The following is a 288358-nucleotide window of genomic DNA, read 5'->3' as shown; positions in this document are numbered from 1 at the left end:
CCATTATAAAATTTGTACTGTGGGTCAATTGATGCCACTTTTCCTGGTGTCTGCCCCTAATTTGAGCTGTTTTGGCAGCTTTTGGGATCCTTTGAAGGCATTGTGTATGCATTTGTTTTGCCTCCCATTGATTGCAATGGGATTCGGATATGTTCGTTGAATTGTTCGGCGAATTATTAGGATGACATCAGGAAGTTTGCCGATCTGAAACGAATCGAACCTTGAGAGGTTCGCTCATCTCTACTCCCAACGGCTCCCCAACAGATCAAGCATTTCCGACTTTGGGCTGATGATCCATTTGTTCTCTGGGAGATAAGCAGCCACCAGATAAGTAACATATGGCAGCGGCGCTCTCACAGAGAACACAGGAGCACTCAGCTGAGCAATCTTGTGTATGGGAAAGTTTGGAAAGATAGCTGTCACAGAAGTGATCAGTCAACTTTTGTATATGGGGAGGTTGCTAGTTTCTGATTTGTTCTGACAGACTCTTGTCTTTGCTATTGTGAACTAGTAACAAGGAATAAACCTGACATCTTTAAGTATCAAAGCAAACACTTACAGGTGAGTCTATTTTCTAATTAATCACTGTTTAGTCTGATTTTATCCTCTGTTTCAAACTGGACAAAGGGGGTCATTAATCCATTAAATGTGTCCACTTATTTACAATTTTGGATACTTGCTTTCTGCCAAGTTTTATATTGTTATTTTTGTGTCCTGTACTTTTCTGTATCAAATGTGGGTTTATCTTTATCCAGTTTCACTAAACACTTTACTTTAGGGGATAATTTACATGGTGTTCTTAATATTTAGAGGTTCCAATAACGTGACCACAATTTATTAATGTGAATGAAATCTATGAGCTTATTGCCAAGACAAGGCCATTTTAGCAATAAATGATTTTAGCAACAAATTTATTAAGTGTCAATATACTATTTGGCCATTTTCATATAGGAAACTTTTGGTAAATATTTTGCAATATATGTAATCAAAAAAAGGTATTTACTCTTGGCACTGTATAAAAAAATTTAATCAACAATTACACCAAAAATGTTATAATAAACTGAAAGCCGACACTTTCTATATAGATCACCTTTCCACAACTATATCTGGTCATCAGCAAAGGCAGCAGTAGAGATTACACCTCTATTATAAAGAATGTGAATCAGATAACACAGGATTACTAAATTATATGGAACAAAGACTTTTCTTCCTGCATATTGACATCTGCAAGTGACAAAGCATGCCATTTCCATAGAATTGACAGAAGGAAAATTTATCAAGACTGTTGATTTGTACACCAGCCTGCTGGGATAAGGTGTGCTAAATTTATAAATTTGGTGCATCTTTGGGCAATCTGTGCACCCGAAATTGAAATCTACATCAGCCATATGCTGGCGTAAATTTCAGCTAAAATGTTTTCTGGTGTACATCATAAGAAATTTGTCACACTGTTGCAGACCTTGCCACATTTTGACAAGCCCAGCCACTTTTTGAAAGTGAATGGTCAGTACAAAACTGCAAAGATTGCACTTGTGACCCATTTTGCAATTTTAATTTAATTTTTTTTTCTCCAGTTTTCTAATATATAGGGACTGATAATTTCCCCTCCCCTCTTTTCCAAATGTCCTTGATTAAAGAATTGCTACTGAAATCTGAAAACATTACTGACAAGTTGGCTACCCTTCTAAGGCTGCATTCACACATTGTAGTTGTGTTTATTTGTTTTTTGTCACCAGAATCGCAGTAGAAACTCATAGTCTTGCAAGAGTTTTCAAAAATTGGAGCAAAGCTATACATTTTCTGCTATTCTTACAACAGCAAAAAAACACAATGTAACCTAATTATGTTAAGGAAATATAATAAGTAAGCACACATGTTTAGAAGCTGCACAAGTATTTTTGTCTGACTTCTGGTTTCCCTTTACCTTCTATCATGCATTATATCTTGACAATTACTAACAAGACTTATAGGATAGACAGTGCTCAGCATATGAGTACACCTCATTTTAAGAAGTGAGTAGAATTTTCTCTTTTATGTGTAAATTCCTGATGCAATCACGGAAATATAGATCCTTAACGACAACACTCATGCGGCCTCACATAAGGACGCTGCCACCACCATGATTCACTGTAGGAACCATGTATTTTTAATCCATTTTTCTAGAAGACTTGGCATTGTCCTTAAAAATCATGAAAGTCACACAAAATACTACTGTATACAGTAGTTTTTATGTGGGTTGTATTTGCTTTTGCATCAACTAATTTGAGTAAAACTGAAGATTTTGTAATGAAAGTTATATCATTAACCTTTCTTTCATGCTATGAGTTAAAAAAATGTTCAATGAAATTCAGTCTTGTCAACATTTTGGAAATTGTCCTTGTAATTAGTGAGATTTTAATTAAAATCTTACTTTTCAAAGGGGGTGTACTCATTTATGCTGAACACTGTAGATGTATTTCTGATGTCTGTAAATTAGAAAAAAGGAAGCCTTTCTATGCCTCATATTCTTAGCAACATTACAACCAGCTTAATGTTTTACGTCAAAAGAACAGCATTAGTCTTGCATTCTTCTGATTTATGTTTGTCTGATATAATTGTTTGAAAAATACACATCTACTGTCTCAATTATAGTGTAGATTATTACTTTTCTGAATACGAAAAGCAGCAAGAGATGGACGCAATCTCTATTATACCTATTAATTGCAGCTTGTACAAATAGGTTACTTTTTTGCATGCAATATGATCTTGTTTTATGTTTTTCTTATTCCTTCATTTTAAATTATACTTTACGTCATAAAAAAACAAACATATTTAAAATTTTGATTTTGTAGTAAAAAGGAATTTTATTATAATGGTTTTTTTTGTGCCCTAAAATAAAATTTGACCTATAAGGATTTACTTGTTTACAGTGGGGGAAATAAGTATTTGATCCCTTACTGTTTTTATAAATTTGCCCACTAACAAAGACATGAACAGTCTATAATTTTAGGGTAGGTTAATTTTAACATTGAGAGATAGAATATCCCAAAAAAATTAAGAAAATTACATTGTATAAATTAGATAATTTTTTTTGCATTTTGCAGTGAGAAATAAGTATTTGATCCCTCTGGCAAACAACACTTAATACTTGGTGGCAAGCACAGTAGCCAGACGTTTTTTGTAGTTAATGATGAGGTTTGTGCACATGTCAGGAGGAATTTTGGTCCACTCCTCTTTGCAGATCATCTTTAAATCATTAAGATTTTGAGGCTGTCGCTTGGCAACTCGGAGCTTCAACTCCCTCCATAAGTTTTCTATGGGATTAAGGTCTGGAGACTGGCTAGGCCACTCCATGACCTTAATGTTCTTCTTTTTGAGCCACTCCTTTGTTACCTTGGCTGTATGTTTTGGTTCATTGTCTTGTTAGAAGACCCAGCCACGACCCATCTTCAATGCTCTTACTGAGGGAAGGAGGTTGTTGGCTAAAATCTTGCGATACATGACCCCAATCATCTTACCTTCAGAAATGGTGCAGTCGTCATGTCCCCTTTGAAGAAAAGCACCCCCAAAGTATAATGTTTCCTCCACCATGCTTCACAGTTGGGACGATGTTCTTAGGGTTGTACTCATCCTTCTTCTTCCTCCAAACACGGCGAGTTGAGTTAATGCCAAAGAGCTCAATTTTTGTCTCATCTGACCACAGTACCTTCTCCCAATAACTCACAGAATCATCCAGGTGTTCATTGGCAAACTTCAGATGGGCCTGCACATGTGCCTTCTTGAGCAGGGGGACCTTGCGGGCACTGCAGGATTTTAAACCTTTAAGGCGCAATGTGCTACCAATGGTTTTCTTGGTGACTGTGAGCCCAGCTGCTTCGAGATCATTAACAAGTCCCCCCTGTGTAGTTTTAGGCTGATCTCTCACCTTCCTCATGATCAAGGATACCCCACGAGGTGAGATTTTGAATGTTGACCCAGATCGATATCAATTGACAGTTATTTTGTATTTCTTCCATTTTCTTACTATTGCACCAACAGTTGTCTCCTTCTCACCCATCGTCTTACTTATGGTTTTGTAGCCCATTCCAGCTATGTGCAGGTCTATGATCTTGTCCCTGACATCCTTAGAAAGCACTTTGGTCTTGCCCATGTTGTAGAGTTTGGAGTCTGACTGATTAATTGAGTCGGTGGACAGGAGTTTTTATACAAGTGACTATGTAAGACATCTGTCTTTAATGCAGGTAACTGGTCTGTAGGAGCCACAACTCATAATGGTTTGTAGGGGATCAAATACTTATTTCTCACTGCAAAATGCAAAAAAAATTATCTAATTTATGCAATGTAATTTTCTTGATTTTTTTTTTGGATATTCCATCTCTCAATGTTAAAACTAACCTACCCTTAAAATTATAGACTGTTCATGTCTTTGTCAGTGGGCAAACTTACAAAAACAGTAAGGGATCAAATACTTATTTCCCCCACTGTATGTGTATCTCATTGTGAAAACTAAGGTTAGAATTTTAACCCCTTAGTGAATGAGCTAATTTTCACCTTAAAGACCAGGCAAATTTTTTTAAATCTGACCAGTGTAACTTTATATGGTAATAACTCTGGAACGCTTCAATAAATCCCACTGGTTCTAAGACTATTTTTTCGTGACGTATTGTACTTCATGATAGTAGTAAAATTTGCTTGATATGACTTGTGTTTATTTGTGAATATATCACAATTTTGGTGAAAATTTATAGAAAAAAAAATCACCATTTTCAAACTTTCAATCTTTATTTCTTTAATCCAGTTAGTCATGCTTTACAAAATAATTAATTAATATTTCCCATAGGTCTACTTTACATCTGCAGCATTTTTCAAATGTCATTTTATTTTGTTATGATGTTAAAGGGGTTAAAATTTAGCAGCAATTTCTCATTTTTTCAACAAGTTTACAAAACCTGTTTCTTTAAGGACCTAATCAGATTTCAATGGACATTGAGGGGCCTATATATTGGAAACTCTCCAAAAGAGATACCATTTTAAATTCTCCTCTGTCAGGGACGACAGCGAGGCACCAGGGAGATCACACAATATCTCACAGCTTCCGCCACTCTGTCATGATTTCATCAGGGATCCGTGCGCACACGATCCCTACTACTCACTACGTAGCTAAAGGCAAGCGAACAGAAAGCGTATGGCATCACACCTCTGGATTCCAATGCATGGAATACGTGTCTACGCACAGTACGGTTACTGCCAGCTTCACGATAGCCCAATTATTATTATTTGCTGCCACCACTGGCCAGTTTGAAATATAATACAGGCCTGGTCGGATGCCTGATTTCTGGTAGCGTATATGGCTGCGGGGGAGGGAACGATTACAGAGCAAAAGAAACAGGACTATCAAATATTATATTTAATCCGAAAGGGAGGCAGTGTTTAGGAAAAGTATATAAAGATTTTACAAAAAGGGACAATACAATACATATGCAGTTACACAAAATAATAAGGATTAAAGAAGACTTACTATAAGATCGCAGAGACTATTCAATATATCTGAAGACTATTCAATATATCCCACTTTGATTTGAATGGCAATGAATACTACTCCCCCTTCGGCTGTGTCCTTAATGCCTAACGGGAGACATACCCACACACCCCTTGGGATGACATCATGTGGGCTGGGCTCTAGCCTTCATAATTTTATTAGACTATGTGGCTTTTGCAATAACTTATCGCCAGTTGGTCGCAGAAGTCTGAAAGTGGTACCATATTTTCTATTATGATTTTACCTTTCTCCAGAGACCACACATGATATAGCTACAGCCAGTTATTCTGATACTTTTGCACTACAGCTCCCCGGAGGGGCTCACAGCTATGGGAAAATAAGCTTTTTGTTCCTTAGCTGACCCCGCTAAGTATGGGTCCCAGATTATCAGAAGAATAGAACTTCAGATATTCCATATTTCATATTGGTGCCGGCCCGTCTGTAGATTTCAGCTGGGAATTGTTCTGGATATTTGTGAGTAAGTTTGGAGCTTAAACGAGCCTTCCTCCTCACCCAGGTGTAAATTATCGCAAGCCTTCATCAGTGGAAATTACCCTCGCATTTTAATTTGGTTGGCAGCACCCCTTGTGCTAGCATTTGCTTACAAGGCACTTCTCATTTGCATAGACTCCACTGGCCAAGGTGTCAGCTCTTCTCTTTTGACAATTACTATAGGGGAGGGGGGATGAAGAGGGGTCAGGGAGAGAGACTTTTTAATATCTTCTAAATATCTATGATAGGGAAGACGAGAGAGTTTCTATAGTTCTATGACATCTCAAATACTTCAAAACTTTTGTCAGGATTTTTTTTTTACCATTCATGTGCTACACAGGAATTAATTCGTGATGAGCGAGCACTAAAATGCTCGGGTGCTCGTTGCTGGGGTCGAGCAAATTGCAATGCTCAGATGCTCGACCCGAGTTACGAACCCAATGTAAGTCAATGGGAAACTTGAGCTTTTTTGGGGCCCTCCCCTCCTCCGGAGGTCTGGAGGGGGCCTAAAAATTGGTCAAATCAATAGAAAAAGTGCCCAAATGACATGGCAACAGCATGGGGATGACCCCTGGAAGCATCTGACTCCCAGGTCACTGCTGTGAACAATGTTGTCAGAGTATTATGCCACTTTTACGGACTGACAATAGAGCATACAAAAATGAAGCAAAAATGGATTTTCCTGGAAAAATTTTTAAGAAACATTCTTTTCAGGGTAATGACTTATCTATAAGGTAAAATAAATAACCAAAAACAAAAATGTTCCTCCACACCTTGGGCTATGTTCACATGTAGAGTTTTTGATGCGTTTTTTGCACTTTTGCATTTCTTTCAACTATGAAAAATACATTTACCAGTAAATGTAATTTTAACATTTTACTACCTTATCTGGCCATGTTGTGTGTGAGACATGATCAGACAGATCCAAAATGAACTCTCATTTCCAGCTGATAATACAATCTAGCACCTGTCCCTATTTTAAAAGCAGCTAACTGTGTTATCAATAGGGAATATAATTTTTTTTTCGGCACGGACTATAATATAATAATTCCTGACTAGATGCCCGTAAGATGCTATCCCAACTGCTATAGGTCATCTGTACATGAATCTCAGATAAGAAAGGTAATCTAGTACAATAGAAAATAGAATTTAACCGACTCTGAAGAGTCTTTTTGGTACGTTGCACCACCAAACTATGAAGGAAGGCAAGCAACCCTGTCTGCTTTCATCAATTTGTAACTACAAACCACTGTTAAAAATTATGAATCGGTCAATGAATGCATGGAAAGGAATCTATCAAGTTATGGATTGTTGCAGGGATGTATGCGACCAGAACACTCATTACCAGCTGATAATACCATCAATCCAGCGTTAGCAATAGGGAATAGAATTTTTTTTTCAGCACGGAGTATAATACAATAATCACTGACTAGATGCCTGTAAGACGCTATTCCAACTGCTATAGGTCAACCATACACAAATCTCAGATAAGAGAGATAATATAGTACAATAAAAAATAGAATTTAACCGGCTCCAAAGAGGTTTTTTTGGTACGTTGCACCACCAAAATGTGAAGGAATGCAAGCAACATCAATTTCTGATTTCATCAATTTCTAATTAAAGATCATCGTTAAAAATTATGAATCGGTCAACGAATGCATGGAAAGTATCAAGTAATGCACTGTGGAAAATAGATATATTCGACGACAATGAACAACACTCATCTCCAGCTGATGATACCTTGCACCTGTCCCTATTGTAAATGCAGCTAAAAGCAGTATCAATAGGGAATAGAATAGATTTTTTTTTTCCAAATCAGCAGCAGTACGCAGTATAAGGCAATAATACCTGGCTGGATTGGTGTAATACGCTATCCATGCTGCGATAACTCACTCGTAAACAAATTTCAGATAAGAAAGGTAATATTGTAGAATATTGAATCAATTTTAAATTGGCTTTCCCATGATAAAGGAGTGGGTCTCCTATACTGTTATTGCATATATGTTATTATATATATGTTAATACCCCTGGTGGCACTAAAAACCATCTCTTACAAAACGCTTGCGGCCAGGATCTCCAAGGCGTAGAGAGACAGTTCATGCCACGTGTCCAGCTTGAATACCCAATAGTTGTAAGGCACAGAGGAATCACAGGGGGTGCTCGTACGGTTGGCAAGGTGCTCCTTCAGCTTCTTCCAAAACTTTTCCCTCTTTGTCACAGTAGCCCGTGCATCAGGGCCTGGACACTGGGAGGGTTTGAGAAAACTGTCCCGGACCTTTGACAGCATTCCCCTGCCTCTGCTGCATCTGCTTTGTTTCTCCCTTGGTTATCCAAGAAACTGTAACCTCTATCGCTAGCTTAGTCAGATGGGATTTTTTTTAATAATTCTTCAAAAAAGGCCATCTGGTACTGCAATATACAACATAGGAGTGGGTCTCCTATACTGTTATTGCGTATGCAGTGACTGCAAGGGCTGCCAAAAATTAAGATTCACTCCATTACTCCTTTGAAGAGATGTAGAGGAGGGCCTCATTAAAAAAAAAGTTCCCATTAAGGAGTGGGTCTCCTATACTGGTAATGCCCCGGGGGGTATACATGAACATACTATACAACATACTGAATTTTAGAGGTAGGCCTCTAAAAATAGTTCATACGGGCATCATAAACACATAAATTATGTGTGGGTGTTGCATGATGGTCACCCTGTTGATATGGTGGTGGAGGATGAGGAGAAGGAGGAGAGTAACATAAAATAGACAAAACCATGAAGCATATACCCATGTCTGGGTGTTAAGATGTGCAAGGGAATAGACCCCTCAAAGATAACCACTGTATTTGACTTTATGTACCGCTGCTATCATCCGGTGGTGTTGAGAAGTCTGGCCCAATCCAGTCCTTGTTCATTTTGATAAGAGTCAGCCTGTCAGCATTTTCAGTTGACAGGAGGATGCGTCTATCAGTTATAATACCCCTGGAGGCACTAAAATCCCACTCTGGCAAAATGCTAGTGGCAGGCAGGGCAGGCTGGGACCTCCAAGGCATACAGAGACAGTTCATGCCACGTGCCTAGCTTGGATACTCAATACTTATAAGGCACAGAGGAATCATGGAGGATGCTGGTATGGTCATCAAGGTACTCCTTCAGCATCTTCCAAAACGTTTCCCTCCTTGTCAGAGTAACCCGCGCATCATGGCCTGGATGCTGGGAGGGTCAGAGAAACTGTCCCAGACCTTTGACAGTGTTCCCCTGCCTATACTGCATCTGTTTGGTGTCTCTTGCGCTTGTACTCCTTGGTTGTACAAGGAACTGTGATCTCTGCCGCTAGTGTTATCAGCTGCAAATTTTTTTGATAATTCTTCAACAAGGGCTTTCTGGTACTGCACCATTTTATTATACCTCTCCGCCACAGGAAGGAGAGATAGAAAGTTCTCCTTGTAGTGTGGGTCTAGAAGTGTGACCAACCAGTAATTACGGTCGCCTAAAATGCGTACAACGCGAGGGTCACGGGAAAGGCAGCAGAACATAAAGTCAGCCATGTGTGCCAGACTGCCAACAGCCAAGACTTCCCTGCCCCACCAAGAGGACAACTGTCCATGTTCCCCTCCTAATCCTCCTCCTGGTCCTACTCTTCATTCTCCCTCTCCTCAGGCCATCCATGCTGAACAGACTGTATGAATGTTGTGTGGGTAGTACCGTCTGTAGCAGACTTTAAATGGAGTATAATATTTTGCAGCTTGCAAAAAAAATCAGGAATAATACTGCAATATTTGATCACGTCTGATGACTAATTCTTTTGCCCAGTGAGGGTATACCAATGCCATTAGTCAGTGACCAAGTGTGAATATATTTTGGACACACAAGTAGCAGACTTTAAATGGAGTATAATCTACTGCAGTAATATTTGACCACCTGAGATGATGGACAAGTTTCTCTGCTTCCACAATACAGCAATGCTATTCAAATCAACCAAATCTGGCAGTATGCTGCTAACAAGCAAATGGAGTATTAAAAATGGTGTGTTATATTGCTTTTTACCAAAATGAGCAGGATTAAGAGCGAAAAGAATATCAGCCCTGATATCTAGGGCTATTGATAGGAGTTCTAGCAGCAGAAAGAACATACAATGTACTCTATTCTGTACAATACTAGCTCTCCACAAACTCGGCCTAACTAGTGCTATCAGCAGGATTAATATTTTCTTCAGGATGAGTCCTTACAAGGACTGTTAGAGTAGATTAATAATAGTGGTATGGAATCTCTGAGAAAAAAACAACACGATGACGCTATGCGGCAAGCCAATCACTGTAATGCCACAACCAACATGGCTATGACATTACAGTGACTGTCAGACAATACCTGCATGTTAATTGGCTGCCGCAAATGCACCCAACATGCGAGACGGGGACTCGAGCTCCCGCCCGAACATTAAAAAACTCGCCGAGTAACGAGCTTCTCGAGCACTGTGATGATTGGGCAAGTAAAGAATAGTGGCGAGCATACTCACTCATCACTAGAATTAATGTAAAGTGGAATGAAAAAAAATACATTTAAATTTTACCTCTAAAATGTTGCTTTAGGCTGTGTGCCCATGATGCGTTTTTCAAGCGTTTATGCTGCAGAATTTCCGCAGCGTAAACGCTTCAAAAACGCATGGTAATCCGCCCCCCATGGTCCCCAATGACAAGAAGAACTGTCAATGCCCATGCTGCGGATTTTTCCGCAGCGTTTATGCTGCTCTCAAAAATCCGCAGCATGTTCATTAATTTTGCGGAAGCGCGGCGTAATCGCCGCCATTGACTTGCATTGAGACGCACATAATCCGTGTCAGTACATTTGTACTCACGGATTATATGCGTTTCAATGTGCGGATGGTACCCAAGTCTGGAGGAGAGGAGACTCTCATCCAGACCTGGGTACCATTGTACCTGTAAAAAAAAGAATAAAATAAAAAATAAAGATTATAATCACCTTCCGACGGCCCCCGGTCTCCTTCCCTGTGCTTGCGGGCAGGACTAAAGGACCTGCGGTGATGTCACAGTCATGTGACCGCAGGCCCTTCAGTGCAGTGTCCCGCGATCAGCTGGCAGCCAGGAATGACACGCCGGGCCATTGGAAGGTAAGTATAGGTTTATTTTTTTATTTTTAAACATTCTTTTACGGTCACACTATATAAATCCATGCTGTTTGCATGGATTTATATAGTGTGACCTAGTTGTCAAGCACTTTGCAAGTGATGCTAAAATCGCCTGGAAAGCGCTTGTCAATCCGAATAACGCTTCAAATCCGCATATATTTGGCAGGAAAAACGCATGCACAATCTGCATGCGTTTTTTCTGCCAGGGAGATGCAGAAATGCTGCAGAAATTTTCTGCTTCATTTCTGCATCATGGGCACGTTAGCCTTAGCCACAATTTTTGCACTTTTGCAAGAGGTAACACCAAAAAGTAGACCCCACAGTGTGTTACCCACTTTCTTTCGAGAGTAGCGATACCTCTGTCATGTAGTCAAAAAGTTTTGTTTGGACAAATGGCAGGGCTGGGAACAGAAGAAGCACCATTTTAATTTTGGAACACAAATTGTCTGAAATAGATTGCGGGCGACATGTCACATTTGCAGGGCCCCTAAGGTGCCTAAACAGCAGAAACCCCCACAAATGAACCCATTTTGAAAACTACGCTCCTCAAGAATTTATCCAGGGGTATAGTGAGAATTTTGAATCAAAAGGTACTTCACAGAATTTGATAACATTAGGTCATCATATTGAATATGTTGTCATTAGTGTTGAGCGCAAGTGATTACTACTCGAGTTTGCATTAGGTGCTCCGGTATGCACAGAGTATCATGGGTGCTCAGGTGACATGCTCGAGTCCCCTCCCCGCATGTTTTGCGGCTGTTAGACACCTCAAAAAAAACATGCAGGAATTGCCTGTGTGTGGCAGGCAATCCCCACATGTTTTTTGAGTGTCTAATAGTCACGAAACATGGATACTCGAGCATGTCACTCAAGCACCCGCAATACTTGAAGCATGCCCAAGCACCCGATGCAAAATGGCAGGCACTTGCGCTCAACACTAGTCCTCATATCCTCATTTTTTTTTTTAACTGTTAAAAAAAACCTTACCAGAACCCTAAATCCAACCCTAACCCTAGGCCATACCCTAACATTAATAGCAAAGAATGAAAGAAATAAAAATTATAAAACAAAAAAAAATTAATCTGACTAAGGGGATAACACAGAGATGATTTACTAATTATTGGGCTTTTGATCACTGTGATAGAGTCTATCACAGTGAACAAAAGTCAGGAACCAATAGGAAAATTCTCTGCTGTTGCAAGGTGCCGGCCATCAGATTTCGGCGGGCGCACGATGCATGTGCCTGCTATATTTTTCATGAAGAGGATGCAGAAGGCCAGTGGACGGAGCAGGAGGGCCATGGGGATGGCGGAGGTACTAAGGGGGGCTTGGGGACATTATTTCTCTCTCTTTTGACATTTATATCATGTCAGAAGAGAGAGAAAGGATTCTAATAGTGCGCACACTTTTTTTTGCATGATCGCCGTTATTCTATGAATATCTGCGATCACGTGATCGGGGACCAGAAAAACCGTCCCTGATCATGTTCTCCAGGGTCTGAGCTACCCCTGGAAGCTGAGCCTCCAGAGATTTTTGGATTCTGGGGGGTGCTATAGGCTTATTTCTGATCCCCAATTTAAAAAGGTGATGAGGGAACAAGGACCCTTAGTGGACACTGTTTTAATGTGCATCGGCGGTCCTTAAGGGGTTAAGTTTAATGTACATTAAAATTGCATTTGAAGCACTTTTCACAATCTACAGTGCTTACATTTAGAAATTAGAATGTTATGGAATTCATTTACATTTATTATTAGCCTGTTTAGATTCTGCTGTAAATCTATAAATACTTTATTACACCATTTAAGTTTTTAGAATAAATACTATTAAAAGGTATTGAATTTGCATGTCGCAAGCAAAACAGATATTAAATGCTCAATGGCAGCATACCAGCTAAGTGGTTAGCCTTGACGTCCTGGATTTGAATGTAACAAAAGTACAGTATCTACATACACTGTGTGTATTATTGAGCAACTACAGTAATGTCGGTCAATCCAAAATGTTAGTAATCCTGAATTTAAAAAAAAGTAAAAGTGAGGTTTTGACTTTCTATGGATAATATCATGTGTATAATTTTTTAGAAAGAATTGTTATGAAACTAAATGAAAAATGTAATTTTTTCCATATCAATTGTTTATTTTCATCTGTTACAGTGAAAATAATAACCAAACATCCAAAAAAGTACAAAAATATATTTCTGACATTTCAAAAAATATATCACTGACCAATATAGCCCTCCCTTCTTTTCAATAACAGTCATGAACCTTCCATCCATGGAGTCTGTCAGTTTCTTAATCTGTTGATGAGCAACTTTTTGAGCAACACCAGCCACAGCCTTCAAGATGCGTTTCAGGAGGTGTACTGTTTTCCTTCATCGTAAATTTCCCCTTTTTAGAAAAGTCCACAAATTCTCAAAAGGGTTTAGGTAAAGTGAGGAAGGAGGACCTGTCATTATTCTTTCATTCTTGTGGCTTTTACTGACAGCCAATCAATGAAGACTTTGATGCATGCGATAGGGCACAGCCCTGCATAAAATTCATGGTTTTCTTGAAAGATGCCGACTTTTTCCTGTACCACTGCTTGAAGAAAGTGTCTTCTAAAAATTGGCTGTAGTTTTGAGAGTTGATTTTGAGTCCATCTTCAACCCAAAAAGACCCAACTTGCTCATCTTTAGTAATACCAGCCCATAGCAGTGCAGTTCTCCACCTCCACTTTGCTGGTATTTAAGTCAAAGTGGAAGTCTGTGCCTGTTACTGATCCAGCCATGTGCCCATCTTCAACCCAAAAAAGATCCAACTAGCTCATCTTTAATAATACCAGCACATAGCAGTGCAGTTCTCCCTCTCCACTTGGCTGGCATTTAAGTTGAAGTGGAAGTCTGTGCCTGTTACTGATCCAGACATGTGCCCATCCACGTGGTCTGTCAAGAGTCCCCCTCATCTCACCACTCCATAAAACCTTTGAAAAATCTGTCTTCATATACAGTACAGACCAAGAGAATGCCAAGAGTGTGCAAAGCAGTCATCAAAGCGAAAGGTGGCTACTTTGAAGAACCAAGAATATAAGACATATTTTCAGTTGTTTCACACTTTTTTGTTAAGTATATAATTCCACATGTGTTAATTCATAGTTTTGATGCCTTCAGTGTGAATGCACAATTTTCAAAGTCATGAAAATACAGAAAAATCTTTAAATGAGAAGATGTGTCCAAACTTTTGGTCTGTACTGTATTTCTTGGCAAAGTCTTGACGTTTAAACGTCTGTGTCTTGTTCAGCGGTGGTCGGATTTCAGCCCTCCTTACCTCGGCCATGGCTCTGAGCACTGAACATCTTGTACAGTCATGGCCAAAAGTATTGAGAATGAGACAAATAGTAATTTTTCCAAAGTTTACTGCTTCATTTTTTGTAATGGCAATTTGCATATACTCCTGAATGTCAAAGCGTGATTAGCTTAACAGCAATTACTGTACTTGCAAAGTCAATATTTGCCCAGAAAATGAACTTTAACCCCCAAAACACATTTCAACATCATTGCAGTCCTGCCTTAAAAGGAGCAGCTAACATCGTTTTAGTGATTGATCCATTAACACAGGTGTGGGTGTTGATGAGGACAGGGCTGGAGATCAATCAGTCATGATTAAGTAAGAATGACATCACTGGACACTTTAAAAGGAGGCTGGTTCTGGGTATCATTGTTTCTCTTCAGCTAACCATGGTTATCTCTAAAGAAACACGTGCAGCCATCATTGCACTGCACAAAAATGGCCTAACAGGGAAGAGTATCGCAGCTACAAAGATTGCACCTCAGTCAACAATCTATCGCATCATCAAGAACTTCAAGGAGAGAGCTTCCATTGCTGTCAAAAAGGCTCCAGGGCGCCCAAGAAAGGCCAGCAAGCGCCAGGACCATATCTTAAAACTGTTTCAGCTGCGGGATCGGACTACCAGCAGTGCCGAGCTTGCTCAGGAATGGCAGCAGACTGGTGAGAGTTCTTCTGCACGCACTGTGAGGCGAAGACTCTTTGAGCAAGGGCTGGTTTCAAGGAGGGCAGCAAAGAAGCCACTTCTCTCCAGAAAAAACATCAGGGACCGACTGATATTCTGCAAAAGGTACAGGGAGTGGACTGCTGAGGACTGGGGCAAAGTCATTTTCTCTGATGAATCCCCTTTTCGATTGTTTGGGACATCTGGAAAAGAGCTTATTCGGAGAAGAAGAGGTGAGCGCTACCACCAGTCTTGTCTCATGCCAACTGTAAAGCATCCTGAAACCATTCATGTGTGGGGTTGCTTCTCAGCCAAGGGAATCGGCTCACTCACAGTCTTGCCTAAAAACACAGCCATGAATAAAGAATGGTACCAGAATGTCCTCCAAGAGCAACTTCTCCCAACCGTCCAAGAGCAGTTTGGCGCCCAACAATGCCTTTTCCAGCATGATGGAGCACCTTGCCATAAAGCAAAGGTGATAACTAAATGGCTCATGGAACAAAACATAGAGATTTTGGGTCCATGGCCTGGAAACTCCCCAGATCTTAATCCCATTGAGAACTTGTGGTCAATCATCAAGAGACGGGTGGACAAACAAAAACCAACAAATTCTGGCAAAATGCAAGCATTGATTATGCAAGAATGGACTGCTATCAGTCAGGATTTGGTCCAAAAGTTGATTGAGAGCATGCCAGGGAGAATTACAGAGGTCTTGAAGAAGAAGGGGCAACACTGCAAATATTGACTTGCTGCATTAACTCATTCTAACTGTCAATATAACCTATTGGTACTCATAATATGATTGCAATTATATTTTTGTATGTGATATAAACATCAGACAAACACTAATAAAAACCAGAGGCCAGCAGATCATGTGAAAATATAATTTTGGTGTCATTCTCAAAACTTTTGGCCATGACTGTACTTCTCAGCACGCCAGGGGGGTTGCAGTTCTGGAGTACGACAGCACTGGAGAATAATGGATTTTTGGATGCTTCACGTCTGATTCTTCTCAAATCTTAGGCAGTTAATGAGTATCTTTTTTTCCCAACACATTCTTTGTGACCCTATGGGCTATTTGCAACATATCTTTGAATGGCTCTGTGATCGCGCCTCAATGTCTTACCAATTTCAAAAATGCTGCATCCCTCTTTAAGGTTACGTTCCCACGATGAGATTTTGGTGAGTTTTTTACGTTGCGTATTTTTGAAAAAATGTAAGTAACCTTTTGTACTTAATGAGTGCAGAAATAATGCAAGGAAATCTGAAACATCAAAAACTCACCAAAAGCTCATCAAGGGAGCGTAGCCTTAGGCTATGTTGACACTTTGCGTTTTTGCTGCGTTTTTTCTACAAGAAAAACTTGCTCTCTTGGCAGTAAAGAAGATGCTTACAAAAAGCAGGTTTTGCTGCAATTTTTGGCTGCATTTTTCAGGATCCCAAAGTTTATCTTTGCTTCCACCACAGAAGCATGAATAATGCAAGGTATTAGGTCACCAATGCAAAACATATGTGAAACCATAAAATCATTTTTGGAAAAAAGGGAAATTTGATAAAATTATTTAGTGGAAAAAGATTTTCATATCTGAAAAAATAGTGACAGCGGGGGGAGTTGAATTGGTCAGGCATAGTTTACCTAAGACTGAGCATTGAGTGTGTAGGACACCCTTTACTTTCACAGTTTGAACAATACCTGACCAACTCAAGGGCTGTGCAATTTCACACCTTGTTCAGCCAATGTTTACTTTACACATATCACTAATTTAATTAAACTGTACTAATCCTAACTGACATTCTCAGGTGAGGAGACCAAGACATTACGGCTTGTGAAACTTGGGAAACTCCCTAAAATAAATATGTTTCACATACTGCTGTACCTGCTTTTTTTACTAAAAATGCAGCAAAACCTGATAGCAATGTTTTTTGCTGTGTTTTTTCTTTTTTTGCACTTACTCATTGCTTGCTATGAGTGAAAAAACTCTGCAAAAACGCTGAAAGAAGTGACATGCTGCAGTTTTCATAAAAGCAGCAGTTTTCCAATTCAGTCAGGAAAAAAAAACAGTATGTGTGCATGAGATTTCTGAAATCTTATAGCTTTTGCTGGTACTGTAAAACACAGCTTTAATTTGCATTAAAAAAAAGCAGTAAAAAAACGCAGCAAAAACGCAACGTGTGAACATAGCCTAAGACTTAACAATTTTTGACTTTTCAGATTTAGTGAAATCTCTATTTTGTACCGTTTAGCCTGAGGAAAATAAGCTGCTTAATAATTATACAAGCCTAGATAAGTGATGTGTGACATCTTTATCAGTGCCTGCTTTTGCTACCAGGTGGAGGGTGGCGCTTTACGCTAGATCTGTTTCCTCTGGGACTTGTAGTTCAATGCAGGCTGGGAGATTGAGAGGTAACTTCTGACAGTGTTTACTCCCTGCTGCATGGCCTAGATGGGGCTGCAAGCTATTTAGGCTGCTGAGATCCTGCTGTCCACTGTCAATTATAAATTAACTAGCTTCAGTGAACTTCTGATTATCCTGCTTGTATTCCCTGTAGACAGTCCTGATTTGAACTTCAGTTTGAGAAAGGAAGAAAATGGTTAATTAGTACACTCTAGGTTTAAGTTTGTTTTTTTCATATAGCCAACAGGGGTACTCTATAACCTTTTGATAAATCGTCCCCTTAGCTATCATTAACATGCAGGGTTGCTCTAAAAATGGATACACACTTCAACATAAAAATATCTGCATAAAAGTTTTTACTAGATTTACATAGACAACAGGTAGATGTACGTCATATTTTACTTCTGCAGTCACATCATGTGTTCAAAGTGGTCACCGTTAGCATCCAGACACTTCTGATTTGGGCAAACATCTGCACAAACAATTTTAGTTACAATGTCCACCGGGATTGCTCTGCATGACATTTTTTTTTACTTTCTTGACAGCCACATGGAGAAACTAGAAATCATGAAACTACATACATCCTTCAAGACAACATAATGCTACATATTGCTGCCTTAATTCAACTTGGATTTTTAAAAGGGTATAAATAACCACTATTGTAGTGTGCATACATTTTTGGCCACACTATATTTAGCAAACAGTTTTTCCTAAATTTCGACGTATAACTGTTTGAAATATTGCAAACTTTTTTTTTTTATGACTTTTGTCCTTTAACACCAGTCCAAGTCAGCTGTGCCAGCTTTTAGAAAAGTGTGTGAGGCTTAGTTGGATGGGTCATAGTCTAGCATTAAATTTTTACAAAAATGTACGCCAGTCTGTGACACCACAGCACCTGAAAGATGCACCAAATTTATTAACAGGCACATGCCTCTTGATGAACAGTGCGCTGAAGTAAGATACGCCAGATTCATTAAAACTGGCATGCAAAATGCCGTCTTGAAGAATCATGATCTAAGTGTACTTAGGTTTCCTCTACTCGCATTACATTAGATAATTACGTAGAAAAATGTAGTAACAATAATGGACATCTGGGAGAAATTTAAGATTACAGCTCATTATTTTAATATGTGGCGCCCACTTGAAGATAGTAGAGGTCTCAGGTGGCCTACACTAATATTGAATTATACAGTCGAGCGTCCCTAAGAATACACCCCTCATTATTATCCCTCCTTTCCTTTCATACAGATGTGCTCTCTTTACCAAGAACATTATTATTATTCTGCATGTTTTTATAGAACATAGCTTCTCGTTCATGTATCATTATAGACTGCAGTGATTATCTCTATAGGGTTCTAATATACTTGTAATCAGTTATTACTTGATATAAGTTTTGTACTATTAATACCTGAAGTTATAAACAATAAGATTACAATATTATTGATTTTTACATAGCAAATCTGACATTGCATTAATCCTTGGAGTGCTGCTCTACGTACTAGCCTAGGATATATATGACACTAGAGAAACACATAAATCACTGGCAAACCACATGTAAAGCTGTGTGGACTTGTCTTTAGTAAAGCTCTTCTAGTAAATGTAAAATAACAGAATCAGATGCAGAAATAATGTACTGTAAAAATGTAGACATATAATATAGAAATCATGTAAAAGTACTTCCCATTACCACTGTGTGGATATACCCAAAGTTTACATGAATCGTAATAGAATTCATTATGGCACTGGCATTTGGTAAAAAAAAATACCATAAATAGGCTTAAGTTTGACCTTCAGACCAATAAATGTGTTAAAACTCCATCAGCTTCCCCAGCATGAACGATTCTTATTGCAGCAGTCCTAAAAATGCAAAACTTCATATAAAAAAACTCAGTTCTTTGTAGATTTTAATAATAATAATAGTAAAGTATAACTATGCTTTACAAATTAAAGATTGGATACTTCAAAGCTCTTAATTGAAACTACTGTCAACCTTTTTAACTTTTCTTAAAATTTGAGGATTTAAAGGGAATCTGTCACTAGGTTTTCGCTATGTAATCTGAAAGCTCCATAATTATGGAAGAGAGCCTGATTACAGCAATGTATTAATTACTTGGCTGTATTTTGCTGTTTCAATACAATCAGTGGTTTGTCAGCACTCAGCAGGAAATTATCAATACATGCCAAGCTGCCCTCGTGCCTCCTAGTCCAACCCCATCACTGATTAGCAACTTTTGCCAATATACACTGTACACAGAAAGCTGCCAGTCAGTCATGTGTGCGGTATTATACAGGGCTCAACATTTCAAGCTCTGCTAGATTTGCAACAGAGAAAACTGTGATTTTCTCACAGCTGCTGCACCCAGTAAACTAAGTGATACATCGCTGGAGTTAGGGTCTCTGTCCTTACCTCATGCTGATGTCATATTACATAGAAAAACCTGCTGATAGATTCTGTTTAATAAACAATTGAAGAGAATGGGTTTGCTTAGGGTGATTGAATTGGATTTACCAGCAATAACAACTTTCCTCAACAGGCAGTGGGTTGGATCAACTTGGCATTCCACAATTTCTAATTGAGCAGAGTCTCATGGACAGGACTATTTACTTGATTAAAGTTTAAATTGACAAATTTATGATTTATTGATTAAATTATTAAAAATGACATATTGAGGCCAATGGATCAAGATTGGCGTAGTGCAGAGTAGAAGGTTCTGAATTCATAAAATGGAGTTTAGCTTCGTGCACCGTTCCAGAAATGCTACTTCAGCCCAGCTCCTCCCCTGCGGCTCCCGTTTTGGCAGAGCTGATTCAAACTGGTGTAAAAACACCAAAAATCACAATTTTTTTTTGTGTAACGAGCTGCGCAAAAATTAAACAACCTTTCAAAGCATTTCAGCCAGTTTTCTGGCTAAAGAGCTTTGTTAAATTTGCACTATTGATTTTTATTATGTATTGGAAGGTATATGTGTATTGTCTTCAGTTTACCTGGCTCTATGCCAAGACATGAAACTGGTAAATAAACCGGTTTGTGAAATTTATATTTTTGAAAATTTTAACAGTCATAAACGGAACATTTCATCAGTGGATATTTTCTGATACTGTGTCTCAGTCTTCTTTCATCAACTTAATAAAATGTATTTGTGAAATAGGATATTAGATGTATGGCAACAGCTAAACATGAATACGGAACAATGGCTAGCATTGATTTTGTTCTTAAAAATATATATATATACAGTCGTATATTCCAAAAATTACATACAATACTAGGAACTTTTCAGACCTATAGCCTTTATTGTGAACTTTGCAATTCTACTGTAACTTATAAAAATCAGTTAAAAAATGTATCAGACTGGATAGTAAAGTACAGAAAAATAAATCACACAACCAGGGCCAGACTAGGATTGAAATTCAATGTGAAATCACACTAGCCCGTGTTCTTCCCATCCTACACCCACCTCCATAAACTGGGGTCTCTATCACAAATATGACCCCATCTGATTTTGGAGGAAATCAAGATATACTGCAAAACCAATATTATCAATAATACCACTATATAAGGTAAAATAATAATACAACATAGTGATGGAATAATGCATAGTGTTGAGCCACCCCCGTTGTGTTCGAGTTCGGTTCGGTTCGTCGAACACCCGTGTGTTCGCCGAACTGTTCGTCGAACTGTTCGTCGAACACCTTCGAACACCGTTAAAACCAATGGCAGGCAAACAAAAACACATAGAAACACATAGAAAACACTTTCAAAGGTGTCCAAAAGCTGACAAACTGCTCAGAAGACACAACTAACACATGGAAAAGTGACAAGTACATATAGTCATGCGAAAAGAAAAGAGGTGGAGGAGTAAAAGAAGGGGGAGACACAGATATAGGCATGTCATGCCCTTCTAAAATCCAAAAAGTGAGAAGCCGACACGGCCAGTCCGCTCCTGCCCGTGCCACCTCCGTGTCGCCAGGTTTGTGCCAAAGCCGCGGTGAACCCTGATGGCCAGCCCCCCTCTCCCAATACTGGTGCCTGTCCGCTGGTGGGTCGAGCGAGCCCCCCTGTGGTGGAGGCAGCTCTAAGCTTTTTAATTTAAATTGTCTCTCTAATTTGAATGAATACACTTTAAATCCATTTACAAGGATCTATTGGAGGGCAAGTCTCATGCCAGCAGCCGCGTAATTCCAGCTCCAGTAGCGTCCACTAAAGCTGCTGCAGTTAAAAAGCTTTTATAAGGATCGAGCTCGGCTGTCCACCGCAAGGCATCCTACTGCCAGTCCCAGCCCCTATGCCTTGGGGTGCCTCCTGATGCTCTTCACTGAGTATCCCGTGGTCCCGAAGCATTTCCTTTGAAAAAATTAAGTGTCCAAACTACAGGTGGTGTAGCTTGCTTAACAGCCGGGATAATCCGCTGACTAGCAGACCCTGCTACTAGGCACAAAGTATTTCCTGGGCTAGATGCAGTTAAAAATTTGTAATTAGATACTCTCGTTGGATGCTGAGAAAGCATTCCATAGAGTCTCCTGGCACGCCATATATGATTCTCTTAAAAAGCTTGGGGTAGGGGTCTAGGGGACCCTTTTATAGCCAAAATCACGGCCGTGTATCGCAATACGTCACCTAGGCTGAAGATAAATGGAACTGTAGCACCCTGAGGGCTCGGTTGCTACAGAGGTATTGCACCTCACCCAGAGGTGTGATATCTCACTCTCAGGTAAGGATGTAGTGTGGATCAGGACCCGACACCTGCATGCATTACACCACATTACCGTGGGGCAGGGCGACCAATATGCCCCTGAGATGGGCACGACAGTCCCTGTCCCTGGCTGGAGTGGGGGGAGGGAACACTGAGGAAGGGGAACCCTGTAGTGCAGGAGCAGGGAGGAAGCAGTTCCTGGGTGCATTGAGAAGGGAGTATAAAAGGTGGGCACCATCTTAGTTCAGTGCAGAGAAGTCTGAGCAGAAGTGGCAGGGAGCAGGGGCTCTGCATGAGCTCTGCTCCGGAGGCGGGCCTAGTAACAGAGGCCCAGGCCTGGAAGATGGAGAAGGAAGGAAGAGGAGCGGAGAAGGCTCCAGGAACGAGGAACGAAGGGATCTCAGGGGTGCGGATGGGCGAGTTGCCACCGCACGCCAGAATCCACCTGCATGGAGGGGTCAGGCCAAAGGGGGAGACCAGTCCCCGAAACTAGTGGAGGCAGGAAACGACCCTCAGCTAGAAACAGGAGGCTGTGACATTTTATGTGGCGCAGCCCCTCGCTACACCCGCTAGGAAGGCACCACATAGGGTCAGGGAAACTGGCGCCAAGTTTACCAAGAGGAGGCCCGAGGCAGCCGGACAGAAGGGTTGGTAAGAAAGGCCAGACAAAGGACACACAAAGGGGGTCCTGTGAAGCGCTCCAAAGTTATCTGGGAGTTGTCTGAGCCCCTCACCTGGTGAGCACAGTACGACGTGGGCAGCCGTTACCTGCAGACGTGGTCTGGATAATAAGAACTGTGAGTAAAGGCCTTGGACTGCATCACTGACTCCGTGTCATTACTGCTGCTGCCCTGCACCATCACCCCCATCCTCCGCATACACTGCCCTGAGGCTATACTCCTCCCGTGGGGAGTTATGCTACGCTCTGCTGCACCCACAACACCAGCCTCAGCGGTCTGCCCTGGAGCGGCGGTTCACTCTGACCGCAATCCACGGGTGGCGTAGTCGGACATTTAAACATCAAAACCACATAAATAGTTCCGCCACTGGTTTGACCGCCCTGAGCCACGGAACCGGGTTGCCGCCACGGAGACTACAACCACCAGCATCCACCAAAAAGGGTCCGGCTCCGGGTGTCCCAAGGCCCAGGGGGCGCGTCAGAACATTTTCATCACCTTTCACAATCACCAATGGGACAAGGCAGGGATGTTCTCTGTCCCCTCTCTTATACATCCTAGTGACAGAGCACCTGCTCTCATCAATTCGCCATAACCCCAATATTAGGTGGATTGAGGTGGGAGGCACCGAGTACAAGTGCTCTCTATTTGCTGATGATGTCCTAGTATATATCACTCAATCACATATATCCATCCATGCTGTTATGGCTGAAATAGATCACTTTGTTACATGGTCAAATTTTAAAATCAATGCAGCGAAGTCTGAGGCCCTCGATGTCTCCCTCCCCAAATCCATATAGGATTCCATCCAGTCCAACTTTCCCTTTGCCTGGCCCTCACAGGGTATCAAATACTTAGGAATTCCTATTCATAGAGACCTCTCCCATCTATGTTATCTTAATTTTGGGCCCTTTATTGAACAACTCCATACAGACCACGGTTGGCAAGTTAGAACTGTAAGATTCACTACGTGAACCACTGGTGTTTTGTGGAAAAGCACATGTACACGGTGTTCCAAATTATATGCAAAAAGTGTTTAGGAGTGATAAGGGAAGAATTTGTTTGTTTGTCAGTTAAACTCATTGATGGTGATGTGTGTCAGGGCTCTTTATATCACTGTAAGCAATTGCAGACACCTGTGCTAATTAGTTTGGCAGGTGTGTCCAATGAAAGGCAAGACTACTTAAGAAGGCTGTCTCACATTATTAAGCAGCCTACATTTTCTGCCAAAATGGGAAAGAAAAAGGATGTGTCGGCTGCTGACAAGCAACAAATTGTGGAGTGTTTAGGTCAAGGCATGACTACAATCAACATTGTGCGATGATCAGGATGAAGTGTCTTGGCAATCAAGAAGTATGTAGCTGATTCACAGTACACACGTGTGCGTGCTGATAAGGGCAAATTGAGGACTCTTTCCTACAAGCAATTACGTCAGGTTGAAAGAGCAGCGGCAAAAAAGCCTTGTCATAGCAGCAGACAAGTTTTTGAAGCTGCTTGTGCCTCCAACGTCCCCCGAACAACAAGATGCAGGGTCCTTCAGAGGTTTGCAGCTGTGCATACGCCATCCTGTCGACCTCCTCTATCCACTTCACACAAGCAGAAACGGCTCCAGTGGGCCAAACATTACATGAAGACTGATTTCAAAACTGTTTTGTTCACGGATGAGTGCCGTGCAGCGCTTGATGGTCCAGATGGATGGAGTGGAGGATGGCTGGTTGATGGACACCCCACGCAAACACGGCTACAGCGCCAACAAGGAGGAGGTGGAGTAATGTTTTGGGCTGGAATCATGGGGAGAGAGATTGTCGGCCCCTTTAGGATCCCTGAAGGCGCTAAAGATGAACTCCATAATGTATGTGGATTTTCTCAAACAGCACTTCCTGCCATGGTTCAAGAAGAAGAACCGTGTATTTCACAGCAAGATCATTTTTCTGCATGATAATGCACCATCTCATGCTGCACATAAAACATCTGCATCTCTGGCTGATATGGGCATAAAAGGGGACAAACTTATGGTGTGACCCCCATGCTCCCCTGACCTCTACCCCATTCAGAACCTTTGGAGCATCATTAAAAGGAGTGTCTATGATGGCGGGAGGCAGTTCACATCTAAGCAACAGCTCTGGGAGGGTATTCTGTCCTCATGCAAAACAATTGAAGCAGAAACCATCCAAAACCTGACAAATTCAATGGACGAGAGAGTTCAGAAGCTCCTTTCGAACAAGGGGTCCTATGTGAAAATGTAACATCACCTAGAATAAAGTTTTGAGTTGAAAACTGTTTGATTTCAGTTTCTAACAACCTGCTAATGCTTATAATTTCAAAAATGACCATTTTTTTGGTCTTTATTAAAATGAAAAGGTTGATCGAAAAGTTTGGGGGATCTAAGAGTGTGGCAACCCAGTAGTCATGATTACTTCGAATTCTGACAATATGAGGGTCATGCTGCAGGTAGTGCAGCAAGAAGGCACTTATGTGTCTTGCGCATCTCGGAGCCCCAAAATTATTTTCCGGGCTAGATGCAGCTAAAAATTATTATTAATTTTAAATCTGGTGAAGCTTTAGTATAGATGGCCTAATAGGATCAGTGCTGCACACTGCTACAAAGCCCAAATTATTTTCCAGTCAAGATACAGATAAACATGATTAGTAATTTTAAATCTGGTGGAGCTTATTATAGATGGCCTAATAGAATCAGTGCTGCACACTGCTACAAAGCCCAAATTATTTTCCAGCCAAGATACAGATAAACATGATTAGTAATTTGAAAGCTTAAAACGGTTGGTAGGGTGATTTTAACCAATCATCAAGCTTTTACTCTCCCCAGGATGACACAGGCGTAGAAAAGTCGTTTCGGATCCATGATTTGTTCATCTTTATGAACGTGAGTCTGTCTACATTATCAGTGGAGAGCCGCGTGCGCTTATCTGTCAGCACACCACCAGCAGCGCTGAACACACGTTCAGACAGAACGCTGGCTGCGGGGCATGACAAGATCTCCAAGGCGTAAGTGGCTAGCTCCGGCCATTTATCCAGATTGGAAGCCCAAAAAGAGCAAGGGTCCAGAGACACAGTCGTGGCTTCAATGTTTACTTGGAGATACTCCTGTACCATCGTCTCTAGGCGTTGACTATGTGTCAGACTTCTTGTCTCCTGTGGCCTTGCAAAGGATGGGCTAAAAAAGTGGTGAAATGTTTCCGCAAAATTGATGTTACCAGCAGATACTGTGGTTCTGTTACGGTTTGAGTGCTGAACACTTGACGGTCCCACGGTTGGCAAGTTGGAACTGTGAGATTCACTACGTGCAGCACTGGTATTTTGTGGAAAAGCACATGTAAGATTCTGCAACAGTCTCTGCTGATACTCCTGCATGCGTGCATCCCTTTCTATGGCAGGAATAATTTCTGCAAATTTACTTTTGTACCGGGGATCTAACAGTGTGGCAACCCAGTAGTCAGGATTATTTCTAATTCTCACAATTCGAGGGTCATGTTGCAGGTAGTGCAGCAAGAAGGCACTCATGTGTGTTGCGCATCCAGGAGCACCAAGTCCCTGTTGTGTTGGTGGCGAGGTAACAATCATGCTTCCTTCCTCTGTCCTCTCCCCCCAACCTCGCACAACAGAAATGTGATCAAGGTCTCCCTCATCTGATGAGTCTTCCATCAGTTCGTCCTCCACTTCTTCCTGGGCTCCTGCACCTTCCTCACTAGTTTGGCTGCTACCATGCGCCCTGGTAAAACCATCTCCCCCACCCTCACATGCCTGCCGCCTTGGTGCTGCCGACCGTCTGGACCTTGCAGATGTTAGCCCTTCCGCATACAACTCCTCCTCCTCTACTTCCTCCACCTCCTCTTGTGCCACCACCTGACTCCGAATTCTGTTTAACATGTGCTCCAGCATGTAAATCACCGGAATAGTCATGCTGAAATGGCATCGTCAGCACTAAACATCTTCGTCGCCATTTCAAAACTGTGCAGAAGGGTGCATAGGTCCCTGATCTGAGACCACTCCTCCAGCGTGATTTGCCCCACCTCTGAATCTCGTTGGCCCAGGCTATACGTCAGAACGTATTGCACCAGGGCTTGTCGGTGCTGCCACAGTCGCTGCAACATGTGCAGAGTTGAATTCCACCGGGTAGGCACATCGCATTTTAGCCGGTGAAGTGGCAGGCCCAACGACTTCTGTAGAGATGTAAGTCGCTGAGCTGCGGGATGCGAACGGCGGAAGTGAGCACACAGCGACCGTGCCCTCTGCAGAAGGCCATCTAGTCTGGGATAGTGGGCTAAAAATTGCTGGACAACCAGGTTCAACACGTGAGCCATACAAGGCACGTGTGTGACATTGCCCCGGCGAAGGGCCGCACCCAGGTTTGCAGCATTGTCGCACACGGCCTTCCCTGGTTTCAGGTCCAGTGGAGACAACCATTCATGAAATTGGTTCTCCAGAGCTGACCACAACTCCTCAGCTGTGTGACTCACATTTCCCAGACATTTCAATGTAAAAACCGCCTGATGATGTTGAGCCCTACTGCCAGCATAGTAAGGAGGTGTGCAGGATCCCTTCTGCGCAGTTAGAAAGCTTGTGGCATGACCAGACAGGCTTTGGGTGCAGGTGGAAGACCGAGAGGAGGTTGAGGAGGCAGAAGCAGTGGAGGAACTTTGACATAAAGAGGATTGACGCACAACTCGTGGGGACGGCAAGACTTGGACAGCAGCCCCTTGTCCTGCTGTCACCATAGTTACCCAGTGCCCAGTCAGCGACATGTAACGCCCCTGTCCATGCCTACTCGTCCAAGTGTCTGTGGTGAAATGCACCCTGTCACACACAGTTTCTCAAAGAAGCGGTGATGTTGTGTGCGACATGCTGGTGGAGCGCAGGCACACCTTTCTTTGAGAAGTAGTGCCGACTGGGCATCTGGTACTGGGGCACTGCGACGGACATAAGGTCTCGAAAATCCTCTGTGTCCACCAGGCGGAAAGGCAGCATTTCTGTAGCCAAGAGCTTGCAGATGGTGAAATTCAACCTCTTAGCTTTCTCATGGCTAGGAGGAAATGGTCTTTTACTTGTCCACATCTGAGGGACCGAGGGCTGGCTATTGTGCTTAGACGGGGTTGATAAGGGTGTCCCCGGCAAACTGCCGGTCTGTGAGGAAGATGCAGGCGGACATGTTAGGTTGCCTTGATCCAAAGGTGGTGCTATCGATGTCGGACAGCGCTCAACACCAGCTGGTGTTACCACCTCCAAAGAAAATGATGACCTGCCAATCACGCTGGCTGTTGCGGGTAAAGAGGTGGCAGGTCTGCGCCCCAAAACAGGTGTGACTGCTGTCCCCCCAGTCACAGAGGATGAAGAGGCCGCGGATGCACAAGATATGGCAGACGGTGGTTGGCCCGGCCGGCTAGGCCGCATTGTAGCACACTGAGCTTCCCACTGCAACTTATGCTTCATGTCCATGTGCCGGTTCATGCATGAAGTACTCAAACTATGTATTTTTTGGCCTCTACTTAGCTTTTGCTGACAAATGTTACAGATAACACGAGTTGGGTCATCTTTATCGATCTGAAAAAATGCTCAGGCTATGCAAGGCTTAGCACCCATGCGACCTGAAGAGCCACCACGACTTGTGGTGAGAGGCAGAGTTGTGTTTGAGGATGCAGTTGTTGACGTGCTTCCAGTACTACGTCTCTGTCCAGGAAGGCGCAACCTGACCTCGTCGTCACTAGCATCTTCCTCCACCTCCTCTGCTGACCTCATCTCTTGGCTGACTGTGGGTTGACAGTAAGTGGGATCTCCAACCTCATCATCATCACCCTGTGCGTTATCACACCCGTCGTCCTCAGAGCCAACCTGTTCCTTCCCTGACAAAAAACTAAAGTTGTCGCTCCAATCAGGTATTTGAGTCTTATCATCGTCTTCCTCATTGTCTCCACCAACAGGAGTTACAGTTTGGGAATGAGGGTCTACATTATGGTCAGAACCTTCTGCGTCTGGTCCTGGATCTGACTCATAAAGATTCTGGGCATCAGTGCAGATCATTTCCTCGTCTGGATTCACAGAAGCGCTGGAGTCGACCTCTGATTCCCAGGCTATAGTATGAGTAAACAGCTCTGCAGACTCAACCATCTGTTCTACCTCATACTCAGACGGGCAGCTGGAGATTTGGGAGCTGTGAGGAAGCAAGTGCGATTGGGGTGACACCTTTGAGGACTGGAGTATTTGTGATGTTGAAGTTGATGTGGAGGAGAGCCCACTTAAAGGAGCACTTGATATCCATTGAAGCACCTGCTGTTTTTGTGCCTCATCTGGAATTTGTAGCGATTGGCGTGGCCGTAAGAAAGGGATCTTATCACATTGTCCGCTAAAAGAAGTAGACATTTTAGTTTGGCTGGAAGATGGTCTTTCTTCTGCAGATGTTACTGTTGCTTTAACACCTACCCCATGGACACAACCTTTTTTCCCCTTCCCAACACGCCTATTCCCCTTTCCACCAGCAGCAGGCCTTTTTCCACTCATTTTGGTGGTTAACTAATTCACAACTCTGGAGTTGTTTGCACAAAAAAACAATGGATGGGAACCGAGCAGAGCTGAGTGGCCAAACTGTGGTATTAGGCCAAAACTATTGGCTGGGTTAGATGCAGAAAAAAATTGTATTCAATTTGCAACCTGATGGAGGTCTGTATAGATGGATTAATAGAACAAGTCCCACACACAGCTAGAAGCCCAATATTTTTTCAGAGGTAGATGCAGAAAAAAATATATTCAGTTTGCAACCTGATGGAGGTCTGTATAGATGGATTAATAGAACAAGTCCCACACACAGCTAGAAGCCCAATATTTTTTCAGAGGTAGATGCAGAAAAAAATATATTCAGTTTGCAACCTGATGGAGGTCTGTATAGATGGATTAATAGAACAAGTCCCACACACAGCTAGAAGCCCAATATTTATTCAGAGGTAGATGCAGAATAAAATATATTCAGTTTGCAACCTGATGGAGGTCAGTATAGATGGACTAATACAACAAGTCCCACACACAGCTAGAAGCCCAATATTTTTTCAGAGGTAGATGCAGAAAAAAATATATTCAGTTTGCAACCTGATGGAGGTCTGTATAGATGGATTAATAGAACAAGTCCCACACACAGCTAGAAGCCCAATATTTTTTCAGAGCTAGATGCAGAAAAAAATATATTCAGTTTGCAACCTGATGGTGGTCTGTATAGATGGATTAATAGAACAAGTCCCACACACAGCTAGAAGCCCAATATTTTTTCAGAGGTAGATGCAGAAAAAAATATATTCAGTTTGCAACCTGATGGAGGTCAGTATAGATGGACTAATACAACAAGTCCCACACACAGCTAGAAGCCCAATATTTTTTCAGAGGTAGATGCAGAAAAAAATATATTCAGTTTGCAACCTGATGGAGGTCAGTATAGATGGACTAATACAACAAGTCCCACACACAGCTAGAAGCCCAATATTTTTTCAGAGGTAGATGCAGAAAAAAATATATTCAGTTTGCAACCTGATGGAGGTCTGTATAGATGGATTAATAGAACAAATCCCACACACAGCTAGAAGCCCAATATTTTTTCAGAGGTAGATGCAGAAAAAAATATATTCAGTTTGCAACCTGATGGAGGTCTGTATAGATGGATTAATAGAACAAGTCCCACACACAGCTAGAAGCCCAATATTTTTTCAGAGGTAGATGCAGAAAAAAATTATATTCAATTTGCAACCTTATGTAGGTCAGTATAGATGGACTAATAGAATGATGCTATGCCCAAAAGATTTTACTTCACTAGGTGCAGTAAAAAAATTGGTATTCTATACACAGGTGGTATATCTTGCAACACAGATAGGCTACTCCACTGACTAACACACTCTGCAATAGGCCAAAAAGGATTAGCTTTGCTAGATTCAGCCAAATGCTGTGAAAAAAACTTGCACAGCACTGGCACAGACCTGCCTGGCAAAAACTGATAGGAACTGATGTAACCTAGTCCTGAAAAGGACTCCAATTACAATTAGTCTTTACTCCCACAATCTATCTATTTAAGAGCACAGACCTGCCTGATAAAAGTCGTAGGAAATGCTGTAACCTAGTCCTTAAAAGGACTGCAATCACAACTATTCCCTACTCCCAAGCTATATGTAGATTTGTGCGAAAATTGGCTTGAAATTAACAAGGTATAGCGCACACAGCAACAGCGGTGCCGTCTAACACGCAGCTGCAGCAGTGAGAAAATGGTGGCGATGGGGAAAATGGCTTGGTCTTATAGGGCAAGGACATGTGACATACACTGCCAATGACACATGCCCTTGCTTGTGTGAATAAAAGCACTTCGCTCTGTGTGTGCGCTGCTGATAGGCTGACAGATTGCACCTCCCCACTGTAAATGCGGGAAAGAGAAAAAAAAAATGGAGATCTTCATTGTTCCTGCAGAGATCCATCCCCTGCCCCTCCCCCCACCCCGCTGTACACTCAAACTGCGTATTAACATTAATTTTCATCATTACTGAGAAAAAATCCAGTTATGATTTTGGTGCACGAACAGTTATCGAACATAACCTCGAACAGCCGAATTTTTCTCAAATTGTTCGTGTTCGCCGAACGGCTCAAACACCGGCCAAAACAGCTCGAATTTGAGATTGGCGAACAGTTCGAGTAGAACAACGCTCATCTCTAATAATGCACCATGCTGGTTATTCCCCACACGACTCTACCAAGACCAATATTGCCATAAATACTACAATCTAAGAGATTAAAAATAGTTCCAGACCATAACCGCATTTTACCAGCATATAGTAGGGATAATACCATCATATTGATCATTAACAAAAACTACTGTACTAAGACTGATATCGCTACCTGTTACACACCTATCTTGGCTTTTGAGTTGGGCTCTGTTCCCTTCCCCTATGGCTTCTTGTCCAATAAACATAAAACAACATGGAGCACAGTGTTGATTGATTCCAGTACTGCAGAGATTTATATGGACTTCTTTCTGGCCATTAGTTTTTTTGATGTAAATACTTTTATGCCCAAAAATGACAAAAGTATTCTCGGAGTGATACCTTTATTGGCTAACCAGAAAAAATATATATATATTCAAGCTTTCACAATACAATTTTGTTTTTTTTTGCAAATGCCTCAATTTCTGCAAATGCTTCTTGGTCACACCCAATTCTGGATGAAGAAGGTGACTCTACAGATTGGACCACTACACATTGAGGACATTTCTTTTTTAATTTGGCCACCTTCTGATACACTGGTCATTTTTTTTTTTTACTTTCTTTGCTATGGCTACAGGCCCAGTAAGTAATCCTGGAGTGGGTGACTCATTTTTGGGTGTAGGATATGGTTATTACCACCTTCTTCCCTTTCTTTCAGGGGGACAAGGATCCTACACCAAAAATGAGAGCTAAATCTATTGGCCATAGTTTTAAAATATATATTTTTATATTTGTAAAATACAAAGGAAATATGTCATCTTTAACTTTAGGCCTTTTAGAGATCATTTCATCTTCAACTTACATAGTAACATAGTTTGTAAAGCCGAATAAAGACTTGCGTCCATCAAGTTTGACCTGTTAGTTCTGTAATTGCTAAAGTTGATCCAGAGGAGGGCAAAAACCCCAAATGATTTAGCCAATCTTCACCTGAGGAAAAATTCCCTCCCGACTCTGAAACCAGCAGTCAGAATAAATCCCTGTATCAACCTACTATTTTATTTTATTTTTAAGTATACGCTGAAATCTGCCTGGTATCTAGAAATGCATCCAGTCCCCGCTTGAACTGGTGTAGTGAATCCGACATTACCGTCTCCTCACTCAGTGAATTCCATATTCTCACTGCTCTTACCGTAAAGAACCCCTTCCTATGCTGGTGCTGAAACCTTTTCTCTTCCAGTCTTAGTGAATGCCCTCTTGTTACCGTAATATCCCTCCTTTTGAACAAACCCCGGGCAAGATCTTTATACTGTCCCCTAACATATTTGTACACATTTATTATGTCCCCCCTCAGCCTTCTCTTTTCCAGGCTGAATAGTCCTAGTTTTGCCAACCTCTCTGGGTATTGCAGTCCCTCCATTCCCTTTATTAATTTTGTTGCCCTCCTTTGTACCTTTTCAAGCTCATTTATATCCTTTCTATATATTGGGGCCCATAACTGAGCACAGTATTCCAAGTGTGGTCTGACCAGTGCTTTGTACAGTGGAAGAACAATGTTCTCATCCTTTGCAGCTATACCTCTTCTGATACATGCCATTACCCTGTTTGCCCTTACAGCAGCGGCCTGACTTTGGGCACTCCAATTTAGTTTGCTATCAATCAAGATGCCCAAGTCCTTCTCCATCTCTGAATTCCCCAATGATTTCCCATTCAGTGAGTACTGGTGAATTCCATTTTTCCTTCCCATATGTATGACCTTACATTTCTCCTCGTTAAACCTCATTTGCCATTTAATGCTCCACCTACCCAGCTTATCCAAATCCCTCTGTAGGTCTGCACTGTCCTCTTTTGTATTAATTGTTTTACATAACTTTGTGTCATCTGCAAATATTGATATTTTACTATTTATCCCGTTGACTGTCGTTAATAAAGATATTAAATAACATTGGGCCTAGTACAGACCCCTGTGGTACCCCACTAGTGACGCTTACCCAATCTGAGTATATTCCATTTATAACCACCCTCTGCCTTCTATCCTTTAGCCAGTTAGCTACCCACTTGCAGACATTTTCCCCCAGCCCCATCATTCTCATTTTGTATACCAACCTATTATGTGGCACGCTATCGAACGCTTTTGATAAGTCGAGATACACGACATCCACTGGTTCCCCCTGATCTACTCGAGAGCTAACCTCCTCGTAGAAGTCAATCAGGTTTGTTTGGCAGGAGCGATTCCTCATGAATCCATGTTGGTTCGGGATTAAAAGATTATTAGCATCAAGATGCTCCGTAATTGCCTCTTTAATGAAGCTTTCAAAAATTTTGCCCACAACGGACGTCAGACTCACCGGCTGATAGTTTCCGGCGTCACTTTTCGCTCCCTTTTTGAATATTGGCACTACATTCGCCTGTCGCCAATCAAGTGGTACAGACCCAGTCTCAACAGAGTCCTTAAACTTGCTTAACTGTTCACAATAACAGTAATTTTGACCAGGGGTAACCAAACTTTTACATGCCACTGTATACACACATATATACAGAGAAAGAGAGAGAATTTATATTTATACAATTGAACAAATAATACCTTGTTTCCACCAACTGATGAATAACTTTTATTATATAAATTAAAACACTATTGTGGCTCAGTGGTTAGCACTGTATTCTTGCAGTGTTGGGGTCGCAGGTTCAAATCCCACCAAGGACAACATCTGCAAGGAGTTTGCATGTCGTCCCCATGTTTGTGTGGATTTCCTCCCACAGTCCAAAGACATACTGATATGGAATTCAGATTTTGAGCCACAATGGGGACAGTGATGATAATGTTGGTACAGCGCTGTAGAATTAATGGCGCTATACAAGCATAATAAATAAATACTCACTATGCAGTTTAAATTATCAGTCAAAATAATAGAAGGCATATTGCTAAAGAAAGTCAGTACATGGAAAATGCTGCTCCATTAAAGTGGTTATAATCTATTGCCCTATAGCCCATTGATAATGCAGCTGGTGCGGTGAAACATGTCATGGGGGACTGTGATCTTTTGATTTATTTGCAGGCACGCTGACTGTCTAGCAGTCACTAATATTGATTGCTTTAGAGACATCTAACATCTACAGACATTATATATATACATCAGCCGGCAGGTTAATAAAAGTAGATTATAACCACTTTAGTGAGGCAGAATTTTCTATGTACTGGTTTCTTTAGCAAATATATCTTCTAATCACTTTGACTACTAATTTTTAATAGCATAGAAAGAAATAGATGCTTTAATCAATATAATAAAAATTACATTCTATATATTCATCGGTTGGTGGTATAAAGGTATTATTCGTCCTTGAAAATTTGTAAATAGTGTGTTTTATATACCAAAGCACCTACTGAAGGTCCAAAATATTTTCCTGTATATAATTTATATTTATTGCACAAAGATTGTCACCATTACCGTCGTCTCTGTCTCCAGTGGAGCCAACAGTCTCAATTCTCTATCCTCAATTTCAGACGTAGCCTGTTATTCAATCATTAAGAACACAGGGAGAACAAACAAACTCCATGGTCGAATTCAAGTCTAGTATATATGGTATACTAGCCATTGAACCCGTTCTACGCCCGAGTGGCAAGCATTTTTATTGGTATATGGTCTCCCATGCTGGTATGTGCTGCCCCCATCCTGGTATTTGTGCTGCCCCCACCATCCTATCCTGGTATGCATGGCACCCCTCACCCCCAATCCTAGCATGCATGCCACCCCTCACCCCCAATCCTGGTATGCTTGGCAACCCTCACCCCCAATCCTAGTATGCATGGCACCCCTGATCCCTATCCTGGTATGCATGGCCCCTCATCCAAATCCTGGTATGCATGGCACCCCTCATCCCCAATCCCGGTATGCATGGCACCCCTCACCCCCAATCCCGATATGCGTGGCACCCCTCACCCCCAATCATGGTATGCGTGGCACCCCTCACCCCCAATCCTGGTATGCGTGGCACCCCTCACCCCCAATCCTGGTATGCGTGGCACCCCTCACCCCCAATCCTGGTATGCGTGGCACCCCTCACCCCCAATCCTGGTATGCGTGGCACCCCTCACCCTCAATCCTGGTATGCGTGGCACCCCTCATCCCCAATCCTGGTATGCATGGTATCCCTTATCCTGGTATGCATGGGCCCCACACCCACATCCTGGTTTGTATGGCCCCCACACCCACATCCTGGTATGTATGGTACCCCTCACCCCCATCCTGGTATGTATGGCACCCCTCACCCCCATCCTGGTATGCATGGCACCCCTCATCCCCAATCCAGGTATGCATGGCACCCCTCATCCCCAATCCAGGTATGCATGGCACCCCACATCCCCAATCCTGGTATGCATGGCACCCTTCATCCCCAATCCCGGTATGCATGGTACCCCTCATCCCCAATCCCGGTATGCATGGTACCCCTCATCCCCAATCCCGGTATGCATGGCACCCCTCATCCCCAATCCCGGTATGCATGGCACCCCTCATCCTCTATCCCGGTATGCATGGCACCCCTCATCCCCAATCCAGGTATGCATGGCACCCCTCATCCCCAATCCTGGTATGCATGGCTCCCCTCATCCCCAATCCTGGTATGCATGGCTCCCTCATCCCCAATCCTGGTATGCATGGTACCCCTCATCCCCAATCCTGGTATGCATTGCTCCCTCACCCCCATCCTGGTATGCATGGCACTCTTCATCCTCAATCCCGGTATACATGGTACCCCTTCATCCCTATCCTGGCATGTATGGTACCCCTCATCCCTATCCTGGCATGTATGGTACCCCTCACCCCCATCCTGGTATGTATGGCACCCCTCACCCCCATCCTGGTATCCATGGTACCCCTCATCCCCAATCCAGGTATGCATGGCACCCCTCATCCCCAATCCAGGTATGCATGGCACCCCTCATCCCCAATCCAGGTATGCATGGCACCCCTCATCCCCAATCCTGGTATGCATGGCACCCCTCATCCCCAATCCTGGTATGCATGGCACCCCTCATCCCCAATCCTGGTATGCATGGCACCCCTCATCCCCAATCCCGATATGCATGGCACCCCTCATCCTCTATCCCGGTATGCATGGCACCCCTCATCCCCAATCCAGGTATGCATGGCACCTCTCATCCCCAATCCTGGTATGCATGGCTCCCCTCATCCCCAATCCTGGTATGCATGGCTCCCTCATCCCCAATCCTGGTATGCATGGTACCCCTCATCCCCAATCCTGGTATGCATGGCTCCCTCACCCCCATCCTGGTATGCATGGCACTCTTCATCCTCAATCCCGGTATACATGGTACCCCTTCATCCCTATCCTGGTATGTATGGTACCCCTCATCCCTATTCTAGTTTGGTACCCCTCATCCTGGAATGTATGGCACCCAATCCCTCATCCTGGAATGTATGGCACCCAATCCCTCATCCTGGAATGTATGGTACCCCTCACCCCTATTCTGGTATGCATGGCACTCCTCATCCCTATCCTTGTATGCATGGGCCCCTCATCCCCAATCCTGGTATACATGGTACCCCTCATCCCTATCCTGGTATGTATGGTACCCCTCATCCCTATTCTAGTATGCATGGTACCTCTCATCCTGGAATGCATGGCACCAATCCCTCATCCTGGTATGCATGGTATACCGCATTCCTATCCTGGTATGTATGGTACCCCTCATCCCTATTCTGGTATGCATGGCACCCCTCATCCCTATTCTGGTATGCATGGCACCCCTCACCCCCCAATCCTGGTATGCATGGTCCCCTTATCCCCCAATAATGGTATGTGTGGCACCCCTCATCCCCCAATCCTGGTATGCATAATCCCCTCACCCCACAATCCTGGTATGCATGGTTCCCTCACCCCCCAATCCTGGTATGCATGGTCACCTCACCCCCCAATCCTGGTACGCATGGTCCCCCCTCACCCCACAATCCTGGTATGTGTGGCCCCCTCACCCCCCAATCCTGGTATACATGGTCCCCTCACCCCACAATCCTGGTATGTGGGGCCCCCTCATCCCTTTCACGCTGTACATACATACAAAAAAATAAACAGTTAAACTCACCTTTCTTCTCTGTGCTCCAGCGCTGCTGAGACCTGTTCTACCGGAGGCTGGGGGAGGAGTGTGGCGCCGGAGCACCGCGCTGTCCGGCGCCATTTTGCTGAAGACACACAACAAAAGTGTCTTCAGTAAAATGGCGCCGGATAGTGCTATGCGCATGCTCCGATCCGACACCTCACTCCTGCCCCGGTCTCCGGTGAAGAGAGAGGCGCCGCGGAAACGCTCCTCCCAGTCAGGTAAGTATGGCGTCGGAGATTGCGGTATGTGTTCATTGTCTACACATACCGCGATCTCCGGCGCCATACACTCCTCTTACCTGTAACGGCTCCAAGCGTTCTTCTGTCTGGAGCCAGACTACGCGTCGCCCATGCGCAGTCTATAGAGGCTTCAGACAGAGGGACCATCCTTATTGAAAAAATGACCAAGTATGCAATGGACCAGGCAACTGTTAGGTGGATTCATAACTGGCTTAGTGATCGGACTCAAAGGGTGGTTGTAAATGGCTTCACATCCAGCTGGATGAATGTCTCAAGTGGGGTACCACAGGGCTCCGTCCTGGGACCTGTATTGTTCAACATCTTTATCAATGATTTAGATGAAGGAATTGAGGGTAAACTGATTAAATTTGCTGATGACACAAAGCTAGGAGGGATAGCTAATACTAGAGAAGAGAGAGAGGATTCAAAAAGACTTAAATAAACTGGAGCAGTGGGCAGCAACCAACAGAATGGTTTTTAACAGGGAAAAATGCAAAGTACTACATCTGGGCAATAAAAATGAAAAAAGCATATACAGAATGGGAGGAATAGAGCTAAGCAACAGTACATGTGAAAAAGACTTAGGTATACTAATAGATCATAGACTGAACATGAGTCAACAGTGTGATGCAGCAGCAAAAAAGGCAAATACAATTCTGGGATGTATTAACAGAAGCATACAGTCTAGATCACGTGAAGTCATTATCGGTCTTTACTCCTCTTTGGTCAGACCTCATCTGGAATACTGTGTACAGTTTTGGGCACCACATTTTAAAAAAGACATAGACAAACTGGAGCAAGTTCAGAGAAGAGCGACCAAAATGGTGACTGGTCTGCAAACTATGTCCTATGAGGAACGGTTGCAGGATTTGGGAATGTTTAGCTTGCAAAAAAGAAGACTGAGCGGAGACTTAATAGCTGTCTACAAATATGTCAAGGGCTGTCACACTGTAGAAGGATCATCTTTATTCTCATTTGCACAAGGAAAGACTAGAAGCAATGGGATGAAACTAAATGGGAGGAGACACAGATTAGATATTAGAAAAAACTTTTTGACAGTTAGGGTGATCAATGAGTGGAACAGGCTGCCACGAGAGGTGGTGAGTTCCCCTTCAATGGACGTCTTCAAACAGAGGCTGGACAGACATCTGTCTGAGATGATTTAGTGAATCCTGCTTTGAGCAGGGGGTTGGACCAGATGACCCAGGAGGTCCCTTCCAACTCTACCATTCTATGATTCTATGACGCTTAGCCGCTTATATTATAGATGGTGCCAGACAACACTGCACCATTGTGATGAGCCATGCTAGAGTCAGGTGCTCCTGATTCATGAAGAGGCATAAGACGGTTCATGAATGGAGAAGGTTGGAGGAGTGGTCTACACTTCTGTGTGGGCCTCGCCACAAATCCTACTCCAGCCCCTGATGGAGTAAGATTTATGGCATAGCAAACACTGTCCCGCCCCAGCTCCACCCATCTTGTCAAAGCAGGTAGAAACTGGACGAGAATGCCAAAAGTCATATCATTTTGACGCAACTCTGAGTTGCGCTTACATTTTGTGACTTTTCAAAGTTTTTATGCCAGAATTCAGACTCAATCGGCCACACTATGCATATTTATCAGAGAAAACTATAGATTATATAAAACAACAATAGGTTATCATGGAGAAATACAAATTGTATTTTATTCTTCAGTACAGATATGTAAACCATTACAAAGTTCATAAAAATACTCTTTTCTGCTACAGTAGTAAAACATGTTCATTTCTAAATGCTTTATAATGAATAGGACATTATCACTTTGAAGTTTTAATGGCACTGTATTGGCTGTCTAGATTTTTTTTTTAAAGAATGAGGCAATATCTACGATGAAAAATAAGCATTTAAGAGATAATTACTTTACAAAATGTGAAAGTCTTTACAGGTTCTATAAAAACACATTGTACAGACATTAGCTAGGCTTAGAAATTCTGTTCTTAAAACAAGTTAATGTTAAAGGAGTATGCGCTCATCTCATTGCACAGCTTTATATTAACATTTGTATGAATCATGCAAACATGATTAATATGTTATAAAATAATCTAATAAAACATAGCACATGCATTAAAGCAAGTGAAATAACATTATTCAATAGGAAATTATATAAAAGCACCCTTGGTAGTTAGATCCAATATAATAAGCTGTAAATTAAACAGTGTGTGCAGATATATTATTATTTCTTATTCCTAAATAAGCTTAATTACACAGTTTCCGAATGCTAAAACTAAATATAAACTATAAAAAGGTGGCAATTGTAATCATTTATATTAGTCATACTCAAAATACTCATTCTTTAAAATTGAAATTTGTAACATACTGCATAAGACAAATCCCTGCTGCCTGATCTGTACAGAGCTCAATATGGAGGGTGCGTACCAAAAATGATTTGCTCCAGGCAAGCCAGCGCTGCCAATCACCAGTTGAGGGAGGCGGGTGTATGCAAAACTATTGGACAGAACTGTGTATTGATCCTCTTGGACAAGGACACACTAAGGGTGCACCGAGCATCCTAATTACCATATCTGACTACATTTCAGTTTTTGCAGAAATGAGGCAGTGATTAGACCATTAAAAATGTGATTTCCATGATGGTTGTATCCCCTACAAGACTACGTGCTTAATTTGCACTAAATTTCATTTTGGGTTGACAGACTCTCTGTAGTCAGGGACTAGTATATTGATGACCTATCCATAAGAAAGACCACCAGTATGAAAACACAATCACAACCACTTATCAGCTGATATCTGCTTCCATTCACTTCAATTGGAGATACTCAGCAATGGACACTAAACAATGTACAGAGCTGCAGTATTCAGCTGATCGGTGGGGGTGGCAAGTATCAGAACACCACCAAATTCATATTGATATTACCCTTCGAACGTGCTTGGATAACGTGCTATCCGAGCATGCTCGGGTGTTATCAGAGTATCTCGGGCATGCTCGGATAATATGTTTGAGTACCTGCAGCTGCATGTTTTGTGCGCCTGTTAAACAGCCACAACACATACACATGCCGGGATTGCCTAACAAACAAGCAATTCCTGCTTGTGTTGCGGCTGTCTAACAGCTGCAAAACATGCAGCCACAGGGACTCTAATAACACCAGGGACTCTGATAACACCAGAGCATGCTCGGAAAACACATTATCGCTCATCACTACTAATAGGTCATCAATGTTAGTCCTGGACAACTGCTTTCATGTAAAGTATATTCAAAGGGGTCTGTCTAATGCTTTCTGCCCATTAATCTAGTAATACAGCTAGGTAAATGTTATGCGCAATTGCAGAGAGACCCAGCAAGACTGGCACCAAACCAGCAAAGGTGCAGCCACAGATGCACTTGGCGCAAGCTGCCCCCGCTAGGCGAGCCTTACAGGGCTGGGATACTCTTCATCCAGCTCTCAATAAATGGGAGGGGGACTTTGGCAGAGCCCTTCCCAGGCCCAATGTCGCCGGGCAGCTCGCATTTGGTGATGCGGCCGGAGCCTAGTCGAGAACAGGTAGATCCCTCTGCGAGAAACCCTGGAAGTGTAGCATGAAGAGAAAAGGAATTGAACCCTAAGACCAACCAATATTGAAAGCACCACTCACCATCACAACATATCTGAACTGCAATAAGCAGCAAAGATCTGGGCTGGGAACAGGGTTAAATAGCCCTTCTGAAGCTGAAGGAAATGATCAGGTGTTGAATGCCTCCCACTCACCCCAGACAACAACTCCCTGCTAACTTGCACAGCAGAATGAACATAATCCAACCACTGCCTAGTGCCACACACAGTAGCGTCATGAATTGCCTTGCAATCGTGGAACACAGCGTCCCATGTTCCCCTGACAGTGAAATTAGTGGGAGATCTGGCGTTCAGTGTCACCACACATCCTACTACTCCAGAACGCAATGCTCCATAAGTTTGGGACAGTTTCCCTGCGCGTGTGGTAGCTCCGCCTGCAAGGTGAACAGATCCCTTCCTCATAACCAGGGAAGGCCAACAGTGTACCCTCTCGAGGCCAGCAGGGCAATGTTGGCTTTTGCAACCGGAGTAGTGTAGCACCGGACGCAATCCATTCCCAGGTGGGAGCACAGAACCACAACTCCTAATGTTAGGACTGAAACATGTAGAAATATAACTTTCAGCACACACAAATAAAATCTTAAGTGATCAGCAGGAGATTCTAAACCTGGCAAGTAGTCATGCTCTCCTCAGTTAATCTTGCCCATGCTAACCCCTCCCCTTGTCTTATTTGATGTCTTAAGAAAGCACCCCCCCCATCAAAGTTGTTATCCTCTTAATATATTGTAGTCATATTATACAGCACTATGTACTTATAATTGCTCATTTTGCCCTTCTACCCAGTAAATTATTCTCTTTTCCATTAGGTCTATGACATCATGTGATTAAAAACTTTCTAGCTGAATCCTTCTAAGCTCTATGTACAAACAGGAAGTCAATTTTCCCTGCATGACTCATGAGTTACTGCAAAAGTCTGGCGGTGGGGGGGGGGGGGGGGGAGAGGTATAGCTGGGTCAAGAGTTGAAGAGGGGAATGATTTTTGCAAGGAAAGGAGACTTCCTGTTTCTGTATAGAGCAGAGAAAAGAAAAAAATTCAACTGGGAAGAAAAACAAAATAAGCAACTGTAAGTACACAGTGCTATATAATATGATGACTGCAGTATATTAAGAGGATAACAACTTTGATGAGTGTGCTTCTTCAAGCAGTGTTAACACACCACTCCTGCAGTGAAAGGGCTAAGGGGAAGCATAGGATTTACTAAAGAAAACCTGAGCACTGGGCCAAGACTGCAAACTGAATACTTGTGATTCCATTTTCATATGTGATAAACGTGCATTTACTCTACAATATCACTTCTCTTAAAGACCACAAATGTGTTTTAACCTTTTTTAGTTTACTAACCAGCGCTATCATTTATTGGGCAGAAAGGATCTGACATGTCCCTTTTACATAACTTCATAATGTATACAGAAATATTAGGTGAATCACTAAATAAAGACGTGAATTATACAGCTGGTTAACAAAAAATATAAATTTTTAAAGTTACAGAAGTTTTTTGAGTAAATAAGCACAGAGAAAAAAATTACTGGCTACATTAAAAGCTACATTAGTTAACACTTTGTTATCTACTAATCATTATAAAGATGCAGCTACAATGTACCGTAATTGTATGTATGAAATGATGCAGTTTTTAATGAGACAGGGATTTTGAATGTTCCTGACAGTGCATCTTTGTAATAAAACGAGATGGTCAAGGTGGTTTTTTTTTTCTTTGAAGAATTAATGGAGAGAAGAATTTTAAAAATTATTTTATAAGTGATAAAATAAAAATAAATCAAAAACTAGGCTACCATGTAAGAATAACATGGCCTATGTTCACAACGATTGCAGCTCTCTCTACATTCAGTGTATACAATTGGAACTGGATTGTGCAAGATAGACTTCTATTAACCAGAAAAACACCAAGAGTGTCTCTTTCAGCTTATATTAGAAAGAAACATACTGGGATCTCATAGCCTTAATCACAATAAATATATTGTCCAATATGCTTTTATAAACAACGGTATGCAATAAAATTGTAGTATTGATATCAGATGTATGAAACATATGTATGTATATATATATATATATATATATATATATATATATATATATATATATATATACGCAGTGTGAGCTTATCCCAAGTATTAGCATGTACATATCAGACACTGATATTGATGCACTAGATTATAAAATCTAATCTGTAATATATTATAGAAATCTAATAGGTACATCTGTAATAGGTACAGATATAACGGACACTAACTATACCATGCTTTCTGTGTTGGAAGACAATATTGTCACAGATGATGTTTTTCTAGGTTCTGGATATAATAAAAGTAAAAGCTAATCATTTTGCATGGTTCAATCAAAAACTTAAGCTTAAGAGACCCCTCACCCTGGCACTGTATAGTGATGATATATTTGTCATGTAACTTACCTTGTGCCTTCTGTTTGCCTCCACTGCCACCTCCGTGGAGACCAGTGCTCCAGGCCTCCAGCATCCAAGATGACTACCACAGTGGCATAAGAAGCACTGATCAGTCTGGACTATGCCATAACAGCTCATTAAAGGCAAGTGAAGCATGACTATACTTATTACTATAGTTCCTATGCCACTGTGGAGGTCATCTTAGATGCAGAAGGACAAAGGTTTTGGCAAAGAAGGTAGCAAAGAGCAAACGGAGGACACCAAGTAGGGTGACAATACAAGACAAATGTGTAATCACTTTTCAGTGCCAGGTAGGTCACTTTTGAAAAATTGTTCGGGGTTAGAAAAAAAATTTACTTTTGCCTTCTTCCAGAAACAGCTCTTCATGGCTATTGGTTTGTTATTGCAGCTGAGCTCTGCTTAAGTGAGTGAGGTTGAGCTTCAATGCCCACATAACCTGTGTAAAAGTGAGGCATTGTCAATGGAGGAAAGCAGTATACACTTCTAACAATAGATAACCGCAGTAAAATGTAACCGTCAGGAGACCTTGCAGCCGAATGTCTGCCTGCCTCTAGCACCTCCCGCCTCCTCCTCCTTCCCTCTCCATAGATATTTATGAACAGTAGCTGTCACCTTTCTTCACTGAAGGCAAATTTTACCAGTGAACTGAGTGTGAATGATCAGTCCAGGAGAAAGAGGCAGATTTCTCTGATAAGATAATTTACAAAGTTTTGCCCACCTATGAACACAGTTTTACAGTTTATACATAGAATTAATCCACATAAAATATTGAGTATCATTGTAAATACATTGCATTATTTTACCTTGAATGACCAGTTTGTACTTTAACCCTGAGCTGCATTCCCAACCATTTTATAGTTAACTGCTTCCATCAAGCAGCAGAATTGTGAAGGCAGCTCTGGATACTATGGACACAGGATGAACATTGCAATGTATTTACAAAAGTTATAGAAGAGTAAATGGAAACTGTTTTTATAAAGGAAACGATGAGACAATGTATACATCAGCCTTTTGTAGAATGACACTGTATCTTTTGTCTTCAGTACATTGTGTTTGTTTTTTTTTAATTAAAAACACTCCTGACAAAACTTATACATCGTGCAATGCTGTTTTTTTTAGGCTAAATACACACACATTGCTTTGTGGCATTTTCAACAGATCCTTTTTTACTGTGAACAAATGGTAAAGTCTATTATGAAACGTAGAAAGGCCCCGATCCATCAAGACTATTGTGTTGCATGCCAGTCTTGATGGAGGGTGTGATAGAGTAAGATGTCCCATATTAATTTCTAGGCTTGTGCCACATAATATACTTGGCTCATCTTTCAGCTGCCATATGTCACGAAAACAAATGTACTCAAGAACATTTCTGACGCAAGTTGGCAGAGATGGCCAGAGGTAGCGAAAAACACCAAAAAAAACCAACAACATTTTTGCAGAACTGACATTTACGCAGTCTTTCACCAGAATTCTGATGAAAACGGTTTGATGATTAGGGGCCAAAGTGTTTTGGTGTTTCTTTTTTTCCCAAACTGCAGCATGTGCTATCTACTTATCTAAATGAACTGAAGTGCATCAGAAAGAAAAAAACATTTTAAAATGATAATATGTCACCAAAATGCTATGAAAATAATCAAAATCAAAGGGTTAAAAATTCAGAAAAAAAAATGTGATTAGGATATAAGAATATAAAAACTTGAAAAGTATATAAGAAACCACTTCCGAGATGGAAGACCTATAGAAAAGTGACTATGGGTTTTGTTCTCTAATGTAGTCATAGCATTTCATTATATCCAGTTTATTATATTTTTTATATATATATTTTTATCCTTTATTATGTTATTTAATAGTGTTGAAATTATATTTTTTTAAAAATATAACTTATTTACTTTGCACTAAAATTACAATACTTGATCTATTTATATATTAATACACTTGTAATGTAATTGTCCCCTCCCTCCAAATGAGTATACAATAATAGACAAACTTAAAGGGGTTGTCGACTACTTTAAAAGATAACCTTAATTGGCCCAGAGGGTGTTAAACCAGCTGTATACATGGTTTGGCAGACAGCTATTTCTCAGTAACCCCCCTTCCCAATACACATGGGCTCTTGGGCATCTGAGAGCAAAAAGCTGCAGCCAGACACCTGTGACAGTGGCTTATTTCCCCCGAAAACAAAAGATTCAGACTTTGAAATTCTAACTGTCTGTTCTTTCTGTCCCTCAATATCATTTAACGGGAGGGAATCAGGAGGCATCTGAAGGTTGGCTGGCCAACTTTCATCTAAAGAATATAGTGCTCTTAAAGGGATTGGACACTTGGGCATGATTCATCATTTGCGCTTTTTAAGTCACTTTTCTTTCATGTCCTATGCAATTTCTTGCCTTTTTTCTGCTAAATATTTCAAAATGGCGCACACATGAATTTTGTGCAAAGTAAAGAATAGTCTTTATTGATCTCTCTAACCTTTTTCGAACTAATAGCTAAAAAAAAGTTGCACGTTTTGCAAAATGGCACAAAGATTGCATCTAAACGTGTGGCACACTTAAAATCACTCCTAGGCGAGACTGGTGTGTACATTTGCAATATTGAAATATATTTTGCAACTTTTCAAAAAGTCGCAAATGATGAATCAGGCGAAAACATCTGGAAACCCTAAACCGTGCCCACAATGGCAAACTTTATAAAAGAAAACCACACAAAATAGATAAAAAAGGAGCAAATAGATGAATATGGCGTAAATAAAAAAGGCACAAAACACTAAGAACGCGGCAAAAAACAGGAGCATATGCAATAATGAATTGGGCCCAGTATCTTAATTTTGAAAGATGTGTTAATGGCCTAATTGTGTGGCACTTACCATAGGTTTTCATCCTTAATACTTGTATGTTAGTAAGTGCCACAAAATCACATCTCCAAAACATTTGCTAAGAAGAGCCCTTTAGAGCAAAGATACAATTATAAAATTTGGAAAATCAGATGCTACATTCAAAACATACAAGATGTACAATCTGTATTAGCTGAATTCTCCTAAATGGAAAATACAAAAACTTGCTGCCATTTTGTTACTTATCATTTGAACCATTATTCCATATGGATCTCCTCTTCAACCTTCCAGATCATTGCACACCCAGGAGAATGTTCCTTTGTACAGTAGCAGGAAACGTATAATTTAATACAAAGGAAAATAAAAAATAGATTCTGTTTTGATCTTAAAAACAAAGAATAGTAGAAGGAAAGTTATAATTTATGTATGAACATAACCTGAAGGATATTCTAGTTTAAAGTGGCGATGGCATTGATGTTGATTTTCTGTTATCACATAACACAAAATATTAAGATATTCAACTGAGATATGAAATCGTTAAAAATACTTTACACTGTTGATCGTTTGTTTGCGAGACCTACATTGAACATACACAGACAAATACTGAGGCAGTCAGTTTACTGAAGCTGTCTATTGCCAGTATTAATAGCTAGAAATCTTACTGTAAGAAGAACTTGTCACTAGGATTTCGGTACCTAAACCAGGGGCATGCTTCTATACTGTACGCTAATGAACATTCCCTTGTGTAAGCTATCAGTCTTCATACGAGTGGAAAAAAATTATAAACCAGAAGCGTGCTACTCATTTCAGTTTGTTACAGTGGGGCCTATTCCCAGTGTCCTTGCTGCTAGCATGCTCACTCAGCATTGATTGACATTCTGCCTGGTAATGATGTCCCAAGCAGAACATCGACAGTAATACCAGGTATGGAGGTACCCACCCTAGCCTTACCTAGCCCCAACTATTTGGAGATTTGACAGAGTCTTTCTCCTGGCCACCCCTGTAGTTTGTTAATTTGCTAATGTTATGGGCAACGTCCATGACCTGCTTGGGAAGCTGTAGAGGAAACAACTCTCCTGTAGGCTTACACAGGGCTATATTTCGTGATGAAGTTCTGAGATGGTTCATGACAACCACAGCTTGGGATTAAAATGCCAAGATGCAAGAGGAAACTGGTAGACTTCCAGATTTAAAGGGTAAATATAACCTCTAGTTTGGGGGAAAATATGCATTTCCAGCTGTTTATTAAGGACTGCTGTAAGCAAAATTTTAACCTTACAGGGGTTCTACAAGAATGTAATAAAATGACCCCATCACATAATTTAAATGGCAGCCCATCCTAATCAAGTGTCACAACAGGATGCAGACTGAAGACGCATAGTTCCCAACACCTATGACTCAACTGATAGAGAAGCTGTATACTAAGCACACATATTGAAGCTGCTGTAGAAGGGCTATGACATTGGAATAAATAAATCTCTTCAACTTACTGCGAACTAGGGCCTGAGGCTGAAAAAAAAATCCTTTGTACTAATTCAGCGGACAAGATTTATTTCTTTTGATGTCAAAGCCTTTCTTCTCAGCTCATGAAAGTATATGAGCTTACAATACAGCTAACAATTGAAGCACAGGTCTTGGGAGCGGAGTTTCTTCAGCCTGCAGCCCACCCTGACATGAAACCTGGCCGTTTGCATCTCATCTAGCCTACAAGAACCCTATTCGTTATTGGTGAGAGACAAAAACTCAGCTGTCTACATGTGGATGTCTCTTTTTGGGCTAATGTCCCAAATATTCTGTCTCAAGGCTCTAGTATGGGTTGGATATTAGCCTACAGGGTAGATACCAATAAGTAGGCAGTTTTCTTCCTTGTGTAAATGTGCTAGATTTAAATTTTTGCCCAACAGCAAAGAGCCTGATTCAAAAAGACAGGTGTTCATACCGGTCTTGATAAGGGGGCATGCTAGAATCAGAAGCTCTTGATTCAGGAGGAGACTCTTCATGAATCTGGATCATCTGATGAGTGGTGTGCACCTTCATGCGCTACATCGCTGGAATAAGGGCCTCTGCCTCTACGTCATGCAGGTCTTATATGGGTTAGCAAAAAGCTGGTGACATATTCCGCTAAAACCTCCAGTTTGTACATATTACAATAAATATTTGAACTTTGCCTTTACTTCAAAATTAACATATCATTAAACTATAATAGTATCTAATTAATAATAACTAGAATAGTATATAGTAATACAATTTGTATGAAACTCAAATGCATATATCAGCATATAGTCTGTAAAATATGTCCAAACATTGACTTCAAACATCAGCATACAGGTATAGGGGCAGATTAATGAAGACTGGCAAGTAGTGATGAGCAGCGCTCCGTGAACATTATTTGCAACTGTCTGACAGATTTAATACATGTGAGGAATGCTGGAAAAACAGGCATTCCTCACATCTATTAAATCTGTCAAACAGTCGCAAATCATGTAAACGGGGAAACGGAGCAACGAAAACTTAAAGCCCGAGCATGCAATAAATGCTCGGTGCTCGCCCGAGTATACTCGGCGAAAGGGTTAACAAAACATACTCGCTCATCACTACTGGCAAGTCATAAACTGATCTTTCAAAAAAAAACAAAAAAAAAAAAAAAAAAAAGATTGTTGGAGTAAATTGTGACAGTTTGAACTTTTTTAAGACCTTTTTAAAAAGTTGTCAGTCAAGCCTTCGCTTACCATGTCTACTTTTTCAACTTTTGGTGAACGATGCACAGAATGGTCAAATTTTACTGGCTGCTGCGGTACATGCCATTAGCAGATATGCCCAGTTGTTAAGATGCCCTTCTCAAGTTACAGATATGCAGTCACCTGAAACATTCTATCCATTGCACAGTCATTTGCTTCATCACAATTGCGTTAATACATTATAAACTCTTTCATAATGGGCACATATACTGTATAATATGATCCCAGTCTGTTGCTTGGAAAGAGCGTGCTTTCTTTTGGAAATCCAAAGTCAGTCTCCCCTGTGTGAAGGACTTTTTGTGAAATGACTAAGCTTACATCATTGATTAAATTCCTCAGAGACACCTCCCACCACGCTCTGGTCCTTTGTTCTTATATATGCGCTCCCAGCACTTGAAGATTTATTTACTGTCATCATGGAGACCTCATGCACAGTACAGACCAAAAGTTTGGGCACACATCATTTAAAGATTTTTCTGTATTTTCATTACTATGAAAATTGTACATTCACACTGAAGGCATCAAAACTATGAATTAACACATGTGGAATTATATACTTAACAAAAAAGTGTGAAACAACTGAAAATATGTCTTACATTCTAGGTTCTTCAAAGTAGCCACCTTTTGCTTTGATGACTGCTTTGCACACTCTTGACATTCTCTTGATTAGCTTTAAGAGGTAGTCACCAGAAATGGTCTTCCAACAATCTTGAAGGAGTTCCCAGAGATGCTTAGCACTTGTTGGCCCTTTTGCCTTCACTCTGCGGTCCAGTTCACCCCAAACCATCTCGATTGGGTTCAGGTCTGGTGACTGTGGAGGCCAGGTCATTTGGCGTAGCAACCCATCACTCTCCTTCTTGGTCAAATAGCCCTTACACAGCCTGGAGGTGTGTTTGGGGTCATTGTCCTGTTGAAAAATAAATGATGGTCCAACTAAACGCAAACCGGACGGAATAGCATGCCGCTGCAAGATGCTGTGGTAGCCATGCTGGTTCAGTATGCCTTCAATTTTGAATAAATCCCCAACACGGTCACCAGCAAAGCACCCCCACACCTCGTCCATGCTTCACGGTGGGAACCAGGCATGTAGAGTCCATCCGTTCACCTTTTCTGCGTCGCACAAAGACACGTTGGTTGGAACCAAAGATCTCAAATTTGGACTCATCAGACCAAAGCACAGATTTCCACTGGTCTAATGTCCATTCCTTGTGTTCTTTAGCCCAAAGAAGTCTCTTCTGCTTGTTGCCTGTCCTTAGCAGTGGTTTCCTAGCAGCTATTTTACCATGAAGGCCTGCTGCACAAAGTCTCCTCTTAACAGTTGTTGTAGAGATGTGTCTGCTGCTAGAACTCTGTGTGGCATTGATCTGGTCTCTAATCTGAGCTGCTGTTAACCTGCGATTTCTGAGGCTGGTGACTCGGATAAACTTGTCCTCAGAAGCAAAGGTGACTCTTGGTCTTCCTTTCCTGGGGCAGTCCTCATGTGAGCCAGTTTCTTTGTAGCGCTTGATGGTTTTTGCAGCTGCACATGGGGACACTTTCAAAGTTTGCCCAATTTTTCAGACTGACTGACCTTCATTTCTTAAAAGTAATGATGGCCACTCGTTTTTCTTTACTTAGCTGCTTTTTTCTTGCTATAATACAAATTCTAACAGTCTATTCAGTAGGACTATCAGCTGTGCATCCCCCTGACTTCTGCACAACACACCTGATGGTCCCAACCCCATTTATAAGGCAAGAAATCCCACTTATTAAACCTGACAGGGCACACCTGTGAAGTGAAAACCATTTCCGGTAACTACCTCTTGAAGCTCATCAAGAGAATGCCAAGAGTGTGCAAAGCAGTCATCAAAGCAAAAGGTGGCTACTTTGAAGAACATAGAATATAAGACATATTTTCAGTTGTTTCACACTTTTTTGTTAAGTATATAATTCCACATGTGTTAATTCATAGTTTTGATGCCTTCAGTGTGAATGTACAATTTTCAAAGTCATGAAAATACAGAAAAATCTTTAAATGAGGTGTGTCCAAACTTTTGGTCTGTACTGTACATGAGGTCTCCATGATGACAGTAAATAAATCTTCAAGTGCTGGGAGCGCATACATAAGAACAAAGGACCAGAGCGTGGTGGGAGGTGTCTCTGAGGAATTTAATCAATGATGTACTGTATATCCTAATCACCAAATACACAGCTCTTCCTACATAACTGCCAATATTAGGTTGGGTCTCAGATATCGTTCATTTTGGTGATCTGAATCCAAACAAGATCTCCAGGATCAGCACTGGGCCCATAAGTAGGAATCTAGGCTAATCATACAATATAAGAATATGATAATAAAATGTCACATTAATAATGTACAGTAATAGTACCCTTTTAATTTTTTTTATAGTAGGTTTACCATCAGATAAAATATATTTCTATAATGGTTGATCGAATTCACACGAACTTCATTCAAAGCACCAATGAGGCTCTCAGACTTGCATTGAGAGCTTGTTACTGTAAGCTCTGACTTCCAGTAAGTCAGAAGCTGCAGTCTCAAAATGGCAGAAAGGGGTCAGAGCGGCACCAGGAACGGCAGAAGACAGCAGCTGGTATATATTTTACTAGGGGCAGGAAACATGCATAAGCGATACCATTCTGGCGATGACATAAAAAACCCCTCCAGAGTGGTGCTTTAATAACAATTGACTATTCTGTATAGTTTGGATATGTTACTGGAATATGCTGATTTTAGTTTATTTAGTATCATATATACACACACACACACACACACACACACACAGCTCTGGCAAAAATTAAGAGAACACTGCACAGTTTTCTAAAAATCACCATCTCTACAAGTCTGACAGCCATTCCATTCCAGTGTCAGTTGAATTCCAACCAAAGTCCACCTCATTCTACTTAATGTGCTTCTGATTAGGTGATCACCTGAACCAAATCTTATATAACGAGGGACAGTATAAAAAACACTGCTGTGGTCTTCACAATCCTCTTGCAATAGGATAAGCTGGATGGCAAAACAAATGCTAGGAATAGCCCAAAAGTAATTTGAATGAAAAAATAACTTTTAACCATGCCAAAGGAGTTGAAAAGAAAAGTCTTGAGTGAGGAAAAGAAGGGCTCAATTCTGGCTTTAGTAGCAGAGGGATACAGTGAGCGTCATGTTGCCTCCATCCTTAAAATTTTGAAGACGACAGTCCACTACAACAAGGTCAAGCAGCAGACATTGGGGATAACAAAGCTACAGACCGGCAAAGGGCGAAAGCGACTCTCCACTGACTGGGATGACCGTCATCTTATTCGAATGTCGCTCAGCAACCGCAGGATGACATCAAGTGACCTACAAAAGGAATGGCAAATGGCAGCTGGGGTGAAGTGCACGGCAAGAACAGTTCGTAACAGGCTCCTAGAGGCAGGCCTCAAGTCATGTAAAGCTAGAAAAAGGCATTTCATCAATGAGAAGCAAAGGAAAGCCAGGCTGAAGTTTGCCAAAGACCATAAGGATTGGACCATAGAGGACTGGAGTAAGGTAATATTCTCTGATTAGTCTAATTTTCAGCTTTGCCCAACTCCTGGTCTTCTAATAGTTAGACAGAGACCTGGAGAGGCATACAAGCCACAGTGTCTTGCACCCACTGTGAAATTTGGTGGAGTATCGGTGATGATCTGGGATTGCTTCAGCAAGGCTGGAATTGGGCAGGTTAATCTTTGCGAAGGACGTATGAATCAAGCTGCATACAAGGTTATCCTTGAAAAACACTTGCTTCCTTCTGCTCAGGCAATGTTCCCCAACTCTGAGGACTGGTTTTTCCAGCAGGGCAATGCCCCATGCCACACAGCTAGGTCAATCAATGTGTGGATGAAGGAGCACCACATCACGACCCTGTCATGGCCAGCCCAATCTCCAGACCTGAACCCCATTGAAAACCTCTGGAATGTAATCAAGAGGAAGATGGATAGTCACAAGCCATCAAACAAAGAAGAACTGCTTACATTTTTGTGCCAGGAGTGGCATAAGGTCACCCAAAAGCAGTGTGAAAGACTGGTGGAAAGCATGCCAAGACGCATGAAAGCTGTGATTAAAAATCATGGTTATTCCACCAAATATTGATTTCTGAACTCTTCCTGAGTTAAAACATGAGTTTTGTTGTTTCTAAATGAATAAGAACTTGTTTTCTTTGCATTATTTGAGGTCTGAAAGCACTGTTTATTTTTTACTATTTTGACGATTTCTCATTTGCTGCAAATACAAAATTTTTAGCTTTGAATTTCGGAGACATGTTGTCAGTAGTTTATAGAATAAAACAACAATGTACATTTTACTCAAAAATATACCTATAAAGAGAAAAATTAGAGAAAATGAAAATTTTGCAGTGGTCTCTTAATTATTCTGCCAGAGCTGTATATATATATTCACATTCATTTAGCAGAATGGCGCACTTAAAGAGTGCAGGACATTTATAAAATTAATTTCCAAAGAGCAGTTTGAAGACACACATATGTAAATAATTAGTAAAGAATCACTAGTCAAACAAACCAGGTAGTCACCTTGAATGGCTATCTTACAGCTTTGAAAGAGTTCCTAAAGGTGCTGGGCACTTGTTGGCTGCTCTGCCTTCACACTGTAGTCAAACTGATCACAAACCATCTCAATTGGGTGAGATTGGATGATTGTGGAGGCCAAGTCATCTGAAGCAGCACTCTACCCTTCTCCACTTTTGGTTACATAACCTGGGTGCATGTTTTGGGTCAATGTCCTGTGCAACACAAATGATAGTTCCACTAAGTGCAAAACAGATAAGAAAAAAATGTTTTTGCAGGATGTGGTGGTACCTATACTGGTTAAGCGTGCCTTGAGTTTGGAATAAATCTACAGAGTCTATAGCAAAGCACCTTTACACAATCACACCTCCTCCCTCCATGCTTCATGTTGGGAATCATTCATGGTGGTTGGTACTAAATAGCTAAAATTTTGACTCATCAGGCTGCAGTATAGATTTACTGTAATCAAATGTCTAGTCCTTGTGCTGCTTAGCCCAAACAAGTTCCCTCTTCTTGTTTGTGGTCCTCAGTACTGGCTCCTTTGCAGCAATTCAACCATAAAGGCTTGCTTCTCGTAGTCTCCTCTGGACAACTGATGTTGAGATGGGTCTGTTTCTTGATGTCTGGGCATCATTTATGAGGGCTGTTTTCTGAGGTGCTTTTCAATATGGAGGTTTTTGAGGCGGATAACTCTGATGAACTTATCCGCTACAGCGGCCCTCATTAAAGCCAGTTTTATCATAGCGATGGATGTTTTTTAGGACTACGCTTGAGGATACCTTTAGGGTTCTAGTAATTTCCCAGATTGACTGACCTTCATGTCTTAAAGCAATAATAGACTGAGAATGCCATTTCTCTTTAATTATTTGAGTGCTCCTTACCATATTCTGGCTTAGAACAGTTGCAGAACAGCGCTCAGCACTGTGAGGAACTGTGTAACAATGTTGTCTGGAAAAAAAAAATGCCTGATAGTCATCAACACATTTTGAAGGACGGTGTTTTCACAAATTAACTTTGACAAAGTATACTTGGTTATTGGAAGCCATACCAGATGACTGCCTGATGAAGATGCTTGAGAGCAGCTGCTTGAGAGAAGTGGGTGTAAAACGGTCATCAGAGTAACTTTGATAAATAAAAGGTTTAATATATTTCTGGTTTGTTTCACACGTGTTTTATTTACTCCGTTTCCATATGTGTTCGGTCTTGGTTTTGCTGCCTACAATCTGAATCTACAATGTTCACATACCAATAAAAACAAGCTTTGCATTTACTGGTGGGTCCAAACTTTTGACAAGTACTGTATCTTTCATATAATGGACAACTTGCTACCTATAAGGTTATGTGCAAACGACAGCTTTTTCATGTGGATTCTGCATGAAATTCACCTAAAAAAGCGTTGCAAAAAATTAACAATGCACAGAAATGTCAAAACGATATTGCTGTGCAGAAGTTCCATCTTTTGTCACTTCTTTTAACTGCTTCAAGGTTCATTCTTCAATTTGTGAGCCGTCGATTCCATACTGTATACTTGAAAACATGGAAAAAAAAGCCACAAAAGCAGCTAAAAAGACACTAGCAAAGACGCTTCAGTTATTAACGTTATTTTTCTGAAATGTTTTCACCTGGAAAAACTTGAAGATTCCGCCGGCGTCTTAACCCCTTCAGGACCCAGCCTATTTTGACCCTAAAGACCTTGGCATTTTTGTCAATTCTGACCAGTGTCCCTTTACGAAGTAAAAACTCTGGAACACTTCAACGGATCCTAGTGATTCTGAGATTGTTTTTTCGTGACATATTGGGCTTCATGTTAGTATTAAATTTAGGTCGATAATATTTGCGTTTATTTGTGAAAAAATCAAAAATATGGGAAAAATTTTGAAAATTTTGCAATTTTCAAATTTTGAATTTTTATTCTGCTAAACTAGAGAGTGATGTGACACAAAATAGTTAATAAATAACATTTCCCACATGTCTACTTTACATCAGCACAATTTTTGAAAAAAAAAAAATTTTTGGTAGGAAGTTAGAAGGGTTCAAAGTTCATCAGCAAATTTTCTTTTTTCCAGCAAAATTTGCAAAGCCATTTTTTTTAGTGACCACATCACATTTGAAGCCCCTTTGAGGGGTGTACATGACAGAAAACACCCAAAAGTGACACCATTCCAAAAACTGCACCCCTCAAGCTACTCAAAACTACATTCAAGAAGATTATTAACCCTTCAGGTGCATCACAGGAACTAAAGCCACATGGAAGAAAAAAATGAACATTTTTATTTTTCTAACAAAAATTTTCTTTTAGCCTAAATTTTTTAATTTTCACATGGGTAACAGGATAAAATGCATCCTAAAATTTGTTGGTCAATTTCTCCTTAGTACACTGATACCTCATATGTGGTCATAAACCACTGTTTGGGCACACGGCAGGGCTCAGAAGGGAAGGAGCGCCATTTTACTTTTTGAATGGAAAATTAGCTCCAAAAGTCAAATTGCGCTCCTTCTCTTCTGAGCCCTGTCATGTGCCCAAACAGTGGTTTACGACCACATATGAGGTATCAGTGTACTCAGGAGAAATTGACCAATACATTTTAGGATGCATTTTATCCTGTTACCCATGTGAAAATTAAAAAATTTAGGCTAAAAGAAAATTTTTGTGAAAAAAAAAGTACTTTTTTGTTTTCACAGATCATTTTGTGAAGCACCTGGGGGTTCCAAGTGCTCACTATGCATCTAGATAGGTGCCTTGGGGGGTCTAGTTTCCAAAGTGGGGTCACTTGTGGGGGAGCTCCACTGTTTAGGCACATTAGCGGCTCTCCAAACGCAACATGGTGTCCGCTAACAATTTGAGCCGATTTTCCATTCAATTTGTTAGCGGACACCATGTCGCGTTTGGAAAGCCGCTGTGTGGCCAAACATTGGAGCTCCCCCACAAGTGACCCCATTTTGGAAACTAGACCCCCCAAGGCACCTATCTAGATGCACAGTGAGCACTTGGAACCCCCAGGTCATTCACAAATTAATCCGTAAAAATAAAAAAGTGTTTTTTTTTCCACTTTTTCATTTTTATGAATCAATTTGTGAAGCACCTGGGGGTTCCAAGTGCTCACTATGCATCTAGATAGGTGCCTTGGGGGGTCTAGTTTCCAAAATGGGGTCACTTGTGGGGGAGCTCCAATGTTTGGGCACACAGCGGCTCTCCAAAAGCAACATGGTGTCCGCTAACAAATTGTCGGCTCAAATTGTTAGAAGACACCATGTTGCGTTTGGAGAGCCGCTGTGTGGCCAAACATTGGAGCTCCCCCACAAGTGACCCCATTTTGGAAACTAGACCCCCCAAGGCACCTATCTAGATGCATAGTGAGCACTTGGAACCCCCAGGTCCTTCACAAATTAATCCGTAAAAATAAAAAAGTGTTTTTTTTTCCACTTTTTCATTTTTATGAATCAATTTGTGAAGCACCTGGGGGTTCCAAGTGCTCACTATGCATCTAGATAGGTGCCTTGGGGGGTCTAGTTTCCAAAATGGGGTCACTTGTTGGGGAGCTCCAATGTTTGGGCACACAGCGGCTCTCCAAAAGCAACATGGTGTCCGCTAACAAATTGTCGGCTCAAATTGTTAGAAGACACCATGTTGCGTTTGGAGAGCCGCTGTGTGGCCAAACATTGGAGCTCCCCCACAAGTGACCCCATTTTGGAAACTAGACCCCCCAAGGCACCTATCTAGATGCATAGTGAGCACTTGGAACCCCCAGGTCCTTCACAAATTAATCCGTAAAAATAAAAAAGTGTTTTTTTTTCCACTTTTTCATTTTTATGAATCAATTTGTGAAGCACCTGGGGGTTTCAAGTGCTCACTATGCATCTAGATAGGTGCCTTGGGGGGTCTAGTTTCCAAAATGGGGTCACTTGTTGGGGAGCTCCAATGTTTGGGCACACAGGGACTCTCCAAACGCAACATGGTTCCAATTTGTTAGTGGACACCATTGTGTAGTGTATGTCAGGTTGGTGTGCGGTGTGGTATATTGTAGTGTATACACCACACACACACACACACACTACAACACACACACCAACCTGACATAGCCTACTAAGCTGAGTACGCCCTAGACTGGGATGAGTGGGACGGGCGGGACATTTTGTGTGCTGTGTGCGTGTGTAAAAAAAAAAAAAAAAAAAAAAAAAAAATCGAAACTTTATTATAGTGTGAGTGTACGTGTGTGTGTGTGTGTGCTTGGTGTAACCTTCTGCAGTCACGTGTGGGGGCTGTCAGGCGTAGGGGGCTGTCAGGCGTAGGGGGCTGTCAGGCGTAGGGGGGCTGTCAGGCGTAGGGGGGCTGTCAGGCGTAGGGGGGCTGTCAGGTGTACGGGGGCTGTCAGGTGTACGGGGGGGGGCTGAAGAGATGGAGGAGCCAGCAGCTGCAGCAAGGGGGGTGATCACTGGGGCAGGAGCCGGCAGTAGCAAGGGGGGTGATCACTGGGGCAGGAGCCGGCAGCAGCAAGGGGGGTGATCACTGGGGCAGGAGCCGGCAGCAGCAAGGGGGGTGATCACTGGGGCAGGAGCCGGCAGCAGCAAGGGGGGTGATCACTGGGTTTGCGGGGGGGGGGGATGATCACTGGGATGGGGGGGTGCACACTGGGGATGGGGAGTGAACACTGGAGACAGGGGGGGTGAACACTGGGGACAGGGGGGGTGAACACTGGGGGGGTGAACACTGGGGTCAGGGGGGGTGAACACTGGGGACAGGGGGGTGAACACTGGGGACAGGGGGGGTGAACACTGGGGACAGGGGGGGTGAACACTGGGGACAGGGGGGGTGAACACTGGGGGAGGGGTGATTATTGGGAGGTGGGGGGTGATATCACTGGGACTGGGGGATGGTGGGTTTGATCACAGGAGCAGGGCATTTACACTGAGCCTGCTGCTGCTGTGATCACAGTCCACCGGCTGTCAGAAGGAGAGCAGCAGCCGGTGGATGAAGACGTGGGAGAGGGAGCAGAGGGAGCGGAGGTCGGGGTGCAGGTATGAAAGTGGAGGGGGGGTCGGGGGTGGAGGGGGGGGCAGGGTGGAGTGGAGGGGGGGTCGGGGGGGAGCGGGGGCAATACTACCTGATGCAGATCAGCGGCGGCAGCAGGCGATCAGCGGCGGCAGCAGGCGATCCACGGGGGGGCAGCTGCAGAGGGTCCACGGGGGGGCAGCAGCAGAGGGTCCACAGGAGGCAGCAGCAGAGGGTCCACAACGGCCGGCACCCGATCCATGGACGGGCAGTTGCGGCCATCATTAAAAACTCCCTCCACATCTGATTGGGGCTAGTATCCATGTGACGCTAGCCCCCCAATCAGATCTGGGGGGAGGGGGGGACAGAGGTGACACTCCCCCCAGCCAATGGCTGATGCTGTAAGCATCAGGCCATGCCCAGATTTAAATATTACACCAATTTTCATTGGTGAAATATTTAATTCATACCGATTGGCAGTTTCATTAAAAGTGAAAATGAAACAGCCAATCGGAGGGGTCCCAGGCACGGGGGGGTTAATCCACCCCCCGGGGGGTCGACTTCAGGATGTCCAGTTGCAGTAGCAACTGTGACACCTGAGCGACCCCGCTCGCAGGCGCTGCAGGGGGTCTTTCCCTCCATGTCACAGACGCTGTGACATGGGTCGGGAACGAACTGTTTTCCATGTCACAAACGGTGTGACACGGGTCGGGAAGGGGTTAAAGTTGCTGAGTGCCCATAGCCCAACTACGTAGGAAAAACCTACTATATGTAGTGTCCTTCAATTACAGGACAAATGTGTTGTTAAAAGGGCACCAGGATACTGTGCAGTGCAGCTGCTTTTGATTTAAAATTTTCACATAAACACAAAGGGATCTTATATTTGGTAATTACTAATTAAGGAACTACATTAGGATATTTTAGTCAGCAAGATATCCTAGAAAAACCTGACCAACACTGAAAGTTAAATCTCGATTTATTAATTAAAAAAAAAAAGAGAAAAAGTTATTACTGTAATACAATTTAGCCTGCAGATGAAGAAAATACAGTAACGACATCTAACAAATAAACACACTGAAAAAGGAAATGTTCAGAAATGGCTGTTATCTCTTTCAGATATGTAATTTGGAATTTGATTGCTTGCAAACTACTGGTTTTCTTTGTATTAGTCTACGGAAATGTACTGAGCCAGTGGAAATGTCAAAGGAAATGCATAACAAAATGTACTAAATAAAATACTGTATATAACAAGTTTACAAAACAATATCAAAACCAAGAAGAAAATAAAAAGTACCATTCCTCATAACATAGAAATAGCAATTTCCCCACAAAGTCCCAGTTTACAGTGGTTATAGTGGACGGCCTTTGAGGAAAATTGGTATGTGCCGATAAGTGTGGTTCGAACATGACATAAGCTTGCGTGGCGTGGCCCTATGTATGAATTATTCATACTCAAATCGGCCCTGAAGGTTGCACTTCTTATGGATCTTCCATTTTGGCACTATAGCAGACACCACCTTCCCACAGCACCGGTCATGAAACCGAATCCGCACCGATCAATAAAAAGTGTAGTATAATAAAATACACCTACATAAAACACTGCTAGAACAGAACACCAATTACTAATACATAAATATACATATTTCATATTCTCTTTGGTGCTTTGACTGAAAAATTGTTTAGTAACAGAAACTTCTGCCAAATGAAAAGCATTTTAAGGCAGTTTTTGTAGGTCTTTTGTTCTCTTCATTCACTCGCAGCTTTAGCAATACTGAACAAAAAGATTGCAGCTCTCCATAGAAGAATGTAATGTGTTTTTCAATTTTCTTAGCAATAAAGATTTGCATAGCATTGTGTATGTTACAAAATCTCAGACTGCAAACATCTGGTTTATATCAGAATTAAAAACATATTTATCTGATATGAAATGGAATTTTTTTTTTTGTAACCTAAATGGAAACTTTTAAAACTTTGTAAACGTTGTTTTCAAATAAAGTGACAAAGTGAGGCAATGATTCCTTGGCCAAAATAGAACATAAGGGGCTCTTCCCAACATTAGAAGGATCCTCTATATCCCAGATCTCTGACATGGTGCAACCAGTTCTGAAAAATACAAAAAAAAATAATAATCAATTGAGGATAAATTGTCAGGAAATCTTAAACTTCTCCCTTCTCCACCAACAAATATACCAGAAGGTGTTAGCATTTTTTGAAACCATATGCTTTGGCTTTGAACGCAATTTACAGCTTATTTATATTATAAAGTTTTTATATAAAGTATTTTACTTAAAGGGAATCGGTCAGTAACTTTTTCCTATGTACTCTGACAGCACATTGAGGTAGGGACAGAGATCCTGATTCCAGTGATGTATCACTTCGTATACTTAGTGCAGCAGTTATGATAGAGTTGCAGTTTTCTCTCCTGCAGATCTAGAAGAACTCAGTTATAGATTTGTGTATAATCCTGCCCACATCACAGCTTTCTGTGAGAATTGTACAGTGACAGAGAGCTGCTAATCCGTGCCGGGGGCGTGGCTGGACTATTCTGCACGTGCAACGTGGTGCTGTAATGAAAATCTCCTGCTAATAAAACACTGATTGCATTGAGACAGCCAAACACAGCTCAGTAAGTGACACATCGCTGTAATCAGGGACTCCCATATTATGTGCTCTCAGGTTATAAAGCAAAAACCTGCTGACAGATTCCCTTCAACTATGACTGACGGTGATTTTTAGCCAAAAGACATCAATAGGGTTTTCCCATTAATGTTAGAAAGGCTAAATTAATCCAAGAATTGGAACATATTTTGGTTGTGTTTCAAAGTTATATTCTTTCAGGTTCTCCATGTGTTTTCTTTGTCTATTTGGTTGTGTGGATAATGTCCACCTGTGGCAATAATTTTTCGAGGTCACCCGTGTACAGTTCTCTTTCTTAGGCCATTACAGATGACACTTACTGTCTGAACTGTGCATGACTATACACTAGTATATGTCATTGCATCCACTATACCATTGCAAAACGGAGCAGGGGAACTGTGGGTGGGTTACATTACTTACAATGTTGTGTCATGTGGCTGAATGTTTGGCAGAGCACAGTGTGGGAGAGCAGGAAAAACAAATTATAATGGGGAAGTCAGGTCAACCCAAGGAAGAAAAATGCAAAAATGTAAGTTTACTGCCTAAAAATGGCCCCATTTTTAATAATTTCAGGGACACCTTATGGAAAATGGCAAAAACTTTATAGGGAAAATAGAAACATGTAGCAAAATTACTTCCCAAGGAATGTAATGAAATACACATGCGGGAAAACATTACAATAAATATAACCAACTGCAGGAAAATAATACTGGCTCTGCATTCTGTGCCTTCTCCTATGGATATAATATAGGGTTAACTCCAAGGTGAATCAAGCCTCAAAGGGGACCTGTCACCACTTCAAAATTGACCACTTTTTGCTTACTTTATTCTCACTGCTCCCCTGAGTATTCTGTTTTTGTTTGTTTTTTTAAACCTGGTAAATATGGTTCCAGAGTTATGGGCCATTTAATTTAACACCAATTTCTGTGGTCTTTACAAATGGGAGTTGCTTGTAGGGTAATAATTAGTGTTGAGCGATACCTTCCGATATCAGGAAATATCGGATCGGATTGGATCAGGCCGATACCCAAAAAGTATCGGATATCGCCGATTCCGATACCGGAAACCAATGCAAGTCAATGGGACACAAATATTGGACTGAAAATAAACCCTTTCTTTCCTTGTAGGTTAGTTCTACATGAAGGAAAACAACTAACAATAATGTAGAATGTATTGGGGGAGGTGGTTGCCCAAATCGATGGGAACAGTGCTCACAGTGAAACATGAAAAGCCGGCAATTCAGCAGCGGCATACACCGGTACCCGACAATTTAGAACAGACAGAATAGAGCTTCACACATAGATTAGATAGATAGAAACATGTCAGTCACACATATAAGAAGCACAGTGACAGTGTTGCTTACTGTACTTGTCATTTAGTGTAAAGGATTTATTTAAAAAAATATTAGTGTTTTCATGCACCGTCTCTTTAAAAAAGCCGGCCGGCAATTCAGCAGCGGTACTTGACAATTTGTAACAGGAAGAATAGAGCATCACACATAGATTAGATAGATAGAAACATGTCAGTCACATATATATGAAGTACAGTGACAGTGTTGGTTACTGTACTTGTCATTTAGTGTTAAAATAAAGGATTTATTAAAAAAAAAAATTGGCGTGGGGTTCCCCGTAATTTTAGTCTCTAGCTGAGGTTAAGCAGACAGCTGGGGCAGATGTTTGAAGCCTGGGAAGAGGGTAATACCCACGGAGCTTCCCAGGCTACTAATATCAGCCCCCAGCTGAATACCTAGCCTTTACTAGCTATTAAAATGGGGGACCCCCCCCAAAAAAATGACGTGGGGTCCCCCTATTTTAATAGCTAGCAAAGGCTAGGCAGACAGCTGGGGGCTGATATTAATAGCCCAGGAAGTGTGATATGAATATTGGCCCCCTCCCAGGCTAGAAACACCAGCCGTCAGCCGCCCCAGAAATGGGGCATCCATAGGATGCGCCAATTCTGGCACTTAGCCTCGCTCTTCCCACTGCCCTGTAGCGGCGGCAGTGGGGTAATAGGGTTGGGGTTGATGTCAGCTTATAATGCCAGCTGACATCAAGCCCAGGTTAGTAATGGAGAGGCGTCTATAAGACACCCCCATTACTAACCCCATAGTCAAAGTTTAAAAAAAACATAAACACCCAGAATAAAATCCTTTAATTGAAATAAAGACACAATTCTTTATTGTTCTAAATTAAACCATACTTACCATCACGCCCATTCCAGCTGAAGCCAACGATCTCCTGCAGTAAAAGAAAAATAATAAAGCAACATCATCCTTACCTTTCCATGGTTCCCAGGACAGCTCCAGCTCTGCTACATCAAGATGACAGGCTAAATCGCAGCCGAAAGCTGCCATCCAGCCTGTCATCCCGCGGACACTGAGAAGCGCAGGCATGCTTGCGCTCCTCAGTGTCTGGCTGTGACGGCATCCAGATGAGCCGACAATGAACTCAGCTCACCTCATGCACGTCACTGACAGCGTGGGAGAATTCTCCTGCGCATGCGGTGAGCGTGAGAGACTCGGCTCATGGGGATGCCGTCACAGCCTGACACTGAGGAGCGCAAGCATGCCTGCGCTTCTCAGTGTCTGTGCGATGACAGGCTGGATGGCAGCTTTCTGCTGCGTTCCAGGCTGTCATCTCGATGTAGCAGAGCTGGAGCTGTCCTGGGAACCATCGAAAGGTAAGGATGATGTTGCTTTATTATTTTTCTTTTATCGCAGGAGATCGTTGGCTTCAGCTGGAATGGGCGTGATGGTAAGTATGGTTTAATTTAGAACAATAAAGAATTGTGTCTTTATTTCAATTAAAGGACTTTATTCTGGGTGTTGTGTTTTTTTCTTTTAAATACTTTACTAGAAATTCACGGCGGTCATGTATAATATTGGCGTGACCCCATGAATTTCGGGCTTAGGGCCAGCTGATAATGCCAAGCTGACCCTAACTCCTTTATTACCCAGTGAGCCAATGCACCAGGGCCCTGGATGAGTTGGGTACAGCGCCAGAAGATGGCGCTTCTATGAAAGCGCCATTTTCCGGGGTGGCTGCGGACTGCAATTTGCAGCGGGTGGGGTCCCAGAAAGCTTGGGCCTCCCTGCGCTGCAGATTCCAGCCCCCAGCTGCCTAGTTGTACCTGGCTGGACACAAAAATAGGGCGAAGCCCCACGTATTTTTTTTTAAAAATTATTTCATGAAATAATTAAGAAAAAAAGGGCTACCCTATATTGTTGTGTCCGGCCAGGTACAAATAGGCAGCTGGTGGTTGGGGGCAGCCCGTTCCTGCCTGCTGTACCTGGCTGGACACAAATATAGTGCGAAGCCCCATGTCAATTTTTTTTTTTTAATTATTTCATGAATTTCCTGAAATAATTTAAAAAAAATTGACGTGGGGCTTTGCCCTATTTTTGTGTCCAGCCAGGTACAACTAGGCAGCTGGGGGCTGGAATCTGCAGCGCAGGGAGGCCCAAGCTTTCTGGGGCCCCCCCCCCTGCAAATTGCAGTCCGCAGCCACCCCGTAAAATGGAGCGTTCATAGAAGTGCCATCTTCTGGCGCTGTACCCAACTCATCCAGGGCCCTGGTGCGGTGGCTCACTGGGTAATAAAAGGGTTAGGGCCAGCTTGGTATTATCAGCTGGCCCTAAGCCCGAAATTCATGGGGTCACGCCAATATTAGACAAGACCGCCATGAATTTCTAGTAAAGTATTTAAAAAAAACACAACACCCAGAATAAAGTCTTTTAATTGAAATAAACACACAATTCTTTATTGTTCTAAATTAAACTCTACTTACCGTCACGCCCATTCCAGCTGATGCCAACGGTCTCCTGCAATAAAAGTAAAATAATAAAGCAACCTCATCCTTACCTTTCCATGGTTCCCAGGACAGCTTCAGCTCTGCTACATTCACATGACAGGCTGGATCGCAGCAGAAAGCTGCCATCCAGCCTGTCATCCCGCAGACACTGAGAAGCGCAGGCATGCTTGCGCTCCTCAGTGTCAGGCTGAGACGGCATCCAGATGAGCCGAGTCTCTCACACTCACCGCATGCGCAGGAGAATTCTCCCACGCTGTCAGTGATGTGCATGAGGTGAGCTGAGTTCATTGTCTGCTCATCGGGATGCCGTCACAGCCAGACACTGAGGAGCGCAAGCATGCCTGCGCTTCTCAGTGTCTGCGGGATGACAGGCTGGATGGCAGCTTTCTGCTGCGATCCAGCCTGTCATGTGAATGTAGCAGAGCTGAAGCTGTCCTGGGAACCATGGAAAGGTAAGGATGATGTTGCTTTATTATTTTACTTTTATTGCAGGAGATCGTTGGCTTCAGCTGGAATGGGCGTGACGGTAAGTAGAGTTTAATTTAGAACAATAAAGAATTGTGTGTTTATTTCAATTAAAAGACTTTATTCTGGGTGTTGTGTTTTTTTTAAATACTTTACTAGAAATTCATGGCGGTCATGTCTAATATTGGCGTGACCCCATGAATTTCGGGCTTAGGGCCAGCGGATAATACAAAGTTGGCCCTAACCCCTTTATTACCCAGTGAGCCACCGCACCAGGGCCCTGGATGAGCTGGATATAGCACCAGAAGATGGCGATTCTATGAACGCAACATTTTCTGGGGTGGCTGCGGACTGCAGTTCGCAGCAGGGGGGCCCACAAAGCTTGGGCCACCCTTCGCTGTGGATTCCAGCCCCCAGCTGCTTAGTTGTACCTGGCTGGACACAAAAATAGGGTGAAGCCCCACGTATTTTTTTTTTTTTTAAACTTATTTCATGAAATTCATGAAATAATAAAAAAAAAGGGCTTCCCTATATTGTTGTGTCCGGCCAGGTACAAATAGGCAGCTGGGAGTTGGGGGCAGCCCGTTCCTGGATGCTGTACCTGGCTGGCATAAAAAAATATGGCAAAGCCCACGTCAAAATTTTTGGGAAAAATTAATTAAAAAATAAATAATAATTTAGGGACTGCATCTTTATTAACCCCTCAAGTGTCATTTAGTGTTAAAATAAAGGATTTATTAAAAAAAAAATTGGCGTGGGATCCCCCATAATTTTAGTCTCTAGCAGAGGTTAAGCAGAAGGCTGGGGAAGATGTTTGAAGCCTTGGAAGGGGGTAATACCCACGGAGCTTCCCAGGCTACTAATATCAGCCCCCCGCTGAATACCTAGCCTTTACTAGCTATTAAAATGGGAGACCCCCCAAAAAAATGATGTGGGGTCCCCCCTATTTTAATAGCTAGCAAAGGCTAGGCAGACAGCTGGGGGCTGATATTAATAGCCCAGGAAGGGTGCCATGAATATTGGCCCCCTCCCAGGCTAGAAACACCAGCCGTCAGCCGCCCCAGAAATGGCGCATCCATAGGATGCGGCAATTCTGGCATTAGCCTCGCTCTTCCACGCTGCCCTGGTGCGGTGGCAGGGGGAAATAGGGTTGGGGTTCATGTCAGCGCCAGCTGCCATGAAGCCCAGGTTAGTAACGATGGGCGTCTATAAGACACCCCCATTACTAACCTACAAAGTGTTAAAAAGAAAAAACACACGCTACACCCAGAAAAAAATAATTTATTTGAAATAAAACACACCATTTTATTTAATTCTTAGTTTACCAAAAAATAATAGTTACCTGTCCACGTTCCTGCGCTGATCTCCCATGCACAGCTGTCACATCTGGAGATGGTGACAGCTGTGCATGGCTGCTGTAAGCTCACGCTGCCGGGAACATGTCCGCTCCCGGCAGCGTGAGCCCTGACTGAGGTCACCGGAGTGCATTCAGTCAGTGCAGCTCCGGAGACCTCCTTTACGGCCCTGCTGTACCGTGGGAATTTCTCACGGTACAGCAGGGCCGTAAAGGAGCTGACCGGAGCAGCGCTGCCTGAACTCCGGCGAACCCGCTTATGCAATGACGGGGCTGCTTTACGGCCCCGTCATTATAGCGGCGGCAGCGGTTCAGAGAAGTCACATTCTATGTGGCTGCTCTAAACTGGAGATCTTCGTGGGACACTCGTGGACTACTACAGAGGGGTAAGGATAAGGTTGTGGTTTATTATTTTATATTTTATTACAGGAGATCGATGGCTTCGGGGAATTAGGTGTCTAGGTGAGTATAGGTGTAGTTTTTTATTTTTTACTTTATTTTAGGTGGCGATCGGCAGGGACAGGTAATGTATAAACTAATTTATTTTAGGTAACCACTGGCCACCAATGAAATGTATTTAAAATTTATTGGGGACCAAAAACAAAAACAAAAATATGGGGGCCTAAAAAACACGCATAGGGGCAAAAATAACACATGGGGCAGTTTAAATAGCAGGATCAGGCTGATGGGAACTACTGCTCCCATCGAGCTGATCCTGCTGGCACGAGTGGACGGGGGGACAGACATAGGCCGATGGGAGTAGTAGTGTCACATCGGCCTATGTCTGCCTGCACGCACACACCCGCAGACATCGCACAGACACCCGCGTACACCAATCATGACGGGTCTGATGGTCTGCGAGCTGTGGCTGACCTGTGCGGCTGTGGGAAAGTTCATGTGAGTTCATGCAATGCAGTCAAGCATGAACTCACATGAACCCTCTGAGGGCACCGCGGCGACTTCAAATGAACAGCTGATCAGCATCACTTGATACCTCAGCTGTTCATTTGAAATAACCGGCGGGAAAGCGCAGCACAGAACGGGAAAGCCCGCGGTGAAGTCTTTTCACTGCTGGCTTCCCCGCCCAGGTCCTTCGCTCCCCGCTCCTTGGTGCTGTGCTCCCCGCCCGGTCCTAACTTACGATCGGGATGGGAGGTGGCGAGGGGAGCGGAGGATCGGGCTGGGAGGCTGCGGGGAATCAGTATGGGGCTGTGTGATTGTTTAAAAGCCGGCAACTTTTTACCGCCCGCGGCTTTTAAACAATCAGGAGAATTCTCTCACTCTGGGATGGCATTCTGATGACCGGCTGGATCGCAGCTGAGCGCTGCCATCCAGCTTGTCATCCTTCAGAGACACTGCAGAGCGCAGGCATTATAGGAACTTCCGATTCCGGTATTCGATATTGTAAAAATATCGTAACTCCGATACCCGATATTGCAGTATCGGAATGCTCAACACTAGTAATAATGCAAAGCAACCTAAAGACATTCCCCCAAAGAATCCTACGAGCTACGCCCCCTTGGTAAACGCCATAAAATTGCCACAAAATAAAAATGCCTATATCTATAGAACCATATAGTGGATTTTAAAAACATGAAGCAACAGCAACAAAAACAGACTCAACGCAGCAGAGGGAATAAAATAATAGCAAAAAGGGGGCATATTTTAAGCCGGTTACAGGTCCCCTTTAAAGTGCATTCTTTATTGAAAATATGCATGCTTCAGAGCTTAAAGCGTGTGATAAAGATGGCGCCTGTGATATCATTCAAACTGAGCTAAAGACTATCTAAACTGTCAAGAAGAGCGGCCTTTGTAAGAGCACATACCCCTCTCCGCTGAGTAGCAGCGTTGACATGAAACGGATTAATTTTTCACTGACCAAGCACAAGGGGGAGGGTTTCTCAAACTTCTGTGCTCAAGAAAAGGGGTATACGTGCACAATCATTGAAAAGATTTATTCCGTCTCCGTATCTCAGCTGTCAAAGGAGTTGCTGTCATAAGCCTGTATACATCTCTCAGCCGAGGATCAGCACTGACATGAGACGGAATAAATCTTTTCACCGACAGAGCATGTATATCCCTTTTGCTAAGCAGTGAAGCTGGAGAAACCATTCCCTTCCCCTTGTGCTCAGTCAGTGAAAAAATGTAATCCATCTCACTTCAGCGCTGCTCCACGGCTGAGAGGGGTATGTGTGCTTAGGACAGTTGTATCTCCTGCTCTGCTTCTTCAGTGTGCAGCTGTCCTTACACATGACTAGGATGGTTGCACTTTTAATATCACAGGTACCATGTTTATAACATTCTCTGAAACCCCCTTGAAATCTCCTTGTGTTAACCGCTTCTCCACTATCTGTACAAATATTGTGACTTGCATTTTATAAAGTGTAATCTTTACACGAACTCTAAAATCACTTAAAGGAAACCTGTCATCAGTATTTAGCCCTATCAACTAAAGGCATGACTATAATGGCGCTGTGATAGTGATTAATCTGATACCTGAAGTAAAGGGATCCGCTCAGTGGCTGTTGAATACTCACCTTATGAAGTTTTCAGAAAATGACGTCTTATGTGCTCCAGTATGCTTCGCGGTGGGACGTGTGGGCAGGGTCTTGTCCACCCAACACCAGCCACCTCTATTTCTTGTGCAAGTCACTGATTATTCACTGACTTGCCTCATCTTTAAAATTCAATGCCGCCATCACTGTGCGGGAGGTGCCGTGCAGGACTTCAATACAATGGCACTGGAGGCAGCGCATGCGCAGATTGAGTTCTCAGCTCAGTTCAGAGCCGGAATCTCGATCTGCGCATGTGCCGCCTCCAGCGCCATTGTATTGAAGTCCTGACCGCAGGACGCTGGCTCTTACTGTGCAAGAGCCTCCCACACAATGATGGCGGTGGTGCCGAATTTTAAAAAGGAGGTCGGTCACTGAATAATTAGTGATCTGCACAAGAAACAGAAGAAGCTGGTGGGGGTGCGGCGAACGAGAAGAAGACCCTGCCCCCAGCGGATCCCTTCATATCAGTTATCATATTAAGCACCATCACAGCGCAATTATAGCCATGCCTTTAGTTTAAAGGGCTAAATCCTGCTGACCGGTTTCCTTTAAATCATCCAACTTAAATAGGGTAAGTAACTGTGAACAAGTGAAAAATCCTGAATACAATCTATGAATTTCAATTATAAAAATTACTGAAATTTTAAAGATTAAAAAAAATGTAATTATTGTCACAAGCCAAACCTTTAATGTAGTTTACATATTTAAATACATTACAGCACAGTACAACTTGTTCCTTCAATGATCCTAAAAAATACTCTACATATTTTCCAGCTAAATGTATTTGGGTCTGATTTCACACTAGATGCAGTGTTGAACATGGCCCTCGCATCCTATACACGAAGACATTTTACAAGCAGAGTGTTCATAATGTAAACCTGTTAGCTAATTCATGCTGCCAAAACCTTGGCTCCTGCATTATAAGCATTCATGATGTACTCTGAAAAGTGGTGATCTTTTATAGAAAAAACAGTTGAAAGAGCAGTCATGGTCAAGATAAGGTGATTAATGCAAGATATGTCCCTGCACTCTTCTCCCTACACGCTCAACAAGGCTAATAGATCTCTCTCTGTGTGAACATGTGTGAAAATTGTCTCTTCGGAGAGGAAGAGGACTATAACTCTAGTGCCACCTATAGAAAGTAACAATCCTAAAAGTCAATATAGACTGTCTAAAAATCTCAAATTTGCGGACCCTGTGTTTTGGGGTACTGCCCCTCGTCAGTGCAAAGTGTGAGATCTGGTTTGGCTGGAGGAGAGGCGTCTGACCGGGATCCAAAGGGTAACGTTTCTCCTTGCGGAGAGTAACATGTCAAGCCAGAAATGCCGAGGTGAGGAGACTTTTAAGCCACAATGCTCTTCTGGGAAATACGCAAATTATCTCTTCAGAGCAGAAGAGGCCTAGAACTCTATTGCCACCTATGGGAAGTAGCAATCCTAAAAGTCAGTATCAACTCTCTAACGAGCCTTGTTACTTGACTTAGGATTAAAGCCGAAACCAAAATCTCAATTTGCAGACACTGTTTTGGGGTACTGCCAACTGTAAGTGCAAAGTGTGAGATCTGGTTTGGTTGGGTGAAAGGTGTCTGACCGGAATCCAAGGGGTAACGTTTCTAGAGTTCTGGTCCTCTTCCTCTCTAAAGAGACAATTTGCATATTTCCCAGAGGAGCATTGCGGCTTTAAAAGTCTCTTCCCCGTGACATGCTTAACATGTCGCGCTCTGCAAGGAGAAATGTTACCCCTTAGATACCGTCTGATGCCTCTCACCCAGCCAAACCAGAACTCACACTTTGCACTGACGAGGGGCAAACATATACACTACAAAAATATTACATTATTATCGTACAAGGTGAACAATGTAAAAAAAAAAAAAAAATACAAATGCCAGAATTGCTGTTTTTGCCCCATAACTCACCCCACACGCAGCCTTATCAGTAAAAATTAACCTAAATTATGGGTCTCAGAACGAAACATTTCTCAAAAGTAGTAAAACATAATAAACCTTATATAAATTTGGAATCTTCGTAATCATACTGACACACAACTAAGGTAACATTACTTGTATTGTACAGTGACCACCCCAAAAAAAAATCTAAGCAACAATGCCAAAAAGTGGAAAATGAAAAATGGCTGCTGCAGGATTGAGTTAGGCTATGTGCCCACGATGCAGAGATGCTGCATATTTTTTACGCTTCTCCCTGGCAGGAAAAACGCATGCGTTTTTTTACATGCGTTTTTCCTGCCAGGTAGAAGCGTTTGTCAAGCGTCTTTGCATGCATTTCTGCATGCGGGTTATCAAGCGCTATTCCAGGCGATTTTAGCATCACTTGGAAAAGTGCTTGACAACTTGTTCACACTATATAAATCCGTGCAACCGGCATGGATTTATAGTAGTGTGACCAAGTTAGTTAAAAAAAAAAGAATACGAATGGCTCAATGACGTCACCGCAGGTCCTTCACAACAGCGCGAGCAATGAAAGACACCGGAGGGAGCAGACAAAACACGGGGAGGACAATGGAAGGTGAGTATAAACTTTATTTTTTATTTTAAATTCTTTTTTTTACAGTTTCTATGGTACCCGGGTCTGGATGAGAGTCTCCTCTCCTCCAGACTTGGGTACCATCCGCACATAGAAATGCATAATATCCGTGTGTACAAATGTACTGACACGGATATTATGCGTTTCAATACAAGTCAATACGCTGCGTGTCCGCAAAATTAATGGACATGCTGCGGATTTTTGAGCGCAGCATAAATGCTGCAGAAAAATCCGCAGAATTGGCATTGACATTGCGGCTTGTCATTGGGGACCATGGGGGGCGGATTACCAAGCGTTTCCCAAGCGTTTATGCTGCGGAAATTCCGCAGCATAAACGCTTGGAAAACGCATAGTGGGCACACAGCCTAAAAGGTAACATGTCACCATAAAAATGAAGTCCTATCAGCAGGCACTATGCTACAGAGCAGGGGGGATCGAGTAGATTGATATACAGTTTAGTGAGAAAAGATTCAGTATAACCTGTGTTTTCATAATTTAAACCTCGGCTCTTTCTGGGATTTTCAGCCAAGTGGGCGGTCCTCTCAGTGACTGACAGCTATCTCTGTATGAACACTTTCACAAAGAAAACGGTCATTTAATGATAGGACCGACCAGTGGACCGAAAATCCCAGAAAGCACAGATTTAAATGGTGAAAACACGGGTTATACTGAATCTTTTCTTATAAAACTATATATCAATACACTCAGCTCCCCCTGCTCTATAGCATGGTTCCTGCAGATTGGGCTGTATTTCCATTATGACAGGTTCCGTTTAATTAAGTACTTTGTGCACCGCTGAATGGGAAATCCTATTCAAATTAAAAAAGCACATGGGCACACATTCATCAGTGCCTTTCTGTCTGTTTTTTTGTGTAGTTTTGTGTGTTTTACGCCTTTTTTTTGTTCGCACATAATTCAATATTCTATTTGTGTCTCTTTTGAAGTCTATTCTATATGTGCTCACCAGTTGTTTTTTTTTTTTTTTTTTTTTTTTTTTTTTTTTTTTTACACTTTGTAGGTGTAGTTTAGCAATTCCAGATGTTTTCACCGGATTCATCAGTTGCGCAAAATTCGGCACAACTTCACTCCAGTCCCTTTATGATATATTTTTTGGGTATGCCAGTATTTTGGTACAATTTTTGTGAAATGTCCAACTTTTGTCCCAAAACAGTTGAACGCAGAAAAGACTTTTTGACTTTGTGCCAAATTCATGAATCGCGTGTGCATTTTTGAAGATTTTGGCACACGTAATTTATGAATTTGGTCACTAAAAAAAAAACTTGCAAATTATGAATCGAGGCCATACATCCTAATTCTACCATGACATTTAAAAATACTCACTTTGTCCTTCTTGTGCACCATGCATCTTCCAATATAAAATACTGTACACCCATGCCAATCAGGCGCTTTTTTACCTCTTTAGCTGGTTTACGACTGTACATTGAGTAAACCATTTTTGTCCGTGCTCTGAAAACAAAAAGGGGCACAGAGTAAGTGACACTGAGGTATACCATTTAGTGTATTTAGCTTTGTGAGCTGTAAATGCCTGATATCCAGAAATGTATGCTTAACCAGTCATATCAGGAAGCGTTTCTTTATTTTAGCCTTTATTGTGTACAACAGAAGAACATTACAAGGCCTTGAACTTGCATATATGCTAGCACATACCAATCGGATATTGATCTACTATAGGTACAAAACACAAAAGCACACAACTAATAACTAATAGCCTCCAAAACACACTGAGCTTCCTACACAAAAGACGGAAAAAGAAAAAAAAGAATATTTCCGATACTACAGAAAACAACACTCTTGACATATAATGACTCTTAACAATAGTGCAATGTGTCAAAGCACAATCACAATAGATACGAAAATGTGCCCATGACAAAACAAGGTCCCAAGAAAGCAGTATGAATACGCTGATGCCAGTGACAAGAGCCTCTGTCACATAAAATCCTGTTTTTCTTTGACTTTGGAGCAATGGTATAACTATAATATGGACTATGTGACTGTGATTTTCTTTTATAGCAGCTGTACTAAGTTTTATCTCTGCAACTTCAATGAGTAATTGCCATCTTATAAAGTGAGGACACATTACTAGGATAGACCACCACTAAAATGGTTTTAAGTAACTCGGGATATTCGAAAACAGTATCTCACTATGCTACATTGTTTCTGTAACTCCCATTCACTGGTCGGCACTCACTGACAGATATTCCCATCCCAACCATGAATGGGTTTATCTTATAGTACGACACTACTTGTTGCCTATTAATTATCTCAGGACAGGACTGAAAAAATAAATGCTGAAATCTGATTGGTATTATAAGTGACAAAACGCAATTTTAACTCCTACAGTTTTGACAAATGAAGATTTTCAGAACTTTGTGGCAAGTACAGTATAATGACTGTGGATAGAAAATAATTTACTAAGAATCTTCTGTAAAATTAGCAGGATTTCAACAGCAATTCGACGTGACCAATGGACATTTTCTGAAAATTTTAAGAGAAAACGGGAATTCATCTCACGCAGCTGACTAAGCTAAATGTCAAAAGCAAAGACAGTGACCTATTGGAAAACAGTGATACAATACAAAAAGGAAAGTCTTTCAGACTAAGTAACATGCCAGGCAAACCACAGTTTGTTTGTTGTTTATAGTGATGCATATTTAAAATGTAATATTTGTTCCAAATTAATATTTATTGGCCCCGTAAGGAAAATTCATTACTGAAGAAAAAAAAAAAAAAGAAAAAGAAAATACAAATGAACAAATGTAATTTTAATCCATATATTATTCAACAATAAATCTCACCGTAAACCAGCATCTTCATAGTGAGGGTGATTGACAATGGGGCGTCCAGTTGACAGTTTAACACTTGCCATTGTAGGCATTGCTCCAGCAAATACTGCGTCTGGGCAAAAGTAAGTAAATCGTACAAATAAATGATTCAGAAAGTATTACATTTTTTTGTTGCTACAGTTCCACATTAATAAAAATGAGCAATACTGTGTACTTACGTAAACTTAAGCCATTATTATAAATTATTCATTAGCGCTAATTTTCTGGATTTGCATAGACTAGATTAACTTCAGCAAAATAAGATTCACCATTCAATTCTTTATTATTACCACCTGCTAATGTACAACTGGTGCAATGCATTTTTGGTGTAATCATTTTAATGAACTAAAGCAGTCTGCACCATGAATGCAGTGGGGCCAAACTGTAGTCGCTTTATTGTTAAAGAGGGTCTTCAAGAATGTAATAAAATGTCCCCAATCATGTAGTCATGTGTCAGAACGGGCTGCAGTCTGAAGAAACACAGCTCCCGAAACATGCGTCTCAACTAACAGGAGGTAATAAGCACATATACCAGTGAGCTGCCGGAGAAGGGCTGTGACAGAAGAAATAAGGCCACGTGCACATGTTCAGTATTTCGTCAGTGTTTTACATCACTAAGGATTTTATCCTCTTGCCTAACTCCTCTGTGCTTAGTCAGCTGAGGAGCACATTTATTACTTCTCATTTCATAGCTCCTTTCCAGCAGCTATGGCTCATGATACAGCTCCTTTGTCAGTTGAGACACAAGTCTAAGATGTTGTGTTTCTTCAGACTGCAACCTGACCTGACACATGACTAAGACGGGCTGCCAATTAATTTACATGATGGAGGCTATTTTATTACATTTTTGGAGGATATATATCTATATGAATGATTTTTCTCTGGTGTATAAAGCGGATTTGAGAATAGACACTGGTATATAAAGGGATGAACTGCCACTAAATAGCATGAAAAATGCTTAAGACAATTTATTATTAATTTGTAATGTCCAATATTCACAGAGCAATAGGTACGGGAGAAGATAGCAATGTTTCAGGTATAACACTCACCATCAGGCATATACAGTGGGTATGGAAAGTATTCAAACCCCTTTAAATTTTTCACTCTGTTTCATTGCAGCCATTTGCTAAATTCTAAAAAGTTAATTTTTTTCTCATTAAAGTACACTCTGCACCCCATCGCGAATGAAAAAAAAACAGAAATGTAGAAATTTTTGCAAATTTATTAAAAAAGAAAAACTGAAATATCACATGGTCATAAGTATTCAGACCCTTTGCTCAGACACTCATATTTAAGTCACATGCTGTCCATTTCCTTGCGATCCTCCTTGAGATGGTTCTACTTCTTCATTGGAGTCCAGCTGTGATTAATTAAACTGATAAGACTTGATTTGGAAACGCACACACATGTCTATATAGGACCTCACAGCTCACAGTGCATGTCAGACCAAATGAGAATCATGAGCTCAAAGGAACTGCCCAAGGAGCTCAGAGACAGAATTGTGGCAAGGAACAGATCTGGCCAAGGTTATAAAAGAATTTCTGCATTACTCAAGGTTCCTAAGAGCAAATTGGCCTCCATAATCCTTAAATGGAAGAAGTTTGGGACCACCAGAAGTCTTCCAAACCTGGCAGTCCAGCCAAACTGAGCAATCGTGGGAGAAGAGCCTTGGTGAGAGAGGTAAAAAAGAACCCCAAAATCACTGTGGCTGAGATCCAGAGATGCAGTAGGGAGATGGGAGAAAGTTCCACAAAGTCAACTATCACTTGAAGGCCTCCACCAGTCGGGCTTTTATGGCAGAGTGGTCCGACGGAAGCCTCTCCTCAGAGCAAGACATATGAAAGCCCGCATACAGTTTGTTCAAAAACACATGAATGACTCCCAGACTATGAGAAATAAGATTCTCTGGTCTGATAAGACAAAGATAGAACTTTTTGGTGATAACTCTAAGAGGTATGTGTGGAGAACACAAGGCACTGCTCATCACCTGCCCAATACAACCCAAACAGTGAAACATGGTGGTGGCAGCATCATGCTATGGGGGTGTCTTTCAGCTGCAGGGACATGATGACTGGTTGCAATTGAAGGAAACATGAATGCAGCCAAGTACAGAAATATCCTGGATGAAAACCTCTTCCAGAGTGCTCTGGACCTCAGACTTGGCCGAAGGTTCACCTTCCAACAAGACAATGACCCTAAGCACACAGCTAAAATAACAAAGGAGTGGCTTCAGAACAAATCTGTGACCATTCTTAACTGGCCCAGCCAGAGCCCTGACCTAAACCCAATTGAACATCTCTGTTGAGACCTGAAAATGGCGGTCCACCAACGTTCACCATCCAACCTGACGGAACTGGAGAGGATCTGCAAGGAAGAATGGCAGAGGATCCCCAAATCCAGGTGTGAAAAACTTGATGCATCATTCCCAAGAAGACTCATGGCTGTACTAGCTCAAAAGGGTGCTTCTACTCAATACTGAGCAAAGGGTCTGTATACTTATGAACATGTGACATTTCAGTTTTTCTTTTTAATAAATTTACAAAAGTTTCTACATTTCTGTTTTTTTTCAGTCAAGATGGGGTGCAGAGTGTACATTAATGAGAAAAAAAATGAACTTTTTAGAATTTACAAAATGGATGCAATAAAAGAAAGAGTGAAAAATTTAAAGGGGTCTGAATACTTTCTGTACCCACTGAAGCAATGAGTCAGTGGACATGTGCTATAGTGGTTCCTGGGTTTGGGTGGGCTTTCCCATGAGGCAAACTAATAAACAATCACGTGTATCTCACATGTGCTGCTGCGTCCACTGGTCTCTTGTTATATGCCTGCAGAAAAACATTATACTTGAAACATCTAACACATCACAATGTGAATAATGGACATAAGAAATTAATGATAGTTTTTTTTAGTATTTTGTCCATGCCATTTGTTGTGCAGTATCTCCCTTTATCTGCTGTATTCTGATGGGAGCGAACTGCTCGGCTCCACAGGAACTAGAACCCACTGCAACCTACACAATAATCTATAGCAGAAATCCCCAACTTCGGTCCTCAAGAGCCACCAACAGGTCATGTTTTCAGGATTTCCTTAGTATGGCACAGGCGGTAATTGCAGCACCTGGATAGGAAAAAATTCCATCACCTGTGCCATACTAAGGAAATCCTGAAAACATGATCTGTTAGTGGCTCTTGAGGAACAGAGTTGGGGAACACTGATCTATGGGATTGTTGCCTACCCTTTTCTTGATTTGCTGCTGAGCAGCAGGTGCAATGACTATGACTATTGCTAGCACCAAAGAACTGCAACACTAGGAAACTTTCTCTCTTCACTTTCTTTGAAAGCAGCATTTTTGATCCATTAAAGTGAATGATTTCACAAAGTAGTCCTCAAAAAAAAGGTGACAGCTGCCTAGGAACGCTTGTTCTCTATAATCATGTAGCCTCAAGAGGCTGACGGTCAACAGATACATGGGAAAACCATTCATTAAATTTATCTTTTGTGCTGCACAGTTCTCAGCAGCCATTATTCTGTGTAAACAGGAGTCGCACTGCTGAGAACAATTTCAGCTAATGCACACTGAATGAAATATAATTCATCATTATAGACTAAGCTTGTGAACAGGGCCCTCCCTCCTCCTGTAACTGGTCAACTATGTGTTACTTTGTATTCTCTTTATTATCTGTACATGTCTAAGCTTAATTGTAAAATGCTGTGGAATATGTTGGCGCTAGTTAAATAAAATTATTATTATTAAGTGTGCATTGTTAAATGCAGTTTGACAGAATTCAATTTAGGGAGAAAAAAAAAAAAAAACTTACTTGGCTTTGTACTGAATTTTATCCACTCCAATAGTTCTTCCTGAGCTATATTGCTGAACTCCCCTTTTATATTCAACTGAGCTTGAATGTTGCTAATACCTTGTATAGACATCAATATTACTACGAAAAGTATAAACAGACGGCGACTTATCCGGCTGAAGATCCACCCAAAAAGCTGCAAAGTTAAAATATGAATCATTGCATGATGTAATATGTAGGTTAGCCAGACACAAAGATAACTGCAGAATCATACTACATAGTGTTTGCCAGTGGTCTTTATCCACGTTACCACATAGGCATGCATGAAGGTAATCATTTTAAAAAAGTGCCAGTTACTTTCCAGCATTATGCAATCACTTTATAAGATGTGAATACCATCTTGATTTTGGAAGTATAACATAATGTATGAAAAAAAAAAAAAAAAAGAAATTTCATCCTGGTCTGTTCATCAGTTACCCAAATGGGCCCGGTGACGTGCAGGGGATGGGGGGGAATATGATAATTAAGCATACAGGCGAGGATTTGGGGGAATAATAAGCACATAGGCCTGTACAAAACAGAATTCATTAAAGCGCTTTTCTCTGCAATCAGACCTCTACTATGGGCCATACAGGTAAGTATAGATTTACTTTTCTATAACCTCTATGCCCATAGTAGAGGTCTGATATCTCCCAGGGGGATGACAGATTCCCTTTAAGTATAGGTTGTTATGCATATGGGGATACCAAATAAATGAGAGTTAAAGCGGTGATTGTCTACTTTCAGAAAAGTTTTTCCTATAAGCTCCGTTAGTAAAAAAACAAACAAAAAAAACCTGTGCTTTACTTACTCTCCTTATGTCCAGTGCTAAGTCTCCACTGGTGCTTCTGGTGTCTGCTGTCTGAAGTGCTACAGGAAATCAATCAGTTCAGTGGCATGTGCCATCTATGTAGGAAGAGCCGCTGTGCTAAATTATTGTCTGCAGCGCTGTTGATGTGACATCAGTGGTGCAGTCAACAGACATGAGCAGCATCGGTGGAGACTCAGTGCTGGATCTGGAGAGGATGAGTGAAGAACAGGTTTTTTTTTTTTTTACTACTAACGGACTTTATAGGAAAAACTTTTCTGAAATGGGAACCCATTTGATGTCCATTAAAATGTTTATATATTTTTTCTGTGTATTTTCTATTTGTATAAAAGTTTTTACATTTTTGTTTTCTTCTTTAACAATTCTATATTGTATATTTAATCAATAATATGCTGGAATATTGAGCAAGTGTGGAAAGAAATATGTACAGTTGTCTAGTATAGCATACCGCAAATACACCTTAATAAGCATACACATGATCTCTGGGACCTTTTGTAGGTCCAGTTCTGACTCCGTGGCCATTATGCAGCCAGGACTTGCCTGTCTCTACAGCTATGGTGTACAGGACTTGGGATTACTTTTACAGTAGGGCTCCCTGCTCTGTCCAGTGCTGGGAATGTTTGTTTGGAGCATAAGAGTGGTTAGCTCCTGATTTCTTCTCTAATCCTGGAAGCTATGGCAGAAGGCTATTAAAGCCCTACTTTTACTTTTTCACTTAGTGGGTGCACTTTCTTTCGCTAAGTAAATATAGCAAATTTCTAAAAAAAAAAAAAAAAACAACACTTGATAAAATTTATGTACAGAACACCATATGTAAGCTTTTTTTCTTGCATAGAAAAGTGTTCCTATTATTGGAGGCAATTTGTGGTAAATAACCAGCATTCAGACAGAATTTAAACAAAAAAAATCTGAATTCTGGAAGACCAAATGGACCAAAATTGTGCAGCTTTATACAAATCAAAGAGGCTTAGTGAAATGTCAGTGGCTCAATTTCCATTTAACGTGCTTTAGGAAGATCAAGTGCATTTAATTGAGATTATTTTGGGGTTCCTATCTTTTCTCAATTAGATTTTATCAGTTTCTCTACTGGCAGAGTTTGTCATCCGAAAATTGATTTTCAACAGCGCAAGAATTTTTCAGTCTTTTAAACCAAACATCTGCTGTACAAGCTGCCTTTCTAAGCCAGGAAAGTTAATACACCTGCTGAAGTGTGAAAATAACTATTTCATTATACAACATTATATAAAGAATATGCTGCTTTTAGGAGTTCTGAGCTTAATTGGGTTTATACGTCTTATACTGTAGAAAATATATTTATCCACCAACAGAAACCACACACACTGCTCACTTAAATTAGACACATCAATTCAGTAGAGCATTGGAAATCCTTTGGCCTTCATAATTGCAACAATTAACATGGCATTGATTCCAATAGGTGAAGAAATTGTCCTGAAGGAATATTGGCCAATGCAGACAGGATGTGGCCACGGGCACACATTGAGTATTTGGTCAGTTTTTTACATCAGTATTTGTAAACCAGGAGTGGGTGATAAATACAGAAGTGGTGACGTGTTTCTATTATACTTTTCCTCTGATTGTTCCACTCCTGGTTTTGGCTTACACATACTGAGGTACAAAACTCACGAAATACTCAACGTGTGAATGTGGCCTTAGATGGAGGCACTGACCTCCTCTGCAGAGAACATTCTACCTCTTCACAGAAATGCTCTATAGCAGTCTTTCCCAAACTCCAGTCCTCTTGGCCTTCAACGCAGCATTTTCTCAGGATCTTAGTATTGCAAAGGTGTTGGAATTATTATCAAGACATCAGGAATTGCCATAGTTTCATGATGTGTTGTGGGACATGAGGATTGGAGTTTGGAAAGCAAAGCTTTATAGGATTATGAGGCCAGGAAAGCAAGGAAAACTCATTGTTATGTTCCTAAAACCAATGCCTGTCAACAAAGACTAGGCGCAGCTGGACCAGTGTTTGGTGAGCAAACCTTATTTTATTAGTTTTACAGTACGCAAGCTGATGAAAAAAAAAATAAAGAGCTTGGAAAACCAATTGAGGAACTGACAAAAAGGGGCTAACAAGACAGCAAAACATGCTAGAGATGCTAATGAAAAAGATGATATATTCAATAGCTATGTATTCACTTCCCTAATCTATAAGGACAAGCTTTTGCCCAAGAATACACATCAGAACCTTCCTAATGCATTTTTATGCTAGGCATGGATAGTAGCTGTTTTGAGTTTCTAGTCTACTAAGCAGTATAAAATAGTAAAAAAGCAGAGGAAAAGAAAAGTAATAATTAAGAGCGGATTCACACATCCATGTGTCTTGGGTCCAGACTGCTCACGGGTCTCCTCGCTCGAATTCAGCATTCTTGTAAGCATATATGAGGCTGATGAGCTCTGATCAGGAGACTCACAGCTAGATGGTACATCATGGCCAAAGCTCAGACCGTAATACACAGATGTATAAAACTGGCCATAGTGTGGAAGATCATGTGCAAATCAGAAAAATGTCAAATTGATCATACTCAGTCTGTGATAATACAGAGGTGCCAATATCAATAAATTCATGTCAAAGAATGAATTCATAAATCAATTATTAACACGTCATCAGATACAGTCTTACCGGTCTGGAGCACAGCAGGGAGGCCATAACACACATGTGGGGTGTTAAAAATAACTTCAGTCTCATAATTAAAATTGCAAGGACTGCAAATGCCCCTAGCTGCAATACATGGTACACTAACTGTAGGTGAAAAAGACAAAAGAAGATTGATTTAAAATATGGTGTTTCTCTTTATCTAGACTTTACAAATGCAAAAATGTAGAAATTTACTTGGATGTCATTTATCCGTACAATAACACAGTATTACTCATCCATACAAATCTATGATCAGGTAAAGGAAAGAATCATTTACATGATTAGGACATACAAACGTCATGCAAATTGGTCATTGTGAACCCTAGACAACAATGCTGCAAAATAAAAGGCCTAAACGCTGGGTCACAATGTTGCCCTTGTACTCTTGCTCACTTAACTAGGTTGTACTAAATTTGGGTAATTATCTTCCATCTGTAGGATAGTGGATAACTTCTCAATCTCTAGGGGTTTGATTGCTGGGACCCTCATTAATCCTGAAAACAGGGCTCTGAGGAGACTCAACTGAACGTCTTGCGTGCACACCTCTGGTCCATTCATTCTTAATGAGAGAGCCTAATACCAGTCCAATGCCATCTCCGATAGTCCTATTAAGAATGAATGGAGCTGAGGTGCGCATGCTCCACTTTTGCTACAATTCTTAATGCAGAATTTTATGAATGCCTTTTTATGAGGTGATTATCAATCTATTTGATTAAAGCATTGCATATCATTTGCAAGGCAAAATCTGGTAGTAAATATTTAGGTTTAGGTCTCTAGAGTAGGGTAGGGTCAAACAATAGCATACAGATTCAAAAATAAAAATTAAAAAGTACAGAACAAGTACAGCATCTACATTTAAGTGGTTGTCTTGGGAAAAAAAAATAAATGTGTTTTATCATCAAAGCTGACCCGATCTTCAGATATCATGCAACGCAACTTTACATTTCCCCTGCAACAATCATCGCCGAGGGTTAGAGTTGCTTGTTCAGACAATACCTTTAATGCGGATTTCTGATTATGTTTTTTCTGCACACTTGCAAATACCCAGATAACCTAGGTAAATATATCAGGTAAAGAAAGAAAGAAACAAGTTTCTTCAAGCAATTTACTGGAAAAAGTCTTGCAAGTATGAAACAAGCCTGTGCATCTATGTAACTGCTGTGTAGCGAAGTACAATTACACAATAAATGCAATTGTTGTCTGTGGTTACGTAAATCCACGTGGATCCTTTGGTAATGCATTCCCTTGTTTTCTCTAGTGGGTTAAGCCCCCATCTCACAAAGCGAGATCGCAAGCGAGAGTCACGGTTTTGGTGACGCAACAGCGACCTCACCAGGGATGTCGCTATGTGTGACACTTTGCAGCGATCAGGCCCCTACTGTGAGGTCGCTGATCGCTGCAAAGTGTCCTGGACCATTTTTTGGTTCTTGCCCTCCCGCTGGTCAGCACACATCGCTGTGTGTGACCAGCGATCAGGCTGGTAACCATGATAAACAGCGAGTTACTAGGGGCACACGCGCACTTTGTAACCCGCTGTTTATCATGGTCACCACTCTGCTAAGGTGAGCGGTAACCTCCCACGCTGGTGCGTCGTTATGTGAGACAGTACCCTTAGAATTTGGTAATTTGATTAACTCTTATACATGGATTACTGTCAAAAGCCACATAAATGCAATCTTTGCAATTCTATTAACCACTAAGCTATTTTAGGAATTATTCAAATCAGGTCTTTTGCTACAATAAACTGTGTTTTAGGAGTATTAATAGTAATAATATTTTTTTCTACACGCTGGTTATTAAGTAAACTGGCAACATTACAGCCTATTCCCTAATCACCTTTTAAGAGATTAGGGGAGGTCTCAGCACCCAGACACCCATTGATCAAGTGTTTTCTAAATGTGCACCTATGACTTAACACTGTAAAAAAAATACACATATTTGGCATCACCGTATCCGGAACAACCCAACCTATAAAACTGTCCCACTAGTTAACCCCTTCAGTGAACAGTTTAAAAAAAAAAAAGAAAACGAGGCAAAAAACTATGCTTTATCATCATACCGCAGAACAAAAAGTGGAATAAAACGCGATCAAAAAGACAAATATAAATAAAAATGGTACCGCTGAAAATGTCATCTTGTCCCGCAAACAAGCAGTTGCGATACAGCTGCCTTAACAATTTTACCACACGTGGAAAGGCAGAAATTTTTTTTTAAAATTACTGGTTCTAGTTCATTCTACCTCCCAAAAATTGGAACAGAAAGCGATCAAAAAAATGTCATATGCCAGAAAATGATACCAACAAAAACGTCAACTCGTCCCGCAAAAAACAAGCCCTCAAATGACTGTAGACAGAAATCTAGAAAAATTATAGCTATCTAAATATGCAGATGCAAAAAAGTGTTTTTTGCAATAAAAAGCGTCTTTTAGCATGTGACAGCTGCCAAACATAAAAACCCGATATCAATATAGTATTGCTGTAATCTCACCAACCTGAAGAAAAGTCGTCTTATCACTTATAATGCATGAGGAAAGACGTAAAAAATAAATAAAACCAATTCTTCACCTGCTGTTGATTTGTTCATTCTGCCGCCCAAAGATCGCAGTAATGATCGGCTCACATCTATCCTGCGCTCTCCGCTGAGCCTTTACATCAGTGTTTTCGTGCAAATCTCTGAAATACATGATTTAGTTGGAACCCCCAGTGGAAGATTCAATATAATGAGGCAGATGGAGGCACTATGGATGCAGTCTGGCCTGTGATCCGGTGGTGTCTGTCTTCTTAGGCATGCATATAAGTGCCATCGGCCACAGTTTTGTGCACTTCTGAAAAGGACAACGCTGAACAGAGGCCAGATGGAGTCCAGAGAACTCTATTGCCTCATGATAGTTAATGGTTCTGTTAGGAGTTTTATCTGTTGCAGATTTAGATGGAAACCACAAAGTAAGTGCTCAGCGTAAGAGCGCCGGATAAATGTGATCCAAAATGTTATGTAAAATGTTCCCAATAAAAGATTAAACTGAATCCAAAAAAAAGCCCCCACTCCTGTCCGTCATCTGTCAATGGAAATATAGGGGGATTCCACGTTACTGGTACTACAAAGGCTCTAGAAAAGCGCTATGGATCCTCACCCCCCAAAAGAAATTCAGCAAATTCTGCGCTCCCAAATCCAAATGACTCTTCCCTTCTGAGCCCCAGTGGGTCTAAACCACATTTAGCATCCACGTTTAGCATTTCTGTAGCAATGAAAGCCCACCTAATTTAAGGGTGCATGTCTCCAGAAGCACGAGCTAGGCATAACGTACTGGTCACTACAAAGTACTGGTCACTAAAACGGCAGTTTGCGATTTTCACTCAGCAACATCCACTACTGCTTGTTTCTGGAAAACACCCATGGAGTCAAAATCGTCATTACACCTGTAGATAAGCTCAAAAAGTGGTATAATTTCCAAAATGGGGTCACTTGAGGGCGATTCTGCTATTCTAGCACTTAGGGGCTCTGCATATGGAGTCAGCACACTATACTAAGAAAATCTGTGCTTCAGGAGGCAAAGAGCGCTCATTCCTTCCCGAGTCTCATCGTGTGGCTAAACAGCACTCTACAACAACATAAGGGGTATGTCTACATTCAGCAGAAATTGTGGGACAAATTTTGGTGTCATTTTTACCCATTTCCCAGTATAAAAATGTAAAATATGGGGCTAAAACAAAATTTTGGTGGTAAAAATGTTATTATTTTTTCACTGCCTAATGGTATAAAATGCGACACATGTGACACACCTGTGGTGTCAATATGATCACTGCACCCCTATATGATTTAATTGAGAGGTGTAGTTTCTAAAATGGGGACACTTATGGAGGGGGTTTGACTGTTCTGGCACCTGAGGGGCTCTACCAATGTTACATGGCACCCTCAAACCAGTCCAGCAGTATCTGAACTCCAATATGGCGCTTCTGAGTTTTGTGCTGTGCCTCAAAAGTAGTTTTCGACCACATATGGGGTATCGGTGTACTCAGGAGTAGTGTTGAGCAAATTTGTTCGGCATTTCAAATTCAGGTTTGGGCTCGTGGTTCCGGCTTGTTTGCGCCAAAAAATTGGCTCCGCCCATGAACATCCCTGATTTGCCATGCTGTCATGCAGATAACATCAAAAAAATTTGGGGTACATTTTCTCCTGCTATCCTTGTAAAAATTAAAAGATTTGGCGCTAACACAACATTTTTGTGGAAACATTTTTTTTATTTAATTTTCACAGATCAATGTTGTAAAACTCTGTGAAGCACCTGTGGGTTCAAGGTGTTCACCACACATTTAGATAAGTTCCTTGAGGAGTCTACTTTCAAAAATGGGGTCACTTGTGAGGGGATTCCACTATTTAGACACATCAGAGGCTCTCCAAACGGGACATGACACCCACAGACCATTCCATCAAAATTTGCATTCCAAAATGTCACTCCTTCCTTTCTGAACCGTGCCGTGCGCCCAAACAGTAGTTTTCCTCCACATATGGGGTGTCTGTGTACTCAGGAGAAATTGCACAACAAATTGTATGGATGCAAATTCTCCTATTATCCTTGTGAAAATAAAAAAATTGGAGCTTAAAGAATACTGTCAATGAAAAATGTGATTTTTTATTTTCACGGCTCAACGTTATAAACTTCTATGAAGCACCCGGGGGTTCAAGGTGCTCACCATACATCTAGATAAGTTCCTTGAGAGGTCTAGTTTCCAAAATGGGGTCACTTGTGGGGGCATTCCCCTGCTTAGGCACATCAGGGGCTCGCCAAATGTGACATGGCATCAGATAATTATGTCAGCAAATTTTACATTCAAAAAGTTAAATGGCGCTAATTCCCTTCCAAGCTCGGCCATGCTCCCAAACAGTGGTTTTCCCCCACATATGGGATATCAGCGTGCTCAGGAGAAATTGCACAACAAATTTTGGGGTCCATTTTCTCCTGTTAACCTTGCGAAAGTAGAAAAATTGTGTGTAACTTAAAATTTTTGTGAAAAAAAGTTAAATGTTTATTTTTTCCCTCCACATTCCATTAATTCCTGTGAAGCACCTGTTATATATATATATATTAACTATTTTGCGTGACATCACTCTCTGATTTAAGGGCATATAAATTAAAAGTTTGAAAAATTGCTACATTTTCACCAAATTTCCAATTTTTTCACAAATAAAAGCAAGTCATATTGAACATAAGAAATGTTACCACTATCATGATGTACAATATGTCACGAAAAAACAGTCTCAGAATCACTGTGATCCATTGAAGCGTTCCAGAGTTAGTACCTCATAAAGTGACACTGGTCAGAATTGAAAAAATGGCCTGGTCATTAAGGTGAAAACAGGCTTCAGGGTGAAGAGGTTAAACCGCATATATGAAAAAAACAAAACAAAACAAAACATGAAAATATGCCTGGTCATGAATGGGGAAAAAATTATAGTGTCTTTAACGTGTTAAAGGGAATCTTAGAAAAAAAATTAATTCAACTAGTATTAAAAAATACTAAATACATTTATTCTTCAAAAACTAATGATTAATTAGGGAATACTAATTGAGGATTTTCAAAATAGCAGCCATCACCTATTTTAGGCTGCAACTAGTTTAGGGTTACACACATTACAATGGGTTGCCAGAAGAAAAGCTGCTAAACGTCTGAGCTACAATTGGGCAAGTTTATATTTAGGCTCAGAGGCAGTCTCGCCATCGCATATAACTGATCTGCTCACCTAACCTAACAGGTTTACAAATGGGCACAACGCAAAACAAAAAACCTCTCTGCTGACTAAGGAAGACAATTCTGTTGAGTCAGTCACTGTGCCTAGCAGTAAACCTGAGGATGAGCTTGCTCAGTCAGCAGAGGAAATTTTTTTCCCCTCCAGCTTCAGACTCGATGCATATACCAGGCTGGGGGAGCATATACCAGGCTGGGGGAGCATATAATAGGATGGGGGAGCATATAATAGGATGGGGGAGCATATAGCAGGATGTGGGAGCATATACAAAGATGGGGGAGCATATACAAGGATGGGGAAGCATATATAAGGATGGAGTATTATATACCGGGATGGAGGAGCATATAATAGGGTGGGGAAGCATATAATAGGATGGGGGATCATATAATAGGATGGGGGAGCATATAATAGGATGGGGGAGCATATAATAGGATGGGGGAGCATGTAACAGGATGGGGAGCATGTAACAGGCTGGGGGAGCATATAATAGGATGGGGGAGCATATCCCAGGATGGGGTGAGCATATAATACGATTATGGAGCATATAGCAGGATGGGGGAGCATATACAAAGATGGGGAAGCATATGATAGGATGGGGCATTATATACCAGGATGGGGGAGCAAATAATAGGATGGGGGAGTATATAATAGGATGGAGAAGCATATAATAGGATGGGGGAGCATATAATAGGATGGGGGAGCATATAATAGGATGGGGGAGCATGTAACAGGATGGGGAGCATGTAACAGGCTGGGGGAGCATATAATAGGATGGGGGAGCATATCCCAGGATGGGGTGAGCATATAATACGATTATGGAGCATATAGCAGGATGGGGGAGCATATACAAAGATGGGGAAGCATATGATAGGATGGGGCATTATATACCAGGATGGGGGAGCAAATAATAGGATGGGGGAGTATATAATAGGATGGAGAAGCATATAATAGGATGGGGGAGCATATAATAGGATGGGGGAGCATATAATGGGATGGGGGAGCATATAATGGGATGGGGGAGCATATAATGGGATGGGGGAGCATATAATGGGATGGGGGAGCATATACCAGACTGGGGGAGCAAATACCAGGATGTGGGAGCATATAATAGGAAGGGGGAGCATATACAAGGATGGGGGAGCATATGATAGGATGGGGAAGCATATAATAGGATGGGAAAGCATATAATAGGATGAGGGAGCATATACCAGGCTGAGGGAGCATATACCAGGCTGGGGATCTTATACTAAGATGAGGGAGCATATACAAGGATGGGGGGGACATATACAAGGATGGGGGGAGCAAATACAAGGATGGGGGAGCATATACAAGAATGGGGGAGCATATACAAGAATGGGGGAGCATATACCAGGATGGGGGAGCATATACCAGGATGGGGGAGCATATACCAGGATGGGGAAGCATATACAAGGACGTGGGAGCATATACAAGGATGGGGGAGCATATACAAGGATGGGGTAGCATATACCAAGATGGGGGGAGCATATACCAGGGTGGGGGAGCATATACCAGGGTGGGAGAGCATATACAAGGATGGGGGAGCATATAGAAGGATGCGTTATTGCATATAATAGGATGAGGGAGCATATACCAGGATGCGGAAGCATATAATAGGATGGGGGAGCATATAATAGGATGGGGGAGCATATATAAGGATGTGGGAGCATATGATAGGATGGGGTATTATATACCAAGATGGGGAAGCATATAATAGGATGAGGGCGCATATACAAGGCTGGAGGAGCATATACCAGGGTGGGGGAGAATATACTAGGATGGGAGTAGCATATACCAGGTTGGGGGAGAATATACCAGGATGGGAGGAGCATATACCAGGATGGGAGGAGCATATACCAGGATGGGAGGAGCATATGATAGGTAGGGTATTATATACCAGGATGGGGGGAGCATATACCAGGATGATGGATCATATATCTTAATATCTACAGTCAGGTACCCCTGCTGCTGTCTGTGGCTGCACTTTGTTGACCCTGCCTGCTCGGATACCCCCTCCCTGCCTGCTATCAGCTGCCCCCGTCTGTTCTCTGTAGGAGTTTTTTTTCTAAACTACAACCTCAGTATTCAGGTTAAATAAGTGGGTTTTGGGTTGCAGTTTGGGCCCTTGGTCTCTAAAAGGTTCACCATAATTGTTGCAGTACATTACTTCAATAAAATGGTGCCGGAGTCAGTGCGAGCGCATACCGCGATTTCCGGCGCCATTTTTTTGAAGACACAGGGTCTTAACAAAAATGGCGTAAAATTAAAAATGTATCAATAAAAATGCTTGCCACCCGGGCGTAGAACGGATTCAATAGCTAGTAAAATATACATACAAAGGAAAATAATGCAAAAAATAACCTGAATGTAATGTTTATTTAAAGCTATTTTGTTCATAGAAAGGATATCTTGTTACTGTAAGTCAGGGGTCTCAAACACGCGGCCCGCGGGCCGCATGCGGCCCCTGAGGCTGCTTTATGCGGCCCGCAGGCACAGACCCCTTGACGATCCCGACCTGGTCCAGGAGGAGCCGCCGACAGCAGCGCTGAATTGCCACACAGAGACTGTTTCCCATCACTGCATTTCCAATGCCAGCCGTTGGCCAATCAGAGGCCAGCAGCTGATATCTGCGTGTCGGCGCAGCGAGTATGACGTCATTGCCATATGCAGATGTCAGCTGCTGGCCTCTGATTGGCCGGCGGCTGACATTGAAAATGCTGTGCTGGGAGACAGTCTCTGTGCGGCAATGCAGCGCTGCTGTCGGCGGCTCCTCCTGGACCAGGTCGGGATCGTCAAGGGGTCGGACTCTGTGGTGCCTGCGGGCCACATCTGCAGGAAGGCCGCCGAGGGAACGGAGGACAGGTGAGAATCATCTTTTTTTTTTTCTATTTTATGTGTGTGAAGAACAGCACAGGGGGCACAGAGCCACAACATGGGGACCGGGATGGTGCACAGAGCCACAAGAGGGGACCTGGATGGGGCACATAGCCACAGGATGGGGACCTGGATGGGGCACATAGCCACAGGATGGGGACCTGGATGGGGCACATAGCCACAAGAGGGGACCTGGATGGGGCACATAGCCACAAGATGTGGACCTGGATGGGGCACATAGCCTCAAGATGTGGACCTGGATGGGGCACATAGCCACAAGATGGGGACCTGGATGGAGCACAGAGCCACAAGATGGGGCACATAGCCACAAGATGGGGACCTGGATGGGGCACATAGCCACAAGATGGGGACCTGGATGGGGCACATAGCCACAAGATGGGGACCTGGATGGGGCACATAGCCACAAGATGGGGACCTGGATGGGGAACATTGCCACAGGATGGGGACCTGGATGGGGCACATAGTCCCAAGATGGGGACCTGGATGAGGCACATTAGTACAAGATGGGCGCCAGGATGGGGAACGTTGCCACAGGATGGGGACCTGGATGGGGCACATAGCCACAGGATGGGGACCTGGATGGGGCACATTAGTACAAGATGGGGACTTGGATGGGGAACATTACTACAAGATGTTTTCCATTATTACTATATGATGCTAATTGTAAGACAATATTACTGTATGTGGCCAATTGGGGGAAATAAAATTGTAAAAAAAATAAAAAATAAAATAAAGCATGAAAAAATATTGGGCACTAAAAATGCTGTTTTATATGTAAACTAAAGTAAACACAAAAAAGTGCACGTTTATTATCGCCACATCCATAACGACCCAAGCCATAAAAAAATAAACACGGCAAAAATGTTCAAAAGGTGTATACAAAAAAAATGGTATCACTAAAAATGTCACATTGAACAAAGAATGCGGCCCCCCAAATTCAAATTTTTTCCATGTGCGGCCCATATACCCAGCCGAGTTTGAGACCCCTGCTGTAAGTCAAATTGTGTTCAAGTAGGAAAATTAGGTAGCAGTTGAGGTAAAAATTTACGATTATAGCTTTTCCTGGAGTGTTCAATGTCTGGAAATCTCACCTAACAATAGATCATATGTACATCCCAACTACCCGGATACCGTTCCTCCATGACCTTCAAATCTTGGTGGAATCATGCACTTTGCTCATCACTGACTGTACCAAGGTTTTCAGGGAGGTTAGCATGATGGCTATGCAGAAAATGCACCTTGCCGCTCATGTTGCAACCAAGCATTTTGTAACTGTCCAAGAGTTTTTGGACAATTTTGGTGTTATTGTTTTCTAGTGTAATTCCAAGAATGTCATTGACAAGGTCTTTGAATGATAACCAAGCATTCTTTTGGCGTTCTGACATTTTTCAGATGAAAAGAATCATCTTTGATGATCTGCCGAATCTGTGGACCATCAAACACACCGGCCTTTATTTTTTTAAATGTCAGGCTAGGAAATGCCAAAATGAGGTAATTGAAACAAACGGTCACCTTCAGTTCGCAAAGCTTTAACAAATTGCTTTATGAAACCCAGTTTCATGTGCAGAGGTGGGAATATAACGTTCTGTCAACAAGTGGCTTGTGTAGAATGTTTGGATCACCAGGTTTGAGGTCAGATCCTGGAGGCCAATTCCTCTCCACTAGTGTTGAGCATTCCGATACTGAAATATCGGGTATCGACCGATATTCGAGGTATCGGAGTTCCGATACTGAGTTCCGATACTTTTAGAATATCGAATACCGGAATCGGAAGTTCCCATAATGCCTGCGCTATGCAGTGTCTCTGAAGGATGACAAGTTGGATGGCAGCGCTTAGCTTACTGTACTTGTCATTTAGTGTTAAAGAATTTCTTAAAAAAAATAATAGTGTTTTCATGCACCGTCTCTTTAAAAAAGCCGGCCGGCAATTCAGCATCGGTACCCGACAATTTAGAATAGAAAGAATAGAGCATCACACATAGATTAGATACATAGAAACATGTCAGTCACATATATAAGAAGTACAGTGATAGTGTTGATAACTGTACTTGTCATTTAGTGTTAAAATAAAGGATTTATTAAAAAAAAAATATGGCGTGGGGTTGCCCGTAATTTTAGTCTCTAGCGGAGGTTAAGCAGACGGCGGGGGCAGATGTTTGAAGCCTGGGAAGGTAGTAATACCCACAGAGCTTCCCAGGCTACTAATATCAGCCCCCAGCTGAATACCTAGCCTTTACTAGCTATTAAAACGGGGGACCCCCAAAAAAAATGACGTCGGGTCCCCCCTATTTTAATAGCTGGCAAAGGCTAGGCAGACAGCTGGGAGCTGATATTAATAGCCCAGGAAGGGTGCCATGAATATTGGCCCCCTCCCAGGCTAGAAACACCAGCCGTCAGCTGCCCCAGAAATGGGGCATCCATAGGATGCGCCAATTCTGGCACTTAGCCTCGCTCTTCCCACTGCCCTGTAGTGGTGGCAGTGGGGTAATATGGCTGGGGTTGATGTCAGCTTATAATGCCAGCTGACATCAAGCCCAGGTTAGTAATGGAGAGGCGTCTATAAGACACCCCCATTACTAACCCCATAGTCAAAGTTAAAAAAAAACCACAAACACCCAGAATAAAGTCCTTTAATTGAAATAAACACGCAATTCTTTAATGTTCTAAATTAAACCATACTTACAGTCACGCCCATTCCAGCTGAAGCCAACGATCTCATGCAATAAAAGTAAAATAATAAAGCAACCTCATCCTTACCTTTCCATGGTTCCCACGACAGCTCCAGCTCTGCTACATTCACATGACAGGCTGGATCGCAGCCGAAAGCTGCCATCCAGCTTGCCATGCCGCAGACACTGAGAAGCACAGGCATGCTTGCGCTCCTCAGTGTCTCGCTGTGACGGCATAAAGATGAGCCGAGGTCATGTCCAATGAACTCGGCTCACCTCATGCACGTCACTGACAGCGTGGGAAAATTCTCCTGCGCCAGCAGTGAGCGTGAGAGAATTCTCCTGCTGAAGCGCTGAGCGCAGGAGAATTTTCCCACGCTGTCAGTGACATGCATTAGGTGAGCTCATGTCCAATGAACTCAGCTCACCTCATGCACGTCACTGACAGCATGGGAGAATTCTCCTGCGCTCAGCGCTTGAGCAGGAGAATTCTCCCACGCTGGGATGGCATTGAGATGACAGGCTGGATCACCTGCGCTCTGCAGTGTCTATGAAGGATGAGCTACTCCTGCTGAAGAGCTGAGCGCAGGAGAATTTTCCCACGCTGTCAGTGACGTGCATGAGGTGAGCAGAGTTCATTGGACAGGACCTCGGCTCATCTGGATGCCGTCACAGCCCGACACTGAGGAGCGCAAGCATGCCTGCGCTTCTCAGTGTCTGCGGCATGGCAAGCTGGATGGCAGCTTTCGGCTGCGATCCAGCCTGTCATGTTAATGTAGCAGAGCTGAAGCTGTCGTGGAAACCATGGAAAGGTAAGGATGATGTTGCTTTATTATTTTACTTTTATTGCAGAAGACATTGGCTTCAGCTGGAATGGGCGTGATGGTAAGTATGGTTTAATTTAGAACAATAAAGAATTGTGTGTTTATTTCAATTAAAGGACTTTATTCTGGGTGTTTGTGTTTTTTTTTTAACTTTGACTATGGGGTTAGTAATGGGGGTGTCTTATAGACGCCTCTCCATTACTAACCTGGGCTTGATGTCAGCTGGCATTATAAGCCGACATCAACCCCAGCCCTATTACCCCACTGCCACCGCTACAGGCCAGTGGGAAGAGTGAGGCTAAGTGCCAGAATTGGCGCATCCTATGGATGCGCCATTTCTGGGGCGGGTGACGGCTGGTGTTTCTAGCCTGGGAGGGGGCCAATATTCATGGCACCCTTCCTGGGCTATTAATATCAGCCCCCAGCTGTCTGCCTAGCCTTTGCTAGCTATTAAAATAGGGGGTACCCCACGTCATTTTTTTGGGGGTCCCCCATTTTAATAGCTAGTAAAGGCTAGGTATTCAGCTGGGGGCTGATAATAGTAGCCTGGGAAGCTCCGTGGGTATTACCCCCTTCCCAGGCTTCAAACATCTGCCCCAGCCGTCTGCTTAACCTTCGCTAGAGACTAAAATTACGGGGAGCCCCACGCCAATTTTTTTTTAATAAATCCTTTATTTTAACACTAAATGACAAGTACAGTAATCAACACTATCACTGTACTTATTATATATGTGACTGACATGTTTCTATGTATCTAATCTATGTGTGATGCTTTATTCTTTCTGTTCTAAATTGTCGGGTACCGGTGTATGCCGCTGCTGAATTGCCGGCTTTTCATGTAATACATTCTACATTATTCTTAGTTGTTTTCCTTCATGTAGAATTAACCTACAAGGAAAGAAAGGGTTTATTTTCATTCCGGTATTTGTGTCCCATTGACTTGCATTGGTTTCCGGTATCGGAATCAGCGATATCCGATATTTTTTGGGTATCGGTCCGATCCAATCTGATCCGATATTTCCCGATATCGGAAGGTATCGCTCAACACTACTCTCCACCCAATGCTTCTCACGAGCTCTGCAGTTGCACAAGCACAGAAAACAAGGATATTTGGTGTATCTGCATTCCTGACCAAGAACTAAACATACCATTTTAAGGTCAACACAGATGACTCTCTTCTCCGTATTCTTCATAAAGAGAAACTGAATAGAAAATTGGGACTGCACCAAATAAATTGCCATTGTGGAGGAAGACATACTTTAACCCCTTAATAACATCTGACGTACTAATACGCGTCTGTGCCCTGGGACTTAAGAGCCAGACCCGTATTAGTACGTCATGGCGATCGCGCGCGCACACAGGCTGTGCGGGCGCGATCGCCGCCGGGTGTCAGCTGATTGTCACAGCTGACACCCGGTACTATGTGCAGGGAGCGGTCACGCACCGCTCCCAGCACATTAACCCCCGCGATGCTGCGATCGAAGTCGATCGAAGTCGATCGCGGCATTGCGGGGGCAAGGGGAGGTGATCGCCGATACTCACCTCCTCTTCCGGCTTCCAGCGCAGTCTGCAAAGGCTTCCCGGGTGTTGCCATGACGACCCGATGTCGTCATGACAACATCCGGGTCACCAGAGAGCAGGAAGATTGCTTGGACATGCGCAGTGCATCTCCAAGCAATCTTCACACTGTGCACTTCTGACAGCCTTCATGGCATAGGGATGGTGCTCCATTCCTGTGCCATGCAGGCGATCAGAAAAAAAAAAGTGAAAGTCCCAGAGTGGGACAAAGTAATAAAGTGTATAAACTGTGTGAAAGTGGAAAAAAAAAAAAAAAAAAATGTGCAAAAATATTATAAAAAAATAAAAAAAATAATACACCAAAAATAAAAATATAATGTACCCATCAATAAATATTATTATAAAAAAAATAAAAAAAAAACAATAAAAGTACACATATTTGGTATCGCCGCGTCCGGAACAACCTGACCTATAAAACTGTCCCACTAGTTAACCCCTTCAGTGAACACGGTAAAAAAAAAAAAAAAAAAACCAAGCACAAAACAATGCTTTATCACCATACCGCCAAACAAAAAGTGGAATAACACGCGATCAAAAAGACGCATATAAATAAAAATGATACCGCTGAAAACGTCATCTCGTCCCGCAAAAAACAAGCCGCCATATAGCTCCATCAGCCGAAAAATAAAAAAGTTATAGCTCTCAGAATAAAGCGATACTAAAAAATATTTTTTTCTATAAAATAGCTTTTATTGTGTATAAGCGCCAAAACATAGAAAAATTATACAAATGTGGTACCGCTGTAAACGTACTGACCCGAAGAGTAAAGCTGCCTCATCAATTTTACCACACGCGGAACAGAATAAAAAAAAAAAAAAAAAACAATTCCTGAATTGTTGGTTTTTGTTTATTCTGCCTCCCAAAAATCGGAATAGAAAGCGATCAAAAAATGTCACGTGCCTGAAAATGGCACCAATAACAACGTCAAGTCATCCCGCAAAAAACGAGCCGTCACATGACTGTCTGCCAAAATTTGGAAAAATTATAGCTCTCAAAATATGGCGATGCAAAAACTAGATTTTACAAAAAATGCTTCTTTTAGTGTGTGACAGCTGTCAGTCATAAAAACCCCATATGATTCTGGCATTGCTGTAATCACACCGACCCGAAGAATAAAGTCGTCTAATCACTTATACCGCACAAGGAACGGCGTCAAAAATAAACTCTTGAGTTAGGATTGGGCTAGGGTTAGGGCTGGGTTTGGGGCTAGGGTTGTGCTGGGGCTAGGGTTGTGCTGGGGCTAGGGTTGTGCTGGGGCTAGGGTTGTGCTGGGGCTAGGGTTGTGCTAGGGTTAGGGCTGGGGTTGGGATTTTTTTCAAAAGTAAGAAAAAAAGATGACGATATGGCGACTAGTGTTGAGAGCAAGTGCTCGCTACTTGAGTTTGCATCGGGTGCTCTGGTATGCATTTAGTATCGTGGGTATTTGAGTGACATGCTCGAGTCTCTGCCCCATATGCTTCGCGGCCAAAAAACTTTACGGGGATTGCCTGCCATGCACGAGCGATCCCCGCATGTTTTTTTTTGGGTGTCTAATAACCGTGAAACATGCGGAGCAGGGACTCGAGCATGTCACTCGAGCACACGCTGTACATGGTGCATACCTGAGTACCCGATGCAAACTCAAGTAGCGAGCACTTGCGCTCAAGAATAATGAAAACTTATTCAATATGATGACCTAATGTAAACAAATAATGTGCCGTACCTCTGGGTTCAAAATGTTCACTATACACCTTAATAAAATCTTTGAGGGGTATAGTTTCCAAAATGGGGACACTTGTGGGGGAGCTCCACTGTTTAGGCACATCACGGGCTCTCCAAACGCGACATGGTGTCCGCTAACAAATTGAATGGAAAATCGGCTCAAATTGTTAGCGGACACCACATTGCGTTTGGAGAGCCCCTCTGTGCCCAAACTTTGGAGCTCCCCCACAAGTGACCCCATTTTGGAAACTAGACCCCCCAAGGCACCTTTCTAGATGCATTGTGAGCACTTGGAACCCCCAGGTGCTTCACAAATTGATTCGTAAAAATGAAAAAGTGAAAAAAAAAACACTTTTTCATTTTTATGAATCAATTTGTGAAGCACCTGGGGTTCCAAGTGCTCACTATGAATCTAGATAGGTGCCTTGGGGGGTCTAGTTTCCAAAATGGGGTCACTTGTGGGGGAGCTCCAATGTTTGGGCACACAGGGACTCTCTAAATGCAACATGGTATCCGCTAACAAATTAAATGGAAAATCGGCTCAAATTGTTAGCGGACACCACATTGCGTTTGGAGAGCCCCTCTGTGCCCAAACTTTGGAGCTCCCCCACAAGTGACCCCATTTTGGAAACTAGACCCCCCAAGGCACCTTTCTAGATGCATAGTGAGCACTTGGAACCCCCAGGTGCTTCACAAATTGATTCGTAAAAATGAAAAAGTGAAAAAAAAAACACTTTTTCATTTTTATGAATCAATTTGTGAAGCACCTGGGGTTCCAAGTGCTCACTATGAATCTAGATAGGTGCCTTGGGGGGTCTAGTTTCCAAAATGGGGTCACTTGTGGGGGAGCTCCAATGTTTGGGCACACAGGGACTCTCCAAATGCAACATGATATCCGCTAACAAATTGTCGGCTCAAATTGTTAGCGGATATCATGTTGCATTTGGAGAGTCCCTGTGTGCCCAAACATTGGAGCTCCTCCACAAGTGACCCCATTTTGGAAACTAGACCCCCCAAGGCACCTATCTAGATGCATAGTGAGCACTTGGAACCCCTAGGTGCTTCACAAATTAATTCGTAAAAATGAAAAAGTGTTTTTTTTTTCACTTTTTCATTATTACGAATCAATTTGTGAAGCACCTGGGGGTTCCAAGTGCTCACTATGCATCTAGAAAGGTGCCTTGGGGGGTCTAGTTTCCAAAATGGGGTCACTTGTGGGGGAGCTCCAAAGTTTGGGCACAGAGGGGCTCTCCAAACGCAATGTGGCGTCCGCTAACAATTTGAGCCGATTTTCCATTCAATTTGTTAGCGGATACCATGTTGCATTTAGAGAGTCCCTGTGTGCCCAAACATTGGAGCTCCCCCACAAGTGACCCCATTTTGGAAACTAGACCCCCCAAGGCACCTATCTAGATGCATAGTGAGCACTTGGAACCCCTAGGTGCTTCACAAATTAATTCGTAAAAATGAAAAAGTGTTTTTTTTTTCACTTTTTCATTATTACGAATCAATTTGTGAAGCACCTGGGGGTTCCAAGTGCTCACTATGCATCTAGAAAGGTGCCTTGGGGGGTCTAGTTTCCAAAATGGGGTCACTTGTGGGGGAGCTCCAAAGTTTGGGCACAGAGGGGCTCTCCAAACGCAATGTGGCGTCCGCTAACAATTTGAGCCGATTTTCCATTCAATTTGTTAGCGGATACCATGTTGCATTTAGAGAGTCCCTGTGTGCCCAAACATTGGAGCTCCCCCACAAGTGACCCCATTTTGGAAACTAGACCCCCCAAGGCACCTATCTAGATGCATAGTGAGCACTTGGAACCCCTAGGTGCTTTACAAATTGATTCGTAAAAATGAAAAAGTGTTTTTTTTTTCACTTTTTCATTATTACGAATCAATTTGTGAAGCACCTGGGGGTTCCAAGTGCTCACTATGCATCTAGAAAGGTGCCTTGGGGGGTCTAGTTTCCAAAATGGGGTCACTTGTGGGGGAGCTCCAAAGTTTGGGCACAGAGAAGCTCTCGAAACGCAATGTGGTGTCCGCTAACAATTTGAGCCGATTTTCCATTCAATTTGTTAGCGGATACCATGTTGCATTTAGAGAGTCCCTGTGTGCCCAAACATTGGAGCTCTCCCACAAGTGACCCCATTTTGGAAACTAGACCCCCCAAGGCACCTATCTAGATGCATAGTGAGCAGTTGGAACCCCCAGGTGCTTCACAAATTGATTCATAAAAATGAAAAAGTGTTTTTTTTTTCACTTTTTCATTGTTACGAATCAATTTGTGAAGCACCTGGGGGTTCCAAGTGCTCACTATGCATCTAGATAGGTGCCTTGGGGGGTCTAGTTTCCAAAATGGGGTCACTTGTGGGGGAGCTCCAATGTTTGGGCACACAGCAGCTCTCCAAACGCAACATGGTGTCGCTAACAATTTGAGCCAATTTTGCGTTAAATTTGTTAGCGGACACCATGTTGCATTTAGAGAGCCGCTGTGTGCCCAAATATTGGAGCTCCCCCACAAGTGACCCCATTTTGGAAACTAGACCACCCAAGGCACCTATCTAGATGCATAGTGAGCACTTGGAACCCTCAGGTGCTTCACAAATTGATTCATACAAATGAAAAAGTGTTTTTTTTTTCACTTTTTCATTGTTACGAATCAATTTGTGAAGCACCTGGGGGTTCCAAGTGCTCACTATGCATCTAGAAAGGTGCCTTGGGGGGTCTAGTTTCCAAAATGGGGTCACTTGTGGGGGAGCTCCAAAGTTTGGGCACAGAGGGGCTCTCCAAACGCAATGTGGCGTCCGCTAACAATTTGAGCCGATTTTCCATTCAATTTGTTAGCGGATACCATGTTGCATTTAGAGAGTCCCTGTGTGCCCAAACATTGGAGCTCCCCCACAAGTGACCCCATTTTGGAAACTAGACCCCCCAAGGCACCTATCTAGATGCATAGTGAGCACTTGGAACCCCTAGGTGCTTTACAAATTGATTCGTAAAAATGAAAAAGTGTTTTTTTTTTCACTTTTTCATTATTACGAATCAATTTGTGAAGCACCTGGGGGTTCCAAGTGCTCACTATGCATCTAGAAAGGTGCCTTGGGGGGTCTAGTTTCCAAAATGGGGTCACTTGTGGGGGAGCTCCAAAGTTTGGGCACAGAGAAGCTCTCGAAACGCAATGTGGTGTCCGCTAACAATTTGAGCCGATTTTCCATTCAATTTGTTAGCGGATACCATGTTGCATTTAGAGAGTCCCTGTGTGCCCAAACATTGGAGCTCTCCCACAAGTGACCCCATTTTGGAAACTAGACCCCCCAAGGCACCTATCTAGATGCATAGTGAGCAGTTGGAACCCCCAGGTGCTTCACAAATTGATTCATAAAAATGAAAAAGTGTTTTTTTTTTCACTTTTTCATTGTTACGAATCAATTTGTGAAGCACCTGGGGGTTCCAAGTGCTCACTATGCATCTAGATAGGTGCCTTGGGGGGTCTAGTTTCCAAAATGGGGTCACTTGTGGGGGAGCTCCAATGTTTGGGCACACAGCAGCTCTCCAAACGCAACATGGTGTCGCTAACAATTTGAGCCAATTTTGCGTTAAATTTGTTAGCGGACACCATGTTGCATTTAGAGAGCCGCTGTGTGCCCAAATATTGGAGCTCCCCCACAAGTGACCCCATTTTGGAAACTAGACCACCCAAGGCACCTATCTAGATGCATAGTGAGCACTTGGAACCCTCAGGTGCTTCACAAATTGATTCATACAAATGAAAAAGTGTTTTTTTTTTCACTTTTTCATTGTTACGAATCAATTTGTGAAGCACCTGGGGGTTCCAAGTGCTCACTATGCATCTAGAAAGGTGCCTTGGGGGGTCTAGTTTCCAAAATGGGGTCACTTGTGGGGGAGCTCCAATGTTTGGGCACACAGGGACTCTCTAAATGCAACATGGTGTCCTCTAACAAATTTAACGGAAAATCGGCTCAAATTGTTAGCGACACCATGTTGCGTTTGGAGAGCCGCTGTGTGCCCAAACATTGGAGCTCCCCCACAAGTGACCCCATTTTGGAAACTAGACCCCCCAAGGCACCTATCTAGATGCATTGTGAGCACTTGGAACACTCAGGTGCTTCACAAATTGATTCATAAAAATGAAAAAGTGTTTTTTTTTTCACTTTTTCATTGTTACGAATCAATTTGTGAAGCACCTGGGGGTTCCAAGTGCTCACTATGCATCTAGAAAGGTGCCTTGGGGGGTCTAGTTTCCAAAATGGGGTCACTTGTGGGGGAGCTCCAAAGTTTGGGCACACATGGGCTCTCCAAACACAACATGGCGTCCGCTAATTATTCAAGCAAATTTTACAATCAAAAAGTCAAATAGCGCTCCTTCCCTTCCGAGCCCTGCCGTGCACCCAAACAGTATTTTTTCCCCAAATATTGGGTATCTGCGTGCCCAGGGGAAATTGCACAACAAATTTTGGGGTCCATTTTTTCTTGTTACCCCTGTGAAAATAAAAAAAATTGGGTCTAAATTAACATTTTTGTGAAAAAAGTTAAATGTTCATTTTTTTCTTCCACATTCAAAAAATTCCTGTGAAGCACCTGAAGGGTTAATAAAGTTCTTGAATGTGGTTTTGAGCACCTTGAGGGGTGCAGTTTTTAGAATGGTGTCACTTTTGGGTATTTTCTGTCATAAAGACCTCTCAAAGTGACTTCAAATGTGATGTGGTCCCTAAAAAAATGGTTTTGTAAATTTTGTTGGAAAAATGAGAAATCGCTGGTCAACTTTTAACCCTTATAGCTCCCTAACAAAAAAAAATTTTGGTTCCAAAATTGTGCTGATGTAAAGTAGACATGTGGGAAATGTTATTTATTAACTCTTTTGTGTGACATATCGCTCTGATTTCAGGGCTTAAAAATTCAAATTTTGAAAATTGCAAAATTTTCAAAATTTTCGCCAAATTTCCGTTTTTTTCACAAATAAACGCAAGTGATATCGAAGAAATTTTTCCACAATCATGAAGTACAATATGTCACGAAAAAACAATCTCAGAATCAGGGGGATCCGTTGAAGCGTTCGAGAGTAATTACCTCATAAAGTGACAGTGGTCAGAATTGTAAAAATTGGCCCGGTCATTAACGTGCAAACCACCCGCGGGGCTTAAGGGGTTAAGCTCCGCTTTGAGCTATAGATGAACAGTCTCCATTCATTTGAGTTATAAATTGGAGTTCTCAATTTCTCAATTAAATCATTAACAGTTAGGTCCAAAAATATTTGGGCTGTGACACAAGTTTCGTCATTTTAGCCGTTTACCAAAACATATATTGAACAGGTTTTTTCCTAGATTACTTTCTGTCACGTACATAGATAAATACATTTAAAGGGATTGTCTCATCAAAATGCAACGGCTCCTGACAGATGATTTTTACAGGAGAAAGGTACAGCCATGGATGAATTGTATCATTATGTAGAGAAACAGGGAGACATTAATGCAGGTGGACTCAAAGTTCAGGTTCATAGAATGTGGCTTCAAAGCAGCGGTCCATAAGTCATTTGAAAACTATGAAAATAAAGAAAATGAGATTTCATAAACATAAAAGACATGCAAAGTAATTGCATTTACCTCTCCACTAGTGGAATGTTCCCATCTAAAAAGGAAAGAAAGACCATTAGAAAACAGAATGAAATCAAAACTATTTGAAGTTCTAAAGCCGAATACCATTGAATAAGTCAGACAACACTAAAATTATCCAAAGCTAATGAATAAAAACATTATTGATTCATCTTAGGACGAGTTTCCCTAAGGTATCGTATTATTTTACCATACTCTACTCAAATAAGTACTGTAGCTATACAGATTTCATATCAGGGTACTATCATTTTATTAAAAAACAAACAAAAGAAAACTGAAAATAGAATTGAAAATTGTCAATACAACATTAACTCAATTGGTACTGCTTATATAGATGTAGTCTTGGCAATTATTTGAAGGTTATCTATGGGCATGTGACATGCAGCTAAAGTTTATCAGTCATTCCAGGTGACCTTTCTGAGCAAGTGTAATGTGTACACGAGGAATAATGCTATATTTGGGCATTCAATGACTTGTATATCACACGTCCCTTGAGAAAGCCTCCTACAGACCACGCGAAACGCGCATTGGGAAGTAAGGTACTCCTGTGCCACCCTCTCTGATTGGAGTCTGTCTCCAGCCGGGTAAGTACTACACTATTTTGATTAGATATGGCCTTTATATCACTGAGTCCTGTTCTTTAAGGCTATGTGCCCACGATGCAGAAATGCTCTGGATTTGTTCCTGAGCGTTTCCGCATCTCTCTGGCAGAAAAAACGCATGCGGATTGTATATGCGGATTGTACATGTGTTTTTCCTGCCAGGGACATGCGGATGTTAAGCGTTCTTCACTTGCAATTCCGTATGTGGGTTGACAAGCGATTTTAGCATGACTTGGAAAGTGCTTGACAACTTGGTCACACTATATAAATCCATGCAAACGGCATGGATTTATATAGTGTGACCCTAAAGAATGTTAAAAAAAATAAATCTATACTTACCTTCCGATGGCCCCCGCAGTCTTGATTCCATGCGTCTCGGTTTGCCGGCAGCTCGTGGTACACTGCATTGAAGGACCTGCCGTCACATGACTAAATGACGTCAGCGCAGGTCCTTCAGTCCACCGCGAGCTGCCGGCAAGCGAAGACAAGCACACCGGGGGCCATTAGAAGGTAAATATCATATTTATTTTTTATTTTATTCTTTTTTTTTTTTTTTTTTTTTTTACAGGTACTATGGTACCCGGGTCCGGAGGAGAGTCTCCTGTCCTCCAGACCCGGGTACCATCCGCACATTGAAAAGCTTGGATTCCGCACAGATGCAGTGATGCGGTATCCAAGCGTTCCAATGCAAGTCAATGGCGGCAAAAATGCAGCACTTCCGCAAAATAATTGGTAGTGCTGCGGTTTTTTCCACAATGATAACCCGCAGCGGAAATTTCCGCAGCATGTGCACAGCACATGTGGATTATCATTGGGGAACAAGGCAGGCCTTCTACCATGCGTTTTTTAAGCGTTTCTGCAGCGGAATTGCCGCTGCGAAAACGCTTAAAAAACGCACAGTGGGCACACAGCCTAAGCTCAATGTTACTTATTGTGACACTGTGTTACCAATTAAGAAATCTTTGGAGCTAGTCAATGAACAGTGTCTCTTATATTTAGTCCTTTTTATCCAATCATCAATTGGCTTCCCCGGCTTCATGACAATATATCCACTTTCGTACCCTCACATTGCAACATATGTCTATTTATTCTTATGTACCAATTTTAATCTTATGAATTCAATAGATTTATATTTTTTACTATAACCCTAAAACTCCTTCTCTCTTGTCTATGTTACAAGGAGAACAATATGCAGCAGTAATGTGCAGTGTAGCAGTGAATCCAGCACTGCCGTAAGATAAATCCCTCCTAGAATGCAGAGTCTGTACATCTGAACCTCGCCCCTCCGCTCTCCATACACTTCAAGAGTTGCAAATTGACACCATTGGGAGCTTGTAGTCCATCTTGCTTTGACCAAGTCAGATTTTAGCTGCTGCTTTTTTTTCAGAATTGATGGAGAGTTCAGGAGGCGAAGGAAAGGAAGAAGTGGCTCATAAGTAGAGAAAGAAGCATATTTCTTTAATAAGAAATAACAACATTTCCTGTATTTGCTTTTACTACTGAATTATGCAAAGTTTATTTAAAAGACTGTAAACATAATACTTTTTACACTTTTGCTTTGCTGTATCTTTTTCTTTTGCTCTTGCAGATAATAATACATTTTACTCCTATAGCGCCAACATATTCCGCAGCACTTTACACTTTGCAGATGAAACTTATGCAGGTCAAAACATTATTGCATGCATGTTTTGGTAGGCTTCTGTAAGAGCACCAAAAAGAATGGAGAAGCGTCAACTAAACATATGACAAGAGCTCCACCGGTATGTGCGGAGACAAAAAGGTGGAAGCAGCAAAATACAGGAAGGGGGCTGACCACAAACTGAAAACATGCAGCTTCCCCACCGTAAGTGCCACAGGAGGCGATGACTTCTAGATAAACTAAGTCCAAACATAGTTATAATTAGTAGCAGGGTTTATCTGAGGCATTATTGGAAAATAAAGCCACTTGTCTTTAAGCATGCTCTGATTAAATGAGCTGCGCACTTCATAAAACTAGTGTGAGTGTGTCGAGACAAGAAAGACATCCTAATGTGTGAGGGCTGTGGGCCCATCATAATAAGTGTGAAGGACTTTGGAAACCATGTGTGTCAAGGGTTGTAAGACCATCATACTGTTGGGGGGGGCTGTGGGGACATCATGCTATGTGTGGGGAGCAATCAAACTAACGGGGATTATGGGGGCCTTACTGTAATGAGTATATAATCTCGTGTGTCCTCCCCTGGCCAGGAGCTGTGTTATGATCAGGCCATGTTCCTGTACGGTCAGACACAGCCATTACACAGTACACAGCAAGGGCACATTTATGAGACTATCTCAGCACAGGAATATTTTATATAAACACATTCAATTGTGGAAATTATTATTCCAAGATCTGTTGATTAAAATATACTTTTGTCCATGGCACAACCACTTTAAAGCCCCCGTCTCACATAGCGAGATCGCTAGCGAGATCGCTGCTGTGTCACGGTTTTGGTGACGCAACAGCGACCTCACCAGCGATGTCGCTATGTGTGACACTTTGCAGCGATCAGGCCCCTGCTGTGAGGTCGCTGATCGCTGCAGAATATCCTGGACCTTTTTTTGGTCGTTGCCCTCCCGCTGGTCAGCACACACCGCTGTGTGTGACCAGCGGGAGCAGCGATCAGGCAGGTAACCATGATAAACATCGGGTTACTAGGGGCACACGTGCACCTAGTAACCCGTTGTTTATCATGGTTATGAGCCTGCTAAATGAGCGGTAACCTCCCGCTCACTGTAGCAGAGTGGTAACCATGATAAACAACGGCTTACTAGGTGCGCGTGTGCCCCTAGTAACCCGATGTTTACCATGGTTACCAGCCTGGTCCTGCTTCAGCAGGCTGGCAACTAGGAGCAGGACTTCGTGGAAAGATTCTTTCCATGATGTCGCTGCTCCCCTGATCGTTGGTGAGCCTGCCTGTTTGATAGCTCACCAGCGACCACAAAGTGACGCAGCAACGATCCCTGACAGGTCGTATTGTTGTCGGGATCGCTGCAGCGTCGCTAAGTGTGACGGGGCCTTAAGTGTTTCCACACTCTTGTTAGTCCAGTAAATAATATGTCTGGGAGTTCTCTCTGTTTTTTTTAAGTTCAAATCAACTGCAATGGTTGAGGTGGAAAAGGAATTCATGAAACCGTACAGCTAAGAAAAATAACAAATTTCCACATGGCATATGAACTCATTGTCTCACAGAAGTAGAAGACAACACTGGTCAAAGGAAGAACTGAAGCTGGTGAATAAAAAAAAAATGCAACTGTCACAGTAAACTGACTCACCCCACGTTTGAAGTGTCCTTTTAACAACAAAAAGGGCACATCCCGCTGGTTTGCTATATTTGATGCTGTGTTAAATGACTAAGTCCTCAAGGAAAAGTGGTCATGTAGCAGCAGTAGGGCTTCAAGCTCTTGGAGATGAATCTGTTCAACGTTATTATACTTGTGTCATCTGCTATTGGCATGCAGCAATTAAAGCTCCACTGTTCACAGGACATCAGATTGAAAAGGCAGAATAAGTTCAAGTCAGTCAGTAAGCTTAGAAATAGAGTTCGGTTGTGAGGAAAGTACTACAGCCACACAAAAGGATCACAACTGTATATAGGACCACCTGCTATATCTTGGAAAAAGCAGGTGGTGATAGACAAACATAATGAAGACGAAAAAAAGCCAATATTTCTAAACAGAAGAGGCACTCTCAATGTCTAGCAGTAGAGGTACAAGTTCTCCATAATCAACAGCATTTGGTTCTCATTTATGTATTCTTTTTTTACGAAAATCCCCCCAAAAATCGAGGGAAACAATTACTTTAGTCCCTTCATTTTTTAAGTCTAATGTTTTTAACCTAAACACCAAACTTGCAATAATATACTTATTATTTACTTATAATACTTATGCTTTTTAGGAGTTTATATTTCACTAGACAAAACACTTTATAATACACACATCTATCAGAACTATTTGGGTGTAGCGGTCAAAGTTTTAATGTCAAACCAGAATTATGATTTGCAACTTTACGGTGACGCTGAGTCACTTTTCACGGCCAGGCCGTGAGACAGGATAGTCAAGGAGTCCGAAGTCAAAGCCAGGAGGGTACGACATTGTGGCACCCCAGGGGTCTGGTTTCCACAGTAATAGCAGTATTACGTCTGTGAGCAGGTGGGAGGTCTCCTGGGCAGGAATCCTAAGCATGCCACACCTCCTGCCCAGTCCTGGGAGGGGAAGAACTTCCCCTATATAAACTGGGGCTGAGGCAGGGTTAGAGAGAGGAGATCCAGACAGAGACGGAGTCTGGTCTGGACACGCAGAAACAGGGACAGATAGACATCAGGAGCTCTGTAGGAGCCAAGGAGAAGCGCCAGGGGCTGGAGCTGTGCAGAGCTCGCCCTGGGAGAAGGTACAAAAACCGGACACAGGAGTCCGAGGCTGTGGGGACTAAGATATACCCAGCAGCAGAATCCATCCGGCAGGGGATTCCAGGTCCTCTGGCCATAAAAGCCCGGAGGCTCAGTCACAACGAAGGGACCAGCACCGCCATCCCGGAGCGGAGGCTAACAGGAGGCCCCAGGTCACCAGCCATACGGGTGAGCACCACACAGTATACCCAGGGACGTGGGCTACTTGTAACCGCCGAAAGCAGGATAGCCAGGAAGGGTACAGACTAACGGGAAGGCCTACAACTCCACCTGGCCAGGGGAACTCCGGCTTACTCGCAGACTAACCAGGCCCCAACTACTAGCCAGTACTCCCGGGGGAATTTGCCTTGTACCATCAGTAAAGACCCTGAACTGTACCCTCGCGTTTCCGTGCTTCCTTGTCGCACCGTTAGTGCTGGGACATCCACACCATCACTCCCAACATCATCCACATCCGCTGCCCTGAGGCCATACCTCTCCCGTTGGGGGTTATATCAACATTGCTGCACACCTATACCACCGGCCTCAGCGGTCTGCCCTGCAGCGGCGGTTTCATAACCGCATTCAACGGGTGGCGTAGTCGGACACTAATACCATCATACCAATAACCGCCACTTAGTTTGACCACCCTGGGAGCGGACCGGGTCACCGCCACACGAAGACTACTACCCCATCGGATCCGGCTCCGGGTATCCCCCGCGCGCACGCTCGCCGCACTACAGCACTGGCCCAGGGGGTGAGTCAATTTTGGCGTAGTCGGCAGGATTACGTGCCCGCAAACACCGGGTACTGCGTGCCTGAAAAAAGAGACTTTTATACTTACCTGTGGTGAAGTTTCCCGCCGTCCGGAGTCGTTTCCCGCCATCTGAAGCCGATTCCCGCCATCCGACGCCATCTTCTGCCTTCTTCCCGCCATCCGTGGAGTTTTCCCGCCATTGGACGCCATCTTGAGGGCGCCGCGCGGGAAGAAGAGGGGCGTGGACTCCGAAAGCCCGCGAGAACTGAAGCCCCGCCTCACGTCCGGACGTTGCGTAAGGTCCTGGAAGGAGCCCAGCAGACGCCGACGTCACAGGAGCGCGACGGAAGGTCCTCAACCCTGACGATCCACTGCGGAGCCGCGGCCTACGGAAGAGGATCATCGCAAGGTAGGCCACGGTCCACTAGGGGGGAGGAGAATGTCGGATACGGAGGAGAGCTTCACCGCCACAGCCGCCGCCAGCGCCACCGCTGCTGCGGTCATGCCTTTCACCATGCCCTATATCCCGGGGGCAGCCTGGCTACCCCAGTACTCAGGGGAGTCACATACCCTAAATGACTTCAGAGAAAGGCTGGATAGCCTCTTCCAGGTGTATCCCCTCACGGAGGCGCAAAAAGTGAGCATCCTGGTGGCCCAATTAATCGGGGCAGCCCAAAGGGAGGTAAAGTCCTGGCCACCTGGGAGGAAGAGGACTGTCAGAGACATACTAACCCGGCTGAAAGACACATTTGACACCCGCACCTCAGCCGAAATAAAACTAAGATTTTATGGGTGCAAACAACGGGCACATGAGAGTATAAGAGACTATGCTCTAAACCTACAAGAGGCCCTGAGAGCCATTAAGCAGGCAGACCCTGACAGCGTGGGAAATGAAGATAAGCTGTTGACTGAACAATTCATTGAGGGTCTACTGTGCAATGCCCACCGAACCCAGTTGCGGGCAATGGCCTTACAGGACCCTGACCTGGACTTTGCACAGTTCAAGGACAGAGCCATCCGGGTGCTCCGAGAACCGGCACCAGGTGGCGCTGTGACCCACAGGCGCCCTGCTATCACTTATCACCAGGAGACGGCGCCCATGTCTGCAGGGCCTGTGGGAGCTGATGCGCAGGCTTTAAACAATGACCCAGCTACAGACCTGCACCATCAGGTCCAAGAGCTAACTAAAAGCGTTGCCGCGCTAACCCGAACTGTGCAGTCTTTACAGGTTTCTACTGCAGGGAAGATCGAGCTGGCATCCGGACCGGAGGACATCCCATGGCGCCGACCAAGGAGGACCCCACCGGCCAGAGGAAGACCCAGCGATCGATACGAGGACGGACGACCTATTTGCCGCCGCTGCAATCAACCCGGACATGTGGCAAGGTACTGTCATTTAAACGGACACAACCTGGGGTAGAGGGCCAACCCCCAGGCATAAGACCATCAGGCCCATCAAACTGGCGTGATAAATACGTAGGGGGACGTCCAATCTTGCCTGTGGTACTGGATGGCATTCCTATGAGTGCCCTACTAGACACTGGGTCACAGGTCACCACCATCCCGTACGTGCTCTTCAAGCAGTACTGGAATGATTCGGACATAACCCGCTACCCAGACGACGACCTGAGTATCATCGCCAGCAATGGTCAGCCCGTGCCGCAGGTGGGATTCAAAAAGGTGACCAATAAGATCGGTAAAGTCGAACTGGCGGCACAAGGACTGATTATAGTGGACATAGACCGTCATGAGAGTCGCCCTAGAATCACCCTGGGAACCAATGTAATTGAAAATTGTCTTGCAGAGGTGATTCTCATTTTGCAGCAGGTGGCCAAGAACGCCAGTTCCGGCCAGCAGCGTGTGCTCCAAAAAGAGATCCGGGCACTGATGAAGCGGCAACAGATGGAACTATCTGGTGGTGAGATAGGTAGCGTGAGAATGTGTGACCCGTTCCCTATTGCCATGCCCCCAAAAAGTGAGATGATGATTTGGTGCCGGGCAGCTATTGGTCTAAGAGGTAGAGACTACCAAGCAATGGTAGAACCCGTCTACTCAGACAGTAGGCCCACCATTTTGACAGCACGGGGGGTGGTCGATGTACGCCATGGGAGGGTGCCCGTTCGCATCATAAATATCGGGGAGAGAGAAGTATACCTGCCCCGGTATGCCACGCTAGCCAAATTGTTCACCATAAACCAGAATTCTGTACAGGCCGTGGAACCCTTGCCTCCATCTCAACCAGAGGAAGGTAACGGCTCTAAGAAACCAATGGAGGACTGGTGTCAGCAACTGCATCTGGGTACCGACTCCACTCCCTCACACCAGAAACAAGGAGTCTATCGGGTGGTTCAAGAGTACGAGAGAGTGTTTAGTAAACACCCGTTAGACTTCGGGCGAGTAAAGGGGGTAGAACACCACATCCCCACGGGAGACCATCCTCCCATAAAGGAGAGATACCGACCCGTACCCCCTGCACACTACCAACACGCCAAGGGGATGCTTAGAGACATGAAGGAGGCTGGGGTAATCAGGGACAGCTGTAGCCCCTGGGCAGCTCCACTAGTCTTAGTGAAAAAGAAGGACAACACTATGAGAATGTGTGTAGACTACAGGAAGGTCAACCGTATCACACACAAAGATGCGTACCCGTTACCAAGGATAGAAGAGTCCTTAGCTGCATTAAAATCTGCTAACTTCTTCTCTACTTTGGATCTCACTAGCGGGTACTGGCAGGTTCCTGTAGCAGAGGCAGACCGGGAGAAGACTGCATTCACCACCCCGATGGGTCTCAGCGAATTTAACTGTATGCCGTTCGGGCTCTGCAACGCACCAGGAACCTTCCAACGGTTGATGGAATGCTGTCTGGGACACCGGAACTTCGAGACGATCCTGTTATACCTGGACGATGTCATCGTCTATTCCAAGACCTACGAGGACCACCTGAAACACCTGGCAGAAGTGTTCGAAGCTCTGGCAAACTACGGCCTAAAGGTGAAACCCTCCAAGTGTCACCTCCTGAAACCAAAGGTGCAATACCTGGGACACGTGGTGAGTGCTGACGGAGTGGCCCCTGACCCTGATAAGATCACTGTGATTAAGGACTGGCCAAGACCCTCCAGCATAAAGGAAGTGCGGCAGTTCCTCGGGTTGGTAGGCTACTACCGAAGATTCATTCCCGGTTTCACCAAAATGGCAGCCCCTATGCAGGACCTCCTGATAGGTCAATCTCGAAAAGCCAAAAACCAGAAGCCGCCCTTCAGGTGGGAAAAGCTGGAAGAGGAGTCCTTTTGCCAGCTGAAGATGGCCCTCACGGGGGATGAAATCCTGGCATATCCAGACTACAGCCAGCCCTTCATCCTCCACACGGACGCAAGCAACATCGGGCTAGGAGCCGTGCTGTCCCAGATCCAGCAAGGAAAAGAACGGGTAATCGCTTACGCTAGCCGAAAGCTACGACCCACCGAGAGGAACCCTGAGAATTATAGCTCATTTAAGCTGGAGTTCCTGGCAGTAGTGTGGGCAGTGACCGAACATTTCAAGCATTACCTTGCCTCCTCCAAATTCACTGTGTACACGGATAACAACCCGTTGACACACCTGGACACTGCAAGGCTCGGTGCCCTGGAACAGAGATGGATGGCCCGCCTGTCCAACTTTGAATTCACCATCAAATACCGGGCAGGACGCTCAAATGCCAACGCGGATGCCCTGTCTAGAATGCCGAACTTACCGGATGTAGGGGAAGATCCAGAAGATCTGGAAGAAGTTGAGCTCCCTGCGTTCCACCGTCATGGGATTACCCTGTATTCCAACCGTGTGAAGGACAGGCGCTCCGCGACGTTCAATCCCTTGCCCCACTACAACTGGGCGGAGACGCAAGACAGTGATCCTGCAGTCCGCCTGGTGAAGGAAATGCTGACCCAAGCCGATGCCAGTCTGGACCCAGACGCCCCAGAGGAGACTAAGCAACTGTGGAAGGAGAAAAGTAGGCTGTTCCTCTACAGGGAGAAGTTGTGCCGGAGAATGGTTAACTCTCGAACACATGAGTTGACCTGGCAGGTAGTGGTCCCAAGACGAGACGCGGCTATGATTCTGGAGGCATACCACAACGGAGCAGGACATTTCGGGTGGAAGAAGCTGGAGTTCTTATTGTGTGAACGGTTCTACTGGGTAGGCATGAGAGGAGCCATCGAGAGGTGGTGCAGAGACTGTGGACCGTGCCACCTAAGAAGGAAGGACCGTGCCAGCCAGAAGACTCCCTTGCAGCCCATCATCACCCGACAGCCACTGGAACTGGTAGCCCTGGACCATGTGAAACTGGCTCCAAGCAGATCTGGGTATGTCTACGCCCTCACAATCGTAGATCATTACTCCCGGTTCCTGGTGGTGGTCCCGGTCAAGGACTTAACGGCTCAAACAGCAGCTAGAGCCTTCCAGCAGCACTTCTGCCGTCCACACGGGTACCCGGACCAAGTGCTGACAGACCAAGGGCCAGCCTTCGAAGCGGAAGTCTTCCAGGAGTTCTGCAACCTGTATGGCTGCACGAAGATAAGAACAACGCACTATCACCCACAAACTAATGGACTCTGCGAGAAGATGAACCAGGTGGTGATAGACCTCCTGAAAACATTGCCCCTGGAAGAACGCAGTATGTGGCCTGAGAAGCTGCCTGATCTGGTGGACCTATACAACCACATCCCTGTAGGTTCTACCAACTGTACCCCGGCTTACCTAATGAGAGCGAGGCCTGGTAAGCTGCCTATCGACCTGGATATGGGAGTCCTGACGCCCGAGGACACCTCGCCAGAGGCAGACTGGGATACAGGGCGGCAGCAGCAGTATCGGAAAGTGCAGGAGAGCGTGGAGCGAAGTCTGTCTCAAGCTAGAGAAAGGCAAGAGAGGGCTTATAATCAGTATGCTCCCGCTGTTCCCCTGGTACCTGGAGAGCAGGTCTTGAAGAGGAAAAGACGGCTCCACAAGTTGGACGACCAGTGGGAGAAGGACCCGTACACCGTACTGCCATCAAGCCATGAGAACCCAAAGATTTGCGTGATCAGTAAGGATGGAGGAGAAACCACAGCCGTTGTCTCCAGAGACCACCTGAAGAAGTGTCCCGAGCAGCTGCAAAACCCTGAAGAAGAAGATCAAGAAAACCCTCGACCCGCAGAGGAAAGGGAAGAAATGATCAGGACTGTACTCGGAGACTTCCCCCGGTCTTGGACACAAGTAAACGGTGCTGTCGTGGTACCCGTCCTCACCTTTCTCCAGCCAGCCCCGCAAGTGCCTACAGAGGAACCAGTAGAGCTGGAAGAGCAGCCGGCCCAAGAGGCAGAAGAGTCCACACCAGCAGTACAGGAGGATCAACCCTCTGCTAGTAGTGAGCCTGCCGTGCCCCTAGTGAGCCAAAGAGTGCGCAGAAAGCTGCCCAGCCTGCCCATAACACCTCCTACACCCTGTAGTGCAGGACCAGTTAGTGAGCTCCGTAGGTCCACTAGGGTTACCAGAGGCCAGATGCCCGTACGTTGGAGAATCTAAGTTGGCTAGTTGCTTTAACTATTTTATGTTTACCTGTTTTGTTGTAGCCGTTGCTAATTATGTTTTTCAGTTACAGGTTTCTTTATATGGACTGACAGGTTGTAAATATGTTTGGAGCGTAACCCAGGAATGGACTACAGACTGTTAAAGACTCGGGGCAGGACAGACCCCTACCTGGTTACGGTTCCCTGTTCTTTGGTGAAATGGACACCCTTATTGCTTCCCGGTTACGGACACGCCGTGACCATCTCATGTATTTAATTGTTATTGTTTATACCCTGTTATGTTTAGTCCGGGAGTACTAAATTTCACTAGGGGGGAATGTGGCACCCCAGGGGTCTGGTTTCCACAGTAATAGCAGTATTACGTCTGTGAGCAGGTGGGAGGTCTCCTGGGCAGGAATCCTAAGCATGCCACACCTCCTGCCCAGTCCTGGGAGGGGAAGAACTTCCCCTATATAAACTGGGGCTGAGGCAGGGTTAGAGAGAGGAGTTCCAGACAGAGACAGAGTCTGGTCTGGACACGCAGAAACAGGGACAGATAGACATCAGGAGCTCTGTAGGAGCCAAGGAGAAGCGCCAGGGGCTGGAGCTGTGCAGAGCTCGCCCTGGGAGAAGGTACAAAAACCGGACACAGGAGTCCGAGGCTGTGGGGACTAAGATATACCCAGCAGCAGAATCCATCCGGCAGGGGATTCCAGGTCCTCTGGCCATAAAAGCCCGGAGGCTCAGTCACAACGAAGGGACCAGCACCGCCATCCCGGAGCGGAGGCTAACAGGAGGCCCCAGGTCACCAGCCATACGGGTGAGCACCACACGGTATACCCAGGGACGTGGGCTACTTGTAACCGCCGAAAGCAGGGTAGCCAGGAAGGGTACAGACTAACGGGAAGGCCTACAACTCCACCTGGCCAGGGGAACTCCGGCTTACTCGCAGACTAACCAGGTCCCAACTACTAGCCAGTACTCCCAGGGGAATTTGCCTTGTACCATCAGTAAAGACCCTGAACTGTACCCTCGCGTTTCCGTGCTTCCTTGTCGCACCGTTAGTGCTGGGACATCCACACCATCACTCCCAACATCATCCACATCCGCTGCCCTGAGGCCATACCTCTCCCGTTGGGGGTTATATCAACATTGCTGCACACCTATACCACCGGCCTCAGCGGTCTGCCCTGCAGCGGCGGTTTCATAACTGCATTCAACGGGTGGCGTAGTCGGACACTAATACCATCATACCAATAACCACCACTTAGTTTGACCACCCTGGGCGCGGACCGGGTCACCGCCACACGAAGACTACTACCCCATCGGATCCGGCTCCGGGTATCCCCCGCGCGCACGCGCGCCGCACTACAGCACTGGCCCAGGGGGTGAGTCAACATAAACAGAGGGAAGAGGCAAAAGCGTAGTCAGGTAATGTTCCATAGATCAGAATACCAAGAGGAAAGCAGAAGGGGTTAAACAGACGGATGGTCAGAACAAGGTCCAAGGTCAGGCAATAGAAGATCAATAAACAGAACTCAAGGCACAGAGAACAAACCACACAGGAGCTGAATATACGTCTGGCAGAGATCTGGGGAAACAGGTCAGTCAAGTAGCCAGGCATTCAACTGGAATAATGAACACCTGAAGATAGCCAGTGTCTCCCAGTCTCAGGTTGGACAGCCAAGCTGTCAATCACCATACTGACAGCTATTGCACGCCCCTGTACCAGACTGGATGGTCGAACTGTCAATCACAGTACTGACAGCTCCAGCATGCCCCTGTACAAGGGTGGACGCCTGAGCTGTCAGTAACTGCATCCCAGACACATTGAGGGGTGTAACCGTGACATTTACTTAAAATAATTTTTCTGTGCAAAGATCCTTTAAGATGGCTGCGAGTGTAAAGTAACAAGGCTTATTGGCATGATGTGTGCTTTCTAAAAGAAAAAAAGATGTAGATGCTAGTAGCAGTATTTGGACCGGGGAATTTAATTTTTATTAAATTTACAAGTGGAAACAAATATTACAATCCCAAAAAGTTTCACTACTAGCTCATTTGGTATTGGTGATATGTATAAACATTTTTCCTACATCTGAAATGTTGAAAAAAAACACTGTGGCTCACATTCGTCATTGCTGTGGATGCAGTTTTCTTTTCTGCTCCACCCTAACTTTTATATGTTATGCATCACTTTTTAAGTTGTCTTTCTTTTTTAAAGTGAACCTGTCAACATGACAAAGCAGTCCAATCTGCAGGCACCATGTTAAAGAATGGGAAGGTAAGGAGATTGATATATAGTTTTGTGAGATAAGATGCAGTATAACCCGTGTCTTCAGTTAAACCTCTGCTCTTTCTCGGATTTTTGGTCCAGTGGGTGGTCCCTAACCAGTCAAGGTAAAGCAGACCACTTATACCATCAGGCTGGCAAGGTCCATCATTATTGGGGCCTTTCCACCTGGCTCCCTCTGCGCTCAGCTAGACATGGTCACGCTGATGAGCATTATCACTACCTATTTACAGTCACCGGAGACATCGGGGAACGTGGACTACATCAGAGCTTCGTGGGGAACATTTTGGGTAATAAATTGGTGAATGAGGGACAGGCTCTTGTTTTTATTTCTGTCTTTTCCTGTTTTTCAAGTATCCTTTTCTGGACTACTTCGTATTTGTTGGATTATGGCGGACCTGCAAGGGATTTGCTTTTCTTTCAATAAATTGGTGAACAAGGAATAGTGTGGGGAAGTCTTAATTTAAAGAAAGTATTTTTTTCTGTGTGTTTTTATTTTTTTTTTAGCACCGGGTTAATAATGGGGGTGTCTGATAGACACCTTCCCATTAATAATCCCATGGGTTGATGGCAGCTGTGATTTTTGACAAATCACAGCCGTCATCTATCCCAACTACCATTACCCTGATTGCCACCGCACCAGGGCAATCGGGAAGAGCCAGGCAAAGCGCCTGAATTGGCACATCTAATGTGATGTGCCAATTCTGGGGTGGCTGTAGGCTTGTATTTTTAGGCTGGGAAGGGCCCAATATCCATGGACTTTCCCAGCCTGATAATATAAGCCCACAGCTGTCTGCTTTACCTTGGCTGGTTATCAAAAATATGGGAGACCCCACTTCACTTTTTTCATTTAGTTATTTATTTGCTAAATACATGTACAGTAAACTATACATACATGACACTAATTATATATCTCACAGATATCTATCTACCCCATATCTTTGCACATCTAATCTAACATCTACTTTACATCAGCATAATTTTTTTGTTAGAAGGGTTAAAAGTTAATCAGCGATTTCTCATTTTTCTAACAAAATTTACAAACCATTTTTTAGGGACATCACATCACATTTGAAGTGACTTTGGGAGGTCTATATGACCGAAAATACCCAAAAGTGACAATTCTAAAAACTGCACCCCTCAAAACCACAATCAAGAAGTTTATTAATCCTTCAAGTGCTTCACAGGAACTATAGCAAAGTGTAAGGAAAAAATGAATGTTTTACTTTTTTCACAAAATTTTTTCTTTAGCCCCAATTTTTTTTTATTTTCACAAGGGTAATGATAAAATGGACCACAAAATTTGTTGTGCACTTTCTCCTAAGCATGCAGATACCCCATATGTAGAGGAAAACTATTATTTGGGCACACGGCAGGGCTTGGAAGGGAAGGAGCACCGTTTGAATTTTTGAACGCAAAAATGGCTGGAATCGAGAGGGGACTCCATTTTGGAAATTAGACCCCTCAAGGATTTGATCCAGGGGTATAGTGAGCATTTTGAACTCACATGTGCTACACAGAATTTGATAACATTAGGATGTCATATGGAAAAATTTTAATTTTTTTCACAAAAATGTTGTTTTAGCCCCAAATTTGTAATTTTCACAATGGACAATAGAAGAAAACGGACCCCATAATTTGATACGCAATTTCTTCCGAAAGTGACGATATCCCATATGTGGTCAAAAACTTCTGTTTGGGCACATGGCATGGCTAGGAAAGGAAAGAGCGCTATTTGTCTGGAATAAATTGTGAATGCCATGTCGCATATGTAGAGCCCTGTCATCCGAAAACAGCAGAAACCCCCTACAAGTGACCCCACTTTGGAAACTAGACCCCACAAGGAATTCATCTAGGGATGTACTGAGCATTTTTAACCTACAGGTGATTCACAAAACTTTATAACTTTTAGATGTGAGAACAAAAAAGTATATATTTTTTCCACTAAAATACTGTTTTAGCACCAAATTTATAATTTACATGAGGAGTAATGGGAGTAATTGGACCCCACAATTTGTTATACAATTTCTCCAGAATATGGTAGTACCCAATATGTGGTTGCACTCTACTGTTTGTGCACATGGCGGGGATCGGATGGGAAGGAGTGCTACTTGGCTTTTAGAACACAGATTCCGTTTGAATAGATTGTGGGCTCCATTAGCCGAGCCCCTGAGGTGCCAGAACAGCAGAAACCCCCACACGCGAATCCATATTGGAAACTTCATTGCCTAAGGATTTTATCCGGGGCTATAGTGAGCATTTTAAACCCACAGGTACTACACAGAATTTTATAACATTGAGACAATGGAAATATTAACCACAAAGGTGTCAGAAATAGTGTTGAGCCACCCCCGTAGTGTTCGAGTTCGGTTTGGTTCGTCGAACACCTTCGAACACCGTTAAAACCAATGGCAGGCAAACAAAAACACATAGAAACACATAGAAAACACCTTCAAAGGTGTCCAAAAGCTGACAAACTGCTCAGAAGACACAACTAACACATGGAAAAGTGACAAGTACATATAGTCATGCGAAAAGAAAAGAGGTGGAGGAGTAAAAGGAGGGGGAGACACAGATATAGGCATGTCATGCCCTTCTAAAATCCAAAAAGTGAGAAGCCGACATGGCCAGTCCGCTCCTGCCCGTGCCACCTCCGTGTCGCCGGGTTTGTGCCAGAGCCGCGGTGAACCCTGACGGCCAGCCCCCCTCTCCCAATACTGGTGCCTGTCCGCTGGTGGGTCGAGCGAGCCCCCCTGTGGTGGAGGCAGCTCTAAGCTTTTTAATTTAAATTGTCTCTCTAATTTGAATGAATACACTTTAAATCCATTTACAAGGATCTATTGGAGGGCAAGTCTCGTGCCAGCAGCCGCGTAATTCCAGCTCCAGTAGCGTCCACTAAAGCTGCTGCAGTTAAAAAGCTTTTATAAGGATCGAGCTCGGCTGTCCACCGCAAGGCATCCTACTGCCAGTCCCAGCCCCTATGCCTTGGGGTGCCTCCTGATGCTCTTCACTGAGTATCCCGTGGTCCCGAAGCATTTCCTTTGAAAAAATTAAGTGTCCAAACTACAGGTGGTGTAGCTTGCTTAACAGCCGGGATAATCCGCTGACTAGCAGACACTGCTACTAGGCACAAAGTATTTCCTGGGCTAGATGCAGTTAAAAATTTGTAATTAGATACTCTCGTTGGATGCTGAGAAAGCATTCCATAGAGTCTCCTGGCACGCCATATATGATTCTCTTAAAAAGCTTGGGGTAGGGGTCTAGGGGACCCTTTTATAGCCAAAATCACGGCCCTGTATCGCAATACGTCACCTAGGCTGAAGATAAATGGAACTGTAGCACCCTGAGGGCTCGGTTGCTACAGAGGTATTGCACCTCACCCAGAGGTGTGATATCTCACTCTCAGGTAAGGATGGAGTGTGGATCAGGACCCGACACCTGCATGCATTACACCACATTGCCGTGGGGCAGGGCGACCAATATGCCCCTGAGATGGGCAAGACAGTCCCTGTCCCTGGCTGGAGTGGGGGGAGGGAACACTGAGGAAGGGGAACACTGTAGTGCAGGAGCAGGGAGGAAGCAGTTCCTGGGTGCATTGAGAAGGGAGTATAAAAGGTGGGCACCATCTTAGTTCAGTGCAGAGAAGTCTGAGCAGAAGTGACAGGGAGCAGGGGCTCTGCATGAGCTCTGCTCTGGAGGCGGGCCTAGTAACAGAGGCCCAGGCCTGGAAGAGGGAGAAGGAAGCAAGAGGAGCGGAGAAGGCTCCAGGAACGAGGAACGAAAGGATCCCAGGGGTGCGCATGGGTGAGTCGCCACCGCACGCCCGAATCCACCTGCGTGGAGGGGTCAGGCCAAAGGGGGAGACCGGTCCCCGAAACTAGTGGAGGCAGGAAACGACCCTCAGCTAGAAACCGAAGGCTGTGCCATTTTATGTGGCGCAGCCCCTCGCTACACCCGCTAGGAAGGCACCACATAGGGTCAGGGAAACTGGCGCCAAGTTTACCAAGAGGAGGCCCGAGGCAGTCGGACAGAAGGGTTGGTAAGAAAGGCCAGACAAAGGACACACAAAGGGGGTCCTGTGAAGCGCTCCAAAGTTATCTGGGAGTTGTCTGAGCCCCTCACCTGGTGAGCACAGTACGACGTGGGCAGCCATTACCTGCAGACGTGGTCTGGATAATAAGAACTGTGAGTAAAGGCCCTGGACTGCATCACTGACTCCGTGTCGTTACTGCTGCTGCCCTGCACCATCACCCCCATCCTCCGCATACACTGCCCTGAGGCTGTACTCCTCCCGTGGGGAGTTATGCTACGCTCTGCTGCACCCACAACACCAGCCTCAGCGGTCTGCCCTGCAGCGGCGGTTCACTCTGACCGCAATCCACGGGTGGCGTAGTCAGACATTTAAACATCAAAACCACATAAATAGTTCCGCCACTGGTTTGACCACCCTGAGCCACAGAACCGGGTCGCCGCCACGGAGACTACAACCACCAGCATCCACCAAAAAGGGTCCGGCTCCGGGTGTCCCAAGGCCCAGGGGGTGCATCAGAACATTTTCATCACCTTTCACAATCACCAATGGGACAAGGCAGGGATGTCCTCTGTCCCCTCTCTTATACATCCTAGTGACGGAGCACCTGCTCTCATCAATTCGCCATAACCCCAATATTAGGTGGATTGAGGTGGGAGGCACCGAGTACAAGTGCTCTCTATTTGCTGATGATGTCCTAGTATATATCACTCAATCACATACATCCATCCATGCTGTTATGGCTGAAATAGATCACTTTGTTACATGGTCAAATTTTAAAATCAATGCAGCGAAGTCTGAGGCCCTCGATGTCTCCCTCCCCAAATCCATATAGGATTCCATCCAGTCCAACTTTCCCTTTGCCTGGCCCTCACAGGGTATCAAATACTTAGGAATTCCTATTCATAGAGACCTCTCCCATCTATGTTATCTTAATTTTGGGCCCTTTATTGAACAACTCCATACACACCACGGTTGGCAAGTTAGAACTGTAAGATTCACTACGTGAACCACTGGTGTTTTGTGGAAAAGCACATGTACACTGCGTTCCAAATTATTATGCAAAAAGTGTTTAGGAGTGATAAGGGAAGAATTTGTTTGTTTGTCAGTTAAACTCATTGATGGTGATGTGTGTCAGGGCTCTTTATATCACTGTAAGCAATTGCAGACACCTGTGCTAATTAGTTTGGCAGGTATGTCCAATGAAAGGCAAGACTACTTAAGAAGGCTGTCCCATATTATTAAGCAGCCTACAATTTCTGCCAAAATGGGAAAGAAAAAGGATGTGTCGGCTGCTGAGAAGCAACAAATTGTGGAGTGTTTAGGTCAAGGCATGACTACAATCAACATTGTGCGATGATCAGGATGAAGTGTCTTGGCAATCAAGAAGTATGTAGCTGATTCACAGTACACACGTGTGCGTGCTAATAAGGGCAAATTGAGTACTCTTTCCTACAGGCAATTACGTCAGGTTAAAAGAACAGCGGCAAAAACGCCTTGTCATAGCAGCAGACAAGTTTTTGAAGCTGCTGGTGCCTCCAACGTCCCCCGAACAACAAGATGCAGGGTCCTTCAGAGGTTTGCAGCTGTGCATACGCCATCCTGTCGACCTCCTCTATCCACTTCACACAAGCAGAAACGGCTCCAGTGGGCCAAACATTACATGAAGACTGATTTCCAAATTGTTTTGTTCACGGATGAGTGCCGTGCAACGCTCGATGGTCCAGATGGATGGAGTGGAGGATGGCTGGTTGATGGACACCCCACACAAACATGGCTACAGCGCCAACAAGGAGGAGGTGGAGTAATGTTTTGGGCTGGAATCATGGGGAGAGAGATTGTCGGCCCCTTTAGGATCCCTGAAGGGGTAAAGATGAACTCCATAATGTATGTGGAGTTTCTCAAACAGCACTTCCTGCCATGGTTCAAGAAGAAGAACCGTGTATCCACAGCAAGATCATTTTTATGCATGATAATGCACCATCTCATGCTGCACATAAAACATCTGCATCTCTGGCTGATATGGGCATAAAAGGGGACAAACTTATGGTGTGACCCCCATGCTCCCCTGACCTCTACCCCATTCAGAACCTCTGGAGCATCATCAAAAGGAGTGTCTATGATGGCGGGAGGCAGTTCACATCTAAGCAACAGCTCTGGGAGGGTATTCTGTCCTCATGCAAAACAATTGAAGCAGAAACCATCCAAAACCTGACAAATTCAATGGACGAGAGAGTTCAGAAGCTCCTTTCGAACAAGGGGTCCTATGTGAAAATATAACATCACCGAGAATAAAGTTTTGAGTTGAAAACTGTTTGATTTCAGTTTCTAATAACCTGCTAATGCTTATCATTTCAAAAATGACCATTTTTTTGGTCTTTATTAAAATGAAAAGGTTGATCGAAAAGTTTGGGGGATCTAAGAGTGTGGCAACCCAGTAGTCAGGATTACTTCGAATTCTGACAATATGAGGGTCATGTTGCAGGTAGTGCAGCAAGAAGGCACTTATGTGTCTTGCGCATCTCGGAGCCCCAAAATTATTTTCCGGGCTAGATGCAGCTAAAAATTATTATTAATTTTAAATCTGATGGAGCTTAGTATAGATGGCCTAATAGAATCAGTGCTGCACACTGCTACAAAGCCCAAATTATTTTCCAGCCAAGGTACAGATAAACATGATTAGTAATTTTAAATCTGGTGGAGCTTAGTATAGATGGCCTAATCGAATCAGTACTGCACACTGCTACAAAGCCCAAATTATTTTCCAGCCAAGATACAGATAAACATGATTAGTCATTTTAAATCTGGTGGAGCTTATTATAGATGGCCTAATAGAATCAGTGCTGCACACTGCTACAAAGCCCAAATTATTTTCCAGCCAAGATACAGATAAACATGATTAGTAATTTGAAAGCTTAAAACGGTTGGTGAGGTGATTTTAACCAATCATCAAGCTTTTACTCTCCCCAGGATGACACAGGGGTAGAAAAGTCGTTTCGGATCCATGATTTGTTCATCTTTATGAACGGGAGTCTGTCTACATTATCAGTGGAGAGCCGCGTGCGCTTATCTGTCAGCACACCACCAGCAGCGCTGAACACACGTTCAGACAGAACGCTGGCTGCGGGGCATGACAAGATCTCCAAGGCGTAAGTGGCTAGCTCCGGCCATTTATCCAGATTGAAAGCCCAAAAAGAGCAAGGGTCCAGTGACACAGTCATGGCTTCAATGTTTACTTGGAGATACTCCTGTACCATCATCTCTAGGCGTTGACTATGTGTCAGACTTCTTGTCTCCTGTGGCCTTGCAAAGGATGGGCTAAAAAAGTGGTGAAATGATTCCGCAAAATTGATGTTACCAGCAGACACTGTGGTTCTGTTACGGTTTGAGCGCTGAACAGTCGACGGTCCCACGGTTGGCAAGTTGGAACTGTGAGATTCACTACGTGCACCACTGGTATTTTGTGGAAAAGCACATGTAAGATTCTGCAACAGTCTCTGCTGATACTCCTGCATGCGTGTATCCCTTTCTATGGCAGGAATAATTTCTGCAAATTTACTTTTGTACCGGGGATCTAACAGTGTGGCAACCCAGTAGTCAGGATTATTTCTAATTCTCACAATTCGAGGGTCATGTTGCAGGTAGTGCAGCAAGAAGGCACTCATGTGTGTTGCGCATCCAGGAGCACCAAGTCCCTGTTGTGTTGGTGGCGAGGTAACAATCATGCTTCCTTCCTCTGTCCTCTCCCCCCAACCTCGCACAACAGAAATGTGATCAAGGTCTCCCTCATCTGATGAGTCTTCCATCAGTTCGTCCTCCACTTCTTCCTGGGCTCCTGCACCTTCCTCGCTAGTTTGGCTGCTACCATGCGCCCTGGTAAAACCATCTCCCCCACCCTCACATGACTGTCGCCTTGGTGCTGCCGACCGTCTGGACCTTGCAGATGTTAGCCCTTCCGCATACAACTCCTCCTTCTCTACTTCCTCCACCTCCTCTTGTGCCACCACCTGACTCCGAATTCTGTTTAACATGTGCTCCAGCATGTAAATCACCGGAATAGTCATGCTGATAATGGCATCGTCAGCACTAAACATCTTCGTCGCCATTTCAAAACTGTGCAGAACGGTGCATAGGTCCCTGATCTGAGACCACTCCTCCAGCGTGATTTGCCCCACATCTGGATCTCGTTGGCCCAGGCTATACGTCAGAACGTATTGCACCAGGGCTTGTCGGTGCTGCCACAGTCGCTGCAACATGTGCAGAGTTGAATTCCACCGGGTAGGCACATCGCATTTTAGCCGGTGAAGTGGCAGGCCCAACAACTTCTGTAGAGATGTAAGTCGCTGAGCTGCGGGATGCGAACGGCGGAAGTGAGCACACAGCGACCGTGCCCTCTGCAGAAGGCCATCTAGTCTGGGATAGTGGGCTAAAAATTGCTGGACAAGCAGGTTCAACACGTGAGCCATACAAGGCACGTGTGTGACATTGCCCGGGCGAAGGGCCGCACCCAGGTTTGCAGCATTGTCGCACACGGCCTGCCCTGGTTTCAGGTCCAGTGGAGACAACCATTCATGAAATTGGTTCTGACCACAACTCCTCAGCTGTGTGACTCACATTTCCCAGACATTTCAAAGTAAAAACCGCCTGATGACGTTGAGCCCTACTGCCAGCATAGTAAGGAGGTGTGCAGGATCCCTTCTGTGCAGTTAGAAAGCTTGTGGCATGACCAGACAGGCTTTGGGTGCAGGTGGAGGACCGAGAGGAGGTTGAGGAGGCAGAAGCAGTGGAGGAACTTCGAGAAAAAGAGGATTGACGCACAACTCGTGGGGACGGCAAGACTTGGACAGCAGCCCCTTGTCCTGCTGTCACCATAGTTACCCAGTGCCCAGTCAGCGACATGTAACGCCCCTGTCCATGCCCACTCGTCCAAGTGTCTGTGGTGAAATGCACCCTGTCACACACAGAGTTTCTCAAAGAAGCGGTGATGTTGTGTGCGACATGCTGGTGGAGCGCAGGCACACCTTTCTTTGAGAAGTAGTGCCGACTGGGCATCTGGTACTGGGGCACTGCGACAGACATAAGGTCTCGAAAATCCTCTGTGTCCACCAGGCGGAAAGGCAGCATTTCTGTAGCCAAGAGCTTGCAGATGGTGAAATTCAACCTCTTAGCTTTCTCATGGCTAGGAGGAAATGGTCTTTTACTTGTCCACATCTGAGGGACCGAGGGCTGGCTATTGTTCTTAGACAGGGTTGATAATGGTGTCCACGGCAAACTGCCGGTCTGTGAGGAAGATGCAGGCGGACATGTTAGGTTGCCTTGATCCAAAGGTGGTGCTATCGATGTCGGACAGCGCTCAACACCAGCTGGTGTTACCACCTCCAAAGAAAATGATGACCTGCCAATCACGCTGGCTGTTGCGGGTAAAGAGGTGGCAGGTCTGTGCCCCAAAACAGGTGTGACTGCTGTCCCCCCAGTCACAGAGGATGAAGAGGCCGTGGATGCACAAGATATGGCAGACGGTGGTTGGCCCGGCCGGCTAGGCCGCATTGTAGCACAGTGAGCTTCCCACTGCAACTTATGCTTCATGTCCATGTGCCGGTTCATGCATGAAGTACTCAAACTATGTATTTTTTGGCCTCTACTTAGCTTTTGCTGACAAATGTTACAGATAACACGAGTTGGGTCATCCTTATCGATCTGAAAAAATGCCCAGGCTATGCAAGGCTTAGCACCCATGCGACCTGAAGAGCCACCACGACTTGTGGTGAGAGGCAGAGTTGTGTTTGAGGATGCAGTTGTTGACGTGCTTCCAGTACTACGTCTCTGTCCAGGAAGGCGCAACCTGACCTGGTCGTCACTAGCATCCTCCTCCACCTCCTCTGCTGACCTCATCTCTTGACTGACTGTGGGTTGACAGTAAGTGGGATCTCCAACCTCATCATCATCACCCTGTGCGTTATCACACCCGTCGTCCTCAGAGCCAACCTGTTCCTGCCCTGACAAAAAACTAAAGTTGTCGCTCCAATCAGGTATTTGAGTCTCATCATCGTCTTCCTCATTGTCTCCACCAACAGGAGTTACAGTTTGGGAATGAGGGTCTACATTATGGTCAGAACCTTCTGCGTCTGGTCCTGGATCCGACTCATAAAGATTCTGGGCATCAGTGCAGATCATTTCCTCGTCTGGATTCACAGAAGCGCTGGAGTCGACCTCTGATTCCCAGGCTATAGAATGAGTAAACAGCTCTGCAGACTCAACCATTTGTTCTACCTCATACTCAGACGGGCAGCTGGAGATTTGGGAGCTGTGAGGAAGCAAGTGCGATTGGGGTGACACCTTTGAGGACTGGAGTATTTGTGATGTTGAAGTTGATTTGGAGGAGAGCCCACTTAAAGGAGCACTTGATATCCGTTGAAGCACCTGCTGTTTTTGTGCCTCATCTGGAATTTGTAGCGATTGGCGTGGCCGTAAGAAAAGGATCTTATCACATTGTCCGCTAAAAGAAGTAGACATTTTAGTTTGGCTGGAAGATGGTCTTTCTTCTGCAGATGTTACTGTTGCTTTAACACCTACCCCACGGACACAACCTTTTTTCCCCTTTCCAACACGCCTATTCCCCTTTCCACCAGCAGCAGGCCTTTTTCCACTCATTTTGGTGGTTAACTAATTCACAACTCTGGAGTTGTTTGCACGAAAAAACAATGGATGGGAACCGAGCAGAGCTGAGTGGCCAAACTGTGGTATTAGGCCAAAACTATTGGCTGGGTTAGATGCATAAAAAATTATATTCAATTTGCAACCTGATGGAGGTCAGTATAGATGGACTAAAAGAACAAGTCCCACACACAGCTAGAAGCCTAAATATTTTTTCAGAGCTAGATGCAGATAAAAATTATTTTTAATTTGCAACCTGATGGAGGTCAGTATAGCTGGACTAATAGAGAAAGTCCCACACACTGCTAGAAGGCCAAATATTTTTTCAGAGCTAGATGCAGATAAAAATTATTTTTAATTTGAAACTTGATGGAGGTCAGTATAGATGGACTAATAGAGAAAGTCCCACACACTGCTAGAAGGCCAAATATTTTTTCAGAGCTAGATGCAGAAAAAAATTATATTCAGTTTGCAACCTGATGGAGGTCAGTATAGATGGACTAATAGAACAAGTCCCACACACAGCTAGAAGCCCAAATATTTTTTCAGAGGTAGATGCAGATAAAAATTATTTTTAATTTGAAACCTGATGGAGGTCAGTATAGATGGACTAATAGAGAAAGTCCCACACACTGCTAGAAGGCCAAATATTTTTTCAGAGCTAGATGCAGACAAAAAATTACTTTGAATTTGCAACGTGATGGAGGTCAGTATAGATGGACTAATAGAACAAGTCCCACACACTGCTAGAAGGCCAAATATTTTTTCAGAGCTAGATGCAGAAAAAAATTATATTCAGTTTGCAACCTGATGGAGATCAGTATGGATGGACTAATAGAACAAGTCCCACACACTGCTAGAAGCCCAAATATTTTTTCAGAGCTAGATGTAGAAAAAAATTATATTCAATTTGCAACCTGATGGAGGTCAGTATAGATGGACTAATAGAGAAAGTCCCACACACTGCTAGAAGGCCAAATATTTTTTCAGAGCTAGATGCAGACAAAAAATTATATTCAGTTTGCAACCTGATGGAGGTCAGTATAGATGGACTAATAGAACAAGTCCCACACACAGCTAGAAGCCCAAATATTTTTTCAGAGGTAGATGCAGAAAAAAAATATATTCAGTTTGCAACCTGATGGAGGTCAGTATAGATTGACTAATAGATAAAGTCCCACACACTGCTAGAAGGCCAAATATTTTTTCAGAGCTAGATGCAGACAAAAAATTATTTTTAATTTGCAACCTGATGGAGGTCAGTATAGATGGACTAATAGAACAAGTCCCACACACTGCTAGAAGCCCAAATATTTTTTCAGAGCTAGATGCAGAAAAAAATTATATTCAATTTGCAACCTGATGGAGGTCAGTATAGATGGACTAATAGAGAAAGTCCCACACACTGCTAGAAGGCCAAATATTTTTTCAGAGCTAGATGCAGACAAAAAATTATTTTGAATTTGCAACCTGATGGAGGTCAGTATAGGTGGACTAATAGAACAAGTCCCACACACTGCTAGAAGGCCAAATATTTTTTCAGAGCTAGATGCAGAAAAAAATTATATTCAGTTTGCAACCTGATGGAGGTCAGTATAGATCGACTAATAGAACAAGTCCCACACACAGCTAGAAGCCCAAATATTTTTTCAGAGGTAGATGCAGAAAAAAATTATATTCAGTTTGCAACCTGATGGAGGTCAGTATAGATGGACTAATAGAACAAGTCCCACACACTGCTAGAAGGCTAAATATTTTTTCAGAGCTAGATGCAGACAAAAAATTATTTTTAATTTGCAACCTGATGGAGGTCAGTATAGATGGACTAATAGAACAAGTCCCACACACTGCTAGAAGGCCAAATATTTTTTCTGAGCTAGATGCAGATAAAAATTATTTTTAATTTGCAACCTGATGGAGGTCAGTATAGATGGACTAATAAAGAAAGTCCCACACACTGCTAGAAGGCCAAATATTTTTTCAGAGCCAGATGCAGACAAAAAAATATTTTGAATTTGCAACCTGATGGAGGTCAGTATAGATGGACTAATAGAACAAGTCCCACACACTGCTAGAAGGCCAAATATTTTTTCAGAGCTAGATGCAGAAAAAAATTATATTCAGTTTGCAACCTGATGGAGGTCAGTATAGATGGACTAATAGAACAAGTCCCACACACTGCTAGAAGCCCAAATATTTTTTCAGAGCTAGATGCAGAAAAAAATTATATTCAATTTGCAACCTGATGGAGGTCAGTATAGATGGACTAATAGAGAAAGTCCCACACACTGCTAGAAGGCCAAATATTTTTTCAGAGCTAGATGCAGACAAAAAATTATTTTGAATTTGCAACCTGATGGAGGTCAGTATAGATGGACTAATATAGAAAGTCCCACACACTGCTAGAAGGCCAAATATTTTTGCAGAGCTAGATGCAGACAAAAAATTATTTTTAATTTGCAACCTGATGGAGGTCAGTATAGATGGACTAATAGAGAAAGTCCCACACACTGCTAGAAGGCCAAATATTTTTTCAGAGCTAGATGCAGACAAAAAATTATTTTGAATTTGCAACGCGATGGAGGTCAGTATAGATGGACTAATAGAGAAAGTCCCACACACTGCTAAAAGGCCAAATATTTTTACAGAGCTAGATGCAGAAAAAAATTATATTCAGTTTGCAACCTGATGGAGGTCAGTATAGATGGACTAATAGAACAAGTCCCACACACTGCTAGAAGGCCAAATATTTTTTCAGAGCTAGATGCAGAAAAAAATTATATTCAATTTGCAACCTGATGGAGGTCAGTATAGATGGACTAATAGAATGATGCTATGCCCAAAAGATTTTACTTCACTAGGTGCAGTAAAAAAATTGGCATTCTATACACAGGTGGTATATCTTGCAACACAGATAGGCTACTCCACTGACTAACACACTCTGCAATAGGCCAAAAAGGATTAGCTTTGCTAGATTCAGCCAAATGCTGTGAAAAAAACTTGCACAGCACTGGCACAGACCTGCCTGGCAAAAACTGATAGGAACTGATGTAACCTAGTCCTGAAAAGGACTGCAATTACAATTAGTCTTTACTCCCACAACCTATCTATTTAAGAGCACAGACCTGCCTGATAAAAGTCGTAGGAAATGCTGTAACCTAGTCCTTAACCCCTTACTTACCGGGGACGTATTAGTACGCATATTTGCGTACTGCCCGTTCAGTGAGGGCTGCTGCGCTGAGCCCTCACTGAACGGAGCACATGTCAGCTGATTATTACAGCTGACATGTGCCCGCAACAGCCGCGGGTGGAATCGCGATCCACCCGCGGCTGTTAACATGTTAAATGCCGCTGTCAATCTCCGACAGCAGCATTTAACGCGCGCTTCCGGGCAGCGCGTCATAAGCCCCGCCCACCGGCGACCCCATCACGTGATCGCGGGTCGCCGATGGGCGTGCATAACAACCCAGGGTCTGCAGTGGACGCCTGTGGTTGTCATGATCTTGTCGCTATGAGCGCCACCTAGTGGTCGGCGCTCATAGCACAGGACCATTTCTGCTGCATGCAGGGGACCTGCTCGTCCCCTGTATGTAGCAGAGGCGATCGGACAGTTGCTGCTTCTAGTCTCCTATGGAGACTATAGAAGCATGCAAAAAGTAAAAAAAAAAGTTTTTAAAAATATAAAAAAAAAATAAAAAAATATAAAAGTTTAAATCAACCCTCTTTCGCCCCATTCAAAATAAAATATATATATAAAAAAAAAACCCACATACGCATATTTGGTATCGCCGCATTCAGAATCGCCCGATCTATCAATATAAAAAAAGAATTAATCCGATCGGTAAACGGCGTAACGAGAAAAAAATTCTAAACGCCAGAATTACGTTTTTTGGTCGCCGCAAAATTGCAATAAAATGCAATAACGGGCGATCAAAACATCGGATCTACCCCAAATGTTATCAATAAAAACGTCAGCCTGGCATGCAAAAAATAAGCAATCAACCAGCCCCAGATCACGAAAAATGGAGACGCTACGGGGCTTAGAAAATGGCGCTATTTTTTTTTTTTTTTTCTTAACCAAATTTTGGAATTTTTTTTCACCACTTAAATATAAAAGAACCTATACATGTTTGGTGTCTATGAACTCGTAATGACCTGTAGAATAAGAAGGGCAGGTCAGTTTTAGCATTCAGTGAACGTGGTAAAAAAAATAAATAAAAAAACAACTGTGGTATTGCACTTTTTTTGCAATTTTACTGCACTTGGAAATTTTTTCCCGTTTTCCCGTATAGGATATGGTAAAACTAGTAATGGCGTTGAAAAGTACAACTCGTCCCGCAAAAAATAAGCCCTCACATGGCCATATTGACCAAAAAATAAAAATGCTATGGCTCTGGGAACAAGGGGAGCAAAAACGAAAATGCAAAAACGGAAAATGCTCCGGGGCTTAAGGGGTTAAAAGGACTGCAATCACAACTATTCCCTACTCCCAAGCTATCTGTAGATTTGTGCGAAAATTGGCTTGAAATTAACAAGGTATAGCGCACACAGCAACAGCGGTGCCGTCTAACACGCAGCTGCAGCAGTGAGAAAATGGTGGCGACGGGGAAAATGGCTTGGTCTTATAGGGCAAGGACATGTGACATACACTGCCAATGACACATGCCCTTGCTTGTGTGAAAAAAAGCACTTCGCTCCGTGTGTGCGCTGCTGATAGGCTGACAGATTGCACCTCCCCACTGCAAATGCGGGAAAGAGAAAAAAAAATGGAGATCTTCATTATTCCTGCAGAGATCCATCCCCTGCCCCTCCCCCCGCCCCGCTGTACACTCAAACTGCGTATTAACATTAATTTTCATCATTACTGAGAAAAAATCCAGTTATGATTTTGGTGCACGAACAGTTATCGAACATAACCTCGAACAGCCGAATTTTTCTCAAATCGTTCGTGTTCGCCGAATGGCTCGAACACCGCCCAAAACAGCTCGAATTTGAGATTGACGAACAGTTCGAGTCGAACAACGCTCATCTCTAGTCAGAACAGCAGAAAACCCCGAAAAGTGACCACATTGTAGAAATTGCACCTCTTAATAAATTCATCTATGGATGTAGTGACTATTTTGTAACATCCACGCCAGGCTTTTATTTCTGGAGAATTGCAAATATGCCAGTTTAGTACCCATACTTTGTGCCCCAACACAGTGTAGAGCTCCAATATTTTGTAGGGCCCCCATACATTGTACCCTGCTTGTGCTTCTGGGGATACGCAACCTGTAAATTGCTCTCTTGCACTACAATAATGGCAAACATGTGGCCCCTTACTGCGGTTTAGGCACAGTGGGGCTCACAAGGAGGGGGCATTTGGATTTAGTAGCGCAGAATTCACTGGATTTTATTTAAGGGGGCGATGTCACTTTTCCAGAGTTTGTTCTAGCAGTAACATGGGAACTCCCTATAGTTCCAGTGACAGATGACTGTCCCGAGTGGGGGTTGCTTTTGTGCGGAATAAACTAAGGTTTTATTTATAATATTTTTTGATTGCTTCCAGAATAAGGCTGGGATCACAATCTTGTGTTCTACGCTGAGCACTTACGTCGGGTTTCCGTGTAAATTACACAAAAATGCGATTCAGACGAAACCCCCAATGGAACCACCCACCATAATGAGGCATATAGAGACAATTTGGAGTCCGTCTGGTGTCTGCTCCGATGTTGTCCATCTTTGGTCAGATCTGTGTGCACTGAAAAGACACCTAAAATGATGGGCACCGCCAGAACACGGACCAGTCCAAAGTGACTCCATCTACCTCATAAATGAGTGGTTCCGTCTGGGGTTTTGTCTGAATCGCGATTTTAGAGAATTTACATGGAAACCCGGATGTAAGCGCTCAGCAGAGGATAAATGTGAGCCGAACCTTATTCCAATTTTTGGGAAGGTAGAATGAACAAATAGACAGCAGTACCATAATAGTTCTTAGTTTTATTTTTGCATGGTTCAGCGTATAAGTGATAAGGCGGATTTATTCTTCGGGTCGGTGCGATTACAGCGATACCAGATTAATATGGTTTTTTTTTTAGGTTTTGCTGCTATCACATAGTAAAAATCCTTTTTTATAAGAAGTAGTTTTTATGTCGCCATATTCTGAGAGCTGTAACTTTTTTATTTTTTGGTGAAAAGAGCTGTATGAGTGCTTATTTTTGCAGGACGAGTTGCAGATTTTTTGGCACCATTTTGGGATACATAATATTTTTTGATCACTTTTTATTTACTCTTTTTGTGAGTCAATATGATGAAAAAGCGACATTTTTGGTGTGCTTTTTATTAATTTTTCTTTTTTAAGGCGTTCGCCAAACGGAATAAATAACGTGCCAAATCTATAGAGCGGGTCGTTCAGGACGCGGCAATACTAATTATGTATATGTTTTTTGTTTATTTTTGTTTTATCACAAACGCTGCGTGGCGAAACGGCTTTTTGTGATTTGTGTGCTTCTGTTTTGTTTTTGTTTTTTAACTTTTTTACATATTTTATTCTACTTATAGCTGGATCTCACAGGCCACCTTACCCTGAGGTCATCACATGATCTCAGGGTACCATGGTAGCCATCGGGACCCGCGATTTTGTCTTTGCAACAACTTAAATACTGCTGTCGCGATTGGCAGCAGTATTTAAGGAGTTAATTGGCCCCGATCGGTGACAAAACCGGCCAGGGCCGATACAGCTGACACCCGAGGGAATTGCCGCTGCTGGGTGGCGCTATTCCCTTATTCCAGATCGCCATTTTAAAACAGGGATCTGGAATAAGGCCCCTTAACAACTGAGGTTTTAATGCGTATCGGTCCCATAGGTCTATGGGAAAGAGCTTGCAAGCACTGTGTTCCTTGCCTAGTGAACTGTCCATCTCTGATAAGACTGCAGAGGTGACTGGTAGCCTAAGCAATAAGTTGTACACAATAACATTAAAAATTCCTCTGTTCTTGGGAATGGATTTGTAATAAAAAATAAATGACAAAGTCGCTTATTTTTACGAGGACTTTATCATTTTAACCATTTATGATGATGGGAAAACCCCTTAAAGGCTCTGTTTGACTCATAGCTGAGTCATGAACAGGAAATTGGATATGTTAAAAGATTTTTTGTTCCCGACATATGATGTCCTACATTGGGTTCCCAAGTAAAGAATATGCTCCAGAGTTAAACCCACACCATACCCAGTAGATGTAGGCATTGTTACACAGCCGGCATCTGGCTGTACCCACAATCTGGCTGTACCCACAGGAACTAGAGAATGCCAAGATAGGTGTTTAACTATTTAAATGCCTGTCAGTCAATCACTCATAGCGGCATATAAAAGGCAAGATTACAGGGCTGCCAAAGAATTGTCATGATAGCCGATAACTGCTGAAGGTCTTCTGGCAGCCATCATAGCCTCTCTGTGAAGCTCAGCCAATGGGAAAACAATGCTGAAGTATTGCAGTATACAGAAGAAGCTATCAAACGATTGCAGGTTCAAGCCTCCTAAGGGTACTAAAAATCGAAACTAAAACCTAAACCACTCTTCTTTTCACAGTTTAAGAAATAAAGAAATGAGAATATTACGTATTGCCGTATTAGGTCGATCTATCAAAATATAAAATTAACCCCTACGGAAAATGCTGTGACAAAAAAAATAAATTGAAATCCAAAATTGTGATTTTTTTCAGCTGCCATTTCATCCTGAAAAAAAAATGCAATAAAAAGTGACCAAGATGTATGTACCTAAAAATGGCATCAATAAGCCTTTCATCAATGGAAAAAAAAAAGTAATTTTTTTTCATCATTTAAATATAAAAAAAAATTCTATTCAAGTTTGCTATTGCCCTAACCAAGTTACTGCACAATGAGCACTTGTTTCCATTTTTAAGTATACTGGATTGTAAAATGACTGGTGTTATTCAAAAGCACTACCCGTTCCATAAAACCAAACCCTCATGCGGCTATATTGAAGGGAAAAAAAAAATCATGGCTCTTAAAAGAAGGGGAGGGAAAAAGGAATTTGTAAAAACAAAACGTGGTTGGAAGAAGTTAAAAAAAAAATTACATAAAAGGGGCTGTTCGTGTAAAATGCTAAATGACTTTTTTATGTATTGTTGAGTGTCTACTTTCAGAAAGTTTTATTTGTATGTCATAGGTGGGAAAACTCAGAAACCCATCAGCAAAAAGGAAAATTGACACCATAAAACAGGTATCCTGTTGTTTATAATCATGTTGGATTCTCGGTGATTGCAGCTCGTATTGTGTTGTTTAAATAAATGATAACACTAGGATCAAGCTTTCAAGTACACATACAGATGGAACAGATGGTTTTTTTTCATATATTGTTTATTAGCGTGTTTGAAGAGGAAAAAAAGGAAAAAATACCTTTCATTAGCTTGTTCCTTGCTGGTTTTCAGTCTACTTGATATAATAATATCTTTAAGTGTCTGGGAAAGAAAGAAATAACATCGGACCATATTAAAACAAGTAACATTTCAGTCTTGCAAAGCTGACAATTTTCTCTGCTATCAAAAGAAAAGAAAAGATTTTAATACAGTTAAAGTCTCAATTGAAATATACAGTGCTGGCCAAAAGTATTGGCACCCCTGCAATTCTGTCAGATAATACTCAGTTTCTTCCTGAAATCATTGCAATCACAAATTCTTTGGGATTATTCTCTTCATTTAATTTGTCTTCAATAAAAAAAACACAAAAAGAATTGTCCTAAAGCCAAATTGGATATAATTCCACACCAAACCTAAAAAAGGGGGTGGACAAAAGTATTGGCACTGTTTGAAAAATCACGTGATGCTTCTCTAATTCGTGTAATTAACAGCACCTGTAACTTACCTGTGGCACCTAACAGGTGTTGGCAATAACTAAATCACACTTGCAGCCAGTTAACATGGATTAAAGTTGACTCAACCTCTGTCCTGTGTCCTTGTGTGTACCACATTGAGCATGGAGAAAAGAAAGAAGACCAAAGAACTGTCTGAGGACTTGAGAAACCAAATTGTGAGGAAGCATGAGCAATCTCAAGGCTACAAGTCCATCTCCAAAGACCTGAATGTTCCTGTGTCTTCCGTGCGCAGTGTCATCAAGAAGTTTAAAGCCCATGGCACTGTGGCTAACCTCCCTAGATGTGGACGGAAAAGAAAAATTGACGAGAGATTTCAAAGCAAGATTGTGCGGATGGTGGCTAAAGAACCTCGACTAACATCCAAACAAGTTCAAGCTGCCCTGCAGTCCGAGGGTACAACAGTGTCAACCCGTACTATCCGTCGGCGTCTGAATGAAAAGGGACTGTATGGTAGGATACCCAGGAAGACCCCACTTCTTACCCCGAGACATAAAAAAGCCAGGCTGGAGTTTGCCAAAACTTACCAGAAAAAGCATAAAACGTTTTGGAAGAATGTTCTCTGGTCAGATGAGACAAAAGTAGAGCTTTTTGGGAAAAAGCATCAACATAGAGTGTACAGAGAAAAAAAAGAGGCATTCAAAGAAAAGAACACGGTCCCTACAGTCAAACATGGCGGAGGTTCCCTGATGTTTTGGGGTTGCTTTGCTGCCTCTGGCACTGGACTGCTTGACCGTGTGCATGGCATTATGAAGTATGAAGACTACCAACAAATTTTGCAGCATAATGTAGGGCCCAGTGTGAGAAAGCTGGGTCTCCCTCAGAGGTCATGGGTCTTCCAGCAGGACAATGACCCAAAACACACTTCCAAAAGCACTATAAAATGGTTTGAGAGAAAGCACTGGAGACTTCTAAGGTGGCCAGCAATGAGTCCAGACCTGAATCCCATAGAACACCTGTGGAGAGATCTCAAAATGGCAGTTTGGAGAAGGCACCCTTCAAATATCAGGGACCTGGAGCAGTTTGCCAAAGAAGAATGGTCTAAAATTCCAGCAGAGCATTGTAAGAAACTCATTGATGGTTACCCTGTTCGCAGTTATTTTGGCTAAAGGTTGTGCAACCAAGTATTAGGCTGAGGGTGCCAATACTTTTTTCTGGCCCATTTTTGGAGTTTTGTGTGAAATGATCAATGATTTGATTTTTGCTTCATTCTCTTTTGTGTTTTTTCCTTGCAAGCAAATTAAATGAAGAGAATAATACCAAAGAATTCGTGATTGCAATCATTTTCAGGAAGAAACTGAGTATTATCTGACAGAATTGCAGGGGTGCCAATACTTTTGGCCAGCACTGTATATATGATCATTTCAAGTCTAGTATTACGTGCTATTCCTTTATAACCAATTTATTTCTGGTACCACAGTATGGTGGCCAATGAGCACTCATGTCACCCTATTTAAATCCCCAGTCTCCTTTCACCATTGCTGGCATTGTATTCTAGTAATACTACCCTGGCAAACTTATTGTGGATTCCCATACTTTGACCAGGCTATGTTTGTGACAATTCCTCTGATTAACTCTGACTGCCTGTCACCAATCGACTTATTATCCATCCATGATCACCCACACTCTGACTCGGTGTCCCCTGATCTGTCCTGGACCCGTTCATCTGGAATCTGTGTCCAGGTTTTTGTTACCCATCTGAGAGCAGCATAATGTAGGGAAAGTGACCCTGATTCCAGTGATGTATCACTTACCTTACTGTTTGCTGCAGTTTTGATAAGATCACTGTTTTACCTTCTGCAAAATCTACCAGTTTTGTGAATGTTGATCTCTGCATAACCTCAACCAAACCACTGATTGGCAGCTTTCTATGTACGCTGTGCATAGGCAGAAAGCTGCAAATCAATGGTGGGGTTAAACAGAGCTCATTAATATGGAGGATTATCTGACAGCAGGTTAACTATTCCACTAGTTATAATCTCCATCTGATAAAACAGTGATTTTATGAAAACTGCATTAAGCACCCCAGTAAGTGACATTGTTGGAATCGGGGTCTCTGCCCTTACACTGTGTTGCTCTCAGAGATTAGGTGGCTAAAAAACCTGGTGACAGATTCCCTTTAAATGCCACTGTAAATTAGAACAGCGGTATTTAAAGGGCTAAAGCACCCTCTCCCACCAAAACCCTTACCCCCATTATCCCTTACTAACAGAGCAACAAATAACTTGAAGATCCATTCATCCACTTTTGTACAAACGTAAATAGCGAAATATATAAAATAAAAAACAAACATTTGGTATTGGCACATGTTTAATTGCCTGAAATAAACTATCTATCCCATAAAGTTACCACCGAAATTGGGGAAAAAATGCTGTAATTTTCGTATTTTTGGTCATTGCAATATCCAGCACAATGGTATCCATAAAATGCACTTGCATAGTCTATTGTAGTAAAAATAAGAATGTTACGGGTCTCAGAAAATTGTGACAACCCTTTTCATTTTCTTAAGTTTTTAAATTTTGTGACCCACTAAACTATTTGAAATAAAATAAAAAATAAACCTTACAAATTTAGCATCACCGTAATCATACTGATCTAGAGAATCATATTGCCAGGTCATTTTAACCAAACAATAAAAGGTGTAAAAACAAGATCCAAAAAACAATGAGTCTCGTATTCTCCAAAGAGAAGTGGAAAGTTTGTCCCAGCAAACCCATTGTTGAGTTGAATAATGTTTAGTTACACATTATTTGGTAGCCATCTGTTTAAGTCCAGTAAGTTATATGTATATCTATGATATTAGATAGTCCTATTGCCCAGAATATTTAAAGGGATTTTCATTTTACGAACAATCCGTTTCATGGCTGCAGTTTATTTAAAAACAACAACAAACAGTCCTTTACTCACCAACTTCTAATCCAGCGCTGAGTCTCTGCAGCTGATCCTTGTGACTGTTCTTGTCTACTGTGCAGACGTCACATCAACAGCAATGCTGCCAATCAGTGCATTCAGCGGTTTGGGATGTCAAGTTGGGCAGGGCTGCTGAGCTCATTTATCGACTGCTGTGCAGTCGATGTGACGTCAGTGCTACACATAACAGACACCGGGAACAGCAGCAGTGACTCAGCGCTGCAGATAATAACAGACACCAGGAACAGCAGCAGTGACTCAGCGCTGCAGATAATAACAGACACCAGGAACAGCCGCAGTGACTCAGTGCTGCAGATAATAACAGAGTGCTGGAAATGGAGATAATGAGTAAATCAGAGTATTTTTTTTTTAAAACAAACAGCAGTTGTAGGATAGGAAAATCCAACAAAAGCAAGTCTAATTTAAGTAGACTTCAAAGAATTTTACTGTATACCAAAATTATCTAACAGATGTCATATTAGATGGAATCGGATTGTCGCATTCCAGTTAACTGTTTTGCTGCTACTAATGGTACTTACCAGCACAAATATGACTGCAAATACAAGGATGACTACTGGAAGTAACAGTGTCTTTGAGTATCTCCATGGCGTCTAGAATAGAAACAGATTCAGCTTGAGATAAACCCATTTGCTAAAGTGAGTAAAACATACGGTACATGTGACGCGCCCCCTGGGCCATATTCTTTAGGGGGAATATCCGGAGCCGGATCAGATGGGGGTTGTAGTCTTCCGAGTGGCTGTGACCCGGTCCGTGCCCAGGGTGTCAAACTCAGTTGTATGTGGCAGTCCTACAGATGTTACTAAGTTCTTAATGTCGACTACGCCACCCGTTGTGTTGCGGTCACTGTGGCCGCCGCTGCAGCAGGGTCCGCTGAGGCTGGTGGTGTTGGTGCAGCTTGATAGGATAACCCCCAACGGGAGGGGTATAGCCTCAGGGGGATCAGGTGCAGAGGATGGGGGTTGTGGTGATGCAGTGTAGACGGCAATCAGAGACAGAGTCGGGTTATGCAGTTTAGGATGTTTACTCACTGCTGATGTTCCGGTCACTCCAGCTTCGAGTGACCTCCCGAGCCGTGCTGCGTCCACCAGGTTCTGGATCCAGCCAACCCCCAAGCGAGTCCGGAGCGTGACCCTGAGCTCTCCTTCTGTCCTTTCTCTGGCCGTCCCCACTAGTGATCCACCCAGGTCCAGCTCCCTCGGGCCTTCTGTTGGGAGACCCTTGGCCTTGGGTTCCCTGACCCTCCACGTGGTATGCCTTCGGGGTGGATGTGGTGGGTGGCCGTGGCAGACGCTGCCCACGGCCTCCGGTCTCTGGCTGGGGTGTGTTTTTGCCCCCACCAGCTTGGGTTCCGGTACCCTGATGCCGACTCTTCACCCGTGGATTGGATTTGGGGTCTCAGAGTCCTCTCTTCTGTTTCCCCCTCTGGGTCTCTCTTGCTTTCTCCTCTCTCTCTCTGGGGCTGCTCTGCTCCTCTTCTGCAAAGACTGACTGACTGACCCTGTTCTTAGTTGGTGCCCACCTTATATACACCCTCTATGTGTGAGCTCAGGTGACCAGCACCCAATGAGCTCCTATCTTTACCCAGGCTGCTCCCCCTATCTGCCCCTACACTACTTGGGATGTACCACCCCCCTCCCACTCCAGCCAGGAACAGACTCGGTCGTACCTGCACATTTCTAAGTGGGAGTACCGTCGGTCTGCTCCTCGGAAATGGGATGTGTGTAGTGCATGCAGCCTACCGAGCTCAGTTCCACACTCCTTCCTTACCCGGGAGTGGAATATCACACCTCTGGGTTGAGGTGCAATACCCCTGTAGCAGCCGAATCCTCAGGGTGCTACATTCCCCCCTGGTAAATCACAGCACGTCCTCGGGCTGTAAGACAAAAACATCACAAAACATACAAAAATTTTCATATAAACATAAACATATAAAACTTTATATATATATAAAACATTCTCGTCGTCTCTTGTTCCTCCTCCGGTCACTGGGCAACTGTTGACCGGGCAAAGTGCGACAGTTCCTTTTCCTTAAGGTGGTTTTACAGTAAAACCAGTAGGGGGCTCTTTAAGACGCGCAACTATATACAAGGGTATGGCCGCTCTCAGTCCTCGGCCAGTTAAGGAGGGAAAGGGAATGGCTGCTCACAGTCCTCAGCCTGTGGGATTAAGGGTAAACGGGTGAACAGTTCACTCAGCTGGTCCCAACGGGGACTATATTTGCAGTAACAGTTTCTTTATACCCCGGTCGGGTAACTATTTACAGCACCTGCTCCGCTGCAACAACGTCTTCCTCCTGCTCCTTCTTTGGGGATCTCAGCTTCAGACCCGTCCGGATCCTCTTGCTCTTCCTCCTCACATCGCAGCTCCTCCTCTGTCAGGCGATGCACATGGAGGGCGTAAGGTCCTTTGGCACACTTGTGCCGGGTAAAGGTGACCTCGTCCCCGATATAAAGGTCACGACCTCTGTGCCCCTCCGGCAGATGGGACTCCACATCTCTGCGCGTGACAAAGACGTCGCCGGGGGTGTTGTGGTCTCTGATGAAGCCCCACCCATGCTGCATGTTGAACTTAATTACAGTCCCAGTGGTGCGGGGACTGTGCGCTGCACGGGGGTCCCTCCTGGTTCGGCTCTTCTGCTCGGCGCTCCTTATTTGGGCCTGTTGTTCCCGGACCCGCCTCTCTCTCCGCTCCCTCGCAAACTCCTCGAGCTGCTGTCGGCAGCACTCAGCACGCTCCGCTGCAGCTGCCCTGGTTTCTTGAGTGAACCCCATTAGGTCTTCTCCGGTGGGGTCCCACTCAAATTGGGTCTCTTCAAGCGGGGGCGAGATCCTTATAACGGGCTTCGGAGCCGGAATCAGGGGTGCACACATGGCCCCAACTCTCCTCTGGTGCTCCAGTTCATAATATTTCTGGGGCCAGATGAAAGGCTGCCCATCCGGCCACGTGTGCTGGGCAAACAAGTCCTCTCCCAGACGCGGCACCCTTGGTTTTACGGGTGCGGGCGCGGTGGTGGTGGCGCCCGGGTTGCCCAGGCCTTGCGGCCAGGCCTGGGGCACCTGGAAGGTGAAGGGCACCGTTAGGACGGCGGCGCCCTGGGCTACCTGGCCTTGCGGCCAGGCCGGAGGCTCCGCGGAGGTAGGGGGCGCTGTTGGTGATGCGACGCCCGGGAATTCTAGGCCCTGCGACCAGGCTGGTGTTACTTCCTGTTTTGCCACGCTCGGGGTCGGTGCGCATGGCGTCACAGGGGTCGCGGCGGCGGCTTCCGGTTGGGGCCTAGTCTGCGTCGGTGACATGGCGTTTTCGGGCACAGCAGGGGGACTTTCGGACTCTGCGACGGGGAGCTGGGGCAGGTAAGCGGTGTCCCGGTTTGGGGTATAGACGTCCCCTTTACCTGCCTCCATGCGTTCGGCTCCCTTCTCGGCGCCGTCTCCGGCCTTGGGTCCTCCCGCGCCATCCTCAGAGGCGGTCTGTCTCCTCATCTTGGCTGGCGTGCTCCGGGTCTTGGTTTGCTGGGCCATCTCTCGGCTCCACTCCGCCAATGTCTCTCGCTGTACCCGGGCCATCCTCCGTGCGAGGCCCTCCAGGGCAGTCTGTGCACACTCCCGGTCTCGGGGGAGCTGTGCAAGGACCTCCACTAGGCCTAGTGGGGTCGTGGTTTCCAGCAGGCTCCTGACCAACGGGTCGGTGCTGCTCTGCTCTCTCGCCATCTCCGGGTGAGCTCCTCCGCTACTCTTCTCCAGGCTTCTTGCCTCCGGGTGCGCTCGCTCCAGACTGCTCCAGGCGGCACCCATCTTCGTTCTTTTCTTCAGGCACGCAGTACCCGGTTGTTGCGGGCACGTAATCCTGCCGACTACGCCAAAGTTGACGCGCCCCCTGGGCCATATTCTTTAGGGGGAATATCCGGAGCCGGATCAGATGGGGGTTGTAGTCTTCCGAGTGGCTGTGACCCGGTCCGTGCCCAGGGTGTCAAACTCAGTTGTATGTGGCAGTCCTACAGATGTTACTAAGTTCTTAATGTCGACTACGCCACCCGTTGTGTTGCGGTCACTGTGGCCGCCGCTGCAGCAGGGTCCGCTGAGGCTGGTGGTGTTGGTGCAGCTTGATAGGATAACCCCCAACGGGAGGGGTATAGCCTCAGGGGGATCAGGTGCAGAGGATGGGGGTTGTGGTGATGCAGTGTAGACGGCAATCAGAGACAGAGTCGGGTTATGCAGTTTAGGATGTTTACTCACTGCTGATGTTCCGGTCACTCCAGCTTCGAGTGACCTCCCGAGCCGTGCTGCGTCCACCAGGTTCTGGATCCAGCCAACCCCCAAGCGAGTCCGGAGCGTGACCCTGAGCTCTCCTTCTGTCCTTTCTCTGGCCGTCCCCACTAGTGATCCACCCAGGTCCAGCTCCCTCGGGCCTTCTGTTGGGAGACCCTTGGCCTTGGGTTCCCTGACCCTCCACGTGGTATGCCTTCGGGGTGGATGTGGTGGGTGGCCGTGGCAGACGCTGCCCACGGCCTCCGGTCTCTGGCTGGGGTGTGTTTTTGCCCCCACCAGCTTGGGTTCCGGTACCCTGATGCCGACTCTTCACCCGTGGATTGGATTTGGGGTCTCAGAGTCCTCTCTTCTGTTTCCCCCTCTGGGTCTCTCTTGCTTTCTCCTCTCTCTCTCTGGGCTGCTCTGCTCCTCTTCTGCTCTCTTCCTCTCCTCTGCAAAGACTGACTGACTGACCCTGTTCTTAGTTGGTGCCCACCTTATATACACCCTCTATGTGTGAGCTCAGGTGACCAGCACCCAATGAGCTCCTATCTTTACCCAGGCTGCTCCCCCTATCTGCCCCTACACTACTTGGGATGTACCACCCCCCTCCCACTCCAGCCAGGAACAGACTCGGTCGTACCTGCACATTTCTAAGTGGGAGTACCGTCGGTCTGCTCCTCGGAAATGGGATGTGTGTAGTGCATGCAGCCTACCGAGCTCAGTTCCACACTCCTTCCTTACCCGGGAGTGGAATATCACACCTCTGGGTTGAGGTGCAATACCCCTGTAGCAGCCGAATCCTCAGGGTGCTACACATGTATCGCCTAAATTGAAGAGAATGTGGAACTAGTAGCTTATCGCTATTAGTTATGTCAATGATCACTACATAATAATGGCTTTTACAGGAATGAGAACAACACTGTCTACCTTGTTCTATGCTCTCTAGTGTGGGCTTGCAATAGAAAATCTGAACCTTAAAATGTGGGGAAAAAAAAACCCAAATGTTTACAATGACTACTATATAAACCTATCTGAATGCTGAAACCATTAGTATGGCCAGGGCAATGTTCATACACCACCTTCATAGCTTACCACTTATTCAATATGAACAAGAATGGCTGCACTATCTTAACATACAACAAAAATATAGCAGGAAAGGCACCTCCAGATAAAATCTTAAAACTTTATTTCATTATCAAAAAGTTAAAAATTCCATGTGCTGATGGTGAAACACACACTAGTCTAGAGTGTATTTCACCATCTGGGCGATCCTGTGTATTGGAAGCATCGCTCAGCCGACTGCCATCTAAAGTGAATAGACAGTTTTTGGCTTGATATGTCTAATTTCACTTGCAGTATAGAAAAATAATCAATCCTGGAAGCCTCAATATGGCCATTTCTCCTGTGTCCCAGAAGCTATTTTTTAATATGACAATACCAGGCCACATGTTGCCTGAGCTACTGTGAACAGCCGGCGTGGCCTAAATCTAAGACCATGTCCTGTAGCATTTCTGGACTTATCTAACATTAAGCCCATTTTTGCGTGTCCAAATGCATTCAGCGTGGCAGAACATTTGTCAGACAAGCATTAATAACCTCCATGAGAACATGCTAGGGTGTGTATGTGCGTGTATTTCTGCATACACATTGTAAAATCAATAGTTCCATATATCTCTGGGGAACTTATTTTTTTATCACCAAGTATACATATCTGTAAATTATAAGTTAAAAAAAAAGTCCTCTAAACAAGAAAAACACATTTTTGATTTTTTTTCTTATATAATAAATTTTATTGCATGCATATGTATAAGCATAGTAAAAAAAGCAGGTCCTACATACATTTAACAGAATATTTGCTGTTAAACATCAACCGTAAAAAAGAAAGTGAACTAAACTAATAATTGCATTTTTCTGTAAATTATATTGCAAAAAAATTATATAAATGCCACACTAATTTGTATGTATCCCAAAATAGTGCTAAAAATATAATACAATGTATCCTGCATAAAACAAAGCCTTATATAATCACTTCAGTAAGTTTTGGCTGCTAAAATGTGGAGAGGCAAAAATTGTAAAAATCTGGTTGTCGTTAAAAGGCATTGTTCTTTTTCAGAAAACTGTGTGTTACAAGCTGCAATAGTTATAAAACCATAAAAACAAAAAAACTGAGCATTATATACCCATTTAGGGTCCAGCGCGGGCTCTCCGCCGCTGCCCTAGTTTCTGATTAGCATAAGTGCCGCAAACAAACGACAGAAACCAGAGGAGTGGCGAGAAGACGCTGGACCTGAGGAGAGCAAGCAAAAGTTCAAAAGAAAAAAATACAAAAAACCCACTATCACAGACATTTGACAAGTTTTCAGAAAGCAGACAACCCCTCTAAGGCCTGATCATTAAAGTGTATAAGATTACAACATCTTGTATATATTTGACAGATGCGGCTCAGACTAAATTAGTCATCAGTCATACACATATACACTTGCCAATTGGTTCTCCCAGCAGGTTACTCTGATTGCTGGCTTACACAATGTCCTACAACAGTGCTCGTCTACTCGTCTAGGGCTCAGGGTACGTGCAATGACTTCTCACAAGGCACCTATAAAACCATACCTCATTTTCCATAAAGTCAAATTCAGGGGCGCAGGTATACATCAATGTGTCAAAATCCTTATAACTTGTAAACTTTGACTTGAGAATATTAAAGATATGCGCCTGGAAGAAAAAAAAAGTGATCAAATGCATTTATGCCGTAAGCAGATTCCAGATTTACAGAGTAAAATGACTAAAATTCCATTCACATTAGTGTTTCTCTAGAAATGTCACTGTTGATGTGGCAGCTGCAGATACACGGGAAGAACAGCCTCATGTGTCTCTCCACTTTAAGTTCATGTCATTTTACCGTAGTTGATATTTGGTGCCCTTACTTTGACGTATGTTAAAAGAAAAAAGCTTAATAATGTATGGCTATTATTGTTTGACCTCTGCGTTAAAGGGGCTGTTTCCTTAAGCCCATTCTTTCCTTATGTCCTTTTTGGTTTTAGGAATGTCACAAAGCGATGTGCCCGGCCTGAGATCCCCTCTATTAAATAAAAGAATGGATTTTGCTAGGGCTGATTTGGCCCCGTTCATGAATAAGATGATTGTTCTAGAGAGAATGTACAAATTACTTCAGTTTCCAGTGATCACCAATGGATTCCCAAGGGTTTATTTTAGAAGACGACTTTAACCCTTTTTTTGATTTTGCGCTTTAGTGTCTTCCTCCCTGTGTTCCAAGCACAATAACTTTTTTTTCTTTTTCCCTCAACATAGTCATATGAGGACGAGTTTACCGTATAATGTACTGAAAATGGGAAAAATTCCAAAAGGGGTCAAAAAGTGTTAAAAAAGGATAATTTTACTTCATAGGAGAACTAAAATTACAGATACGGGGGCTTTGAGCCAATCATTGGCTGCCATAGCAATCTTTTGGCTCCCTGAGCTACAATAGCTACAATTACTGAAATTGAGATACTCTGCTCCTGAGCCAGCATTATACAGACCTTGGTGACCTGTGATGAAAATGTATGTCATCCTGTAGACAGTTAATGTTATTGAAGAACAAACACGAATGTGGGTCTAATAACTTTAAAAATGGTCTGTCATCTATATCAGTTTTAAAAAGAGAACCTGTGTGTCCACAAACACTATCAACCTGCAGATATGGGGTTAATCTGCATGTTAATAATGTATTAAAGCTGTGCGGCCGCAGCACTGAAAGCATGGCTACCAGGAGGAAATTAACTTTATTCCTCATGGTAGCCTCCGGCTCTCAGTCACAGAGGCATGGCTTCAGTCACTGCGCATAGTGAGTGGTGGCTGAAAGCATGCACTAGGAAAAATTGACTGACAGCTGTTGTAGCATGGATACACTGCAGACAGAGCTGTCAGTCAATCAATGTGCCGGGGTGTGCTTACAGCCGCCGCTCACTGTGTACTGAGCGGTGACTGAAGCCGGTAACTGCTTGAAAATATAAAATGAATTTCCTCCTGGTAGCTGGGCCTTCATTGTGGCGGCCGCACAGCTTTAGAACAAGGACTTTAATAAAGGTAATAATTGCTGAATTTTATATGCCTTAGCGCTTTTTATCACCAGCTTTTACCTTTTGCATTTTTCAAAAAGTTTTTATATCACACACGGAACAGTGTTTATGTCCACTGGTTGCACAGTACCAAAGACAAAACCATAAATATAAAATCCCTAGCCTTGTCCAGGCACTAACTAAACAATGTGGTCCACGGCTACTCAGACATGGATCAGCCAGTCTCAATTCAGACACACAAAACAGCTATCATCCATAGTAAGTAGGGATACTTGCAATTTGGTGCACACGGCCTGTGCAGTCTCTTCTCAGAAAGATTCTGGCTTGTCTCCAGCTCCAACACAACCCACTGTGCTCAGCTTCATAGCTGACTGACCAGTGAACATAAGGCCTGGTTCTAGTCATAGCTATACAGGAGCTCTTAATCAGGACCTTTAGTGCTAGGATTTAACCCTTGCCTTCCTGGCTTTTCTACATAACCCCCCCCCCCACCCCCCTTCATCCAACCGACTGCTAACCCACGGAGTCTACAGTAATGACACGAGGGTAACTCCAAGAACCTACCCCTATTTTTGGTCCCCATTTTCTGGCCGTGCTCTTTTTGGGAACGTCAAAGTTTCTGCCACTGAGACACTTGCAATGTTGGTTTCTGACTGGGCCAACAAGCAAGGGGTTTCGAGCAAGTTCTGATCTTTCCATGGTTTTAGTAGATTGCCAAAAAATATATGGGAAAGGGATTTTTTTTTTCCTGGTTGGTGTACTTTGTAGGTGGTGACCTGTTCGACCTTTTCCACCACCTCGTAGGGTCCCTGTCATTTGGTAAGGAAAGAGCTCTCCACTGTGGGCACTAACAAGTACACAGATCTAAATTGGCTCACTCAAGAAGACCAATTATATCCCCTGGATTTTGCCTCTTGGGCCTTGAGGAAGTGATCTTTTACCGGGTTTCTTGACACAACAGGTCATTATGCTTGGCCAATCGTGGAAAACGATTATTGGATGCCAGCTCTTGAGGAACAACATTTAACACACTTACTGTACATTTTTCAGAGTATCTTTTACCACTAAGGCCCAGAGCTGGGCAGTCCAAAAATTGTCCCGGGACTCCTCCAATATTGGCTTCAAGGGATGCTGCCTCGTCCTCTTTTCTAACCAGTACAGTGAAAGGAAATTCACCGTTTACATCATGTGACCTTGTTACCATTGCCGACTTCTGGCGGCATACTAGACTACTAGGTGCTACAGCTTTAGCCCACAAGTCCCAGAACCACAAAAAGTCATGCCCGACAATTATATCTTTCAATACGTCTTTGACCACTCCTACTTCATGGGACACGGAACCACAGTCTTTGTGTAGGTCAACTCGGGCCATGGGATAGTTCTTGGAATCTCCATGGATACACCTTACCTCTCACCACCTCCCCAGGGACTAGTACATGCGGAAGTGAGGCCCCTATCTGGGGCACCAAACTTGAGTCCAGACTCCCCGGGGTCTCGACCCGTTCTAGCACCCCGGGGTGGGGAGATATACCAGAACGACTAGCCAAAGCCAGGTAACGAAGCCGGGTTTGGTCTGCAGGTATAACGAGGGCCCGTCCGGATCCAATGGCGCCAAAACTGTCTCCCTATGATCTTCCATTGAGAAGTTATGATATATCATAGGTTTTGGAGTTCAGCTACCAGACAAGGGGAGCAAAACTAGGACCATCCTGGGGGCGGCAAAGGAAGTGACCGACCAAGGGGATAACTGCTCGTGCAAGGCTGTGGTCAGTGTTTTCGTCTAAGTGAGGTCACACCGTGTATAGTATTGGATTCTGGCCCTATATAATGACGTTAACAGACTGGGCTTATATCTAACGAGGAACTGATGGCAGTCCTACTGGGTTGGCAAGGCTGTTTCACAGGTCTTCGTGAAATGGGTCTCTCAGCGTGTCGAGTGTTGTGCCACACTGGCAATCGTGTGGGCCACCCTCTCACACTCCCCGTGCCTCCCTGTGCTGTGTGGACAGAGGGTTTCTGTGTACAACTGTGCCAAGCTGACATTACATATCCTCAGGGGGTGCGGAACGTCACATTGGTTAAAAGTGGGGAGACCGTACTGCGTGACGTCATGTCGGGCTGTCAGGAGCGGTTCTTCACAGCTAATATAGGCAAAGGGGCATGACACCTCTAACAGACAAGAGTATGAGAAGTTGCCCCCTTGAACCTGGCTCTGATCCCTTTTTGGTGCCCCTTGGACGTGGTCTTAGGCGTTCTCTTTTTGGTATCTCAGAAAGGTGACCTCAGGCTTCCTTGATTGGTCAGTGATTTCTCCACAGCCAAGTATCTTTCCACGAGGCTCACAAGGTCATCTGCATTCTGGGGATTCAATTGGGAAACCCAGGTTTGTACTGATTTCGGTAGTGAGTGGATAAATCGGTCCACTACCACTCTTTCCGCCATGTGCCAAAGAGCAGATCTCAGGCTGCAGTCGTTTTTGAACCAGGTGTAACAGGTCAAACATCTGGGATAGGAGAGGCTTGTTCCTTTGGTAGTGCCAGAGGTGCACCTGTTGCACAATGACTGCCATGGTTATGCCCAATCGTGCCACAATCGCCGTCTTCAGCTTGCTGTACTCTTTGGCATTGTGCAAAACAAGTGTCTTACGGTCTGTCACCCTCTCAAAGACAGTCAGGAAATCCTCAACGTTATCCTCCAGAGTCACTTTCGGCAAGGTACTATTCTCCTCACAAGGCTACCTTCACTTTGGCTGATGGAAGGTGCAATCTCTCTGGCCCAAACAGTTTCTCTCAAGAGAACCATCTGTTGCTACACATTGACCTGGACCAATTGCTTAAAGGTATTGCCTGGTCTAACATGAAAAGTCTGCAGTCACTCTGCACTTGTGAATCTTCCCAGTGCACGCACTGTGTGCTACGAGGATTTACCATTGTTTGCTCAGAGAACGGAGGTTAGTGCATATTCCCGGCAAAAACCGTCTAGTAGGCGTTGCCTACTCAATATTGAGCAAGGCCACGCCCACTAGACGAGTTGTGCTTATTGCTTTCTTGACAATAGTTCCAGGGCAGACTACGAATACTCGAAGTGAGCAGTGCATGCGCTGGGAGGATTCACAAGTCTGCATTCACACAGAGTGACTACTGCAGACTTTTCATTTTAGACTGGACAAGCCCTTTAATAAGCTCCTCCATGCTTTCAGGCTGTGTTTGCTATGCTGTAGCTGTCCTAACCCAGGACATTCAGTCTTTAAACTTTAATCACCAGGAACCTGACTGATTTGTGAGAAACACAAGCTAACTTACAGAAACACACAAAAGATGGCTCCTTGTGCGTGTGTAACATACTTCTTTCTCTCTATATATACACTGCTCAAAAGAATAAAGAGAACACTTAAACAACAGAATATAACTCCAAGTGGATCAAACTTCTGTGAAATCAAACTGTCCACTTAGGAAGCAACACTGATTGACAATCAATTTCACATGCTGTTGTGCAAATGGAATAGACAATAGATGGAAATTATTGGCAATTTTCAAGACACCTTCAATAAAGGAGTGGTTCTGCAGGTGGGGACCACAGACCACCTCTCAGTACCAATGCTTTCTGGCTCATGTTTTGGTCACTTTTGAATGTTGGTTGTGCTTTCACACTCGTGGTAGCATGAGATGGACTCTACAACCTACAGAAGTTGCTCAGGTAGTGCAGCTCATCCAGAATGGCACATCGATGCGAGCTGTGGCAAGAAGGTTTGCTGTGTCCGTCAGCGTAGTGTCCAAATGCTGGAGGCGCTACCAGGAGACAGCACAGTACACCAGAAGACGTGGAGGGGGCCGTAGGAGGTCAACATCTCAGCAGCAGGATCGCTACCTCCACCTTTGTGCAAGTAGGAACAGGAGGAGCACTGCCAGAGCCCTGCAAAATGACCTCCAGCAGGCCACAAATGTGCATGTGTCTGCACAAACGGTTCGAAACCGACTCCATGAGGGTGGTATGAGGGCCCGACGTCCACAGATGGGGATTGTGCTCGCAGCCCAACACCGTGCAGGATGCTTGGCAGTTGCCACAGAACACCAGGATTGGCAAAGTCGCCACTGGCGCCGTGTGCTCTTCACAGATGAAAGCAGGTTCACACTGAGCACATGTGACAGACGTGACAGAGTCTGGAGATGCCGTGGAGCGCGATCTGCTGCCTGCAACATCCTTCAGCATGACCAGTTTGGCAGTGGGTCAGTAATGGTGTAGGGTGGCATTTCTTTGGAGGGCCGCACAGCCCTCCATGTGCTCGCCAGAGGTAGCCTGACTGCCATTAGGTACCGAGAAGAGATCCTCAGACCCCTTGTGAGACCATATGCTGGTGCGGTTGGCCCTGGGTTCCTCCTAATGCAGGACAATGGCAGACCTCATGTGGCTGGAGTGTGTCAGCTGTTCCTGCAAGATGAAGGCATTGAAGCTATGGACTGGCCCGCCCCTTCCCCAGACCTGAATCCGATTGAGCACATCTGGGACATCATGTCTCGCTCCATCCACCAACGTCACGTTGCACCACAGACTGTCCAGGTGCTTTAGTCCAGGTCTGGGAGGAGATCCCACAGGAGACCATCCACAACCTAATCAGGAGCATGCCCAGGCGTTGTAGGGAGGTCATACAGGCACGTGGAGGCCACACACAATACTGAGCCTCATTTTGACTTGTTTTAAGGACATTACATCAAAGTTGTATCAGCCTGTAGTGTGTTTTTCCACTTTAATTTTTGGGGTGACTCCAAATACACGCCTCCATTGGTTAATAAATTTGATTTCCATTGATGATTTTTGTGTGATTTTGTTGTGAGCACATTCAACTTTGTACAGAACAAAGTATTCAATGAGAATATTTCATTCATTCAGATCTAGGTTGTGTTATTTGAGTGTTCCCTTTATTTTTTTGAGCAGTGTATATAGATTTGCTTATATATAAGGGCTCTGCATCCTCTGGAAAAGTTTTGTGATATGGGACTTGAGCCTGCAGTCTCCATCAATTGTAGAGGTTCACTCTCCCTGGAAGCTGCTTGGAACACGAAGCCACAGAGTTTATACCACACACATAATAGTGTTTATCTCCACTGGTTGCACAGTACCAAAAACAAAACCATGGACTCCCTAGCCTTTTCCAGGCACTAACTAAACATTATAGACTACCATTCCACATAAAAACATGTGGACAGGTCCCCTTTAGATTTGGCATCGGACGTGTGACATACATACAGTTGAAACCAGAAGTTTACATACACTATATAAAAAGACACATACGCATGTTTTTCTCAATATCTGACATGAAATCAGAATAAACCTTTCCCGTTTTAGGTCAATTAGGATTACCAAAATTTTTAATATTTGCCAAATGCCAGAATAATGAGAGAAAATGTTTTAATTCATTTTTATTACATACTGCAAAGTCAAAAGTTTACATACACTAAGATTACTATGCCTTTAAACAATTCTGGACTGCCCATATGATGATGATGTAATGTGTTTGGAAGCTTCTGATGTAGATTTATTTTAATGCACACCTGAAACACACTGCTTCTTTGTGTAGCATCATGGGGAAGTCTAAAAACATCAGCCAAGATATCAGGAAGAGAATTGTGGACTTGCACAAGTCTGGCTCATCCTTGGGTACAATTTCAAGAAACCTGAAGGTGCCTCGTTCATCTAATACAAACAAGATGGAAATGTCCAGCCATCATATCGATCAAGAAGAAGATGGGTTCTGTGTCCCAGAGATGAATGTGCTTTGGTCCGACATGTGCATATCAACCCAAGGGACTAAAGCAAAAGACCTTGTTTAGATGATGGTGGAAGCTGGTAAGATTGTGTCAATATCCACAGTGAAACGAGTACTGTATCAACATGTGCTGAAAGGCCACTCTGCCAGGAAGAAGCCATTACTCCAAAAGAAACATAAAATAGGCAGATTAATGTTTGCAAATGTACACAGGAACAAAGACCTTAAGTTTTGTGGTCTGATGAAACTAAAATTGAACTTTTTGGGCATAATGACTATCGTTACGTTTGGAGAAAAAGAGGGAGAAGCTTGGAAGCCTAAGAACACCATCCCAACTGTGAAACATGGGGATGGCAGCATCATATTGTGGGGTTGTTTTGCTGCAGGAGGGACTGGTGCACTTCACAAAATAGATGGCATCATAAGAAAAGAAGATTATGTGGCAATATTGAAGCAACATCTCAAGACATCGGCCAGGAAGTTAAAGCTTGGGCGGAAATGGGTCTTCCAAATTGACAATGACCCCAAGCATACTCCCAAAATGGTAACAAATTGGCTTAAAGATAACAAAGTCAGTGTTTTGGAGTGGCCATCACAAAACCCTGATCTCAATCCTATTGAAAATCTATGGGCAAAGCTGAAAAGGCAGGTGCGAGCAAGGCGACTTACAAACCTGGATCAGTTACACCAGTTTTGTCAGGAGTAATGGGCTCAAATTCCGACCAACTATTGTGAGAAGCTTGTGGAAGGATATCCCAAATGTTTGACCCAAGTCATTAATTTTAAGGGCAATGGTACCAAATACTAATGAAATGTATGTAAACTTTTGACTTTGCATTAAGTAATAAAAATGCATTCAAATATTCTCTATCTCGCATTATTCTGGCATTTGGCAAATATTAAAAATTATGGTAATCCTAATTGACCTAAAACCAGAAAGGTTAATTTTGATTTTATGTCAGATATTGAGAACAACATACACTATATAAAAAGACAAATATGCATGTAAACTTCTCGTTTCAACTGCATATATCACAAGTCTGGTGTTTGTGTTTGAAGCAGGCTCAGGGAGCGGATCTTGCACTATGCCCAGCAGATGCCAGGCATTTTCCTGTAGAAACAGAGACTGGACCTAGCTGAACCTCTCAAATCCTACTGTCAATCACTGACCGCAACAATTAAATAGCTAGTTTCAATTGCCTCCTGGGGTGCTGATCGGTTGTCAAGGAAGTTGTGAGGCCTGCTAAAGATCCCATGGCTGCCATCTCAGTCCTCATAGACTGTACAATATCTTCAGAAATAAATGGAAATGTACCAAAGTTATATCCTCAGGATTTTTTAATTAGTGGTCCAAAGTAATACAGCAATAAAACATTGTTTTTCAACTTCCATGTTGCAATTTCAAAGAAAAAACAACATGTGCAGCAACAAAGGCACCCCTAATTAAAGGCGTCATCAGGTCAAAAGTGATAAGTCTGCAGTCACTCTGTGTGACTGCAGACTTATGAATCCCCCCAGCACTGGCAGTGTGCACTGCGAGAATTCATCGGTATGAGACACGGTAACAGAGGGTATGTACATGTTATACATAACCCCGGTCGGAACGGCCTCATTCTCCATACACTTGCATTGAGCGAAACCGCGTCTGCTATTCGGACACACCCACTGGCCATCCACGTCACTAGACGGGGTGTGGCCTTGCTCCATACAAGTGAAAGGAGCGAGGCAGTTTTGAATGGCTGGGGGTATGTATAACGTATACATAGCTTCCGGTCCTGGGTCTCATACCAGAAAATCCCCGCAGCGCACAGTGCCTGCGCTGGGGGATTCATAAGTCGGAAGTCACACAGAGTGACTGCAGACTTATCACTTTTGACACGGCAACCCCTTTAATACTTTGTTGCACACACTTTAATATTGCTGTGAGCCTCCAAAAGTTTCCTGTAGCCATCTATAAGCTTCTTGCACTTCTCTGCTTTAATTTTCTCTCACTTTTCCTTTTGCAGTTTGTTCAAGCTCTTGAATGTTTGCAGGGTTCTTTTTCCCATTGGCAGATTTCAGCTTACCCTAAAGATTTTCAATGGGATTGAGGTCAGGACTCACTGCTGGCCATTTTAAAACAGTCCATTTTTTCTTTCAACCATTCCTGTGTACTTTTGGATGTGTGCTTTGAGTCATTGTCTTGCTGGAGGACCCATGATATTTGACTCAAACCAAGTTTTTTTTACACTGGGTAGGACATTTCACTCTAAAATCTCTTGATACTTCTCTTATTTCATGATTCCGGTGATATGGTCAAGGCCTTCAGTACCAGACGCAGCAAGCAACCCCACAGCATTATGGATCCTCCACCAAGCTTAAGTGTTGGTAAGGTGTTCTTTTCCTTATAAGCTTAATTGCATTGTCAAAAAGCTCTATTTTTGTTTAATCTGTCCACAAAAGATTTTCGAAGAAGGATTGTTGTTTGTTAATGTACTCTTTGGCAAAGATCAATTGTTCCTTTTAATATCTTTTCTTCAGCAATGGTTTCTTCCTTGGCCTTCGCCTATAAAGCTCTGCTTGGTTTAGTGTGCAGCGTATGGTACTTGTTGAAACCATGACCACAGACTGTTCCAGGGTGGCCTTCAGGTCTTTGGATCTTTGACGTGGTATTTATCCCACCATCTGCACCAACCATCGAAGACATCTCGTCAATTTTTCTCTTTCCACCATGTCCAGGGAGGTTCTTGACTGTTCCATGCTTGGCAAACTTCTTAACATTGCGCACTGTTGAAACTGGCATAACAAGGTCTTTGGAGATGGCCTTATATCCTTTGGAAGTCTTGTGTTTGCAAATAACAGCAGTTCTAATGTCCTCAGACAGCTCATTTGGTCTTCACCATTGTGACAAAAGCTACATGGTAGGCCCTGTTCCTTTTAAAAACATTGAAGTCATCATTGATTGTCTAATGCATGTCACATGGGCACCAACAATTAATCACAGGTGAATCTTTTGTGATTTACCACGGGCGAGTCAAAATGTGTTTCCATATTAAATTAATCTTAAAGGGAATCTGTCACCCCCCTGGGAGTTATCAGACCTCTAATATGGGAATACAGGTTATAGAAATATAAATCTGTACTTACCTGTATGGCCCATATTAGAGGTCTGATAGCAGAGAAATATCTTTTCATTAAATTCGTTTTCCTGAGCTTGGCGTCCGAGGTACGCCAAGAAATGCCCGCCTATATGCTTAATTTAAACATCCCCTCCCCTCCCCTGCACATCACAGGTCCCTGTGACGTGCAGTCTAGAGCTAAACATCCCGCGCATGCACATATAGCTGAAGGCGCTTTTTTGTTTGTCTCCCTGCGCTATTTTACTTATCTGCTGTAGTGCGCAGGCGCCGGGAGTCACTGTGACTTCCGCTCAAGTGACCTCCGGCGTGCGCAACAAGGAGGTTTGGTCCCCATTTCCTCCCGGCACCCTACTATCCGGGAGGGAGTGGGCACCAAATCTCATTATTCTGGAATTATTATTAGGAAGAATACAAGAATTTGCTAACTTCTCTTTCCTCAATATACATCTGCACTCTATTTTTTTTTTGCAAAATAAGATTTTGTTTCCACACTTGTATTAAACTTTATCACAATACCGTAATCATACTAAAAAGAAGAGCACAATTTAAGATACTTCATGAATATTTTATAACTTTTTGATGCGCCGATGCTGGTTCAGGCACCGCTCAGAGAATACAGAGCGGCGGCTATAACCGTGCCCATGGTCCTGACTAACAGCCGGTCCTAATACCAGAGGCTCAGTTACAGCAGCTGCTCTGTGACTGAACCAGTGTTGGCAGTTTCAGTCACAGGAACGGCACTGGCACAGGTTGAGTCACAGTTATAAGTATTCAGAGCAACGGATGTAACCGCACCTACTGCTCTGACATTGGCTCTGCATTGGGGCCGGCTGTCAGTCAGGGCCGGGGACGCAGTTACAGTGGCCGCTTTGAGTAGCGTTGACTGAACCCGCACCGCCCTGTGATTGAAACGGGAACGCTGCTGGGGAGAATAAAGTTAATTTTCTTGCTGCAGCGTAAAGCTACGTGCAGGCGCAGGGCAGCATGACAACACTATTAGTCTGCAGATTAACCGCATATCTGCTGACAGGTTCCCTTTAAATTAGGAATGTTGTTTTATTGTTTTTTTTGTTTCATACAATAAAAATTACCTATAAGATCACCACTTTCAGAAGACCCACCCTTATCTAGCCTGGATTTTTTTTTTTTTTTTTTTTTTTTTTACAGATTTTCAGTTCCACTATATATTATGAATACTGGTGTGAGGCCTTGTTCTAAAGACTATCAGACTTTTTTCAGCACAGAGCACCGGTGCAATCAATCTTATTGTTGTGTTTTATTAGTGATTTCTTGCTGTGTTTAATTGTTCTGCTTGCTAGTCAGTAAGTGCACTAATTTCACTTGTAAAGTGTCCAGCATTCCAGTAATCTCATTAGCATCTCAGGAGCATCTAACCATTGTTCAAACAGCGACTAGGCTCACTGTGTGAGTGTTGAAAGTAGATCCGGTGGAACAGTCACCACAGGGAGTCTCACATGCAGACCCAGGTGATGGGTTCGACCTGAGAAAAATACCTCCACTAATGCCCACTTAGCTTTGGGGGGGTGAGAGCAATCCTGCCCATTCAGGGGTGTGAGTCTTGGAGATCAGTACCGACTGGGCTGGATGAACGTGCGACAGTTGTGGGATATGTTGTTGGGATTTAAACTTTCTTAAAGGACTGTTGCTACTGGATACCTGTGCTTCCATCATTTTGTCTGTTGTCTGGAGGATCGTGGACTGTGGCTACAGACTTTACTGGCTGAAGATTTGAAATCTGTGGGCCAACCAAAAGTTGGGAGACAGGGAGTATCGCCTGATACAACATCAGTGAATCTACTGATCCCAGGTTGGGAACTTGAGGACTGAGAGAACTGTAGTCTGCCCATTTACCTGGAGTTGTTGTATTACCATGGATGTGAGGAATAAAACATTTTTGCATCATTAACTTGCCTAGGTGAGTATTTACAACCCACAACCTGAGATCTTCAAAACTGGCAATCTTCTTGGAGCAGTCAACCTCCTTAGAAAACTATTTTTCAATGCAATTTTTGGCAGTTGTCTCAAAGATATTTCATTGTGTATTTTTTTTTTTTTGCTTGTCATAAGGCCTTAAGACACCCTCGGGGGCACTTAACTTGCATTTACTTTTTAACATTACTATTCTTACTTGTAACATATTATTACTGTCAAGTACGCTCCAGTTAGAGTGGAAAATATAGCGTTGGTACTTACATTTTAAAGGTGTGCTAAAACGGTTTTAGCCCACACAGTGCACCTGGCAATTACTCAGTATACTAAGTGATACTCCGAGCTCATTCAGACTGATAATTACAGACTATAGGTAATGTGCAAGAGGTTAATAGATATCACAGATATCTGAAGGCCTACAATATTTCTTTCCTCTCTAAAGCAAAGGAGACAGAGAGAGAAGCCTCCATTATGTAGGATGTTCCAAGGATTGATGGAAGTTTAATCTGTTAGTGCAGATTTTTATTTTACTCCTTTACAGCTATAAGCAAACATCCTTCTTAGAGAGAAAATTATATTTTTATAACACAAGATGAGCCATTTATAATGCAAGACTTAATACGATATGGCTAGCTGATTCTTTATGAATGACAATAAACTAGAAATAGTCTTTATTCAAGATTCTCTACTGGTACCTAGTGAAATGTGTGATATGTGTAAAACAGGTTATTAATTACCTATATATGTCAGAGGAGATTCTCACAGGGAGAAATATCTTATTGTTCATTATGGAAAATTCATTTGCAGAGATGGATGAATACAATGAGAATGACTGAGAATTAATGAATGGAAATAAACTTGAGCCATTGTGTCGGCAAAACGAATATAACAATGTAAAGACACATAGTAAGATGTACTTGTATTGATAGCAAGAAATTATTTGCACAGCTGTCTGTGAATGTTGAAAGAAATGACAAGGTGAGATACATTTGTAAGATATGTGACGTTCTGAATACAGATGAGGTAATTGTGCATCACAAAATAGTATTACATGAATAATGCATTTAAGTATATGTACTTTGAGGAAACTTGTGATAAAAAAAACAAAACATAAAATGAAAAGGGTAATGGAAGTTTTACTGAAGCTCTCAACACGCCTTTCTTGAGGATTTGCATGTATCTGGTACTGTAGCTATTCAGGTTAGATGCTATGTTAGACTAGCATGCACATTGACTGTGTTGCATCGCTCAATGCCAAGAGTCAGTATTGGGTCCTCTTCTATCGAATACATTTATTAATGACCTTGCAGAGGACATACAGAGTAGACTTTCAATACTTGCAGATGAAACTATGGTCTGCAAGGTAATCAACATAGAGGAGAATAATTTAATACTATAGAGAGAGTTGAGGAAGTAGGAGGCTTGGGCTGAGAAATGGCAACTGACATTTTAATTGTAGATAAATGTAAGGTCATGCACTTCGGCAAAGCAAATATAATATACAGTTATGAACTAAATAGTACAACTCTGGGTAGAGCCGTCATTGTAAAAAACATTGGAGTTTTGATGGACAGCAAACTCAATTTTAGTGAAAACTGACAGGCAGCTGCCACTAAGGCAAATACAATCATGGGATGCATTAAAAGAGGCATAGATGTTCATGAGATCAACATAGTTTTGCTCCTCTATACTATTTACTAGTCAAGCCACACTTTTAAATTGGAGCCCGAAATCATACACAGTATATCAAGAAAGACATAGCTGAACTGGAGCAGAACAGAAAGTAGGGACCAAGGTTATTAAGGGAATGGGAGGAGTGTAGTACCAAGACAGGTTATCAAATTTAGGCTTATTTAGCTTGGAAAAATGAAGGCTTAGGGGTGCTCTTTGTACAGATACACCTGCAATTGTGACAAGGGGATATCCTTTACGTCTAGAAGAAAGAAGGTTTAAACATCATCACAGATGGAGATTCTTTACTGTAACAGAAGTGAGATTATGGAACTCTCTGCCACATGATGTAAAGGTTGATTCACTATAAGTTCAAGGAGGGCCTGGATCTCTTTCTTGATAAAATATCATACTACAGGTTATGGGCACTAGATTCTGTGATTTGACGTTGATCTGTTGATATGTTAGTCCGATTGCCGTATGTGGAATCGGGAAGGAATTTTTACCTGAAGGGGGCAATTAGCATCTGCCTCAAGGGGATTCTGCCTTCCTCTGAATCAACATGTTAGGGTATAGGTTGAACTCTAGGGACTTGTGTCTTATTTCAATCTTAAACTTTTAAATAATCACACGATGATAGTCTATCCCCAACAGGCCTTCAATGTTAAAGGGGTTATTGAACATACAACATGTATTACCTATTTACAGATTAAGTGGTAAATGTATTATTGAAGGCCCTGCTGGGACGCCTAGCTATCTAGTATATGGCAGTTCAGAAATCCTTGGTGTTAACAGAACATTATGAGCATGTGCAATTACTGCTCCAATAATTGTCAATAGGAATGGTGGTTACGCATGACCACTACGGCTCCATTCACAAAGGGAACTTTGGGCTCCATGTTCTGGGGATTGGTTAGGGTCTTAGCTGAACCCACAGTAATCTTTGCAGAATTTTTCTAATAGCCTCCCAGAGCTGCTGTTTTGATAATATACTGTTTAGGTGTCTATTAAACCTGTTGAATTATAATTAAAAAATATGGAAGAGCAATATGTGAGAGAAGGAATTTTTCTCTAAATAAAGAAGATTTTCCATGAGGGCTATAGCAGCAGAAACTGACAAACATTTTTTAATACAAAATAAGGTAACTCAGGGACTTGTCAGCAAAGTTTAATTAAGGGAAAAAATAATATGGTAAAAAGTTTAGCAGAACACAAAACAGACTAATATATTGAATTCAGCTTTCTAGCCACATGAATCATGCTTTGACATATGGTAAAATAGTTTTCTGTATTTACACGCAGCTGGAGTCTAAATAATATCAGGCGTATCATCAGCTTACTCACATCATCTTTAACACCAAGTATCGTTGAGGTCAGTGCTTTCAAAGCGACAGTCCCCAGTATCCAAATCAATACCTGCAGCATCTGAAAATATAAAATAGAAGGAAATCACGTTTGAATGTCCACAGTACAATGGCCTGCAATTTTATGTTTGGAAAAGAATTGCATGTAGATTGTTTTTCTTAATTGAACAACATCAAGATAATACTTTAAACAACATATTTGAGGCAACCAAAAATCCATCACAAAACTCCAGGAATTTGTGTAATTTAGTCTTTATGTCTTAATGTTTTGATGCCAGTTAATAATGATATACGGCATTGATGTAATAGAACATAAATAAAATAGTTACAATTGGTTAGTATGTTATAGCTGAGAAAATGCAAACAGCATCATTATTAAAAGCAATCAATCAGCCAGGTTTTTGTTATCAGACAGCATCAGACAGGTGAAGGAACAGAGACCCGGAATCCAGTGATTCATCACTAAGGCTGTGTGCCCACGATACGTTTTTTAAGCGTTTCCGCAGCGCCAAAAACGTTGCAGAAACGCTTAAAAAACGCATGGTAGAAGGCCTGCCATGTTCCCCAATGATAATCCGCATGTGCATATGCTGCGGAAATTTCCGCTGCGGATTATCATTGCGGAAAAAAACGCAGCACTACCAATTATTTTGCGGAAGTGCTGCGTTTTCGCCGCCATTAACTTGCATTAGAACGCATGGATTACACATCACTGTATATGTAGATGCGCATTCCATGCGTTCCAATGTGAGGATGGTACCCAGGTCTAGAGGACAGGAGACTCTCCTCCGGACCCGGGTACCATAGAAACTGTGAAAAAAAAGAATAAAATAAAAAATAAATGTTATATTTACCTTCTGACGGCCCCCGCTCTCCTTCTATTCATTTGCCGGCAGCTCGCGATGGACTGGAGGACCTGCGCTGAAGTCATAGTCATGTGATGGATCACGTGATGCTGACATCGGCAGGTCCTTCAGTGTATCGCGAACTGCCGGCATGAGAGGACGAGAGTGAAGCAAGACTGCGGGGGCCATCGGAAGGTAAGTATAGATTTGTTTTTTTATTTTTTGACATTCGCTCGGGTCACACTATATAAATCCATGCTGTTTGCATGGATTTATATAGTGTGACCAAGTTGACAAGCACTTTTCAAGTGATGCTAAAATGGCTTGGAAAGCGCTTGACAACCCGCATGCGGAAATGCATGTGAAGAACGCTTCACTTCCGCATGTCCCTGGCATGAAGAACACATGTACAATCCGCATGCGTTTTTTTCTGCCAGGGAGATGCAGAAACGCTCAGGAAAAATACGGAGCATTTCTGCATCGTGGGCACATAGCCTTACTAGTATTTTTGTTGCAGCTTCAATAAAAAGAGTGTTTTATAAGCAAACAATCATTACACTGCGTTCCAAATTATTATGCAACTTGGATTTAAGTGTCAAAGATATCATTTTCTGTTTTGCAAATAAACTCATGGACAGTATTGTGTCTCAGGGCTATTTGGATCACTAAAATCAATCTCAGACACCTGTGATAATTACTTTGCGAGGTGAGCCCAATTAAAGTAAAACTACTTAATGAGGATGTTCAACATTATTAAGCAGGCCATAGGTTTCAGGCAATATGGGAAAGAAAAAGAATCTCTCTGCAGTCGAAAAGTGTCAAATACTGCAATGCCGTGGACAAGGTATGAAAAAATTAGATATTTCAAGAAACATATGTGTGACCATTGGACTGTTAAGAGATCTGTGGCTGATACAGAGTTCAGACTGTTTAGTGCAGATAAAGGCATACTAAGGAAAGCTTCTGCCAAACATATTCACTGGATTTATAGAGTAGCTGCTAAAATACCATTACAAAGCAGCAAACAGGTATTTGAAGCTGCTTGTGCTTCTGAAGTCCCGCAAACTTCAAGGTGTAGGATCCTCCAGAGGCTTGCAGTTGTGCATAAACCTACTATTTGGCCACCCCTAAACAGTGCGCAAAAGCAGACTACTAATTTTCGAACAGTCTTGTTTACTGATGAGTGCCATGCAACCCTGCATGGTCTAGATGGCTGGAGTAGAGGATGGTTGGTGGATAGCCACTATGACCCAACAATACTGCGACGTCAACAAAGAGGTGGCGAAGTCATGTTTTGATCTGGAATCATGGGAAGAGAGCCAATATGCCTTTTTAGAGACGGTGAAAATGACCTCGGCAAAGTAAATAGTTTGTGACTGACCACTTTCTTCCATGATACAAAAAGAAGAACCATACCATCCACAGCAAAATCATCTTCATGTAAGACAATGCACCAGCTCATGCTACAAAGAATACATCTGAGTCATTGGCTGCTATGGGCACAAAAGGAGAGAAATTCATGGTGTGGCCACTATCCTCCCCTGAACTCAACCCTATTGAGAACCTTTGGCATAACCTCAAGCAAAAAAGCTGATGGTGGGAGGCAGTTCACATCAAAACAGCAGCTGTGGGAGGCTATTAGAAAAATTCTGCAAAGACTTTAAAGCAGAAACTATCCAAAAACTCACAAGTTCAATGAATGCAAGAATTGTGAAGGAGTTATCAAAGAAGAGGTCCTATGTTACAATGTAATTTGGTCTTTTAGGATGTTTTTGATTGAAAAAGCTTTAGCTTTCGGTAAATGTGGCTTCTTAATGCTGCAAATTCAACAAATTTTCCATTCCATTTTCCATTCTTTATAACCTATAAAATGTTTGTAAACTCTATTGTGCACAATAATTTGGAACTGTGCATTTTGAGCTTCTTTTAATTTTGAAAAAAAATACTGTTATCATTGGGCGGTTTGTCCGATAAAATTTGATTTATACTTTTAACAGTTGATGATTTGAACATTATACTGACTCATTTGCATTGACCATTTTGGAAAATCAGAGAAAAATAGCATTTGCATAATAATTTGGAACAGGGTGTAGAGGACTAGAGGTCTATTGCCATGTAGTTCTCCTGTTCTGTGTAACCCACCCCCACCACTCATTGGTGAGGATGGTTACACAGAACAGGAGGACTACATGGCAGGACAAAGTTATTCTAATTATTTAAAAATCATAATGTGTTTTCTGGTTTTTATTTTTAGATTCTGTCTCTCACAGTTGAAGTGTACCTATGATAAAAATTACAGACCTCTCTTTTTTGTAGGTGGGAAAACTTGCAAAATCGGCAGTGTATCAAATACTTATTTCTCCACTCAATGAGGAAATAAGGAGGACATGAAAGGTATAGCATAATAATAGGGTATTCACATAACGCTGCATGAACCGGTCACCAGCCAGTATGTGTACAAGTACAGACACAGAGGGTTATTAAGTGCATGGAGGGTATGTGAACAGATGCTACGAGGGTCCTGATTTGGACGAAAAAATTTTATGGGCAAAACGGGAAAGGTTGCATAAATGGGGTGAGGCGATAGGCCAGTCTAAAGAAACACGTTTTTAGGCCCGCTTAAAACAGTTCTGCTTGCAGTCATTCTATAGCAATGAGTTCCAAGTGCAAAATGGGGTTAGAGCTATTGTATGGTTATCATTGATCTGTCTAGCATTAACCAAAGCATTTCCATTACAATACAAGGATTAAAGCGTAACTGTCGTTTGAATTTTTAATTCGGAAGTTAATAGTACACATGAAAATTTTGTAATATATATCTTATCAGACAAATCTGCTTCTCTCTCCTCTTGGATTGATCAATTATTTTCAAAATTCTCAATACTCGAATAAAATCTACATTCAGTGAAGACAGATTATTATATTACTGAGGTAAGAGATGGAAGTTAATATTGATGAGATTCTATGTAGCTAGGGAAGAGGTGAAAGAGCTAGAGACAGAGCCCCTCCCCTGTGAACTACCGTATTTTTTGGACCATAAGACGCACTTTTTTGCCCCCAAATTTGGGAGGAAAATGGGGGGTGCGTCTTATGGTCTGAAAGTTGCATACCTGCGGTGGTTGTGGAGCGGGATCTCCCTCCTTTAAGGTGGTGGCTGCATCAAAGGAGGAGGAGGTGAGATGCTGCGGGTGTCCGGCTGGGGGCTGCGGGTGTCTGGCTGGGGGTCAGCGCGGGTTGGACTGAATGTGAGCAGTGTCTGGCTGCGGGCCCGGGCGGTGAGCGGCGCAGGTTTCCGGTGTGCGCGGTCACTTCCTGAAGCTGTGATCCACAGGAAAATGGCCGCCCGAGCCGGCGCATGCGCTGACTTGTAGCTCGGGCGGCCATTTTCCTATAGACCACAGCTTCAGGAAGATGGCCGCGCAAACCGGAAACCTGTGCCGCTCACCGCCCCGACCCGCAGTCTAACCCCAGCCAGACATTCACGGCCCCCAGCCAGTCACCCGCAGCACCTCACCTCCTCCTCCTTTGCTGTTGCCGCTGCCGCCACCACAACCACCACCGGTCCCGGTCCCCAGGCAGGCCTCGGCGGCACGCAGCCAGACCCCAGTCCTTGCCCTCAGGCAGGCCCCTATCGGCAAACACTAGCCCTGGCCCTCCGCCAAGCCCAGGGCCCGGCCACCAGCCATGCACTGGGCCTCAGCCAGGCCCCCAGCCATGCACTGGGCCTCAGCCAGGCCCCCAGCCATGCACTGGGCCTCAGCCAGGCCCCCAGCCATGCACTGGGCCTCAGCCAGGCCCCCAGCCATGCACTGGGCCTCAGCCAGGCCCCCAGCCATGCACTGGGCCTCAGCCAGGCCCCCAGCCATGCACTGGACCTCAGCCAGGCCCCCAGCCATGCACCGGGCCTCAGCAAGGCTCCGGCCCCCAGCCAGGCCCCAGCCATCTCTTCTGCTGCAGCTGCCAGGTTCCTGAGGGAGGGAACAGAGGGCCCTGCAATCCGGCTCCACTGCGACTCCCCACTGCTGGAGCACCGGATTCCTAAAGGACCCTGCCTCCAGTGACCCTCGCTCCACCGACCCCCAGGTAAGATACTGTACCTATTAAGACTATAAGACGGACCCCATCTAATAAAAATATTTTTTTTTTCTATATTCCACCCCAAAATTTGGGGTGCGTCTTATGGTCCGGTGCGTCTTATAGTCCGAAAAATACGGTACATAGAATCTTATTAGTAGTAGCTGCCATCTCCTATCTCCGTAATGTAACAATCTGTTTTCACAGGATGCAGATTTTACATGAAAAATTAGAATTTTGAAAATAAATGATTAGTCCTGGTTAAGATTTCTCTGATATATATATATATTACAAAGCTGCTTGTTTTTGTATGTACTATAATAAAAATAAAAATGACAGTTACACTTTAAAGTTACACACGCGTATATATACCACATATATATTATACACACTGTGACAAAGTCACTGGTAAAGTGCTGGAGGGGAGATATGTTTCCCTGAGGCTATTAGCTTCAGTGAATTAAAACCGTTAAGTTTCCTCCAGCATGTTATTTCCTGAGGGGGGTTAAGTCCATTTGTAAAAGGGCGTGTTTTTATGAGAACAACCATATGGGAGGTTGTTCTCCATATCTCCACCTCAGGGTGTGGTCTGGGGTTTAAATACTCTGCCTGCTGAGGCATTCAGGGTTCAGCGAGTCTGGAGAGAGGAACTCCAGACATGTTTGTGTGGCGCTAGCCTGAACCACGTGGAGTGGCTGAACGCTGAGCAAACAGATCCCTGCTACCACAAAGACTGCTTTTGTGTTACCATTTTGATTTGGTTTTCCTGTTTTGCCCTGCAGGCTGTGTTGGTTTATGCAGCATTTTAATAAACCAACCAGAAGTTTTAAAGAGACAGTGTTCCTGTGTCTACCGCCATGTGCAATCTACCACAACACCCACACACATATATGTTTTATTGACTGAAGCATAGTGTCTACAAATTTTTTATAATTATACTATCTAGTGTGTAAAGCACCACTCCAGTGTATTTTTATTTATTGCAGAGCTGGAGTGGTGCTACTAATCTAAGTTTCCTGCCCCATCTCTCATACATATCTGTCGCCATCTTCATCTTTTATCCGCACTGCTCCCGCTGGTCTCCAGCAGGTTGTGACCTGCAGGATTGCTGTAGTGTTTGTTGGAGCAAGCCGGATTTCACTTTTCAATGGAAGACTATGAGAGCCTCCTTCTGGCTCTCATAGACTTGCATTGAAAACTTGTGACAGTTATTTCTGACTTCCGGCCAGTCAGAAGCTGCGGTCACAAAATGGTGTGGGACTGGAGCGGCCCCGGAAGAGCTCAAGACGGCAGGGGGGGGGGGGGGGTAAATATAATATTAGGAGCAGGGATCTTGCATTAGTAGCACCACTCCAGCGCTGCAATGAAAAAAAAACGCTGGGGTGGTGCTTTAAAGGGAACCCATCAGCCGTATTTTGATAATTAAAATACACACATGGCCTATTGGCACTATGATACCGATTAAAACGATTAATGGTGCCCCGCCACCATTTTCCTGAAAACTGCCAGGAGATCAATGCACGCAAGTGAAGCTCGTGGATAGGACAGCGCTGACGTGAAGTTTAAACTAGGAGGACAATAAAGACAACAGACGTGGCGGAGGGGCTGTAGCAGAGCCAAAGACCCTACCCACAGTCCCACCCTGATGCACAAAGCTATGATTATAAGAAAACTTCAAACCCTAATTGCACAAAACCCACAAAATGGATTTCTTCACCGCAGACATTGTTGTAATCAGCATTACAGTGCCAATATGGCCATTTGTGTACTTTTCTTAGCAGAATTCTGCTTACTGGTTCTCTTTAATATCACAGGCAGAAATAAAATAATAATGATAAAAAAAAAGCCTGTAGCACATGTGTATGTAAAGGCTACTCCGAATCTATTCAGTCTGATCTGAATCCACTGATATCAAAACATCAGAAAAGTAAACCAAATGCAAAACAGACCACAAGAACTAGCCAAACATCTAGGAAAGAACGAGAGCTGAAGATATAGGATCTAACCTAAAACCCACCAGAAATTAAAGTACTAAAGAATCAGAGGACCACAAATATTCTTAAATCAGTTCTATGACAAGGGACCACTACTTTTATAATGATCAAATTTGTTGGGACCACAGAAAACAACAGCCTATAAACATACAGCATACCCTATGTGACTGCCGACTACCAATGTCACGCTGTTTCGGAGTTCAGGAGGTCAGGAGTCTATGCTGACCCTACACTGAGGCCCTGCCTAATCCCTCTACCTGGAGGTACTGTTGATGGTACAGAGGTCCAGGCCGCCAGCGTAAACCTACCTCCTGAGGATCCCTGAACCTCAGTAATCTAGTCCTGAGAAGGACCCCGATCACAACAATTGGGGACAGGACCGTATATGCCAAATACAGTACAAGACGAACGAGACAGTACAAGGGGCAAACCAAAAACCACCTCGCATACAAAAAACTTACACCACTACAACGGAGGGAACACCAACGGGTAAGGGGATAAAGAATAAAGCGAGGAAGGGAAAAAACCACACCGAGTACACTTCGCTCCTAACTCCACAATACCACGTATCACTCTGGTAGTCTGCATGAAAAGCTTTCACCGACAACTACCCTATCAGAACGGCAGGTATTTGAAGGAGTCCCAATACTGCAGAATTAACTGCAGCTGGGCGAGGCTGGGCCTCGTCTAGCACAGAGAGAGAGAATTAACTCCCTCCCTGCCGAAAAACACCAAGTACCAAAAACTCAGCTGCGAGAAGTCAGGCTGTGTAATCGCGACGATCTTCGTGGCGACACACCCGTGACAGTACCCACCCCTTCTACGAGTGGCCTCCGGACCCTCAGGGCCAGGTTTATCCGGGTGAGTCGTGTGGAAGGCCCGAATTAATCGGACTGCGTTAATATCCGACGCAGGAACCCACATCCTCTCCTCAGGACCATACCCCTTCCAATGAACCAGGTACTGAAGGGACCGGCGATTAAAACGTGAATCGATGATTTTTGATACCTGAAATTCCAAGTTACCATTGACCACCACAGGAGGAGGAGGTAAAGGTGACGGTATCACCGGCGCCACATACCTTTTAAGCAAAGATCTGTGGAACACGTTGTGAATTTTAAAAGTAGAGGGGAGGTCAAGACGAAATGCCACCGGATTAATTATAGAGCAGATCCTATACGGCCCGATGAACCTGGGACCCAGTTTCCAGGAGGGAACCTTAAGTTTTATATTCTTGGTAGACAACCATACCCGATCGTTCACACTTAGGAAGAGAGTGTCTGGTCCGGACCTATCAGCCATACGTTTGTATCGGTTCCCCATAGAACTTAGATTATACAGCACCCCTTTCCATATCGAAGCGAGTGATGACGAAAATCGTTCCTCCTCAGGAACCCCTGAAGAGCCCCCCCTACTGAAAGTACAAAACTGGGGGTGAAAACCATATGCCCCGAAAAACAGGGACTTACCAGTGGACTCACTCCGCCTATTATTAAGAGCAAACTCCGCCAGAGGTAAGAAAGAAGCCCAGTCCTCCTGGTTCTCTGACACAAAACACCGGAGATATGTCTCCAAACTCTGGTTCAGACGTTCCGTCTGACCATTGGTCTGAGGATGAAAAGCCGAAGAAAACGATAAATGCATCCCCCGCCGTGTACAAAATGCCCTCCAGAATTTGGACACAAACTGAGACCCCCGATCAGACACCACATCAGAGGGTACACCATGAAGCCTTACAATCTCCCCAATGAACACCTGCGCAAGAGTTTTAGCATTAGGAAGAGCAGGAAGAGCGATAAAATGTGCCATCTTGCTGAACCTGTCCACTACAATGAGTATGACCGTTTTACCCGAAGATGGCGGGAGATCCGTAATAAAGTCCATAGACAGATGAGACCAAGGACGCTCCGGGATCTTCAAAGGTAAGAGTGCCCCAGACGGACGGGTACGTGGGGTCTTAGAGCGCGCACAAACCCCACAGGACGCAACAAAAGTTCCCACCTCCCTATGTAAATTAGGCCACCAAAACCGACGCGAAAGGAGATCCACAGTTCCTTTACTCCCTGGGTGTCCTGCCAAAGCTGAGTTATGGTGTGCCTCGATCACCTTTTGTCGCAACTGATCTGGAACAAACAGTCTCCCAGGAGTCCAACAGGGGCGTCCCCCTGAGCCTCCAATACTTCCTCCTCAAGCTCAGAGCATACTGCCGACACCACCACCCCCTCCTGAAGGATAGGAACCGGGTCATCCGTATTCCCGGCCCCAGGGAAACTACGAGATAAGGCATCCGCCTTTACATTTTTTGATCCAGGACGATATGTGACGACAAAATTAAACCTGGTAAAAAACAATGACCACCTAGCTTGTCTGGGATTCAGACGCTTTAAGGACTCCAGATATAGCAGGTTCTTGTGATCGGTGATGACGGTGACCGGATGGATAGCCCCCTCCAAAAAATGGCGCCACTCCTCAAAAGCTAACTTAATGGCCAAGAGTTCCCTATTGCCGACATCGTAATTCCTCTCAGCGGACGACAATTTTTTAGAGAAAAAAGCGCACGGACGCCATTTACCAGGAGACGAACCTTGTGATAATACTGCCCCTACCCCTACCTCAGAAGCGTCTACCTCTACAATGAATGGCTGTGACGCATCAGGTTGAATGAGTATGGGTGCCGAGGCAAAACATTTTTTCAAGGAGGAGAAAGCTTGACAAGCCTTGTCAGACCACCTAGAAAAATCCGTCCCTTTTTTTTGTCATGTCTGTGAGAGGTTTAACCATGGACGAGAAATTACGAATGAATTTCCGGTAATAATTAGCAAACCCCAGAAAACGTTGTAGTGCCTTAAGATTCTCTGGCAGATCCCACTCAAGAACTGCCCGCACTTTCCCAGGGTCCATACGAAAACCAGACGCTGACACCAGGAAGCCTAGAAACTGGAGTTCCTGAACGGCGAACACACACTTTTCCCACTTGGCGTACAGTTTATTATCCCGCAAGATCTGTAACACCTGCCTAACATGCTCCTGATGAGACACAAGATCAGGCGAGTAAATTAAGATGTCATCCAGATAAATAACAACAAACTGACCCACCAGGCAGCGAAAAATGTCATTAACAAAGTGTTGGAACACCGCCGGGGCATTAGTCAGACCAAATGGCATGACAAGGTTCTCATAATGTCCCTCCGGAGTGTTAAAAGCCGTCTTCCACTCATCCCCCTCCTTCATCCTAATCAGATTGTACGCCCCCCTGAGATCCAATTTAGAGAACCATTTGGTGCCCACGATCTGATTGAAGAGATCGGGGATAAGTGGGAGCGGATACGGATCTCGGACCGTAATCCGATTAAGTTCACGGAAATCCAGGCAAGGGCGTAGGCCTCCATCTTTCTTCTTCACAAAGAAGAACCCCGCGGCCACCGGGGAAGATGAAGGTCTAATATGCCCCTTAGCCAGACTCTCTGAAATATAATCCTTCATGGCCTGCCTCTCCGGACCAGACAAATTATACAACCTAGATTTAGGTAACTTGACCCCAGGAAGCAGTTTTACCGAACAGTCATACACGCGATGAGGAGGTAGTTCCTGACACCCTCTTTCCGAGAACACATCCTCAAAGTCAGCCAGAAATGGGGGTAAGACCCTAGGAGCGACCGTACCGATGACCGTATTCATGCAGTTTTTTTTACAGAATTCACTCCATTGGCTTATCTCTCTAGATTGCCAATTAATAACCGGGTTATGCTTAGTTAACCAAGGAAGGCCCAACACAATAGGAGTGGGAAGACCCTCCAACACGTAACAAGACAACAGTTCTTTATGTATCGCCCCCACCTGAAGATTTATGTTATGCACCGCTTGCGAAAAACTTCCCTGACCGAGAGGCCTGGCGTCGATCGAGAATATGGGGATGGGTTTAGCCAACACACTCAATCGCATACCTTGAACCCGAGCAAACCGAGCGTCCACCAGATTAGCCCCGGCCCCACTATCCAGAAGAACAGATAACCTCTCAGTTCTCGTACCCACCACCACCTCCGCCGGTACAAGAAACTGAGACGAACCTAGGGACGAAATACCTACTCCCAGATTGCCGTCCACCACACAACCTGGGATCAATAGTTTTCCGATGACTCTTTGCTCTGCAAAGGACGGGAAGGACACCCCCCAATAAAATGTCCCTTTCTCCCGCAGAAGAAACACCTTCCTGTCTTGTGGCGCACCGCCGGTCCCCTCCCCCGAAAGGATGTCCCTCCTAACTGCATAGGCTCCTCTGGACTGACCAGGGGAACCTCCATAAAAGGGACCCTTGTAGTAGGTGGAGTCATCACAGGGGGTGGAGTTATCCCGCACCTCTCCCGAAGCCGTCTGTCAATGCGAATAGCAAGGGCCATAGCGGCTTCCAGCGACGCGGGAGAGTCATACTGTGCCAACATATCCTTTAATTTGTCAGATAAACCTTGACAAAACTGGCTCCGAAGAGCCGGGTCATTCCACTGGGTGTCAGTGGCCCACCTACGGAACTCTGAACAGAATTCCTCCGCTGGACGATCTCCCTGCTGGATCCTACGTAACTTAGATTCAGCAAGGGAGATCCGATCCGGGTCATCATATACAAGACCCAGAGCAAAGAAAAACCCATCCACTGTCCGGAGAGCCGGAGAGCCCGGGGGAAGAGAGAACGCCCAAGATTGGGGGTCCCCTTGAAGGAGCGAGATGACTATTCCCACCCTTTGTTCTTCACTCCCCGATGACCGAGGCCGCAGCTACAACTTACATGCCTCCCGGAAAACAAAAAACTTGTCTCGCCCCCCCGGTGAACCTGTCAGGGAAAGCTACTTTGGGTTCTGATCCGGCTTGCTCCAGGGGATACAAAACCTTGGACTTAACGTCCGCCAGCTCCAAGGACAAACTCTGCAACTGCCGAGCTATATTGGCTACTGGATCCATGGTGGCTGGAGAGAATCTTTTAGTGGGTCGGTGAAAATGTCACGCTGTCTCGGCGCTCAGGAGCCTATGCTGACCCTACACTGAGGCCCTGCCTAATCCCTCTACCTGGAGGTACTGTTGATGGTACAGAGGTCCAGGCCGCCAGCGTAAACCTACCTCCTGAGAATCCCTGAACCTCAGTAATCTAGTCCTGAGAAGGACCCCGATCACAACAATTGGGGACAGGACCGTATATGCCAAATACAGTACAAGACGAACGAGACAGTACAAGGGGCAAACCAAAAACCACCTCGCATACAAAAAACTTACACCACTACAACGGAGGGAACACCAACGGGTAAGGGGATAAAGAATAAAGCGTGGAAGGGAAAAAACCACACCGAGTACACTTCGCTCCTAACTCCACAATACCACGTATCACTCTGGTAGTCTGCATGAAAAGCTTTCACCGACAACTACCCTATCAGAACGGCAGGTATTTGAAGGAGTCCCAATACTGCAGAATTAACTGCAGCTGGGCGAGGCTGGGCCTCGTCTAGCACAGAGACAGAGAATTAACTCCCTCCCTGCCGAAAAACACCAAGTACCAAAAACTCATGCGAGAAGTCAGGCTGTGTAATCGCGACGATCTTCGTGGCGACACACCCGTGACAACCAAATCTTGACTGTGTGTGATGTATTCCGCTGTGAGTGGGAGGTCATACGACTGCATGTATGTGACTCAACCCAAACAACCCCTTGTTTGGGGATTTGGCATTTTCTTTTTTTAGCCGGTGCTGGTTCTGGGACGAAATTATTTGTACAAATAAATATGATTTTGGATTTCAACTCCATGTATAGTCATTGCACAATTTCTTCTTCAGGAGTCAAAATCTTGAGACACCAGCACTTTTAGAACTCCTACCCACATCACCTACTATATGTACAGTGGCTTGCTAAAGTATTCACCCCCCTTGGAATTGTTTATGTTTTGCTACCTCACAACCTGGAATTTCACTTTTTTTTTTTTGAAGGTTTGCATCAGTTCATGTAAAGAACATGCCTACAACTGTGAACATTTGGTTTTTTTTTTATTGTGCAGCAAACAGGACAAAATAGCTGAAAACTTCAGTGTGCATAACTATTGATCCCTCTAAAGGTAGTACTTTGTAGGACCTCCTTTTGTGACAATTCCAGCTGCATGTCGCTTTGGATAAGTCTCTATGAGCTTTCCACACCTTGCCATTCATTCCAAAATGACAAACTGCTTCAGATCCTTCAAGTTACATTGTTTCCTCTGGTGAACAGTAATCAAGTCTGACTACAGATTCTCAATTGGATTATGGTCTGGGCTTTGACTAGGCCACTCCAAAACATTTACACGTTTGCCCTTAAACCACTCAAGTGTTACTTTAACAGTATGCCTTAGGTCATTGTCTTGTTGGAAGGTGAACCTGCGTCCCAGTCTCAAATCACTGACAGACAAACTGGTTTTGCTCAAGAATATCCATGTATTTCGCACCATCCATCTTCTACTGAACTTGGACCATTTTCCCTGGCCCTGCTGCGAAAAAACTTCCCCCACAGCATGATGCGGTCACCACCATGTTTCACTGTGGAGATGGTGTTTTCGGGGTGATGGGCCGTGTTGGTTTGGCGCCAGACATAGCATTTACCTTTGTGGCCAAAAAGTGGCCAATTTTGGTCTCATCTGACCACAGCACCTTCCTCCATACATTTAAGGAGTCTCCTACATGTCTTTTGGCAAACTCAAACCGAACCTTACAATGTTTGCATTTAAGCAAAGGTATTTTTCTGCCCACTCTTCCATAAAGGCCACCTCTATGGAGAGTACGGCTTATTGTTGTCGTATGGACAAATACTCCAGTCTCTGCTTGGGAACTCTGCAGCTCCTTCAGGGTTACCTTTGGTCTCTGTGCTGCCTCTCTGATTAATGCCCCCTTTGCCCGGGCAGAGAGTTTTGGTGGGCGGTCCTCCCTTGGCAGGATTGTTCGGGTACCATGTTCTATCCATTTGATGATAATGGATTTGATGGTGCTCCGGGGATTCATCAGAGATTGAGATATTTTTTTTTACAACCCAACCCTGACTTGTACTTTTCAACAACTTTGTCCCTGACTTGTTTGGAGATCTCCTTGGTCTTCATCATGTTGTTTGGTTAGTGGTGCCTCTTGCTTAAATGATATTGCAGCCTCTGTGGCCTTTCAGAAAAGGTGTGTATATACTGACAGACCATGTGACACTTAGATTGCACACAGGTGGACATTCTTTTACTCAGCACGTGACTTATGGAGGTAATTGCTTGAACCTGAAATTTTTAGGGGCTTCATAGCAAAACACCAAGATTACTTACAGGTAGCTGGTTTCTCCAGATCCCATGACAGCACACCTGACAGAGGATCCGCCCGCCAAGGACAGGAAACCTTCTGAAATAAAAGGGCGGTACCTATCCCCAGCTTCAGTTGGTTACAGAGCATTGAGAGGACCTCCATAAAAAGAGTTAAACATAAAATCCAACACCACATCACACAACACCCAACTATAGTGCACACCCATATGGTGAGAAAGGGGGAGGGAATATAAGGGTGCTGTCATGGGTTCTGGAAAAACCGGCTACCGGTAAGTAACCTTGGTGTTTTCCCGTCACCCATGACAGCACACCTGAGAGACTTTTGGGGAAATTGAAACACCTTAGGGAGGGACCAAAGCTTGCAGCATCCTTATACCAAAGGTTAAGTCAGTCAAGTAGGATAGATCCAACCAATAGTGTTTAATGAAGGTAGATGGTGACGACCAGGTAGTGGCCTTACAAATTTGATCTATCGATATCTCTGCCTTCTCTGCCCAGGAGGTAGCCATGGCTCTGGTTGAGTGAGCATTGATGCCATCAGGGATTGGGGTGTCAATGGCAGAATAGGCTAAGCAAATGGCCTCCCTAATCCATCTGGCTGTAGTCCCTTTTGTTACTCGGTAACCCTTCTTATTCCCCAGGAAAGCTATGAACAGGGATTGGCCTCGTCTCCAATGGCTAGTTACATGAATGTATTGCCAAGCAGCTCTTCTAACATCAAGGGCATGAAATATTTGTTCCCCTTGGGTCTTTGGGTTGTCACAAAAGGAGGGCAGAACAATTTCCTGACTCCTATGAAATTTAAGCGCTACCTTAGGGAGGTATGCTGGATCAGGTTTTAACACTATCCTATCCGCAAATATTTGTGTATATGGAGGATTAATGGACAGGGCCTGTAAATCATTTACTCTACGTGCCGACATTAAAGCTACCAATTAATTGTCTTGAGAGTAAGGTATTTTGCTGACAACTTTTGAACTAGTTCAAAAGGCTCCTTAGTTAAAGCCTCAAGTACCAGGTTCAGGTCCCATGGGGGAACCTTGGATATTGTGACTGGCCTGGATCTACCACAGGATTTGATGAACCTTGCAATCCATTTATTAGCTGTGAGGTTGCAGTTATATAATGCCCCCAAGGCTGATACCTGGACCTTCATCGTGCTGGTAGCTAGTCCTAATTCAAACCCCTTCTGCAGGAACTTCAAGATGGCGTTGACTGGAGGTTTTTGCTTAAAGGTTTTCCTAGAAAATGTAAAATTTTTCTCCATGTTCTACCATCGATTTTAGTAGCTATGGGCTTTCTACTTTTTAACAACGTAGAAACTAAGCCTGGTGAGAGACCTTTGCCAATCAATATTGCCCTCTCAAATTCCACTCTGAAAGTGGAAACCGTTTACCTGAGAGTGAAATATTTGTCCCTGAGCAAGAAGGTCCGGGATATCCGGTAGAATCCATGGGTCTGATAGTGACATGGAGGGAGAACCATGGTCTCTTTGGCCAAAAGGGTGCAATGAGAATCACTCTCACCTGATTCTCCCTGATCTTTCTCACTACAAGAGAAACCATAACTATCGGAGGGAAGACGTAGGCCAACTTGAAGTTCCAGGGGATCTGGAGAACATCTATTACCAACGGGTCTCCCCTTGGGTCTAGAGAGCAGAAACTCTCTAACTTTCTTTTGTTTCTGTCGGCGAATAAATAGATCTCTGGCAGCCCCCTTAGCTGTATTATCTGCGGGAACACCCCAGGGTTCAGGGCCCATTCCCCTAGCCTCAACTTGTTGCAGCTTAGAAAATCTGCCCTTGTGTTCTCAATACCCCGTATGTGTAGTGCCGTGAGAGTTAAGACACTTAGTTCTACTATCTGAAAGAGTCTGCACACCGCTTCTAGAAGGGAGTGGGATCTTGTTCCTCCTTAGTGGTTTATATATGCAACGGTAGCTCGGTTGTCCGACATGATCCGAACATGACGACCCCGTAGCAGAGGGAGGAAGGCCTCCAGGGCATTCCTTACTGCCCATAGTTCCTTTAAATTTGATGAGCCATCTCTTTCTGGGACTGACCAAGACCCTTAAATTATGTGGTCCCTCAGATGTGCCCCCCAACCTGAGCTGCCGGCATCGGTTGAGATGACGTTCTCTATTGGTGTTCCCCATTGGACCCCGAGTGTTAAATTTGACCTGTCTGTCCACCACAAGAGGGAGTTACTGACTTTTAAGGAGAGATGTACCTTCCCTTCCAAACATCCTTTCAACAATTTCTGTGCTGACAGGATCTCCCACTGGAGGTGTCTTGTGTGACATTGGGCCCACCTGACTGCTGGAATGCATGCAGTTAAGGTTCCTAGCAGGGACATAGTTATCCTCAAGGACATATCTTTTTCTTTTTTTCTTTTTTTATAGCCGCTGAGACCAAATTTATAACCTTGTCTATCTTGCTTTTGGGTAGAACACAAGTCTGACACTTTGAATTTAGAATAAACCCCAGGAAAGTCTGAATCCTTGCAGGTTCTAGTCCTGATTTTTGGGTGTTCACCATCCAGCCTAGGTTTTGCAAGACTACTGTGACTTCTTGTACTTGTGTAGTACAGTGTTTTTCTGAATTCCCCACTATAAGGAAATCGTCTAGATAGGGTATCATGACTATGTTTTGAATGCATAGGAATGATGTCATCTTGGCTATGAGCTTAGTGAACACCCTTGGAGCTATTGACAGTCCGAAGGGGAGGGCTCGGAATTGGAAACGCTTGCACCTTCCTTGAGTGCAAAGAGCAACCCTTACATATTTTTGGTGATCTGGGTGAATTGGGAAGTGATAATACGCATCTTTTAGATCGATCACCGCCATAAAAAAATTGTGATAAAGAAGTTTTATTGCTGTATTCACAGACTCCATCTTGAACGTATGGTTGCTTACAAGGCGGTTGAGGTCCTTCAGATTTATAATGGTCCTGTATGAACCGTCCTTTTTTTTAATCAAAAATAGAGGAGAAAAAAATCCCCTTCCTTTTTGACCGTTCGGGATTTCGAGTAGGACTTGTTTCTCTAATAGGCTCAAGATCTCAGTTTCCAGGGCCTGTTGTTCCTCTGGGGACTTCCTGACAGGAGTCATCACAGAAGAGTGTCGTGGCTGCTGAAGGAATTGAATCTTCAGTCCATCTCGCACTATATTCAGGACTCAGGTACTGGAGATGTTCTCCCAGGCCCGAACAAAATGAGACAGCCTTTCTCCTACTTGTGGCCTGGCGTCATTGGGGAGGTTTCTTGGAGGTGGAGGAGGGACCTTCGAACTTCTAGCCGGACTCTGTCTTGTTTCTGAAATCCCACTTTCTTTTTTCTCCCGGGGGGCGACCTCTATTAGATTTCCCCCTCCGAAACTAGGTCTTCCTAGCGTCCGCCGAAAAAACAGGGAACCTTCCTTTCTGGTCACTCGCCTTTTCAAGGACATCGTCCAACTTCTTCCCGAAGAGGAATTGTCTATCACAAGGTATAGAACACAATCTATTTTTTGATTGTAAGTCCCCAAGGCATCCTTTGAGCCACAGGACTAGTCTTGCTGTGTTTTATATACCGGCCGACTTAGCTGCCAGTTTTACAGAATTGGCAGAGGTATCTGCTAGGAAGGCTAAGGCACCATGTAATAGGGGCAGGTTGGACAGAATTTTTTCCCTTGAGGTCTTCTTATCTTTCAGCTGATCCTCCAGCTGCTGTAACCACACCATAAGGGAACGAGCAGTACAAGTTCCTGCAATAGCTGGTTTTAGACCTTCCGCTGATGATTCCCAAGTATGTCTTAAGAAGGTATCCGCCTTCTTGTCTAAGGGGTCCCCAAGTACCCGAGTCCTCAAAGGGGAGTGCTGATCTCTTTGATGACCTAGATACAGCACCACCAGTTTTTGGCACCTTATCCCAAATTTCCGAGTCCTTTAGCTCGAAGGAATACTTTCTTTTTGAGGATGAAGGCAAGGACCCTGCTTTCCCTGGCTTCCTCCATTCTCTATTAATGAGTGCTTAGACCTTGGCGTTTACCGGGAAGGTGCGTTTTTTCTTCTCTTCCAACCCTCCAAACATTATATCCTCTAGGGATTTAGCTGATTTATCTTCCTTTACCCCATAGTGGCTCTGACAGCTTTTACCAATCTATCGGTATCTTCTATAGGGAAGGATGGTCTGCCCCCTCTATCACTGTCTGAAGAGGATGAGGGTGAGGCATCACTATGACACTTTCCATCTGACAATGCAGAGGAGTCAAGATCAGAAGAAGATTTGGATATAATTTTTCTTCTTTTCCTCAATAGCGTTCTAAGGGAGCCCTCTACCTCTGATCTGATGACAGACCTGACGCTAGCTGCAAAATCAGGTGTACCCTCACTAATGGTTCTCTGAAGGCAGTCAGAGTAGAGCTCCTTCTGCCAGTCTACCACTAGTGGGCATTTCAATATCACACATTCCTTGTTCCGCTTCTTGGCGGTAAGTTTCCTGGGTTCCTCCTGGCTATTTAAACACACAATAGGAGGCCCATAAGCAAAAAAAAATATAGTGACATTCACGAAGATCACTCCCCCTGCTGCCACTGAGGATACCGGATTTTGAAGTCTGTTTCAGGATACGCAACGCATCCTTCCGGGAGACCGCAGCATCCTGAGAAACTCTGCTCCTCTGACTGGGATGGCTGCCACTCTTACAGCTGGACCCTCTTGACCGGCGAGCAGATGGGGGTGGTGATGATGGTGGTGGTGGCGACTGTTGCCGTGGCGACTGTTCCCATGGCGACAGCTGCTGCTCTCTGTCTGACATGATGATCAGACCTCGTTGAGCAGTGCTCTGACCCCTAAGCACCCTTTATATTGGGAGGTGGGCGGGGTCCCTGTGGCATCCTTCCGGGTTGTTTCCCCCCCCCTCTCCCGGCCTCAGCAGCTGCCGCCAGCGTTTCCACATGTCGACTGGCGTTGCACAGGGCGCCATCTTTTTTCTGGTACCGCCCTCCGAAGTCACTGAGGCACGCCCTACCCAGGGTGCCCTGCACTGTGACATCAGAGGCGCGCGACCGCTGAGTTCATCACTTCCGGTCATGTGTGCGGCAGGGGGAGGCCGGTGCGGCAGTGTGCAGAAGCCCAGGACCTCTTCACCGCCCACACGAGCAGCAGTTTCCCGGGGAACCTGTGAACGGCGCCACCAGTACCTGAAGGCCGGCACCACGGGCCCACTGCCCGTTCTTCCCTGGGTAAGTCAATATCTCCACCGTATTCTTCCACAAGGATTCCCATCAAGGAAGGAAACCAACAGAAGTGGGGGAGAGGAAGGTTTCCTGTCCTTGGTGGGTGGATCCTCTCTCAGGTGTGCAGTCATGGGGAAGGGAAAATAGGTAAATACATATGCACATGCCAATTTTTGATCCCATAAATGTAATTTATGCCTATATTTTTCTCACTTCACCAACTTAAGACTATTTAGTGCTACAAATCGGACTACAAAAATATTTAAACACAGGTTGTAATGTAACAAAATAGATAAAAAGCCAAGGGTGGTGAATACTTTCTCAAACCACTGTATATTAAGTACATTAGATAAAAAAAAGTATCAACCTGGCACCTTTATAGTCCTCGAAATGCAAAAGTACAACATATGGAAAAGAGTACCGGGACACATATACATCACACCTACAGGAGCCTTTATTACATAAATCCACAGATATCAATATGGAATTAATCCCCACTTTGCAGCTAAAACAGCTTCCAATCTTCTGGGAAGGTTTTCTACAAGATCTTAAGAATATCTGTGTGAATTTATACCCATTCATGAAGAAGAGTATTTGTGAGGACAGACACTGATGTTGGATGAGAGGGCCTGGCCTAAAATACAAATGTATATTTGTGTAGCAATGCATTTTGCCATTGTAATCTCTGTTCTAGTTAATAACAAAAATGTTCGATGGGGTTGAGGTCAGTGCTCTGGGTGGGCAAGTCATGTTCTTCCACATCAAACTCACCCAACCAGGTCTTTATTGGCCTTGTTTTGTGCACTATAGCACAGGCACAATGAAACAGAAGAGGGCCTTTCCCAAACTACCAACTTTGTAGGAACCATAAGATTTTCCAAAATATCTTTACAATCATATGGGGGGTGAAGCATTATGATTTCACTTCACCGGAACTAATGGGTCCAACCACTCAAAAACCACCCGATAGCATTATGCCTCCTCCACCAATCGTTACAGTTGGCACCCTGCAGTCAGGCAGGTAACATTCTCCTGGTGGCAAAGTCAGACTTTTCACATCAGACAGCCAAATAGAGAAATGTGTATGGGAACGTCATACACAATGTTTCCACTGCTCCTGAGTCCAGTGGGAACTGCTTTACCTCACTCCACCTATCATTTGGCACTGTGCCGGTTGCATGGATTTATATAGTGTGACCAAGTTGTCAAGCACTTTTCCAAGTGATGCTAAAATCGCTTGGAAAAGCACTTGATAAACCGCATGCAGAAATGCATGTGAAGAACGCTTGACAAACGCTTCTACCTGGCGGGAAAAACGCATGTACAATCCGCATGCGTTTTTCCTGCCAGGGAGAAGCGGAAAAAATATGCAGCATTTCTGCATCGTGGGCACATAGCCTTAGACTTGCACGCTTGGCACTTGTAATACACCTGTGGTAGTGGAACTAAATGAAAAAACAGAATTCCATAATTAACCCTTTAATGACCAGGGAATGTTTCATTTCTGCCCCTTTTTTTTTCCCCCTTGCCGACTCCACATATATAATGAATGAGAACAAAAAATAAAAAAGACATACCCAACTTATTATTGCCATCATTTCAAGTTGCAGGAAGTTTCTGCTCAGTGTAATAACCTGTGAAAACAAAATGTAAGAGTAAACACACTAATAAATCACATAGAAAAAATGACTTCCCTGTCTGATCTGTCAAATTTTTTTATGCAAGTATTTCTCCACTCCTGTCCTCAAATATCCCAAACAGGTCATGATTTAAAGGGAACCTGTCACGTCCTAGTTAATTTTTTTTGGTATTATATTGCTCATCCATACAGTATAACGTGTTCCTGTCATGTCGTATCTACCATCTACACTGCCCCCATTGCTTTGCTAGTAATGCAATGTGCATTACTAACGAGCTTTTTTCATTAAAATCGGTGGTAGTATAATGATTTTATAACCTTATGTATACTTTGTATTACCTGCTGTATTCAGTCAGAGGAGTGTGATTCTACTATTCAGTCATGGGCAGCACCGCATTCAGTCACTGATGGCACCGCTCATGTATTTGAATACTGCTCCCGGCAAGGTTGTGTCTAGATCAGAGGGGATTTTTTGAGGCCCTCACTCCAGCAACTCCGATCTAGTTTCCTCAGTAGTGAAGTGTCTAGATTGGAGGCTAAAGTGAGGAGCACAAAAAATCACCTCCGATCTAGACACAACCTTGCCGGGAGCAGTATTCAAATACATGGGCAGCACCAGCAGTGACTGGATGAGAGAATCACACCCCTATGACTGAATGTGAGAATCACACCCCTATGACTGAATACGAGCAGGTAGGACAAAGTATATATAAGGTTATAAAATCATTATACTACCACCGATTTCAATGAAAAAAGCTGGTTAGTGATGCACATTGCATCACTAACAAAGCAATGGGGGCAGTGTACATAGCAACTAGGACGGGACAGGTTCTCTTTAAGTGGTTATGTTCCTAGCATTTATTGGCAAGTAGTTGCTAACTATCTACCTGATCTGCCATGCACCAATCTCACCCAGCTCAGAGCGGTCACAAAACTGCTCCTGGAGGCGATGCCCTTACTTCCTGTGACATCACATCAACAGAGAAGCTCCTTTTCCGCTTTGATCTGTTGATGGGGCATTACTGCCGGCATCATGCTATTGACAGCCAGCTCCCCGCTGCCTAACTCAATGCAAGTGTGCTAACATTGCATGAGCTGGAGCACCAGCAGTGCAAAGAACTCATCAAGTGACTTTTTTTTCAAAAGCCTACACTGGGTATTTGAGTCACTATCAAAATTCTCTCACCGCACTGCTTATGCAATGTAAATCATACTAACTCAGCATGCCTGAACTAAGTTAGGCAGCGAGGAGCGAGATGTCAATCAACATGATGTCAGCAGTAACACTACAATGACAAAGCACAGAGGAAGAGAAAAAACTGCTCTGTCAACATAACGTCACGCGAAGTTTGAAAATTGCCACCAGGAGCAGTTGTGTGAGCGCTCAGAGCCTGGAGAAATTCGCATACAGCAGAACAGGTAGATAGTTAGAAACTACCTGCTGATAAGTGCTTAGCACCATAGTAGAAAAAAAGTCCCAGATAACACCTTTAAGAAATATCTCTGGCAATTTCTGAGCCTTTGACAAAAATTACATCACATGTGCAATACTAAATCCTGAAAACATGAACTATTGAGAGTACTTGAGGATGGAAGTTGTGAAACACTGTCTTATGCACCCTAATCTGAGGTATTTATCCTGCAGCTCTGAAGATCCGTTTACAGGTGACTGACAGAACTAACCAACAACAGATCAGCTACTGTTGTTGTATAGCCTCAGATGCACATTGATTGAATGATCAGTAAGTGCTCTGTGCCTAGGTTAAAACTGATCTCAGCAGCAGGTCATGCGCTGCCAAGAACGATGATCTTTACGGAAAACAAAAGATCAATTCACACAACAAACAAGCATTTTGCACATTGGCGGTGTGATCGGCAGATTGTTAAAACTGCATGATTATAGGGAAACAAGTGTTCCTAGGAAATCTTGTTCTCGTTGATCTTGCAGGGTAAATGGATCTCAAGTTCCCCCCTTTATTGCCCTCAAAGTATCATAGGGGACCTGACAAATCAGCTTTAAAAAAATCTGTAATTGTTGAGTTAAGACATCTACTGTCTATATCAGTAACTCATATTGTAAGAGTAATGTATTTATCATTTTATTTTCATTGTTTCCATTCATTACAATATATAGACTGAATAGATCTTTTCAGAATATTTATTCTGAAAGATCTATCAATATACTTATAAGAGGACCTTACACTAGTGATTCCCCAGGTAATAAAGGTATACATTTTCCCTTCAACTAAGTGGGTGAATAACAGAACTCTTCTGTGGGTGATTACTTTTTATCCTCTATGGTGCTGGCCAGGAAAGAAAAAGAACTGGAGAACTGAGTGCCGGACCAAGTGGTGTTACAGGCAATGCACTATGTTGCTTTCCTAATGTGCTCTGGCTAAATAGAAGGAAAGGATGTGGCGAGTGCTGAATTCTCAGTGTGGTCACAAGAGACGAATCTCCTCTAAGGAGAACACGCTGAACCAGGCTGTACTGGTCAACTTCTCTATGGGTGTTTTGATTGGCCAGCGTCAGAACGCAAACGCCCACAAAGAAGTTCTGTTGAATGGAAAATGTGTATCTTTATTACTGGAGGAATAGAAAAAAAGAAACACAGTTCTAGTATGAATATATAGTTTAAATGACCAAATCTAGTGAAAGGTCCTCATTGAAGAGGTCCCCAGACCCAAAGCAACCCCGGTCAATATGATCTATTACTGACTTCCTCTCTTGCATGTCTGTATAGTTGATCCTACTGGCAATACTTGGCAGCAGCATCTTTGGTTAACAAGCCTTAAACATCACAACACTTTATTAAATGAAAACAAAATATACTTACACAAATAACTACGAGTGAAGATGCATAATAAGATGTTAATAGCATGGAATTTCCAAACATCAATATGAAGCATATTCCCAGCGAAACCTAAAGAATCAATAAAATTAACATGAAAAAAGTTAAATGTGCAACTAAATTATCATAAATTGCCGTTTCTGCATCCACAATAGACTTGTATAGAAAGAGCTATTCCCATGCTTGCATAAGGATCTGTTAAACAACATTTGGTCCTTACGTCTCACCCCCCTCAGTAAAATGGATGCGTCAACAGGGCCATTGACTATAATAATGTAGACTGAGTCAGTGTGTGCTCTGTTATGCACAATTTTCGGTTGTATACGCCTAATTGAGTCAGGCACCAATGCAGGCGAGATGTGCCGTGAACCCCGTGTAAGACTTCATACAAATCCTTTCTAAAGCAGCGATCTAAATGAAGATAATAGGGGTTATTTATTTTTTAAATATATTTTCATAAGAATGTGGTTAAGATGACCGTAAGATAGTGGTAGTCAAGAATTTGAGGACATGCACAGATCTGTGGGTATGTTTTTATATTGTAAATGGGTGTAATTTAGTAATTTAAAAGGGTTATCCACGTTGATTGGTTTGACCAACGGGACCCGCAGAATGTGGAACTTTTATCCCCATTAGAGTGGAGTATCAATGAGCATCTGCAATCTATGATCCATTCATTCCATATGGGAATGTCGAACGCTGTGCTCAAGGTTTACCAGTAGTCCCATAAGGAAAGAATAGGCCTGACATGCAATTTTGAAAGAGAGAGAGATGAAAGAGATGAAAGAGAGAGAGAGATGAATGAGAGAGAGATGAAAGAGAGAGGTGAAAGAGAGAGAGATGAAAGAGAGAGAGAGATGAAAGAGATGAAAGAGAAAGAGAGAGAAAGAGAGAGAGTTTGAGTGTTCGGGTACATTCTGGTACCCGAACCAAACTTTGGACTAAAGTTCAGGTCGGGTACCAGAACCCGACCTTCTACGGATCCACTCATTCCCACTGATAACTTGTTTTAACTTGACAGCCCCTTTAAGCTATAAATATATTTTGCACTAGTGTTTCATAAACAGGTTTTGTCTCCTCTGTTAAGTGGTCTAAGTAAATACACGACCAAATGAAAGCTCAAAATTCATTTACTCTTAAATCAGCTTAGAAGATCATTCATGAAATGAGAGATATAAGTTACAGACCCTGCCATCAGACTTACTTTTGCTAAATTAAAAGATTTGCCCTTTAATTTATTCTGCAGTCTGCTACGTATGCCAAGATAAAAAAAGGCTGTAGAAACCAAACAGTGAAATATTTTTAATGAAGCCCTGCAACAAAAATTATTTTAACCTAAATGCATGCATTTATTTAAGAAAAAGAAAATCACCAAAGGTGGTCACATCCTTTTAATTCCAACTAAGCCTCTTCGGCTCAATACCACGAGTTCAGATTTGGTTTGTCATCTGGAAGGTTTTTATCCTTGCAAATTCATTGTTTGTGGTTTTACATCACAACTAATTCAGCATATTTGGTAATCTGATCTTTTACTTCTCATAAAAACTCTGCTTTACCTTAATTTTACTCCTATACTTTGTTTTACCTCTCAGTACTAAGAAGCATAGCAGGGAATCAGAAAGCATAATGGACATCAACATTGTACAAGCAAGCTTTATTGAAACTATGTCTTTCATACGATTTCTAAGACCGCATTCACAAGTCCAATTTTTACATACATATTACAGTTTACGGCCCTTTCAACACGTCAGAGTTTAGTCCAATTTGCAGACCAAGTGTGGCCATTCAAGTGAATGGATCCTCGAAAAAATGGTCAGCACCCGGATGCAACCTATTTTTTACGGACTAGATGCTAGGAGAAGCTTGGGAAACCTCCAGCAATTTTTCATACAACAAAAACAGATGATCCACAAAGGGTAAAAATAGACACAAAGGTCAAAAGCAGATGAAATTGGATGCAGCGCAGGGATGAAATATGGTACGTTTATTTTTGCGCACAAGAAAAAAATAAGTGATATTTGAATTTGGTGTTTAATTTATGCAAAAAGTTCAGAGGACTGTAACTCTAGTGTCTATTGGAGGAAGTAGCCCTAAATGTCAACATTGAAGATCTAAAGAAGAACCGTCACAAGGTCAAAAGTGGCTAGTTTTTGCTTACAGTGGGAAAAATAAGTATTTGGTACAATGCCGATTTTGCAAGTTTTCCCACCTGTAAAGAATGGAGAGGTCTGTAATTTTTATCATAGGTACACTTCAACTGTCAGAGACAGAATCTTTAAAAAAAATCCAGAAAATCACATTTTTACATAATTAATTTGCATTTTATTGCACAAAATAAGTATTTGATACAATAGAAAAACAGAACTTAATATTTGGTGCAGAAATCTTGGTTTGCAATTGCAGAGGTCGGACGTTTCCTGTAGTTCTTGACCATGTTTTTAGACACTGCAGCAGGGATTTTGGCCCACTCCTCCATACAGATCTTCTCTAGATTTTTCAGGTTCCAGGGCTGTTGCTGGGCAACATTGAGTTCAGGTCTGGAGAGTGGCTAGGCCATTCGGGGACCTTGAAATGCTTCTCTCTCCAGGATTTTAATCCATGACAGCGTAGTGTATTATTAACGGTAATGTTTGAGACTGTGGTCCCAGCTCTCTTCAGGTCATTGACCAGATCCTCCCGTGTAGTTCTGGGCTGATTACTGACCTTTCTCAGAATCATCCCTACTCCATGAGGTGACATCTTGCATGGAACCTCAGACCGAGAACGACTGACAATCATCTTGTTTTTCTTCCATTTTCTAATAATTGTGCAAACAGTTATTTCCTTCTCAACAAGCTGCTTACCTATTGTCCTGTAGTCCATCCCAACATTGTGCAAGTCTACAATTTTTGTCCCTGGTGTCCTTAGACAGCTCTTTTTTTGGTTGGTTTGGTTTTGGCCATGGTGGAGAGTTAGGAGTGTGATTGATTGAATGTGTGGACAGGTGTCTTTTATACAGGTAATGAGTAGTGTTGAGCGAGTATGTTCTGTCTGAGTATGCTCGGGCCGAGCTCCGAGTATTTACAGCTGCTCGGTGATATGGTTGAATCGCTCCCATGTGCATGATTTGCGACTGTTTGACAGCTTTATTACATGTGAGGAATGTGTAAAAAATAGACATTCCTCACAAGTAATAAAACTGTCAAACAGTTGTAAATCATGCACATGGGAGCGATTAAATCTTAAAAAAAAAAAAAAAACCGTAATACTGAAGAGAACAAAGGTAATAAAATAAAAGCAAAAACTTGTCATTTTTTACCTGGTTACAGATCTTTTTTAACCCCATTCCCTTTGCAGTAAATTTTTGATTTTGCACTTTTGTTTTTTTCTTCTTCTTCCAAGAGCAATAACTTTTTTTATTTTTTCGTTCACAAAGCTCTACAATGGCTTGTTCTTTGCAGGACATGTTGTAGTTGTGAATTATACCATTCAATGCACTCAAAAACGAAAAACAAAAATTCCAAGTCCTGTGAAAACTGTGAAAAAAAATGCAATTCCGCCACGGTTTTGTCTTTACGGCATACATACGGTGTTAAAATTTACTCTGAATCATGATTCTCCAAGGTCACTACAATTACAGCAATACCAAACTTGTACAAATTTATTTTTTCATTTAGGTGGAGAAAAAAAAATTCAAAAACTTGGGAGAAAAAAATAAAATAAAAATTTGGAGGCTGTGTCGTCATCTTCCAAGATCCATAACATTATTTTTTTCCGTCAATTAAGCTGGGTGATGGCTTGCCTTTTGAAAGATCAGTTGACAGTGTTATTGATACCATTTTTTGCTATATATGAAAATTTTGATCTGTTTTTATTGCATTTTTGTTTTTTTGAGAGGACAAATAAAACCGCATCATCATTAAATCGCTTATACTGTATACTGCAATAGCGTAGTATTGTCATATATCGTGTAAATCTAAGCCACTACTGAAGCTCCGCATATAACGGAGCTTCAGAGGAGTACCAAGATTGCAGTAATGCGATGGGTGAATGCAGCAGGCGACGTGATGGGAGCCTTCAGTAGGTGCCCCGCAATCGCGTCAAAGGACACCAGTGGGAGCCGGTAAGGGTCAACAACGGCGGGTGTTCCGTTTAAATGCTGCTGTCAGAGACTGACAGCAGTATTTAAATGGTTAATGGCTGCAGCTGGAGCTCATGCCCACCCATGCCTGTTAGACACAGATACCAACTACTTAATATAGCCAGTAGTATCTACTGAATGTGAAGGGAGCTCAGCTCCTAAGTCCCCTACCTTAGGTGATCACCCTTACAATCAAGAAGGGGATTCTTTACGGTCAGAGCCGTGAGACTCTGGAACTCTCTGGGAGAGGAAGTGGTGATGTCCAACTCACTTAATGAGTTCAAGAGAGGCCTGGACGCCTTTCTTGAGAACAATAAAATTACATCTTATGCTTAGTGATAGTTAATTAATTCAGGGATTTAATCTGACTGCCAGATTGGAGTCGGAAAGTGAATTTGTCCTCAATGAAGTAAATTGGCCTATACCGCATGGCTTTTTTTTGCCTTCCCCTGGATCAACGCTGCGGAATAGCTGCAGTGCACAAGAAATAGGCTGAACTGGATGCACGCTTGTCTTTTTTCGGCCTTATAAACTATGTAACATACATCTATAAGATTGTGCGTGAACTGGTTAAAGGGCCTTTCAACATCATTTAGCATAACAAGCCAAACCAGCATCTCCATTTGCAGACACGTTTCAACTTGTTTACCCCTCTTCAGTGCAAAGCAGGAGAACTGACTTGTCTGGATGAAAGGCCTTTGACATTTTTACATTTACTTTGGAAACAAATTTAAGGAACAAAAGTAATGAAACAGTCTTCTTGGCATAAAGTATATTTTCCCAGCAAATGTTATACCGTAATTCACATTGCTCATGACATTTGAGGTTTGTTCAGCACTGCAGAGAATAAATATAGCCCTCATTCCTCTCTGACTCAAAATCCGCTGAATAGGAATGGGAACGGTAAGCTAATCAATAAAGTCAATTTGGTTGGAACAAGCAAGATTATAGCATTCTGAATGAAATGAAATATTATAGCAATTAAAATGCATTCTCACTTCAAAAAGAGAAGAGCACAAAAAATCTGGAGAGAAAAGAATGTAAAAATCAGCGTTCTCTTAGAACAATATGTTCAGGTAAGATGTTAATTAGCTACCGTGCAACTGAAATAGCATTAATTGTAAGATGATACAATGAGGATCATTTTTGAAAAAAAAAAAAAAGTTTATTAGACCATAAACATTACACTTTGTAATAAAAAAACAAAAACAAAACATTATACACACAAAAGGGGAAAATGGAACAAAACTGGCTTTTGATATAACATTAAAAGATAAGCTGGCGTAAGATGTGGCAAGCTTATTAGGAGGCTGTGTCAGTGGGAAAACAGAAGATCAACATTTGTGCAAACATATTTTTGACGCTTTACGCCTGAAAAACTATAAAACGGATAAGAATAATCTTTCGCCCAAGGTTGTTCAATGATTAAATAAAAAAAAAAAAAAAAAAAAAAAGAGTCATCACATGGTGGGATGGAATTCACTTCTAGACAATTCGTGATGATGTCATTTATAATGCAATGCCCAGATACAGTGTATATTATAGCAAGTGTGATGTTAACGCTTCACGGACCTCTTGTCCCTATTTACAGATCTATATAATCCGCATGAAACATTTACAGATACAAGGACTCGTAATACAAACCATCAGAGAAAAATGATGCATGAAAAAGACAAATCAGGCAGCATCCAAGTTGAGCAAATATGTTAAACTATAGCAAAAAAAGCCAATAAATATTACTGAAGAGAAATTGTAACATTACTATGTGCCCAGATTACATCTGGATGTGGCACTGGCGACATCGAGAAGGTTTTCTTTTTGCCATTAGCACTGAATAGTCTATTTATTATCAATTGATTTTGGCGGTTTAATTTAGAAAGCCACACAGTAATGAGCGGTGAATGGTTTTGCAAATGTTTTTAGTTGAAAAACTTCTAAAAGGTAGTTGTAGACTTAGGGTATGTGCCCACAACATCTTTTTCAGGCTGATTCATACTATAAGCCACCTGAAAAAGTGCTGCAAAATCGCTGAAAACCCCCCCAGTGCCCAGCAATATAAAAACGACACGTTCTTTCATTACTCCTTTTAACTGTTTCAGTATTCAGGAACCTTGAATTGGTTAAACGAAGTCCACAGGCGGTTTCCACTAGGAAGCCACTTTCCACTATAGTGAAAAATTGGAAAAAAGCCACCAGCAAAGCCACTTCAGGAAAAAGACTGCCAGTGTTTTCCAGAAGCAGCTTTACCTAGAAAAACTTGGCGGCTCTGCCGTCGGAAAAGGGACGTCATGTGCACATACCCTTAAAGAGAAATTCTCACCAAGGCAAAAATGGCTAGGTTGCTTGCTTATTTTATTCCCGCTGCTTCCGAGTATTTTATTTTATTTTTTAATCCACCCTACAATTCCAGAGATATGGGTTTTTATCTGTTTGCTAATTTTAATGGTGTTTTCCAAAGGGGCATGGCTCACAGGGTAATTATGCAGAGTAGTTTAGACATGCCCCCAGAGAGTCCTGTAAGCCTCACCTCTTTAGTAAAGGCCATAAAAATTAGCACTAACTAAAAAGGTTTATGTCACTGTAATCATATGATGGATTTAAAAACAAACAAAGAGATAACCCCCCGAAATATTCAGGGAAGCAGTTAGAATAAAAGAAGAGTCAAAACTGGCCTCTTTTGACCTGGTGACCGATATATATATCTGTGGATCCCAATAATTCAGATGAGATTTGCTGAAAGCTCATGTCTATGAAAACGATGGTCATTTATAGTTTTCACCTCTGTACTTTTATAATTCTGGTACACTACTGCTTAAGCTAAAGGGGTTGTCCACTACTTTATATGATCCCCCAATGTATTCCCTCAGGGCCCATAAGTGTTTCTCTAAATACCTTGTTGTGCCTTTTCTGCCTGTGAGCGGCACTATCACTGGCCACTCACAGGCATTACGTGACCCCCGGCTGCAGCCGACTCTGACATCCCCTGATGTCACGTCAAGTTCCGGCTGCAACAGGGGGTACTCAATTCTGCGTTCCAAGGCGGACGCTGGGCTGTGGGCGGGGTTACCCATCAAGTCACACCCGGCATCCACAGCGTGCTCTCCCTCTCATTTACTGGGAAAACGTGCGGTGGATGCTGGGTGTGACGCACGGGGTAACCCCGCCCACAGCCCAGCAACCCCCGCGGGGAGAGCGTCACTGGTGTCACGCCTCACTTGATGTGACATCTGTGACGGGTCACGTGATGCCTCTCAGCGGCCAGCGATAGTGCCGCTCAGAGGCAGAAAAGGTACCGCAAGGTATTTACAAAAACACTTCTGGGCCCCGGGGGGATACAGTGCTGGCCAAAAGTATTGGCACCCCTGCAATTCTGTCAGATAATACTCAGTTTCTTCCTGAAAATGATTGCAATCACAAATTCTTTGGCATTATTCTCTTCATTTAATTTGTCTTCAATGAAAAAAACACAAAAAGAATTGTCCTAAAGCCAAATTGGATATAATTCCACACCAAACCTAAAAAAGGGGGTGGACAAAAGTATTGGCACCCTTTGAAAAATCATGTGATGCTTCTCTAATTCGTGTAATTAACAGCACCTGTAACTTACCTGTGGCACCTAACAGGTGTTGGCAATAACTAAATCACACTTGCAGCCAGTTAACATGGATTAAAGTTGACTCAACCTCTGTCCTGTGTCCTTGTGTGTACCACATTGAGCATGGAGAAAAGAAAGTAGACCAAAGAACTATCTGAGGACTTCAGAAACCAAATTGTGAGGAAGCATGAGCAATATCAAGGCTACAAGTCCATCTCCAAAGACCTGAATGTTCCTGTGTCTTCTGTGCGCATTGTCATCAAGAAGTTTAAAGCCCATGACAATGTGGCTAACCTCCTTAGATGTGGACGGAAAAGAAAAATTGACGAGAGATTTCAACGCAAGATTGTGCGGATGGTGGATAAAGAACCTCGACTAACATCCAAACAAGTTCAAGCTGCCCTGCAGTCCGAGGGTACAACAGTGTCAACCCGTACTATCAGTCGGTGTCTGAATGAAAAGGGACTGTATGGTAGGATACCCAGGAAGACCCCACTTCTTACCCCGAGACATAAAAAAGCCAGGCTGTAGTTTGCCAAAACTTACCTGAGAAAGCTTAAAACGTTTTGGAAGAATGTTCTCTGGTCAGATGAGACAAAAGAAGAGCTTTTTGGGAAAAAGCATCAACATAGAGTGTACAGGAAAAAAAAAAGAGGCATTCAAAGAAAAGAACACGGTCCCTACGGTCAAACATGGTGGAGGTTCCCTGATGTTTTGGGGTTGCTTTGCTGCCTCTGGCACTGGACTGCTTGACCGTGTGCATGGCATTATGAAGTCTGAAGACTACCAACAAATTTTGCAGCATAATGTAGGGCCCAGTGTGAGAAAGCTGGGTCTCCCTCAGAGGTCATGGGTCTTCCAGCAGGACAATGACCCAAAACACACTTCCAAAAGCACTATAAAATGGTTTTAGAGAAAGCACTGGAGACTTCTAAGGTGGCCAGCAATGAGTCCAGACCTGAATCCCATAGAACACCTGTGGAGAGATCTCAAAATGGCAGTTTGGAGAAGGCACCCTTCAAATATCAGGGACCTGGAGCAGTTTGCCAAAGAAGAATGGTCTACAATTCCAGCAGAGCATTGTAAGAAACTCATTGATGGTTACCGGAAGCGGTTGTTCGCAGTTATTTAGGCTAAAGGTTGTGCAACCAAGTATTAGACTGAGGGTGCCAATACTTTTGTCCGGCCCTTTTTTGGAGTTTTGTGTGAAATGATCAATGATTTGATTTTTGCTTCATTCTCTTTTGTGTTTTTTCCTTGCAAGCAAATAAAATGAAGAGAATAACACCAAAGAATTTGTGATTGCAATGATTTTCAGGAAGAAACTAAGTATTATCTGACAGAATTGCAGGGGTGCCAATACTTTTGGCCAGCACTGTAAAAATAAACCTTGTTGGCAGCACAAGGTGATGTGATGCCAATAACATGATATTATATGCATGTTTGTATTTGCCAATGTCAAAAACCCCTAAACAAACACAAATTGACTGGTAAGTAGCTTATTGATACTCTCTTGTGAGCAGAAATTTGCCTGTGTACATGCAACTTAAAGGGAATCTGTCAGCAAGTTTTTGCTACCTCATCCGAGAGCAGAGTAATGTAGGGAAAGAGACCCTGAATCCAGCGATGTATCACTTAGTTTAATGGATGTAGTAGTTGTGATACAATCAGAGCTTTTAGATGTAGCTTGTAGCAGAGCTGAGGAAGCTAAATACGCTCCCACCTGATCACCATCTTCTGTGTACAGAGTATATTGACAGTAAGCTGCTAATCAGTGGTGGGGGCAGAGTTGGATCAGGATGCCTGTGAGCAGTAGTCCTGTAGTGATAATCTCATGCTGACAAAACACTCATTGTATTGGAACAATAACAAACAGTAACAAGTGACACAAGTGAATCTGTCAGCAGGTTGTTGCTAACTCATCTGAGAGAAGAGTAATGTAGGCAAAGAGAAGCTGAATCCAAAGATGTATCACTTAGTTTACTGGGTGCAGCCGTTTTGATACAGAGCTTTTAGATTTAGAATGAAGCAGAGCTGAGAGAGCTGCCCTGCCCCCACCAGGATCTATATGTACAAAGTCCATAGACAGTGAGCTGCTTAGTTGCCGGACTAGTACAGCGATGTTAATCTCCTAGTGATAAATCCTTCACAGTTAGTAAACTACAGAATGCAGCTTGACAAGTGACACATCTCTGAATTCTGCGTCTCAGCCTCTATCTCCTGATGTCTTCAGATTACATAGCAAAAACTAGCTGACAAATTCCCTTTAAATGCCAGCTAATATGGTCCATATAACTTGTATAAATGTAGTTGCGAGTCTGCCACAGTTTGTCATGTAGTATTTGCTTATCCAAAAACACCTCATTGACTAGTCAAAAGGTGACTGACATATTAAAAAACAGAAAAGCTGGTGATTTGGGTGGGCATGGGGGACCTGTCAGGTTCCCTTTAAAGCAAGCTATTTAAGAAGCCGCATACATAAACATTGTAGCACTAGAAAACTAATCAAAAGCATTGCCAGAATACAATAGAAAAAGGACAAACAGAAAAACAAAGATCACTTGAAGAGTGATAAACTGGCTACCACATGGAATAGTGTCTGCTAAGTAAAACACTTTTTTTAAATTTCTCCTCTATGTTGTGGAAATAATAGCTTGTAAAGTTTAGGTGATAACCTATATAACCAAAGGGGCTTTACCAGAGACCTGTCTCTGGGGGCGTGTGTTTTTTCCCCTGCATGACATTGACTAATCATAAAGCAGGCAGCATCATGCAGTGAAAAAAAGAACATGCTTGGAACAGACTTTCTCTTATGTGTTAATGAACCAGCCCTGTTCTCCTGTGATCTCTGCATCTACTCGAATATAGCAGAGTTGAGTGCAATTACAAACATTTTCATCTTATGGCAGTCAAAACTTCTCCTCCACCTGCACTCTACTCTGCGGTACCACCCTCAAGCCCCACCACCTGCCATGAGATTAAAGATGAAAGTGTTTTGCAATCACACTTACATCTGCTATATTTTACACAGTAACTGCAGAGAATAGGGTTGAGAGCAGGGCTGTGTGCCATTACATGTCTCACAGGAGAAAGCCTGCTCTAAATATATCTAATGGCAGACCGAAACGTCTGTATTTATGTACGGTTTTGGACTGCTATTAAAATTCATTCACATTTATTAATCTATGAGTGCCAAGTTTATTGCAAATAGCTTTAATGGAATTGGACCTTACTTGATCAACTTTCCCAGTAGTGCCGTGGTTTTCACTACTACCATGATTGGTCAACAACAGGCAGGATAACAAGTACAATCCCCAGAGAAAAAGTTCTTCTTTAAAAGGGAAGCTTTAATAGGAAAATTACCTACTAATTAAATCATGCTGTTGTATTAATTATATATATTAGAAAAAGATATAATTAAAACATACAGTATATAATAAAAGATATATAAATATATATTTTTTTGTCTATTTTTTTTTTACATAACACAATTTGTATTAAAATAAACAACTGTACTGAACTGAAGAATGAGCCTGTGAAAAGGTGATTGTGGAGCGGGATCAGGGTATATATTTTCTCTTGTGGGGCTGCTATTTAGCAATGGTTAAGCGTGCAATACCATGATTTGAACAAAGATTATATGGGTTTATGTGCTGACACGATTATTATATACTTTTTTGTATTAACAATGCATGTCTTTATAGACTTTTACTGTATGCAGCACTTAGACAACTATCCCACTAAGGGTTAAATACTGTGGCACTTTTTTCCTCCATTGTTATTTCTATTCTTTGTGATTGTTCGATCTTAATATATTTATATATGCAGCCCCACTTTTTATGCCGGGTTATTCCTTGTTGTATGTCCCATGTCTTTAAGTGTTCAATAAAATATTTGTCTACTAATTATTGCCAAAAAAACTCCTGTGTTTTGTGGTAGCATGTATACTCTATATACAATTACTGTAATATACACTGTAATCCTATGCCTATGCTGATAAGAAAACTCCTGTAACTGGTCCGGAAAGGATGGCAATTAAAAGTTTAAAAAAGTCCCAGCGGCCAGTGTGAAAAATGCAAAACTATTAAAAAAGAAATACAATTAGTAAAAATGGTGATATGAAAAAAAACGTCAAATTAAAAAAAAAAAATAAAAAATACATGGACCAAGACTTGATTTAAACAACAGGCCATTTTTTGATGACAGTTACTTTTTAAGCTTGAAAAAGCTCACAGAACACTAGTGGCTAGTCAACAAAAAACAGAAAAAAAATCAGCTTTCTTTATCCGAAGAATCTTCCAATTAGTCTTACTCTCAGTATGACAGCCACTACCATTTATAAATGATCAGTCTGGAATTTTAACTTTAGAGATCACTCCGGGAATATTGATACATTGTGTTATGTATACAGCCAGGTTGCGGTGCATGACACTGTATCACTATGTTATGCGCTGTCCCTTTAGGCTCTGCACTAAACATAATAAAGAGCATTGTACGGATCCTTCCTGGAGTGCATCTTGACACTTCTGCCAGCTACATGCAATGACATATAAATGACGACACTATTGGAAAGTGCACAAATAATGAAGATAGCAGTGCGCAGCTGCTCTTTAAAGGGAAACTGTCTAGCAAACCTGTCAGGCAGCAAGAATTGCAGCCAGGTACATTATTCTCTGAAATACTCAGGCAATTCAGAGAAAATATATTTTGCAGATTTGGTGCGGACCTACGGACGGGTGTTCCTAGCACTGCTAGAGGTGATTGACAGGTCTCTCCCTATGTGTACTCGAGGAACAGACCTGACAATCACCTGCAGCAGCGCTCGAAAAAGCCAATCAGTAACAGAGCTGGTGTTTTAGAGAAAACTTATTTTGAAACTCCTGTCAGTGACCACAGCCATAGACAAGACTAGTCCGGCTGCACCATGGGCCGGTTTATCTCAACAGCAGGTGACTGACACTCCCCCTCACATATACATAGGGAAAGACCTGTCAATCACTTGCAGCAGCACCTGGATGAGATGGTTGGGGTCGGACAAGTCTTGTCTCATACTATGGTCCCCAGTCGCAACTTCAAAGTAAATTTTCTGTGAAATGCTGGAGCGGTTATAACACCATGAATTGCTTGATAAGTTGCTGTAGTATTTTTGAATGGCATCAATCATTTCATCACAAAAATGCACATGGGAAAAAAATAGAACAAAAAGAAAAAACACACACTACCATTCAAAAGTTTGGGGTCATTTAAAAATGTCATTATTTTTGAGAGAAAAGCTGATTTTTTTCAATAAAGCTAACATTAAATGAATCAGAAATACACTCTATACATTGTTAATGTGGTAAAATGACTATTCTAGCTGCAAACGTCTTGTTTTTATTGCAATATCTACATAGGTGTATAGAGGCCCATTTCCAACAACCACCACTCCAGTGTTTTAATGGTACATTGTGTTTGCTAACTGTGTAAGAAGGCTAATGGATGTTTAGAAAACCCTAGAAAACCTTTGCACAAGTATGTTAGCCCAGCTGAAAACGGTTTGGCTGATTTGAGAAGCTATAAAATTGACTTTCCTTTGAGCTAGTTGAGAATCTGAAGCATTACATTTGTTTGTTCTATGAAACTCTCAAAAATGGCCAGAAAAAGAGAACTTTTATGTGCAACTCGACAATCTATTCTTGTTCTTAGAAATGAAGGCTATTCAATGTGAAAAGTTGCCAAGAAACTGAAGATTTCCTACAACGTTGTGTACTACTCCCTTCAGAGGAGAGCACAAACAGGCTCTAACCAGAGTAGAAAGAGGTGGGAGGCCCCGCAGCACAACTGAGCAACAAGACAAGTACATTAGAGTCTCTATCTTGATAAATCGACGCCTCAAAGCTCCTCAATTGGCAGCTTCATTAAATAGTACACGCAAAAAGCCAGTGTCAACGTCTACAGTGAAGAGGCGACTCCGAGATGCTGGCCTTCAGGCGAAAGTGGCAAAGAAAAAGCCATATCTGAGACTGGCTAATAAAAGGAAAAGATTAATAAGGGCAAAAGAACACAGACACTGGACAGAGGAAGATTGGAAAAAAGTTTTATGGACAGACGAATCAAAGTTTGAGGTGTTTGGATCACACAGAAGAACGTTTGTGAGACGCAGAACAACTGAAAAGATGCTGGAAGAGTGCCTGACGCCATCTGTTAAGCATGGTGGAGGTAATGTGATGGTCTGGGGCTGTTTTGGTGCTGGTAAAGTGGGAGATTTGTACAAGGTAAATGGGATTTTGAATAAGGAAGGCTATCACTCCATTTTTCAACGCCGTGCAATACCCTGTGGAAAGCGCTTGATTGGAGCCAATTTCATCCTACAACAGGACAATGACCCAAAACACACCTCAAATTATGCATGAACTATTTAGGGAAGAAGCAGGCAGCTGGTATTCTATCTGTAATGGAGTGGCCAGCGCAGTCACCAGATCTCAACCCCATTGAGCTGTTGTGGGAGCAGCTTGGCCGTATAATACGCAAAAAGTGCCCATCAAGCCAATCCAACTTGTGGGAGGGGTTTCAGGAAGCATGGGGTGATATTTCTCAAGATTACCTCAGCAAATTAACAGCTAGAATGCCAAAGGTCTGCAATGCTGGAATTGCTGCAAATGGAGCATTCTTTGACGAAAGCAAAGTTTGAAGGAGAAAATTATTCTTTCAAATAAAAATCATTAATTCTAACCTTGTCAATGTCTGGACTATATTTTCTATTCATTTTGCAACTCATTTTATGAATAAAAGTATGAGTTTTCATGGAAAACACAAAATTGTCTGGGTGACCCCCAAACTTTTGAACGGTAGTGTACATTTCCACATTTTTCTATTGGGTTACTACAACATTCACTGTCCAGAATAACTGACTTGGTAACTTGGTTCTATGGCTGCCAAATTGTTCTATGGTGATAGCAAATTTATATAAACACAATTTATATATGCACACATACATATTTTTTGCAGAGTGAGCTGAATTTTCTATTAATACCATTTTGGGGTCCAAGAGATTTTTTGATCTTTTGCCATTTTATTTTTTGGGGTTAGGCGACACTACTAAAGAACAGTGATTCTGCCATTATAATTTCTATTTTCTGTTTCTGAGTCCATTGTTTTAGATGTGTGCCCATTTTTTTAGGTCAAATTCAGCAATACCAAATTGGATCATTGATTATATTTTCTAAGTTTCCTGCTCTCTTCACGTTTGTGCAAAAGGAGGCAATTTAAACCTTAAGGCTGTGTGCCCACTATGCGTTTTTTAAGCGTTTCCGCAGCGACAATTCCGCTGCGGAAACGTTTAAAAAATGCTTGGTAGAAGGTCTGCAATGTTCCCCAATGATAATCCACATGTGCTGTGCACATGCTGCGGACATTTCCGCTGAGGATTATCATTGCGGAAAAATCCGCAGCACTACCATTTATTTTGCGGAAATGCGGAGTTTTAGGCAACATTGACTTGCATTGGACCACATGACATCCGCATAACTACACGTGCACATGCGGATATCATGCGCTTCAATGCGCGGATGGTATCCGGGTCTGGAGAAGAGGAGACTCTTCTCCAGACCCAGGTACCATAGTATCTGTAGTTAAAAAATAATTAAAATAATAAAAAAAAACCTTATACTAATCTTTCCGGCGCCCCCTGGTCTCCTCTGAGCGGCGCTGATGTCTCCTTGTCTTCCGGCGGTGGTCTGCAAGGACCTTCCGTGACGTCATTTAGTCATGTGACGGTCACGCGACCGTTGACGTCAGCGGTCAGGTGATGGTCACGTGACCATCACATGACTAAATGACATCATGGAAGGTTCTCTTTAGAGCACTGGGAGCCGCCGAAGATACGGGACGTATCGCTAAGGAGATCGGGGGCCATCAGAAGGTGAGTATAATGTTTTTTTTTTTTTTTGTTTGTTTGTTTTTTTTTTTACTATTAATGCTGCATTTACAGCATCATAACTTGGTCACACTATATAAATCCATGCCGGTTGCACGGATTTATATAGTGTGACCAAGTTGTCAAGCACTTTCCAAGTGATGCTAAAATCGTTTGGAAAAGCTCTTGACAACCCGCATGCTAAAAACGCTTCACTTACGCTACTACCTGGCAGAAAAAACGCATGTAAAATCCGCATGCGTTTTTTCTGCCAGGGGGATGCAGAAACGCTCAGCAAAAATCCAGAAAATTTCTGCATCGTGGGCACATAGCCTAACACATGGCTTACAAAAATCTGGGCTTCATAGGTGCAGTAACACTGTGGATTTAGGGGCTTTCAGAAAGTCCCATCTGCTTTGATATCTCCCTGGCTCCAATTGATAATGACATGCTGGGGGAGCACGGTGTCAGAAGCAATTGTTCTATCTCCCTTCCGCTGTTCCTAATATCCTTAACTACTGATAATGTGACAGACAATACCTTCTAAGCGGTTAAGCTATTGCGTTCGATGCAAGCTCTAATTTCAAGGGTCACTGTCGGATGCTGGCTGTAGAAAAAACAGCACCTGTGTTATAGTAAAGGGGTGGTCCGACACCTAAATGTGTTTTCTAAATATCTATCCTTACATCCTAACCACTTTTGTAATTTACTGTATTACCAATAATCCTACACTATTCCCTATCTAAATAGTACATAAATGTGTTCTTTTTTACTGTACTTTCTGTCATATTTCATCTGAGAGAAGTCTCAAACATTATGTCACAGGAGGCTGGGGCTGCACTCACTCCCCGAAGCGTACATCACCCATCCTGGATCAGGACATCACAAGGGACAACGCTGCAGTTACTCACTACTTTCATTCATCGCCACACCCACTGAAGATGTCCTGGATCCATGGTGATGGATGCTGTGGCAGATGTGAATGTAGTGCCTGCACTTTGCTTATATAGAAGCAGTGAGCGACACCAGCACTGCCCCACAGCTTCTAGCACCACCTTAAAACGAATCATCGTTGGTGGCGGCACTGATGTCACTCACTACTTCTATCAATGCCCCCTGATGAGGATTTGTTGGAGGGTGGTGCTAGAAGCTATGGGGGATAGTGGGTGTCACTCACTACTATCTCTGCCCCATGACAAAGTCTTCTTTCACGGAAGCTACCACAACGGTGGAGATAGAAGCAGAGTGTGGGTGCTGCACTCACATTTGCCACAGTGTCAATCATTCAGGATCCAGGACATCTTCAGAGGGGGCGGCGACGCAAGAAACTACTAAGTAACTGCGGCTCTGCTCCCTGCTGATGTTCTGTTCTAGGAGGGGCTATGGATGTTGCAGGAAGTGAGTGCAGCCCCAGCCTCCTGTAATGTCACATTTGAGACTTCGCTCAACTGAAACATGTCAGAAAGTACAGTTAAAAAAAACAAAAAAAAAAACACACTTTTAGGGATTAGCTAGATAGGGAAAAGTGTAGGGTATTGTGCAATAAAGCAAATTCCAAAAGTGGTTAGGGTGTAAGGATAGATATTTAGAAAATACATTTTAGGAGCCGGACCACCCCTTTAAGCAAATGCTGCTCTTGAGCCTGCTCCATATAGTGCGTGTGCATGTACACTGCGAATCATGAAACTGGTAAATATTATTTACTTATCTATAGCGAAATATGGAAATTACCAAAAATAATGCGACAACACTTACCATGTGAGTATACAATATGTTTAAAAATTTCTCTGAGTCAAGGTAGCCAAACAGATATATAGCAAAAAGTGAGGCTATCTGAAAAAGAAAAAAAAAAAAAAAAAAAGACGGCTTAGTACCATAAAATACAAAACACTAATAACATAAAAGCAAGATTAATTTTGCTAGTAATCTTCCTATTAGCCAGAAAAGTAATTATAGCTTAGACGATTAATTCATCATTACCACAGCTCTTCCCATTGTTTTTTGAACCAGAGCACCATTATAAAACAGCACTCATACAGATCTGTGTGATTACACAGACATTTCTAAGCATTATAAATGTGATAAGCATTTCTGCCAAAGTTAAATGATACAATTCTGACCATATGCTCCCACCACTATTATCAGAGTACTGCATTTCGATATATACTGCTAGCATGGAGTTCAATAAGAGCTGTATAAATCTGTATACTGGTAGGCTATGAAAGGTAAAGAGAACTTGTTATCAGGTCAAGTGTTACCTGCTTTTTCTCTTTATTTTATTCCCATTGCTGCCCTGAGAATTCAATTTCTTATCTTTTAAAAATCCCCCATAAGTTACATTTTTATTTGAAGAAGCACTCTTGTTATTCTTTTCACTCCTTAAACCTGTGTAAATATTAGCGTAATGTAGTGTCATTGTGTTAATATACTCACTGATTGCCATCATTGCTCCTCCAGTTCTCTTCTGAGTCACGTGATGGCAATCCAGGCTCTCTGGATGACACTGTGCTGTGTGTGAGAGCCGGAAGTCACTATTACAATGTTATGGAGCCTCGTTCTGACGCTCTGTAGGCGTACACTGGAAAAAACACTTCCGGCTCACATAGAGCACAGTGTGATCCGAAGATGGCGACCACTGAGTATAGTAAACCTGAGTAAATGTTAATGTAGTGTCAGAGTGTTAAGGAATAAAAAAAAAAAAACAACTAACGGGAGTTCTTCAAAACTTTGCAAAAAAATAAAAAGGGTTTGCGTTGCCATTTTCTAGAGCGGTTTGTGGCAAGCTGACTTTTTTAGTTATATAGTTTTTACTAAATTCAATATTTTAATTTGTTTTTATTTCAATTTTTTAGAAAGGTGTAGAGACCAAAAAAAAAACAATTCTGTTTTTATTTTTACAGATCTTACTAATCAATTTTATATTTTGATAAATCTAACTTACTAAATGTGTTTTTTTTAAATTTCTTTATTATTAGAAAGACTTCAAAAGGGAATCTGTCAGTAGGATCATCCCTCCAAATCGTCTATATGAGCAAGTAGGTCATAGGAAGCTGAATAAAATTATACCTTAATATCTGTGATCTAATGTCTAATTCCAGAGAAACCCATGTGTTTCTTAAATGTAAATGATCTGTTCCAGGCTATGTGCCGGACACTGATCGACATGAGAATCTGCCCCCAGAGATTATTTTTAATAAAAGGGGGAGTTACCAGTGTGAGACAAGTAACTAACACAGAACAGGGGAAATTAACTTTATCTTCTTGCAAACACATTGGCTGCAGCTCTCACAGCTCTGCTGTATTGTAACAATATTGCAACCCTGGCTGCCTGTGAGATGGAAGCTGAAGCAGAGAGGAACCAGCAGATGTGTCAGGTATAATCACACACAACTCTACAGTGAGATCAGTAGAGAAGAGAGCCATTACACATCACAGTGGTAATTCTCCATTTTATTTACATTAATTTCTGGAGGCAGATCAGTTACAGGCCCGTAACCTGGAAGAGTTCATTTACATATAAGAAAAACTTGGATTTCTCTGGAATAAGAAATCGGATTGAAGAGATCATTTTAATTAGCTTCCTATGACCTACATGCTCATGTAGATGGATTTGGAGGGTTGAGCCTACTGACAGATTCCCCTTTAAAGGAATTATTTGAATTTTCATATATTTTTTCACATTTTTACTTTATTGTTTCAGTCCTATTAGGGAACTTGAACTTGAGATAGTTTTATCACTTGTTCTAAATACTGCAATACAAAAGTATTACACTATATAGACAAAATTATGCTCTCTCATGAACTCCAGCCAAATACTAGGCTTCGAAGGAAGGCAAAGATGCCCCCAGATGTCATCACAAGACAATCTGTGACAATCGGCCTTCTGTGATAGTGTCTCGGGGCTGATGTCCGCAAATACTGGTGATCGTGCTGTTTAAATGCCCATCAGTGATTGACTGTGCCATTTAAATTGAGCCTGCTTGGCCACTGCTGCAAGACTTGCAGGCAATTACTTAGCCATCATACAATACCATCAGGGAGGCCTCTGATTTGCTCCAAATTTATTCTGCAGCAGAACAACTAAATGTACAACTAATGTAATTCAGAACTATATTCAGAGTAAAGAAGATGTGAGCCCTCGCGGGCAGGGTCCTCGCTCCTCCTGTACTAGTCGCTGTCACATTGTGTTCAAGATTATGGTAATTGTTCTTGTATTATACCCCTTTTTCACATGTAAAGCGCCATGGAATAAATGGCGCTATAATAATAAATAATAATAAGAAGAATAAGTAGTACAGGAAGTGATGATGTGGCCTCCACAGAGCACAGGTATTAATATCGAGTTTGTCTGGGATTTTATGAAGAGACAGGAGGATTTGCACAAGTCTACAGTTAGGTCCAGAAATACGTGGACAGTGAGCGAAACGTCATGATTTGGGCTCTGCATTCCACTATTTTTGATTTAAAATGAAACAACTGACATGGAATTGAAAAGTAGACTTTCAGGTTAATTAAAGGGGTTGAACAAAAATATCCTGTAAAACATTTAGGAATTGCAACTATTTTTGTACAGTCTCCTCATTTCAGAGACTCAAAAGTAACTGAACAAATAAACTTTACCATAAATGAAAAGTTAAAATTAACACTTCGTAGAAAATCCTTTGCAGGCAATGACTGTCTGAAGTCTGGAAGGAAACGCTGGGTTTCCTCCATTGTGAGGATTTGCCGGCCTTTACTGCAGCTGACTTCAGTTGTTGCTTGTTTGTGGGTCTTTCTGCTTTAAAGTTTTGTCTAACGCAAGTGAAATGCATCCTTGATGGGGTTGAGATCAGGTGATTGACTCGGCCACTTAAGAATATTACACTTTTTTACCTTAAAAACTTCTGGGTTGTTTTCCAATATGTTTTGGGTAATTGTCGTCCAATCAACCTTGCTGCATTTGGTTGAATCTGGGCAGAAAGTATCGCGCTGTACACTTCAGAATTCATCCGGCTGCTTCTGTCTTCAGTCACATCATCAATAACTACTAGTGACCCTGTGCCATTGGAAGACATGCATGCCCATGCCATCACTCTGCCTCTACCATGTTTTACATAGGATGTGGCGTGCTTTGGATCATGAGCCGCTCCAAGCCTTTTCCATACTTTCTTCTTCCCATCGTTTAGGTACAGGTTGATCTGAGTTTCATCTGTCCAAGGAATGCATTTCCATAACTGGGCTGGCTTCTACAGATGTTTTTTTGGCAAAGTATAATCTGGTCTTTCTTTTTTAAGTCTGATTAATGATTTACACCTCATGAACCCTTGTCAATGGTAGACTTCGATACTGAAACAGCTACTTTTAGTAGACTGTTCTTCACATGGATGGATGTCGTGAAGTGGATTTTCTTCACCAAGGAAAGGATTCTGAGATCATCCACCACTGTTGTCTTCTATGGACGCCCAGGACTTTTTGAGTTCCCAAGCTCATTAGTGCATTTTTTTTTTTTTTGCAGAATGTCCCACACTATTAATTTGGCCACTCCTGACATTTCTACTGTCTCTCTGATGGATTTTTTTTTCAGGCTAATGATGGTCTGCTTCTCTTCCATTGAGAGCTTCTTTGACCTCATGTTGTAGGTTCACAGCAAGAGCTTGCAAATGCCACACCTTGAATAATCTCCAGACCTTTTACAGGCTTAACTGATGATAGTTTAACAAGGGAAAAGTCCATGCGGCCCATAAAAGAGTTTGGGAAATAATTGTCCAATCACTTTTGGTAACTTTAAAAAGAGGAAGCTACATATTAAAACGCTGTGATTCCTAAACCCTTACTCCAATTAGGATGTGAATACCCTCATATTAAAGCTGAGAGTCTGCACTTTAAGCCCATATTGATTATATAGCTGCATCTTAAATATGTTTTGGTAAACTGCTAAAATGTCAAAACCTAGGTACAGAAATATTTGGACCGTGACACAACTGTACATCCAGATCTATGGTTAGTTCTCCAAGATGTTTGGAACAATCTCCCTGCTGAGTTCTTTAAAAAAGTGTGTGCAAGTCAACCAAGACGAACCAATGTTTTGATGCTCTTTTGAAGTTAACAGGGGGTCACAGCAAATATCAATTTGATTTAGATTTTTCATTTGCAACATTATTTCCACACCTGCCTAACACTTTGGCACAGTGTGTATATACATACATACATATACACACACACACACACACACATATATATAAAGAATTCCTTCTACAAAATAGGATTTTTTGCAGGCATACCTGTGTTAGAAGCACAAACTGGGCAAATTGCCATGGAAGCATGAAAAAGAAATTAGCAACACAAAGAGCGAAGAGGCTTCTTCTACCAATAATTGGTGTCCTAAAAATGAAAAACAAATATAGCAATAAGTAATTTAAAAGTTTAAAACAAAAAATAAAAAAAACAAAACAATAAACAAGAATATGGTATCAGGTTAATGATATACTGTGTACATAAATGAAAAGAAGAGGTAATTACCCAGGAAATCTTTAATTAGAAGGCGTACAATGTCCAAGAAATTCATAGAAAGATGTAGAATTGCAGCAAACCGCTGAACACCCTAAAGTGCTATCAACTGAATTATACTTATCTAGTATCTCAGCAATTACTAACCATAAACAATACATAAAATAGATGATGGAATGCTTAAAATGATTTACTGATACATAACAATTATTTCTTATATTCTCTCACAATGATGTCCAGTAATTTTCCTTAATAATAAAGACATCCAGCAAGTATTATTACTAAAGAAGTATTCAATAAATTACTGAAATACTGCCATTAAAAAAAATGGTACTTAAACGCTCACTTAGAGCTCAATTTTGATTGTCCTAGAAATATAACTATTATACCTAATTACAGGACTATCAACAGGATATGCCATCAATATTGCTGACAGATAAAGGTTCATATCTGAATTACCCCTATTTAAAGAATGGTGCCCCCAATCAATCTGGAGAGGTGGTCGCATTTATTTAACAGAACTCACTGAATAGAATAAAAGATGTCATCATTTTACAGTCAGTCAACAATTTTGTATATTTATACTTGTTCCAATATAAAGCACCAGATTTCAAAATATAACCTGAATATAAAAGTCTAAGACTTGATGAGACTGGTGTATTTATTTTGAAAATTCATGTTAGAATAGCTGTATAGTCCAGATATTAAAGGGAATTTGTCAACAGGATTTAATCTCCAAATTATTTATATGTGCATGTAGCTCTTTCAAAAACAAGTCCAGCAATACCTTTACATTATCCAGTTGGTTTCTCCATTACAGAAACATCATCATTTGAATGGATATGCAAATGAGTCTGAAGTGCTTCAATTGTGTTGAAGCACTTCCCAAATCTTCCAGCTCTATACCTTGCCCATCGCCACCTCCTCCTGCTTTACTGATGGCTCCCTTGCTTGAAGTGACACAGCATAGAGGCTGCAAGTCAAGCAGGAGGAGTCAGTGGACACTGGAAAAACGCTAATTTCTCAGTAACAGAGGAACAGACCCTCTAGGTCTAGCTGGAATGCATTTAAATAGTTTAAGGGGTAAAACCCTGCTAACCAGGGCTGTGGAGTCAGAGTCGTGGAGTCAGAGGCCATTATGGTGGAGTTGGAGTCGGTATAAAATGGACCAACTCCGACTCTTAAAATATATAATAAATTGGGTACAGTAGTTCAATGCAGTTTGTGGGGAATATTTTTTTATAAGGATTTGAGAAAATTATGAAATGTCCTATAAATGTCTGTCCTATTCCTGAACTAAGGGTCTAGACTTTTAGCTGAGATGAATCTGTGCTACAGTAAATTTATCACTTAAACATGAGCCATGTATGAGGGAGTCGGAGTTGTAGTTGGTGTCATGGAAATTGAGGAGTCGGAGTCGTGGAATCGGAGTCAGTGTCATGGAAATTGAGGAGTCGGAGGTTTGGCTTACCGACTCCACAGCCCTGCTGCTAACAAATTCCTTCTAAAATGAGCAATTATGAGACTAGCTATAAAATGAAATAGCTCCTCAGTCCAAGTATATTCAATGCCTGCTCACGCAGTCTGACTGACAGCTGCAGCTTATCCGGAGCAGTATGTGATCTCAGCAGGGAGGAGGGACATAAGGAGTGGTCAATCAGACTAGGTGAGCGGAGATTGAGTTAAACTTTCTTAAAGTATTTTACAACCATTCTGACACGGATTGTCAACATAAATCAACATCTTTATCAGGTTTAAGTGATCTTCATAAAAATGTATGAGCTTTTTACTGTGAAACCTGGTGAGAGATCTGCTTTAACACTTACAATATTAATTGGTCCCACAAGTGGACTTATCTAGTGCAATGTGTTATGTCTGTCAGTATTATGCAGACAGGTAGCCTTTTAGACCCTGCTTCTAGCTAGGCTTAATAAGCTTAAGTTCATGGCAGAGAAGACTGTACCTTGAACATTTTTAATCTGCTCAAATAAAGATTATGGTATTATTTTATTCCGAATTGGCTGGAGAATGTTATGCTTTGACAATATCATATCACATACTACATCAAGCAGGGGTGGTATTTCTGTGCTAGAACTAGGGTAAGCTATTTATTGCTATTCATTATAATACAACGCTACTACTGCTCACATCATCACTATTCCAATGCAAACAGTGTCCACCGGGTACCACTGAAGCATCGCCACTGGAGTGGCCGGGAATTTAACAGGCTAGCTTTATCTTTTTTTGCTACTTTACCATATTATATTTACCCAGAATGTTTTTAACAGAAGACCCCTTTAAACTGGTTCATGACCATTAATGATAAATAAACGTTAGAGCTTGCTGGGGATTATGCAGCTCTGCCATAAATTTACAGTGGGAGATTTACGGGTATTCCAGTCTTCCCAGTCATCTCCATGATCAGATCAAGCGGCTCGGGTCCTGGAGACGTCATTGAGACTGACTGGTTCAGATCCCGATCGCGTGCCAATCACCCACTCAGATTCATGGCTCTGTCTATACTCTAGACTTTGGTTAGTGAGAGATCAGAGGATAGACCGTGTGGAGCGGGTGTCAGCAGTATCTTACAGCTGCTACTGCCAACATCAGTGATAGCACCAATCGCAGCCATTTAACCCTCTACTGTCATTAGTAACAGTGGCATCTGAATGGTAAGCAGAAGGAGGGAGCTCCCTAGGTATCCCATAGGCACCCAGCGACGTGATCGTAGAGTGCTGATGGTTGCCATGACAGTAGGAGGATAAACAATGACCTTCAAATCTCCCATCTAAGTTAGTCTATTAGGCCCTATTACAAGCAGGGTGTAATAGCCTATATGTCCGTGTGAAACCTACAAATGTAATACACTACAGGGATATTGAAGTGCATCACACCAATAAACAAAGTTTTTTGCGTCCTGAAGTGAAACTAAGAAAAAAAAATTTAATAAATAAAAAAAGACCCTTTCTATTGTATTTTAACAACCCCCCCCCCCTCTTCTCAAAAAATAAATAAAATACATCATTGAATTTTTAAGGGGTCTTTTTTTTTCTTGTTTTACAATGTGACTAGCATGTGGCAAAATCTCATATATACAGGTATACAAGTTAGAATAATTAGCATATGACCTGAATGAATCACTGGACCCGACGCGCATTTCGCGGTAGCTTCTTCCAGGGGATTGTGATTCATTCAGGTCATATACTAGTTAATCTACCATGTTTCTTTTCACTATAGCACCTTGTGTATACTTACCTACATATATATATATATATATGTATATATGTATGTAGATATATATATATATATATATATATATATGTGTATGTATGTATGTATGTATATGTATATGTAAATATATATATATATATATATATATATATATATATATATATATGAGATTTTGCCACTCTGCACTATGGAAGGCACTTGTTGAAACCACATGGCAAAGTGCGTTTCACCTACTACTGAAGGTTATGTCACTGTGACATGGATTTGTGATTCTTGAATTAGGGAGTGTAATATTTTACTGTACTATACTATTACAGAACGCCTGTGCTTTGTTGCTCTACTAGCTTTATTATATTTATTCTTTTATTGGTGTACATATATCTTGTGCCTATTGAGATGGTGCAATAGCTCCTCCTAGTGGAAATACCTTGTATATGATATCTGGATGAATTTATTCTGCTAGTTTTTTCCCCTTTTAATGAGTATGTGTTTTTAATAAGTATCTAATAAAGAGTTGATTTTTTTCTTTTACATGATGGCGTTTACATCCATCTATTGACAAGGAGCAGCTGAATCACTTTACCGGTCAGTGATCGTTCTGTGCGGAAACCAGGTACAACGGGCAGGTAGTTGTGTTGCTGACAGAGGCAACTACCTGCCTGTTAGTTTTCAGGCGCATAGTTTTAAAAAGAAAATCCTGGATAATCTTTTTAGCAATCTGAATCTATAGCAATCTATTAATAAATTATATTATTTATCTCGCACACACAGTGTCTCCTATCGCGCTCCTGCGCAGGCGCACATCCTTCTGCCCTGTTGAAAGGCCAAAGAGCGCCAGTGCATGCCCACTACGATACTTTTCTCTACCCTCAGCATGGCAGACAGAAGTGCGCCTGAGCAGGAGAACAATGGGCAACATTGTATGGATGACATAGGACGCTTCATCCACACAAAGCACAGAAGGAGAATGGCGATCGTAAGAAAAAAAAGAGGCGCCGGATGAAGACCAGCGACGCCCATTGGACCGGACCGCCCCAAGTAGGCAAGTATAATAAAAGGCCTTTTTTTTTTTAATTTTGCAGAGCAGCTTGGAAACATATATACAGCATTCCAGAATGCTGTAACACAGGGCTGATAGGTGACAGGTTCCCTTTAATATATCCAGTATCAGACACATGTGGAGGGAGTGGACGCCCAGTTAAACCCATATGTTCGAAGGGGTTGAAGACATACCATAGCAAACAAAAATGTATTTAACAAGGTGCTCCATGAAGGGCTCTAGACACAGGAACAGTCATCCACTTCCTCGTGTGAATCTACAATACATTATTATTTATCTTAAAGCACTATTAATTCCTGGAGCTGTACATGCAAAATAAGAGCAAAAGTTGCCATTTCTAGCATGGAAATTATCAAAAGAACAACAATGCCCGATAGCTATGTCCATACAAAAAATCTGAGCAGGTTTGAACCATGTAATCTGCTGCATATGCCGCTGTGTCTGTGTATCCCCCAATGACTAATTAAGGATGAAGCAAAAAAAAAACTACAAACATTAAATTTGTAGCTAAACACGGATGAAGCTTCAAACAAGTTCTAAAAGCCCAAACTATCAGAAAACATTATCATTCCAGTTCAGTTTCTGCCCTAGATTCCGTCAAGTGTGAAAATAGATTTTTAAGATTAAAATTAGTAATTGTGTAGTCATGCTGAAAGTAGCGCAGAATATGTCTGCTTCTGCAATTCCGACACTTGTCACACTTTCCGCAGACACGGCGTGACAATCACAGACAATTACTAATGTGCTCATGTAAAGCAATACTTCACTAAGTAAAGTAAAACTTGCGACTAAGTAAGCGAATCTTTGGTTGCTGTGGTTGCAAATTTGCTAAGTAAAATTAGTAGGGCATTTACTGCTGAACTTTTCAAATTTATAGAAGCTTAACGTTAAGAAAAAGTACAAAGAATGTTCAGGTCTAAATAATTCAGTCTGCAAAAGCAGCTCAATTAAAGCATGTGGATGATATCCTATTAAAGGAGTTTTCCAGTTTTAGGTTAATAAAGATACAGTATAGGTCATCGATATCAGATTAGCTGTTACCAGCTCCAGCAGAGGCCAGATGTAAACCGCATACAGAGCAAAACACCACATGTGAATAGGAATTAAGCCGCAGTAAGCAGAAGAGGCCAATCAAAAGTGTCCTATGAATAAAATCTGATCTGCAGTACTCCGGAGCGGCCAATAAGCAGAGTCCTATGAATAAAATCTGATCTGCAGTGCCCAGCAGCAGCCAATAAACAGTGTCCTATGAATAGAATCTGATCTGCAGTACCCAGCAGCAGCCAATAAACAGTGTCCTATGAATAGAATCTGATCTGCAGTGCCCAGCAGCAGCCAATAAGCAATGTCCTATGAATATAATTTGATCTGCAGTACTAAGGAGCGGGTAAAACAGTGTCGTATGAATAAAATCTGATCTGCAGTACTCAGGAGCGGGCAATAAGCTCTGTCCTATGAATAGAATCTGATCTGCAGTACCAATCAGCAGCCAATAAATAATGTCCTATGAATAGAATCTGATCTGCAGTACCCAGGAGCAGCCAATATACAGTGTCATATGAATAAAATCTTATCTGCAGTCTCCAGGAGCAGCCAATATACAGTGTCATATGAATAGAATCTGATCTGCAGTACCCATCAGCAGCCAATAAGCAGTGTCCTATGAATAGAATCTGATCTCCAGTACCAAGCAGCGTCCAATAAACAATGTCCTATGAATAGAATCTGATCTGCAGTACACAGGGGCGGAAAATAAACAATTTCTTATGAATAGAATCTGGTCTACAATACTCAGGAGTAGCCAATAAGCAGTGTCCTATGAATAGAATCTGATCTGCCGTACCCAGCAGCAGCCAATAAACAGTGTCCTATGAATAGAATCTGATCTGCAGTACTCAGCAGCAGCCAATAAGCAATGTCCTATGAATTGAATTTGATCTGCAGTACTAAGGAGCGGGTAAAACAGTGTCGTATGAATAAAATCTGATCTGCAGTACTCAGGAGCGGGCAATAAGCTCTGTCCTATGAATAGAATCTGATCTGCAGTACCAAGCAGCGTCCAATAAACAGTGTCATATGAATTGAATCTGGTCTACAGTACTCAGGAGTAGCCAATAAACAGTGTCCTATGAATAGAATCTGATCTGCCGTACCCAGCAGCGGCCAATAAACAGTGTCCTATGAATAGAATCTGATCTTCAGTACCCATCAGCAGCCAATAAACAGTGTCCTATGAATAGAATCTGATCTGCAGTACCCAGCAGCAGCCAATAAACAGTGTCCTATGAATAGAATCTGATCTGCAGTACCCAGGAGCGGCCAATAAGCAGTGTCCTATGAATAGAATCTGATCTGCAGTACCCAGCAGCGGCCAATAAGCAGTGCCCTATGAATAGAATCTGATCTGCAGTACCCAGGAGCGGAAAATATGCAGTGTCCTATGAATAGAATCTGATCTGCAGTACCCAGGAGCGGAAAATATGCAGTGTCCTATGAATAGAATCTGATCTGCAGTACCCAGGAGCAGCCAATAAGCAGAGTCCTATGAATAGAATCTGATCTGCAGTACCCAGCAGCAGCCAATAAACAGTGTCCTATGAATAGAATCTGATCTGCAGTGCCCAGGAGCAGCCAATAAGCAGAGTCCTATGAATAGAATCTGATCTGCAGTACCCAGGAGCGGCCCAATAAGCAGTGTCCTATGAATAGAATCTGATCTGCAGCACCGAGCAGCAGCCAATAAACAGTGTCCTATGAATAGAATCTGATCTGCAGTACTCAGCAGCAGCCAATAAACAGTGTCCTATGAATAGAATCTGATCTGCAGTACCCATCAGCAGCCAATAAGCAGTGTCCTGAATCTGATCTGCAGCACACAGGTGCGGCCACAACGCACTGTACAGAACTGCGCTGTTTCGCTCTGTACACTGTTTACATCTGTCCGCTCTGCTGGTAACTGCAGTACCCAGGAGCGGAAAATATGCAGGGTCCTATGAATAGAATCTGATCTGCAGTACCCAGGAGCAGCCAATAAGCAGTGTCCTATGAATAGAATCTGATCTGCCGTACCCAGCAGCGGCCAATAAACAGTGTCCTATGAATAGAATCTGATCTTCAGTACCCATCAGCAGCCAATAAACAGTGTCCTATGAATAGAATCTGATCTGCAGTACCCATCAGCAGCCAATAAACAGTGTCCTATGAATAGAATCTGATCTGCCGTACCCAGGAGCGGCCAATAAGTAGTGTCCTATGAATAGAATCTGATCTGCAGTACCCAGCAGCGGCCAATAAACAGTGTCCTATGAATAGAATCTGATCTGCAGTACCCAGGAGTGGAAAATGTGCAGTGTCCTATGAATAGAATCTGATCTGCAGTACCCAGGAGCGGCCCAATAAACAGTGTCCTATGAATAGAATCTGATCTGCAGTACCCAGGAGCAGCCAATAAGTAGTGTCCTATGAATAGAATCTGATCTGCCGTACCCAGCAGCAGCCAATAAACAGTATCCTATGAATAGAATCTGATCTTCAGTACCCATCAGCAGCCAATAAACAGTGTCCTATGAATAGAATCTGATCTGCAGTACCCATCAGCAGCCAATAAACAGTGTCCTATGAATAGAATCTGATCTGCAGTACCCAGCAGCAGCCAATAAACAGTGTCCTATGAATAGAATCTGATCTGCAGTACCCAGGAGTGGCCAATAAGTAGTGTCCTATGAATAGAATCTGATCTGCAGTACCCAGCAGCGGCCAATAAACAGTGTCCTATGAATAGAATCTGATCTGCAGTACCCAGGAGTGGAAAATATGCAGTGTCCTATGAACAGAATCTGATCTACAGTACCCAGGAGCGGAAAATATGCAGTGTCCTATGAATAGAATCTGATCTGCAGCACACAGGTGCGGCCACAACGCACTGTACAGAACTGCGTTGTTTCGCTCTGTACACTGTTTACATCTGTCCGCTCTGCTGGTAACTGCTGATCGGTGGAGGTGCTGAGTGTCAGATCCCCAATGATCTGATATTGAAGACCTATTAAAAAATGAGGTCATCAATATCAACATAGTGGACAACCCCTTTAAAGTGGTTGACCAAAAGTTTATAAATCTATCACATGGTACTTGCCTCCAAAATTTAAAGTGGTTGTCTGGTGAAAATTCACACACAGTATAGATGATAATTTATTGATTGATAGGGGTTTGATGGCTTAGACCTGCTTCTATCCCTGTTAGAGTGGAGTGGTAGTGTTTATGCTCGACAGCACCTTCATTCTTTCCCTTTGGGCTGCCAAATGCTGCGCTCACCTTTTTCTGGAAAGACCATAGAGAATGAATAGAGAAGTGGGCGGAATTACAAGCTGCTGCTCCATTTTAGATTTTTAGATTGGGAACAGAAGTTCCCCATTTTACCTATCAGTGCAGGTTCAAGCGGTCAGACATCCACTGATCACCAAGTTATCGCGCATCTGGTGTACTACATACGCCAAAAATATAAAAGGTTCTGTCCCATTTTCTCAAACAAAAAGTGAAAAGGAGAATACCTTAGGATGTATGTTAAAAGGGACATCTGAAGAACAAGGAAGGGATACGAAAAACTTTCACGAAGAGGTGGAGTCCACATTACTCTTGTGCTCTAGAAAAAAAACCACATTATTATTTATTATTATTACTTTATTGAAATGGACATTTGAGAAAAACAAATGACATTTTACGACGTAAAGCACTTCTCGCTCGCGTCTACCAAAATGATCTGTTTCAAAAGTTTAGAACGCAGGTGCACACGCCGAGTTCTTCCAGGTGAAGCCGCTTTTGAAAGTGACGACTGTTGATTCCTGCAGAGGCCTCACCAGCAGTTTTTCTGTCTTTCTTGCAGCAGATTCACCAGTGGCATCTTTTACTTCCAAAAGCAGAAAAATAAGCATGTCACCTCTTTTAACCGCTTCAGGGTTTCTAAACCCCAATGAGGTTAAAAGTTGTGATATAAGACAAAACATGTTCACAGCAATGTCGTTTTTACATTGCTGTGCATAATGTTCATTTATGGATGGAAGCTTTTGTGCTGCTTTTTCAGGCAGGCTCCAGATGCAAGCCTGAAAAAGATGCCATGTGCATATACGCTTAATCTGATTTTGCAATCCTATACTCCCCTTTTTTACTTCTGGCAATCCAGAACTGATGTTCCGGCAGTGATTCTGGTCTTTATTCTACAAGGTACATGACTGCAGCAGTCAATTACAGGACATGGCAGTCACGGACCGTTTTAACGGAATCATGGTTATTTTGTTATATCGGTTGTATTTTTTTTTTTAACCACCTAGGACGGAGTAATCCTATTGCTGCATACACATTAAATGGGAGTTTACTCGGGACTACAAAACAGGAGAAGGACTTGGGTTTTCTGGTTACAAGTAAGCTGAGCAGCAGTACTCAATGTCAAGCAGCAACTGCAAAAGCAAATAAGATATTGGGATGTATAAAAAGAGAGATAAAATCCTGTATTTCTCAACGTATTGTTACCCCTTTATAAATCACTGGTGAGGCCACATCTGGAATATCGGATCCAGTTTTGGGCTCCACAATTTAAAAACTATATTCAGAATTTAGAGTCAGTTCAGAAGCGGGCAACTAGATTATTACAAGGGATGGAAGGCCTCTCATAAGATGTGAGGTTCGAAAAGTTGGGCTTGTTTAGTTTAGAGAAAAAGACGCATTAGAGGAGATCTCATTTACATGTATAAATACAGTTATATGAAAAAGTTTGGGCACCCCTATTAATCTTAAGCTTAATGTTTTATAAAAATTGGTGTTTTTGCAACAGCTATTTCAGTTTGATATATGTAATAACTGTTGGACACAGTAATGTTTCTGCCTTGAAATGAGGTTTATTTACTAACAGAAAATGTGCAATCTGCATTCAAACAAAATTTGACAGGTGCATAAGTATGGGCACCTCACCAGAAAAGTGACATTAATATTTAGTAGATGCTCCTTTTGCAAAAATAACAGCCTCTAGTCACTTCCTGTAGCTTTTAATGAGTTCTTGGATCCTGGATGAAGGTATTTTTGACCATTCCTCTTTACAAAACAATTCCAGTTCAGTTAAGTTTGATGGTCGCCGAGCATGGACAGACCTCTTCAAATGATCCCACAGATGTTCAATGATATTCAGGTCTGGGGACTGGGATGGCCATTCCAGAACATTGTAATTGTTCCTCTGCATGAATGCCTGAGTAGATTTGGAGCGGTGTTTTGGATCATTGTCTTGCTGAAAGATCCATCCCCTGCGTAACTTCAACTTTGTCACTGATTCTTGAACATTATTGTCAAGAATCTGCTGATACTGAGTGGAATCCATGCGTCCCTCAACTTTAACAAGATTCCCGGTGCCGGCATTGGCCACACAGCCCCAAAGCATGATGGAACCTCCACCAAATTTTACTGTGGGTAGCAAGTGTTTTTCTTGGAATGCTGTGTTTTTTTGCCGCCATGCATAACGCCTTTTTGTATGACCAAACAACTCAATCTTGGTTTCATCAGTCCACAGGACCTTCTTCCAAAAAGAAATTGGCTTCTCCAAATGTGCTTTTGCATACCTCAGCTGACTCTGTTTGTGTCGTGCTTGCAGAAACGGCTTCTTTCGCATCACTCTCCCATACAGCTTCTCCTTATGCAAAGTGCGTTGTATAGTTGACCGATGCACAGTGACACCATCTGCAGCAAGTTGATGCTGCAGCTCTCTGGAGGTGGTCTGAGGATTGTCCTTGACTGATCTCACCATTCTTCTTCTCTGCCTTTCTGATGTTTTTCTTGGCCTGCCACTTCTGGCCTTAACAAGAACTGTCCCTGTGTTCTTCCATTTCCTTACTATGTTCCTCACAGTGGAAACTGACAGGTTAAATCTCTGAGACAGCTTTTTGTATCCTTCCCCTGAACAACTATGTTGAATAATCTTTGTTTTCAGATCATTTGACAGTTGTTTTGAGGAGCCCATGATGCCACTCTTCAGAGGAGATTCAAACAGGAGAACAACTTGCAAGTGGCCACTTTAAGTAGCTTTTCTCATGATTGCATACACCTGGCTATGAAGTTCAAAGCTCAATTAGGTTACAAAACCAAAAAAAGTGCTTTAGTAAGTCAGTAAAAAGTAGGTAGGAGTATTTAAAACAAGAAAATGATAAGGGTGCCCATACTTATGCACCTGTCAAATTTTGTTTGAATGCAGATTGCACATTTTCTGTTATTACAATAAACCTCATTTCAAGGCAGAAACATTACTGTGTCCAACAGTTATTACATATATCAAACTGAAATAGCTGTTGCAAAAACACCAATTTTTATAAAACATTAAGCTTAAGATTAATAGGGGTGCCCAAACTTTTTCATATAACTGTATATGTGTGGTCAGTACAAAGGACTAGCACATGACTTATTCCTTCCAAAGACCATACTAAGGACCAGGGGACTCATTACCGGTGGAAGAAAGGCGATTCCGACAGCTAAACAGGAAAGGGTTCTTTACAGTCAGACTGTGGATTGCCCTACCAAAATAGGTAGCAATGGCAGACACTATAACCACTTTCAAAAAGGGGCTGGGCGATTTCCTCGATACACATAACATTGTGGGTTACAGTTAAATTAGTGACAAAATGTAGAATTGGTGGAGGAAGGTTGAACTTGATTCAACCTATGTAACCCATTTAATAATGCTTCTTAATCATTTTGACAGAGGTTAGTCTTAATCACAGAGGTAAGAATATTTTTTTTTTGGCATAACGTATAATAATACACATTTCATAACATTTTATTTGCTTATAATGTTCAAAACAGATCTGAATCAGTAGTTTACCAAGACACATATCAATGCAATCAGTGCCATCTAGTGGGCAAGTAAAGGTATTGGTCAACAGCACTTTAGTGATGTAGAAGACTTTATACACTATATCAATTGGGAAGGTAGAAACAACTGTTTGGGGTTAAGCTCAGCTGTAATATTCGCTCAAAAGTGAACACTATTAGATATACGCAGAGCATATTGGAAAGTTTTTAAAAACTGAACGTGAAGTGAAAGTAGGACTTTGGTTGTCATAATCAACTATTCAATTAAAAAAAGGTCTTTACATGCTTCAGATTGCTCATTTTCTGGTGTACAATGCAAATCAATATGCTATGGTCCAGAAAGTTCTATTTAGCAAGTTTTGTTTTTAATCTTAAAGTGGTAGAATAGCATTCAGTATTTTAAAGGAAAAAAAATAAGGAATTTAGCCTAATATATATTATCTTAGAACTATAAGGTAACATACTCACTTCACCATGGTTATAAAAGAAGCATAGGACTGTGATACATCCACCAAGGCGACTCCCACTGCAACAGTAACAGAATAAATCATTATTTCAGAATGGTGCTGTCCAAAATAAAAACAATGTATACTCGCCTCCTGCAGCGACGCTATTCCAGCGATGTCGGCTCCGCTGTTCCCGGTGATGTAGTGACACTGTTGTATCAGCGGACGCTCACTGGTTGCAGCCGGAAATTGACACAATATCCAATCGTCACCAAGAACAGTGGCGCCAACAGCGATGGAACGGTGGAGCTGCAGGTGGTGAGTATACATTGTTTTTATTTTAATTTGGGTCCTGAATTGCTTATAGAGGCTGTCTGTTCTTAAAATACAAGTCTGCAGTCACTAAATGTCTGATCACTACATGTGACTGTAGACTTGTGAATCCTCAAGCACTGCGAGGATTCTCCGATGTCACCTCCCGGCCTCATATTGACTGTTTCCCAATGCTGACACCGGAGAATTGAGAATCCTCACAGTGCGCTGTGTGCGCGCTGTGAGGATTCACAAGTCTGCAGTCACAGAGAGCAGACAACCCCTTTAAGCTGGTGTCCATTGGTGGCCAACAACTTTAATAATCCATCATAACTAAAAAGCATTATGCACCTCCAGAGGAAATGTTATCAACACAATAAATACAGATCCCTGCGTGTAACCACACTGACTAATTGATTTTTTCCCCTTATTTTGACTTTTCAATTTGAATTATAAAAGGAGTGGAAAAAAAATCTGTCAAAACGGACACAGACCAATACAATGAAAATAGGCAACTGTAGATTAATAATATTGATGGTCATTAAGGAGTATAGACAATTCAAGACCTAGCACTATACCCTTTGAGTTCTGGTCTATTTTGGGCCTGAAACAGAAATTGCACTTTACTATTTTTATTAAGAGTACAAGTCAAGATCAGAAACTGTTATATTATCATGTTGCAGAAAAAATGCCTCTTTTTCCACTCATCGGTCACCTTTTTTCTCCTGTTCTAATCATTCACTCAAAAGCTGCTCAAATCTGTCTGCAAATCTGTATTCAGCAATGGATCAATTTATATAGAAGTATAGGATAGAAACTATAGGCAAAATGACTGGTATCAGAGATTTCTTTAATCCTAGCTGTTAGGGTATGTGCCCACGTAGCGTTTTACAAGCGTATATGCTGCGGAATTTCCGCAGCGTATACGCTTGTGAAACGCTTGGTAAACCTTCCCCCATGGCCTCTAATGAGAATCCGCAATTTCAATGACCATTCTGCGGATTTTTCCACAGCGTTTTTGATGTGCTCAAAAATCCGCAGCATGTCCATTAATTTTGCATTTACGCATGCGGAATTGCCTTGTCAATGCAATAAAAAAACGCAAGGCAATTCCGCATGTCCCAAACCCTTCTAAAACGTGCGAAAAACGCTTTCCAAATTCCGCAAGCGTTTTTCCGGGAGAGGACATGTGGAAATGAAGCAGATTTGATGCAGAGCGTGTTTGCCTCTCTCTGGCAGAAAAAAACGCATGCAGATTTACATGCGTTTTTTCTGCCAGAGAGAAGCGTTTTCGCATGTGTTTTTTCAAGCAGTTTTCCAAGCGATTTTAGCATCACTTGGAAAAGTGCTTGACAACTTGGTCACACTATATAAATCCATGCAACCAGCATGGATTTATATAGTGTGACCAAGTAATAGTTAAAAAAAGAATAAGAATGGTAAAAAATAAAAAAAAAAGATTATACTTACCTTCCGGTGTCTTCCCGGTGTCATCTCTGCTGCGTCCGGTCTCTTGCATTGCTTGCGGTGGTGTGAAGGACCTGCGGTGACGTCATTGAGTCATGTGATGGGTCACATGACTCAGTGACGTCATGGCAGGTCCTTCACAACAGCGCGAACATTGCAAGAGACCGGACAGCGTGGACAAAACACCGGGAAGACATCGGAAGGTGAGTATAAACTTTATTTTTTATTTTAAATTCTTTTTTTTTACAGATTCTATGGTACCCAGGTCTGGAGAAGAGTCTCCTCTCCTCCACACCCGGGTACCATCCGCACATTAGAACGCGCCAATTATGCAAGTACAGATGCAGTCTTGCGGAATTGGCGTGTTCTAATGCAAGTCAATGGCGGCGATTACGTTGCGTGTCCGCAAAATTAATGGACATGCTGCGTATTTTTGAGCGCAGCATAAATGCTGCGGAAAAATACGCAGCATGGGCATTGAAAGTGCGGAAATGCATTGGAGACCATGGGGGAAGGTTTACCAAGAGTTTCCCAAGCGTTTATGACGCGCCCCCTGGGCCTGTGCTGCTGCTGGGGAACCCGGAACCGGGCCTGTTGTAGAATGCTGGGGGTTGTAGTCTCCGTGTGGCGGTGACCCGGTCCGTGCCCAGGGTGGTCAAACCAGTGGCAGTCTATTTGTATGGTAATAAGTGTCCTACTACGCCACCCGTGGATTGCGGTCAGTGGGGACCGCCGCTGCGCTGCAGACCGCTGAGGCTGATGTTGTTTGCGCAGCTGAGTATGGGATGACTCCCCACGGGAGAAGTATTGCCTCAGGGCAGCTAATGTGGAAGATGATGGGAGTGATGGTGTGAGGGTCCCAGTGCTAATGGTGCAGGAGCGGCAAGGAATCACAGAGACGTGTGGTGCAGTTTCCAAAGCTTTACTCACAGTTGTTGCTCCGGTCACTTCGGCCAGCAGTGACCGCCCGAGCCGTGCTGCGTCCACCAGGTGAGGGACTCTGTCAACTCCCAAGCAAGTCCAGAGTGTGGCTGAAAGCTCCCCTCTCTTCCTTTCTACTGGCCGTCCCCACCAGTGACCCACCTTTGTCCAGCTTCCTCGGGCCTTCTGTTGGTGAAACCTCTCTCCGGTCTCCCTGACCCTATGCGGTATGCCTTTCTGGTGGATGTAGTGAGGGGTCGCACCAAGATGTGGTCACGACCTCCGGTTTTGGCTGAGGATTAGTCGCCTCCACCAATTCGGGTTCCGGTACCCTGCTCTGCCAAACCTTCACCCAGTATCTCCTCTGGGAATATGGGGTTCCTTCTGCCTTCGTGTCTCTGGGCCTTTCTTTGTGTTCCTTGCCTCCTTTCTCCTCTGTTTCAGTTCCTTTCTGTTCCTTCTCCTTTCTCTTTCTGCTGTCTCAGGCCTCCACTCCAGGCTTGCCTCTGGAGCTGGGCCCAGACTGAGCCACAGCTCCCTGTCAGCCCTCTCTGGCTGAGCTCCTGTCTTCTTCTCCTCCTCTGAACTGAACCGGACTGAACCCTGTTCTATGATGGTGCCCACCTTTTATACCTCCTTCTGTGTGTGAGCCCAGGTGACTAGCAACCAATGGGCTCCTACCTATGCCCAGAAACCCACCCCTATCTGCTCCTACACCACTGGGTTTTCCTCCCCCTCCCCACTCCAGCCAGGAACAGAAGCTGTCGTGCCTGCACTCTGTCTAGTGGGAGCACCGTTGGTCTGTTCCTCGGAAATGGGGTGTGTGTGGTGCATGCAGACTACTGAGCCCCGGTCCACACTCCATCCTTACCCGGGAGTGGAATATCACACCTCTGGACTGAGGTGCAATACCCCTGTAGCAGCCGAGTCCTCGGGGTGCTACATTCCCCCCTGGTAAATCACAGCACGTCCTCGGGCTGGAAAAGAGCAAAGACAATTTAAAACATACAAATTTTTAAAGTGCACTCATATATAAGACATTAACTTTTCACTCATCCCTTTATGGGAGGCACTCTTCTCTTTTTAACGTTACTGGTATAAAACATTTTTATAAAACATTCTACTAATGCCACTGGAACTCTTTTTGCAAAACACCATATAAAACTTTTGGCATTACTATTTTAGCAGCATATTAAACTTTCCATTATAAGACATTTTCAAATAAACATTTTCAAAACATATTCTTGAGCTCTGGCCGCTGTGCGACCTGCGACCAGGTAAAAGTGCAACAGTCCATTTTAATCCGCCTTGAGGTAGACGTTGCGGTTCTTGTATAAAACCAGTAGGGGGCGCTTTAAGAAGCGCAACTATGTACAAGGGTATGGCCGCTCTCAGTCCTCGGCCAGTGGGAATAGGGGAATGGCTGCTCACAGTCCTCAGCCTGGTTAGGGATTAGGGGCACACAGGTAACAGTTCACACAATTAACAATTTCACAACAGTTCTTGTACCCCGACGGGTAACTATATACAGTTCCACTTTACCATTCTCTAATAATGGTGTCCTCCTTGTTCTTCCAGGTAGTCTTCAGGTCCGTCCGGACCCTCGGTGTACTCTGTTTCTGGGCGGTACTGTAGTTCCTCCTCCGTGAGCCTGTGAACGTGGAGGGCGTACGGTCCCTTGGCACCCTTGTGCCGGGTGAAGGTGACCACATCACCCGGGTAGAGATGACGTCCGCGGTGTCCCTCCGGCAGGTGGCTCTCGACATCCCTGCGGGTGACAAAGACGTCGCCGGGGGTTCGAGGGTCTCGGATAAAGCCCCAGCCATGCTCCAGCTGGAACTTTATTACGGTCCCGTTGACTCGGGGACCGCGGGCGGCTCGGGGATCTTGTCGGGCCCTGCGCTTCTGCTCCGCGCTCCGGGCCTGCAGCTGTTCTTCTCGGATTCGCCTCTCCCGCCGTTCCCTTTCAAATACCTCCAGCTGTTGACGGCAGCACTCTTCACGCCGGGCTGCGCCCGCCCGGGTCTCCTGGGTGAACCCTATGAGATTCTCACCGGTGGGGTCCCATGCAAACTGGGCATGCTCCAGCGGAAGCGGAGCGATTTTGGCGGGCTCCGGAGCCGGGATCAGAGGCTCACACAGGGGCCGTTCCCTCCGGAAACGGGGGTTGACGTACTCCGGTGGCCACACGAAGGGCAGCCCGTCCGGGCTGGTATATTGCGCATAGAGATCTGCGCCCAAGGGTGGCACCACGGGCCCCGATCGGGGAGCAGCGCCCCCAGTTACTCGGCCTTGCGACCAGGCCGGGGGAATTCTGGTTGGGTCTAGGGGTGGCACTGTTGAGGAAGAGGGCGCTGGAGGGGCAGCGGCGCCCGGGTTCACCAGGCCTTGCGACCAGGCCGGTGGTACTTTCTCTTTTGCCGCGCCCGGGGTCGAGGGGTGTGGCGCGGAACGGGGCGTGACCGCGGCTCCTGCTGCTTGAGGCCTAGTTGGGAGCAGTGGCGGCGCAGCAACAGGTGTGGTGAGTAGGGCTTCGGGCTCTGCGACGGGAGGCTGGGGCAGGCTTAAGGCTGCTGGGCTCGGGGTGATGACGTCCCCATTACCTGCCTCAATCCTTGCGGCTCCCTCCGCGGCGTCGTCTCCGGCCTTCGTCCCTCCTGCACCATCCTCAGAGGCAGACGTGCTCCATGTTGCGGGTGGCGCCTCCTGCCGGCGGGTTCCAGCCTGCCGGGCCATCTCCCTTCTCCACTCGGCCAGCGCATCCTGTTGTGCCCGGGCCATCCTCCGGTCCAAGTCCTCCAGCGCAGCCTGTGCACGCTCCGGATCTCTGGGGAGCTGTGCCAGGATCTCCACTAGGCTGTCTGGCGGTGCGGCCTGCAGCAGGCTCCGGACCAAGGTGTTGGCACTGCTGGACGCTTCCTCCATTCCCGGGTGCGGTCTGTCCAGACTGATCCAGAGCGCGCCCTGCCCCACAGTTTTCTTCACTTCCCGCCCCCATTGGGGGTGGTCCTGGGGCAACTTGGTGACAGTCAGTTTCAAGGGCAGCCCTCCCACGCTGATGGACATCTCCACTGCTGCATTCATGGCTGGTGGGGGCGGGCTCCTTCTTTGGCGCCACTCTGGGACCTGGCCCACGATGGGAGGTGGCTTCCTGCTGTCCTTTGGTGCGCACATAATGGCGTCCGCTCTGCCAGGGCGGGAAAAACTGATGAAGATGGCGGGAAACGGTCCAAGATGGCGTCTGATGGCGGGAATCGGCTCCGGATGGCGGGAAACGACTCCGGACGGCGGGAAACTTCTGGAAATGGCGGGAGACTTCTTTTTAAGGTACATGTGCAGTTTTCTTCAGGCACGCAATACCCGCTTGTGGCGGGTTGGTAATGATCCTGCCGACTACGCCAAAGTTGACGCGCCCCCTGGGCCTGTGCTGCTGCTGGGGAACCCGGAACCGGGCCTGTTGTAGAATGCTGGGGGTTGTAGTCTCCGTGTGGCGGTGACCCGGTCCGTGCCCAGGGTGGTCAAACCAGTGGCAGTCTATTTGTATGGTAATAAGTGTCTGACTACACCACCCGTGGATTGCGGTCAGTGGGGACCGCCGCTGCGCTGCAGACCGCTGAGGCTGATGTTGTTTGCGCAGCTGAGTATGGGATGACTCCCCACGGGAGAAGTATTGCCTCAGGGCAGCTAATGTGGAAGATGATGGGAGTGATGGTGTGAGGGTCCCAGTGCTAATGGTGCAGGAGCGGCAAGGAATCACAGAGACGTGTGGTGCAGTTTCCAAAGCTTTACTCACAGTTGTTGCTCCGGTCACTTCGGCCAGCAGTGACCGCCCGAGCCGTGCTGCGTCCACCAGGTGAGGGACTCTGTCAACTCCCAAGCAAGTCCAGAGTGTGGCTGAAAGCTCCCCTCTCTTCCTTTCTACTGGCCGTCCCCACCAGTGACCCACCTTTGTCCAGCTTCCTCGGGCCTTCTGTTGGTGAAACCTCTCTCCGGTCTCCCTGACCCTATGCGGTATGCCTTTCTGGTGGATGTAGTGAGGGGTCGCACCAAGATGTGGTCACGACCTCCGGTTTTGGCTGAGGATTAGTCGCCTCCACCAATTCGGGTTCCGGTACCCTGCTCTGCCAACCCTTCACCCAGTATCTCCTCTGGGAATATGGGGTTCCTTCTGCCTTCGTGTCTCTGGGCCTTTCTTTGTGTTCCTTGCCTCCTTTCTCCTCTGTTTCAGTTCCTTTCTGTTCCTTCTCCTTTCTCTTTCTGCTGTCTCAGGCCTCCACTCCAGGCTTGCCTCTGGAGCTGGGCCCAGACTGAGCCACAGCTCCCTGTCAGCCCTCTCTGGCTGAGCTCCTGTCTTCTTCTCCTCCTCTGAACTGAACCAGACTGAACTCTGTTCTATGATGGTGCCCACCTTTTATACCTCCTTCTGTGTGTGAGCCCAGGTGACTAGCAACCAATGGGCTCCTACCTATGCCCAGAAACCCACCCCTATCTGCTCCTACACCACTGGGTTTTCCTCCCCCTCCCCACTCCAGCCAGGAACAGAAGCTGTCGTGCCTGCACTCTGTCTAGTGGGAGCACCGTTGGTCTGTTCCTCGGAAATGGGGTATGTGTGGTGCATGCAGACTACTGAGCCCCGGTCCACACTCCATCCTTACCCGGGAGTGGAATATCACACCTCTGGACTGAGGTGCAATACCCCTGTAGCAGCCGAGTCCTCGGGGTGCTACATTTACTCTGCAGAAATTCCACAGCGTAAACGCTTGATAAACGCATCGTGTTTGCATGGATTTATATAGTGTGACCAACTTGTCAAGCACTTTCCAAGTGATGCTAAAATCGCTTGGAAAGCTGCTTGAAAAAACACATGCGAAAAAGCATGTAAAAACGCTTCTCTCTGGCAGAAAAAAACACATGTAAATCTGCATGCGTTTTTTTTCTGCTAGAGAGAGGCAAAAACGCTCTGCATCAAATCTGCTACGTGGGCACATAGCCTTAAAGAGGGTACCTTGCAGTCTGTCAATGATGTTTACATACGGCATAGCGGTTTTAATTTTGTACATGTACACCATAATGAATTACAGGGTTAAGTTTCAACTTCCCTATTCAATGCAGACAAATATCCCCGTAGGCGACATAGCTGTGGCTGATGATCAGGACTTTATTGTGCTATTGATATAGCTAGCCCAAAAACTTTTTTTCTGCTCATTGTAAAGGGAACTTGATTATATGAAGGTATCGCTGGTTAATAAAGATGCTAGAGGTTTCCAGAAATCACAGTTCAATAGCTGCAGTGGAAGTCAAGGCAGGAGCTCTCCAATATCGTGTGTACGTCCCAAGGAGTGCTTGGGATTCCAAAACTAGCCCCATCCATTGCCCGCTGAGTCCCCCATAGCAGAAAATCTGATAATCAGCAGTGGGGGGCAGAGTTGACACAAAATTGTGGATATGAAGGCTCCATGTCTACACAGTATTCCGCTTGCACTGCAACTTTTTAACTTTTATTTTAAGAAAACTACAGCTACCTGACCAGTAAGTGACACGGGGCTGCAATCAGGGTCTCCGTCACTTCTATATGCTGCTATATCTAAACCTGGTGACTGATTCCCAATAATTATACAGAAAGGCTTGGACCAAGCACTGAACCCTGTACTAAATTACACTAAAAAGCTAATCTATATGGCAAAATCTAAAACGTAAATATACATTTTTTTTTTGTTATGGATTGATTAAAAACACTATTCAGAGGCATACTTACCTTCCAGCACCACCATGGATCCAGCACACGCTGCTCCAGAAGTCTCTGACGACTTCAGAAGTAGTGTCTGCTCCCGTTTTGAAGTCAAATAATCACTGCAGCCTGTGATTGGCTGCAGCGGTCAGGTGAATGGAAGAGCACTACAGTCGACATTCAATGATGTGGTCTTCTAGACATCTGACCTCTGGTTTTGTGACTTCCAGAGCAGCCTGCGCTGCATCTGGAAGGGGAATAAGCTTTCTTTTATTATTTTTAATGAATCTATTGCCTAAAAAAATAGTTTACTGTTAGAAAACCCTTTTAATGCTAATGAAAATAATAAAAAAAATTATGAAATAATGCTTTTCATTAAAGTGGCAGCGTCAATTAAAAGAAAATTGTCACAATTTAACAAATTTCTTAAGTCAATGCAGTATAATCAATCAGTTTCAGCAATATGTTATGGATGAAAAGTTATGAAAGCAATCCAAACCTCCTGCTATAGAAACACTTTGCTCCGGATTAATTCTAAATTATTTTCACAACTAATTAAAAAGCAGCATCCTGAAACATCTATTAGCATTGGGATATATCCAGCATATTAAGCAGGAAAATGCTGCCATCTAGTGGTCACTTAGCAAACAGTCTGCTCTAAACCATGCAGTCAACACTAAAGTAAGAGTATTTTGCAAAATTTACAAAAACACCATAATGTGCAAAGAGAAAACTGCAATTTTGAGTGCGCCATATCGGATCCCAGATATGAAGGTATCATGTTATTCAGCTTCCTATGACCTACATGCCCATATAGACAACTTAGGAGGGTTGATCCTACTGACAGATTCCTTTTAAAACTTGCCAGTGTGCAGATGTGTACAGTAAAGTAAAATTGCCTACCAAATGCCATATTGGAAAACTAAAAAAAAGTTACAATATGTACAATATGAACTATACTAATGTATTCTTTGCTGAGTTTAGAAATATTCCAGTATTAGTCTGGATTATTATTCCTGAGTTTGAGTGGTCAAAGAAACAAATTAAAGGGGTTTTCCACTACTAGACAACACATTTTTGATCTAAATCTTTGGCCCTGATAAAATAATAAAGCCTATACTCACCTCCCATGCCGGTGCCGTTCCAGCTGTGTCAGCACTCGTGGTCCTGGGACTCTCGTGTGGTTGTTGTGACATGTGACCCAGGCGCATTCTACTTCATTATGCTGGATGACAAAGGTGTAGAGACTTATAAGGTGCCTAGAAGACAGTTTACAGCTTGTCTGGGTACTGGGCCATCTACTCAGGATGGACATCAATCAATGAGATGTGCTGCCCTGGTTAATAGATAGGTGTGCCACAAATGCTGCAATAGGGACTGAAACCATACCCAATAAGAGAAAGAAAAAATGTTCTCCACTTTTTCCTTTTTTGTCAGTCTGTGAAAATCGGACTGCACTAGGATAAAAATCGAACAGGTGTCCGATATTTTCCGCGGACCACTCGGACCAGGGCAAAAAAAGAGTTTGGCATGTGTGCAGCCTCATAGTGCTCGTATGCGAAGTCCTGACACAGTGGATCACAGAGGATGTAATGCAGAGACTGATGTGCACAATTAAAGTGTTATTTCCTGGCTCAGGGTATATGCACAAGATGACTTTGTTCTGACGATGGAGCTGCTGAGGTTTTTCTAGACAAATCCACTTTAGGAAAAAGCCGGTGTGGTTTTGTAGCGGCTCAGACGCTGGTGTATTTTTCCTTTTCTTTCAACTCTAAAGAACAGGCGGCTTCCAAGAGCCCGAAGAATAAACATTCACTTCTATGGGAGATATGGAAACAACACAGCCCAGGTTGCTCGGCTGTTTCTGGAGACCAACATAAAAAGATCTTATTCAGAGCTTAAACATATTTTTTTGGCCAAGCACAAAAGCAAAAAGACCTCCAGCCTCATAATAGTCTCCGGCTGCAGATGTGCCTTGCTTTATACTGCACGGCGGTGTGTTCAGCCTGGCTATGTATCTATAACTCTCATCAGGACCACAAGGACACAATGATTCTATTGTATAAGCAACAAAAGCACCAGAGAGAGAAAAAAGTGAGAAAAACTATCAAGTAACCAGCGCCAAGACACTGAGGTAAGGAGTCTGTAGGAGTAAGGGTCTTCCCATCTCGGCAGGTAGATTTCAGAATAAGCCGTGCACTCCAATAAGGCTGTGTTCACACATTGCTATTGCAGCGTTTTTTTTTATGCAAATTTTTCAGCTGCGTTTTACAGGACCAGCAAAGTCTATGAGATTTCAGAAATCTCATGCACACTGCGCTTGGTTATTGTTTTCTTGACTGTTTTAATAAAGAGCTGCCTTTTTGCAAAATGCATGTCACTTTCTTCAGCGTTTTTCACCCATTGAAAGCAATGGGAAATGGAAAAACGCCGCAAAAACACAGCAAAAACAGCAGGTGTCAGGTTTTGCTGCGTTTTTGGTGCCAAATCCGGATGAAGTTGAATTAGGTTATTTTTTTATGCACTAAACTTTATCAGTATGCACAAGAGACAAATGAACACTGACAAAAACTCAGTAAAAACGCCACAAAAAACACAGCAAAAACTCAGCAAAACCTGCTTTTTTGATGCGGCTTCTTTACTGCCAAGACAACAGGCTTTGCCTGCGGAAAAAAATGCATCAAAAACGCAACCTGTGAACATAGCCTTAGAGGTACAGGGAATATACAGAAGCCCTATGGCAACGCTTCACCTCCTGCTCCCTGGAGCCAGTGCGCAGAAATAAAGACCACGCGAGCTAAGAAAAATCATCAGCTGGAGTAAGAAATGTCTATAGATAACCTTTACAGGCTGCTGCCTGTGCCACACAATCATCTGCTTTACCCCAAATCAGAGATTATTCACCTCACAGATATCAAACTCGCTGGAGAATGCTGGAGGGGTTGTGGCCGAGCATCTCGCGTGCTGCTCTATTGTCTATGCTGTAGATGAAAGCCTCAAAGCTTACCAAACCTGTACACCTTCTTGGTCTTGCTGCCTTCATCTTCTAGAAGGTATAGGGAACCTGTGAGCTTAGTCATGCTGCCTGAACCATGGCCAGCATGAATTACAGCCCGGCTCCGTAATATTAGACATGCATCATTTATTCGGAATGTTCTCAGTAAGGCTGCAGTGTTTCAGAGGAAACATACTTTAAAATGGTGGCCGGAGAAAAGTTGACTAGTCAGGAGGTATGTTATCAGAGGCTTCTCCTAGATTGACAGGTCTCTCCCTATGTGGATGTATAAGAAGACTTGCCTTTCCAGCTGAGTCTGACTGGTCATCCTAGCCACCTCATCCCCAACTTGTATGTTAAAAGTTTTTTCTCTGAGACATCGAAGCGTCTTGGAGTAGAACAGAAATGTCCACAATAAAGGAGCCATGCAGCTTGAATCACCGGACAGGTTCCATTTATAAAGCTAATCTCACCATAGCAAGTTATCACCTCTTAATAAGTTGTATGTTGAGGAGCATGGAGATCTCACAGAGGACCCACATCGATCCCAAGAACAGGACTTTGAAGTGCCTTGTATGAATGAAGTGATGATGTGCGAGACACCACTCCTCTCACGGTCTACATCACAGAACAGCGCTGGAGATATGAGAGCTCAGCACTGCCATCTCTGACAGGACTCCAAGGACAATACATGGAGAGGAATCTTCTATAGTTGTTCCAAATAAACAGAACATGTCTGAGCCCTGTTCTCAGGATTGGTGTGAGTTCCAGAGACGAGACCCCAAGCTATCAGCAATTTGGATAGGTGATACCAAGCCATATCAATAGTCCTTTAAACCTACAATTGGAGCAGTCTAATGTCTAGGAACTGTTTCCTGATTCTCCTGCTTTGTAAATTGCCACCTTCTCATTGTGAGTGGGAGAGTGGGTGGGGGAATTCCTCTTCATCTGTTATAACATGCTTTCCCTCACCTACAACATGCATTGTGCCTGCCATTAACCAACAGCACCCCGACCATGAAAGGCCGCCTCTCCATTATGCAAGTATGTATTTGGACAGACGGAGAAAAAAGCGATAACCTACTCCACCCTCCTGTAATCCTCCTCAATGGCAGCCAGCATTTTGGAATGAGTTTTTGGGGTATTGACAATATATGGTAATTATTCAATAAAGTGCTTTGCAGATATATGGACTATGAGCACCTGACTATAGAACGAACACAAGTCTAGACTGTAGAATTTAGGAGAAAACATTTTTTGCACTAATTAAAACTTCCCTGGTGGTCTAAGGAAATGAAAGGAATTTTTTGTTACAAGCTGTTGTGGTCTTTGGTACCTTTTTAAAGTGAACCTGACAGCTGATACATCCTGTATCAGACAATGACTGCATGATTTCAGCCATACATATGTGACTCTGAAAAGCTGTAAAGTTTCAGAGAATTGCACAGTTTAATAGCCGCTGGGACCACTGAGCCACACGGTAAGCTGGTCAAACAGGTGGGTGACTGGAGGATTCTCCCGGCACGCTCCGCTTGAGTGATAGATCTCTCCATAGACACGCACGCTGGGAGAGACCTGTCACTCCGGGGCAGCAAGCAGGGAAACTGACAACTAGTCTCTCATATGGATGGCACATGCTGCCTGTGGATCAGCTGTCAGGTTCCCTTTAAAACGTGAAATATTATGGTGGCTGCCATAGTCTGATACGAATATAATATACTTATCCTTTGCCTTTATACGAATCTTCTACACTGCACTGTCTACGAATTAAGGAAGTGATCGGAGACCCCTGACTGTGGACTATAAGGCTGTGTGCCCGCGATGCGTTTTTGGTGCGTTTTTTGGTGCATATTTGCAGAGCATAAACGCTCCAGAAACACATTGCATACCTTATCCCATGACTTCCTATGACATTCTGCAAGTTCTGTGCACATGGTCAGGATTTTTTCTGCGCGGATTTTACTTGCAGAAAAAATCCTGACATGACCAATTCTTGTGCGTTTCTGCATGCAGATTTGCCTATACAATGCATTGGAAAAAAGCATGGCAAATCCGCATGCAAAAACCACATGCGTTTTTCTGCCAAGGAGATGCAGAAATGTTTAGGAAAATTTCTGCTTCATTTCTGCATCGTGGGCACTAAACCTTTTTATTAAGATTTTTTCTTTCTAAATAGTGCATCTTATAGACCTAAAAATACAGTATATGGTCAGTCATTGTACAAACGCATCTTGAAAGAATAAATAGCAGAACAGGAAGGTATAGGGTAGGTGAACTTGTACATATGTGTAAAACGCAGTGAAGATTTGCAGAAAATGCTTACCTTAAATAAGTCCCATAAATGTAGAATAAGGACATCATGGCTCCATTCAAAACAAAGATCAGTGTGACATAAAAATAGGCAGGGTCTCCAAGGCCTGAAAAGAAATTATTTTTAGTTGGATTTTATATTTTTTTATTTTTGGAAGGATAAAAAATGTTATTAAAATCCCAGGAATATAATGATAATAGATATAATAAAGATCAAAAATATAATAAAGATTAATGTATCAGCAATAAAAAAATAATAATTCTAAAACTGGATAATCGTTTCAAAAAAGGTTTCTGATCAGATGGCCACAACTGATGCAGCTGCTGACACGCACTATGATAGAGAACAGGTGACGATGACGCTGGCCACACTTGGCAAATATATAAGGGTGACTCCCCCACAGCAGTGTGGCTGGCTGTACATATCCTAAACTCTGCCTACCCAAAGTCGACAATGGTCACATGATTTTGTTTCAAAATCGTGTGGCCACTGGTCACTCTGGGCGGTGTCACATTTGGTTTCCAATTCCAGCAATCTGATCGCAAATTTGTTGTGAAAGTTGTGTTTAATGCAGACGGTAGCCATAGCTCATCGTATTTCATCAACTACGAAAGAAATTTCATCTACCAAGTAGTGACTTCTACACAAAAATATGTGAAGCGGGAAAATCGGACTAGCAAGACAACTAAGACAGATCAACGCTCTAAAACATTAACCTGTATATTACAACAAGTCTTGTATCTCTAAAACAGATTTGCATTTTTTATAAATGTAGCACTTTTTCCTCTGCCGCTCTTATAGTCATCTCATAAGTAAGAATGGTGGATTAACGGAAAACTCCATTTCTTCCCAATGAGTGGATATAGCAGACTAAAAGGTTTTCTAAGAAAATGTTCATGGCATAAAAGTTTTCATGCCAGCCCATATTGCCCATGCAGCACCAGGCTATTCCCCTAATTGTTACAGGGGCTGCTCAACTATAAGAGACATGCAGTCCATTTGGTGGGCCTATTCGAGGGTCAAAAGATTGTGGATAGATCTCACCAATTTATTCCTTAATGACATATAACAGTCCAAAAGACCCTCGGGTGGCCGTCCTAAATAAATGTATTGCCCACATACCCACATTAGCTAAAAGTTTTAACGTCCTACGTTTACTTGGAGATTATGCAGGCAATTGCTCATGTCTGAAAGAGAAATAACTTACCATTTGTAAAAGTCAAAACAAGACGACCCCGGTATTTGGTGAACAAAAAACCAAAGGACCCCATGTACTTTAGACTAACATCAGCAGTCTCTGCCAACAGTCTAATGTGTATGGGGGTCTTCCGACTCTCCCTAGACAGATGTTGTAGGATGAGATAAAGGTCCAGGATGTACGATTCCAGACTGATGATCCTTTTGTATTCGATGTAATAAACCATCGCCAGAAGAGTCTAGCAACGGCTCTCATAGAAAACAAAGAAGTAGAGTGAGAACTCCTGTCTATGAGAGAGTTGGGCAAGATAGCTGCCGGTCCGACAATCGGCTCAACCTTTATTCAGTTGATACCTATCTATTGTGTATGGAGCTTCTAACTTCTATTCATTTAGACAGACAGGATATAATTTTACTGTATATGGTCATGCTGGATTTCATATTGTTTAACTTAAAGAAGCACTTTTCCCATTAAAGTTTTTATCCTCTTAACATACACTGCTCAAAAGAATAAAGGGAACACTTAAACACCAGAATATAACTCCAAGTGGATCAAACTTCTGTGAAATCAAACTGTCCACTTAGGAAGCAACACTAATTGACAATCAATTTCACATGCTGTTGTGCAAATGGAATAGACAATAGATAGAAATTATTGGCAATTATCAAGACACCCTCAATAAAGGAGTGGTTCTGCAGGTGGGGACCACAGACCACATCTCAGTACCAATGCTTTCTGGCTGATGTTTTGGTCACTTTTGAATGTTGGTTGTGCTTTCACACTCGTGGTAGCATAAGACGGACTCTACAACCCACAGAAGTTGCTCAGGTAGTGCAGCTCATCCAGGATGGCACATCAATGCGAGCTGTGGCAAGAAGGTTTGCGGTGTCTGTCAGCATAGTGTCCAGAGGCTGGAGGTGCTACCAGGAGACAGGCTAGTACACCAGGAGACGTGGAGGGGGCCGTAGGAGGGCAACAACCCAGCAGCAGGAGTGTATTACAATCATCATATTATTCAGCACTCTGTACTTACAATTGCTCATTTTGCCTTTCTATCCAGCTAATTCTTCTCTTTTCTCTACTTCATGTATAAACAGGAAGTCTCTTGTCCCTGCATTTATCATTCCCCTCTTCAACTCCTGACCCAGCTGCTCGCTCCTCCACCCTGCCATTGACTTCTGCAGTGACTGATGAGTCAGACAGGGAAAATTGCCCTCCTGTTTCTACATAGAGCTTACAAGGATTCAGCTAGTCAGTTTTTAATCACGTGAGGTCATAGACCTAATGGAAAACATTAGAATTAGCTGGGTAGAAGAGCAAAATGAGCAACTGTAAGTACACAGTGCTATATAATATGATGGTTGCAATATATTAAGGAAGATTAATGTTTTGATGGGAGTAGTTCTTTAAAGATAACCTGTCACCTCCAAAAAATGCTATTAACCCGCAAATATAGGGGAAATTTGCAGATAGTGTTTAAATCATGCCTAGCCAGCTTCATGGAGCAACGGCTGCTGGGAGAAAATTTACTTTTATCCTTCCTGAGGCCACTCACTTGGAGTCATTGTGGTGGTGCAGGGGGGCGATAGTCACTGTTCAATAAACAGTAAGCATGGCTGTAAACACTGCTGGCACAATGATTAACAGCATGTTCTGTGCACATACACTGCACATACAGTGCAGAGCAGGCTGCGGTGGAGTTATTACAGCTATACTTACTGCATAGTGAGCGGTGACTGAAACATCTCCTGGCGGCACCCCGATGACTGGAAGCGAGCAGCTGCAGAAGGAATAGAAGGTCATTTTCTCCCTGCAGAAGCTGCTTTATCAAGTCAGCCAGGCATGGCTTAAACAATATTTATCTGCAGATTACCACTATATCTGAATGCACCGTATTTTTTGGACCATAAGACGCATTATTTAACAAGAAAAACTCTTGTTAAAAAGTGTGTGCATCTTATGTTTCGGAGGCAGCTTCCTGTGATGGAGGAGAACGCTGACATCTTTCCCCATCACAGGGATCTATGTGATCTGTGCAGAGCAGGAGACGAATATACCGGGACCTGAGCGGAGGCTGCATGAGTTGAGTACATTTGGCATTTTTGGGCTAGTCTCTGGAAGGGTAGTATTTAGGTCGCTTCACTAAGTAAAATAAGGAGTGCTCATAGATGCAGATACGTTAATAGAGTATCATCCATACTACAGGGGCTAAAATACTGTCTGTGAAGGAGGACTGTTTGTATTGTATTAAGAGGGCCTCCAGTGAAGCAGTATAGGCCGAATTGTTAGCTTGGGTTAGGTTAGCTCTGGGAGAATTTGCTGTCACTGTAAAAATGTCAGCCCGAAGAAAACCAGGGAGGTGTGAACAGTGCAGAGCACAAATCCTGGCAAGGCTATATCTGGGTGCCCGGGTCGGTCGGACTGTGAAATAAGCCAGTTCTGTGGAAACTAAAGAGGAGAGAGCAGCTGTGCAGGCCTTCCTGAAGTATTACCTTGGAAATGTATTGTGTGTGTGTGTGTGAATGTTCCTGTGCCTATAGCAGAGCTGTGTCTGTATAATACACACTCCAGAGAGACACTAACAATACATTTTTTATCTCCCTATTCTACCCTAGTACAATAAAATTAATGATAATGACCCGTCCAATTTACATGACCAGGCAAGTTATAATTAATAGCAGAAAATAGAAAAAAAAATTCCTATCTAAACTTGGGGTGTGTCTTATGGTAAGGTGCATCATATTGTCCGAAAAATACGGTAAATGGTGTTTTTGAAGGAGAAGACCTTTTAAGTCTTATTTAATCTCAACTTTATCACCCAGTCCCTCGACTTTTGCCTGTCATGTCTAGATCTCAGCTTTAGGCCAAGTTCACACGTTCAGTATTTGGTCAGTATTTTACATCAGTATTTGTAATCCAAAACCCTCTCTCCTCTGCCTTCATTGACCGCAAGTGCGCGCTAGATACTGGGCTGTGACGTGAGGTGAAACGCCGCCCACAGTCCAGTCAATCGGGGAGGGGATGCATGCGACAGGGTCACACCCGGGGGAATCCAGAAGTTGACATGACATCGGCCGATATCAGTGGCGGCTGCAGCTGGAGTCACGGGATGCAGACTGAGCGAACAGCAATAGCGCCGCTCACAGACACATTTAAAAATACTTATTTAAAAGCTGTAAATCGATGGGCGCATTATACAATGTAGTGGACCACCTCTTTAAGAGAACTGCAAAATACAGTGAAAAGAAAAAAAATTACAAAAAAGATCAAAATCATGTTTTTCCCCATTAAAAATTACACACGCAGTCCTGCTCATCGATATTGGCACCCATGAAGTTTAAGTACATAATGTGGAATATCTCCTGAAAAAAATGAATACAGTGAAACAGTTTTTTGTATAGAGCACTCGTGTTAAATACAAAAGAGCAAATGATAAACAATAATTTAAAACAAAAATCAATGGGAGGGAAAAACAGAAAAACCTAAAGCTTGCTCTGACACTGGTATTAGCACCCTTTACATTAACTTAGTATGGAAACACATTATGACTCGCCTGTGGTAAATCACAAAAGAGATTCATCTGTGACTAATTGTCGGTGCCCATGTGACATGAATTAGCCAATAAATGATCACTTCAGCGTTTTAAAAAGCCACATGGTAGGTCCTGTTCCTTTGTCACAATGGTGAAGACAAAGGAGCAGACTGAGGACATCAGAACTGCTATTATTAGCAAACACAAGACTTAAGGGTATAAGGCCATCTTCCAAAGACCTTGGTATCCCAGTTTCAACAGCGCACAATGTTATTAAGAAGTCTGCCAAGCATGGAACTGTCAAGAAACTCCCTGGACGTGGGGGAAAGAGGAAAATTGACAAGAGATGTCTTTGAAGGTTGGTGCGAATAGTGGAAAAAACACCACGTCAAACATCCAAATACCTGAAGGCCAACCTGGAACCGTCTGGGGTCATGGTTTCAAAAAGTATCATTTGCCGCACACTAAACCAAGCAGAGCTTTATGGGCGAAGGCCAAGGAAGAAACCATTGCTGAAGAAAAGACATAAAAAAGAACAAGTGATCTTTGCCAAAGAGTACCTTGACAAACCACAATACTTCTGGGGAAATGAACATATTGCCAACACTTAAGCATGGTGGCGGATCCATAATGCTGTGGAGTTGCTTTGTTGCGGTATTGGAGGCCTTGACCGTATCACAGGAATCATAAAATAAGAGAATTATCAAGAGATTTTAGAGTGAAATGTCCTACCCAGTGTAAAAAAACATGGTTTCAATCGAAGATCATGGGTCCTGCAGCAAGACAATGACTCAAAGCACAAATCCAAAAGTACACAGGAATGGTTGAAAAAGAAAAAAATGTGCTGTTTAAAATGGCCAGCAATGAGTCCTGACCTCAATCCCATGGAAAATCTTTGGGGTGAGCTGAAATCTGCCAATGGGAAAAAGAACCCTGCAAACATTCAAGAGCTTGAACAAACTGCAAAGGAAGAGTAAGAGAAAATTCCAGCTGAGAAGTGCAAGAAGCTTATAGATGGCAACAAGAAACGTTTGGAGGCTGTCTGCAATGCCAAAGCCTGTGCAACCAAGTATTAATTAGGGGTGACTTTATTGCTGCACATGCTGTTTATTCTGTTTTTTGCTTTGAAATTGCAACATGGAAGTTGAAAAACAATGTTTTACTGTTGTGTTACTTTGGATCACTAATTAAAAAATCCTGAAGATATAACTTCGATACGTTTTCATTTATTTCTGAAAATATTGTACAGTTTATGAAAAAATAAAGGGTTGCCAATAATAGTGAGCAGCACTGTATGTGGTATCTAATCTAACCAAATATAAAATTAATAAATCCGATCTGTAAATGGCAATGAGAAAAAAAAGCCAGTACTGCAGTTTTTCAGCCACCGCAACAGCACAAAAAAGTGCAATGAGATATCAGAATAAAACACTGTTTGTACCCCAAAAATGGTATAAATAAAAACGTTTTCTCTGGGTGCAAAAAAATAAACCCTCACTCTGCTTTATCACTCAAAAATTGAAAACATTATAGGTCTCAGAATTTTTTTTTCACAAATTTAAATAGAAAAAAAAAATTGTACATTTTCTTTTGTGAAAAAGCATACATGCTTGCCATCTTCATAATTGTACTGACTTGAGGAATCATATCGCCAGGTCATATTTACTGTATAATGAACGTTGTAAATAAAATAATGGCGCTTTTTTCACTATTTCACCATACTTGGTATTTATTTCCCGTTTTCCAGTACACCATATGAAGAAATGGATGGTGTCATTCAAATGTACAATACAACTTGTCTTACAAAAAACAAGCCCTCCTACAGTTTTGTAAACAGATTAAAAAAAGTGATGTCTCTTGGAAAAACGTGTGGAAAAAACGAAAGCGCAAAAAAAAAAAAAAATGCAAAAAAGGAAATCGCCAGGTTGGGAAGAAGTTAAAAAAAAAAGAACAATACTGAATATTCAATCAAACAAAAATAAACAAATAAAGTACACATATTTGGTATCTCCACGTCTAGAACAACCCAAGCTATATACACACACATTTATCCTGCGCTCTACGCTGAGTGCTTACACCATGGCTTCCACGTAAATATGTGGCAAGGCTCGTTAAAGGGTCGATATTGACTTTTACGATTACTACTGTACTTCCAATAGGTGACACCAGCGTTCTAGTCATCTTCCTCTCTGAAGACAATTTGCATTTTTAATTTGCCAGAGGAGCATTGCAAGGCTTAAAAGTCTCGTCACCTTGGCATGCCAGGCTTGTCATATCACTCTCCGCAAGGAGAAATGTTACCCCTTGGATCCACATAAATCTCTGAAATATGCGATTCAGATGGAACCCCAGCGGAAGATTCCCTATAATGAGGCAGATGGAGACACTGTGGACTCTGTCTGGCCAATGATCTGGTGGTCTCCGTCTTTTTAAGCATGCATAAAAGTGCGGTTGTCCACAGTTTTGTGTACCTCTTGTAGGGTTTTGTACTCAGTCGTGTTAGAGGTAGGTACAGGATAAAAATGTTCAAGGCAGGTTTATTCAGACCTCATCAACCACACTTTCAAAGCAAACAAAATACAGCCTTGTCCCGCACAAAGTAACAAAGCAGAAAAATAAGCAGTCCATATAGTACTGCGGGTTCGCCCGCTCCCAGTCAGTGTCTTTTAGCACAGACACACTGGAGGTCTCCACACCTCCAGTCACAGACACTGAATGAGACACTCGGTCTCCATTTTATTTACAGGCCCTGGGATGGGGATATGTGAGCAGCCAATGCCTCCCATCTCTTATGACTGCTCGTAAAAACTGGTCCTGATACGCCCTATTAACTCTTTCATCACTATGTGTGCTGGAGCATGCTTCATGGGTTTACATCACCGAAGCTACAAACCTCGGTGAGACATATCTCCCCTCAAGAACCTGTTAGACGGCCATCTTACACGCTGAAAAGAAGGACACCGCTGAACAGAGGCCAAACAGAGTCTAGAGTAACTCTGTTGCCTCATTATACTGAATGGATCTCTTGGGGATTTCATCTGAATCATGTCATTCAGAGATTTAAATGGACACCTCGATGTAAGTGCTCAATGTAGAGAGCATAAATGTAATCCAAAATGTTATGTAAAATTTTCCAAACAAAAGATTCAAATCAATCCACAAAAAAAGCAAGCCCCTACCGAGGTCCGTCATCTGTTAACGAAAATATAGGGGGCTTCCACCTTACTGGTAACACAAAGGCTCTGGAAAAATGAAATGGCTCCTCGAAACTCACCCCCCCAAAAAAAAATCCAGCAAATTCTGTGCTCCCGAATCCAAATGCCCCCCTCCCTTCTGAGCCCCACAATGTGCCTAAACCACATTTAGCTACCACATGTTTGGCATTACTGTAGTGTGGAGAGCCCGTTTAACTTACAGGGTGCATGTCTCCAGAAGCACAAGCTGGGTATAATGTACTGAGCACTACAACATACTGGACACTACAAATGTACGGGCACTACAATAGTAATATAATTTTCACTCAGCAACATCCACTGCTTTTTTTCTGGAAAATACCCATGGAGTCAAAATTGTCACTGTAGATAAATTTCCAGAGAGGTATAATTTCCAAAATGGGATAAGGGGGGACTTAAGGAGTGCTTCTGCTCTTGTAGCATTTAGGAACTCAGTATATGGAATCCACAAACTATTCTAGGAAAATCTGTGCGCCTTCCCTCCTGAGTCTCGCCATGTGGCTAAGCAGTACTGTACAGCCACATATGGGGTATTGTCACATTCAGTGGGAATTGTGCAACAAATTTTGGTGCCATTTTTACCCATTTCACCATGTGAAAATGTAAAATCTAATTTATTTACTATGCAGTGGTATAAAGATGTGACACACTCATGGTGTCAATATAATCACTGCACCCTTAGATGAATTCATTTATAGGTGTAGTTTGTAAACTAAGGTCACTTATAGAAAGGTTCCACTATTCTGGCACCTCAGGGGCTCTGCCAATGTGACATGAACCTGCACTGTAATATGGCGCTCCTTCCTTTCTGAGCTTTGCACTGTGCCTCAAAAGTAGTTTTCCACCACGTATGGGGTATTGGCGTCCACAGGAGAATCTGCGTAACAAATTGTACTGTTCGTTTTCTCCTATTAGCGCTTTTGAAAATTAAAAACTTGAGGCCAAAACAACAATTTAGTGGAAAAAATTGTAATTTTCATTTATTCAGCCACAATTCTCTGAATCACCTGAGGGTTAAAACTGATCACTACACCACTAGATAATTTCCTCGAGAGGTATAGTTTTCTAAACAAGGTCACTTGTGGGGGAACTTCCTCTGTTTGGGTACATCAGGGGCTCTGTGAACGTGACAGCACGTCCACTATCTATTCCAGCCAATTTTGCGCTCCAAAAGTCAAAATTACTTCAAACATGATGTGGTCCCTAAAAAAAATGGTTTTGTAAATTTTGTTTGAAAAATTAGAAACTGCTGATAAACTTTTAACCCCTCTAACATCCTAAAAAAGAAAATGCATGTTTCAAAAATAATGCTGATGCAAAGTAGACATATGTTATTTATCAATTAATTTGTACAGCATGACAAAGTTTAAGGATATAAAAATTTAAAGTTTCAAAATTGTTAAATTTTCACCAAAATTCCAATCTTTTCACAAATAAACACAAAAATTATTATCCTAAATTTACCACTATCCATAATTTTTATATTTGCCAAATGCCAGAATAATGAGAGAGAATGTTTTAAGGCATTTTTATTACTTACTGCAAAATTAAAAGTTTACAAACACTAAGATTACTATACCTTTAAACAATTTCTGGACTGCCCATATGATGATGGAAGCTTCTGATTTTTGGCAACATCTGAGTTAGAGACACACCTGTGGATGTATTTTAATGCACACCTGAAAGACACTGCTTCTTTGTGTAGCATCATGGAAAAGTCTAAAGAAATCAGCCAAGATATCAGGAAGAGAATTGTGGACTTGCACGAGTCTGGCTCATCCTTGGGTACAATTTCAAGATACCTGAAGGTGCCTCGTTCATCTGTACAAACAATTATATGCAAGTACAAACAAGATGGGAATGTCCAGACATCATACCGCTCAGGAAGGAGACGGGTTCTGTGTCCCAGAGATGAACGTGCTTTGGTCCAACATGTGCATATCAACCCAAAGAATAAAGCAAAAGACCTTGTGAAGATGATGGTGGAGGCTGGTAAGATTGTGTCAATAACCACAGTGAAACGAGTACTATATCAGCATGGGCCACTCTGCCAGGAAGAAGCCATTACTCCAAAAGAAACATAAAAAAGCCAGATTAATGTTTGCAAATGCACACAGGAACAAAAACCTTAAGTTTTGGAGACATGTCCTGTGGTCTGATGAAACTAAAAATTGAACTTTTTGGGCATAATGACCATCGTTATGTTTGGAGGAAAAGGGGAGAAACTTGGAAACCTAAGAACGCCATCCCAACTGTGAAACACGGGGGTGGCAGCATCATGTTGTGGAGTTGTTTTGCTGCAGGAGGGACTGGTGCACTTCACAAAATAGATGGAATCCTGAGAAAAGAAGATTACGTGGCAATACTGAAGCAACATCTCAAGACATTAGCCAGGAAGTTCAAGCTTGGGTGGAAAGGAGTCTTCCAAATGGACAATGACCCGAAGCATACTGCCAAAATGGTATCAAAGTGGCTTAAGGATAACAAAGTTAATGTTTTGAAGTGACCATCACAAAGCCCGGATCTCAATCCTATTGAAAATTTATGGGCAAAGCTGAAAATGCAGGTGCGAGCAAGGCGACCTACAAACCTAGATCAGTCACACCAGTTTTGTCAGGAGGAATGGGCCCAAATTCCGACCAACTATTGTAAGACGCTTGTGGAAGGATATCCCAAACGTTTGACCCAAGTCATTCAGTTTAAGGGCGATGGTACTAAATACTAATGAAATGTATGTAAACTTTTGACTTTGCAGTACTAAAAATGCCTTAAACATTCTGTCTCTCATTATTTTGGCATTTGGCAAATATTAAAAATTATGGTAATCCTAATTGACCTAAAACAGGAAAGGTTTATTCTCATTTCATGTCAGATATTGAAAAAAACATGCATATGTGTCTTTTTTCTTATATAATGTATGTAAACTTCTGGTTTCAACTGTATCTATTATGGATTTTTAATATTTTTAAGGTACTTTGGAAATAAATTTAGATTTTTTTATAAAGCTGAAAATTTTCTTCAGTCATTGTATCTATAGAATCAGTATGATAACGCCATTATGCCCATAACATGGATAATCCTGAAGACAGGTTCTCTTTAACATTCAGCTGAAAGAGCTGGCTTGACTGTCTTGCTCATTTTGTCTTAGTAGCCGATTTGAACAACAGGTCTAGCAAAGACACAAACTCAAAGAGGCTAAAAAGGACTCGTGTCTTTGAAACCAAATGACTGATTTAATAAAGACAAACATAATAATCAGAGGAGCAGGAGAAATAAAAACGGTTCACTTCTGACCTGGTGACAGGTATATGCCAACTGCTAAACTGAAAATTATACTACAGGGTTTGGATTACATTATACATGGATTTTCTGAGCAGCTCCTTATCTATCGCATCCACAACGTGTCTGCTTTGAGCATATTCGCTTTCTAATAAAAGATTTACTTTTTTGGATAATGTTCTGTCAGTAACTTACCTTCACAGCTTTCTACAGGACTGAGATCATTGCCCCGATTTACTGTCCAGCATATCTTGGTCTTGATGCCAACAGCACTCATTGTCGCTGTATAAATGCGGAACAAGCCGGCTATGATCACCTGCGTGGAGAATGGGATTTGCAGTCATGTGGAGAAAGCTTTTATACAATTGTGCACACCGATTTGCCAAAAAGTGTTATTACTGTATTCGTTGCCAATTTTTAAACAAACAATGACGTTTAGCAATCAAAACCACTGCAGCAAAATACAGCACCAAAAATGAAAATCTGAGTATGGGAACAAAGGATATTCAGTCCCAACGTGCAGTCACAAAATTTAACTGATTATTATTTTTTTATTATTATTTCCTAGGCTACACAAAATATATTTACGTATTACATCTGCTGACATATATATTTTCTTACTCTCTCCATTATATTCCACATCACTTTACAGACACCATCATCGCTATCCTCTAAAGCTTACAATCTAAATTCCCTATCAGTATGTTCCTGGAGTGTGGAGGAAACCCAGGCAATCATGGTGAAAACAGTAGTCCTTGCAAATGGTGTCACAGTGTAAAAGCTACATGTTTGCTTGATGAAAGAAAAATATTTAGATGAGAGTCCTCAGTGGTTGATACCTTTTAATGACTAACTGAAAAGATGGTAAATTGCAAGCTTTCGAGACTACTCAGGTCTCTTCATCAGGCTTAGTATACCACTAAATCTGAAGAGTCACATATTTATACACAATGAAAGACAAATTAACATCCCATATTTGGCATTTGCTAACAGGACAAAGAGATGAAAAAAAAATTCTAGCGGCAAGGAATAATAGAATTCTTCTTGTGGCTAGGATTGATCTGGTACTGATTGTGTGGTCCCTGAGATTCCCTAATAAATCACTCCCATGGTTTGTAGACAGTGGTTCAAACATGTTTGAGCCTGCACTCAGCAAAAGGGGTAACTGCATACAGGACACATAAATTATTAAAAACTACATATTCCTATGGAGGCCGATGGTGTCAACAACTATTCATGCTAATGTTAAAGGTTTTTCCCATCTTAGAGGGTTTGAGTTAATCCATTGCTGTTAATGTACATAAGAATATCCTGAAAAAAAAAAAAACAGGTAATACGAGTCTAGAAAATATATACTTTTCCTTCATTCCATATTGTGATACGAACAAAAAAAAGACATTGACAATTTAAAAAAATAAAAATACAATGAACATAAAAACCTGATGCAAACAATAGGTCATTTTCTGATGATGCTTTCTCTTTACATTAATAAATTAACAGGTTTAATAGGGTTGAAGTTACTACCTGTAAAGAAATAAAACTACCAAAGCTTAATTGGAAGCTAGTGTATGAATGGGAATAGCAAAATAACATAGCCGAAATGAACATACCAAAAATAATATAACAAAAAACAAAATCAATTTAGGAAGCAAACGTCTTCTACATTTTCTTACCTCGGGGTAGAGATTAAATCTTTTTAATGTATTTATTACATTTGGATATTCTGTAACATTATCATTCATGATCAACTGAAAACCAGAAAAATATGATGGAGCTTCAATGATGGATTTGAAGTAAGAATAATAAAGACCCTATCAAGAAATATAGAGAAAACCTTCAGTAACAGAATTTACAATTGAATACATAAGAAGATTACTTTAACATTATTAAAAAAATGAAAAACAAAAATACAAATAAAATTTATTGGGGAGGTTGGCCTATTTTAAAATCAGTCCTTAAAGGGAACCTGTGTTGAGATTCATGCTGTCCGACCTATGGGTGGCATGAATAAGAGCCTGTGTATGTTTTACTCTGTTGTTGCATTAGAGAAAACAATTTAAAAAGCCGGTTAGGGACCATAGGGAGAAACCAGTCTAGTCCGATGATGTCTCAGGTTGGCTTCTCCTTTCTCAGCTCTAGTTGAACGATAGGACACTCCCTATGTACACACATGGAAGAGACCCATTAATCAACTGGCCTGGGGAGAAGACGACCAGGAGCCATGCCGGACTAGTCAGGTCTCTCCCTGTAGTCCCCAGTAGATTGGGCAGCATGATTCTAGTGATAGATTTCCTTTAAAGCCGCATGCACACACCTATTTGTCACAGTCTGTGTCCAGCCGTGTGCATCCGGAACTGAACTCAACAGCCTCATAGGTATATATGAGGCTTTCAAGTTCGGCTTTCAAAAAGAGTGGCCAGTACGCGAATCACAATCTATACTCTGACTGCGACACACAGAAGTGCGAATCCAGCCTTAAATTAAGATATTTCTCAAAATAGTCAATATTTTGGCCATTTTGTCTGATAGGTTAAAGCCTACGATGTGCCAGTGCTCGAGAAACCTTGAAAATGGAATTTGAATTTCATATGGAACAATAAGGTATTTCCAGCTCTGGCAAGAACTAGTTATGATTATTTTTTTAAAACCAATATGGGATTATATTAAATTCTGAACCAAATCATTTTAGTCACTTTTAATAAAAGGATATACAAAGAAATCATTTTGTCAAATACATATTTATTTCAGATGTTGAAAACGAACCATTTCAGTGCGGAAGGCCATCTCTCGCTCCAAAGTAGAAAGGTGAGAAAAATGACGGTCATTTTCAAAAAGGGTTGATATGTAACCCCTGGGGGGAAACAAGACATGAACATGTAAACTTAAATGAACTGTAAGCAACAATAAACAATTATCAATGTTATCTAGAAAAAAATAAGAATAAATGTAAGCTATGGCAAATCTGCTATATAATGTTGGAGCTATTTTTTCAGGATATCGATGATAATGGGCTCCTAACACAAACACATTATAAATGCTAAACTATTTCTTAAACTATGCCTGAAAGCTGCAAGTCTAGGGTCACACAATGTGCTAAGCGCACACGTACAATGCGCCTGAAGTGCATCTTATAAGAAGCGGCTTTCTAAACACCACAGTGGCTTTAAGCTACATCATTCACACTTAATTCCTAACGATTTGCCTATTGTTAAAGGGTTCTCTGGTTATAAAGTGAAATGAGCAGTAGGCAGACTGGAAGTGAAAACAATAAAAGAATGCATACTCCCTCGGGTACTCCGCTCCTTGCTCTACCAGGTCAGGAGTGGTGACATCACTGACCACCGGTGACCTGACCGGCTGCAGATTGACTACTGATCCTATAGTCAATCAGAGGCAGCAGTGAGGTCACTGGTGGTCAGTCTGGAGCCTCAGTGCTGGAGACAAGTGGTGGGGTGAATATTCTTTTATTGTTTAAACTGCTTAGCTAGCCAGAAAACTTCTAAAAGATTTAGGAAGCGGCTTCTTAGCAGACGCACTTCGGACATGTACTACATGTTCTCACCATGTTACATGTCACCCAAGCCTACGGGCTTCATGTTGCCAGGGAGAATGAAAACTTACATAAAGGGCTTGTCTTTTTTTAACATTTATGGAAAATAATTTGGGATTTACCACCTGATGAATTTATTCACTAGTGAAACTACCGAATAAAGAAATTAAAAAATGTTTTTTAAAAGGTAATATTTAAGGCCATTCATGGTGCCTGAATGATAAGCATCATCCACACAGAGCAGGCTTCTTTATTGAAGAGTTTCCAGGAATGAAGAGACTAGTCCCTGGGGTGGGTCCCCATTGGCTTCCCCCATGCACTTCTTTCCCTCTGTCAATCAAGAGCTAAGTAGGGAGAAGACAGCAGGTAAACACCCCAATGATTAGTTTTGTCTTTCCAGCTCCTGAATATAATGTTTTCTCTGAAACACTACAGGGTTTCAGAGTAGAAAAAAAATAGAGTATACGCAGTAAGTAAGCAGTTTGTACGGGCACCATGAATCACCTGACATGTTCCGATGAGGTCCAAAGACCTGCTGACTGACACTACCTCTTTATTATGCATTTTCCATGCTACTCACATTATACCTCCCATCTTTTACATGGACTGTGTTGTATAGGCCCTGTGTATAGAAGTCTATGCTCACACATGTTCACCATTAGTGAAATGCTCTATTCACTTCAGAGCTGTACTCCGCTATCTGCGGCCTGCCCAAGAGAAATTGGGGCCGATTTCCTACATTTTGTTAACTTTTTATTCACCATAAAAATGCAGTCCAATCTGCAGATACCATGTTATAGAGAGCAGTGGGAGCAGAGCGGATTAATGCATAGTTTTGTGAGAAAAGATTCAATATCACCTGTGATTTAACCATTTTTTGGCACAAATTAAGCCAGATTTCTAGCACACATAGTTTAGTAAATCAGCCCTAATAAAACTGCGGGTGGTGAACATGCAAGCCACCAACTGCCCCCTTCTAATGTGCATTTCAGAGATCCTTTCTCAGCATTGGTGGGGGTTCTAAAGGTCAAAAACCCAAGCAATCAGCAAGTTATCACCTATCCTGACTATCCGCCAAGTTGGAATAATCCTTTAAGGACTGAATAAGAGTATTACAAGTTATTATACAGCTTTTGATTGCAAAAAAATACACACTTACCAGTGCAAAATACCTACGAAAGCAGCTGAAAGAGAAGCAGACATACGTTAAGTTTTCTGGAAGGCAATTCACATTCAGTAAGAACACAGTATTTTTCTCATGTAACTGATATAACAAGCTATGTAACAAGGCTGAAGATCGTCTCCTATCACAGCTAGCTGTTGGGAGCACAAACTATAATGCCCATTGAGCCTGACGTTGTCCAAGATGAACCAAGAAAGTGGCCATAGAGGAAAGTGGGGACATAAGAATTAGTGCTGTTAGACTGGAGAGGAAGCGGTGGAACAGCAGGGATTCCCTCACTCCCTGGCCACTGTTTGATGGATCCGTGACAACTCATTTACACAGGATGGTGTTCAGTCCTAAGCTAAACTTGCAGGATATTTGCTTGAACCAAGACTTTTCACAGGCTGCAGTGATACGTGATGAGAATCTGTTCCCACATGGTCCTTCATACAACAGGCTCCATATGTTAAGTGGTATATGTGGCGCCCCTGCGGGTTCAGTCGCCACAGAGGTACTGCATCTCACCCAGAGGTGTGGTATCTCACTCTCAGGTAAGGATAGAGTGTTGCCCAGGACCCTAACACCTGCATCCAACACTACACTACTCCAGACCAGCTGGAAGGGCAAGATGTGTCACGCTTCCTGCTGAGCCCTGTCCCTGGCTGGAGTGGGGGGAACCAAAGTAGGGGGAACCATGTAGTGGGTGTGGGTGGAGGACGTAGATCAGGGGAACACTTGTTAGAAGTGGTATAAAAGAGGGAACCTTCTTGGAAAGACAGGCCAGTCAGTCAGTGGAGTTTGAGGGGAGCAGGAGCTCTGCTCGGGAGGAGGGCCTGAGAGAGAGGCCCAAGACTTAGAAGGAGAGGAGGAAGGAGAGAGGAGCAGGAGAGAGGCTCCAGGAAAGTGAAAGGGATCCCAGGGGTACGGGCAGTGCTGGAGGCCACCCGTACGCCCGAATCTGCCAGGCGGTGGAGGGATCAAGCCGCAGAGGGGACCGGCCCCTGACCAGTGAGAATTACAAGGAAACCGGAGGCTTCTGTACTTTCAGGGTGCAGTTGCCACATCCGCACTCAAGTCGCCAAAAAAGGTAACCACGTAGGATCCAGGGAACTCCAGGTTGCCCAGAAAGATCCGAGGATACCGGCTTGGGACATTGTTTGGCGAGGCGCAGGGCAAGAAGGGTGAGGGCCAGCGCAGAAAGACGGCTGAGAAAGTCATATAGAACGGGGTCCTGTCAGGCACTCTTGAAACACCTGGCAGTTTGCTGAACGCCTGCCTGGTGAACGCAGCACGACGTGGGAAGTTACACCGGTACCTGTAACTTGGATTGCAATAACTGTGAGTAAATCCTGAAGACTGCACCCCACTGTTTCCGTGAATTACTGCTGCGCCATCACCCCTGCACTACACCGCAACATCCATAATAACTCAGCACGGCCCTGGAGCTAAGCTCTACCTGTGGAGAGCTAAATCAACTCTGCTGCATTAACAACAGCTCCAGAGGACCTGCTCCGCAGCGGCGGCTCCCTTTAGCCGCATACCACAGGTGGCGTCACGAACTGTATATAAAAACTATAAATCCCCTGTAAATAAATATTCCCCTTTGGATTGACCGCCCTGGGTCACGGACCGGGTCACCGCCACTGTGACATCTCCCCTACCAATGACCGGCCCGGCACCGAGTACCCCACGGCCCAGGGGGCGCGTCATATACCAATATAAAGGTTAGCTTTTTTTGCCTCTATATTGTTTGTATGCCACTTTGGCATTTATCATCAATACATTTTTATTTTATCATTGCACTATGTATTTTATAGTGAGATGCATGTCAAACAAATATTTCTTTTTATTTTGTTTTTTTATTCAAGGGACTCAACAAAAAAAAAAAAATCACTGATATTCCACCACCATTTTCTCGTAAGTTTGGTAGTTCAGAGAAAGGTTGTGGTGCACTGCAGCCACGCATAGATCCAAACTTCCCCTACCTGTGTGTTGGCATGTAATTCTTTGACGTTTCAATTGGGGGTTGCTCTGAGAGTGTGCTGAAAAATCAACCGATCGGGGGGTTGGAAAATAAGTCACATGTGTGGCTCTAACAGCATATTTTGAAACTACCGAAAAAACAGCCGCAGTGAGGACATAACAATATACTTTTAATTTTGTGAACTCCATTAATTGTAAGTATTTAGAATTTTTTTCTTTTAAGATTATTTATCATGTTTTTCTTAGAGCAAGTATCCCCTTGAAAGGGAATCTGTCACAACGTATCTATCCCATCTAAAAGCATGAAATAATAGCTTACTGGGCTGCGTGCTGCAGTTTTGATTAAAACTGTTTTACCTGCAGTAAATCTACCAGATCTCTGAATGCTGAGACTGTACAAGTTTTTAACTGTGTTTACAACAAGTTGGTACAACTGGAAGAATTTTCCAAGGAAGAATGGATAAAAATCCCTCAAACAAGAATTGAAAGACTCTTGTCTTGTCATTTACAAACTGTGATACTTTCAAAAGAGGGGTACTACTAGGTGCTCAATTTTGCATTGGCCCATTTTCCTTTTTGAAATTTTTAAAATGTAAAAGATGAAAATGTATTTTTTTGCCTAAAATTCAAAGGAAATGTGTCATCTTTAACTATAGGCCTTTTAGAGATCATTTCCTTTTCAACTTGCTTAACTGTTCACAATAACAATAATTTTGACCAGGGAGACCCCAACTTTTACAAGCCACTGTAGGGGTGTGTGGGGGGGACGACTTACACTGCATATAGGCATGGGCTGTGGGTGGGGTCTCCCACTCTAAATAGGGGTGGGCTGTGTGTAAGTTTTCCCACTGCATATATGGGGGCTGTGAGCGGGCGAGGGCTGTGGGGCCATCACACCGCGTGCGAGGGCTGTGGGGCCATCACACCGCGTGCGAGGGCTGTGGGGCCATCACACCGCGTGCGAGGGCTGTGGGGCCATCACACCGCGTGCGGGAGGGCTGTGGGGCCATCACACCGCGTGCGGGAGGGCTGTGGGGCCATCACACCGCGTGCGGGAGGGCTGTGGGGCCATCACACCGCGTGCGGGAGGGCTGTGGGGCCATCACACCGCGTGCGGGAGGGCTGCAGGGCAATCATACTGTGTGTGGCAGGGCTGGGGAACATCACATTGGGTGGAGCATTGTGCAAAAAACAGTACATTATTTGGTTTAGATAAGCTGTTTCTGGTAAAGATACATGTTACAATCAGCCCTATTGAAACATGTATTAGCAGTAGCAAAGAGTCAGAATACTTATGGTAGTTCTTATAAATATTAAGTGATGCAATTAATATATAATAATTATAATTAATATGTTAATATTAATATTGGGCAGAACTAATTTTAGCATATTGGTTTGGCTCTCCACAACAATCACTGTCTGTCATGTGGCCCCTCGAAAAAATCAACGGTCCACTCCTGGTTACTGGGAAAAAGATCTGTATATCTTCCATATATCATGCATTTGTTATAGCTAATGTGGGTTTAAAACTACTGTCCTATTAGATTAGTAACTCTGGCATTGTTTTTTGGGTTTTGTTTTTATGAAATTCTTCTTGTAGTAAAAATTACATGGCAAATTCATTCTCCAGGTCAGTATGATTACGCCAATACCAAACTTATCAAGTTTTTTTTTGATATGTTAGTGGGAAAAAAATCAGAAACTAAAAAAAATTATAATTTTGTTTGTGTCACCATTTTCTGAGAGCCGTAACTATTATTTTTCAGTATATGGAGCTGTGTGACGTATTGTTTTTTCACCCTGAACTGAAGTTTTTAATGATTCCATTTTGTTGTACATGTAACATTTTGTTTTCTTTCTATTGCATTTTTCCCAGAGGAAAGTGAGCCGAATAAAAAAAAATTGCAAATCTGGCATTCAGATTTTTTTTTTTTCAGTTTCACAGTTTTACGTATGGTTTAAACAATTGTATATTATTTTGATAGATTGGACTATTTCTGACACGATGAAAGTAGAAAAGTAATTTTTTTTTATATTTTTATCATTTCTCTATTTTTGATTATGGGGTTAAAGGGTTGCGATTCAAAACTTTAGATATTTTTTAAAACTTTTTTTTTTTTTTTACTTTATTTTTAGCCCTTTTTAAGAGACTTGACCCAGTGATCATTCGATCACCTATACTGTATACTGCAATACAAGTGTATTGCAGTATACAGCTGAGATCCCGTGTTGTCCTGTCTGTATACTCTCTTTTGCTTCCTCCCCTGCCCAGGAGCTGTGTTATGATCAGACCATGTTCCTGTACGGTGAGACACAGACATTACACAGTACACAGCAGGGGCACATTTATAAGATTATCTCAGCACAGGAGCATTTTTTTCAAACACATTCAATTGTGGAAATTATTATTATCCCAAGATCTATTCAATTTGTTTGTGGGAATATCCTTTCGATGAACCAGTGATTTATTTTAATTTATAATTATTGTATGATATAAGCAAGTATCAAGACTACATCCCACCTGCAAACTCACTGCTTTCCCCCTGTGACAAGCTAATCAGTGCGTAGGTAGCGGTATCAGCATGAGGATCAATTACTGTGTCATGCCTTGAATCATACTCCAATTAAAATGCTGGAGCATCCTATGAGTCATGGTGTCTTTGGGACCAAATTATAGTGTTATTTATAACCCTTCCATTTCTTCTCCAAAAAAAGAGAAAATGAGAAAGTATTGTTTTACTTATGGAATTCTGATTCTTCTTGTGCACAATGACCTGTCATATCACCTTCTGCAGAATTTAGCAACTGGTTACTATTCCACAGTTTACTACCACTGTACTAACGCTACAGAACAATTAGTATGTGTTCCATTTTACAGAAAACATTCGTTCATCGTTCTATACTATAAAATCTGCTCATCGGCTGTCAGCGGAAATGTTTACTTGACAAGAGAAAATCAAAGATGAAGGACAGAACTGTATTACCTTGACAGCACTCCAGTAAATACACAATTTGTGTAGGCAACAGCTTTTGTATAATTTGTCCTTGCAGATTAACCCAATAGAAAGAAATATTCTATGAAACTGTACATAAAGTACATGTTATGTGAAAATAAACTGCAATTTGCACCATAATCATACACTCTATATGTGTCTCAAGCCTGGCATTCAATGTGGAAGTGAGAGAAACAATTTGCAAGTTATAAAAACTGCGACACATTTCCCTAGAATTTCAGATTTGCCAGCATTTTTGGGGACGAATGCAGAAAAATGGCACCTAGTTATACATGTGAAAAAAATGCATTTTTTAATTGATTTTTTTTTGAGTTGTGTGCATTTCATTTGTTCCTGAATCTTTAAGGAGTTAAGTTTCTCCTTGTGGAGAGCACCAAGTTGGAATAGGGAGACTTATAGGCCAAGCAATGCTAACCTTGGAAGTTTGAATAGGAAAATAGCCTCTTCAGAGAGGAAGAAGAAAAGTATACTAGTGCCACCTACTGAAGTAGCAATTCTTCAAGTCAACATCAACCCAAATTTTTCATTTTGAGCTGGACACAGGTTGTGTTAGTGACTGCAGAGTAGAATAAGATATATATAAAAAAAAAAAAAAAATGTCATCTCTCCGTAATGGAATAATTAGCAATCAAAGTGTTTGGCCCCCTAATGAGTTAATTTTCATTAAGTCCATGTGGGTGTTATCAGATAGTTTTCACTGGGAGCATGTACTTCTTGTATGATGATTACCAATCATAAGTAGGCAGCAACACTCAAAGGAAAGAACATGCCCCCACCATAGCTTAGAGCTGGTTTCAGTGTGTGAGATGTAATGATACAGCCCTGATCTCCTGGTCTAACCTCCTGCAAGAGTCAGTGTGGGAGGAGAGGCAGCACAGCTGAGTTTAGCAGTCATATTACAAAACCTTCTATCATTTTTATTATTATTTATTTATATAGCGCCATTGATTCCATGGTGCAGTACATAAGAAGGGGTTACAAAGCAAATACAGATATCACTCACAGTAAACAAACTAACAATGATAGACTGGTACAGAGGGAAGAGGGCCATGCCCTTGTGGGCTTACATTCTATCACCTCTCCTGCACTACCCCTCCCCACACACTGCCTGTCCCAAGCTGAGAGCACAAAGTGTGAGTATCGTGTCTGTTGTGTGCAGGCAACTTGTAAAAGCTATGCAGTGAGATCAGAGCTGGGTGTCACTATGCCTAACACATTAGGAGGTCAAAACAGGAAGGTTACTCTTGATGTCACTGCAAAGAGAGTACATGTTGCTTCAGTGCAGCATACACAAGTGTGATAATGAAAAGTCTCAGTACAGCAGGGATGACTGATGGAACGGATTGTAATGTGACACAGCTAAATTCAGCTGCACTGTCCCCTCCCCCCAGATGGACTCATGCAGGAGGTTAGACCATGAGATCAGGGCTGCCTGAAATTATATACCTCACACACTGAGAAATCTGCTGTAAGTTACAGTGGGGTTGTGTTCTTTCCTTTGAGTGTTGCTACCGACTTATGATTGGTCAGCATCATACGGGGGAAGAAGTACATGCCTCTACTGAAAACTGTCACATAACCCACTTGGACTTTAATAAAATTATTATAACTCATTAGGGATCAAATATTTTGATTGCTAATATCCCCTCAACAGAGAGGCAAAATTAAAAAAAAAAAAAAAAAAAGTTTTATTCTGCTCTGCCTTTATTCCATTGTGTCCAGGTCAACATGAAAAATTTGGTGAAAGGTCCTCTTAAAAGGGCCTTGTCACAGGACTTAGGGTAAAAATCAAAACTCCATTTGTAGACACAGAAAAAAATGCATTGCATGTCCTTATTTTCCTAATTTTGCATTGAGTTCCATTCTTAAGAAAACATTTATTGTGTGGCACCCTATAGAAAACAAATGCCCTTATTAAAACAATGACATTGAACATCCAAGTTAAACACTAACAATCTAAGGTCTTTGCTCAAAAGTAAATTTTTTGAATACCAAATTCATATATTTTATTAAACTCCCAAATGCTAGAAATGAGTACAGTGAAACTACAAATCTTTGGTGGAAGTTGAAGAAAATGGTCCATGATAAGGCTCCAACCTGCAAAGCTGATCTGGCAACAGCAATCAGAGAAAGTTGGAGCCAGATTGATGAAGAGTACTGTTTGTCACTCATTAAGTCCATGCCTCAGAGACTGCAAGCTGTTATTAAAGCCAGAGGTGGTGCAACAAAATACTAGTGATGTATTGGAGTGCTCTTTTGTGTGTTTTTTCATGATTCCATAATTTTTTCCTCAGAATTGAGTGAATCCATAATTTTTTCCCTCTGCTTGTTCTGAAAAAAATTACCCTTACTGAGTACCACATTTTTTATCTTGATTTCTTTTAGTGTTTCTTAAAGCCCTAAAGTTGCCATTTGAAATGACTTTAGTTTTGTGCCATGTCTGTGATCTGCTTTTTTTCAACAACATTAAACAACTGAATGAACATCCTCCGAGCCCGGTGATTCCATAATTTGTGCCAGGGGTTGTACAATAGCAAGGAAACAGACTACCACCCAACCTATAAAATGTATCCATTATATAGTGAAAAGTTACATTATATACGGTCTTTCAATTCCTCATGATCTGCATGATTTGCCAACATTGTTTACTTTCAGGATATAAAAAGGTCATCCTTGGTCATGGAACAGCAAGCAGTCATCTTTTCAACCATCGGTCAGTAAAATGGGTGTCCTGATCCCCATTCTTCCTCTCCAAACGCACTGACACTCCATTCATTGGAATAAGCAATTCTGTTACAAATGTTAGTATAGGCAGATTGCATGGCTATGGGGTGGATTTTCTACACCTTTGGCAAAGGGACTAAATGAAAAACTCTAATTTAATTATTAGGTGTGTCACAATACTTTTGTCCATATAGTCTTCTCCGTCAGTCTCACAATGAATTACTTGCCAAATAACTTTAAAAACTCTTGGACAGCAGTCTCTACATTTACCATCCAAAATTCAATATGAAAACCACCTCGTTTTTAATTCCTTAGGACATAGTGGGGCAGATTTATCAAAATTGGTATTTAATATAACTTGATAAATTAAGAACTCATAGGTGTAATTACTGCCAAATTAATTAAATAAACTAGACACAGTTTTATACTATCTCAAAGTAAAAGAAAAAATCTCAACTTCCTTATGGCAGGTGCAGATGTGCCAAAATTTGCAACATTTTCAGATTTTAGCAAGAATGGTTGAAAACTAGCACAATTTGTGACATTTCGGTGCTTAGTTTATGCAAAAAACTGACAAACTGCTTGATAAATGTTGGACAGCGTGTTTAATAAAAAAATGATTACTCCTCCAGCTGCAGCACCATTTCTCTACCTTTTCACTGCTGCAAAATTGTATAGCCTTCCATTGGAAATATAGTTCTCCACCTCTATCTAAAATCAGTCATCCACAATATGGAATACATGATAGCAATTAAAATAATTTGATAAACCATTTTTTACCTTCCAGACCCACAGGATATTTGGTCAAAATAAATCCATCACTTGGGCTGCTTGTCACAGAGTTTCGCCAAGCCAAACCCTTGGGTTCCTAGACTTTTTCTTTATTGGATCTCAGTTTCACGCTCTTCCTACCCTGACATTTTAAATAGACTACTAATGCTGATAAGCATGTCTATGTTTTAGCCATGTTTCAAAGTACTGGTCTATGACCTTTCGGAATATTTACATTTTATTCTTCGACATGGACTATGGACTCGCTTTGATACCACTCACTTTTTCATCTATTTAAAGTTTTCTCTGGTTAAATATTCAAAAAAGACCAATAAAAAAAAAAGATGTGACACTTGTAGAAGTATCACAGGCTCTTTAATCAGTTGGGGTGCCACGAGTCAAAGCGACTATCTTATGGCCTGTCCTACAGACAGGCCATCAATATCAAAACTCTAGTAAATCCATTGAATACAGAAGCTTCAGTGGATAAGGAAAAAGAAACCAATGGACTCAGATCAAGAACGTGCATCAGAAACAAGTATCCTGTGGGTACAACAGCAGATCTTATTCTGTTAAGAATAATTGTGGGGATTGTAGTTAGACTCCTCCTTCACTATTAAAGCATATTGCCAGGACTTCATTATTGAACACCAATTATCAGATTGGAGAGGGCGGACTCCCAGCAGCTCCACCAAAAAGATGACGAGGGCAGCGATGCACCAGAGGCGACAATGCACTGTACAATTTGTAGTTGCCATGAACAGTACTGGAATCATTCCCTTATTCACTTGTATGGGAGAAAGCTTGCAGTACCATTCACAGGCACTACATAATCTACATAATCTAGAGAAGAGAGAGAGAGGATTCAAAAAGACCTAAATAAACTGGAGCAGTGGGCAGAAACTAACAGAATGGTTTTTAACAGGGAAAAATGCAAAGTACTACATCTGGGCAATAAAAATTAAAAAGCATATACAAAATGGGAGGAATAGAGCTAAGCAATAGTACATGTGGAAAAGACTTAGGTATACTAATAGATCATAGACTGAATATGAGTCAACAGTGTGATGCAGCAGCAAAAAAGGCAAATACAATTCTGGGATGTATTAATAGAAACATACAGTCTAGATCACGTGAAGTCATTATGGGACTTTACTCCTCTTTGGTCAGACCTCATCTGGAATACTGCGTCCAGTTTTGGGCACCACATTTTAAAAAAGACATCGACAAACTGGAGCAAGTTCAGAGAAGAGTGACCAGAATGGTGACCGGTCTGCAAACCATGTCTTATGAGGAATGGTTACAGGATTTGGGAATGTTTAGCTTGCAAAACAGAAGACAGAGGAGACTTAATAGCTGTCTACAAATATCTCAAGGGCTGTCACATTGTAGAAGGATCATCTTTATTGTCATTTGCACAAGGAAAGACTAGAAGCAATGGGATGAAACTAAATGGGAGGAGACACAGATTAGATATTAGAAAAAACTTTTTGACAGTTAGGGTGATCAATGAGTGGAACAGGCTGCCACGAGAGGTGGGGAGTTCTCCTTCAATGGACATCTTCAAACAGAGGCTGGACAGACACCTGTCTGAGATGATGTAGTGAATCCTGCTTTGAGCAGGGGGTTGGACCAGATGACCCAGGAGGTGCCCTCCAACTCTACCATTCTATGATTCTATGAACTGTGCCATTTCTGATGCACTGATGCCTTCCCCCAGACCTCCAGTTTAGGAGGCCCAAGGTAAGTGTGAGCATCTCAACCGTGTACCTCTTCAGTAAGACTAATATCTGTAAACTGAAAACAAACATTGGGACTTTACAGGCTATGATTAGTGTTGAGCGATACCTTCCGATATCAGGAAATATCGTATCGGATTGGATCGGACTGATACCCAAAAAGTATCGGATATCGCCGATTCCGATACAGGAAAGCAATGCAAGTCAATAGGACACAAATATCGGAATGAAAATAAAACCTTTCTTTCCTTGTAGGTTAATTCTACATGAAGTAAAACAACTAAGAATAATGTAGAATGTATTACGCGAAAAGCCGGCAATTCATCAGCGACATAGACCGGTACCCGACAATTTACAACAGAAAGAATAGAGCTTCACACATAGATTAGATAGATAGAAACATGTCAGTCACATATATATGAAGTACAGTGACAGTGTTGCTTAATGTACTTGTCATTTAGTGCAAAGGATTTATTAAAAAAAATATTAGTGTTTTCATGCACCGTCTCTTTAAAAAAGCCGGCCGGCAATTCAGCAGCGGTACCCGACAATTAATAACAGAAAGATAGAGCATCACACATAGATTAGATAGATAGAAACATGTCAGTCACATATATATGAAGTACAGTGACAGTGTTGATTACTGTACTTGTCATTTAGTGTTAAAATAAAGGATTTATAAAAAAAAAAAATTGGCGTGGGGTTCCCCTTAATTTTAGTCTCTAGCGGAGATTAAGCAGACGGCTGGGGCAGATGTTTGAAGCCTGGGAAGGGGATAATACCCACGGAGCTTCCCAGGCTACTAATATGAGCCCCCAGCTGAATACCTAGCCTTTACTAGCTATTAAAATGGGGGGGACCCTCAAAAAAATAATGTGGGGTCCCCCCTAATTTAATAGCTAGCAAAGGCTAGGCAGACAGCTGGGGGCTGATATTAATAGCCCAGGAAGGGTGCCATGAATATTGGCCCCCTCCCAGGCTAGAAACACCAGCCGTCAGCCGCCCTAGAAATGGGCCAATTCTAGCACTTAGCCTCGCTCTTCCCACTGCCCTGTAGCGGTGGCAGTGGGGTAATAGGGTTGGGGTTAATGTCAGCTTATAATGCCAGCTGACATCAAGCCCAGGTTAGTAATGGAGAGGCGTCTATAAGACTCCCCCATTACTAACCCCATAGTCAAAGTTAAAAAAAAAAAAAACACAAACACCCAGAATAAAGTCCTTTAATTGAAATAAACACACAATTCTTTATTGTTCTAAATTAAACTCTACTTACCATCATGCCCATTCCAGCTGAAGCCAACGATCTCCTGGAATAAAAGAAAAATAATAAAGCAACCTCATCCTTACCTTTCCATGGTTCCCAGGACAGCTTCAGCTCTGCTACATCGAGATGACAGGCTGGACCACAGCAGAACGCTGCCATCCAGCCTGTCATCCCGCAGACACTGAGAAGCGCAGGCTTGCTTGCGCTCCTCAGTGTCTCTCTGTGACGGCATCCAGATGAGCCGAGGTCATGTCCAATGAACTCAGCTCACCTCATGCACGTCACTGACAGCGTGGGAGAATTCTCCTGCACTCTGCGCTTCAGTGTGAGAATTTTCCCACGCTGTCAGTGACGTGCATGAGGTGAGCTGAGTTCATTGGACATGACCTCGGCTCATCTTTATGCCGTCACAGAGAGACACTGAGGAGCGCAAGCAAGCCTGCGCTTCTCAGTGTCTGCGGGATGACAGGCTGGATGGCAGCGTTCTGCTGCGATCCAGCCTGTCATCTCGATGTAGCAGAGCTGAAGCTGTCGTGGGAACCATGGAAAGGTAAGGATGAGGTTGCTTTATTATTTTTCTTTTATTGCAGGAGATCGTTGGCTTCAGCTGGAATGGGCGTGATGGTAAGTATCGTTTAATTTAGAACAATACAGAATTGTGTGTTTATTTCAATTAAAGGACTTTTTTCTGGGTGTTGTGTTTTTTTTAAATACTTTACTAGAAATTCATGGTGGTCATGTCTAATATTGGCGTGACCCCATGAATTTCGGGCTTAGGGCCAGCTGATAATGCCAAGCTGGCCTTAACCCCTTTAGTACCCAGTGAGCCACCGCATCAGGGCCCTGGATGAGTTGGGTACAGCGCCAGAAGATGGCGCTTCTATGAACGCGCCATTTTCTGGGGTGGCTGCGGACTGCAATTTGCAGCGGGTGGGGCCCAGAAAGCTTGGGCCTCCCTGCGCTGCGGATTCCAGCCCCCAGCTGCCTAGTTGTACCTGGCTGGACACAAAAATACGGCCAAGCCCCACGTATTTTTTTTTTAAATTATTTCATGAAATTCATGAAATAATTAAGAAAAAAAGGGCTTCCCTATATTGTTGTGTCCAACCAGGTACAAATAGGCAGCTGGTGGTTGGGGGCAGCCCGTTCCTGCCTGCTGTACCGGGCTGGACACAAATATAGTGCGAAGCCCCACGTCAATTTTTTTAAAATTATTTAATGAAATAATTTTTTAAAAAAAGGGCTTCCCTATATTGTCGTGTCCGGCCAGGTACAAATATGCAGCTGGTGGTTGGGCGCAGCCTGTTCCTGCCTGCTGTACCTGGCTGGACACAAATATAGGGCGAAGCCCCACATCAATTTTTAATTATTTCATGAATTTCCTGAAATAATTAAAAAAAATTGACGTGGGGCTTCGCACTATATTTGGGTCCAGCCAGGTACAGCAGGCGGGAACGGGCTGCACCCAACCACCAGCTGCCTATTTGTACCTGGCCGGACACAACAATATAGGGAAGCCCTTTTTTTCCTTATTATTTCATGAATTTCATGAAATAATTAAAAAAAAAAAAACGTGGGGCTTCTCCCTATTTGTGTGTCCAGCCAGGTACAACTAGGCAGCTGGGGGATGGAATCTGCAGCGCAGGGAGGCCCAAGCTTTCTGCCCCCCCCGGTGCAAATTGCAGTCCGCAGCCACCCCGGAAAATGGCGCGTTCATAGAAGCTGGATGCTGTACCTGGCTGACATACAAAAATATGGCAAAGCCCACGTCAAAATTTTTGGGAAAAATTAATTAAAAAATAAATAATAATTTAGGGACTGCATCTTTATTAACTCCTCAAATGTCATTTAGTGTTAAAATAAAGGATTTATTTAAAAAAAAATTGGCGTGGGATCCCCCATAATTTTAGGCTCTAGCGGAGGTTAAGCAGATGGCTAGGGCAGATGTTTGAAGCCTGGGAAGTGGGTAATACCCACGGAGCTTCCCAGACTACTAATATCAGCCCCCAGCTGAATACCTAGCCTTTACTATTAAAATGGGGGACCCCCCCAAAAAAATGATGACGTGGGGTACCCCCTATTTTATAGCTAGCAAAGGCTAGGCAGACGGATGGGGGCTGATATTAATAGCCCAGGAAGGGTGCCATGAATATTGGCCCCCTCCCAGGCTAGAAACACCAGCCGTCAGCCGCCCCAGAAATGGCGCATCCATAGGATGCGCCAACTCTGGCACTTAGCCTCGCTCTTCCACGCTGCCCTGGTGCGGTGGCAGGGGGTAATAGGATTTGGGTTCATGTCAGCGCCAGCTGCCATGAAGCCCAGGTTAGTAATGATGGGCGTCTATAAGACACCCCCATTACTAACCTACAAAGTGTTAAAAAGAAAAAACACACTACACCCAGAAAAAAATAAGTTATTTGAAATAAAACACACAATTTTATTTAATTCTTAGTTTACTAAAAAAAATAGTTACCTGTCCACGTTCCTGCGCTGATCTCCCATGCACAGCTGTCACATCTGGAGATGGTGACAGCTGTGCATGGCTGCTGTAAGCTCACACTGCCGGGAACACGTCAGCTCCCGGCAGCGGGAGCCACTGACTGAGGTCACCGGAGTGCATTCAGGCAGCGCAGCTCCGGAGACCTCCTTTACGGAACTGCTGTACCGTGGGAATTTCTCACGATACAGCAGGGCCGTAAAGGAGCTAACCGTAGCAGCGTTGCCTGAACTCCGGCGAACCCGCTTATGCAATGACGGGGCTGCTTTACGGCCCCGTCATTCTAGCGGCGGCAGCGGTTCAGAGCGGTCACATTCTATGTGGCTGCTCTAAACTGGAGATCATCGTGGGACACTCGTGGACTACTACGGAGGGGTAAGGATAAGGTTGTGGTTTATTATTTTATATTTTATTACAGGAGATCGATGGCTTCGGGGAATTAGGTGTCTAGGTGAGTATAGGTGTAGTTTTTTATTTTTTACTTTATTTTAGGTGGCGATCGGCGGGGACAGGTAATGTATGAACTAATTTATTGTAGGTAACCACTGGCCACCAATGACATGTATTTAAAATTTATTGGGGAAACAGTAGGGCAATTTAAATAGCAGGATCAGGCTGATGGGAACTACTGCTCCCATCGAGCTGATCCTGCTGGCACGAGTGGACGGGGGACAGACATAGGCCGATGGGAGTAGTAGTGTCACATCGGCCTATGTCTGCCTGCACGCACACACCCGCAGACATCGCACAGACACCGCAAACACTCGCAGACATCGCACAGACACCCCGCACACACTCGCAGACATCGCACAGACACCCCGCACACACCAATCATGACGGGCTGATCGTCTGGGAGGTGAGGCTGACCTGTGCGGCCGTGGGAAAGTTCATGTAAGTTCATGCAATGCAGTCAAGCATGAACTCACGTGAACCCTCTGAGGGCACCGCGGCTACTTCAAATGAACAGCTAATCAGCATCACCTGATACCTCAGCTGTTCATTTGAAATAACCGGCGGGAAAGCGCAGCACAGAACGGGAAAGCCGGCGGTGAAGTCTTTTCACTGCCGGCTTCCCCGCCCGGGTCCTTCGCTCCCCGCTCCTTGGTGCTGCGCTCCCCGCCCGGTCCTAACTTACGATCGGGATGGGAGGTGGCGAGGGGAGCGGAGGATCGGGGTGGGAGGCTGCGGGGAATCAGTATGGGGCTGTGTGATTGTTTAAAAGCCGGCGGCTTTTTACCGCCCGCCGGCTTTTAAACGATCAGGAGAATTCTCCCACGCTGGGATGGCATTCTGATGACAGGCTGGATCTCAGCTGAGCGCTGCCATCCAGCTTGTCATACTTCAGAGACACTGCAGAGCGCAGGCATTATGGGAACTTCCGATTCCGGTATTCGATATTGTAAAAGTATCGGAATTAAGTATCGGAATTCCGATACTGAAATATCGGGTATCGGCCGATATTCGCGGTATCGGAATGCTCAACACTAGCTATGATCTACCATCTTTCTTTTGACTAGACATAACCCTAAAAGGTAAACAACTTATTTATTAAGTTCATTTTTTTTCAAACAGTTCTGGATAGTGTTTGATTGGTCGAGGGGTACATGACAATCATGCTGGCTCAAATCACAACAGCCGAGGCAAATCGAAACCTTATTGAAAAATTCCTCATGTCTAGAGGTAGACTAATCAAACCAGTGCCAAGCTATTCATTTTATAGCCTATCCATCACTTTTCCCAGTAATGGACTAGTTTTGGGTAAAGCCAGATTATATTTTGGACATGTCATTGATAGATTGTGCAACTACTGCAAAGAAGTGAATATGGTAGATGTAATATGGGAGTATAGAGACCCTTAACAAATGGGTGAAAATCTGTGGACTTAATCAACAGCCTTCAAGATTTGACATGTTGGGCTCAAAGGCCCTAGGTTTCTATATTTCCTTCCCTTTCCTCTAATAAAGAAGAAGAAAAACTTTACAATGTTCTCCAATACGGTCTATGGCTACAATGTAGATAGCCAATGCTCATGTAAAAGAATGCTAACAATTGTAAGCCACACACATATACGTATTTGACATTGTCAAAACCATTCGCTATCACTATATTCTGATGTACACAAGGTATACGCTCCTGAATGCATAGATGACAAGGAGCACCGGAAGAAACCCAGGTTTCTTATCCTCTTCAAAGCAAACCTGATGTGGTTGGTGACAGATTGGCGGGACTATTTCATAATTTATTATCTAGCAATGACACCACAATTCTAACTGTCACATATAATAATATAACTGTAAACCAAGAAAGAAACCTGTCTAGAACTGCAGGAACAGATGGCACAGATGGAGGAAAGCAGATGGACAATGAGTCTATGGTAAATTAAAAATAACACTTAGAAAGCACTGTGTTGCTGTCCAGACATTAACATGATCAGCCTTTTCACAATACTTCTTATACAAAGTGAGCATCATATGCCTTAATCCTTTGTGACCACCAAAGAATGCCTGTCATTTCAAATAACTTTTCAGCATAGGCTGTCATGTATGTACATAAGAAATAACACTATTTCTGGCCATATGAGATTTGTTTCCTGCAATTTTAGCTAGTATTTCCCTCTGTAAGATCTATCTATCATATTGTGGTTGGACAGAAGGAAAACCTGATGTTCTGTTTCTAGGCAGCTCATGTTCATAAACCAGAGCAGTAAGAATTACATTGTACATATGCAGTACTCAGCATTCTAGCTGTGAATCCAGCACTGGGATGAGATAAAACACTAGTAGCATAGTCCGCATTTATCTGTGGGCCTGTCTTTCACGCTGCTCTCTTCTTGTGCCTTTCCCTCCTCCTCTCTCAGTAAATGTCACTAGGCAGACCTAATCGGAGAACTCTGTAGGCAAGCAGTCTGTCTTGTTTTGCCCAAGATGGATTTTTAGTTGTATATGGAGATAAATGATGAGTTTAGAAGGTTGGGGTGTAGGGAAAATGCAAGTGTACCTAAGGGAGCCACATAAATAATGGTGCACCAATACGCTGCATGAAGATTAATACATTTCAAAAATAAAATACCAACCTACCCAAATAACAGCCAAAAATTATACTTAAAAGGAACCGTTCATTACCAAGACAACTCCTTCTTGTTCTGAATGTTTGCCCCCTGTGAAAATAAAAACACTTATACTCACCTCACGTGCCAGCGCCATTCTAGCAGTGCTGGCACTTGCGTTCCCGGGGCTCACGTGTGGTTGTTATGACACATGAGCCCTGCCAGAAATCTTGCTTGTTTGTAGATGACCCAATTTCCACCAAAAAATTTTTTTAAATTTCTTTCCAAATCAGACAATGTGATTTTCAGGATTTGTTTTCTCATTTTGTCTCTCATAGTTGAGGTCTACCTATGATGTCAATTACAGGCCTCTCTCATCTTTTTAAGTGGGAGAACTTGCACAATTGGTGGCTGACTAAATACTTTTTTTCCCCACTGTAAGTATAAGTGTTTTGGTCGACAAGGGGTTGTACTAGTTGTGGACAACCCCTTTAATAAAACAAGTAATCATGATCCTGGCAAAAATCACACGTGTTATAAATTGCATTTCACAGTTTCTGAACTTGATTGTAAAATTTGTATTCTCATTTTAGAAATCGCTTGCTATGTGTTATTTTAAACAGCTGCATTCTTTTTTCAACAATGTTTTTGTGGATTTTTTATCTAAAGGGAATCTGTCAGCAAGTTTTTGCTAGGTAGTTTGACTGCAGCATGATGTAGTAGGGAGAGAGACCATGATTACAGCGATGTATCACTTAGTTTACCGGGTGCAGCAGTTGTGATAGAAACAGTTTTCTTTGTTACAAATCTAGGAGAGCTCAGAATGCTGAGCCCTGTGTAACCCCGCACACCACTGATTGGCAGCTCTCTGTGTACAAGGTATATCGACAGAAAGATGCTAAATCAGTGGTGGTGCTGGGGGTGTAGATAGACTGGGAGGCACGAGAGCAGCTAGCCCTGCAGTGATAATCTCCTGATGATAAAACACTGATTGTACTAAAACAGTAAAACACAGCTGTCACACAGACTATCGCTGGAAACAGGCTCTCTACATCTAAATCATGGTGCTCTCAGATTACATAGCAAAAACCTGCAGATAGATGCCCTTTAACACAACAAAAGGATGTTTACTAAGATAAGGTTGCTACAATTCAGGCTTATAAGAATCAGAAGTTTGTCCTGAAATGAGACCCCATGCACCAACATTGGCACAAATTGGCTACTGTCAATATTCAGGAGCATACAGATTCCCAGCAAGCAGGAAGACAGAAGGAAAAGGGGACAAGACACTCCCTGAAGATTGATCTTGATAAAATAAACCTCTTAAAAGGGGTTGTCCACTACTCTGACAACACTTTCCCAATCCCTATGTTTCACCCTAGTAAAATAATAACCCTCTATACTCACCCCCAGTGACGACACTCTCTCTCTCAGAGATCACAAGACTTTGGCTGCAGGAATAGCATGACATAACAATGTCATGCGATCCTCGGGAAAGCATGTGCGGCAGTAACGGCGCTAGAGAGGAATATAGGTGTTATTACTTTGCAATGAGGAAACATAGGGATTCAGACAGGGTTGTCTAAGTAGTGGACAACCCCTTTGAAGGGTCACTTTACATACATGCAGTTTTTTTCATAAATCCACGTGATCTAACACATGCATTTTCACGTGCAGCTTTCAGCTGAGTTTTTTTTACCACAAATAAAAATGTGTTTTTTTATAGCATAAGTAATATATTATTCAACAAATGATTAAACCCGCCCCTCCCCTTTCAAACCCTAATAAATGTGCTACCGTGAAAGCTTTTTATTTAATCATTTTGCTGGCAATGAAAAACAGGTGTGAAATGTTCATACTAAAACGCTATCTTTTATAATGAGAACATCAAACTAGGCACATATCCAATTTCTAGAAAGAAATACATGTGGCCATTAGGGCTGTAAATCAGATTCATACGCTATCACCCAATGCCACAAATCACTAAAGCTTCATTTCCACCTGCAATATAAATTAGAAAATGTGCTCTACGGCTAGGTATCAGTATTAAGTAGGTGTTAATATGCATGCAAACCAAACCGTGTGTAAACATCATTAGGATATGTCTCGCAGAGTGATCTGTGACTCATGTACCAACCATTACCCATAGCAATTTAGGGGATAAGCAATTTATGCAAACTATACACAAAACACACGGTGTGCCGTTATTTACTTTTCCAGAAACTAGTGTATGCAGAGGTCTTAAAGGGACACTGTCTGCAAAAATATCATTATAATCCACAAACAAAATTGTAAGTCACAAATAAAAAAAGTTTAAGAGAGTAAAATATTTTTTATATAGTTATTTGCTGCCAATTGTCAACTTAAGATCCTCAGTTGTTGCAATGTTGAAGGGGTTTTCTGACAAGCAACTTCTAATACAGATCCACAAGATAGGTGATGTCTGATTGATTGGGACTACATTGATCCCTAATCACGGTAATGAACCAATGGTTCATTGGTTGAGCATCTGACATGTTGTTCCATTCAAAGTTTATAAGGCTGACAAAGACAGACGGGCAGCACGGTGGCTCAGTGGTTAGAACTGCAGCCTTTCTCCCTGTGTTTGCGGGGGTTTCCTCCAGGTTCTCCGGTTTCCTCCCACATTCCAAAGACATACTGATAGGGAATCTAGATTGTGAGCCACAATGGGGACAGTGCCCTGTAAAGTGCTGTGGAATTAATGGTGCTATAAAAGTGAATAAAATAAATAAATAAATACAATCTATATTTAGAGTTACTTCAATACTAAAAAGGAGTCAAATGGACAGGTCTATTGTGTAACTTGCATTTAAAGGGACGCCACCTGTCATTGCATTATATTCAGAGGCAGGATTACAATGTGAGCAAATTAGGACTTCTCTCATCTTCAGAGTTCTCTAATTTCAGAGTCCATGGGACTCTCATGATCTCATCCACAACAAGAGTACTTAAAAAACAAGTGTCCAGTTCTCTAGTAATCCACCATCTAGTTTCAGCTGCCTCCTGTCTCACCTATTGCAAACTAAGAAAGAAGGGGGCACTAGATGGAGGATGCCAAGTGGATCACTAGAGAACTGGGCACGTGCATTTACTCACTTGTTATGAAGCTGTGAATGAGAACATACGCAGTATGATTACAACCACAGCTCACTATGTACTGACCAGTGACTGAAGCCACACCTGCTGCACCTCCATGACTGAAAGGCAGAGGCTGCCGGGAGGAATAAAGTTCATTTTCCACCGGCAGCCACGGCTCAAGGCTTTTTAACGCTATTAACCTGCACATGGACCCCATATTTGCAGGTTAGCAGCTTTTTTCACATGAAAGGTCCCTTTAACCAATTTATCTGTGTTGTTCCACTAGGACTTTTTACTGTTGAAAATGCCATCTGCTCACCTTCCATTGCAGCTTTTACTGTAATCCTACCGCTGCTGAAAAGGAGCCATGCTGAAAGCTCTTCTTCAAAGGACAGCAAGTATGAATGAATAAAAGGTCAGAGTGAAAATTAAAATATTAAAGGGAACCTGACTATCTGGAGCAACATCTATAAGCTATTTATATGGCTGAATCAGTATTTTAAGCCTGTTTGCAGGCAATCCCACCATGTGGACAAAGTTAAATAGTAAATAGTGATACTCACCTTTTGAAACTTCTTGCACCACATATCCAAAGGACCTTGACTAGTCAAAAAGGTGACGGCTATGGGCAGGCCAGTCCAAGCCACTGAGGCATGACTGTGATCCCTGATCTGTCCTCGCGCTCTCCTCCCAGAACTATCCCGCAGCTGCTTATGACTTTGGCAATGCCCAGTGTAACTTCAAGCCTCTGGAAGTAGGTAAAGTTCCACTTTGCGCGTTGAGACGTTCACAAGTAACTTTGGGATGTAAATATCCGGGAGGAGAATGTGAGGCTGGATCAGAGATCACACTCACACTTTAGTGGGTAGGCTATTGGCAGACGTCATTTTGACAAGTGAAGGTCCTTTGGATATGTGGTAAAAAAAAAAAGGTTAAAAAGGTGATTATCACCATATACTTCAAACTTTCCCCACATATTGGATTGCTGGTAAATCAGCCGTAAAATTAGTTTATATGTGTTTTTTTAATAAAGATACTGATATTAAAAAAAAAGATAAGACACGAAGTAATAAAATATCAATTATCTATTATAACATTCCTAATTTCATGTATAAAGAGTATCAATCTATAAACACTGCTATTGGCAATGGATCCGCAGAAATAAAGCTTCTTACATACAACACACAGTCGCTTTTCTTTCATCCTCATTATTTCTGCGCCATGAGTTTTACCAAGCACTGGTAGATACAATGTCCTTGGCATATGGGTAAATGTGCAACAAGTGACATGTTGCCAGGCAATAAATAGGCATTTCAAATGGTTTAAAGTTTGAAAAGTGCTTCAGGTTACGTTCCCGTAGATGGAATTATCTACCCCGGCTTACTGGCACTACTAGAAAAGAACAAGCCTACTATAACTAAACTGCTCACCTACATAAAGAATGCTCCATATTCTTTCATACAATGCTTTAATACAAGCCAGTTTCTCAATGATAGCTGTCATTGAAAGAAAAGAATCATTAGTGTTTAATTTTATTATACATTTTTATATTCTTTTACATGATGGAAAAAAAAAAATCAGCATATTCAAAGCAAAGATGACTTCATGCTGTGCCGGATTTCAGCCCAACGAGACAAGCAGTGTCTAAACATTCACAAGTGATTATTATGTTCCTTTGAAACACAGAACCACTCAGTTTTGCAGATTTTTGCAATATGTGGGACTACATTATAGAGATGATCAAATTCTCCCCTTTCCTTAACAGGGGTTTGTCCAATAGTTAGATTATGTTTTCTTTAGGCAAGGATTGCTGGACAATTCAAATGGAGGCACACTCACCTTCCAGCGCTCGCGCAGATCCAGCAGAGGCAGGCGCCGGCTCGGGAAGCAGGGCTGCGGAGTTGGAGTCGTGGAGTCATGGAAATTGAGGAGTCGGAGTCAGAGTCGGAGGTTTGGCTTACCGACTCCACAGCCCTGTCTGGAAGCAATGTCGGTTTCATTCAGAAGACAGCACTCTTCTAGTCACTTGACTAGATTGACTCGCTGCAGCCAATCACAGGTTTTAACAATGCTGTGATTTCCAAATGGAGCAAACACTGGCTTCTGGATTGGCCTGCGCTATTAGGCCAGCATACCTTTGTTTATTATTTTCAAACAATTAATGCCCAAAAAATATTTTTTTGTATCTGATAAAAGGAAAGAAATTGTGGCAAGTATGGTCAACTTCATCCTTAGTAATGTTACATGTAGGTCAGCTAATGTTTACACTGTACGCATCACTAATTTATTTAAACTCTCCCAATACAAACAACCATCTCAGTGACCGAGACAAGATGGTTAAATCACAAAATAGAACCCATACTTTGCCACCAAAAATGCTGAAAAAAATTTAGCTGCGTTTTTTGATGCGTTTTTTTTCACCACCCATTACTTCTAATGGGTGAAGGAACGCTGAAAGAAGTGACATGCTCTATTTTTCATATATGCAAGCAAGGCAGAAAATATGTAGCAAACAAAAAGCAACATGTGTGATCAGAGAATTCTAGTTTCTCATAGACTTTGCTGGTACTGCTAGACGCAGCTAAAAATTCGCAGAAAAACACAACGTGTGTGAACATAGCCTCAGTATTTAACCACTTGGCAATAACAATTTATATCACAAGTAAAGTTTGTGTGAATTAATTCGGACAACACGATCCAACGGCCAGAACAGTGAGCTGTGGAAACAGGATAAGAGCCATGACTTTACACCAGGCTGGATAATCAAAAGAGGAGCCACGAATTTCGTCAGGTAAGAGACGGTGTTCACGGCTGCCAATAGGCGTTCCCTTAATTTTGTGAATTTTTGGGGGTCTCTGGCATGCTTTTGATAAAGCTTCTCTAGAGCTCGCCTGAAAAAAAAATGCATTTTAAAAATAAATTCATGGACCAAAAATAAGTGATTCATAACTTCTTCCACATACTATTTTGGTGCCAAAAGCAGTATCATCACAGCTGGGATAGCAAAGCCAAAGCAACAGAATCTTTTAGTCTTAAAATGAATATTGGTAAAACGTACACACACTCAAGAATGGCTTTACAGCTCCGTATAATTTAAGAGGTTGCTGAAAGTTCACAATGTTAGTTTGGAAAAATATACATGATCCAGAAAAAGACAGTGCCAGCGACATTACTAAGAAAAAGCATTTATATTCACTGCAACATGGTAGTCATGCCCTTTAGGCACTTCAACGACTACGTTAGAACCAAAGCCACTGCATAATGTGACCGTCATTATGATGTCAGAGTGGTCTTCACCTGATGTCCCCTTCACAACAGGACCCAACACAGTCCAATGCATAAAATAAGTAAGGCTAAGGCCATGCAGAAATAGTAAAAACCATGCAAATCTCACTGGTGTGTCTTTAGCCATTTATAAAATAGAAAATTACACTTTTCACGGCTCACATATCCATCTTGGTCTCATTCACACATGCGTCTTTCACGTACATGTCCTATCCATAGTTTCATGTAACCCATCCATGTGATGCATGAGCAGGACTAAACACGCCATTTGCCATGCCCCTATACCATGCATTACATAACCCCAGGCACCCACTTAGCCTCAGGGTTATATGACAAAGAACTTTTATCATCTCATAACTACTACTAAATATTTTTTCTGAAGCTATGTGTGAACATACCCAAAGTCCTTTATGTGTCTAAAGTAACACGTTCAGGTGAAAAACACTTTTCTTTCAGGTCCATCCTATGAATATCTGCATCTTGTACCTGTCTGTAGAGTACACTGACTATCTGGCGCTGCACCAGTCAGGACTTCCTTTCGGTACTAAGGAGGCTATAATATAAAATCTCTGTTGCCCTGCAGTAACAACCACACCGAGCAGCACTTTCAGGGGCTGTCAACTGTCAGCAGGTTTTTGTTATGCAATCTGAGATTGAGAAGAATGCAATCTGAGATTGAGAAGAATGATGTAGGGGCAGAGACCCTGACTCCAGCGATGTGTCACTTACTAAACAGTGCTTTGCTGTTTCAATAAAATCAGTGTTTCATCTGCAGCAGATTATCACTACAGGAGTAAGTCTCTCGTGCCTCCTAGTCCAACCATGCCATCACCACTGATTAGCAGCTTTCTGTCAATATACAGCATACACAGAAAGCTGTGGTGTGGGCGGGGTTATACAGAGCTCAGCATTTGAGCACTGCTAGATCAGCAGCAGAGAAAACGGTAACTTTACCAAGTAAATTAAATGATACATTGCTGAAATCAGGATCTCTGTCCTTACATCATGTTACTGTCAGATTACATAGCAAAAATCCACTGGTAGATTACCTTGACGTCTAATAACACCTAACACTTTTGTTTGAAGAACTTCAAAATAGTGCCACACTTCAGAGCGATGTTTAGTTAGGTCCTTGGGATTTCAAGACCTGGACCCCCATCAATCACACTAAACATCACTGTGAAGTTCAGCAGAATTTTAAAGTCTTACAAAAAGGGCAGTGTACACCCAGAGCGATGTACCAGCCCTATAGTAAGTTTTTGGTTCCATACATTGCTCGGTGGTGAGAGTGGTGTATGGATCCATAGACCGCTCTCAGTGTTCTATTACAGCAGCTGCGCATTTCAGAACTGTTTAGTGAGATGAGTGGGGTTTTAGGCTTCAGACCTTAACATGTCACTGCAATTTGTAGTCCCTATCACATATAGAAGATAGTCTGAAATGATAATTTACATTGAGAGCAACAAATGGAATACATTTTAACCCTTAAAGAAACAAAACTCTTTTTTGGTCCCAAAGGGTTTTCCGGTTGCAACAGGTTATCACCAATTAAGAGGGTAGGTGATAACTTTTGATAGTAGTTGAAGCCCCACCTGAGATTCCCACGATCACCAGAAAGAGAGAATAGTGTTCCCTGTTTGAACGAAGCAGCAGCTGGGTTTGTGTTCTTCACTCACTCTATATAGGATTGTAAAAGATAGCTAAGCTCGGTACCCTACTAACTCGATCAGTGCCACAGACAATATATGAAGAGGCACTGCATACAGTGGCTTTCAAATGTATTCACCCCCCTTTGGCATTTTTCATGCTTTGCTACTTCACAACCTGCAATTTCACTGTTTTTTAGGGGGGGGGGTGAGGGGGGAGGCCTACAACTTTGAACATTTGGTTTCTCTTTTTTTAAGTGAAGCAAACAACAAATAGGACAAAATAACTGAAAACTAAAGTGTGCATAACTAGTCACCCCTCTAAAGTCATTACTTTGTAGAGCCTCCTTTTGAGGCAATTGGAGCTGCAAGTAGCTTTGGATAAGTCTTTATGAGCTTTCCACTGGAATTTTAGCCCATTTCTCAAGACAAAACAGCTCCAGCTCCCTCAAGTTAGATGGTTTCCTCTGGTGAACAGAAATCTTCAAGTCTGACAACAGATTCTCAATTGGATTAAGGTCTGGGCTTTGACTAGGCCACTCCAAAACATTTACACGTTTCCCCTTAAACCACTCGAGTGTTGCTTTAGCAGTACGCTTTGGGGCATTGTCTTGTTGGAAGGTGAACCTCCATCCCAGTCTCAAATCACTGATAGGACAGGTTTTGGTCAAGAATATCCCTGTATTTTGCAGCATCCATCTTCCCCCTTGACAATTTTCCCTGTCCCTGCTGCCGAAAAACATCCCCACAGCATGATGCTGCCACCATGTTTCACTGTGTTGATGGCGCTCTAGGGGCGATGAGCTGTGTTGGTTTTGAACCAGACATAGCGTTTACCTTGGTGGCCAAAAAGTTCAATTTTGGTCTCATCTGACCACAGCACCTTCATCCATCCATACATTTGGGGAGTGTACCACGTGTCTTTTGCCAAACTCAACAAGAACCTTACAATTTTTGTGTGCAAGTAAAAGCTTTTTCTGCCCACTCTACCATAAGGCCACCTCTATGAACTGTACGGCTTATTGTGGTTGTATGAACAGATACTCCCAGTCTCTACTTGGGAACTCAGCAGCTACTTCAGGGTTACCTTTGGTCTCTGTGCTGCCTTCCTGCTTAATGCCCTTTTTGCCCGGGCTGAGAGTTTTGGTGGACAGCCCTCTCTTGGCAGATTTGTTGTGGTATCACGTTCTTTCTATTTGATGGTGCTTGAGGGGATCATCAGAGATTGAGATATTTTTTTTTTCTTTTATAACCCAACCCTGACTTGTATTTCTCAACAACTTTGTCCCTGACTTGTTTGGAGGTCTCCTTGGTCTTCATGGAGTTGTTTAGTTAGTAGCACCTCTTGCTTAATGGTGTTGCAGTCTCTGTGGCCTTTCAGAAAAGGTGTGTATATACTGACACTTGTACTGCACACAGGTGGACTTCCTTTCACTTTGCATGTGACTTATGTAAGGTAATTGCTTGCACCAGAAATGATTAGGGGCTTCATAGCAAAAGGGGTTAATACATATGCACATGACAATTTTTAGTTATTTGATCCCATACATTTAATTTATTCCTTTATTTACTCACTTCACCAACTTAGACTATTTAGTGCTGGTGCATCACACACAAATCGGATTACAAAAATATTTAAACACAGATTGTAAAGTAACAAAATAAATAAAAAGCAAAGGGAGGGGAGGTAATACTTGTGCAAACCACTGTTTATGTTCCATAAGGGTTTTTAATAATCTAGTAGTCATCACCTGCCTTATAGATGTCCTATGAGAATGAGTGTCTTGATCCCCCCTTTCTCAATCTGAATGGGCTTGAATTGAGCAGCATTGTCTCCCATGACCGCTGCTCTACTTACAGTAGGTCTCTGTGACAGACAGCAGTAGGGAGCACAATACCTGTCAGTCCCATAGACACTGTTGTGGAAATGCTCATGTGTGACCAGGACACTCCATTCAATCCTGATCACAGTAGACATATGAGGATTTATTTTTTGCAGGATGAGACGTCATTTTCACTGCCACCTGTTTGAAGTATACATAACTTATTGATTAAGGACATTTTTCATTTTTGAGCCTTTGTTCTTTTCCCCCTTTCTTCCAAGAGTCAGATTTTTTTTTTGTCGATACAGCCATATGAGGAATTATTTTTTTTTTTTGCGGGATGAGTTGTAGTTTTGAATGACAACATTAATTCTATCAAATAAAAATGCCAAGTGTCAATGTAATTGCATTGTTTTTCGGGTTTTCTTTTTAGGGCATTAATTGTACGAAAAAAAAAATAACCTGGGAATAGGATTATGGTGATACCAAGCTTAAGGTTGTTTTTTATCTATTTTTTGTTTGTGTCGCCATCCATGGAGCTGTATAGGGGCTTGTTTGTGCACGCTGAGTTGTACTTTTTATTGATACCATTTTGCAGTACATGAGACATTTTGATAGCTTTTTCTTGCATTCTCTTATAGAAGCATGACAACCAGGAAAAAAGCAATTCTGATGTTTCGATTTGTTATTTACAATGATTAACGTACGGTTTAAATAATGTCATATAGTCCATAGAGTGGATATTTTTGGACAAGACAATACAAAATGTTTATTTTTTCTTAATTGTTTTATTACTGAACAGGAAAAATTAGGGCGATTTAATCCTTTATTATTTTTTACTATATTGTTTTATTTATACCATTTCAGTGAGCAACTCCATAACTCCCTTCTCTTCCATACCGTTCAATATCACCCCATGTGTGCTTGTCTACTCCCTCTCTATGGAAAGAGTTTGTAAGCTCTGCACATCTTCAGACACAGCTGTTGGACGGCAGAGGAGGCCGGTAACCTAGGCAATGAGCAGTAAACATTAAAAACAAAAAAAACACTATATTCTGCTCGTGAACAGAGATTTTGAACAGCAAGTAAATTGTAAACTTGCTTGTTTTTGCAAGTACTATGAAATTTTACCCATTAAAAAATCTGAGACGACCCTTTTAATAATTGAACCTGTAATGTAATAATGTGTCCTTCAGATTTACATGAATCTAGGAGGCAACTGCTAACCACTATGGCGCTGGACAGCACATCCCTGAACGACAGACAGAATATCCCAGTCACTAGGGCTTTAGTACTATACTATTATTTCAAGATACAATTATATTTTTGTATCATTAAATTGCATTTGATTAAACAACTGGTTGCTCCTTTGCTAAATCAATACCCTACAGCTGGATCCGCAGTCACTGCACCTAATCCATTGTCTGAGCCATTATTTCAAACACAGCTTTACAAAGTGTCCTAAGTGTTTGCATTTTATTGTCATGTAAAGATCAGCAGCTTCATTTCTCCATCTGCTGCCAAGAATTTGTAAAGAAGACCACCCTTGGAAGATAACAAAAAACAAACTGATCTTCACAAGACAGAGGATGAAATGTCTGATGCATTCTCCAAACTCATTCTACCGCATTTTAATAGATCTTTTTCCAGCATGAAAAGTGACATATTCCCATCTCTCCATGAAGAGCCCAAGGGGGCTAAAGGGAATGAGATCTGAATGAGTCCCTAAGGCTGAATTCAGACGTCCGTGAAACACGGACCACCGTGATGTACAGACTGGCAGTGGGTCTACTGATCTAAAATCAACAGCCTTATTGGAATTATTAGAAGACTGTTGAATTTGGGTTAGATGACCCGATGCCAGTCTGTACATCACGGTGCGTACACAGACTATTTCACAGACGTCTGAATTCGGCCTGTCATTCATGTGCAATTTTTTTTATTGCTTTTCTTTTAGAAAATCATTGAGAACTGCTGCATTTGCAACACAGAAATCCGGTTGGTTCGGATTTCCTGTCTTTCATGCCATATTTAGGGTCACAATGTGGCCTCATTCACGTTAATTACGTTGCGACATAGTATCACAGTACTGCACTACTTGACTATGTAGCCAAAGTCATCATGTATCTGTAGCCTAATTGGAACACCATTGGATAATTATATGATGTCAAAGTGACATGATCATTGCAGGCAATCGCAGGCCTCAGAGGTCAAGTGACTGAAGAGCGGGACGTCACCACCCAATGTACCGTGGAGATCATCAGAAAACCTTTCACTGGAGCGACCGAGGCTAGAGCCGGGGAATAGAACTTCTTTTGATATTTTTTTAAAAATCCATGCCTTTCAATTTTTTTCTGAAAGTTGGACAAACTGAGACAGCTCCACACAGGGCAGGGGTTGCTGCTTAAACCCTTAAATGCCACTGTCTAGAAGTGACAGCAGTTTTTAAGTCGAAGAATCCTGGCAGCGTGTCTGATTAGGCGCTCATCAGCGCCCCCTTGACACCTGCTGATGGGTTGTTATGGCAGTCTGCTGAAGGTCCCTGTCGCTTCCATCTTGGTATAGCTGGGCTTCATTGGAGACCTTGATTTCTATTATATACGAAAATACTGAAGTTTGCAATGTATAGACTAAGCAAACAATCACAGGTTGAGGTGCCCTATATGGCCCAAAAAAAAGTTATATATATATAAAATATAAAATTACAGAGCCTCTCCCTTCCCCCTGAATTAAAAATAAATAAGTATTCAGTATCACTGCATCAGTGCTGTGCCAATGTCACAAGTGCCCCAAACAATACCAATAATACCACAGCTTAGAACGCAAAAACCAAGCACTAATACATGTCCATCAGATGCAGAAAACAATATAGAACAGAAATGGAGACCTGAACCAAAGATCTTATTTCTTGTTTCTAAAGTTAAGAAGTTTAAGCCACTAAAGTACAAGATGGGCATCGCCGTGGCCAGAGAATCACATTCCCAGCTCATAATGAACTCAGGAAAAATGAAACACAAGATGAATTGTGGATTTTACTATTTCATCTCCCTTTGAATTGATCTTTCCGTTGTCTAGTAGGGTGTCATTCAGGACTACGACTCGTCCCGCAAAAAGCAAACCAGACACGGCTGTGCTGATGGAAAATAATAACGTTATGGCTCTTCCAAAAAAGGAAATAATGACAAATGGCTGTCATTAAGGGGTTAACATAGCAGATCAGCTAAATCCTCTTCCCTGCCTCTAGCAACCAATCACAGAGCAGCTTTCACTTTTCAACAGTAGAATACAAAATAAAAGCTGCTGTGTGATTGGTTGCTATGGGCAACAGCAGCTTTCTTGCAGACAGCTGTAGAAATCTCCCATTAATTGGCACCATTGGTTAAAGTACCAGCAGCAGCGCTGCCAGAGGAAACTTTCCTGCCAGGTTACATGCAGAATAACAATGCCCTTACCAATAAGCAGGACAGTGCCAACCTTCACATTGGCAGGGCTGAGGTAAGACGTTCCCTGATCCCTGTACTGGGAGGTCTCCATGCCCGGGTGCGGGGTCCTATTCCTCCCCTTAGTAGAGGCTGCACCCCGCTGCCGGTGCCGGGGGTGCCCGTCAGTTGATCCACTTTGCTCCATTGACCGGGACTTCCCTTCCACGGCCATGCTGCAGATCACCGCCGAGTGAGAGCCCTGCAATACAAATGGAGAGCTCCCACATTGATGGGAGCAGCGCAGGCACGAAGGGGTCGTTTCTACAACGGAGCTGCTCCTGTGGGCCGTGACGTCACGGGAAGGGGCGGAGCCTCCTGGCTTCCACTGCCGCGCTCAGAACAGGAAGCGGCTGCAGCAGTAGTGCACGTGTATACACTACACAGAGAGGGCGATGTGTATGCAGGAACCTTACCATGCAGTGCAGGAGAGGACTGTATAGATGGCAGGAGGGATGCGCGGTATATAGAGGAGTGCTGTCCTGCAGGCGGGCGCTGTGTATAGAGGGCAGAGAGGAGCGCTGTTCTGCACAAAAGGGCTGGGTATAGATTGGTTGAGTGAAGAGAGAAGCGAGGTTCTGTAGGAGTTGGCTGTATGTAGAGGGGCTGATGTACTGCAAATGGGGCTATGTATAGAGGGCTGAGAGGAGGGATTTACTGCAATATGTGGCTGTGTGCTGTACTGCTGGAGGGTGCTGTATATACAGGGACTGATGCACCACACTATGAGGCTGTATGTAGTGGACTGAGAGGAGTGCTTTACTCCAGGAGGGGGCTATATATACAGGGACTGATGCACCACACTATGAGGCTGTATGTAGTGGACTGAGAGGAGTGCTTTACTCCAGGAGGGGGCTATATATACAGGGACTGATGCACCACACTATGAGGCTGTATGTAGTGGACTGAGAGGAGTGCTTTACTCCAGGAGGGGGCTGTAGATACAGGGACTGATGCACCACACTATGAGGCTGTATGTAGTGGACTGAGAGGAGTGCTTTACTCCAGGAGGGGGCTGTAGATACAGGGACTGATGCACCACACTATGAGGCTGTATGTAGTGGACTGAGAGGAGTGCTTTACTCCAGGAGGGGGCTATATATACAGGGACTGATGCACCACACTATGAGGCTGTATGTAGTGGACTGAGAGGAGTGCTTTACTCCAGGAGGGGGCTGTATATACAGGGACTGATGCACCACACTATGAGGCTGTATGTAGTGGACTGAGAGGAGTGCTTTACTCCAGGAGGGGGCTATATATACAGGGACTGATGCACCACACTATGAGGCTGTATGTAGTGGACTGAGAGGAGTGCTTTACTCCAGGAGGGGGCTATATATACAGGGACTGATGCACCACACTATGAGGCTGTATGTAGTGGACTGAGAGGAGTGCTTTACTCCAGGAGGGGGCTGTAGATACAGGGACTGATGCACCACACTATGAGGCTGTATGTAGTGGACTGAGAGGAGTGCTTTACTCCAGGAGGGGGCTGTAGATACAGGGACTGATGCACCACACTATGAGGCTGTATGTAGTGGACTGAGAGGAGTGCTTTACTCCAGGAGGGGGCTATATATACAGGGACTGATGCACCACACTATGAGGCTGTATGTAGTGGACTGAGAGGAGTGCTTTACTCCAGGAGGGGGCTATATATACAGGGACTGATGCACCACACTATGAGGCTGTATGTAGTGGACTGAGAGGAGTGCTTTACTCCAGGAGGGGGCTGTATATACAGGGACTGATGCACCACACTATGAGGCTGTATGTAGTGGACTGAGAGGAGTGCTTTACTCCAGGAGGGGGCTGTAGATACAGGGACTGATGCACCACACTATGAGGCTGTATGTAGTGGACTGAGAGGATTGCTTTACTCCAGGAGGGGGCTGCAGAGGGGAGTGATGTTCTTCAGAAGATAGTTCTGTATAGAGGGGAGCGAGGAGTAGTTTTCTGCAGAAGGGTGCATTTATATAGAGGGTTGAGGAGTGATGTACAGCAGGAGAGTTATTTACAGAGGGGTTAAAAGGAGTGATATACTCCCAAGATGGGACTGTGTATAGAGAGGCTTAACCCCTTACTGACATTGTCAGTAATAGTACGTCCCTCTGCTCTGGTTCTTATGGACCAGGTATGTACTATTACGCACAGGCGATTGTGCCCGCACACAATATGTGCGGGAGTGATCGCCGCCGGGTGTCAGCTCATTTTGACATCTGACACCCGGTACTATGTGCCAGGAGCAGTCTTGCTCCGCTCCCGGCACATTAACCCCGAAAATACTGAGATCTAAGTCGATCACAACATTTCCGGGGCAGGCAGAGTTCCATCCAATTACCTTGGATTGGAGCGTGGGGTCTAGATCGTTTCCATAGTGACCTGATGTCGTCGTGACTACATCCGGGTCACCAGGCATCAGGAAGTTAAATTGTGCTTAGTCCACGATCTATCTAACTTGTGCCAGTGCAGAGATGATGGCTTGCATAGCATAAGGATGCTTCTACTGCATCCCTATGCCAAACAAGCTATCAGCCTGCAATAAATGAAAGTCCCATAGTGGGACAAAGTGAAAAAAGTGTCAGAAAGTGAAAAAAAAAATATATATATATATATATATATATATATATAAAAAAGAAAAAATCCCCCAAAATAAATATATGCTGTACCTATAAATTAATATTATGAAAAAACAAAACAATAAAAGTATATATATTTGATATCCCTGCGTCGGGAACGACCTGACCTATAAAACTGTTCCACTAGTTATCCTTGAGGGGTCTAGTTTCCAAAATGAGGTCACTTGTCAGGGGTTTCCACTGTTTAGGCGCATCAGGGGCTCTTCAAACGCGATATGGCGTCCGCTCTTGATTCCAGCCAATTTTGCATTCAAAAAGTCACACAGTGCTCCTTCCCTTCTGTACCCTGCCGTGCTCCCAAACAGTGTTTTTTTACCCACATATGGGGAATTGCTTACACAAGAGAAATTGCACAACAGTTTTTGGGGTCCATTTTCTCCTCTTACCTTATGAAAATAAAAAAATTGGGGCTTAAAGATCATTTTTGTGGAAAAGGTTTGACTCTTTATTTCCACGGCCCTACGTTATAAACTTCTGTGAAGCACCTGGGGCTTCAGGGTGCTCGCCACATATCTAGAGATGTTCCTTGCGGAGTCTAGTTTCCAAAATGGGGTAAGATGTGGGGGGTTTCCACTGTTTAAGCACATCAGGGGCTCTCCAAACGCGACATGGTGTCCGCTAATTCAATCAAATTTTACATTCAAAAAGTCAAATGGCGCTCCTTCCCTTCCGAACCCTGCCGTGTGCCCAAACAGTATTTTTCCCCCACATATGGTGTATCGGCTTACTCAGAAGAAATTGCACAACAAATTGCATGGTGTAATTTCTCCTGTTACCCTTATGAAAATGCAAAATTGGGGGCTGAAAACATTTTTGTGGGAAAAATGTGAAAATTTTATTTTCACGGCTCAATGTTATAAACTTCTGTGAAGCACCTGGGGGTTTAGGGTGCTCACCACACATCTAGATAAGATCCCTTGGGGGTCTTAGTTTCCAAAATGGTGTCACTTGTGGGGGGTTTCCTCTGTTTAGGCACATCTGGGACTCCCCAAACGCAACATGGCATCCGCTAATTATTCAAGCAAATTTTACATTCAAAAAGTCAAATGGCGCTCCTTCCCTTCCGAACCCTGCCGTGCGCCCAAACAGTGGTTTTCCCTCACAAATGGTGTATTGGCATGCTTAGGAGAAATTTCTTAACAAATTTTGGGTTGTTTTTTTTTCTTGTTACCTTTGCAAAAATAAAAAAAATTGGGTCTAAGGTAAGATTTTGCTGATAAAAGTTAAATGTTCATTGTTTTCTTCCACATTCCAATAATTCCTGTGAAGCACCTGAAGGATTAATAAACTTCTTGAATGTGGTTTTGAGCACCTTGAGGGGTGCAGTTTTTAGAATGGTGTCACTTTTGGGTATTTTCTGTCATAAAGGCCCCTCAAAGTCACTTCAAATGTGATGTGGTCCCTAAAAAAATGTTTTTGTAAATTTTGTTGTAAAAATGAGAAATCGCTGGTCAACTTTTAACCCTTATAACTTCCTAACAAAAAAAAATTGTGGCTCCAAAATTGCGTTGATATAAAGTAGACGTAGGACATGTTATTACCTATTTTGCATGACATACATTTCTGATTTAAAGGCATGAAAATTAAAATTTAGAAAGTTGCAAAATTTTCAAAATTTTTGCCAAATTTCCGATTTTTTCACAAATAAACGCAAGTCATATCGAATAAATTGTACCACTGTCATGAAGTACAATATGTCACGAAAAAACAGTCTCAGAATCAGGGGGATCCGTTGAAGCGTTCCACAGTAATTACCTCATAAAGTGACAGTGATCGGAATTGTAAAAATTGGCCTGGTCATTAACGTGCAAACCACCCTCGGGGTAAAGGGGTTAAAGTTGTAATATACTGCAGAAGTGGGGGTGCTTTATATAGAGGGCCTAATCAGCATAATGTACTGTAGAATAAAGCTGCACATAGATGAGAAGAATAATGTACAGCAGGAGGGACGAGAGGGGCTGAGCAGAGATGTTCTGTAGTAGGGGGTGTATATAGCGGCACAATGTACTGCTGAATGGGGCTATATAGAGGAGTAATGTACTGCAGGATGTGGAGCTGTAGATAGAGGGGTCTTGCAGACCCCTTCCTCAGGCCCACAATGAAATAGTACAGTATGTGGATGGAAGAGGTTTAGGCGAGGTGTGGGATGTTGTTCCAGCCTGGTAATATTGTGGATGAGACTTCTAAACACCCGCATGAGCAATCAGAATTTTTTCTTGTAAGATTTTTCAGACAATAGACATGTGTTAAAGGGTTTTGTCTTCATTAGCTCCTAATTGATTAACAGTTCGGACCAGAAGCATAGGAGAAGCGCAGTTGAACTAAAGCTGGCCACCTCTGAAGTAGCACTTACAAGCTCTAAAGCAAAGAGCTTGTAAGCACTGAACTCCTTGCCCGCTAGACTGCAGAGCAATGATAATTTTTAATAGCTTGCTTGTTTATAAAAGCACTTTGCAATTTTACCCATTTAAGATGAGCCACCCCTTTAGCATTTGCATTCGATAGACTTTCATGAGTCCATCTGTTGTGAATCATTCAAAAATGCAGAAATTAAGTTTGTCATAATGTAAAATTTTATGTCCTTCATATGTAATTGGCGTACAAGATAATGAAAAAATAATGACACCAATCAATGCAAAAGTACGTTTTTGAGACACACTAATATACATGTATATTTTCTATACCTACATACACGTATATATCTGCTCAACACAGCCATTCAAAAAGTAAGTAGCATGATGGTAGATACACAAGTATGTGAGACATGCATCTATTGTCAGAACATACAAAGGTTCACCTAGAACAAATATTAACCCCTTCATGACCCGAGCATTTTCCGTTTTTGCGTTTTCTTTTTTTGCTCCCCTTCTTCCCAGAGCCATAGTCTTTTTATTTTTCGAACAATATGGCCATGTGAGGGCTTATTTTTTGCGGGACGAGTTGTACTTTTAAACACCATCACTGGTTTTACCATATCTTGTACTGGAAAACGGGAAAAAAATTCCAAGTGTGGTGAAATTGCAAAAAAATGCAATTCCACAGTTGTTTTTTTTCTTACCACGTTCACTGAATGCTAAAACTGACCTGCCATTATTATTCTCCAGGTCATTGCGAGTTCATAGATACCAAACATGTATAGGTTCTCTTTTATTTAAGTGGTGAGAAAAATTACAAAGTTTGCTTAAAAAAAAAAAAAAAATGGCACCATTTTCCGAGACCTGTAGCGTCTCCATTTTTTGGGATTTGGGGCCGGGTGAGGGCTTATTTTTTGTGTGCCGGGCTTACTTTTTCATTGTTACCATTTTGGGGTAGATCCGATGATTTGATCACCCGTTATTGCATTTTATTGCAATGTTGCGGCGACCAAAAAAAATTCAGGCGTTTGGCATTTTTTTCTCGTTATTCCGTTTACTGATCATATTAATTCTTTTTTTATATTGATAGATCGAGCAATTCTGAATGCGGCGATACCAAATATGTGTAAGTGGGGTTTATTTTTTATTATTTTATTTTGAATGGGGCAAAAGGAGGGTGATTTTTTATATTTTTTTAATATTTTTAAAAACATTTTTTTTACACTTTTTGCTTGCTTCAATAGTCTCCATTGGAGACTAGAAGCAGCAGTAGTCCGATTGCATCTGCTACACAGAGGCGATGAGCAGATCGCCTCTATGTAGTAGAAATGCTCTTAGCAATCTTTTACATGACAACCACAGGGGTTTGCTGCAGACCCCGGGTTGTCATGCCCATGATTGGTGACCTGCAATTACGTGACTGGGTCACCGATGGGCGGGGCCTGGGACGCTCTTCCCAGAAGCACGAGTTAAATGCCGCTGTCAGAGATTGACAGCGGCATTTAACTGGTTAACAGCCGCGGGTGGATCGCGATTACACTCCTGGCTGTTCGGGACACATGTCAGCTGTATAAATCAGCTGACATGTGCCCGATTCAGTGCGGGCTCAGCGTCGGAGCCCGCGCTGAACAGGGGGTGCCGACGTGGTGTGTACTATTTCGTACCACGTCGGAAAGGGGTTAAAAGTAGGCATTGTAAGTGAGAATACATATCATCTAGCAGTATATGTGGTGGTCTAAAGGGACATAACATAACGTATACGACCTGTAGGGGTTCACGCTCTTGGGTAGCTGCTTGGATAAATGTGGCACAGGGTTTTATATCCAAGCAGCATGTAACTTATTGTCCACCATATATTTTACAGCTCCAAAACGAAAACAGCCTTCCGTCAGTATCAATGAATAACATAAACAGTTCTTTTCTTCAGGCAGAATGAAACAGCATAAATGTAGCAGCCTCACCAACCTCGGTATTCCCAGCAGCAGCTCATACTTGTATTAAACGTGTTCACCAAGCAAACACGTCTCTGGCTCCAGCACACCTGTCTTTGCTGAGCTAACTCTGCTGCTGTTAATAGGCCTGTAAACCCGGGACTGTGTTATGGAACCACCTTTTTCAACAGACTCTTTTGGTTGCTCCTAATTCCCAGGGCCAAAATCCAGTCAAATTAACCCTTTCAGTAAACCAATTTTATTGGTACAGATTTTACTTTACTGAGGCCAACCACCTCGGTCGCACATATCGGCCATCGAGGACCTTACCTCTTGCTTTCTTACATCCCCCTTCTGCCCAAAGTCAGGGGCTGGGCACCATCTAACCATAAACAGAGTACTCTTGACCGCTTTGGAGAAATTCGGCGCTACCAAAAATAGTTGCCTGAAGAGGGCCAGTTTCAGCTGCTGAAATGTGCTTTCAGCCTCTGGAGACTACTCAACCTTCACTTATTTTGTGCTCTTTAGATGATCAGTTAAAGGCGCTGCTATTATAACAAAATTAGGAACAAACCTGTAATAACCTACCATTCCCAGGAATTCTCTGACATGTTGTTTGTGAGGGGGCGTTACCAGCTATGGATCTCCTCCTCTAATACCTACTCCCGGTGGGCCTCAGGAATTCTAAAAGGCTTTAAATTGACACGAGCATGAGGCTCAGTGCATATCTCATGCCTGATGCCATGCATGAAACCTGGTAATTTCGAGAATCTGTCTCTATGCTGGTGTACCAATTTCTGGCTGTACTGTTTATGGGAAGGCAACACATTTTCTGCCACTTTGACACCTGCAATGTTGGCTTCTGACTGGG

At 42.8% G+C, this 288358-nt stretch overlaps 1 protein-coding gene across 1 annotated transcript; it reads right to left on the bottom strand.

Annotated features, from left to right (window-relative positions):
• Nucleotides 1-60025: 60025 nt before the first annotated feature.
• On the bottom strand, nt 60026-280881 carry DPY19L1 (dpy-19 like C-mannosyltransferase 1). The gene is made up of 22 exons (XM_073678263.1): nt 280534-280881; nt 250185-250209; nt 248239-248326; nt 247149-247286; nt 245671-245791; nt 234246-234339; nt 220522-220579; nt 216759-216850; nt 207695-207794; nt 203190-203267; nt 185811-185897; nt 182913-182969; nt 161885-161965; nt 146568-146669; nt 140229-140300; nt 136308-136369; nt 103643-103667; nt 82581-82700; nt 79090-79264; nt 75245-75344; nt 73770-73895; nt 60026-61170 (listed from the first exon to the last, which is right to left on the bottom strand). The coding sequence occupies exons 1-22, from the start codon at nt 280733-280735 to the stop codon at nt 61017-61019; spliced, it is 2157 nt and encodes a 718-aa protein (XP_073534364.1). The 5' UTR covers nt 280736-280881; the 3' UTR covers nt 60026-61016.
• Nucleotides 280882-288358: the final 7477 nt, after the last annotated feature.

The sequence above is a fragment of the Phyllobates terribilis genome, unplaced genomic scaffold (genome assembly GCF_046119375.1).
Source record: "Phyllobates terribilis strain yellow unplaced genomic scaffold, ASM4611937v1 Scaffold_4__5_contigs__length_816908805, whole genome shotgun sequence".
Classification (NCBI taxonomy): domain Eukaryota; kingdom Metazoa; phylum Chordata; class Amphibia; order Anura; family Dendrobatidae; genus Phyllobates; species Phyllobates terribilis.
This window is presented reverse-complemented; position numbering and strand designations above follow the sequence as displayed.

Coding starts and splice junctions, on each gene's coding strand:
- DPY19L1 (XM_073678263.1), bottom strand. CDS start 280,735: ATGGCCGTGGAAGGGAAGTCCCGGTCAATGGAGCAAAGTGGATCAACT. Junction 103,668..136,307: donor AAGGAACAAGCTAATGAAAG/GTATTTTTTCCT, acceptor TTTCCTTTTTAG/ATGGGAACATTCCACTAGTG. Junction 73,896..75,244: donor TATGAAGATGCTGGTTTACG/GTGAGATTTATT, acceptor TTTTGTTTTCAG/AGCACGGACAAAAATGGTTT.